This window comes from Scleropages formosus, chromosome 23 (genome assembly GCF_900964775.1).
Source record: "Scleropages formosus chromosome 23, fSclFor1.1, whole genome shotgun sequence".
NCBI lineage: Eukaryota > Metazoa > Chordata > Actinopteri > Osteoglossiformes > Osteoglossidae > Scleropages > Scleropages formosus.
The window spans coordinates 2,069,157-2,357,514 of record NC_041828.1 but is presented as its reverse complement, the minus strand read 5'-3'; the positions used below and the strand labels follow the sequence as shown (position 1 = coordinate 2,357,514).

Here is a 288,358-nt window from a genome sequence, read left to right as displayed (position 1 = left end):
CCATCTTCTTCGTACAAGGAAGTTTTTTCAATAAATATAAGCTTCTTTCACCTGTAATTTATGCATGTAGAGAGAGCAATGAGGGCAGAGGTTAGACTGGATCTATGGATGCAGGGGAGCTGCTGTTGTATCCTTTGGCCTGGTGTGATTCAGGGTCTATTCACTGTATACAATGAACACGTGTCAAAGCGACTCTACGATAAAAATGGTGCACAAAGTGCTAGAAAGCTCTCTTTAAATTCTGTCATTATAAGAAATGCTCAATGGGCAACCCCCTGACCTCTCCTTGACCCCCGCGGTGCAGATATAAAAGCGTGGAAGCTGGGTTTGTAGTAACGTCAAACGAGTTTAAAACGGTGGTAAAAGAATAATTCCTCTAAAATATCAGCTGTAAGCATTTTATGCGAGACATCGCTTAGGTCCAGTTCTCAGTCTGAAAATGGCGCCGAAAAAAGGGATTATGTATGTGGCAGAGGAGGCCTGGGACCGCGGTGGGGAGCGAAGCAGAGGGTGGGCCATTTGTTTGTGTGCTGGATTGTGGGGAATATTCCAGACCATTACGCCCGGCTCCAGCCTCCACCTCTGATTTATTCTGAGGCCGAGTGCTGGTTGCATGCCAGCGGTCGCCCCCTTCATTTCCTCATGTTTATTTTAATCGCGGTTTCTAATGGGTTGATGGCCGGCTGGCTGCTTTCTAAAAAATCTGCTCGCTGTAAAGCCCCCCCTGAGTTGGGCAGCAAGTGTGGGATTTTTGTATTTTCAGAAACTTTTAATGGCCGCCTCCTGCTCATCAGGAACACCACCTGAAAGAGGCAGCGACTCCATTGTGGAAACGCGTTTCATTACCAATATTTCCTTGGTTTGCGACACTCGCAGGCACGTCAGTCCTGGTACAGACATGACCCATGAGGTTTGGGGAGGCTGTGAGATGATTGGCCAGTTTGGTGGGTGGGGCTTGGGGGGGGGAGTTGGCAACTTCTGTTTAATTTTTCAAGATGTTAAATGTGTCATACTAAACTTGCTCCGTTTTATGTTTCCATGAAATGAAAGATTTTGACATGGCAGGATGAACAAGAGAGAATAGAGGGGTGTAGAGGAACTCATCATTTAATATAGATGCTAAAGCGGGGAGCCCCGCTCAGGTGTTCTTGGTTGCTTTACCTTAATTCCTGGGCCTCTGGAAACGCGTTGCTGTCCCTCTCGGATTGTTTAGCCTCACGAGGGGGAGGGTATTTCTGTGTAAACGTCTCAAGTTTCACCTATTTTGATGTTTTCTGTGAATTAATAGCCCAGTCACAGTAAAGCTTAGTGCAGTTTTGCATGCTATAGAACTAATGTTATGAAAATCCTTTTATTCTGTGCCATAAAGTATAACACACCTAATGTTTCCTTTCTAGGACCATGTTTCACAATATTTAATATTAGCAACATGAAGTCGGTTTTCCGGTGACCGAATCAAATCTTTAGAGAAACGTGGACAAAACTGATGATAAACCTTTTTTGAGAGGCTGCCTGACCATCGGACGAGTGGAAGGGATTCCCGTTTCATTTTAGGATCCTTTTGCATGACAGGGTGAGAGAGCCAGGTTCGATGGGAGTGGCCAGTTGCAACAAATGTCACCAACAGGCAAAGCAACCTTTTCTGATTTGGGTGATTTTATATTTCATATTTCTATCCTAGTGATGTTAAATTGCAGCAGGAGGTATAGGGGTCAGTGGTGCCCACTTACTCAGATTGCCCAGGTTCAAATCCAACCTCTTGCTCAAAATACTTATGAGCTGACAGAATTAAAAAAAAAAAAAAAAACCTAGCCCTCCAGATGGGAAAATTAGGGTACTTCAACATTGTATATGGATGTGCAGTGTGTCACCACAGACCATCTCTAATCAGTTCAGATAAGGTTATTGTATCAGTATAGAGAGACAAATATTTAGATCATTTGTACATCTAGTGAAGATGGCAAAAGTTCTTAAATTGAGGTACAAAGCATTAATAGCCAAGAAAACAGACTGCAAATGTTTAGCGTCATCTTCTAGGACAGAGGTAAAGGAGATGCCAGGGTTCTTGAAGGACTCTCCAGCTGACCCCCCCGGCAGTACATTAGTCGATAGGTCAGATCTGTTTGCTGAGGGATGTAATGCGCCTGATAAGTCATTCTTCTTGTCCCCCAGTTTAAAAATCTAGCAACCAAAACTGAAAAAGAGGTGATCAAACCACTGATCAGTTCAATCTGTCCCCCTTTATTGGTCAACCATATATAATTTTTCAAGTTGACTTAAATGATTTCTGTAATGTGTGAACATCCTTGTGCAGCTACCTGTGTTACATGAGCATCCCTTCTAACACTTGTAGTTAATGTCTCCATGTTGCTGAGACTGATCTCTTCAGTCAATAATTATCACGGTCCCGTTTCCTTTTCGTCCACACATGCTGATCTGAGATCTGTTCTGCTCCCAGATCAGATCTTCAGTGAGTTTTGAGGTGATTGCTGATACACCGATGCTCTTGCACGTTCTCTCACCGGCACGTCGTCTTGAGGAGGAGAGGACGTGCGTCCCGTGCGATTCAGATTCCACCTGCTCCTCACCTGCCAATAACCGGATGGCTGAACACTGCCCTGGGAGCTCTGAGCAGGAACTGACCCTGCCAGGTTGTCATGAGCCAGCAGACTCCATTATTTACTTGATGATCAATATTTTAAATAAACAACTGCATTAAATGTCGTTTTAAAATTTCTGTGCATTTAAAATTCCCTAGTGCCATCCTTCAAGCCAAATAATTTTGTAGCTCGCTGACTTTACGTCGATTATGGCTTCCTCATTGCTCCACTGCTATTCATTACGTGGAAAAACAAGTATAAGGCTTTAAATATGCCAAGTACAGGTGTTCCACCTATTGCCATAATGTTATGGTTCCTATCACAGCAGTTGCTGTATTTCACATTTCCTGTAGATAATTGTAACAACATAGTTCATATATTGAGCTGTAGCTTTTTTTTGCCGCTGGATTGGTTTGAGCATGGAGATGGATGGAACTTGGGCTGCCAGAGGGTGTCATTCTGAGCTTCCAGGGCAGGGTCACACTTCTATTAATTTGACCCTTTCTCCAAAGGAACTTACGAAGAGAAAACATCCACTCACGTTAATGGATAAATTGTGCCCTTTCAGTTCAAAGTAAGTACCTCCATCAAGGGTATATACAACTTACCCTGCAATTTGGATAGATGTTAGATCCTGGCACTATGACACTAATCATTACCATGCTATCTCCTTGAGGCAGATTTTTTTTTAAAAAAAAAAAAACTGTAAATATCCCCATCTTTCTTCACCTATTAAGAAATGTGGTGGGAATGCCAGCAGCACAGGAATCTCTCATCCCTCCAAGTCGCCCAACCCTCTGCCAACAAGGATTGACGTCTGTCAGCCGTTCATCTGCCGTTTCCCAAAGGCATCTGCCAGAAGAGTGCTGTCTTCTGTAGTCGCTGTTTTAAACACAAGGTCGGATACTAACGGTTCAGTCTGAAAGGAAAAACAGTTCCTGGAGGGCAGGTCCTCGTCAGACCAGCCTTCTGGGAATGTCTTAACCTCAGGTCACATGGCTCTTTGGGTTTGCAAATAAGCTTCAGGGCTTTGTCAGAATATATGGTTTTAAACCCCCCCCCCCCCTCTTCTCTTTGCTTGTGATTATGGCAGTTCTGGAAAATTACCAGACATAGTCATTTATTGTATTTCATGAGACCGTACTTGGGAACTTGAAGGTCTTGACTAGCTAAGACATTGGAGATGTGTTGACAAGCATAGGACACATAGACCAGGGATACTGGCCCATTAAGGGTGGCAGTACATCTTTTGTCTGTACATCTGCGATGGGAAACGCCTTTTCTAGGAGTTTCTGTATGGAAAAAATCATCAGTTTTTACATCTGATTTGATTTAAAATGTATAAAATTTTATGTCAAAATTGTGTAGATAGTCAAGATTCAATGAAATGAATTAAGTTTTCTCAGTTTATGCATATTTTACCAGGTGGTGGTGCTTGGCTTCCAGAAGATTCATGAAGGGGCTCGTGGCCTAGAAAAAGAACCTTTTCTCTGATGCGACAAACCATGTTAGACTTGTACACTAAGCTGCTTCAAATTATTTATATTCAGTTTGTGCAGCATGTCAATTTTTTACTGGAGCGCTTCTGAAAAAGTACCTTAATCAAGGGTACTTGGGTACAGGAATCAGGTTCTAGCTCAAGTCTTCCTTTACAAGAAGCTCTAGCCACTTCCTCTCCCCAGTGGCAATTCACTCCTAATATGCTGTAATAAATCATGAAATAAGTTTTCACTATTTGAAACAAGCCGACTTCTATTCTGATTTGTGTGTGTGTGTTTGGCTAATTGTTAACTGGAGCCCAGTTTGAGCTCCGATAACTGTTGGTACATCAGGATCTGAAGGGTGTAATGGCTTTAGCTGTGAAGGACTGGCGTTTTTTCAACAAATGAGGCCTTTCTGGAGTAAATATAAGGTTCTTTTTTCCATGTTTCAGCTTTCACTAATTCATTTCTTCCTGGTGTGCGCAACTGTCCTCCACCAAAGGTGTCACCAGTAGCTGGAAACCCCATTAACGCGTTTCGGCATTGCCAGATGTACTGTCTTTATTCTCTTTCTGTCCCTTCTGCGATTGAGAATATGCACTTTGTTGGCTGAAGCCGAAGCGGCGCCGCAGCGCAGTCACGGCTCTGATCAAGTTCCAACGATTGCTGCCAGGCGCTGTGAATAATTCACCACGCCAAAGGGCACACTTCAAACGACAGCACTGGACGTGCGAACTAATGTGTACGCATTATACAAATTAGATGCTTCTTGTCATGCAGCGAGGCATCCTTTGAATGCCAATCAATGTAGAGCACCTTTTTTTTTTTTTTTTTTTTTTTTTTTTTTTTTTTGCAGCACAGCACTTGTTAATCTTTTAAATGATCGTTTGAGCTTGTCTATTATTGAAGACGGTTGGAAGGATGATGTATGTAAGGCTTGAGCATAAAAGGTTTGTTAGCGGCATAAGTGTTGGATTCCTGTTCCAGAACAGCAGCAGCTAATTAAACGTTTTTGTGCCTAGCACAAGGGGCAATGGAACGTTCCCTAGTCCGTCAGGATTTTGTAGCATGTTTTTCTAAATGAATGAAATATTTACGAGATGTAGATCTGCAGTGCTCTTGATAAGTCTGGCTTGCTCAGTGTGCTTTGACTTCTGCCTGCTGTGTGTTCTGCTCGATTTCAGTTTGCCTTCGTGGTTACCTGCTTGTGGCATCAGGGCGGCCGCAAGGAACCGAGATGTCAGACCCGGGTGCAGGAGCTTTTTTCGGTGTTGGTTAAACAGGGACGGGAAGAGTCGAGGTCCAAAAACAAGCAGGGAGTCGCCGAGGCGCAAACGCTGTCGCGGGGTGAGTCGGAAGTTGAAGTCAAACAATGCAGAGGGTCGAAAGCCAGGTGAGCAGATCAAGGGGCATGCAGGGAGGCAAGAAGACAAGGTTGCAGTTGGCGAGGCTGTTCGGGTGGCTCTAATCTTGTGACATCCAGAACACGCAAGGTTTTGTATCTTCTCTTGGTCCTTGATATTTTTCAGACTAGTGTTTTCTGCTTTCCATGGTGTTAAAAGCTATATCCTTCTGCTAAAGGCCCTTGCTTTCTGGTTGATTTGTCAGTTATAATTTGAAATGCCTCTAGACATGTCACTATTAATCATTTCATATATCATTTACACTCATGGACACCTAGAACAACCTATAAGCAGGTATAAAAAGGATAATGGGTAAAGCAGGTATTAGTAAATGAGCCTTTGGTTCAAGTGACATCTCTTTAGAGTATTTTAAACGATGCTGCATACTGGCCATTCATTAGGGTTGTACACCGTTACAACACAAATGTACCTATTTGTACAGCAAGGTGGTTTTTAAGGTCTGTACCTTATTAAGGGTAGCAGAGCAGCAATATGACTTCAAAAGCAGGTCCTTTCATTACACTAGGTGCTCTACGTTGCCCCCTAAATTCTGTTTCTTACTAGTGTTCTGGTGAAAGTGATATTTTGTGACTTTCTTTCCATGTGTGAAGAAATGTGGAAAGTATTTTAGTGTGCTGTAAGACTAACATAGTGGTTAGAGCTGCTGTCATTACATCTGGAGGTTTTAGTTCATATCATCTATTGTCATAGTACCCCTGAGCATGTTCTTTACCCTAAATTGCTCTAATTACCCAGCTGTAAATTGATGCATAATTGGAAGTAGCTTAACATAGTCTCTTTGGAAAAAATCAGCTGATTGAATGAATGTAAATGCAAAGATCAGGATTCTATGTCAGGTGCAAATCTGAAGGGTCACCACTCACTAGGAAAGATGCTTTGGATGTAGCACTGGTATTTCCAGTGCAGAAATTGTCAATGCACTATTCGTTGCTGGTCCGCTTATGCTGAACTTCCTCATAACCGTTAACTTCTGTTGCGGTTTATTGCACGTACTTGGTGATTTGTATTTTCAGTGTTGCTGGTTGTCAATTTGTAGCTGTGGAACTTGCGTAAACTAAGTGTGCGCACAAGTGTGGTGGTGAAAGAACTGAGCCAGGAGGAATTGTGAAGCCATTTGGATGTGTGGGGCAAACATTTCACCATATGCTATGGCAAAACACTGCCAAGGTGCTGGGGGGCTTTAACAAGTTGACACTGGCCATTTGTGAGCTTGTAATTATGAGCCGCCAAGCCGAGAAACTGCTCTGGGAACCACGACTCCCCTCTATCCTCCCAACGTCACCATGATGACAGTGGACAGTTCAATTTTTGTCCAGCCCTGTGTGTATTAACACTGTTCCCTTCTGTCCTTTCCTCGGTCAAGCTTCGGAGCTGTGAGTCTTGCCACAGATAGCCAGTGAAAATTCACCATGCAGAGCCAAGAAAATAGATTTAAATCAGAGTTGGAGCCTCTTTTTCTCTCCATGCAGCCGAGCTCCACATTTATTAGTGCAAATGACCGCCCGTGGTTCTTGCGCTAAATTAACCTGTTCAAGATGCTGTAGTGTCAACATAGTGTCCTCCGCACCCCCCACCTTCTCACCTCTGCCATGTGCATGGCAGGGTGGTCTGGTACTGTCACAGTGTTCGCATCAGCAAACGTAACGTGTGTAAGATGAGCAGTGTCATTATCTCAGCAGAGGCAAATTCTCCGACAAAACGGTAGAAAGTGTCAAGGTGCCAGCATCACCCCGAGTAAAAATGGATTAAACCACGGAGAAGGAAATGTTTTAAATTCAATTTTTCTTCCACCTTGCCTTTTTCTCACTGCTTCATGGGGCCAATCAAACTGCTTCTTCAAAAACTGCAATGTTTCCAAGGCCCAAATAGACTTCAGCCCAAGGAGCAAGTTCCATTAAAAAGCACATTAAAGCTGCAAAGTGCTTTGACTTGGGTCACAGCTTATGAGCACAGACTGGTGTGAGAACACGCACTTCCTAGATGGTTCATAGTGGTGGAAGGTTAATGGGGCCCCAACCAGGTTGTGACATTCCAAATGGGCTCCACTACAGCTGTGACATCACTACACCCTTGACTTTCCAGGTAACCATCACAACTGCAAACGTACCTTCTAGCAGAGCTCATCTTGCCTTTTCCATGTGGTGAGCTGATCAGTTTGTAATGTGTTTCATTTTAAGGGTAGTAGGATTTATGCAATCAAAGATTTATCTATAAACAGTTTCCCCAACCTGCAAAGTATTTAAGACTCTGCATTTGGTGTTCAGGTACCTTATTCTGTACTCAGACTATCAGTATTCAGAAACTAACATTACAAAACCATTCAGACAAACCAACAACTATAGAAGAGGTGGAATCATCCGCAACAGGAAGGAAGCGAAGTCTGGATGGAGATGCTTTGGTTCAAATCACCTCGTGGCCTGGGGATGAGGGGCATCTGTCAGCTCAGTGGTTTGCTCAGGTCCTACAGAGGAACAATGTCACTAATGACATTTGTTTCAGCTCACAGCTGTTCGGATGAAAGTGCACACGGTGTGTGTCAAAAGAGAAAACTTTGTTTTTCATGTTTCACAGCTAAGGGAGGTCGAAAGGATTAGAAAATCTGTCGAAGCAAAGGCCGGGAGAATGAAGGTCAAGAAAAATTTGCTTATTTTGACACTGATGATACTTCAAAAAACATATGTTTGCTTGGAAGAACATAAATGTTTTTTTAAAAGGATAAAGGCTAATGAACACACCAACTTATTTCCTGCTAGCAGTAGTATTGCCATTGTCTTATGAAACTGCCATGTCTGATATAATACACGGCCCTGTGGTTGCTATAATTTTATTAACAGAACTTAAATTTATCTTCAGTCTCATGTAACACCTTTATTCAATACATGATATTCTAGTCCCATTTCATCTTGATCAACCTTAGCAGAACATTAGTTTTGCTGAAAACTGACATGCAGTGTTCACTTTCACATGAGTCTGGAAGCTTCCAAATACCACTGATGGAAGGCAAGGCTCCATAGCTTTGGTTACAAAAAAATCTCTAAAATTCTGTCCTCTAACTTATCACCTGTTAAAGCTGGTATCACAGCAATTCAACCCAATGTGTCAACATGAAGACCAAGTTGAGGAAGGAGAAGCTTCCCCCCCTCCTGCTCAAAGAAGGTTTACTGCAAAAGGGTCTCTGGTCCCTTGAGAAAGAATAGTGAAATGAATTATTAAAGGATTCTTTGGAATAAAACACTCTACCGAGTAGCAGTTAATGAAAATAAATGTTTTGCCTAAAGACTCTGCATGTCCCCTGAGGTTGTTGTTGTGCTGCCGTTAATCTGTATCATAGGAGCGGTTAATTATTTGGGAGTATTCGTCGACACATCGTCGTGGGTGCCAAGTCTTCACTACAGCAAAGACTAGTATAATACCTGTATAAATTTGCAAAGCTAAGAATAGAGCCTTTCACTGTGCATGGAAGAAATTCAATGCAGTGCAGCTAAGGCTAAACTGAAAAAACCCAGAAGTGTCAACTTTCCTGGATGTGGAATGTTACCCAAGTTGCCAGCCAGATGTTGAGCTGATATTGTGTTGATGTGACCAATGTTGGTCTTTGAGTGCAGAGTTTTTTTTTTTTTTTTTTTTTTTTTTTTTTTTTTTTTTTTTTTTTTTTTCTTGGTCTCAATATACCAAGGCAACAGGTGTGCATTGGGCAAAGTGGACAAAACAAAACACCCACAATTCCTAAATCTCTGGGGACTTGTTCCTGAACAGCTGAGGACACGTCAACTCATTTGCTCATAAAACATCACTAAATTCCTCACACAAAAACTAGTTCTCAGCGGTCGGCACATACTTACGACTGGTACTGTAACTCTCCCGTGCTGCATTGGATGAACGTATACCTAACGCATATGTCAAAGTGCATATTGTAAAACCGGCAGGGCTGGGACTGTCATTACCAGAAGGTCTTTATTTGCCTTCATTATGTCTTCGGGACTTGGTTCACAAGCACAATGATGGACTAATGGCTGGTAGAAATAAGTTTCCCCAGCCAGGAAGGATAGCAGAGCCATGCCTGCAGGCTACAGCTGTGGTAAAGTCTTCATTCTAGAAAACATAAACACATTGATTAAGAATGCAGATGCTAAACTCCCAGCAGAGGCCTGTCTGCTGTACCCTTAAGTGTTCTACAGTAGGGGTAGTTTTTCCAGATGTTCAAATCAGGACTTTGTTTCCCTCCAACTTCTCCCAGTAGTTGAACTGACCTTACATACATATGTATGTTCACCTGTTACTCGAGCAAAATGAAGGCAATTTAGTGATCACAGCATCTAGATGAATTAAAACTGAAAGGACCAAGGGTCACCTACCACTGCTCTAAATGGGTTTTTTTTTTCCCCCCCTCCTTTTAAATGAAACCTAAATGCAGAGGAGCTTTAATTTTAATAGGAGTGTCCCTGGTTGACAAGGGATGCGCACTTTTGTAAGGTCAGTGTGTTTCTGTATCTCAGTAAATTATGTACAAGAAAACATGGCCCAATTATGTAAAACTATAATTAGCTAACTGGAGGAGTGTGAGTGTTGTAATGTGCGCAGCCTGTAATGACTTCCCAAGTCCCTCATGTTAAATGTACGCCGGTTCAAGCTGCCGCACTGTAAAGTTTCCCAGTGTGGGGATAACTGAGGCTGAATTTCGAAATGCCATCGCACCACCAAGTTTGTTCTGCCAAGGGTCTGTCAATCCACCCAGCAATCCGAGGCCTTGCCCACCAGCGCAGGGTCGGGGGGGGGCAGGGGACGCACCCAGCACGGGACACTGGTCCGTCACAGGACTCGAACCCCAGACCCCCCCCAAACAGCAGGAGGATCAGTATACAAATGAACATGTCAGTCAAGGTTCCTCATCCATCCCTGGGAGGGATGTGTGTGAAAGTACTGTTCTAACATGAAGAAGGGTGGTCATATGAACTGGATGAATTAAACAACTTGAATTTTTGCTAATCATGGGAACTACTTCTATACAACAAGGATCATCATAAAGGCCAGAACGGTGCAAGTTGTGCTAATGCATGATCTAATCAGATTTGTTTTCCTAGACTATGACCAGTGTATGTACAATAACCTTAGTTCAGAACTGTGAATGTTGCAGTAATTGTAAAAGTTTGGTGTAATGAGGCTGACTAGAGCAGAGGATTGAAATTCTTTGCTAGAGAAAAGCAGGGGGCAGTAATAAAGCCAAACTGCACTGTATGAAATCAATATAAATGCAATAGTTGGGGGGTGGAATGCCAACATGCAATAACACAACTAAATCTCCTTGTACATTTGAAGCACTGGCTGCATCTGAAATAAAAGTGTAAGAGCAGATTATGCCCCAAAGAAACATTTGAATAAAAGTAAATGGAAAAACAACTGGAGAAATGTAAATAATGGATAACTTTTATTATTAAGCTATTTGTATTCAGTGTTTATAGAATTATTGATATGCTCTGAGCAGAACATGAACAATGAAAACCTTTGCTGGATAAAATGGACAGTTTGGACCAACTTTTTTTGGGGGGGGGGGCACTCCAGGAATCTCACTTGTCTCTAGGTCATCTGACCTCACAATCTTGAGGATCATGTCATGGTATGACCTTTTTTCAAATCTTGAATTTCTCATCTCCTATAACACGAACAATTTCTTGCACATCCACAGTACAGCATAGTAGATTAAGTAATTCAGTGGGTCTGTCATTGGCAGTAACAGCAGAGTGATCTATGAATTTTTAAAATTAAGTTATTCTAAAACTCAAACTTTTTTTTTCTTCCCTCCCACTCAGAGCTGCTTGAAGAAAATAAGTGATAAAGATAGATAGTGTTGCCATTTTGCTTGATGGATATTGATCCAAAAAAAAAAAAAAACTTTGCAAAGCTTATTTCGAAGGTGATCCATAAGCATCTGATCTCTTCAGCCCTGTAGTTCCTTCTGAACTGTTACTGTCAGTTTTGTTCAAGGTAGGATCAGGGCATTATTGACAACAGCCCTATTAAAATCTGTATGAAGGTTACATTTAAAGGTACTTTTTTTGAGTCATCGTATCGTACGTCTTGACAAGGGTCAGCTTTGATGGGTTCTACTGATATTGTATTCCAAAACTGACATGGAAGTTCAGCCTGAACAACTTGGTTAGGTGTCTAATGCGATCATTAATAGCAGAGATGTGAAGACAATTATGCACACCAAATGCCTGGTGGTGTAATGCTCTATATTTATTTTGTGTGATTCTGAGAGGAGGAATGACTGGATGTCCTCTGTCTGTTAATCAGTTATGTCATTCTGTTGAATGGAGGCCCACACTGGTGACTTGGTCCTTTTATTGATACCTGGGTTGAGATGCCATTCTTTGGAACAAATAGTTGAAATTGCAGCAAATAACTAATTTGATGCAATTTTTCTCAAACTTGTCTTTTCTATGGGTTTGTAGAATGCAGTTATTTAAGCCTCCTGTAGGAAATTTGTTTTCTTTTGTAGAGTGAAGAGGTCCACTCCCATCCTGCACCCATGGGAGTGTGGCCTTCATCAGGTTCAGCCTTGCATTTCCAGTCTTCTTTACCTCTTTTAGTGTTATGTCCCCCAGGTTGTGATCTGCCATGGGAGTACCAAGTCACACATCACTGAGCCCTTGAAAAGCCTTCCAGAGGGTTCCGTTTCATACCTGTCCACCCTTCTGCTCTTACTGAGGTCTTTAGCTCTTGGACAACAAGGTTAATAAAGGTAATGTTTTCTAATGTGATTAGGGAGTTAGTCCATCAAAGCAAGTGCTTTGTCCTGGGTGGGGGTTCTTCCTGTATGAGCTTCTGTTGGAAAAGCTGGGGCTGATTCGGGTTGGAGGTTTGGTGCCTTCACAGCTGCTACAGAGGTTTGTTTGGGGTGGAAATGGGGGGGGGGGGGAAATATGGTTCGTCAGCCTCGTCTTGACAGGTCAAGGAATGTCGTGCAGATGTGATGGGTCTGGGTTCCAAAAGCTTGGAGCACTAAGATTGTCTCTAGGAGAAAAGAAGTTACATGAGAGGGGGTGCACTGTTCTGTATGTGCTTGTTTGCTGGGTTTTTAAAACTTCAGTGTTTAATTCAACTACACAGCACCTGTAAGGAAAAAGGCAGTTTTCTGTACTTGTATTTCATTATCTGAATCTGCAAAAAGTGGAGGAGCAGTTGTGTTCAACATGTGGGGTAGGGCTGGACGGTGTATGTTGGCCTCCGGCATGAAGACTTGCTACACCTCACCTTTACAATCTGGTGACAGCTGGGGCAAAAAATGTGTCCCTGTGGGCATTATAAACTTATTCCTCTGACAAACTCAATGTGTTGCACGTTGCCCGCAGCAGAATCGCACCCCTAACTTTAATCTACTGGGGTAGATGTGCCGTTGATTCGAGGTGGTGTAGAACACCATCACCTTGTTCTCCCAGTGAAATTCTCAGCGGAGAGCACCAGAATCAATAATGCATCAATCCACAACTAGCCCCCAGGAAATGTTAATGTTCTACAGTAGGAAGGCCTCATCAGATTGTGGAGTTCATTAACAGTGTTTTTTTAGACATTGTTGTCTGCGATGTCCCGCTGACTAAAGAACAATGGCTTACAACATGGCAGATTGTCCTAATCGTTCATTTCCTGCAAACGTGTCATTGTACCCATTAAATTTGCCAGGAGAATTTGTCATCCCCGAAAATCCATACAGCCGCAACATTCTGGCGTTAATTTTCGAAACTCTGACTTGGGGCCATTCCTGGACGTGCTGTGTGCTTAAAAAAAATATAACATTTTCCTCAGTCATTTTCTGCATTCTGCTCATGGGTCAGTAGAGTTCCATCTAGTCCGTGAAGGGGGGGGTCCAATTTCCGTCACAAGAGCTGTAAACCTTGGTCATGTGGAACACCTTCCCAGCTGTCTCTGATGCTGCTGTCTGTCCTTTTTTGCCGAACTGAGAACCTTCAAGGTTAATGTCTGAGAAAACAGACTGGAGACAGCTTGCAAGGTCCTGTTTGTGTCAAGGGCAACATTAAAGCTGTGATGTTGGCAACATTCGTATTCAGCAAACCACAACCAATGGTGCATCCCGAGTCAACGATACTTTACCTGACTGGGCTCTGAGCTCAGCCAGTCACAGTTAACCTTGACGTAGCTCATCCAAAAGTACTGGCTGTAGAGAAGATACCTCAGAAGACAATACATTTGAAGACTAGCACATGAGCAACCTTTGAAAATCTCTTGGTGAGAGGAGTGAAATTTCAGCAAATCTATGCATCCCCCAACTCATAGCTGATAGATCAATACTTTTGCAGAAGGTTATTTGAATTTGCTGTCTTCTGCTCTGATTATTTTTATAATAGACTGGATGGTGTAGCTTCTGTCAATCAGCATGTTGTCTTCTGAGAGTTGAGCAGGATGCACACTTAAATAATTCCACCTTCAGCTTGCATTCCTTCCTCCAAATATACATCATTTATCAGAACTGAGCTCCGTTTCTTCAAGCTTCTACTAGGCTTTTCTGTCCAGATTAGTATAAGCAGGCCCTTCAGCCTTTTCAGTTCAATAAGCACTTTCTTTGAGAAACAGCAGTTAACAAGCTTTTTTGGGGTCAGACATCTTAGAAGTGGAGAAAATCTAAAAACAAGCCAAAAGCCTCAACTTGGACTTCTAGCGAAAGCCCCCGAGAACTTTAACACGGTGTTTCCACGATGTGCAAGAAGATTAATCGCAAAAGTTAGAACTGACCAGTCTATCTCGCCAATTCTTTTGTCCAAGGCCACTTAGAAAAGAAACTTAATTATTTATCAATTTATACAGCAGGTATTCTTGCTGTCAGTTCAGATAGATATCATGGTAAAGGTACTAGAGCAGGCGTGAGATTTGAACACAAGTCCATGAGAATTTCAAAGCAATTGTAATAATGCTATCTGCTATATTTACATTTATTTAGCAGATGCTTTTCTCCAAAGCTACTTCGAATGAACTCTATTCCCACACACCTTATTCACCACGGTGACTTGCACTGCTAGATACACTATTTACACTGGGTCACTCATCCGTTCATCAGTGGAACACACTCTCTCTCTCTTACACAGTATGGGTGAACCTGAACAACATGTCCTTGGACTGTGGGAGGAAACCGGAGCACCGGGAGGAAACCCATGCAGACACGGGGAGAACATGCAAACTCCACACGCTATATAGAACACTGGACTGCAAAGAATCTCTTGATTCAAACATCTTTGCCTGAAATAACTTTGCTGTCCTCTTTGGTGCCTTAATTTATTCAATAAGTTACTTTGTAAGTAAGTGCTGAATGTGACGTGACCCTTCTTAATGCCGTTCATGAGAGCATCTTCCTCCCTTTTGGGGGTTTTTTGTGTGTGTGTGTGTGTGTGTGTGTGTGTGTAAAGTAACTTTCCATTCTGTGCCCCACACCACAGATCGCTGCAACACACTGTGCTACGTCACCGATGTGGAATTCAGAAGGAACAGTCGCTTGTACTGGGGAAGACGTGGAGACGAGAGAGAAAGCGGTGTTCTTCAGTACCGTGGATCAAACTTCTGGCTCCATGGGCAAATTTCAGTTTTACGAGTTCCCTCATCAGTCAGCATTTGACTTGGTTCATACTTCAAGGATGACTTTTAATGGTGTGGAAAGCACACCCATTTGGTTAAATCCATTTATATCAAGTCGTGTAAATCTGTTGGGAAATTACAATCGTTGCAGGATCACTGGTTTAACAAATCAACAACCTTCAGGTACTTTAATGCTGTTATCAGACAGGGTCAAAAGGTGAAGATATAAAATATACAAATATCCACCTCCATTTAGGTGGCTGCAAATCACTTTCTATTTAATCATTGTATTTGAAGGTTAGAAACGTGCTGTACCTTGAAGAGGGGATTATGTTGATTTTTGGTACCGTTTGGAGACGGCGGAGGGGAAAGTCTGCAGGGTATGTTGAGCAGGAGTGTTTGTATGAAGGGTTCATATCTGAAGTGCACTGGCCCCAGTTGCAGCATGACGGTTTCACCATAAATTTCTCATCTTTGAATAGCTTAAGAATATCTATTGGAATATAAAGAAAGTCGTGTGAAATGAGCCGGCAGACCAAATTGATTTAAAGAGAGAAAACCTTTGGCTGAAATCAAAGTTTTAATCCTTTTAGAAAAGGACATTTCTAATCGGGGTGCTGTTTCGCCTGGATTAATGGATTTTATTTTTGGCATTCAGTTTTTAATGCCCCCCCCCGCAAATTCACGACTGAATTAAAGATTGCTATACCAATAAACATTCCAGTAGGCTTTTTGTAAGCCTTGCAAGTGATGCATCCTTAAGACATGGAATGTAATTTTGCTTTTGAAATTTTCATCCTCACACCTTTTTAAATCTGTAGACAGTATCAAGTTTTATACATTAAACAAAGGGTTTTGGATTCCAAGTTGACTTGGTCTATGTGGGGTTCTCCTTGCAGTGTAGGGACTTGTGTTACAGGTGTGTTGTTGACCCTAAGTTGCCTGCTGTGTGTGTGTGTGTGTGTGTGTGTGTGTGTGTGTGTGTGAGAGAGAGAGAGAGATTTGCCCAGCACTGGACTGGTACCCTGCCCATTGTATGCCTTGCCTGAAGCATAGTGCCTCTAGGATGGGCTCTGGACCAATAATCCTATATTGAACAAATGGTTATTGATAATAGATGGACAGTTGATTTTGTTTTAATGTTTAACATGGTGACTTCAGGGCTGCCATTATTTTTATGTGCAGATTTTTATTTTCACAAGACTAAATTATTTGAGTGAGCCAGATTAAAAATTTATGTGCATCTATTTCTTCTAAAAGCTCTCTTATGGGCTCAGGCCTTTGCATTTGATCTACAAGTTTCAGGAGTCATCTTGTGAGCCAGAAAGGTGTGAATGCCTGGGTGTTGTCCGTGTCTGTTCATCTCCAGCTCTCGTCTCCTTCGAGCCCTCTGCCGTCGGTCTCTCTTCGGCAAAGGAGCTCATTAAGATCCGTTTGGCCTGTGGCAACAGGATGAATTTACGTTAAATCAAGCCCCCTGTAATGATACCCTCAGGCTATGCTCTTTCTAGCCAAATCTGCCCTCCTGAAAAATAAAGCAACAAATGGAGCGGCCGTGCGAGGAGCCCAGCTGCGGAAGACTGAGGAGGGGAATTCAAGGAGCAAGCTGCCTTGGAGAAAGTGAAGAAAGTGTGTCGTCCAGAGATGCTCAGGTGTACAGTCAAATCCTGTCAGTCTGAATGTCAGCACGGTTTCTGAACATGCTGGAGGTCCACAGTGACTTTTCAGGGTTGAGAGGTTTGGGAAAAGGTGGGCTCCCGAGTTCCGTTGGTGTGAGTTCGCTGCGGTTTCCCGTCCTCGCTTAATAATGGATCTCTCCATCCTTTGCTTTTTCTGACTCCACGGCCCCTTATCAGATGTCAGACATGAGCGGAAGGTATGAGCTTCGCTGCAGCCAGGACTGCATTTTCACCAGTCCGAAATCCTAGCATGGTGTGCACGTGGTTTCTTTTTTTAAACAAAAATAGTTTATATTCTGTTGCCGTTTCTGTTACAATTCACCCAACTTTTTCTCTCCATTTCCCAATTTGCATTTCCAATGTGCCTTGGGTGACCTTGGAATATGATTTGTCTGCTTTTCGCAGGCTTTCGAAATAGATTTTCAATCCAAAATTGACAGTTCTTGGGCACGAGCTTGGTAAAACAAAGCGCCAGTGTCACCCCAATCTTATCTTCACCTTGCAGTCTCTGTATCTGAGATGTATAAACTGACTTTAAAATGAGAGGAATCGTCTAGAAACAGCCACAGCTCAACTATAATATTCTTTGTCAAATGGTGCCATTCTGAGAATGTAACGCAGTCTTTAGGGACCCTGAAGTCTTTGGAGGCTTACACTAGTGGATCTGAAAAACAGGTCTTACAGAACCTAATATGAAGTGCATATTTCCACTATATATAGTAAATGATCACTATATCTTAACCTGTGGACCTTTAGGAGGGTGAGGTTCAAAGCTTTTAAAAAAAACAAACTACAAAGTGTATTACTCGAGGTTCTAGTAACCTGTATTCTTTTGTAATGTAATGGATTCATAATTTACCCTGGTAACACCATGTAATGACTTGCACTATGTACCTGTGACCCTCTTGCCTCAGATTCAGATAGCTAACCCTTAAGTGTAGATTATAATCTAATGAAGTCAATGTGATGTCTGCTTGGATCTACAAAAGTTTATCTCCAGCAAACATCCCAGGGTGCCATTAACAAGTGAACGTCCCAGTCAGTGTGCATACACAGGTATAAAACTTCTACTAGTGAACAAATTTTAAATACTTACTTTTATTCCTTGATCTGAACTGGAGCAGATGTATTCCTTCCCTTCAGAGCAAAATTAAAATGGATAATTCATCTTTAAGTACAGAAGAAAAAAATTCCCCATTTCTTTTAATCCAGGTGAGGGGTGTATTTGTGTCCTGAGGTCATCTGGCACAAAAATTGTGTTTACGAACACATGCACACGTTCCTAACATCCACGTTTACTCAGTGGGGAGATATTATTCTCCATATCCACTCAGGTGATATAGTCCTAATTCCTTCTCCTCACCTGTTAACTGCTTATTCTGGTCACTGGAACAGCCAGGAGGACCAGAGTCCAGGGGCTTCTCCCAGAATGGGTCAGTTAGGAAGGGTACGCTCCTGTTGGGACGCCACTCCATTGCAGGGTCAAATTCCCTGCAATTCCTATAAATGAGGGGGCTGTTTTATTATAAACTCACTACTATATACATTCTTATAAAAAAAGTGTCCACTTCTAGCCACTGCTCCATCACACTTGTTTTTGTATTTCTGTCCTTCCTTTTCATTCTGCACTTAGTTGTAGATTGATTCCGTCATAGATACATTACGTTGATGAGACTGATGATTGTGTCTCATTATACATTGGTAATATACTGACTATAGCGGCCGCTTTTGGATTCGAAGATCACCGGTTCAAATCCCGCCTGCTGCTTGAATAAGTTACTTGCCCTAAATTGCTCCAGTAAAAATGACCCTGCTGCACAAATGACTAAAGCGTCAGAGAAGGATGTAGGAACGAAGACACACAGACCACCAGAAAACTTAGGTGCATGTCTTACAGAAATAAATGTATTTTTACACACACTTCAACTGCCAGCCTAAAATGTACTTCAGGACTTCTCGGGCTCCCCAGGGGCTAAATAAACACCAAAGAAAATATGAACGTGCAGCAATATGGATTTTCCGATGCAGACATAATAGCACGTCAGAAGTATAAATGACTGAATGTGGCTGTGAACGTCGCCGATCAATTGACCTTTATGCACTGGCGAAAGCGGCCTGTCCCTGGATAGTTGGGGTTGGAGCGTTTTGGAGCACTTTCCCAAGTTAATCTCTGCTATTGATTAATCTGCAGAAGGTAAGCATATGGCTTTGGGTTCTTTCTCCACGAAAGCTTAAATGAGGCCATTAGTTCGTAGAGGCGGACAGGTTTGCCGTGCGTGCATCTCGTACGTACATACACAATACATCTTAAGTACCTTTAAGAGCAAGGTTTATCATGGGATCTAAAGCATTTTATTTTTTTTTTTTCTTCTTTGACAAAGTAATACCATGGAAGTTTGTATGAAGTTGAAACTATAGCTATGTAGTACCTAAAGGCAACGCCCAGCAACCTCGCTTTTCCGCATCGGGTAGGTAGCTGCATTATGAATATGTATATTTCTTAGCAGCTAGAAAGATGAAGAAAGATGGACGATGCAGAGAGCTCACATTATTTCTCCTCATTGAGCTCTCCTTTTTTTTTTTTTTTTAATAGAAATTGTGTTACAGCTGAAAATTCAACTCCAGCTGTCAGATATGCTGTTCATATTCATAAATTCTATTTTAATATTTTACAAGGTGCATTTTATAGCTGAGCATATTATCTGAGGTGAAGCTGGAGGAAGAATAACTGGCAGAATAATGTACCTGTGGCACACATTTTAATTTGAGTTGCTTTGTTGACTCTGAAAGTATAATTATTCTCTCAATGGGTTTATTTTTGAACCTTAATTTTTGGGGGTATTGTAAGTGATTAAGTGAATGTGGATTCAAAAATGTTTGAGTAATTTATTCATGGCACGGATTTGTGCTGCACTGAGCCATACGGTCTAAATCGAGTCTCCGATCAGGCCATGTCAACTGGTGATTGTAGGGTCCCCAGCAGAGTGGAAAAATACTTTCAATCCTCAGACTCCATTCATTCTTCTGACACTATTGATTCCACCAGATTCCTTGATCAGCTTTCCGTGCCTTTGAATGCTGTTGCACTGAGTAGTGATTGACATCTGGGGAGCCGGCGGTGCAGTGGTTCAGAGCCATTGCTTCGTAATCGGGCAGCAGGGTTGAACCCCGCTCTTCGTGTAATACCCTTGAGCAAGGTATTTATCCTGAAATGATACAGGATATCAATCAAAAATTACTCTGCTGTATAAATGAATAAAAAAACCATTGATTTATTTAAGTTGCTTTGGAGAAAGATGTCAAATATATCACCAGATGCAAATACCTGAATGAATGGTTGAATTTTCAAGTCCTAGGAGGTACCTAGCAGTTGCGACCATGGATATTTGTGGCATAATAAAAGCATGAAGGTGATAATTGTGACTATGAAGGTGATATATTAAAGCCCCCCAAATGGCTGCCTATCTCGATTATCTGTGAATATCTCGATTGGTTTAAAGTCTTATTGACCAGTCCCACACTAGTGAAAAAGAACCAAGACCCTCTACAAGGATATCCTGCTCGAAGTTGACCTCATCAGTGTATTCATGAACAATGTGGTAGCACTCTGTGTTAACTGGGCTTCAGGGGCTGCTTCTATGCGTCTGTGTGTAGAGTGGGGTCCGAGGGCACGTGTAGGAGGCGGTGGCTAGAGGTTGCCAAATACTCTGCTGAACTTCTTTACCAACCTGAGATAAGAGAGCTGATTATTGATCTGTCTGTTTTGAGGGTTAGAGCCAAAGAAACATGACAGTAGACCAAATTAATAAGTCTACTGGCACGGAGCCTGGAGGACAATATTCTGTAACTCCTCCACCGCCACGAACGGGCATCGGAAAGCGAGAATTCATAAACTATGTAACTAGGAGACGAGTGAAGTGGGGGGGGGGGGGGGACGACATCATTTCCATCAAAACTTCTATGTGCTTTAATGAGTTTGCAGTTGGCGAGTGGTACATATTGGCAGACAGACTGGGCTGGCATAGATTAGCATCATTGTGACCCAAGCCAATATGTAAATCACATTGTGGGCAGAGTGTAAAAAGTGTGCAGATTTACAATTGATTAACATTTTAATAGATAACAACAAATTTTTTTTCTAAGTACATTATATGTAGAGGTATAATCTTGGAAGAAATCCATTTTCAGAGAATTATTTAATTTGGCCTAGCAGTAATATGGAAAAATTTTTCTTCGTTTGTTTGGCTTTCGCTGTTTTTAATGGTTTCGGGAGAGACGGAATGTGTGAGGGCAACTGATGAATGCTCTGTGGTTTGCCATTTTAAAGGCCTGAATATAAACATCCTCTAAAGGTGTTGAAATGGTGCAAGATGGCACTATCAGGTGAGAAATCCTGATCAGGTGAGAATGTCCATTACAAGTGGCTTTACAGAAGAAAACCCACCAGATGACTGTGTGCCAAAATAACCAGACAAAGTTTCTTTCCCCACGTTGTTATGTCCATGAACATCTGATTGTTTGTTAGTCTGTGAAATACTTCCTCCCTGATTATTTATTCAGTCCTTCATTTATTCCATCCCTTGTTGTTTATTCCTTCCCATCCTTGTACTTTTATGTGTGTATACGTATGCTGTGTGTTTTTTGGTCTCATTTACACTATGAGCCATTGGGAACCGAAGCCACGTTCCCTGTATGTGTGCGTTACCTGGCCAAATAAATTGGATTCTGATTCTGAAACATTTGTGCCTAGTGGTCATACACGTTTGTCTATTTCTATACACGGGTTTTATACCAAACCTACATTCTTCATGAGCCTGGTATTTCCTGGGCATTTTTCCATCTGTATTCTAACAAATTCACCTTTAGAATGTTCGCAAAGGATGGAGATGAGAGGAATCTCCTCCAAGGTGGTTTAAAAGGTCAGATTCCCCCCCCCCCTTTTCCAACAGTGCAACCTGAGGAAGTGTCGCACCCAGCAATAAAGCCCCACAGCGCTGATTGTTCAAATGAATATTTAATTACCGATCCCCTAATTACCGTCTGAGCTGTGGGCGGTCTGCGAGGAGGAATTGTGCAAATTAACTGGAATGCTCCAGAAGTGTAAAAATAGCAGAGCGTTTTAAGCAACATTACAAAATATTAAAACGGAAAGTTTGAACAACTCGGAAAGGGCAGCGCTGCACATGCAAAACAGACGCCTTCTGAAAGTTTTCCGTTTTCTTTGCAAATAATTTGAATAATTAAGCCGTCAGAAACTTCTCAAGTGTCAATTTTTTTTCCCCGCAATTTGGCGTAAAACAGCTGTATACCTCTGTGTCTGCAGTGTGCCGTCTGAATCTGTCAGTCATGATATAACTAGAAAATCACAAGCGTTTTTCTCTAGCAGATGAGAGCTTCAGATGAGCCAGAGAAATGGCATCTGTTTGTTGTTTAGCCACCCAAAATTGTGCTTGTATCCTTGAAAGTGTGCTCATTTCCCTGTCTCCAGTAGTTACCATTTTTGTTTTGCATATGCTAATGAGCTGAAACTTGCCTGTTCATAAACTGTGCACGGAACTTAACTTTAAAGTTTTTGTCGGCAATCCACCGTGTGCGTCTATGGCTGTGCACACCACATTCCCCGTTTTGTTCAGGTCATTTATCATTTCAGTGGACGGGTCATCCTTAATCAATGGGTTTCGTCACCTGTGACCCAGGTGTGCTCTGCTCCACCAGGCCGTATTGCTGCATCGATGGAGATCAGTGAGCTTGAGCACACAGCCAGAACTAGTCTCCTCCTTAGGATCCACGTTCCTTCCTTATTGTATTTAAAAGAAAAAAAGTTAGTTACCTGGTTTCTATTGGTTCATTTCATGGCTAGAACCTTGGTCAAGGGTACTATAGCAGTAGGCAAGAATCAAACCGGTGTCTTTCAAGTACGAAAGCAGCAGTGCTAACTACTATGCCACCTGCTTTAGGGGGACTAAACTAAATAAACGCAGATTGAAGGACAAAGTTCAGAGAACACTGAACAAATTATAAGTTAGTTGATGTGCTCTTTCTGCGTCTTGCCTTCAGGTTCACACTAATTACCTCCTTCGCGTCGTCAAATGGTCAACTTGGCACCAGTCGGGCCGTCGTATCGCTGAAAGGACAAGAGCCTCGGCTAATTAGGAGGTCTGCTCAACGGGCCGTGTTAGCAGTCAACGTTACGCTCTGCGTCTTGCGGTCCAACTGTGTCTATCTGCTCTGGCTGAAAGCGAAACGGCACGGAAACAAATTGGGAAGGTGTAGCATTGATGAGCCGGACGCTAAGACTGCTAGCTAAGTGGAAAGTTAAGTGAGCATTTGGGTCCACAATATGTCCTGCTGGCTATTTCAATCAGCGTCAATCTCATTCGCTCCTTTTCATATTGTGCCGCTGCAATTATATCGACTTGAATATGCCAAGTACGTGGCTTTACGGTGTGTGCGACTGGGAATAGAATGCAATTTGGCATGGACATTCTTCGGCAAATTACCTGCTGGTTTTTGAGATACTCTAGCACGCTGGCTACAGTTAGTCAACATTCAAACACTCAATCACACACTCTCTCGCAAACGGATGGCTATCTCTTCCACGTCGTGCGGCATGCGCCTGTTTAAACTCGGAGATCAATGGCAGCGGTAGATGTAATTACGATAGGGGCAATCCTCTTATGGCAGAGGTAAATGTATGAGGGAAGATAAAAGAGGCAATCTTGTCAGCCATATGGCCGCCTCTCCTTTGAGTCTGAATGGGAATGGATGGGGGCTTCATGGAGATCATTGCTACCTCCCTCCTACCCCCCCCCCCCCAAAAAAAAAAAAAAAAAAAAAACAGTAGGATGAGGGTGAGATGGCCGGGCTCAGATCAATGACTGTTATCCTGCTTTGTCAAAAATTGACAAAGCTATCTAATAAGTTTTGTGCATTTATTTGCTTCAGATGTGTCTAAATTACTGTGTAAAATACATGGCAGGATTTCCCCCCCCCTCCAATTTAATGTTGTTAAGCAGCTAGTATAAGCTTCTTCCTTCAGATCACAAGGTGGCAGGTTTGAATCCCACCTCCTGCTGTAGTCCCCTTGATCAAGGTACTTACTCTAAATTGCTCCACTAGAATTACGCAGCTGTATAAATAGGTAAATCGGTATAAGTAGCTTAATGTTGTAATTTGAAAAGTGTCACCTAAATGAGTAAATGCTTCTGAAAAGTTGTTTAATGATAACTTGGGTGAAATCTGGAACCTTTTCTCACAGAATTTCTGTGGGAAATTCCTGCATATTTAAAGAATGATTAAGGACGGCATATATTGCTGCAAAAAAAAAAAAAAAAAAAAACAATTAGGTAAATAGCTTGGTTTGTATATATACTGGAATGATGTTTTACACATACAGAGCCGTTTCTCTCTCAAACTATATATTTATAATATAGTCTTTGGGTAATATTGTTGGATTCTGTATATTTACCTGCAAGCTGTAAAAGATGATTTATTTTACTTTCTTTCTACAGGCAAGCTGAAAGTCAGCTTTGGTCATAAGGGAGAGACCCCAGCCAAGGTGTGGTCATAGAGCAGGTTATTATAACAATGAGGTTTCTGGTTGTGTTTCATGGGTGGAGTGTCAGCAGGACATCTTCTGAGGACACCAACATTAGTAAATCCAGAACTCTTACAAACCATAGTGACTGTAGGAGGAGGAAAACATTTTGTTTCCAAACCCTGGAAGTGTGGGCTAAGTTTGTATGCCAATTTTAGTGCTCTGTATCTCCACACAACACTCTCTGAGAAATGCTGCCATATGGAGCCTATAAACATTCTGTGAAATGTTGAATCCCCCCCCCCCCCCACCCTACCAGTAGGTGTCTATGAATCTTTTCTGAACACATTTTTCTAAGGTTCTGCTTTGAAGAACCCAAAGGTTACATAATAAACCTTGTAGATTGCCTTATGTTGGACTGCATCTATATTACTGATTTACCTTCCAATAAAGGTAAATTCAGATGATTGAAATCAATTGTAAATGTGGTCAAGTTTAACTTGTGGTGCCTGATCTGTACTGGAACCCTGGCCAAAGTGTACCCTGCTTAGCTCAGTACCCTCTGCTTCTGGGATAGGCTCTGCACCGCCAAGGCCCTGTGTTGTACAAGCAGTTGAGGAATGAATGAATGGAAAAACCTTTCTTCTCCCTCCCTTCCTTAGATTTCTATTAATTCATTTAACAGATGCTTTTCTCCAAAGCAGCATGCATCTCATAGAAAATACAATGGCTGCATTACATTAGGAGAAGAACAGTTGCAGACGTGTGATTAGTTTCTTTGCACCGCATGCACCAATGTTCATCACACGAGTAGCTGCGTAAAAGTATCAGAATATCCAGGATTCCTGATCACCTTCCTAGTGTGTGTAGTTTTTTTTTTTTTTTTTTCCCCCGAGATGTATATAAACATGTAGGTGACATTACAGTAGTAGCTGCATGAAGGACTGATCTGGGCATGGTCTTAGTTATAGTGCATGAACATTAATACCCTACATGAACTTAAGAGATGATGGGCAAAATGAATCTGTCCCCCAACATTTGTTTCTTCCATTGTGAATCATTATTACTAACGCAGGGGGCGCGGTGGTGCAGTGGGTTGGACCACAGTCCTGCTCTCTGGTGGGTCTGGGGTTCGAGTCCTGCTTGGGGTGCCTTGCGGCAGACTGGCGTCCCATCCTGGGTGTGTCCCCTCCCCCTCTGGCCTTATGCCCTGTGTTGCCGGGTAGGCTCCGGTTCCCCGCGACCCCGTATGGGACAAGCGGTTCAGAAAGTGTGTGTGTGTGTGTATTACTAATGCTGCTCTTGCATTTGTATTACCTTTTGTACTCTAAAGCATCCTGTTGAAAGGATGCTCCCCAAAAACAAACCGAAGATTAAAAACAGTCCCGTGACAAGGTCTTAGTTTCAGTCTAATAGGAAAAAGGGATGCTTTTTATTCCTCCTGGGTCACACTTTAAGCTGTCTTGAAAGCCAGTGTTGGGCCATATTAGCCCATACCCAAAACTCCTTCACTCTTGAAATGGACAGTGTGTCACTATTAACTTGTCTGGCACATGGTTCCCAATTGTACCCAAAGGGCTGAAGTCTTTCTTGACCCTTTACAGAGCGATTTGTCTTGAGAGGATTAGTAAAATTAGTTTGTTTTTCTCCGGAGGCTTAAAATGTGAGGCTTGTAGACTAACCCTCTGATCATAACTTTTATTGTCCAATTATACAGCGGGTCATTTTCACTGCATCTATGCAGTTTAAGTAGGTCACAGGAGCTACAGCAGGAGATTTGATTCCAGGTCCTTTGATTTTTAAGCAATGGCTCCAACCCTTACACTTCTAGTTTTCCCACAGAAATAGAATTCCCCCCTTGTTTGTGGAATGTTGTACATGTTGCATCATCCAGACCGATGAGCGTGTTCTTCATGCTTCCTCAAGTTCACAAGGCAGTTGTCAAGGTCTGTGTGGAGGCCTGTTTATGCGTCACCTTCACATATGAGTATGGCCCGTGACTGCTTTGATCATCACCGCTTTGAATTGCACTCTGCAATCGTTTCAGCAGAATTGCTTCTCGCAAAATCCTGCTGATCCTCACGGTGGTCTCCTGTTCTCCAGACAGTCGCTCAATCATCCCCGGGACAGGCTATCCGGACCGAGCGCCTCGCAGCTTCTCTGTGACGCAAATTGTCATTGTTGCGCTTTCTCCGCTGAGGTTCCTCGCTGGGAACGATGTGTTCCTGCCCAATTCTTGTTTGTGCTTCTGATAGCATCCTGCAGAGGATCACTCATCATGCGCAAAGTTTGCCGCCATCTGCTCTTATGCTTCAGTGAAGACTGCGTGAACCAGGGCGAGTGGGTGTAGACTGCGAGGGCCTATCCGAAGCATTCATCACCATCAATAAGCATCAGGCGACTATACTGACAGCTACGTGTTGCTGCCTGTGTGCTTAACTGACACCCTCTTCACGAGTACGTTTACCGTGTGATAAACTGGGTGCAATTAACACTAAGGGGTTTTATGCAGACATGCATAACAGTGTCCTTAAAAATTTGCTAGCAAGGTTTTGCATAATATCTGTGACTGCCACTCAAGGCATCTCCCGTTGGAGCAGATTCTTTAAAAAAAAAAAAAAAAAAAAATGGCTGTATGTTCTTTAGAAAATATACAACTTCAGGGTTCTAGAGTGATTATGAAAAGTCATCTTGGTTGTGCACTTATTCTTTTAGCTGATGCTGTTTCTCTACTTGCAATGTTGAGCTACCCACAACTACTGATTTATACAGCAGGGTAATTGTTACTAGTCGGTACTAATAGGTTAGTCTCAGCTACGTTGGCCTTAATGTGTCCTATTTTCAGTCTTGTTTGGAATTGTGGGTTGTTTGACTAAGGATGTGAGATGCAGTCAACACAGAAATCCTCACTGTAACATCATGCAAATTTGACATCCTGAATATTGCACTCGCTAAAAGGCTGAGCGTCAGAAGAAACCGTTCCTCGTGCTTGCATAAGGTTCACCGAGTTATAGACATCATCTGGCCGAATGTGAGTGCACTGACATTTCGCTTAACAGATGACACGGCTTACTACATCACAGTGATTGACATCGCCATCAGCGGGGCCGTTGAACACGGGATCGCACCGTGACGACGTCAGTCAGGCTAGCAAAAAATGAGTCTGGCATCTGTCGACCAGATGGAGGGTGTCCATGGTTTAGGCCGTATTCCAGCGTTGGGATGTTGTATCGGAATTTGCCCTTCTGCGCAACGAAATGCTGGTGTGAACACTTCTGCACAAAACAGTTTGCTTTGTGTGAGAGGAAAGTAATATACCGAGCAGCCATTGGTTTAAGATGGTCTTGCCCACTGGGGAATGGCGTGAATGAGCTACAGTGCAGTCCGGAAGGTGATGAGCCACTTGGGTGGAGAAGGTGTCTTCTGAAGCTTCTCGGAGGTGAACCCTTGCACTCAAGATCGGCAGACGGTGTGTGAGGGCCATGGGAAGTCCGACCCTTGCGGGCTCTTCTGTGATCACCTTGTCGCCATCGCTGGTCAATGCTGGCGTACCGAAGACCTGCCAAAGTGGACAGATGTGTGTGAGGGGCCAAGAGGGATGGTGTTCGCAGTCCTATGGCTCAGCTGCTCTTTGGGCCGAAAATGCTTGCCTAGAGCAAATAACTGAGAAAGTGTGTTCCATCAGTGCCTTTGAGCCAGCTGTCATCTCCGCAGATGCGACCCGATGCAACCAGCCAACCTCCTGCAGGAAACAGTGTGTAAAATGTTGGGTCACGCAGACATGCAGCTGTTTGTTTGTGACTGGCTGCAATATGACACAACTAACAAATTTAACAGCACAATAATATCCATGTGGGCTATTCCGGCTAATGAAATTAATTTGCAAAGTACTAAATGCTAAAATTACTCGCCACTTGTATGGCAACGTACACGGATCATGAGGCAAATTTTAAAGCATGCTTCCAGTTATTCCTTTAAGGAGAGAATTTTCTCAAACATCCAAATGGCTTTTAATAACGAAACTGTATATCCTTTGTATCGCTCTACGATAGAAGGTCGAGTATGTTTATACTCCATCACGCATATATTCTCTCCCCCATACTTATGCACACAATGACACCAGGGGTCTGTATACACAAGGACAAGTGTCTATTGAGGTGTAGTTGAGGGTGGGTTTGGTTGTGCAGGTGCCTCGAAGACGAACCGACACGCGTGTTTACAAGGTGAGCAGCCATCAAGCACTTCCCCATTTGTCTTCCTCCAACAAGGTTGGCGCCTTATTAAGTCGCAAATGGTGCGACGTCTGGCTGCGGGGCTTGGACAGCGGAGCGCTCCGAGCTGGCCAATCATATGCCCACCCTGCTCTTCTTCCCCCTCATTCTTTCGTTCATACACACCCACGCGCTCACAAACGCACACAAAGGTTTATGTGCAGTGGTGCGGATTTCGGACCATTTCCCATGGTACGGTGAACATAGGTTTGCTATTGTTTGCTCCCGTCAGAGGGCGGCTGGTAGTGGAATGGTTAGAGCTGCTGCCTATTGACCCAAAGGCTGCATTTTCAAATCCCGTCTTCGGCTGTAGTACCCTTGAGCAAGGTAGTTACCCTAAATTGATCCGATAATATTATCCTGCTGTATAAAATAGGTAAACAATTGTAAGTAGCTTAACATTGGAAGTTGCCCTGGAGAAAAATGTCAGCTAAATGTAAAGGTTGTATTACGAGTCTAGAGTATGTGGAACGTGTGTGCAAGTTATTTGTGGAATTATGCAGTTTTTTGGTAGACTATCGGATTTCTTAGCCTATTTTTCAGTACCTTCTGTTTTCCCAAAGCCCGAGTAGACTTTTTTCTTTTTTTTTTATTTAATCTTTATTTTGCCGGTGTTACTTTCTTTGAGCCCAGTGCCTGGTTGAAATGTGTGTTGCTGACTGGTGTATCAGTGAGCTCATGACTTCCTTTACTGGGACACCGGTATTGATGGAAATGAGACTGAGCTCTTGAAGAGCTGATGTGAGTCGAGGGAGCAAAGATCCTGTGTGACGCAAAATCTTAAGGGGACTGAGTTCAGAATGAGTTCCCAAATGAAGTTTGTTCAGCTCTATAAACAAGTCAGGCGTGAGACGGCCAGTCTTTCAATACTCGCAGTAGAGCTGCAGCACTGCATGTCTTACTAAATTTACCCCAAAATATCACATTCTGCCTCACTTGTACACACAGTCATCTTTTTTTTCCCCCCTCTCTCTCTTTGTGTGTGTGTATGTGCACAGATGGTGTCAGACTGCTGTTTATGTGCATCTGATGGCTTTTTTTTGTCCAGTTGCTAAGATGATTTACAATTTCTTAAAAATTCAGGTTATCCACATCATCTCCACTCCCTTCCACCCTTCGAACACCTGCGCTTGTGCCACTCACAGTTCCTTGTATATTTATCTAGCCCCCTGCATCGTTGAGCCATGACTACATCTCAATAGTCTTTGCTGGTAAATTGCTCATCCCCCCCTTTCTTGGAGCACTGATTACATATCTCTCTAGCAAAATCACTGAGATGGCTACTATATTTAATTTCATGGAAGATTTAATTCTGCAAGAAAACAAGGCAAATGTACTTGCAAGAATCAAGGAACACCCAGATTTGACTCAAGGGGGCTGCAGGTCGCCTAGTGTTTAAAGCAGTTACCTTGCAAGGACCTGGATTTAAATCTCCCATCCTGTTGTAGTACCCTTGAGCAAGGTACTTACCTTGAACTGATGCAGTTTTTATAAAAAAAAAAAAAAAAAAAAAAAAAACATATGTCAGTATTCATGGGTCTATAATTGTGTGGACAGTTTTGTGTAAAGGTGTGAGATTGTAAATCACATTGTGAAAAGGTTTCAGCTTACTTGGATGAAAACTGAATTTAATTTTTATGTCAATGTCATTTGTAAAGGAAATGCACAAATTTTCGTATTTCTAACAAATTGCACAGCCCGCCACCATTTACAGACAACACTTCCTAGAGTGGACTGTACCCCCACCCCCATCATTGGCTGGATTGGATTGCCAGTAACCCCAGAAACTGTTTCCCTTCGCTGCTCCTTACTGGCTCAACTCAGCTGGTTGAGAGCCTGACACTCCTTGGCAAGAGACTGGCCTCGGAATCGATGTCCGCAGCGTTGACTTTTTTTTTTTTTTTTTTTTTTTTTAATGTGCACTCCTTCGCATCCTCAAACACAATCATTAAAATTCACAAAGGCAACCATAATTTAAGCAGGAAGCGAATGTGTAAATTAATTAGAAATCTGACAAAGGGGGACAAAAACATGAAAAGCAGTCTCATTAAGCGGTGTTTCCTTTAAAAAGCATGTGTCTTGTATTAGTCAGTAATTTAAAGTAGTAGAATTGAAGCGACGGTTCATTTATCCCAGTAAAAATCGTGACCGTCCCCTCCACGCACACACACACACACACACTTTTCCCTCTGCCTGTACTCCCAGGTGAAGTATGTACAAGGTTTCCCCTGTTCCTCATCTCGCTTCCCCACCTACAAATAAACATCAATGTTACTTGGCAATGGATTCTGCAACCAAAAATCTGCTGGCAGGCGAGCTCATTGCAAGAAGCTGTACTCTAATGCAAAACACTAAACACCATCGAGAAGCTTTCATCATACTCATCCAACACTCCAGAGTAGCATCTTCACGTGCTCTTCATCTAGCCACGTGGTATTCGTAGACCGGGGACCATCTGAAGTCCTCCGGGCAGCGGAACACAACTGAAGGACACTTTGGCGAAGGTTGCATCAATTCGCAACTTTCTCCTTGCTCGCTGTAAATGAATGAAGCACGTGACTTGCTCATTTTGTGGCGTAAAATTTCACTTTCAGAACCAACATTGTGTCTCTAATGAGTATGTTTCCGAACTGAAGTAGCAGCGCTGAAGTGTCGAATGAAGCAGCAGGAGTGTGTTCGCACCTAGGAGTAGCGGATGGCGTCAACGGCTTCTTCTTGCAGGTAGCTAATTAGTGGCCTGTCAGTCAGGGGCTTCAAGAGGACAACGATGTGCTCCAGCGTATTGCGGATGCGTTCGGATCCCATTGTTGCCTTGGTGATCATTGTTTTGGTGCATCTCCCTAAGTAGGAGATGCAGTTAATTAGCTTTGGTTCTTGAGGTGTCACTCCACTTGTGCTACGAATTTGAGATCTTCGAAAACACGTTCTAAGAAGCTACTTTTTAACCACTGCCTTCCTGTACTATAGGTAGTGGTCTTCCTATAGTTTATTTTCTTTTAACTACAGTGACAGTCTAGTGCCGCGACAGTCTGCAGCACAGTAATGTAATGACCCGTGTTACTGAGAGTTTAAAAAGGAGTCTTTTGTAAATAGTTGTGTTGTGGGACAATTGTAATGAAGTGTTCAACTGCTGGGGGGGATTTATGGGGAATATAACGGGGTGACTGTGTTGGTCAGTGGGAAGATGAAGAGCCTGAGGGGGGCGCTAAGCAAGCTGGGAAAGCTGGCTTAAGGTGCAGGTCCTTGAGGAAAAGGGATCCTGGGATCATTTCCCTGCGTGCCAGTGCTCCAATAAACATTCGTAATGAATGCTGTCCGTAGAGCCAAACTATTGTCGTCATTTTGCAACCATGTGAGCTCCTCTTTTTTGTGTGAATCTAAAACTGCAAGTTACCTTGAACAAAGGCATCAAATAAACACCACTAAATACAATGAGTAATCATTCCTAGGTGTCTATAAGTACTGCCCTGCTGCGGGAGGGTTTGGTGTGGTTTTACTTTGGGTGGTGGGGTCAAAAGCGTCTCTGCATTTCATCTGTCCGTATTTTCAACATGCACTCAAATGAATGCACTCAAAACTTAGTCACAGTAAGTTTTCCACTTAATTATTTGGCCATTTCTTTCTCCCACATGGACTTGATCGCTACTCAGAATGTTGACGGATAGCCTCAGAAAAACAAGCTCTGCACTTGACTTTTCTCAAATAGATCCACGCCTCTCAAATCGGAAGTGAAAACGCTTCACAGGCCTCAGCCAGTATCCGTTACACTGGATTCCAATTTAAAAATAAAATTCCCCTTACATCCCTCCACCATCCCTCTCTCAAACACATGTCCCCTAATAACGTTTTCTTTTTGCCGAAATTCAATTTTACTGTAAATAGTGTGACTGGAATACAAGTTTTTTGATTTATGCTGTTGCAGCCCACTAACCTCTGACATATATTATGTCACTATTTTCTGACTGGGCATTTTAATGAGCAGCAAGTTGCGTAACTGCTTCTGTGAAGGTTAAAGAAGGGAGATTACAGCAGCGAAGGCGCTTGACTGAAGGCTGTAAACATTTTTGACTGGGATCATTATCTCATTCCGTTTTGGACTGATAGATGCTGCGTTTCAGGAAGCCGATGTGGAAAAAGTGAGGAGTGTTAAGCTTTGGAATAGCATGAATATATTTTAAAATGAAATTCATGAACGTGAAAATATGGATGTCGCGTTAAAGTCGCTGTTAAGTCTTATCGAGGTGACAATCTATCACGGGAACAGAGAAATAACCTATTGCGTCAAGGTTTATGCAGTCTTCACGTATTTGGTCTGAAAATCAGTTTCTTGTCAATAGTTAATATACGGAAATCGCCTTGAGGCAGTTTCTCTATTCCAACCTCCAAGAAACTACAGTTTAAGTGTAGATGTATAATTAATAACTGGGACCATTCTGTGATTTTATGGTTTTTTTTTTTTTTTTTTTTTTTTTTTTTTTGATTGAGCTGACGAGCGTTGCCCCAAGCAAAATCCATCATGGGCCTGTCCTAATATTGGGATTTCAGTCAGATGATCACTGGGCAAATCCATATGTCAGCATCCCTGAGTAAACATGTTTTTTGGCCAAGTTATTTCGGGGGGGGCGGTGTTATTGCTGGGGATTTATTCTGTGGCATTACAGCATGCCGCGCTGCACCCTGTAAGTCTGCTCTCCATGGGGTATGTTTTATATCTCAGCCCCTGGGGCGCTTATCGCATCCCGTCGGCCCCTCACCTTCTGTTCTGTAGTTGTGCTGGAACAGCTGTTACGTTACATCATTTATGTTTTACGCACATGTCTACACACACGTGCACACACACAATGTCCTGGGTTACACCTCTAAAATGGAGAATCTGCAGACGACGACCCTTGATCTGGTTACTGGGGTTGATTTCCTGCCTCTTTCAGCATCTCCTCTATCCTTTCCTTCTTGTCCATCACTTCTTCAATTTTGGTAGCAAGCGGATCACAGCCCCTGCTGAGTTTGACCGTCTGGTGCAGCTAACTCTCGCGGCAGTGGAGCTCTTGGCCACTGCGAGGGCGGTCAGCAGGCCCCCTCGATGGGGCGCAGGTGCGCCGTTTTGGTTCATTAGGCTGTGGATCCATCCCAACAAGCACCCCCACAAGCCCTCACATCACCCTTCCGGGGAAACAGCGGTCCAGTCTGGTGCTGTGATGAAACCGCCTTGCACTCATCTGTGAACGAGGAAACTGTGTGTCGATATTTCCGCACCTTGTTGCCTTTCGCATTAAGGCAGCAACTGTACGGTATGAATATGCATATGCATGACATTGACAATTATTTGTAAATCGCTGACATGATGCACAAGTCTTTAGAAATTCGTTATTCGGATGGGTTCCATTGAGCGGTTTCTAGGACTCTTTCCATCAACAAATTCACCCACATAAAGCTTGACCTTCTGCATGTCGCAGGACTCATGACCCTGAAGCTGTTTGCTTGCTCTGGTCAGATGCTCCCGGTTACCACCATAGAACCTGTTGTCCCATGCTGCAGTTCCCTCCTCTTCTCTCAGGTTCCCTGGCTCAGAACTTCCCTCAGATTCTTCTGGAGGGATGCTGTGAGCTCGCTATCTTTGGAGACTTTGCCAAGGTTACTTTGCAGGATGTGTTCAATCTGGCTCTTATAAAGGTGTTACGAGGGCCTCCGGTTGCAAGCAGATGCGTCAGAGACAAGAACGCCTCTGCACAGGATGATTTATTAATATCCACTTGTTAAACCTGCAAAAGGAAATGCTATTTGCTGTCTCTCCACCGTCTTTCAGCGCACTTATTTAACCCATCTTACGGGAGGCACAAAAGCAGAACATGGCGGAATAAAAAAAAAAAGAAAAAAAAATTCTTCTTTACTAGCATCTCTGATCCCCCCAAAACTCTTTCCTGCCCAGAAGGTAAAGTGTATGTGTGTGTGTGTATCCATATCCATAAAAGCTGATTAAGAGCAAATATAAAACTGATCTATCCACCCATCGTGCTGGGTGTTTATTACATTTTTTACTTTTTCACCCTTTACCTCATCCTCCTCTATGGAGTCAGTCACTTAAATCTTTGTAGCTCTAACAAAATGTATGATGCATGACTTCAATGGCAGTATATTGCCCAATATAACTATAATGCAGCAAACTTGTACTGTATAATTGTATTATGCATTAAATTGTTACTTTGTGCTATTACTTTGACACAGATGTATGGATAGCGAAGGTTAATTTTTGCATAAATCTTAATTTGTACTGTGTCAGTGAATAAACAATACTAAATGTGCTCCTTGGCTCATGGAAATGAATGATAAAATAATTAGGAAAAAATGTTAATAAACATTAGGCATGTTTAACAAATGAGTCCCTCATTTGAGACAAACTGAAGTAAGAGAAATGGAAGTATACCGCAGATATCTGGACGTACAATGACAGACTTTAAATTGTACATCAATCTCTGTGCATAGTAAACTTGGGTGAGACAGAGAGAGAGAGAAAGAGAGAGAGAGAGACTTCCTGCTCCATGAGTGTCCACTGACTGTAGAAACTTGCCTTATAAGTGCTGTAAAACTGAATAAACATTAATGCACCAGCACACATGCAAGCAAAGTAAACAGTTTGCCTTGGGAAGCATCACCGAGGTCTGGAATAATGCTGAAAAAGAAATAGTACTTGACAAATCTGGAAAAAAAATCCCATTTTACAAGAGTAACATTACTTTCCTATTGTGTAAAAATAAAATTTTTATGCAAATGCAGTTATACTGACAAGCGAGGACCCAGAGCTCTAACCCTCGTTTGATGAACCCTGGATCCCTGCCCCCACTTGCCAATCTCGTTAGGTCAGTAAGCCAATTAATTAGCTCCAAGTTAGCATCCAGCAGCTGCCGGACGAGGCTCAGGAGATGTCGCCGCGTTGGGTGATGTATGCTGGGGGTTTGGCCATCTGGTCACCCTCCCAATGGTCTCCCGGCAGCGTAGCCAAAGCTGATGCTTCTAGACACCCGGATCTGTTCCCACTCACTCTGCCTTCACTCTGAATTAACAGAACCAAGGCTCCCAGGGTTCAGGCCCAAGAGTCTCCTCGTTCCTACGAATGCACATCCATGATGTGCCTCTGAAATGATTTTGAAAAACATCTTCTGTTGTATTCGTGCTCAATGTTTCTTTGAGTCTTCCCTGCCTTGAAAATAATGAGTTTTTGGCTATGAAGTGATCTTGCTCAGCCTACACACTCGTTTGAGAAGCTGGTTGAGATGGTTCGAATCTTGGCTGTGGCACTCTCACCAGGCTGACACGCAGTCATTTCCCTGCTTGTCTGGAAGGCGTCTGCCAGTCCCCGGCACCTGGCATTCAGGTTTCTGCTTCTGTTCCGATTGACAATTATCTCATGTGCACAATGCACGGGAGCAGCGAAGCATGTAAATTAAGTTTCCATTTACATCAAGGATGCAGAAGTGCTGCAAGGTCAAAGAATACAATATTCAGCCTATTCGAACAAAAAAGGCAAGGATCCACCTGTTTGATCGGCGTTATTGATCTGCCGGGTGTCTGGTCTGCATGTCTGAGACCAGTCTTTACCCTCTGATCCTACCTTAGTATTTGCGTTCTCCAGCTATCCTTTAAAATACTGTAAAATTTTCAATATAATGCTTACCCATGTTCTGACAAAGTAAAACGCTAAACACCGTCGTTTAATGCACCAGTTTAATTCGGGGCTAGTTTCCACTAAATTAGGCTCTGCAGTACTATAAGAGGCATTATACTTAAAGTGGTAATTAAATTAATTAATCGTTTAATATTTTAGTAGTTCATACAAAACCATGAAGTCTTCATGTGCAGAAAAGAATTAAAAATAATGAAATATTTCATAATGCAAACAGGGAGAAGGCAGCTAGGTGCCAATTCAATATTGCAAAATCAATTTCATGCTAAGTGACTTTATAAACTTTAAGATATATGACATAATTGCTTGTAAATAATGCCATAAAAATAGCTGTGAAAGTTGTTTTTTGCCTTGACACCATGTTGCAACAGTATGATGCTCGTGTGGTCAACGACTCTGTTCTCTTGCCAATTCACAGCCTTACAACAACGTTGGAAATTTTTCTCCTTTGTCTAGTGCGCACCTTGACTTTGTATAAAGAAAGTATATCTTTCAGTGCTCTTTCTTTCTCATTAAACTCTTACAAAGCAATACCATTACTGATGTCTTCATGAAAACTACAGGTAGGGTGGGTGCTATCATCTGCTACATTGTAAGGCATTAGAATTCAGCATTTGCTTCGTGTTTCTATTAAGTTGGAGGGGAAAGAAATTCTTGAGGGACCTGTGATTCTCCGACTATATGTATAAAGAACATAACATTTCAGAGTGATGTTTTATTTTGCTGCACAATATAAGCTTAGAGTTGTTGATTTTTCATATATATAGTATATGTGTGTCTATAATGTTTTAAAATAAATTGTATTTTTGGTGTAGCTTTTTTTTTTTTTGGTCTGCAGACCAGAATGTGCAGAAAAGTCTTATGAATCAGACTCTCAAAGGAAAGTGATTTCTTCACAGCAGCCCGAATGACAGCATCCTTTAGGCCATATATGACTAATTTACTCCATTTATATATTCTGCTTCACTCTCCTTAGACTGGACTGTATGTGTTAACTGTATCTGCTAACACTTTTGCATTTTTGGCCTGTATTACTGTATGGACAGAAAACATTGAGGATTTTCTTTCTTCTTCAAAAGAAACAAAAACCCAAATTGGGGTCATGAGTTCTGAAAACAGAATAAAATTACGCAAAACTTTTCTAGATAGTGTCTCTTCCTCTGCCCAAGTCATCAGAAAAGCTGCTCTATGTATCGGTAACTTAACTTCTTTTCTTCCTTTGGAGACAGCTGGTCTTCATGAATTGGGAGGGTTGGCCTGGAGATGGTGGAGTAAAGCTGTCCTCCTAGCTCAGGTCTTGCAGCAGCCTCCTGCCAGCTCATATTATATACTGAATGCAGCAATCGATGTAATCTTCTTTCCCAGGATGTTTCTTGCACGTTTAGTTCGTATTCATATTTTGCCAGATGTTGAACCGTGCAGATAATTATATTCAAATATGCAGTGAATGTTTTGACCCTTACTCTGCTGACTCCCTGGAGGGAAAACTGCGTGCATCTCATTACCAGTGTCTATAGAATATTCTCTGCTTCCATGTTAGTTTCACAGAATATAATAATTTAAGTTGGCTCATGCAAAGATATCTGACATCATTCACTTTTTATTTTTTTATTATTTATTTATTTATTTTTTTGGATAATGGCATTTAAATGGAAAATCATGTGGTTTTTAAGACCAAAATGATTTGACTAGATGCTGCTCAAATGCTTGTGCTTTCACGGGTCTCCTTGTGCCTCTTAAAAAGAAAATTGCTCTGGAACATTGCCATTGTGCTCCATCCTGGACCTACTTTGGACTTGATGGCAGCAACATGTGCTCTTCATTCATTTTCTTAGACACTCTTTTATCCAAAGCCATGTGTGCGGCTGGCAATTTCATAATGTATCCTTCATGCAAGCAATATTCAAAACCCCTCTCAAGGGTACAACAGCAGAGTTCTGCCCTGACAATTTTAAGCTTATTTTTAAAATGTACTTTTTTTAAATTCCAGCTGCAGATCTACCTTCTCCGCAGCAATGTATACAGGATCGGTAGAGTCCTGCAGCCACTGCATGAGCTCCAAAGGCTGGCACTGTATTTACTCTGTGTATACATGAGTGTGTACGTACATGTGTGTATGTGTAATAGTGATTGCAGAAAATTGTTGCGGGGAAATTACAGGGTGCTGTAAAACCGGCCTAGCGCAGGCGGATAGAGATGAGAGTTGTGTAATGGAGAGATTACTGGAAAAGCGGGCAGTCATCCTATGTCGGACGCCTAATGCACTTCCTGTCCATATTCATTAACATGCCTGCAGCTTAAGAGCAGACAATATCTTTGTGTGCCTGCGCAGAGCGGATAGCCGACGCAGATGTTGCTCTCGAGTCTGCAGACACCCGCTGTATTTATCGCGCGATATAAACAAGCATTTGTGATCTAAGACGTGGCCTGTTTCTGGTTACCACACCATAAGTCAGCAGAAGTATAATTATAATTCCTCTGATTTATGGTGACTCATTTTTGTTATTGCACTATTTATGTGTGTTAATAAATAGATAACGCACTATGGACACATTTACAAGGTCTCAGTGGCACGGGAAACGTGATTCATGTGTGGACTAAGGTAATGCCGCAGACTGGGGCAGACCAGGGTGGTCTGTGCAATATTTCACATTGTTTGTTGTATAACAGCCTTAAAATATATCTGCTCCCACCCCCCTTCAGATGTGAAATACGACCCCTTCTAATCCCATCAACCAAACCTGACTCTTTCAACAAAGCTATGAATTCTGAAGTGACTAAGGATGCTTATACAATTGCTGGGGATGATGATGATGATGATGATGGTGGTGACAGTGTTGTGGATCACCAAATCAAAGCGCCTTGACATGAGAATTTCTGTCAAAGTCAAATGTCGCCCTTAGATGACCAATATAGCAGCCCCTGAAAGTCCACGCAGGGTGTGTTTCGGAGAAAATGAGGAGGCACAAACGGATAGGGATGACAGGATTACGAGGAGATGGGGAGGTGTAATTTTTGTTCAGTACAAGTTTGACTGACGCGTTTAAAGCAGCGGCGGTGAAAGCGGTGACTAATTAAAACGCCTCCTGTGATTTAGCGGTAATGTTAGACTATTGAACGAAGCCAGAGATCGTGACAATTTCCTTCACGCCTGATTATTTGAAAGCTTCTCCTACACTGTGTGGGGTTCCAGTTACATACAAGAAACATTTTATCCTACGTTGCACACAGTGTAAATATAGGTAATTTTCAGATACCTGCGTGTACAAATAAAACATGCCTTTTTAATGCTCATATATACCCATCCGCAAGCACAAAGAGGCATTACCCACTACTGGCATTTCAAATTCCAATTGAGATGAAATTTCTGTTGGAGTAAAACAAAATGGTTTTTCCAAGTTGCTGTTTCTTGCTTTTCTTTTTCTAAATAGTATGGTCTGTGGAGAAGGTCCATAGAGACGCATGGGTGGGCTTCATTGCTTTGGCTCAGATTGCTGATTTTGTAGCAGTGGTGTGTTTGCTGAGGGGAAAATGAGGTACTGAGAGAGAACAGCCCCCCCCCTTCCTTATGAATCGCAAGCTCAGTACAAAACATGTAGTCTCCAATGAAGATACCAGCCTTGAGAAATGGCATTTCCAACATGTTATTGGAAACATCTAAATCCCAAGCTCTTAAGAGCATATTTATGTGGTGTTGGGGGCATATTGTTCCAGTGTGCCCATAGATGATTGGAGAGAGATCGGGACTGATGTCTGAGGTTCTCAAAATGCAGCCGTGACCATCTGAGAGTTATGGAGCTATCTTATCAACACCATTCTTAAATCAATGGTGAGAAGGTGACAGCTGGATGGAGAAGGGTTGACTCAGTGGGGTGGGCGGCAAAGGAGAGAGATTGATTAGAACAAGGGCCAGAGCGGGTCGCTGACAGCCGTGTAACATATTGTCCCATTCTTTCCACAGTTCGGCTCATGCAATTTACACAAAGCTCCTCAATCAGATCTGCAGGGCAGAAGTGTGAAGGGCGGCTCAGGTCCATCCCAGTTGGGGGCGACAGAGTTTGTGTTGGCGTGGGCTTGGAACCTCTGTTTTCCGCAGCATCACATGCTCCACTTTGGCTGTTTTCATTGGTATTTTCTCCATTTCCTCTCTGCTGCAATGTAGCAGTAATAATTATTATTGTTGTTGTTGTTGTTGTTGTTGTTGTTGTTGTTGTCATGCCCACGCTGAATCGTACTGACTGTGCCTTCCAGTGATGGTGTCTAGCTCTGACATGTGACAATATACAGACAAGCCAACTCAAGTGTTTTTATAATGTATGTTTTTATATTCTTTTTCAGTAATGTCTAATAGGTACTTTTAAGATACATTAATTTTCAGTTGCTTGCTGCACAATATTCCAGTCTTGATGGTCATGAAGTGATTGCCTTTTGACCATGTAAGCCCTTTTTGGCCTTTTACCCTACCCCTGTAAGTTGATTTGAACAAAGGTGTCAGCTGAATAAATAATCCACTGCTGTTGGAGGTTTCAGCAAGCGATTTCAATAAGCTATTAAGCCTTATGCATTGCAGCAGGCTGGTCTCCCCCATGTGAATCCAACACATCTGGGGGAGGGGGAACTGCAACAGATGCCATACTTTGAGTTCCTGTGCAGTACCCCCCTGGGAAGAGGTCCACAGTGCTTTGGGAATCTCTCCCGGGACATGAGTGAATCCAATGCGCTGTTCAAATTTCGGAACCAAATATGACTTTGCTTGTGTCGTCACGATTCTTCTGGGTCATCAGTTAATCTACCTGGAAGAGAAATTAATTGGGTTCCTGTGGTGCTGCGGGAGAAAGGCCGAAAAGCTCTTGTTTATAGCGGTTTCTTCTCCCTCATGTTTCACTGTTTCAGGGCAAAAAAAAAAACTGAAAGGGAACTACAAACGCAGACGAGGCACCACAGTAGCAGCGAGGTTTGTTCTCTTACAACTGTGTTATCGCAAAAGCAAACAAAACTGGGTGCATAATTCAGAGGAGATGTAAGAAAAACCAATATTAGATGTGAGGATGACGGCGGGCGCGGTACAGGCAGCCACCTGGAAAGCGGCGAGCTGATAGCCGTGTTTTCACCCCCTTCTCTCCCGCAGTGTAATTTGAAGTGTTTTCAAGTAATTTATCTTCATTTGCTGCCAGCGTTCATTCGCCTTCCTCGATTTATAGAAAAGAAAAAAAAAACGAAGAGTAAGCTGAGGCTTTCTCAGTTCATTAAATTGCAAATTGATTGACCTCCATATAAATATAGGTAATGCTCTACTTAAGGGTGTTTATGGAGATGTAGTACATATTTCCATGTGGTCATTTAACGTTAGTCACCTTCTAAACTCCTCACCAGTAGGTCACAGGATTCCCTCTGGAACAGACCGTGCTGTTGCGTTACAGGAAAGTTTCTAGGTTTGAAGTTCAACAAAGCAAGCTGTCTGGATGCCGAATGCTGCGGACCCTATTATAAACAAGAAAACGCTTTACTTGGACATCTGCCGAACACAATTTTGCACTTTTGTGTCGGTGAAGTTGGCCTCTTTGTGCAAACAGAATGTATCTAAAAGGCAATATTTCAAATGTGGGGCGGATACAGAAAAGGCTATTTTGAAAACAGTTTAAGGCTCAGAGCAGTCAGTCACAGCGCAGATGAATAATAGATTAAATTGCTGCATTTCTTTGGAATTTTTCACTTTGCAAATGGGTGTGGAGGTGTGTATCCATAAGAAAATGTGAAAAGCTGCAGGGGGGCGTATGAGTCGCACAGCTTTGTCTCATATTGAGTTTGTGCTTGGGTCTCTCTGGGCCCATGAATACCGCGCTCATCTTGCCTCGAGCTGGACTCGGGCAACACCTCACTTCCTTGACCCCGGTTGATCTGTTGTGAGGAGGATCTGAAAGCCAAAGTTAGCAGGAGCAGCTGGAAGAGTGTCTGCTTTAGAGCACTATGCTCCACTTGTTGATTTTCTTCCCAGTCTTTTGTAGCTCTCTCTTGCTGGCCCACTAAGCCTGGAGCCTCTAGGTACTCTGCTCTGACTGGCAGTCCCCTGATTTCTGGCCAAGAGATGAGCATTTGTAGCATTTCCATATTTCTGAACGGAGGCTGTAGGTCTCTCCGCAGTTGTAAGTGCTGGATGACGATCTTGTTGAACACATTCCTCTTTCAGTCTTTGCTCATATTTTGTCCTCTCAACCATGTCTTTCTCAGGAAGCATAGCTGGGTAGTCTGCAAGTCCTCCATCCGTGTTCTCTCATTCACCGCTCTATTGGTTCTGTGCCCACACCCATTCTGTTTGCAAGCGGCGGACCTCATCTGCATGCTAATCGCTTCTTGTCCAGCAGAGTATTCTATTTTGCCTTTGCTCACCTTCCTCAATGCACCGCAGTGGGCATGGCAGAAATTCAGAGACTTTTGGGTAGATTCCCCGTGTCAGGAGCTTGGCTTATAAAGAGCATCATTGCTGCCTAAAGCAAGCCAGCATGGTGTTTTTTGTGGTTTGAAACCTTGAGTCGGGGTTGGGCAGTGAATGGTAGCAAATACTTGAGTCTGTTCAAAGCAGCGAGTTCCCCAAGTCATACACCAGAACGGTGCTTGATGGCAGAGGTCTGGGGGGGGGGGGAGGGTGATTTTCTCAGTAGGATCCAGCCCAGTTTCCGCAGGCAGCTCCGCCTAGCCAGCCAAAACAGCCGGTGACGCCTAATCCCTGAGCCAACCTTCGCTTGCTCGGCTGCCCGCCTGGGATGTTGGAGCACCCGTGTTCCAGCACCAAGCTGCCATATGTGTGGAGAGAAGAGCGCTGTCCCACGCAATTGTTGTCCTGCCAAGGAGCAGGATGAGTGAGACGACAGGGAAGAGAGGGAGACGAGGAGAAATCGGCAAGTGATGCCACTCGGTCTCTACCCCGCCCCTTCCAGCTGTACGCACTGATTGTGATGCAGATCCCTCACTGGTCCAGTTTTGTGTGCGTGTGTTTTTTTTCTTCCCTCCCCTCCCCCCACACCGCAGATTTTTAGTCTGCCATCAGACGGCTCGAGGTCATGAGGGGGTCAGCCCTCTTGGTAGATGCCGATGAGCCCGACTTGCAAGTTGGGCATTCGCTTTCTTCATTCCAGACACATCCTGCACAGTAAAATCGGATGCTGAAATGACATCAGAATGGTTTATTATGGGGGGGCATCGTGGCATAAGATTTATAGCATCTTGCCGAGAATTCATTGGAGGGTGTCCTTTTCGAGATACTGGGACTGTTACAATACTAAACATCTCTCAGTATTAAGCTCTGTGTCACTACAAGGAAAACCAGCCTCTTTGAAGAGGCAGTTCTTCCAAATATACATATATGTAAGTATGTTTATACATATATACAGTATATATGTATGTATATGTGTATGTACACAGACATTAATTCTGCTGAGGGAAATGCCACGAAAAACTGTTCTTAACTTTGCTTACCATCTCCATGGAAACCAGGTTGCTTCCCGAGATGATCCTCCATCTAATTATAAGCTGATTAATGAATTTCTTTACTTCTATTCTTTTGCTTTGTTCATTAAACAGGTTACTCTGTCACACACTCTTAGATCCTTTTGTTCTCAACTGTGTTAATAATTCATCTCTGGTTTATTAGCATGAGTACTGAGAGTTTTGGAGCTGTCACAAAATGTCAGTGGATTTATTCTCTTTTAATGGTTCGCATTAAAGTTAAACAGCAAATCTTAAGACTCCGAGGTTAATGAGACCAAACACTACTGGGGCCTACTTACTCATTAGGTAAATCTGCTAATGTATGCATAAGAATGTAACACTGAATAGGCACTTTCTGTTGTACCCTTAAATGTGCAGAAGCCATCCAGATCAGTAACACATGAGCTGCTTCATTCATGCGCAGAATATTAAACTGTTCTAAAGTCAACAGTGGGGCTTTCTGCACAATGAAATGTTACAAATTAAATTACTGTCATGCAGTAGCTGGTTATGTAGTGGTTAGAGCTGTTGCCTTACAGTCGGAAGGTCCAGGGTTCATATCCCACCTCCCACTGCAGTATACTTGATCAGGGTACTAACCCTAAATTGATACTACACAAAAAAAAAAAAAAAACACCGCGGTATGAATTGGTAAACGATTGAAAGTAAGTGTTTACGTTTTCCCCATTACCCTCACACAAATGTTTATATGTATTTATAATGTGAAGAACACACAAACGGGTATATTAACATAAAAAATGCACTTTTGCATGCTTACATAATTGTAGCAATCAGCAGAGAAGTTGATCTTGAAGTGTGGAGCGACATGATCTCTTGTAATCAAAACATCACCCTGTAATCACAGTCCGCTCCAATAAGCTGTCACTTACTTCTGCTGCGCATATTCATCACACCCTCCTGCCATATTTTGAATAATTTGGCAGAATTTGTCATAGAGCAGTTGATTCATTCAATGTATTTTCTGTTCGAGGACTGGTTTGGGGCTCATTTGTTACCGGTATTGACACCATGATGGAGAAATAGCGCTGTCACTGTGGTATCGAAATGTCAGGAGAAGTCTTTGTTGTGCCGTGTACTGCTGTCCTGAATTCTCTTAAAGCAAGATGTGGATAAATTGGTGACAAGGCAATGCTGCCCAGCCTACCCAGCACATGCAATTTAAGGGTTTTCACGAGAGCAGAAGGTGACATAATGGTTAGAGCTGCTGCAGGTTTGAATCCTGCTCCTGCTGTAGTACCCTAGATCAGGGAACTTCCCCCAAATGTGTCTGGAAAAAAATCACTGCTGTGAAAATGGGTAAATAATCGCAAGTAAACTAATGCTGAAAGTTTCTTGGGAGAAAAGGATCAGGAAATGTAGATGTTTCAGTGACCTATCGCCTTAGTAATTCGAAGGTCTTCATTTTGGACAGTCTTTCCATCCCCTTAGCATCCATTGGTTTGTATTTTTTGCTTGAAGTAGGTAGAAAAATTGCAAAACTGATAAAACTTAATTAACAAGTGAATTTTCTGTTTTGCACAATTTTTTCAGGTAGAGTTGGACAAGATTGTCCTTATTGTCATTTGACATGTCGGTGCACAAGACTTTTCACCTAAGTATTGACTTTGAATCTGTTCCAGATTTAATAGATGAAGGAAAAATATCATTAAATGCTCGAAGGGCGGTTAGGGTTGTTTGACCGAGCACCAGGGATCGTGCTTAGATTGCTGTCACGCAAGTTTTCGAAGCACTCCGGGAACCGGCGCACTTTTAAGGCAAGCGCGAGAAGCACTTCGCTCTAAATTCTCCGTCATGTCTCTCCGTTCTGATATTGGTTCTCGGATTGAGAAAAAGAGTCCAATCAGTCTGACACAACTCTCAGCATTGTGGGAAGCTGGGAACACATGCCAGCATGCACCGAGCAGAATGCAGAAACCAGAGTGTTTGCGGCTGTTAAAACGTGGCCTTCCTGAAAGTAACGGCATCAATTTAGGAATTCGAACAATTTCATTTGCGCAATGACAGACAACATAAAAAATATGCTCGATGGAATGTTAAAAGATGAATTACCAGCAAACTTTGAGCAGTCGCAATGTCAGATTGTGACAGTTACAGTTCTAATCAACACATTTTCTGTACATAATTTTTTTTTATTTGTTCTTTCAGTGTGCTTTACACAGATTTCCTTTAAATTGCTCTAAAAATCTGCTCGCCTTATAGTGAAGAGAGCACTCGTGCAGTTCAAAGTGTTGTCTATAATTGGAAGTGTCAGTGCGGAAGGGTGCGAGGAGCAGTACTCGGGGAGAAGTTCATTAAACACAACTGAAATGAACTGTAGGAGGGGCTTGTGTGGGATGGGGAGGTATAGTATGAATGGCATCCTTTGGATGACTTACCAGTAGTGTCACTGAGTACATGTCATGGTCCTAGCGCTACAAGGACTGGAAGGTGTTGGACATGAGAACTCTGCATTTGTCTTTCTGTCTGCCTTTCTCGGATGACCCTTGTTAAGGCGATTTGTGGCACTCGCACACGTTCCCGAGGATGGGATTCACTGGGATCATCAGGACAGGAAGAGGCATTGAGCATCCACAAAGCAATACATTCGCTCCACATCAACGTTCTCCACAAAGGAGCCGATTTTGATTTAGGATAATGAGCTTGCTTGATGACCAGGCTGACAGGTGGACTCGTCTGTTGGGAAGAGCACACCTGCATTTCCACCTGGAGAACACCTCTTTGAAGAGAAGTGCAGATTCAGAAGCATGATGGGCAGCACAGAACAAAACTGAGCTAACAGCCATCGGGTGCAACAAATGAGGTTTCAGCAAAGTCAATGTGAACGGTTAATGCGTTGTTCTGGATTTAGAGACGTCACTTAAGAACCGCCGATGGTTTTCTCTAACAATATACTGTGAGAAAGACATGCAGAGTGTCGCTGTGGACTCTGTGTGACAAGTGATGTGCTGGATGTATGCCGAATGCTGCCTGGGTGTCGGAGCGGAACAGGCGACCAAGGAGTGCAGTGGGTATCAGTCACGCTGGGCGAGGGCGGCGGGTGAGCAGCATCCAAGCAGTCCCTAGACCTGGGCTGCCACAGGGCCACGATGGCCCTTTTACAGCCTCCTCATCCCCTCCTGGAGCAGTTTGACGGAGGTGACAGGGCAGGATAATGAGGGAGGCCGAGAGCTCGCTAGGCCAGAGTCGGTGCGAGGGGCGGTTTGGAGACAGCGGCGAGGAAAGGGGGTGGGGGGGTCGTTTGTCATTCTGCACACAGATGAGTCTGGGAACATGGAGGTGCAGGCAGCGAGGGGGGGAGCAGGCCGTTAAGCAGCTGAAAATGGACTGAGTCATGGGCCGCGTTCCACTGGGCTCTGAAACCAGACAGGATGAGCCCATTTCTCCCACAAAGTGGGGGGGAGGGGGTACTTCACGATTTCTCACAGCCCTGTTGTTGCACAACCACCTTCAAACCCGAGATGTGAAGGTCGTGAGGTGAGAACATTCCCGAGCATTTACTCAGTGAACTGATCTTTAATCGGACCGGACTCTTCTGGGCTATGTTCCGCGTTCGAACCTGAGCAGGAATAGCCATCTTTCTTTATTCATGATTGTAAGCCGAAGGAAACAATTCGAAGTGACTGCAGTAAACAGCACAGCATATGAATAATTTCAAAGCACGTTTTATATCTAAACAGTAATCTAAATAATATAGCAATGTGCTCCAAACAGTCGTATTTCCACCTTTCTACCTTTTTCTCACTTCATTCCATTCTCAAGCAATTATTTTACAACCACCCTGATGACATTGTGCCACTGGTGTAGATTCTTCCTCTTCTGACCCAAGAACCTCCCTAGTTTCCAGAAGTTTCCCCTTTCTGGTCACCCCTTACTTACCACTTCCCCTGTGGTCTCCAGGAATCCCACAGATTGAGTGGTGGGATATGTTTTTCCATTTCCACCAAAGAACCTAGAGTTTCCCCAACCAGGTGACCAACATACACTGAAGTCTTCAACCATTTCAAAAGTTTTTTTTTTTTTTTTTTTTTGTGCATTTATGAATAACTACTGAATAATTACTCCAGAAAATCAGGCTGAGTGTTTTTCTCATCGTTCAAGGGTACAACAGTCCCAAAAGAGATATGAACAAGCGGTTCCCCTGGTCACCAGGCTGCACTCATAAGGGTGGAAATCAGGTGGCGAAATGCAAGCTCACTGCTGCTCTGCCATAATTTACCGTGTTCCTGCTGGACTCTGTCCGTAGCCAATTAGATGCAAGGATGAGATAGCTAAGTGCACTCCTACGTGCCACACATGCCGAGTGTATTAGTGCTGTGCTGAGCCAAAATGGGTAATGTTGCAATTTAATGGCGGCTCCTTAATTATCATCTGTTCAGGCAAAGTAATTAAAAATAACTTCAAAGATAAGAGTGAACGGCAAAAAAATATTTTCTGCACAAACCAGGAAAGAATGCACTTGGTAGGGCAGTGACATACATTGTGCAATCCTCCATTCCCTCAGTCCTTGCATTGCTTCCATAAGCACACTGTTTTCTCGCACCTCGTCACTCCTGGAAGGAGTAATTAGCCCAACGGATCCCGAGTTGAATCCAAGGTCATTCCAGGGCACAGGTGCTCTGACCCCACTGAGCATTGTCTAATAGTGGTAGGAGAAGATCTCTTGTACCAGAGGGGCGAGACCCACCGAATTCGATTACCCTCCATTTTCCCGATGGAGGATCTCCCAACAATTCACTTGTAGCTATGGGTAGAGATTGTTAAAAAGTTCATGTCTGTTCTTGTTCGTCTTTGGGCGGGAGGGATTTTAGAGTAGTGTTTATCTAGCAATTGAGATGGGGCTTGGGCACCTGCCTAAAAAGCGCTGTTCTGAATATGTAGTTTAGACGCTTTCCAAGATGAGGGACAAGGCAAGGGAAAAGGCCCTAGAAGATGACTTCCTGCTGATTATCTGATGCACTTTTGATGTTAATTTTGATGGAGTTTCCAGCAGATTTTGGAAATGATTTACTATAGCTTTTGCAAATGCTGACAAAAGCCATGATTATTCCTACTCAATGGTTCTAAATGTCCGTCAGTGCATTCATAAGAGTTACCTCGGTTAAGCAGTCATCCTACTTAGCGCAATACTCCTTCTCTGCAAATCCCTAATAGTAGTGTGCCATGCTGCTCGTCTTTGGGATGAACAGCTACGAATGATGGGCCAGATGCTGATGAAATGATTTCTGTAGGCAGAACCTTATAAGGGATGCTGCTTTTGTGTTCAAAGTTGCGTGTCATGTTTGGTAACTGCAAATAAAGCCCGGACCCAGTCCCAGCTAATTCTTGACTTGTCATGTCGTACTCAAGAATCCAGTGGACAGACTCAGATGTAGGTGCGTCTTTATTCAATGAGGCAGGCAAGCGAATAGTCAGGGACAGGCACAGGTCAGTCAATCTAGGAACGCTGTACAGTGGAACAGGCAGAGGCAAAATCCAGGAGGACAGAAGCAGAGGGTCAAGTAGCCAGGCAGGAGAAACACAAGGGTAAGGTACACGGGATGATCATGGAGCGATGCGGTTTTCTCCGACGAGGTTCCGGACTCAGGAACGTCCGGGTTGTCTCTTTATCCCTTGTCTCCTGCTCAGCTGCAGGTACGGTCAGTTGGGCAGGCAGTCGGGGGCGTGACAGGAGTTTTCCTTAAAGTTCCAAATAGTCCTGCTACAAAGAACCCAAACAGTTCCAGGTCCATTTGATCTCTTTTATCTGGGAGCGGGGGGAATGAATTGAAATGAATTTAATATTAATGTAATAATATTCAGGGGTGAAAATGAAGTTTTCAATCACAATTTAAGTTTTTCGGTATCATATAGTGATTCTTCAGTATGAAATGCCAAATCAGCTAAACTCAGCCAGGGAAATGATTGGGAAAGGACTTTTACGGCTCACGGTTTTTATTTTAAAACTGTCTGAAACGTGCAACGCATTCGGTGAAAATTTAATTCAAGGTTGAGAAATTAAGAGCTCCTGTAGAACTGAAACCAGGGCGCCCTCCAGCCGGCGAGGCCTGGGGTCGAGCACTCCTCTTGTAGAGCACACTCAGCACCCCGCAGAGCAATTGGTGTCAAGAATGGATATAACTCAGCTTGGATGGTGGGGAACAACTTCTCAGCTGCGCTTAGTATGCAAACACTCCTGTTGGATATGATTTGAAGCTTGAGGGGAGGGGTGGGGGGAATCATTAAAGGTTTATACTAATCCAAAGTTTGGCGGTTCTGATACTGTAATTGTGTGTTTACCTTTAAGCGCGTTTGTAATCCCAGATCAGACTCCAAAGCAATTTAATTTCACTAATGCTCCTCGCACGCTTTTCTGTAAGTTAGTTCAAACAGCATTTCCATGGATCGGGCCCAGCCAAGTAATCCCACATCATTCCATAAGCTATTCCATTAAAGAACCAGCAGCAGTAATACACAGGAAAAATTTAAATACTCTACATTATACGAATAGCATTTTATCTCTTGATTAAAGCATTTCGTTTTCGTAATAGAATTAAGATTTAGATATAAAGCTATTTCCTCATTTTTCTGTTGCTGCAAAAAAGTGCAGCAAAAAAAAAATCCTTCACCACATATGGAATGTTACTTCAGAACATTGTCCAATGTGTAAAATCAAAGGCGGAGAAGTGATGAACGTGACAATAGATATTAAAGCTTCTCAAGTTACGTAATATGCGAAACACGTATTCTTGCGCACATTATTCTGGAGCGCAGTCGTTGCTCTTGTGAAATGTCAGTTGTAAAAATTCCGTTCTTTGTCACTTGTGAGAATTGTTACTCATTTATTTTTCCACTGCTGTCGCCTTGCACTGATCTTCCACAAGCGACGCACATGGTGCGCTCTTCCCCTCTCCCTCAGTCTTCTCTCTCGCTTTCTACTTGCTGCTCATTGAATTTTCACTCCTTTTGAAACATTTCCTGGTGTTTGTGACTTCACTGATTTTTATAGTTATGACAGGAAAGTGGCGAATGGATGCACAACCTATGCGCAAACACATGGAAATTGATTTAGAGCTGAAAATGAAAATGATAATTGAATTTCCCTCTGGGGTTAATAAAGTTCTGTTTATTCATTCATAAATATTCAAGGGGGGGGGGAACTTATCGGCGAGCAGCACATGATCATCGGGATCTTGGTGTCAACAGTGAACGCAACTGTAAAGGATGTGCCCGTATCACGGAGGATGTTGAAAGATTTGCTCCTTTAGGGTTAACAGTCGTAACGATCCGTGTTGCGGTGTTATTTATGAAATGGAAAATTTAATAAAGTAGATGAAAGGCCAAATCAGAAGACATATCCTGTTAAACATGATGATTATTCAAGCAAAGGCTAGAAGAAAATATTCAAATGCTTTTCAATCATTTGTGGCAAGTATTTGGTAGTTTTATCAATTTAAGAATCATGCTGCCTTAGTAATACAAGACTGAGTGGTGAGGCTGCTAGCGGTGATGCAGTAGTAGCTGAAAACTTTCCTGTTGTGTTGGGGGCAAAAAAAATGATAGGTGTTTTCTGCAACACATGGATTTCTTTCGCATGAAAGAAACTGACAGAAATAATGTCTTAAGCGTTCAGACATTACTGTACATGCATGTGTATCCTGTCATGTGATTAATTCATGTTGGGGTGGGGTCATTTTAATATATACTGAAAAACTTTCAGCACCTCTGCTCAAATCCCCCCCCCCTCCACGAAGAAAAATTTGAACAACCTCTACAGAGATTAAACATGAGAATGTGACACATTTCAGGAAATTTTAATGTGCAGTTATTTATTCGCGGAACTTAAGATTGGGAAAAATAAAACATAAAATGTGCCGTGTAGAAGTCTGGGAACCCTGTCACTCGGTTTTTACTGTTATTTCCCTTTGGCAGAAATCACAGCCTTAACCCGTTTTGCAGTCAGTCATCCTATTCTTGGTTTAGGATTTTCTTTTTTTTTTTTTTTCCTTGCAGAATTCTCCAAGTTCCAAAATATTCTTGGGTTGTCTTGCTGTTATTGTGTGTTTGACATCTGTCCACGGATTATCAATGTTCAATTCTTGGGACTATGAATATCCGATAATCCAAAACCTTAATGTTTTGCTTTTTAAAGTAGTTCACACTTTGAGTTACGTTGCTGAAATTTACTTTTTCTTTGCGTTGTGTTTAACTTGTGTGTGGAAAGGGGTGGGTCTGGGATGCACCTTCTGGAGATTCCGTGGGCCTAATTCAATGAAACATTGACGAAGGGAGGTGCCCACTTGCAACCTCAATGAGATACCATGTTGGTACCCTGTAGTTGTGCTGGGTAGGGAAGGAGGTTAAGCTTCTTGGTCTTGAGTCTTGTAGATATATGTTGTCAATGCTGGATGTTGTTCTCTGTGGCTTCATGGTGATGTTGGTTGGGCTGGGTCCTTGTGTACAGCCATTGTAATATATGCATGGAGTGTAACATCTTGTTCTGTGTATCTTCAGTGTATGTCAGTTGGGAGAACAGCATTGCTCAATAAATGTGTATTTTGGATAATTGTCTCAAACCTCTTTCAGCTTCAGTTTCCTCACTGACTGTGGGACATTGACTCCAAGAATTTGTTGAGATTTAGTAGAAGCCATTCTTCCCAGTACCTTCACGGTATTTCCTGGGCGACTGGCTGCTTCATAACTCCAATATTTAACAGTTGGCAATGCGTTCTCTTCTTCAAATGCTTTTCCTTTCTTCAAACATACCTTTGGGGTTTGTAACCAAAGAGTTCAATTTTTGTTTCACCAGAACTTAGCACTTGGTCCCCAGGTGCTTCTGGCTTATCTCTGTGTTACGTTGCATACTTCAGGTGACTTTATGATTAATTCAAATGTAAGGTGTCCTTCTGATGACTCTTCCGTCCAAATCATATTTGCACAAGCAGTGCTGTGGAGTGGACTGGTGCACCACTACTCCCATGCCAGTTAAACCTCCCTGAAGGTGCTTTGCAGCAATATAGGGGATTTGCTTCGCATACATGAGCAGTCTGCAAGCAGTTCTTTCGGAGATGTTTCTTGGTTTTCCAGATCTTTTCTTGATTTTAACTGTTTTCCAAAACTCCCATTTCTATTGACATCTTGGACAGTGGAAATCGCAAGGAAAAAGAGTTCAGGTATCTTTATCGTCTTTGCCTGCTTTGTAAGAGTGAATTATCTTCATTCTCAGATTTTCAATCAGCTGCGCAGGGCAGCCCCTGGCTGTTGAGTGTAAGCACAACACCGACAGTTTCCAAAAATTTATTAAGCTCTGAAATAGCCTGAATTGGATTAAGGCTTAACAAGTCAATTAAGTTGCGAGACCCTGGAAAAAATAACTGGAAGAGAACAAACCCATAAATGTTCCAGTTCATCCACACGCTGTTAATTTCAGCAAATAGTAATTGTGTTTTAAAATTTGCAGAAATACTTCAGGTTGGTTTCTTCCCTGCAGAGGTTGTGTTATGTATGTTTGGAGAGAACCTCATGAGAAATCTACATAGAAAGTAATTGTTGGACAGACCCCTGGGTACAGAGCTCAAGTGCAGAGTTCAGAACATTCTAGAAAGTATGGGAAGGGAGAGGCAATGCAGTATATGAGAGAGTTTAGTGTGTGTGTGTGTGTGTGTGTGTGTGTGTGTGTGTATACGCAAGAGTTATTTTTGATGTCGTTAATGGAGATTTCATTTGGAAGGAGCTGGCCTAGTTGGAGACTGTTGAATAAGCAAGAACCTTTAATGCGCTGGTGTGGGGGATGTTGAATGAACTGCACATGGAAGTGTGAATGAGATGCTAACGGGGAGGGGGGTTGGACGAGGGGACGGGATGCAGAGTCTTTCGCAGTGGCTGTGGCCTGATTTTCTTTTGGCAAGCCATTGCCTTGTGTTTAACTTGTCCTCGTTGGGGTCACGCTGGCTACATTTAATTGGGATGCCATAATTCATAGGGTGCCCCCCCCACTCTCTGCTGCTGTTATGCTTTATGAGTTTGTTCAACCCCTCAGAGTCTCCACATATCTCTATCCTGACTTCATCCCTCCTTCCCGTGCTCCTTGGCTCCCAACTCAACTGAGTGTAGGTCTGTACGCTTGACATGTGCTGCTATGGCTATGCGAGTGCCCTGTCTGTGCATGTTTCTCCATTGCTGGTTTCTAACCAAGCTATCTATCGGCAGCCTTTCAGGAGGGTTTGCTTTGTGTGGGTCAGACCACTCACCCTGATGGCCAAGGTGAACCTCTGAGGAGGTCACCTTTCCTGAAGATGATACCTGGGCAACCCAAATAGTCCAAAACACAAGTTAATGGGACTTAGCTTGCTGGATTACAAGAACATTTATTTCCAAATGGTAGAGTTCAGTATGCAGTCTCATCCATTGTCATCTTAAATACAGCATGTTGTTACACTAGACATGGTGTTGTTGGTTTGAGCTGATGAAGAAAGATCACCATCTTCAACTGGTTCATAGAGCTGAATTACCTGGAACTGTTCCTGGGGTGTTTTTGGGTGGCTAATTTCTTGGTTTCCCCACCAATAATTTTCTGTTTATCTGGCATCTGCTTGCATTCGGTGCAAATGTCATCAAACGTGTGTGTGTTTGTGTGTGTGTGTGTGTGTGTGTTGCTTCATATCACATACAGCATCCTTTATATACTCACACATTTGATGGGGTAACGTCAGGCCATATTCTATGGTTAATCCAATCCATTCCTGATTGAAATGGATGAATCTCCAAAGTACATGTAAGCATCCATCATGTCCTGCCAAGTTGTCAGTACAAATCAAAGCCATTTTCCAGGAGAACCTAGTCCGCTTGTGATGTCTGAGTCAATGGAATTACTTTTGCCAGCAAACAACGTGCAAACCAGACATTTTACATGAATAAATTCCACACAGAAAGAGAAGCTGGATGCTGCAAAGCATCTTCTGTGGCTTCTACTTTTCTTCCACATGTTTGTTTCCCCAGCGCATCTTCTTAAAGTTCAAAGCTACAAGCGACCCTGTACTGTTGAGTCATGAAGTGAAGCGCCTCACAGAGTATCATGTACAATGTAAATGAAGTGCATAAATTTGAAATATTTAGGCTGCATAATTTCTGTCATCTGGACTGTGAGTAATAGTTCCCTTTCCAGCCTCCCCTATTAAGTACCTGTGCTGTTTATTGGCCGCAAAGGTACAATATTAGATGGGGTGCGAATAAATGTGACGTGCAAAGAGCCAATCAGCAAATGGCTTTGACTGCCCCACCCACTTGCCCAGTTAAACATGCCACTTGGTTGCTTTGCAACAGCCGGGGTATGAAAATGAGTAGTGACATATATTAATCAAAATGTAATTACACACGTGGTTGTGGTGGTGCCCGTCTAGCTGGAGTGAGATATTTCAGTAGTACGTAGGGTCTTGTCTAGGGGGAGGGACCGATTCGACTTAGCCTCCCTGAAATGAGTGGATTGAAGGTCAATGAAATTGAAAGTAGAGGGCAGGTTAGGTCGCATCAAACGAGTAATGGGGAGGACCTGGAGTGAGAGGAAACGATGGACTGTGGCGGTGTTTGAGCATATGCTTGTCACGAAGCATGTGGATCTACAGTAGGTGTGTCCCTTAACTATCTTTTCCTGGGAAATTCTCCTTATTGAACACCTGCACACACATCCTACTAATATCAGCCTCTATCTGAGGTCCATGGGCTACCCACCCCCTTTGGATATCAAAACCAATTTCAACCCCACTTTCTAAAAATATCAAATCTGTAGTGGTCCCAGAGAGAGAAACTGAATCATGCAAGTGCATGATGGGAAGATTGTGAGTGTGTTTGAGAGAGGGGGAGAGAGACCCTGCGTTCAATTGAAATCTTGAGAAACAAATTCTCAGGGACCCTGGCATAAAAACAAGAAGGGGGGGGGCATGCACACACTAAACAAAATCACTTGCAGCAATACCCACATCAGTGTCACATACAATTTTAATGTGCCAGCTCTGTTTTCTTCCCTTCGGGTTGCACACACCATCATTACTGTTTCTTCCCATTTGCTGCATCATGCACAAATCCCGAACCCGCGCGGAGAACGGCACAAGTTCTGGACTCTGCCTGGGAGCCTCGGCAGCCTGGTTTATCTTACGCTTCCTCTCAACAACCTTTGGGCTCCTCCGGCGGCCAGTTGGCAAAGCGCTTGGACATGGTGCTTTAGCTTTTCACACAGTTAAATCCCTGAATGAAGCCTGCATGTTTAGAATCATGAAAGCTCCTTCATCCAGAGAGGTTCCTCTGTCTTAGTAAGGTGATGGATTTGACGTCACCTGGGCTCTAGTCTGCCATTACCTATCCATCTCCAGTCACCCACACGGGTTCAAGCGCACAGGTGCAACCGGACAAGATGACTTGTGTTCACCCTACCGGAGATTCTACTTGACAGCCAACAAGTCAAGTTAATTTCTGTTGACCAGGCTGCTTTAACAACGTCGTCGTGAACGATGGCTTTGCAGGGTGCAGAACAAATGCGAACAGATTGGTTTGTGTTCTCTCGCTTCTCCTCTGAACACAGCGGTTGCATGTCACTCCACATGAAGTGTTGGTACACCTGTTGAAAGCGCTGTAGAGCACTGAGGGGGATTTTTGTATGAATTTGAACAGAATTTAAACATTCAGTTTGTTGAAGCCAATTCAGAACATGCCACTCATAACTAATTGACTATGCAAATGAGCTGCCGTACTGTTATGTTAAAAGCTTTGTTGACTTCTGTGTTGAGCAAACACAAGACAATGAACCAGTACACGGAGATGTTAAATGTTGGTCTAATTAGACGAGTACAATGGACAGAGGGCCGGAGGATGGAGTCCCCTTGATCGGGGTTGAGGTGACTCAGGATGCGTGTCTGAAACCATTTAGCTATCTTCTCAGTCACCCTGTATGGATACGGGTCGAGCCCTTGTGGTGAAATAGGGCTGTAAATCACATCGTGGAGGTATTATATGTAGACTACTCTCATGATGAGCTCCAGGCTCTGTAGACATGTTGGCTAGCATGGTGCTTTACACTGGCGGGCAACTCGGAAATATGGCCATTGAGGATTAACAAGTCCACAACAGAAGTGATAGAAATGAATGCCCATATAAATGTAGACTCTTGTGGCATCAGTCTACAAAAATTTGAGGTGTAAAAGTAAATTTCCTTTCGGATGTCTCTACTTGATGTACTTCATGTTCCCTAAAGACACTGAGGAGGATCCTAGTGTGTCTTTTGTCCTTACCTTGTCTCCAAAAATATAATCTCTTTTTTTTTTTTTCCCTCCCCCTCCCTTTTTTAAGCTTTTCACAAACAAGGATAGTGTTTTTCAAGGGATCTTTCTCCTGGTAAATCAATTCCGGCAACCAGCTCAGGAGGGAAAACAACCTTGAAGATACACAAGGTTCTAGCACACTTTTTTTCATGTCACACTCTTATTTACTCATTTATGAGTAGTGGTTTAATGTATGTTAGATATATTAGCATGTCAAGTTATTACGTGCAAACACCTTTCTCATGGTGAAGATATTAAGCACAGAAAATACAAACACATGGAGAGAAGCAGACCCCATCTTCAGTCAACAGCTTGCTGTATCAGATCTGTTTGTGACATTTGGAAGCAAAGGAAACCATCATCCACATTCAGCAGCATCTCTGAGGGGCTCCCTCAACATTATGAAAAGGTTCAAAAGCAGTGTCTTGGTTTGCAATGATGACATTGAGATGTTCCTGTCCTTGTTCTTTGCTTGCTGACCAGGCTGTTGGTGGACTTCCTAAAGCACCTCTTCCCTTGGATGTTGTACTCAAAGCCATGGCTTTTTTTATATAACTAAAGACTGATTAATAGGCCTTATTAGCCTGGAAGAACATCTTGAGAAACAGCCAGATTGGCTGAGTACCAAAACACTGAACAAAAGCTTGTATTTATATTCTTCCATGACCTTATTAGCAGACTAATAAACAAAAAGGAGTAAAAATTGGTTTTGACTTATTAAAATGCTTTTGATTATTGCCATGAGGGCGTTATGATAAACTGCCTTCAAGCGGTGTATGGGGTAATGTGTTTCGATGTTGTAAAATCTAAACACTCAGTATTGACTTTGAGGTTCAGAAGTTTGTCATCAAACGGTGAACACGGTTCTTCTCTGGGAAACGGAAGAGGAGGTGGGCAACCAACATGAAGTCACAACAGTAACACTTGAAAGAAGCTGGTGAACATGACTGAATGCTAAAGGGTTAATTTAGACTTCAGCCTCAAAGACTCAGATGTTCTGAAAATGTGGAATAACTCCAAAACTTGCATTCCTTTAAGGAATGGACTATCTGAACATCAACAATCCAGATTTTTTGATGAATAAATTAAGGCTGGGAAACTTTCTCCTCAGTACAAGAGAAAGATGTCTCCAGGGTCTCAGACATTCAGCCTGTTGACTACTAGTCCATTCTTTCTCTGATTAAGGTACTTCAGCTGAACAAAATGTCAATTTTAGCAAAACATTCCGATCTTTATTTTTTTTTTTTGGTGGAGGGGAGCAGGGTGAAAAAACAAGTAAATAAATAAGGGGTTTTACTGGTTGGTAGCAGATCCCTTTGGAGATACTGTACTTATTGGTTGGATTGAAGTCCACTGAATGGATCGCACAGTTTTGTCTACAAACAAAACTAATATTAATGATTGTTTAGCTTTGCCTGGCAACACAGTCAAGGGGACAGCCAATCGGAACAGTGACAGGAGGCACATGACAAGAGCATTGTGGGAAACACAAACAGGCTCAATTCTTACAAAAACAAACCCTTAACTATAGCTTGATGCGGAAAGACATCGAACATTTAGCTAAATGGACACTCAGGTTCGTTTCTGAAGGAATGGGATTGGTGGTCAACGGGTTGCAGATCTGGGAGCCAGAAGAGATCCTTCTCTTGCACCCTTGCGAAAGCCACCTTACCAGAATGTTTTACACAATCTGCATGGTTGACATGAAAATAGTGGTTCAAATACAAGTGTCCTAAGAGGAATGGCAGCTTTGGAGTTCATCCGCATGTTTGGAGAAAAGGCCGTATCACTGCTCATTTGCAAGATTCAGAGATGCTACTGTATGTATTGATGTGTCAGTGGTATAAAGCATGGCTGGAAGCTGGTAGGTGCTGTTTTACCAGTTCAGCTGGCTTCACATCTAACAAGCATAGCGGCATTTTTGAAGATATTTGAACGGATGTTAAGATGTGTAGGATCCACGTCCGTTCTGATTTTCCAGGCAGTTTCTGCAATTGAGATTAGTGATGAATTGCTGTCTGCTGTGTATTTTCCCAAATAATAGATCCCCCCCCCTCCCCCTTAATGGAACTTCAACACTAAGAGGTTTTTGTTTGTCAGCAAAGAATGTGATATCGGTAATATTCAGATTGTAGGCATATACACGTGTGCCCGCTTCAACAAGAACCAATGACGAGACGTTAAAAAATAAAGTATAATGCTGCCAGGCTGCAGGATTTCACTCCAGCATGCTAAATGTGGTTTAAAAAAAAAAAAAAAAGTATGGAAGAAAAATGGGCCTTAATGATTTTCCTGTAGGAGGCTCATGCGGTTTTCATTGACTGCTTGCTGTCCCATGCGTGTTATTTCGCGGTCGTCATACGGCACAGGGTCACTGAGGTCACCCTGAGTTCCCTGTTTTTGTCTTATTCAGCTCGCATTAAATCGATTAGCCAGCAGGTCGCTCACACTTAAATTTTATTACGCGGGGCTGTACTGTCCACCCTTCCCGTATTCTATTATCGGCCAAATTGTAAATAATTCATGAAAAGCGAAGTCAAATCAGGCTGATGTTCAATCTGTGATCGGCATAATATTCTCCTCTTACCGAGTAACACGTGAGCCGTTATCTGTCCTCCAAACAGATTTTGAGGGGTCTCTAATTATGTGCCTTTACGTTTGACACACATTATTAAAATTCCTCCACCTCAAATGAGCAGTGTGGATAAGCTATTAAAAGAAGGGTTTGATGGCTGGCCTTTCACGCATCACGACCGACACTGCAGCATCCCATTCTGCGGCCAGCGCCGTGCTTCTTCATCTACGGTAGCCGGCAACGTATTTCAGGCTCCCTCCCTCAATCAAATGAGCCGGAACAAATATAAACAAAGTAAATAAATAAGACAAAGCGCTGGTGTTTCTCCACTCGGCGTTTGTTGCTGTGTGGTCTTTGTCAGCAGACAAATGTTGATCCATTGCGTTGGCTCCCCGAGGCCGTGCGACATCCCGGGATCTGTCTGGCTTTGCGTGATGACTGGCTCCTCCGAGATGCCCCTAATGAACGCCTCGCCGAGACGAGTCCGGCACAGGGCTTTACCGCACCGGGGGTCCCTGCGATGCGTTGACACTCGTGTGTAAAGCAGAGGCCGTTGTTTTGGACGCTGGCTCTCTGGCCGACAAGACGGATCACCCTTTGTGAAACTGGGAATTAGGAGCTTCATCAAGAGTGAAGTTGTTTTTATTTACCGTCCTTCCTTGCCTGATGTGACTTTTTTGGAATTTTGGGCTGAGGGTAATATTGATGTTAATTTGTATTCATAACCAACATTTTTTTTGGGGTTTAGGTCTCAGGTTGGACCCAGAACAGCAGCTTTATTAGTAATTAACTAATTATTAGGTTTTTTTCTTTTTTTTACAATGAATAGCTTTTTGTAAAACTACAGTATTCGCTCATTTAGCAGATGCTTTTCTCCAAAGTGACTTAAAATGTTGAGCAACTTTCAATTATTTACCTGTTTATACAGGTGGGAAATTGTACTGGAGCTGTTTATGGGAAGTATCTTGCTCTAGGGTGATACAGCAGTTGAGATCCGAACCAGCAACCTTTGGATTCAAAGACAACTGCTTTGACCTGTACAGCCCCCCCAACTGTATTACCTGACACGTTTCTCCAAAGTGACTTCATACAGCTGGGTAATATGTACTGTACCAGTTCAAGACAAATACCTTTGAGATTTGAACCTGGGTCCTTTGGGTACAAAAGGATAGCTCTAACCACTACGCCACCTGCTGCTACTTCACTTTTGCACTTTAGGGGAAAAACCAAGCACTACTCTGTAATTCTATTCATACAAGCTGACATAACTGTCAAGTCCTGCAGTTCAGGACTTCTTTGTAGCCTGCGGCGCCTTTTTTAATCAATTATTTAGTCGCAACCCTGAGAGCATGTAGCATGTACCATGTTCTGTTTCCCTCAAAATATACTGTGCAAACTGTACTGACTTCACTAGCTGAGTGTTTTATTTAGAGCAGCTACGGGAGCCCAACAGAGGTGAACACTAATTGGTGCAGTTTGTACATTATAGCTTTTTTTTCCGATGTTTCTTTAGCGTAGTTTCGGGAACACCGTGCCCGTGAGGAGAGAACAAAGAAACAAATGATAACTGTTTTTATCTCTAGTCGCATACGATTAAAAAGCAGTAGGAGTTGAGTTTTTGACCAAATGCACTTGCTTTGATTCTCTGTTGTTGTTTGTAGAGCACATGTCTTCGGTGGGCGGAAAATGATCTTCCAGGCCGCTTGATCTCTTTTGTTTGGGGTCCTGCCTCCTCTTGATTATGCCAAGTCCCTGGCTCTCCTTGCAAAAATCTCGGATCGTGAGGTCTTCGTTTAAGCCTCTCCATCCTCCTCCTCCTCTTTTCTTTTCTTTCTCTTTTTTCCCCCTTAATAAATGATAATGAACATCTATGTCACTTTTGATCACCAAGTTGTTTTTGAAGGCAACACTTTGGGAAAGGAAGTGAATGGTCACACTACCGAAGTCAATAGTAAACCCTTGTTCCACGTTTCTTTTCTAATTCAAGAGTTCACAAACTCTTATATGGTTATGAAGCTGTTATATTTGGTCTAGTTACAGTATATCCCTTGTAATGCTGAGAAACTATAACCCTTTGTATTCGGAAGGACTCAGCTGCAGTAATATAACGTTAATGTGCTCAATAATATGTGAAAAATTTGATAAACACACTGCTGCTTATTTGAAAAGTTTTCACCACGTTTCTGTATGTCCAAAGGTAAAACAATCCAAAGGTATTTTCCTGTACGTATGCAAGTCATGACCAGAAATTAAAATATACCTTAGTTCTCTATTTAACCAAATACGCACTTGAGTGAAAGGATGTTCGGAAATCTACAGTCCAGTGTAGATGTACATTTTAAACACACAAATCTGGGTTAACAGTATACTTTGCTGTTTAACTGTTACTCCCCCTGCTGGTCCACTGTTAGTTGTGAAACTGATCAGTGGAAAGATTCATCATTTTCCCATTGCTTGTTACCCCTCCAAACCTAAAAGGAAAGATTCCCTTGTTGGCACATTTCAGAGCTCATGCCAAGCTTGACCAATACCTCGGCCTCGAGGTTAAATGGTCTTGTGATGAAATGATCATAAGCATGATTAACGTGGGTCAGAGGTCAATTGGCCCAGTAAGACTGAGTTTCCCGTCAGAGGCAGCAAGAGCCGACAGTCCAATCAGTGAATTTAATAAGGGCAAACTTGGGTCATCGTCTCATTCTTACACTCAAAAGCAAAGGACGTCTGGAGTGAGAAGCTTGACTAGGAAGCAATAGCTTTACGGTTAAATTTTCTTTGGTTTTTCTTTTCTTTTCCAGAATGCTTACAGAATCATAAGAGCGTAATTTTTTTTCCCCCCCGCTGAATCATGACTAAATTATGGAAAGGGTCTGAACGGTTCATTTGAAACTTGAAGGCAATCAAGTCTACAGGATTTGATCTCTAACCTACAGTGTGTTGCGTGTTTTCAGCCCTTTAACCTCGAATAAGTGTGACCACGGTCTCCGTGATTAATCACACGTGACGTGATGCCGTTCGCTGACGGCAATTTTGCGTTTCACAGTTGCTGCTGTTTGGGAGATTTGGCATGGCTGCCTTATGCCGTTTTCGCCCAGACCAGCCGGCGCTGCACGAGCGTTTTCTGCAACACTCTGCCCTAAAACAAAGTTTCTGTGGACATTCTGGAATTTTCCATTATGTCCTATGAAAGTCTTCCATCTTGCAAAGACGATGTGCTCCTGAAAAACGGTTTGTAGGGTGAAATCTCAGAAATCAAAATATAAGTAGCATTTGTTTCAAGTGTTTGATTTTTCGATGCCTTTCTGAGCCCCAAAATTGACACCCATCTATGCCGAAATATCACCAAATCCCATTAAAACTGAATTACATCAGTCATTAATATTGTTTATCATAACACAACAAAACAGAAAAAGGGGGAAATGGAGATTAATACCTATAATTTTTTTTTCCCCTCCCTCACACATTCCATGTTTCCTGGTCTTTACCTTTCCATGTTATGATCTTCACTTTGTCTTAAACGTTGAGTGAAATTTTACGTTACGTATTACATTTACATGTATTAATTTAGCAGATGCTTTTCTCCAAAGTGATGTACATCTCATGGAAAATACAATGTGTTCATTACATCAGCAGACATAAATGCAGACAAGTGATCCTGAATTACAGTTAGTCTCTTTCCGCCGTATGAACCAGTATTCATCACATGAGTAGCTGCACAGAACTTTGACTCTCGACGATTCCTGATCGCCTTCATATTTTTTTATACATATAAGCAATTACATTACACTACAGGAGTAGCTGTGTAAAGGTTTATCCAAGATCATGAAGTTATGGTGCATGAACATTTATACCTTACATGAACTTAAGAAATCATGGGCTAAATGAGTCTGTAAGAGGTGAGTTTTAAGACCGTTTTTAAATGTGGACAGAGATTCAGCAGTTCTGAGTGAGAGGGGGAGGTCATTTCATCACAACAGAGCCAGAAGCAAGAACCTTCGTGCTTTATCTGTTTAATAAGCTCTGCTGTTGTACCTTTTAGGACAGTGCTTTAACCTTGATTGCTCCACTGAACCTGAACCGAAAACGCAGCGCAAGCCAAACTATAAAGGCTAAGAAAACGGTGCGGTGGTTCTGGCTTTTATTCTGGGTGGCACGGTGGTACAGCAGGTAGCGCTGGTGCCTCACAGCACCTGAGCTGAGAGCTTCATTGCTTGTTCCCAGCAGCCTTTGCACAAGGATGCTGGGAAATGGGGATAAGAGAAGGCGAAAGTTATGTAAATGAAGGGACCACGTATAAAAGATACAAATGCTGAGAGCGGCATGTTGAACAAATGAGTCACCGCTAATAACACGGCAAGAGGCCCCTGTAGATAACCAGTGCATTAGATGTGAATTTCCTACATTTACTCCGTGGAGTCGACGGAGATCAAAACCCTGTGGATTACGGGCCCTGCCATTTGCAAGAGGAGCTGCAGAAGGATGAACGTTCATAGCTGGGGGTGGAGAAGAGGAAGAAAACCATGACGATCGCCCAGCATTAGCAGACTCTCTCTTTCCTCAAGTTGCCTTATCAGAGGTGTCAATGACCTCTCGAGGTCTGTCCACCCCCACGCTTCACGTTGATGGGTGCAAAGCTGAGGGGGCCGAAAGACGAGGAGAGAGAGGGAAAGTGCCGACCCAAGCCGATGACCAGCTCTAATGCGTGGGTCAGCGCTGGGCCAGGCAACTCCCATTACCATCAACGCCCTGCGGTGGACAGCTTCCTCCCTAACGGAGCGAGGGGGGCATAGATGCCACCATCTGCAGCTTACTCTTCCCCCTCTGCACACGAGAACCTCTCACTACTGAGCCTTCTAATGCCAGAGCTCCATTGCGGGGGGCCGGTGCGGAACGTTCCAGAGTGCATCAGCATGAGTACTTTGAATGATTGGGCTTGGCTGGCCATCCAGGGAGGGGACTAATGAGGGGAAGTATCTCAAATACTTAATGAATGGAGGGTTATACTCTTAAGGTTGTCGGGTCAAGTCTCGTGGGGGTTCCTGCAACTAGATGACCGAATGGGAAGTTCATTTGGATAACGGGAGTGGATAACCCGCAGCCCATTAAAGTAAACTGTGTTTAGGCCACCACCTGCCCCCCCTCCAGGTGCGAAGTGCACCAGATCCAAATCAGCTTAGCCGTTCCTATGCTCAAACCGTATTCTAAATCCAGCTCGGGCTCCGACTTTAAATGATGCTCGTCGACTGGAAAGCGGCGACAGTCGTGTGTTGCGTAAGAGCAGAGTCCTAAAGATGTGAAATCCGAGGACACGATCACGGGATGTGCGGCATCAAGACACGTTTGTGCAGATGGAAGAAGGGGACCGTGGTGCAAGCGATTGGAGTAGTTTCTTTGGCACATGTCCTGGATGGCGCTTTTTTCTTTCATTTTATTATGTTACTTGTCTGATACTTGGCTCCAAAGTAACCTGATGCTTAAGTCCTTACAAGGTTTCTCCCTCCCCATTAATGTTTGACTGTGTCAGTTCAGGGTTAGTACCTTGCTCAAGGGTACAACAGGAGGTGGCATTCAAACCTGGGTAACTAACAGTTATGCCCCCTGCTGCCTTGATATATATTGCTTGTATAGAGCGATGTATATATCAGGGCAGCAGGGGGCGTTGTGGTTAGAGCTACATATTGTGTTGTGGCATCAATTTATAATCTGTCAAATATGAGATTGGAGCTTTAAACTGATATTCATTGTTTGCTTCCAGAGAAATTATTTCCCTGTAGTAAGACTTCAGTGCTGATGCTTTTGGTTCACAGTGTTTTCACATCCTTTCAAAAAAAGTGAATTCATTTCCCATCGGTGAAACGGTCCGGCGAGTGGTGCGGTGGTTAAGGAACTGCAGAACCGATTGTCTTTGCACGTGGCCCGATGAGTTCCAGCAGGACCTGCCGCAGTGAATAGCGCCCCCGCTTTTGACTCAAGGACATGTTGTGGTTTTATCACCCTTCTGCACACCAAGAAAAAAACAAAGCTCTCTTCTGCAGAATCTCTCAGACACACTCACACATTTAGAGAAACTGGAAAGATCTTCCTTTTAAATGACCTTAAAAAAAAAAAAAAGCCAGTTTCCACAAAGTTTCAACCGCGGGGCTTGAAACGCCACTAAAAGTTCATCTGCTGCAATTATTTAATTAGTGGTGCACTTGCTGGCGTCCTGCCAATTACTGTTACTAGGATACGAGATGCGGTGCTGATGGAAGAATTGCATTTTTCTCGTCCGAGTGCCTTCTCGGAGATGGGGCTCCGTGTTTTCCTTGACACCTTCCCATCCTCAGTACACGCACGCACGCACGCACGCACGCACGCACGCACATATCAATCTTTATGGAGCTGCAGTTTAAACCTGACCAATCATGCCTCTCTTAATTAGTCTATATGTAATCCATAGTGAGTCATTATAATACCCGTCATAGAAAAACACACCTACACACAGACCCCCTTCTTACTGTAATTAAAATTCTTCTCTCAAAATATGCATAGCTGCCATAATTCACACACACACACACACACACACACACACACACACACACACACACACACACACACATTTTCTGAACCGCTTGTCCCAGTCAGGGTCACGGGGAGCCAGAGCCTAACCCGGCAACACAAGGTGTAAGGCTGGAGGGGGAGGAGACACACCCAGGACAGGACGCCAGTCTGTCGCAAGGCACCCCTAGCGGGACTCGAACCCCAGACCCACCGGAGGGCAGGACCCGGTCCAACCCACTGCGCCACCGCACCCCTTTGGCATAATTCAAATACGACCAATTAATGCACATTAACAGACCGTTCAAAGTCTGCATTAATGGTACTACAACTCCCCCCTCCCCAGTTTACATTTGCTTTTACCATACTGTACCTCACAGCACCACGATGCTCCGGGGCACAATCTGCTGCACAAAACAGCGCGTGACGGGGACCACGGAGGAGAAGAGAGGGAAACGACAAAACGAATGTGCGGAGAAGCAAAGGTCTGGAGCAAGATGCTGCTGGAGGAACGTTGAATGGCGGCGGTGGCGGCTCCCCTTCCGGAAGAAGGTTTCATCATCTCGGCCTCCTATTGTCTGGCGGCGCACTTTGAAAAGGTAACAAACAGGGATTAAGGAGATAAAGGCTGAGTGTTGCCAATAAAACAAGCTGTCAGATGAACGATAATCCCCCCCGTTTTATATTTCCTTTCACAAATAGTCTCTCTTGACCGTATTATTCTATTTGATTTTTTCCTTTTTTTTTTTTTGGGGACGTATTATTTCAACAATATTGAAACATCGAAGAGAACTAAGGGGACCAGAGCACATTTGGAAAAACTACAATGAAATTTTTGCTTGATGTTTACGAAAGTTATGATTCTTATCTATACGCTCTGCAGTGAAAAAGTATTTGCCCCCTTACAGATAACCTGTATTGAATTCACCCCCCCCTTACCTTCCATGCCATAATTTTAACTTTGACTTAAACGCTGACATTTTAATATTCTCTGCTGCTGTACTCTTTTGGAAACTGCTCTAACCTGGATTGTAGGGGACACGGTTTTTGAAAAGCGAGTATTGTTGGTTCTGTACCGCTTCCCCGACCGCTTTGTCCGTGTTTGGACCCCGTGGAGCAGCCAGACACACATTTTCAGCAAGACGTCATTATGTAAATCTTTCCAGAAAGTGAATCTCCCCAAACAGAGAGAGAAACGTGGTGCTCGGTCATGGGCTGCAGCAATGGTGCGAACATCTGCATATGATTAATTGCACTTTGTTAATAAGTACATTCTGCAACAACTGTAGTGTGCGGCGTTGACAAATTCACACAATAACCAAAGCTATTAACCCAGCCGTGGGCCGATCTACTCTAAGAGCCGTGATGTATGAGACGCAGACGGGCTCCCTTTCACGAGCCCAACGTTTTGTTTACAAAGTATTAGTAGATGTTACTCACGCTAATAAAAGGCTAATGGAATTCCATAAATCCATAGCGTGTGTTTTTGGGTAGTAATGAGATCCGCAGCGCAGGTTAAGGATCTCGCATCAGCCGATATTCCACCTGGACTGGGAACTTGTAACGCTCTAATACCTCCAGTGGAGATTGCGGGGAAGTATTCTGCCGTGGTACATCGTCCACGGTGGTACATGGTCACGTCCCTTTGGTCGGAATAAATGACAACGTTCTCATTTGCGACCTTTCGAAATGTACGTAGTTTTCCCTGGACATGTATCTAAATTATTACGTGTGTGCGTGCGCGCGTATACAGATGTACACACGGCGTAGTGGTTACAGGAGATGCTTTTGGAGCCAAAGGTTGCAAGTTTGAATCCCACCTCCAGCATTTACCCTTGAGCAAGATATTTACCATAAATTGCTCCAGTAAACTTTCCCAGCTGGATAAACGGGTAAATAACTTAGTAGGTTGACGTTGTAAGTTGTTTCGTAGAAAAGTGATGACTGTTGAACAGTGTCACGGGGTCGTGTGTGTTTGCAAAAACATTCAAAACCACCAAGGTCTTAATTTTCAGCCCCCCCCCCACAAGCGTGACAAATGACAGCAAAATTAATACAGCTGCAGCTCATTAAATAATAATTACTGTAAATATTTCATTGGTCAGTAAACATCTGCCAGGATCATGTCGTTCCAAAGTCTGCAGGGAAGCAGAGGGTGGCCGACAGACAGCACTGAAATGTGCCCCCCTCCACAAAGAAAGTGCCCCCCGATGGAGGGAGGCCACCGCACCGCCACAGCACCACGCTGGCCTGTCCCAGTCATTAATATTCCTGTGCGCACCCCCCCTCGCCAAGACTCTTTTGTTAATGAAATTACGTAAGTGGGGGAAGGGCGCCGGGGCAGGGTGGGGGGTGTGAAGCAACAAAGTGAAGATGCAGGAAAACATCATGCCATGTATATATTACATCAGTAATCCCTCCTAAACCACTTATTACGTGGTTTTGTAAAGCAGAGATAAAATGATTAGGGTGCCATCGGGGGTGGGGGCAGATGGGCTCTTCCACGGCGCCAATGTGATTGCCAAGTCGCACTTAGCATTGCAAATGACTGATGAGGATGGAGACGAGGAGGAGGGCGGAACGCTGACTGTGTGGCGCGTGTGTGTGGGGGCGGGGGGGTAAACCCGAGGCGTCGGGGTTGAGGGGGACGAGTCGACGGTTAGTATTTATGAGGGCAGATTCATTCTCTGAGAGCTCTTTGATGGAGTGCGATTCCGAGTCCTGCAAGGACGAGGGATGAGCCGGTAATGTGATAAACGGCCTGTTTGGTTCCGTTCCAGTGGCCGGCGTTCCAAGTCCGACACGTGTCGGCTTCCGGTTCAGTGGGTGTGACCCGCTTCCTGCCCGCATTTAGACACGCGTGTCGCATCTGCTCCAGACGGAGGCAAATCGAATCGAATCGAGACGAGACAACCAACCATATTGCTCATTTATTTACTGACTCGCTCTTACCTGAGCTTCAGAACCATGGGTGGAGCTCACGATCTTGTCTTTATGTGGTGCAGTCAGCAAGTTTTAAGACTAGCTGCCTTGTGGCGCAGTATCATCTCACAGCAGCCAGTCTTAGAACTTACTCTGTGTAGGGTTGGTGTCCTTAGTACGAAAATGAATAATTTACAAGTTAGGCTGTTAAACTATTAATGGCTGTCTGCTTTCCAGACGTCCTCACGTAGACGATAGATCAACGTCTACAACTCAGCCTTTCCAAAACAGAGATCCTTCTCTTCCCAGCTGGTTTGTCGTCCTGTCGAAGTCTATCGACCTCGCCCGTTTCACCTACTTCAATGCCGAAGAACCTCGCAGTAACAATTACCTTGTATCTTTGCTTCTCTCACATTGCTGCCTTAACCAGGTCCTCCAGACACGTCATGCATAATATCTGCAGGATCTGCGCTCATCCCACAGCAAACTCCACGCAACTTGTGGTCCTGGCCATGGTGACAATCCTGCCTGAACTTCTGCAACACTCTCCTGTCTGGTCTTCCAGCCTCTGACAGATTTTCTATGCATCTCACTGGTTATGGTCTTCAAGACCATCAGTAGATCTTCTCTCCAATACCTACAAGACTTGATCACCTCGCTACACTCCAGTCAGACTGCTGCTCTATCCACTTCATGGTCCTATGCACAACAGGTCCAAAATGAAAAGCCTGCAGAATCTCGGTTCTGTAGTAGAAAGGCCTTCCTCTCTTCCTCACAACTGCTGAATTATTCCCTATTCAAGAAGGGTTTCAAAACACACTACTTTGAAACTTGCATCTCTTTGGATCTTCTGTTTATGCCATACATTTACACTGAGGTGGGTGGCTGAGGACACCTCTAGCGGGAGCATGGATATAAGTTATCAAAGTTGTAGTCATTTATACACTTTGTCTGTGACTGAGAAGCTGGTGTATGAAAGGGTTCTCTCCAGAATATTCTTCACAAAGCTCTAGTAATGTTAAAGCAGTTATGACAACAATCATTTCATTTGTCAGTTAGGTACTGGTATAATGCTTTTCATCACCCATGGCTGCAGTATTGTACCCTCTATTTACCCGTCGTTTTTAAATTTGGATCTTTTCCCCATCACTAAACTGTGTCTTTATTTAGCAGCCAAGAACTATAACAACATGCAGGCAAAAACAATGAAATGGATTACTGCACATTTAATCATCCTTTTTTAATTAAAACACATTCGTGGGGAGGCACAGCAGGTGACACTGACACCACACACAGCGCCCGGGCTGTTTGGATGTAGGTTCGAATCTGTCTCAGGCTGTGCGGCGTTTGTGTGTCCTCACCATGCCTGTGTGGGTTTTCTCCAGGTGCTCTGGTTTCCGCCCACAGTTACGACATGCAGTTAATGTGACCTGGTGATGCCGATTTGCCCATGGTGTGTGAATGGGTGAGAGTATATACTGTATGTGTGTGTGTGAGAGGCTACCAAGTGATGGACAGGTGTACCGTCCAGAGTTCACACCCAGCCTTACCAACAGTGTTTCCAGAATAGGTTTTGGACCTGCATGACTCTGACCAGCACAGGTGATTTGTGGAATGGGGGAGGATGATGCTTAAAAAAAATATATATTAATAATAATAATAAAACACATTAGCAGCATCTTGGTCGACACTGAAGGTCGTCACCATGAAAGATATTTGGCACTTCCAGCAGGGTCCATGTACATGAGTGGCCCATGCAGTGCCGACACGGGGATGTTGAGGGATCAAGGTGACACCGGTTTCCATAGCGCCCGTACGGCTGTGGAGGGAGAACTCCATCAGCCCATTCGTCCCGGTACCCACTGCTCCTACATGGCGAAAAATGTTTCCACGGAGCTGTCCGGCAGAGAGGTGCTGATCTGACAGGCGCACGCTGACTTTGTTTGGCTAAATGGCAGCCTGTCGTCGTGGCAGGAGTGGGACAGATGTAGTCCGGGCCAAAGATGACACCAGAGGTCGGTCGTGTCGAAAAATGACCTCGTGTTCCGCAGCAGGGGTGTGTCCGTGCAAGTCAGCGTTGGCAGTCCGCAGAAACACGCAGCATGCACCTTTAAATCTATTTCCAGACTCTGTGGCTGGAGTCAGAGGTCTTTCTGAGCATTTAATTACCTTTTATTCAAGGTTTTAAACTGAAATTTTTTTTTTTTTTTTTTTTTTTTTAAAAAAAATAAAAGTTATGTTACTTTTTTTGCTGTAAAACACGTGATGATCCACAATACGGCCCGACTTCATTTACACATTGAAATGCAGTTCAAAAGGTGGCTAAAAAAAATCAATTTTTTTTTTCCAAGTGTGAAATTCCACAACGTGCAGGAACGTTCCGGAACAATGAATAATCATTAGTAGTTTGTCTGTACGAGTTTGGGGGCAAAAGCAGCGATGAAACTTGTGCTAAGATTGCGTGTGGGCAGGCTTGTGTTCACGTGTTTGCACGTGTGCGTTTGCCCCCTGGTAAATTCGCTTGCGTCGCAAGTGTTTCCATTATGTTACTGAAACACAGCTTTAAATAAAAAAAAAAAAAAAGAAACTGTTCTGAAGAGCACAATTAGTTGGAAAACAGTACTTGCAGGAGAAGGAAGATCTCAAGTTCAGCATGGAAGTAGATGTCCATCATCTAGTCATTACTCATTTGCAAGCCAGTGTTGGAACTGATCTTTCTTCGATTCTAGGTTTTTTCTCCCACTAACAAGGCACAACAAGATTAAAATTAAAAGTTGGTTTATTAAGTTCTCTCCTGATGCGAACGCTTGCGTTTTTTTTTTTCTATGCTTCTCAACCTTGCTTCTGCCCTTGTACCAGACATCAAGACCCTCCAAGGTCGTCTTCATCCAACCTGTGCTAAGCGGAACCTTACCGGTGGAAGAAACCCTCTGTTCTAGAAACTTCCACAGCAGGCCGTATCACAGACAGACGAAATAAAAGAAAATCATATGATAAATAACAGAGAGAAAGTAAGTCTGCAAGAAAAACAATGAATCATTGCTTAATAAAAGTAAATCATAAGACATAATTGTCTTGGGAAAAATAGGTGCATCTTAACCGCATTGAACATGTTGGACTTTTCCACCTTCTAGTGAAAACAACTCTGTCTGTGTGTCTGTGTGTGCGCGCATGCAAGCATGCATTTACACGATCCGCTTTGCACACTTTTTTTTATATAAACCCAAAGACTGATTGTAAATACTGTTATCACACTTAATTTCCCAGAAGGCAAATCTTGAAGGAGGAGTGAAATCGGCTTCTAAATCCAAACGACAAACAGTGAACGCTGTAGGTTTTCTTGGTGAAGTCCAGATGGCCGGTTCAGGTGCACCGAGCCATAATTTGGAGACGCCAGGTTTTGCTACCGCAATCGAAAAATAAATCATAATCTTGGATTTTTAAAAAAAAAAAAAAAAAAAAAAAAAAATCTAGCTTAATGCAGTTTTTTTTTTTTTTTCTTTCAGAAAACCTGCTGCCTTCTATATAATGTAAACATCTTATGAGTCATCTCCACCTCTTGTCTTTTTAGGGTTACATCATCTGTAAAACAAACTCACTATGTGCAGCAAATGTTTACCCGTATGTTTCTTTCCTAAACACCAGTCTTGAAAATGAGTTTTTAGTATTCAGGTGTTGAAGTATAAATGTGTTCTGTACATTTGTGCATAATGCTCATCATAAATAATGCTTCAATATTTAGAAATTTACATTACATTTATTCATTTAGCAGATGCTTTTATCCAAAGCAACGTACATCTCAGCAAAAGTGCAATTTATGCATTACATTAAGAGAAAGAGACATAGCTGCAGACATGTAAGTCTCAAGTAAACCTAGTTTGTTACCTACCGCTTGCTGCACCGAGGTTCATCGTTCAAGTAGGAGCATAAAACACAGGATAGACAAATCCTGATACCCTCCTAGCAATTTTTTTTTTCATAAGATACACAAACAAGCAAAAACAATGCCGGAGTAGCGGCTGACAAAAGGCTATATCTGGTGATGCTCATGAAGTTATGATTCATGAACACTTACATCGTACATGAGCTGGTGAGATCTTGGGCGAAATGGGTCTGGATTTAAACTTATCCGTTTCATGAAGTGTATATCTTTATCTGAAATAAAAATATTTGTCATATATGTATGTGTATCTCTATTTATAAATAGAAATTTAAGGGATGCCAGATATTTCATTTCCTTATGTTGGCGTATGCCTAATTTTTTTTTTTAACTTCAATATTTAATTTTTTTCTTAAGAGGTCAAACAGGTGGTTAAGGGATTCTTTGCTTTTCTTTATTGTCCCATTTGCGTGTTGTCTTTAATTCTGTAATTTTTTAAAAAAAAAATTTTTTTTAGATCTAGATATTGTAGAAAAGATCACCTGTGTTACTGGAAAATTCCACTTACTGGGACTGGATGCAGGAGACCATGATGGGGTGTGCCAGTTGTCGGGACAATAAAAGGGCGGTGAAGAGACATGTCGGAGCGTGTGTCCGCGATAGATTATTCCTCGCGAGAACTATAATAAACCCTTTTTAAGCTTTATTGCGCCTTATTGCTGAGGCTCCAAAGAACGTTCGGCGTTCCCTATGAATTGTTCGGAAAAGATCCATTTCGGCGCTTGTTTGCCTTTCGTGTAACAGGGGGTTGCCGGTGGAGTCTGGAAACTGGAGTCCTGTCTCGTCCTCTGGCTTCCAGCGGAGGACGTGGCCATAAGGGAAAGATGTGTTGCCTGGACCGCTCGGGATTAGTCCTTTGACATACTTTAAAAGCTGAGTACACGCCACAGTCACGCTGATAACGTGATCCTCTAATCTCTTGTGTCACCCCGAATAAAAGCCTTGGCTTTTCCGTGGTGGTTTACCACGGTAACCGCCGATGCCAGATTTTCCCACCTGTTATTTGCCACCTCTAAACATCAAGCAGAGTACCCGACTGAAATGCATTGAAACCATGAACATGAGTCTTGGTGACCACCAGTCCAGACTGCATGTCCACCATATTGTTCCACACCATGTTGTCCAGGCTTTGACCCCAAAGTGATGTCACCCCTTCGCATGCTTTAGCTTGCAAATAATTTTCATATAATAATTTTGATTGCAAGCACACAGGGGCATGATGGGTAACACAGATCCAAAGTGCTTGCGTGACTGAGGTCCTTGGCGGTAACATACTGGCAAACTCTTTGAGCAACATGTTTTTCATGATGAGTTTATATGTATTTGCTGGGACTCGAGTGTCTCTGTGTGTGTGTTTTTCCCCAGTCCCTGAGGTGATTTATGACACGCATCGGGCGAGAGTGGCCGTCGGAGCCAGTGCGTGTGTGCTCGGGGTATGCCGCGCGATGACTGTGTCCCACGGTGATGAAGCACAGCGAGGACAAGAGGCGAAGGGGAGGGGGGCGGGGGCAGGGGGGCAGCGCGCTGTCACTTTCCATCATCACTGTGTTCTCCTGCTCTGTTCCCGGTTCATAGGCTGTGTGCTGTGTGCTCTGCCATGAAGTCCCACTGGCACTGGTGTGTGTGTGTGTGCGTGTGTGTGTGTACGTGTATGTATCAGCAGGGAGGATAGAGGTACATCTTCTCTCTTTAAAATGTTTTCTTTTGCAGTAACAGAAATATTTTCGTAATTGATTATATTGCACCAGCAAACTTTGCTGTTTGAACAATGATGGTGGGGGAGTGGGGGGTAATTCCGAGAAAGGCTGGTTACAGAATGCCAGTGCTTTAAGAGCCGTCCAGTGCAATCGCTCCTGTGAATTCCTGTTTCACTGGGACAGGACCCTTCCTCTGCACGAATGACTGTACCTGGGGCTTGACATGATGGGGGGGAGGGGGTCAGAACTTCATAGTGAATCTCCGTAGGGACTGTCAATGCTATGCTGTTTTTTGATTTTCGACAAAAGGCTGTGGGTTCATGGGGGTGCAGTGGCACAGTGGCGCAGTGGGTTGGACCAGGTCCTGCTCTCCGGGGGGTCTGGGGTTCGAGTCCCGCTTGGGGTGTGTCCCCTCCCCCTCCAGCCTTTCACCCTGTGTTGGTGGGTTAGGCTCTGGCTCCGCGATACCCCATATGGGACAAGTGGTTTCAGACGGTGTGGGCTGTGGGTGCGATGAGGAGAACATCTTTCCACGGCGCAGACGCCTGTGAACAACCCCATGGGGCCGGAGCTGTACACGGTTACGTCACGGTTGCACATTTACCAACCTGTTTATGACCTGGTCATAACTACCAACCAGAACCTCCTTGAATCTCAGTAAATCCATAAGCCTGAGCACTTCGGATCATTCCCGCAAGTCAGCGTGTGCAACTTTGGACATTTTACCACATTTACTTTGGCTTTATTTCGCTGTAATTGGTTGGTGATTTCCTTTTGGACTTGAAATAGAATATATCTCGCATTACAACCCGATTATTGGCGACATCATTTAAAACTTCTGATAAATTTAACTTCAGCACAGAGAAAATGAAACCAGGAGCAGATTCATCTGTTAAGTCCTGGCAAGACGTGATTCCAAAGAATAAAGAATTATTTTGGGAATGGAAATATAAAAAGATTGATGTCCTGGATTGGAAATTGATGGTCCTTTTAGCATGCGGCAAGAGAACTCATTACGATCTTCTTGGGTGACTTTAATGTCTTATTTTGTCCGGGATAGCCACCAAAACCTTGGGGGGGGGTCAAAGACCAGCATTTGCAACTAAACATTCATTTGCACCACTAAATTTGTGACATTTGTATTCATGAAATTTCCACCCTCCACACCGACGGCCAGTTTTCTTCCACGCTATCCCAGAATGCATTGCAAACTCACCATCAGCTGTACAAACTGAAGCCTAGCATCATGGTCCAAGAAGAAGCCTACAGATGGGACTCGATTCCTGGTGCTTCTTTACTGAGGATTAGACAAGAGAATAGTTGGGGACAGGCGAGGGTTGGTCAATGGATGTTCATCGGTGGAGGAAGCATTTGGGAGCCAGAGTCGAGAGGATGGGAGTAAGAAGTCGAGGAACCAGGGGACTTGTGTCCAAGGGCAAGGGAGGAGGGAGCAAGGAAAAGCACAGGGGAGAACGCAGGGAGAGCACACGGAGTTGCAGTTGCTCAAATGAGGTTCTGCAGTCTGAAGGTGTTCGGGTAGTTTCTCTATACCTTGTCTCTGATTTGGTGCAGGTGCGGTGGTTGGGTGTGCAGTTGGGGGCATGGCACCTAGCAGTCTGAAGGGTTTATTAGTTTTCGCAGATAGCTGACAGGCTCCACGAGCACCTGACCAGCAAAATTGTGCATAGATTGGAAACTTTCGAACAGGTCATGTGATGCAAGTTGTTTTAAGACCCATCTTGAAGGTTGAGAAGAATAAATGAGTTCTGAGAAGCAGATGGACACCATGCCATATTTCATTAAATATTTAATATGCTGTACAGACATGCGTCGCTTAATGACAGGGGGGTACGTTGTGAGAAATGCATCGTTGGGCCATTTCGTCTTTGTGCAAACATCATAGAGTGTACTTATACAAACCTAGGTGGTATAGCCTCAATCATAGTGTACTTATACAGACCTACGAGGTATAGCCTCAATACAGTCGAGCCGCGGTAAACACGAGATTTGAGGCTGCTGCTAGCATAACACAGCATGCTGTTGTACAGTAAACTTTTTATAGGTGGAAAGAGTAAACTAAGGATAAAAAGTACAGTATAGTAAATACATAAAGCAGTAACGCAGGTGCTTATTATCATTATCAAGTATTGTGTACTCTACAAAATTGTATTTGCTGTACTTCTATACGAGTGGCAGCACAGTAGGTTTTTTGACAGCAGCACCACCATGAACACATGAGTAACACGTTACGCTACAACTTTACGACATCTCTAGTCGATACGAATTTTTTAGCTCCATTACCTTATGGGACCGCCTTTGTGTATGCGGTCAGTCGTTAAACGAAATGTCGTTAAGCAGCACATGACTGTACCTAAAGACCACCTCTCATGCAGTTACATGCACTGATTGGGAATCGTTATGTGGTGGAACTGAACAAAAAGTCTTGTAAATAGCTATGTAGAATAAAAGAATAAAGGATGGCACATAAGCATTAGCAAACTGGAGGTATGCCTCATTTTGAAGAAAATGACTTGAGCAAATACTGAGAAATACCGAGCAAGCCTCTCTTACTGTAGTCTTATTAAAGAGAGATTCGGAAGTGCATTTCCTTTTCCAAGCATTGTTCTGTCACATCCAGTGCGTATGGAGCCCCGTGAGAGGACACTGGTGAAGAAAATGCCCCCGAGGATTGCATCCTGTTGTTCCGACTGTCCCTTCCATCCACCCCTCGCTGCAAACAGACCGACGTGCGCTGTAGCCCGTCTGAATCCCAGCTGACCCGGAGCGACCCAGCGGTGCTGCCCTGGCCCGACCCTCGGACCGCGAGGATGATGTATGAATAAGAGCGACGCTGGAAAAAGCATCACATACGATAACCGTTCACGTCCCCTTCCCCGTGAATACGTAAACATTTCGGCCCGGAGATGCTCATCCATTCGCAGAGGATGGCTGCTGCAGTCTCTTGTATAGTAATGGATTTATTTATAGTGGACTTGTCTCAAAACCCAGAGATGCCGTCTGCAGCGATAAGAAAATGGAGCCCAAGTAAGATGTAAAAGAGAGACAGCGTACACTGAAACACCAGGGACACAGTGACAGGCAGAAGCAATAGAGGGCAACGCTACCCACGATACCCAAGAGATTAAATCATAACCGAGAGGCATATCGCATAGGTTAAAAACGTCTGCGACTGGACAGCTGTAAAAATAACAAAGTAATTTATTAAAGTTCGGCTTTAAAACATGTGTTTTTGCTGTAGACAAAAAAAAACTGCCTTTGAGTGTGACAGGCAAAGTGACTAGGATGGGGGGTGCACTCATGGGCTCACTCTCAGCTGCAGAGCATCTGCTTTGGGATGCTGAGGCACTGAGCATCTGAGAACCTGGACTGTCTGGTTAAGTTAGGATGGACACAAGAGGTCAGAGGGGTAAGAAAAAGCAAAGCCATCCCGGGCTTTATTAAACAGCCTTGAGAATGCTCTTGTCTTTTTTTTTTTTCTTTTTTTTTCTGAGTTCTTTTAAAAATGGAGCTGATGTAAGTGTCTTGTCATCCGTTGAAGCCCGGGGGCACTTTAACATGGCTGATGTGAATCCAAGCTGGGTCATTGTTTCAGCTGCAGAAGTCCACACCATTTGGAGCTCATACAAGGACCCGGAACTCCTCTTGCAGGGTATTGCAGTGGTGTATAAAATTACACAAAAACTGGTGAATGAGCTGTTTGTAAGTGGAGGGAGACAGAACCAGCCTTGACCGTACACTTCAGGTCCATGTTCTCAGCTTTAATTTCCAATGAGATGATGTGTGGTAGGGAAAGGTTTAAGGCAAAACAACTGGAGCAAGGGCAATCTGGCTGGCAGAAATACAATGTTTGAGTGGGCAGCTCTCTCCAACACAAGCTTGTATTCAGCCAACGAGACCTCTACTGTGTATGTTGGCTTGGGAGCATGTGGAGAAGCGGAAGATCAGCTGGCGTGATCTGTGGGCGATGGACGCCGGTCGTATTAAGTTTCTCATCGGAGCCACCTACGATGTTCTCCCTACTCCGCAGAATCTTAATCGCTGGGTAGGTACAGAGCCGACTTGCAGCTTGTGCGGTGGTGTAGCCTCTTTGAGGCACATTCTATCTGCATGTAAGGTTAGTTTATCTCAGGGAAGATATACTTGGAGGCATAATGAAGTGTTAAGATCCTTGGCATGCTTGTTGGAGAACAAGCGGGTTGAAGTTAATTCACTCCCGCAGTATGGAAGAAATAAGCTTATTTCTTTCGTGCGGGAGGGGGAGAGTGTTATAAGTCACGCGCGTGGTCGTGGTGATACGAGTTTTAAATGGGGTGAAGTGCGTGACTGGAAGTTGTTGGCGGACGTGGGAAAACAACTGCAGATGCCGCAGTGCATTGCGATCACGGCGTTGAGACCCGATATTGTGCTGTACTCCGAGGGCGCACGGATAGTGTACTTCATTGAATTAACTATACCTTTCGAAGACTCATTGGAAGATGCCTTTGAGAGGAAGAAATTGAAGTACACTGAGTTGGCTGGTGAGGTGAGGGAGCGAGGCTGGCAGTGCGTTATTAGACCAGTGGAGATCGGTACTAGAGGGTTTGTTGCAAAATCAACCACGTCGCTGCTGTTGGAGTTTGGTTTTAGGGGTCAGTCGTTAAGAGCAGCCATTAAAGGCTTGTCAGAGGTAGCAGAAAGATCTAGTCAGTGGTTGTGGATGAGAAGGCACCAGGGTGCTTGGGGGAAGCACACTTGAGTGGGGAGTACTCACCTAGGTGAACATCAATGGTTTGAGTTTTGTTGTCACCTCCATATGCTGGTATGGTGTATTGGTTGGTTTTTTTTTTGGTGGGTGGAGTCGCTGGGATGGCACTGTGGGCATGGAGGGGGGTGGGTCTGGGACGCCAGATCTCGCTGTTGAGCCTTCTGGAGGTGTAGTGGGCTCAATTCAATGAAACATCAATGAAGGAAGGTGCCCACTTGACAACCCCAACGAAGTGCACACGGTGGCTCCCGGCAAGGAGGATGGTGTTTGCCCATGATATTTTTTGTGAAGGGAATTGGTTGGTTTTGGGAGGGATGGTATATTGTGGCATGGTTGGTTTGTCTAGCCCCCTTGGTTTTTGGCACGAGGGGTTGAATATCTTTCCCTGTGTATTATTGTATGTATAATGTCTTTCTAAAGCATGCCCGAGTGCACCTGAGACTTCACTGTAATCATACGGAACTTCATATAACTTAATTGTGCACTTAGCAGATGGGTCTTGATCCTGGAAAATCACGATATAATGTCCCCTGTGGCAAGCCTCTAACCAATAAAGGATAGAGGGCCGAGTAGAGAGCCCTGAGGGACACCTTAAATTAAATCTGAGAGGTCAGAATCAGGGCGGTCTACATGCGCAGTCGGTCAAAGCACACCATGTTTGTTGGTAAACTTATTTTGATTGAACTGATGGAATGAGATCTTCCGGAATGTGTCGGTGCATTGGGATTCTGTTCCTTTTTAAGTTTCACAAGGTGATGGGGGCTGGCAGTGTGGTGCTACAATATTAGCTGTTATGAGAAGTATATTTAATGCAATTAAAGCTTTAAATTAAAATGTATTCCTTTTGTACTTTCCAGTAGACACTGTTTTAACTTATGCTGCAAGTCCATTCCAAAGTCTGTCTTTAAGTCAAATTTGTACGTAAGTCGCAACAGTTAGGTGCGGTTCATGTCTAACATAAGTTCGTCAAATGTTCGTCTTAGTATATAGGTTACCTTTCTATGCATAAAAAACATTAAACACATCCCAGTACACTTAAACATCTAACATAATTCTGTAATAATTTCAATGGAATAATAAATGTAACTACAGTATTTATAATAGACAGAGATTATATATACTGTAGTAACATTTATGACAAAGGAGGAGGAGTGTGTAGGTATAAAAAAAACATTAGAAACTTTGTTTGTCAATGTTTGCTGGCGTTTCACCTTTCTCCGATCGCTTTAGTATTTCCGCTTTAGTTTCAGTTATGATCGTTTTCCTTTCCTTTGCATCACCATCACTTGCATCACATTTACTCTTTAGTGCCATGGTTAGGAGGGTAAAAACAAAAAAATTAAAACCAAATACAGTAACACACGAGTCACTGTTAACAGCAACGTGGTCTGTCTCATACTGAGTGAGCAGTAGGTGTGTGTGTGTGTGTGTGTGTGCGCGACGGGGGTAAGGGGGGAGGGCCCAGTCACGGGATCATTATTGTCGGTACACAAGGGAGCAGGAGAAATTCGTGGTCTGGGACAGGCGTGCCTCGGTCGATGCACAAACGTAGATCTTGGGGAGAATCCGATGTCTTAGTCAAGGAGGCGATGCAAGTCGAGGTGTTGTGAGCCGTGGACGTCGGGAGCCGGAACAAGGCATTGAGGCGAACAAGGCACTTGGAAGGAGGGTTGGTTGTCGTGGGTTGACTCGAGCGCTGGAGAGACTGGTTTCATACTTGAGATTCCGCAACCAGGGTGTGCAGGTGCGGCTTCTTTATACCCCGCTGCTCCGATTTCGGGCAGGCGCGGACGTTCGCGGCAAGGTCGTAGGCATGACAGTCCGACTGAAAAGAACCAAGTCTTTGCCCTACCTCGGGCCCACGAGCCCATGAACCGCCGTAGACGCTCAGTGTTCTGATGCGGGTCACAAAGTAGTGCCGGTTTGTTAAGAACATTGTATGTAAGTTGAATTTTAAATACGGTTTACAGGAGTGGTTCGTAACTAGGGGTTGTACGCAAGTCGGGCATTCGTAACCCGGGGAGTGCCTGTATATTTACATATTTACTATGTAATAGTGTAATGAATATTAACGTGAGCAGTGATTATCGTAATGCGGCTCCGAGAGCTTTCCGAATGCTGCCCTTGCTTCGTTTTCTCGGATTTTAGTAGGCCGGGAGAGGGAAAAAGCACGAACGGAATGGCAGAGTGCTGGGCGTTTGACTCTAAAGAGTGTAGCGTTGGGGAGTCCAGGGGCCCCCAGCCGCGCCGTCACATTTCAGTACGAAGATGCTGTGAGGAGGTCAGGAGGAGGTGTCGCTGAGTGGTCCACCATCGAGTTTTTCCTTTTGCGCGACTCCCTCCTGGACCCTGTGGCACCTGATTTATGCCCAACTGGAGCCTCTGTGAAATAATGGAATCTGAGTCATAAATATTTTAGGCTGAAAATGGCGCCCGCTGTCTCTGTCACGACACGTCAGAGAGGCTGACATTTTTCAAACTGCGCGTCCACCCTGTCTTTTCAAAATTGTGCTGCTTTTTATTCGACTTTCTCGCTCTCTCTCTCTCCTTAAAATTTATTTATTTTTTATCGACGTGTTTTGTACTGGTTTTCCCCTCCTGAATTGGTTCTTTTCTAAGCTGGACGCAATGCACAACACCACCGTTCTCAGACAAAATCCGTTATGTTGTTTTTGATCGTATGCTGACTAATACGAAGAAATGAATCATGACCTTAGAGGACGTAACACCAACGCTAATAACTACGTAACAGAAGAAATGAGTGAACAGGGTTTCAGCACTACACATCCATGTAGATAGAACTAATTAAAAAGTTCCAGTGACAGCAATGGGTATGGATTTATTAAAAAAAAAAAAAAGGAAATAATAAAACAATTGAGACTGAAGTTTTGGGTTCAAATCAGAGTGAAATTCCTGTTAAATCCTTCTGCTGTCTAACCATAATTGGTCCATCAAATTTCTAGCTGTATAACAAGGCGATATTTAAAAACTGTGGGAAATGCTTTGGATATGTATATGCTGCAGAAATAATTTACTTATGTATAAGAGGCAGTATCACATTAAACAATTCACTTTCATCTTGCCTGCAGTCATTTAATTTTTTTAATTCAAGTTTTTCATATTAGGTCTTCGATACTTTAAGCAAGTTACTGAACGAGAAAGTGCTCGGTCAGAAAAAATAAATAAAAATAAAAGCAAATGCAGATTTCGGGTACGGCAACATCGCGCTGACTGCTCAAATAACTGGCGAAGGCTTAGAATTTAAATGTACCTTAATTTGTGGCCAATTTGCTGAGGTTATGTTATGCGGGTGTTGAAGCATGGCTCGAAAGGCACAAAGTCTCCGAATCCTAGTCCCACGGATTTGTTTTTGCTGCGTGTTTAAATTTGGCCTCGCGCGCGGCCGTGCATCTCCAGAAACTGCAGATACTGTCAATGTTTGCACAAGGTGTACTTTGCTGCAAAAAAAAAAAAAAGAACCGGGTGCATTACTACTAAATTATGAACGACCGTTACACGGCGGCCTGGAGGTATGTCTCCACTACTTGGGCATAAGGTGCTTCATTTAGTTATTTAAAATGTTTTCTGTCCAATTTTATTGCGCACTGGATGTTTCTGTTCTGTTGAACTTAAGGATTCTTTGTAAGGAGCTGTCTGTCTGTCTGTCTGTCATGGAGGTATGAGGGTGTGCACAAGGAGGGGGGGCTATACACCATGTGTGCAGTCGCAGTCCAACTCAGTTGGTACGTGTGCGGTTTAAACATTAAAATGCCAGAAATGAGGTGCGGAGATGGTGAAGGATGTCCTACTCCTGGCTTTGTGGGGGAATGTCCACGTGTGCTGACATCACGTGGTGAAGTAAGTGTGTGTGTGTGTGTGTGTGTGTGTGTGTGTGTGTGTGTGTGTGTGTGTGTGTGTGTGTGTGTGTGTGTGAGAGAGAGAGAGAGAGAGAGTGTGTGTGTGTGAGAGTGTGTGAGTGAGTGCACCCCGACACCCGAGGACACGTGAACGGGCTTCTGGCCTCCTTTCAGCAAAGAACGTGGGGGATCTGGATAGTGGACCCTGCATGGATGCCTGTAGAGATGGTGGATTATAGCCAGAGGTAGGAGTAAAGACAGAGACAGAAAGGAGAAGACAGGGGAAGCGATAGACATGGAGAGAGAGGAAAGACAGGGAAATGGACAGAGTGAAAGGAGAGATGAAAAGGGACAGGGACGGAGATAGAGAGGTAAGGAAAGACGGAGAGAATTAGAACGAGGGAAGAGAAGGAGAGATCCCAAGAGAAGGGCACAAACTGAAATCAAGAGAAGGAAAAGAAGAGATGGAAAGGGGAATTGAGAAAGAGAGAAGACAGGAGAGAAGGAAATGGAGGAAGAGAGAGAAGGAAAGAGACATGGAGGGAAGTGAAGGCAGGAGTGGAAGGTAAAGCGAAGAAAGGAAGGAGAGGGAAAGGAGAGGGGGAGAGACGGAGGGAAACACAGGAGAGAGAGAGAGAGAGAGAGGACAGAGAGTAAGTGGGAGAAGCAGGGAGGAGGGAAGCTGGGGAGGAGGGGGGGAGAGAGAGAGAGAGAGAGAGAGAGAGAGAGACGGAGCATCTGCGCGCGGTCAGTGCGGCGGTGGGAGCCGTGGCACGCGAGCCGCGCGCGCGGAATTACGGGACGAGGACAGAGACCGCGGAGCCACGACGATCGGATCGGCGACATCCAGTGGAAACGAGCGCTGCCCGGAACGAGGCGCTGAACGTGCACCCGCGCAGGGGCGCGTGCCGTGTGGAATACAGTGGAGCCGTCGCCCGTGGGGGGAACCTCCTGGAATTAGCGGATCGCACTTGTTCAGCCCGAGAAAAACGGCGGAGCGAAGCGGAGCGAGCGGCGCGTCCCCCGTCCAGACTCCCCCTCCATCCTCCTCCTCCTCCTCCTCGTCTTTCCTTCTGTCTTCTCTTCTTTCCTCTTTCTCTCTCTCTCTCTCTCTCTCTCTCTCTTTCTCCTCTTTAGTTTCACCTTTCTTATTCTTCTTTCCCTTCTTCTCCATTCCCGAACGCGGCTCCGGGAGCTCCTGTCCGACCCCATATGACTGATGACAAACAGATGACATGTAACGAACACAGAAATGATTTTTTCTGCAGCTCATATGATGCGCACACACGTACGATGTGTGCCCCGAAGTGAGACGCTCCGACATGATGGGAAACTTCCGCTGGATTCTCGGAAAACTGCGGGAAATATCGACTAAGTACTGCTGACAGAGACCAGGTACACACACCGGGGTGTGAGAGATCGTCTGTTCTGTGTGTGTGGGTGGGTAGATCATGGGAATTTCGGTGTGTGGACATATGATATGAGACTCGTCCATCTCGACGATCCCTTATGCTGGAATGTGTGTGTGGGTCGCGATCCGATATCCGTGTGCGATGCGATCGGCTCCGTTGATCGCGGCTCTGATGGATCTTCTTGTGTTAAAGGAGCTCGAAAGTGTGGAGAAGAACAGTGTCCCTGCTGGTGCCGTTCAGTTCGGTGGACCTTCTGCAATCTCTCAATCCATCCCATCATCATGTCGTCCTCGCTCCATCCCACCGGAATCGCGTCCCAACTGCACCTGAGAGAGAGCGCGAGCCCCATCCCCCGCACGGGGGGGATCTTCTCCCGTAATATTACTGCCCATCACCTGTTTGGGGGGGGGTCTGATCCCATCGCCTTCTCCTACTCCCTTCTCCCCCGGGTGTGTTGAATATATTAATAAATATAATATGAGCGGGGGAGGGTCCCGCAACGCGCTTACACGACCACCTTTCTCCTCCTGTGATAATGATGGTATGATTTTTTTTTTTTTTTTTTTTTTTTTTTTATGCTGTGTCATAAATTGGTGCGGGAGGCGGTCACGGTGCTACATTGGAAGCGCGCGAGGCAGACGCGCTTTGGCTGTGGTCCCTCGCGCACGGCAGGCGACGGCTCGCCAGAACCCCCCCCTCGCCCCCCCCTTCCGTGGCGCGCGCTCTCTCTCTTTCGCGCGCGCGCCTGTCCCATCCGCCTCCGACGTCCGAGCGCTGCGATCAGGTGGTTTTCCGTTTGTGTACGCCAGCCGTACGGACGGACAGGACCCCGCGCCCATCTGTTGAGCGCGCAGTAGCGCTCGGCGAAGTGTCCTGCGGGTCTTTTACCGTGATTTTCGCGCGAGGGACACAGTAGAGAAACCTTGATGAAGATGATGGCTCGGAGTGTCTAGGAGGTTCCGTTGCTGGCGCTGCGATCGTCCGTCCGCCCTTCCAATGGAAGTTTAATTATTGGCCCGATTCTTGTGTCTTTCTGTGTTTCGCTGGAGCTGCTCTCGGGCGCCGTATTTCCGCGCGAGTGACGCGTTGGCTGAGCAAGAATAGGCGAGAAGTGTGTGTGTGTGTGTGTGTGTGTGTGTGTGTGTGTGTGTGTGTGTGTGAGAGAGAGAGAGAGAGAGAGAAAACACACGGGTTGGGTTCGTTTGCATTTATTTGTTCTTTTCTCTACACCAGAGTATTAAGCTACTTACTTACACTGCTTTATCCGTTTACGCAGCTGGGTGATTTTTCCTGTAACAGTTCAGGGTAAGTACCTCCAAAGGTGCTCCAGTAGGAGGTGGGATTCGAACCCTTGTGTTTGGAGTGGAGCTACTGTCCTGCAAATAAGCACATGACAGAGTGATAACTCCGTTTGTTGCAGAAACGAAGAAAGCTAAATAAGGCTCAGCCTTCAAACTGTTAAATCTGTGTGACCTCGGGATTTGACCCCTCCTGCGCACACGCCCGTTCCCCTTCCCCCGCGGAGCAGCGGAAGCTCATTGGAGCACGTCGCGTAGACTTTGGGAGGCCGTCGTTGTGCAGCGAGTCTTCTGCCAGAGAGCGACACCTCCTCCTCTGCTTCCCGCGCATGGACCCGGAGCCAGGCGACAGCTTGGACTTCCCCGGTTCAGTGATCCCACCCCCCCCCCACCACACGCAAATCATCTTCGGCGGCCCCCGCACCTCGACGTGTTTGTATGGCGGTCTGCAGCCAGTGAAAGATGTCGTGTTCGCGCAGCCGGCGACGCCTTGATATTTTAATTCCTGCACACGCTGTCGGCTCGCATCTCGCCATCCCGCCTAAACCCCCGGGGACCGCTGCTCCGCTTGCCTCCCGCAGCGATATGCCCGCCGCTGGCCCGTTGGTCCGTCCCGATCGCCGAGTCCAGCGGCACTGCAATGGCGTGCGATAATCCTGCAAGGGGCGTCTTCCGGAAGCGCCGTGGTCCCTGCCGACGCCCGCTGCACCCTGAGCCGCCAGCATCCATTAGCGCTGCAGATGTTCTCCCGCCAGCGTGTCCCAAAGCTCGCCATCTTCACGTGGCACGAGCGTTCTCGGGACGTCTTCGGCGAGCGCCAGGTGCCCTGGGTGCACTCGAACCCAGGGGAGGTGGATTATGCAAAACACCTCCATAATGAAGTAGTCGCCTCAGATCACCAAACTTGATATTGTTCGCTAATTAATTAGGTCTTTTGGCAACAAACTTGCAAGATGTGCATCCAGGGGAATTGAAGAAACAAATTGCCTCGAATTGCTTGGATAATGCGCAATTTGATTAAAATTGATCGCATGAGGATAAAATTGCCCCAGCGAACTGCGGCAAGGAGTACAGACAGAAGTGATTTGATTCCGAAAATGTCCGTTTTGCAAACGGGAACGCGGTAAACGGTATCGCCGAGGGCTGCGGGATCCATCGTCCCCGGTCGGGGCCGTCCACGGCTGCTCCCTGCCGCCTGTTCCCGGGGTCCTGCCGGGCCGCTCCAGCCAAATCTCGCAGCAGTGAGCTTGTGTGTTTGTGTTTTTATGTGATGTTTTTCATTATGTTCAGTCAAGGAGGAAAATAAAAGCTCCAGGATTGTATTGATTCCTTCTAAGCTCCTTTTATAGCAGCGGAAACCCAAGTGAATTTGAAGCTGGAGCAGCACTATGAGAAGAGGGCCTCTGCCGGCACCTGAGATGCTCGGTCTAAATATGATCTTGTTTTTGGGGAACGCCTCTCTGTTGCGTTTCAGCCCTTTTTTTGGGGGACTTCCTTGTCTGCCGCTTAAATTCTGAAAATAGGATTAATGTGTTTACAGATAATTGTGTTCTGCACTCCATGTTACAGCTCATCATCCCGGTGGAGACATTTTTTTAAAAACAGCAGATAATGAAGTCATGTAACAAATGATAGGAATATGAAATTTTCAATTTCAGTACTAGACTTCAGTAGATTTTACACCCAGCAAATGGCATAGTAGCTAGAGCGGTCACCTTTCACTTGAAGGGCCCGGGGTTTGAGTCTCATCTCTCCCTGTAACACCATTGATCAGGGTACTTACCATGGGTCACTCAAACTAAGTAGTTTATTATACAAAAATAAGTCATGCTGGAGAAAAAAATCAGATGAAAGAATAAATGATATTAACTTAAGATGCAGCAAAATATAACCATGTCTGTTACACAGCAGTGGCTCTTTTCAGAACACTATGTTGGCAAAAAGCCAAAAATGTTTTCTTAAAAGAGAATTCTAAAATTTTGTTTGTATTTTAAGGAGTTTTCCAGAGAAGTCTTTGGGAGGCATTGCTGAAGGATCCACCGAAAGGAGTCTTACACTGGAATTGTTCTCTAGAAGCAGTCCGCGTTTGATTTGTCCTCAGCGTTGCTTCGGTGTAAAGTGATGCGCGAATGCCGGGACCTGGTCCTTGCAGCCTTGCTCGTAGGTGTTGTCCTCCGCTGGAACGCTCGCACCGTTTGGCTCGGTGTCCTCTGTGTCTCTTTTCGTTTCGTGTCCCAGGGTATTTGTTTCTTTGGAGAGGGGATGTGCCCTGACCCGCTGGAGTAATTTCAAACCACGGGTCGTGTGATGGCATGTGAAGAAGCGATAAGCCCGGCGTCCACCAATCCGCCGGCGCCTCGTCACTCTGGAGGGGCCGATGGGTGGATGAGACGCTGACGGAGAACCTGTCGCTGTGGTCAACGTTCAGCCTAGCAAATTCAAAGTACGGCCAGGGCCACATGGCCATGCAGACCTGGTAGCTACCTCCGGTTTGGCGATTCAGTCTCCGAGGCACGGCGCGGGCATCGCGGGCCGCAGTGGAAGATGGTGGCGGCGCTCGACTGCACATAGGCAGTATTAAAACCCAACCACGAGGCCACAGGGCACCTTTTCATTTAGTGGTCCTACTACCCTTTAACCAATTAGACATTGAAATGAAATCAGGCATTTAATGAACAAGGCGGTAATTAAACCTGGGGGAGCCGCTGGTCACCGGCTGAGATTTCTCATGATGGACGCCTGTTCGTCGGCCCCTTTCCGTTTCCAGAGCTCTCGTACAGGTGGCAGGAGAATCGGAACCCCGACCCGCCGTGCCATGTGGCCTGGAGCACATTGCGGCATTTACGCCAGCACTGCAGGGGCACGTCACAGCTACTGCATTCCCTTCCAGACGACTCTCTGACAGGGTCATGGGAAAAGCAAATGAAACTCTTTCTCTCTTTTTGTTTTTTTCCTCTTCTCCTTCAGCGACTTTTTCAGGAATAGCCTGAGGATTGTCTGTGGCACCGGTAGGGAATTGATTTTCCTCATGTATTATGCAGACCTTCAAAGAGACGTGTCCACCTGGAAGCAAATCAAACAGCCTTTTACGGCATCTGTGAATTCAGGTGGCCTTGGATTTCAACAGGTGAACGAGGTGCTTTAGGAAAAGTCTTGGAGCCGGCAGGAAAAAAGGGGAGGAAAAGTTTTCATAGTAAGGACTTGTCACAAACGCCTTTATGAGCCGTTGGTACAACGTCAAGGCTTTCTTGTCATCGAAAAGCTACTTATTGGTGTAATCCAAGGTTTTTTCTACGAGCTGCAGAGACTTCATTGTTTGCGGTGTATGGATTGCAGAAAATCCCGATGCCGCCTGTCATTCTGGAATCCGCACAGCCTTGGAGACTGCAGTCGGGTGCTGGTTACGCCGGTCGCCAGCTGGTCAACATCAAGTTAAATGACATCAATATCTTGACTTGAAAAAAAATCTTTATTGCATCTTAAAGGTAAAACAACTGTCACCCACTTGTTGTGGGTGTCTTGTCACCCAACTGGCTCTTTATTTATGGCCTGCTGTCCTACTTTACCCTTCTTTTTCCAGATCCACCTCATCATTTCGCGCCAGTGTGTTTCCTTTCGCCTCTTGATGGAGGAGGTTGATAGTTTTTGTATGTTTAACATTCCCTCTCCCTCTGGGTGCCCGTCTGTGTTCGCTGAGAGCTTTGTTGTTCTTCCCAACCCTTCAAAGACTAAGTCTTAATGATCATCTTGATGTTAACATTTTGAGACCTGAAGGATGCCAAGTCTGTTGATTGATTTGGTTCAGGCTATGGGATGTCTAACATGCCTGCTGCCCATAGGGAATATTCCTAAACACCGTAGCTAAGGGCCTTATTCCGATGGTAGGAAATCCAAGAAGTCTGTCTGGTTGAGTGAGAAATGTTCTGTTGAGTGACCTGGAGGTCTAGTCAGAATTGAAAGAAACGTGGAACTTCAGCTACTTGACAGGAAGCTCTACTGGTCTACTTTGAAATCCTTTGGGCGACAGGGTCATGCTTTGGGTATGGTTACATTCCGCCTTGCTGACACTAACTCCTAAATAATGATCTTATTGGGTGCGTGTTTCTTTGGAGCTCCTGGCATTCAGGGCAGTGCTGCCATCATTTGAGGAACAGGGCTATCTTTAAGCGCAGACATCTGCATAATGTACATTTTTTATTTTATACCGCATGGTTTGTGTCTTCAGCACTTTGGATAACTTACACTTTTATGGTTGGCCCAGCAATCTAATTCCCTTAAAACATACAGCCTGTTCTCCAATTTCCCTGCTGTCTTTCCACTGGCTTAGCTTCTGTTTGGTAATATAGTTTATTTATGTATTTATATTTTTTTAATTATTGGAGCTGCAGTTCCTGAAGGCTAAGTGGCTCAAAGTGTCTGAATGTACAGTATGTGGGTTGCATTTATTTTATGTTTGAATGCAGTTCCGCTACTGTTCTTATGTTTAGGTGAAAGACCGTATGAAGGGTGAGATTGGGAACGTTTCCCCTTTTCCTACCCTTTTATGATCCCCTCCACTTCTCAGAGTGAAGTTAAACATCATTTCGGGGTTGACAGTTCGGAGTGTATGTCTCCCTGAGCCTGATGAGATGCAATCGCGAGGTGATGGTGCCTTCCGTTTGCTTTCTCCTGTCTCCAGCAAAACACGTCGTTCAGTTTCAGCCAGTCCCAATATACTTGGTCAATGGCTGCAAAAACATATGTAGTTTTTACTGACCTTGTTCATCTCAGGCAGCACTGTGGTCCCATGCACTAAAGGTGCGAACTCCAGAGTCTGTAGGTTTTTGGTTTTGGCTCCGAATAGTGGAATGAACTCCCTCTGCTCTCAGAGCTGCTGAAACATTCAAGACGGGTCTCAAAACACATCTGTTTCAGACCCACTTCTGATGTCCTAACAGTTCCATAAACTTGCGTCACACCATCTGGCATGATTACCCTTTCATTACCTGTCAGACTCAATCCTATAGGCAGCTACTCTTGTAGTAAAAACAGTGCTACTGGACTAACTGGTTCGACAATCAAGTCCAATCATCCAGTGCTCCTTGTCGGTGAAATGTGCTTCTGATTACTCTGAGATGTACGTCACTTTTGAAAAGAAGCATCTGCTAAATGAATAAATGTAAATGTAATAGGAACCTGAGACCTGACTGAGGTTTGGCTAGGCAAGAGGACACTTGTTCTGGAGACCAAGGTCAGGTTGGCATGGAGGGTTGGTGCTTTGTGTGAAAGTGGATTGTTGCAAAGCTCTTTACTGCTTGTGTGGATTTAGGCGATGGGGATGAGATGATTTGCTATAGGGGTTTAAGTGTTTTTTTCTTTTTTTTTTTTTTTGTAGTATGCGAGGGTATTGGGGCCTATGTAGCGGTTCTTTCAGAGCGCTCTGTGTGTTTTGGGTTTCGAGGGCGAGGATTTTCATAATGGTTTAAGTGTGTTGGATTTCTGCTGCTTGACACTCATAGGTATCATTGGTTTTTATTGTTGTACAAGGAATGGAATGAACACAGCTCAATTTAATCATTCTTTTTCCCACAGTGAACTGGCATTTTTTTGGATTACATTTTCAGATGTGATTTTGGAGCCTGCTGTGAATTCATTGTGCCCTTTTTTGAGTCTGAGAAGAACTAAATTACATATAACCACAAGAACTTCACGGCTCAAGCGTTGAAGAGGAATAAACGTAAATTACACAGTTGTATGGTAAAATTGTATTGCTACTTTGTGTGTGTAGTAACGCACCATGGTTGGCTTTAAGTTCTACTTTAGATTTGTTGTCGTGCCATAACCAGAATAATCATATTCTCTATGAATATGTAAGCACCTTCTGTGCTTTTTCAAAGCAAAGCTGAAATCCATAGTTGTTTTATGCCCAGATGTTCATATTTTAATAGTCACACTGTATGTTAAATAAATCAAGTGTAACAAAACAAAAAAAAAACCTAAAGAAAAAGTTGCTAAAGTAATTAAATTAGGGTCACGTCTTTAATTTGGACTTAATATTGCCTGTAAATGTTAATAGCAACCATGTTAAGTTCCACACTCTTTATTTCTCAAGTGTCTCTCAATGTATGTTCTGTTGGGTCCACGATGACACGCTGCCCTACTGCACGCACTAATACCTTCACTGGGACTAAACCCCAATCTCCTGCATTGCAGTGTAGCAAGATCGAGAACCGTTGAGCACCGCCGGAGCTACGCTTGGCTGATCCTGTTTGCTGACAGCTCAAATCAAACCATAAATTTCTCATTGGGCCCATTTTTTAATTTGCAGCGGCATTCAGGCTTTGATTCAGAATGCCTCAAATTAAGCACCCGTTCACAGATTCCAGAATATTCCTTTGTTTGAAAGGGCTGAGCAGGGCCCACAGTTAATTGCAAGGTCGCGTGTCGTGCTGACAGCCAAAAGAAGGAAGAACTTCTACCCACCGTGTCGCCATGGGCAACGGGATAAAAGGTGCGGCTGGCGATGGCATCTCGTGGCCGTTCCCCTACACTTAGCTGTCGAGACTCGGCAAGGTGAAAAGGGAGGATTCCCACACCTTCTCCCTAGTGCTCATTATCCCTTTATTTGCATGCAGTGGAAGTTTATTAATTAGCACCAGTATTGAAGGAAGGTCCTTGGAGGCATGTGGCTTGTTGGTTTTGAGGGACACCATGTGCATGGTGCCGGGATGGGGCTCGGCCCTCATCAATAACAGAGCCACGCAAAACAAATTATACTTAAGGCCCTTTTATCATTTGTTGCAGAGCGGGCCGTAATTGATGGTACACTGTGTCTCATTAGGCCGAGGAACCCTGCTTGGAATTTCTGATGGCGCCATGTATTTATATTCCCTCCCCAGGAAGCACTTGTATGGAACGCGTCGCCTCCGGAGAGTTTTCTAGCTTTGCTGTAGCGTTTGAAACTGCTCGGCAAGAAATGCTTTATTATTTTCATGAGACTTCTGGGCAAACTGCTATGGTGGTGGCCCTTGGAGGAATCTCATCATGGCAATGGAATTAAGATTTTTGGGAGCATGAATGTGGGCAGTCCCTTTCTTGGGTTGCTTCCTGGAAACCTTGTCTAGGAGCTTCAGCAAGGCTGTACCAACCCAAGGAATCATGGGTCACGGATGAAAAAGGATGTTTGTTACCGAGGGTTGTGTGTTTGATGGGCCGAGGTGACTCGTGAGGTAAGAGTCGTCTTTATGGGTGCTGTAACTGGCATTCGTAAAGCACTGCAGACATCCTGTAGACCCAAAGGTGAGTCCCAGTGAGCTGCAGGTGGCAGAGAGTCCACGTGAGTTGTGGGAGGGGTATGAATATTCATGAATGGGATTGGGGACATGCATTCAGCTGTGGTGGTTGTGTCAGATGGTATCTGAAGTGGTGGTCCTCCAACGCACCCTCAGCCAATAGGTGTCTCTAAAAATGATCTACCTAATAACCTGTTCTGACGTGATAGATGATTTAAAGGATGACACTGCGCCCACCCCAATCTGTGTTTACGCACTTCTTGTAAAAAATGTGTTTTCCTCTTTCTGGTGCTTCTGATGTGTGTTCTGGGAATGTGAGCTTACTGGAACACTGTTTACTCAACCAAACTCAAATTCTGTTTTCTGTAAATGTTTTTGATGAAGTTAGGGAATTTAGATTCATTTCTCTTACAGAGCGGGCAAGGAGATATACTTCATGATGATGGTCAGCAACAGAAGCTCCTGTAAATATGAGGTTGACCCGTAATTCAGATGAATTCCAGAATATGTGGGAAGTTTTTTGACAGTCTTATATAATCACTCCTGCTAAAGACTGCAGCTATGTTACGTATTGAAACATATTTGCAGTTTCTTGCCGTACTTTTGTATATTGCTGTGACCCAGTGCTGTTTTGTTCTTTTTGTTCGCCAATAAATTTAAAGAAAATGTATCTACCTGCACTTCTGATTTTACTGAAATGGGCAACATGTGCTCACACTAGGTGGTATGTGTGGGTTTCTTGGGTGACTTGAAGCCCTTGGGTACAGCACACCAGTGTGACCAACAAGGCTCCTGGTGAGGCCAAATTTGCCACTATTTCAGCTGTTAAATGGGTAGCCTCATGCAGAGGGCAGGCAGCGAAATAATTCCTCCCCTTCCTCTGGCCTACCTCAGTTTGGGCGTGCAGTGAACCTGCTCCAGCACCTAATGACGTTGCAGACCTGGGTCACGTAAGGATGCAGTACTTTTATCCACTTTTTTCATGAGTGCTCAGCTAGTTTTGAGGATTTATTCATCACGCATTTATGAGATGGCCTTGAATTACATCGAGGATGTGGACATGGTATGATGCCACGAAAGTAGAGTGGTCTGAGTGTTGCGCCATCACTCCGGTGTGTGGGTGGGTGTGTGTCAGTGCCTAGCACTCTCTTAGGCACAGAAGCCATATTTTTTTGTACATGGCCTAAATCATTCCTCCATCTGAATATGCTACTTCAGTTTTGCATTAGAAGACCCATCCACCAAAAGTAGGATGTGAGAAGAGCTCTGCAATACAGTCATTTGTAACTCTGTTTAATATTTATTTTACTACTGTATTAACTCGAATATAACTCACTTCCCCCCCTCCCAAAATTCAAGTTAAAAAATCGGGATGCGAGATATATGCGGGGAATTTTCAGAAACTAACATTTTTCAGGAAAAAATTAAATGGATGTTTATAATTAAATCCTCAGTATGCATTATAATTTATAATTGCTTGCATTATTTATAAAATGAATGCATTTAAATTTTAATTATCAGCGTTATTTATATGATCGGCCTCTCACCTTATTTCAAGCAAAAATTACTGGTAATTTACAGGACTTGAGATACGTTACGAACCACGCTTCGTGAATGACTTATGAGAAGTGATGTGAAAGTGGAGCGCGAGACGGACATATGATTAGTGCGCTATTAATAAAAGATTGTGCAACTCGACAACAAAGGCAAGCCAACGATTACTGAAATGCTGATTCTTTAACCGAATTCCAAAATATCTGAAACTGCTGTAACAACATTATCTATTTCTTACAGTTCTAAACTTTTTTTTCCATGTCCGAGGTATATGCGAAACATTTTAATTTCTTTTTTCGTGAAGTAAATTTAGGAGTGAGAGAGATACGCAAGGGCGAGTTATATGCAAGTAAATACGGTACTGGCTTTTCTTTATCTGACACCTTTGTCCAAGTCAGCTTCCAGTGTTATGTTTGTGTGCCAAGTTAAATTCAGTGATTTACCCACTTATTCTGCTTGGTATTGTTTATTGCATCAGTTCAGGATAAGTGAATTGTTCAAGGATGCAAGAGCAGGAGCTAAATTTCAAACCCATGTTCTGTTGTTGGAAGGCAGTGGCTCTAACCAGTATGTCACATACCGTACCCATTTTTTTCTTCCATTTTCATGCAGCGACTTGGTAGCTTTGTGTTTTACAAGTTGGAATTATGATCTGAGATTACTTGTTCAGATCCCCTAAGCAAATTGCTTAACCTGAACTTCTTCACTTGAAGCAGCCAGCAGGGTTGTTGGCAAAGGAAGCTGTGCAGGAAGCTTTGATTAAAGCATCAGCTCAAGTGAACAACAACATGACGATGGCGGAGGTGATGTTGATCATTATTGTGATTATCATTCTGCAGTTGATGACGGTAATAGCATTTATTGAAAGTGTTGTTTTTGTCTCAATGTTTTTCCTTCGTTATACAGTAATTATCATTAGGGTTTCCTCAGCAGTTTTTTTCTGCTGTAAGCAAGGTGGCCCTCAGTTTCCACTTGGCTTGGCGGCACTGCGGCTGAGGAGAAAGGTCTTTGTGACTTTGAAAAGATGGACTGTAGTCTTCGAACCCATTGTGCGCTATCGATTTCTGCTGGGAACGGTCTTCTTGCTGAATATAAAGTCCAAGCTACACTGTCAAATCCTTTTGCACCAGAGAGTGACAGGAGTGGACTGGAGCCAAACAGCATCGTGCGCAGGCGGGGCCTAGGGCTTAACTCCATCCCTTGCAAGGACTTTGGCATCTCGGCAATCTTGCCTCGAACAGCGAAAATGAGCTCGATCCAGACGTGCCTTTGCTAGATGAGCCCAATATCTAAAGATGGTGTGATGTTTGTCTAGAAGAGCAGCAATGTGTACATCTCGGTTGTAATTCTGCACTGCAACATCGTAGTGCTCTAATCTCCTTGTAGAGAAGATCTGCATGGACAAGACACCGGCAAAGAGGAATGAGTTCTCTGAGTTTAGGCCAGATTCACAAAATTGTGAGGAGGTGATGGAAAGGAAAGCCATGTTGGATGTTGTGGCTCTTGTGGTGCAAAAGGATGAGTTTCCCACCTTCAGTGTTGCTTCACACAAATGAATATTGACTGCGTGCATTATTGATGGACTTCTCTACGAATGTGGGATGGGATATCCCTTGTTTGTGCATGGAAAAGGATAACACAGCCAACAAAGAGCTTTTTTGATGTTGCCCGGAGATGAGGTGAAGAAGCGCGGAAAGAGTGCTCTTGTGCATTTAGTAACAAATCTTCATGCAGAGGTGGAGGTCTTGTGCTCAGCCCCGAGCGCTCTGTGTCTGGATCGGACTCTGAATGTGACGAATTGGAACAATAATGTCTTTTGTGGCCTGAGTCCAGGTTTTTTGCCTTTGTTTCCATAGCAGTACAGGGTAAAACGTAATATGTACTGTAATATGGTCATACACTGACTGGTTGTGCTTCAAGTCTCTCATACCAATGTACAGTTGGTTCACCCTGGTCCTGCCTGGAAGGAATTGAAACGACCGCAGACTGTGTGAAAGTCAGACATTTAACATCCTTTGGCATATGTGCTGAAAGCCAAAGTCAGGGTTTGGATTGTATTGTTCCTGGGGACAGAGCTGATCTGAACACAGAGGGATGCAGACATTGATATCGGTAACTCTGCCGCAGGCTTCAAGCAAACATCGGCTTGAGCTGGTGCCAGGACTCAGGGTTGTGTGTTGACCATGGTAAAATGCTTAATTTTGGATCTTAAAAACAAGGTGCAGAAAGGTGGTGCAGCAGCTAAGGAAATAAGTTTGTGACCTGAAGGTTCTGGGTTTGAATTTCAGAAGGCAAAGTGCTTTTGAGTAAGGTACCCTGGATATACCTATTATTTCTTCAATAAACGTCCAGGCAGTATAAAGGGGTAGAAGGGCAGAATTGTAAGATGTGGAAGATTCTTTGGACGCAAGTGTCTCCTTGGCAAATCAATAAGATGATCACATCTGCGATGCACCAAACTAGTGGCGAGTAGCACCTTAAATTTGTCATCATTCTGAGGGTAGAGAGGTAGTTACCTGAGTTTAGGATGAATCATTCAAGGGAAACTGTACCTTTTGAATAAATTCCAGGTGAATTCTTCTGCTTGGGCAGACCATGGAGAAGGTAAGCCAGGTGAACGGTTCCTTCTTGATCGATCGAGTAGAAACACGGATGTCGCTGAGGCATCACGTCAGCATATGGAGACCGGAGACCGTGATGGCGATCCTCTAAGTGTGGAATGTGAGTTCTCTTTCTTCCAGGGAGTGTTAATGAGTTAATGTGTCAACACTGGCAGTGTACCGCTCCCTCCAGGGGGTCGACTCAGCACTTAACCCCCATTGATCATAAGAGATTCGCCAGCACTGTCATCTGAATTACTGGCTCTGCGCTCACTCCCGCACAGAGAAAGTTGAGTGGGATGATGTGGTGAGTCTGCTTCTATCCCGACCGCCTGCTTCGCTATTCTGAAAGTACGGTACGGTATTCCAGGTTGTCGACCTTGTGAGTCATAAGACTCTAACAAACAAATTCCGCTTCATTTATGATTTTGCACTACTTGGCTGGGAAAGTGTAGACGAGTCTTCAGCCACGGTTTTTTTTCCTGCAGTTTGTTCAGTGTGCGAACGATACCCTCGTCCTCTGGGTCAGGTGAAAGCTCTGCCGTGGCGGTAGTCGTTGCTAACACCCCTACCATGTGCCCCAGCTGCGGAGCTGCTGTCGGCAGGGAAACTTTGCAGGGTTCCGTGCGGGTATGGGGCCAGAACATTAACATATCTTTTAATAAAAATTCATAATCTGTTCTTTTATCAGCCTTAGGAAAGGACTATTTGTCTTTGAAGTAACTTTAGTAATATGTGGGGGGGGTTGAGGTTTTCTGAATCACGTGATAGCAGGCAGCCTGGCTCGGCGTTGCGGTGAATTAGTCCACTTCCTGTCTATTTCCTGTCACGCTTGTCCAGAGCGACTCGCATTTCAGCGCGACAACACAACTGGGCATGTTCAGAAAACTGTTCCTGCCCAAGGCTACAAGAGCCAATATAAACAGCAGGCTGACCTCAGCAGTGTGGCTGTCAAGACATTTTACAAGTTGGACGGCAGCACTGGAAATGCGCTACTTTTAGCCCAAAGTAACAATATAGAGCTCGGCATTATTGGGAACATTCACCCGTCCGGCCAGTATTAATAACCACAGAAGGTCACGGTGGTCCAGAGCCTCTCCCAGAAGCACAGGCCGTGAGCCAGTGTACACTTTGGATGGGATGCCAGTCTATTAGAGGGGAAATAAATGCAGTTACAATCCACCTGAAACACATGTTTTTGACTCTAGCAGGAAACCAGAGCACCTGGAGGAAACAATTACCAACACAGGGAGATCATGCAGGCTGTACAGTGACTGAACCCATGTCCAGACACACTCCAGGAGCTGAGGTCCCCCCCACCACTTTACCAACTGTGCACAGCACTGCCCTGTTGAGGATATGTTGGAAAATGGCACGCATGCATTGAATGGACCGGAAGCTTAACCGTCGTTCGATAACGGAACCGTGTAAAGGAGCTCAAATGCGGCACCAGACCTTGTGACTCTGGGTTCGAGCGCCAGACGTGGGCAGAAGCGCAAAACGGGCCGCTTGTCATATGTAGCGTTAAGAAGAGATGAAGTCTTTCCACCGGTGCGGTTCAGGTGAAGCGCCTCGCTCAAGGGCACCTTGTTTCACACACGATCGCGTGCTTTCATTCTCCGGTGCTGAAACCAAGCTTCTCGTCCGCCCGTTCAATCTTCTTTTCACCAACATCCTTCCTGAGCAACGGCGGTAATTGGACCTTGACACCGTGTAGGTTTGCAGTGTGTTTGAGCTCCATTCATCCAGATCAGCTGCGGTACCGCATCTGCAGCGTCTCAAACTTTTAAATAAATGAATAGAATAACTCTTGTACATTTGCACCAAGGCATCCTCATCTCATCACGCGGAAGTCGTCCCGTCTCTCCGTGTTTTTCTGCTCCGCCGCGGTTAAATATCTCCCCCAAAGGAGCTTAACGTGACAGCTTTTTCAGAAGAATATTGAAGCCCAGAATTACTCTTTGCCGCGCAGTGCATTGAATGATTTGGCTCGTAATTGTGAACCCCCACCACCCACACCAAATGTCAGGCATCATCTTATTTTTTATTTTTTTTTTTTTTTTTATTATTTTCTCACAGAGAGAAACCGAGAGAAAAGAGATGCACTTTTGAGTCGCTCTCCACAGCCAGTCATCCCGATGATTAGGTCATGTTTTTTTATTCTTTACTTTTTCGGCTCAAAGCTCCCTGAGCTTCAGCGCGACTCAATTCTCCACTGCGTGATTCATGGCAAGAGGCTTACCCATTCCTTATTACGTTCGGTTTGATTTAACGGGATTTGAGAGCGCGACCACGGAGGAGGATCTCAGACCTCGAGTTTGGGAGCAGCTCGCCCTTCTGGAGGACCCCTTGTCCTCATGTTACCCGGCAAGGAGCTGGACTTGTTGCCCGCACCCCTTCCCAGCACCACATCCGTTGTGGAACGTCTTGATTTGATCCGTTTTACTCTTTCTGTCAAAATTGATTTTCTGTTCGTTTTTATCATATCATCCTTTGTTCACGGTGGGTCGCCAAGCCGCAAGTCTGCTTCCTGTACAACATGCTGTTGCTACGGCTCCCCACATATTAATTTTTTGCCTTAATAGACATTTCACTACAAAGTATCATGGATAATAATTTTAGCTTCCACTTTTAGAAACTTATCTGTGTGTACAGCTGGATAGTTTAGCTGAAGCAACAGCAGGGAGTCGGATGAGACTATTATATTTAATGTCTTTTTTTTTTTTTTTCCCTAGGCATGGCTCTGCATCATATCGTTTCGGCTTAAATTCAGGTGCCAATGGGTACTTAATGCTTTTGTAATTAACAGTGGAGTGGTTAGGCATCTTTAAATCCCTTATCTAATCACTTCTTATGTGGCAGCCTAACATTTTCTTTTGGCCCGCCATTCTCTATTAAAATAGGCATTAATGTGTATTAGCCTGTTGTGATAACAAAGCACGCCCATTTCTGGGTTGAGTTGCACGTGGCAGGTGATGAAGACCTAGTTGGTGGTGGTGTGTCTCGCTAACGTTTTGCAGTGGCTGTGCGTGTGTGTGTGTGTGTGTGTGGGGTTGCTGGGGCTGTGCAGAACATTGCTTTGAGCAGTGGACCATCTGCACAAAGAGGCTCATTATAAAGTGCAGCTGGTCTTCAGCTCTGGTGGAGATTAAAGCCCAGATATGAACAGGGATTCGGTCTTTTTTTTTTTTTTTTTTTTTTTAGCCCTTGGTTACAACTATGGCAAGGTTAATAAAAAAAGATGAGTGTTATGCTCCAGTGACTGTGCCTCATCATCAACGGCAGAATAACAGAGCTCACGATTCCCATTGTAAACACACCTCCCCTGCTGATGGCCGCTGAGAGACCATCGATGGTCATGCTGCAACTTTTTATCCTCATCGACCCGTCTTCAGATTACACTTCCACAGTACCAGTCAAAGGTGTAACTACATTTGGCCAATCTGGGTAACACATCCTTCGGAGAAACTTGTGAACGAGTGTCTTATAGCAGCTGAACACTCAGTACGGTGTGGGTTTCATCCAGATCGACTTCCAATCAACTCTATGCAGCGTTACCAGCCCACACCCCTTATTCACAGCGGTGACTTACACTGCTAGATACACTACTTACAGTGGGTCACTCATCCATACAGCAGTGGAACACAAACACACTCTCTCTGTCAGTCACACACTATGGGTGAACCTGAACAGCATGCCTTTGGACTGTGGGAGGAAACCAGAGCACCCGAAGGAAACCCACGCACACACTGGGACAACATGCAAACTCCACACAGACTGAGCGGGGATCGAACCCGCGTCGTCACGCACCACCCAGGCACTGTGGGACGGCAGCACTATTCATTGTGTCACCATGCCTCCTGTGGCATTCGATTTGTTCTCAAGTTTGAATGTCCTCTCGCTTAGGTTTCCTGCCACTGTCCAGCATTGCATGTTACTTTGAAGCACAGCGTCAATAAATAAATATAAATGTACAGGTAGCTTTAGTCTTACAAGGGGGTTCTGCTCCTATGACCCTGTTGTAACTTGAAAATCCCTTTATAATATATGAAGCATGAGGATGTACAGACAACTTGCATGCATTGCAATATTGGGTAATAGGCTTTGTTATAGTTTTTAACTAATTTCACGCACTATTCATCGTAAAAGAATGCTCATAGTACAATTATAAATACTATGCAGTGTTGTTATATTTTTGTGCAGCACCATTTTTCTCTTAAGCACCACCAGAACACTCACTTTTTCCTCTTGTGGGTCATTTTAAATGAAAAGTTAACTGAAGGGAATCACAAAGGGAACGTTTTGTAAACAAAATGTGATGCTGCCAAGGCACCCGAACACTGAGACGCAAAAAATATCCAATATGTTACTGTTCAGCAGATGAAGTGGCTGTTGTTGGGTCTTGGGACCAAACGTCGGGGCTCAAACGTAAGATGAGATTAATGTGATGGCCATCGTAAGTCCTGCTGATTCAAGGTCATATAATGTCTGAATTCAAGGTAAAAGTGCAAGCAAAGCAACCGCAAGCGTTCGACATCTCTGGGAACTGCTGCTGCTGCTGGAAAGACAGCGCTTCTCATTTCCCGCCCAGACGTGTTAGCAAGAAACAGTCCTGCGGGTGTACTCAAACTTTTGGACTGGCACCGCAGTTTGCTATAGATACCGCTATAGATGCATTTAGATGGCGCAGCCTTCTAGGAAATAGTGAAGGACCTGGGTGAGAAGACTGCCGTTCCGGGTCCCAGGAAGGGCCCTGTCACAGAGCAGGGCGTCTAACCTCATTTCCTTTTACCGGTGTACGAATGGATGAGACTCGTCTCACTTTGCACTGAAGTCTGCAGTGAAATAACTTAACATGCTAATTACGTCGAGGTCCAGCTGGGGTTAGGCAGAGTTGCGATGGCGACTGGCGATGGAGTATCGAACCTGGATGACGCTCCCACCCCCCCCCCCCCCTGGCTCAGGCAGTCTGACTCACGCGCCGGATTCCTCTGTCTGAAGTGCTCTCTGTACCCAGGTAATCGAACCCACTTGGTGCTCGGCTCACACGCCTCCCCGCGCGCTCCTCCTTTTAGTGTGTAATATCTCTCTCTTTGCTCTGTCTCCGTTTCAGAGGACAGATCAGAGTGGCAAATTTCCCTTTCAATGCAAGGACAAGAGCTTCGCAGGAAGAGCGCGCGCACGCACACGCACGCAATACAGCCTCTTCTGTCATCCCGGCACCTCGGCTGTTCCTGCAGCAACGCCACGAACTGACGTTAATGCAACGGCTTTAAAAATAGCGTGACGCAGTGTGAAATGCGTGCGAGCGCTGCAAAAACACAGAGGCCCTTTCCGCCGCGGCGCCGCCGAAACAGAAAGGACCGGAAGCGGCTTAATGAGAGCCGGCGAATCCCTTTTCGCAGGGTCCCTCCATGGGAGCGGGAAGTTGGAGGGGTGGGGGGCAGGAGCCCCCGGGGGGGCCTGGAGCCGTTCGGGAACGCCATGGGGGTTCGCAGCAAGGGGTCTGTTGGAGAGGTACTCTTCAGCAGCTCTTGGTAATGTGTGTGTGTCTCTCAGTGGTTGATCATAATAGCAGGACTTTGCAGAGGACATGTACTACAGTAATCTGGTCACAGGAAGGAAGCTGGAAGAGGTCCCGATTTCGGCAGATACGTCACCCCCCCCCCCCCCCCCCCCAAGTCCAGACGGCTTCCCGCTGTCACGTCTCTTATGAATGTGGCCCCTCCCCCGGCAAAACTGCTGCCCAGCTCTGATAAATCAGCGTTTGCACCAGAGCGCTGGGGCTCTGAAGTTCCGGTCCATTCTGAATGGCGTTATATGTGATACCCTACCAGAGGGGCTAAGGTGGGGGTACGGCCTCAGTCCTCAGATTTTTTATTTTTTTTTATTCGCTTCTTTTTCTTTGCAGTACAGTTTGAGACTTCACACCTCTGTCTTTATCCGACTGAGTTTCCGCTAAACAAAATCAAGTTAACTACCTTTATTAAGAGCACAGCCGCAGTCGCCCTTCAGCAGTCCGTACTCGCGACCGTCTCGTTACGACGACCTGCCGTCTCCACTAAACCGGAGCTCAGAGACGGGGCGTCGCAGCCGAACGCAGACAGGATTCGATGTAAGACGATCTTTGCGTGCTCCCTTTATTCATACCCCCATACATGGTGCTGGAGTACTGAAATTCTACTACAGCAGGAAGTGGGATTTGAACCTGCAACTGCCCAAGGTCTAAGGGAGCAGCTCTATATACCTATACCACCTATATACCTTCTATCCATCCCTCTACGTATCTGTTTTGTCTGTGTGTTTTCTCCAAAGCGACATATGTCTCAGAGAGCAACACACACACACTATCTGTCTGCCAGATTAGATGGATGACCACTTTGTGCAGACTGTAAGCAGTCATTTTGTGCCCCTTTCTCCCAGTCTCTCAGCCCCTCGGCGCTACAAAGAGCCTGGGCTGCCGTCATGTCCTCCGTAATCAGCATTCCGGTCGCTTTCCCATTAGAAGTTCCTTCGTTTTCAGCTGGAACAAAAGCTCCCCGTGAGTCGACAGCCCGAAATGGGCCCTTACCCCATCAACCGCCGCCTGCCGAGCGCCTCGCTGTCATCCGTCTTCCTCCGCATCAGAGCCCTGAAAGCTGGGTGTCGGGGTGCAGTTCGGAAAGCTTTGTCTCGTCGCTCGGCGCCCACCTGGAGCTTCGCAGGGTTTGGCCTGACAGGGGGCGGCTTGCAGACGTCACACTGATAAGGATGTTCAGCTTCGCCAAGTTTTATTACACTTTGACATGAATCATTACAAGTGTTCTGCTAAGCGTGTTGGTAAATGAGAATATGGCATTTCTTTTTAGCGCTGCGGTCTAGGGAAGCGTGGATTGTAGAAGCTAATTGTTCTGGCGGCCAGATGCCCCAAAAGAAGCAGTGACACAGCACCCTGGAGGAAGGTACCTGAGATTCTCCGTTACGATCCCCGCTTGTAACAACTGTTCCGCTGTTAAGCGGTGGGCTGCGGGAAGTCGCTTTGGGAAGAAATGCAAGCGCAAAGCAACCAAATAATACCGTGAAACACCGGAGAGCCTCGACGTGCGAAGGTCTTGCAGCACAAGCGTGTCTGATCCCTAGCAGGTGGGAGAAGAACTGAGCAGGTGGAAGAGCTGAAGAATGGGAGCTGACAGGTCACTAGGCAGTGCTATTTAGCCTTCGGGTGCTAAATATCCCTGTGGCCGATGCGGATGGTTTAATCTCCGTCCTGTCCGGCATTTCCAGCGAGGTCGTTGAGACGCTGTGTTGAGGGAAGCTGTCCTGAATCAAGGTTCGGTTAGAAAGCAAATACTGTTATCCATTCTTTACGCTTCTCTCTAGGCTGACTTACAGTGTGAGGTTTGTGCACTAAGACAATTACAGTGATTCACCTGTTCATACAGCTGGGTAACTTTTATTGTGTAAGTAAGTATTTTGGTCAAGGGCACTGCAGCAGGAGGTGGAATCTGAACCCCGGTCCTGTGGCTTGTGAGGTGGGGAGTCTAGACGGCACGCAACGCTCTGGAGGGCGGATGTTAGTGTGCCGTCGAAGCCCCCCCAAGTCCCCTGGGTGAGAAGGGGGGAGGGGAGTGGCTCAGCAACTTCGTAACTTGACTCGGGCATTTTCGATGAGGGACGTGTAGGTCGCTGTCCGCGGTGCTGAAATGCCTTCGCCGTACGCGTCTCCGATCGTGGAGCGAAGCGCTGTCCAGGGTACTGAATCCTCCCACAGCGGCGCTCATCAGTGCTGCCCTGAGACTTGGCCTCATTGGTTTGGCATTGTGGTCCATGTTGGTCGCTCAGTGCTACGCACTGTGTGGATAAAGCAATGTCTGTGCTGGAAATCGCGAGTTAAAGGGATAAATAATGTAGCATAACCTCTATGACTGGATGCACACATCACGGAAGCTTAACGTTTCCGCATCAGAATGCGGGCGGATGAACAGAAGCTCGGTCCTCTCCTGGTTCCATCCTCCCGGGCTTGGGAGTGCAGTGCTTCCTGAGCGTGTTGACGGTTTGAGCTGCAACAAAATTTGAATCAAATATGGCAGCAGTTGCAGCTGGGAACCGCTGCGGGCGACAGCCAGGACGGATGCAGATGGAGCGCTCTCGAACTGGCTTCGTTTTGCAAAACCAATTCCCGAAGGCCTCCCCTGGTCCATTTCATTAGCAAAGTCTTTCTTTACTGTCAAGGACCTCAGTTACTCCTGGATATTAGACCTTTCTTGAGTTAAGATCAATACCTGAACTCTGTTCGCTCTGGAAATCTGACTGTGTGGACAGCGGCTCTTGTTGTCATGTGGGGTAGGTGACTTGGGAGTGCAACGGTAGAAATTTAAACTGAAGCCTTCTGCTCTTGCTACAGTGCACTTCACCACCGTTCTGAACATCCAGTCATCCAGTGATACATTACACTGGTAATTATATAAGAGAAGATAATGAAATAAATACAGTATAAGTAAATGGTAAATACGATGCTTTGGAGAAAAGGGTCTGGTGAATGTAAATATCTCTATTTATTCATTTTGCTGATGTTTTTCTCCAAAGCAACTTAAACTGTTAAGCCACCTGCATTGACATACCCATGTATACAGCAGGGTAATTTTTACCAGATCGATTCAGGCTCGGTGCCATGTTCGGTTACAGCGGGAGGTGGAATTCGAACCTCCAACATTTGAGTCCGAAGGCAGCAGTTCTACCCGGGAGGCCACCTGCTGCAGCCACCTGAGCCCGAGGGCCAACAAGAGATTGCATGCTTTGCTTTAGCGTATTTTAATTTGTTTAATTAGCCATTTATGTTTAGCTAGGAACGATGATTAGCTAGCTAGGAAATATAATTACCTCTGCTCAGTCGATGCGGCCTCCTTCACATCGCACCTCGCGGAGCTCATCGCAAATCCTCGACATGATCCGCCCGGTGCGTGCCGAGGTCTTCTCATTAGTGCTCTTCACGCTGCCGTTTTGACAGGTATCACTAGCGGTGACAGACACCTGTGATACGGCTTTTAAATGCACCGCATACATACATTTAGAGTAGTTATTATCCCCCCCATATTAATTCATCTGTACAGCTGTATGAAGTGTAAGACAGAGTGTAAGATGGTATGAATACGCATCTCTCTCTCTTTGTTCCTCTGTGCGTTTCCAATTTACACATTTTAAATAACTTTTTTCTGCCTGACTGCCCGAGAATGATATCAGCTTTGACAGATCGCAAATTGGTCTTCCGGAATGGATTTCCAGGGCAAAATGTATAATGTTTTAATGAGGTTTTATAATGTATTGATTGTAAATTGATATCTCTGAGAGAGGTTCCTTGCACATGAGTATTTCAGGAAAAATAGCGTGCAGGGACTCTTCCTCGATCTCCATCCCTAATAGAAGGAAGATCCTGGTGGCAGTTCTGCTAAGTTACGTCTCAGGCCCAGATGTGTCGCTCACGAGTGTTCTCGCCTCAAGTCCTTTATGGACACGTGGACTTTGATCACGTAGTCCGCTGCGGCGAAGACATTGGGCGTAAGGTTTGGTTTCAGTCGGACTTGTTGGGTGCGTGTTTGCTGATTCTTGGGTGTTCAGTCTCTTCGGTTCCTTTCGTAGAGGACCCTCCGCAGCAAGGTAATCTTGCACGTCTTTGTGGTGTTTATGTGAGTGTCATGTTGGACTGAGAGATGGTTGTCAGTGCTACGTCGGCCAGAATTATCTTCGACGAAAAAAATGGGACCAGTCAGAGATGTGCGAATGGATGGTAACCATTGCGGATTAACGCTTGTTGAAGACGGCTTTCTGTTTTTGTTGAGCAAAATTGGGTGTCTCGTTGTAATTGTTTTTATAAATAACTTATAAAATAATAGTAATTATAATAGCACCTTTTAAAACATAGACGATCACCTAACGTTACACTTCATTCCTAGTCATTGTCGCAAGTTCCGCACTTTTCGGCGCGTATGGTCTAGAGACCTCACCTACCTTAAATCGCTGTGTGGGTGACTTGAACGTGGTATTTCATACTCTTTGCTTTTTAGTCTTGGCCATTCATTTCCTGTGGGTGACAAGATCTGATCACAGATGTGCAAAAGTTGAATAAAACACAGAAAATCAGGTGAAGTCCATCAGATGAAGGAAAACATGTGCTTGACAAATATGAGAATGGGTAAATGGGTTAGGCTTGACCAGAACACAGCCTGAGGGTAAAGACTGGGTCTCGCTTGCCCAAGGTGTAGGCCAACCAAGCTCTAGGCTCAGTGATCAGTGGCCACGTGCATGACTCTCTGGGCTCCGCTGGAGGGGTGTGGGGCCAATCCGACGTGCTAGGGTCGTGAGCCGTGCCGCGGTACTCGTTTAATCTCAGAGCTCAAAGGTGTGACTGCAGCCATTAGAGGAGGTGAGAAGACTGCCAGTCATCCCAAGATGTGTAATCAGGTGTGAATCGATCACCGACACAAAGCTGAGAGTAAAGTTTGTGGGTATAAAGGTTCCAGGCCGGTGGAAGCTCACCCTGTTGCTGCAGCGATCAGCCTGAATTACCCATCCTGGTGAGAAACGTGATCGTGCAGCTCAGATTGCCGGCATGACTCATGGAACAGGAAAAGTAGAATGAAGAGCCTTAATAAACCTGCTGGTACATTTACATTCAGAGCTCAGTGATCAGTGGCCACGTGCACAGCTATTAATTCAAATCATACTTATAAGTTAATTCTGCTGCTGATGCTAATAATCATTTCACTCGGTATCAGGACCCGTTAATCCAAGGGACAGGCGCCGCGAAAGGGGGCTTATCGCGGAAGCAGGGGGCCAAAGGCTGAGGAGGGTACACCCTAGATAGATTCCAGTACGTCGCAGGGTTGCCGCACACACCCATTCGCACATCGAAGACAACAGAGTCACCATTCCATCTGAAATGCATGTCTTTTGACTGTGGGGCGAAACCAGAGCACCCAGAGTAAACCCACACAGACAGAGGGAGAACATGTAAAATCCCCTCTGAGCTGGGTTCGAACCTATGCTCAAAGAACCCAGGCACTGAGAGTCAGCTGTGCTACCGTACCGCCCTTAATATTAAAGCTGCTTGTACTATGGTTATTATTATTTATTGACTTTTCAGACTCCTTTGTCAAAAACAGCCTACAATGTGTACTAAGTTGATGTGATAGAATAGTGATGATACTCTTTATGGCGATATTAATATACTAATATTGCTAGTATTATTAACACTTATGTTCATACAGCTTTTGATACAAGTAATATTTCTTTATTATTGCCATTCATGCTGCTACCACAGACACCACTATTGATATTAATACTGTCAATACTATATTGATAAGGCTGCACCCTCCTCAATATAGTATTGACAGTATATAGTATTACTATGTTGACAAGGCTGCTGCATTTGAGGCTGATATTTGTTGAAGCTCTTACTTCTGTCAGTGATTTTTTAAATTTATTTGTTTATGTGGCACTTTTCTGCTCATCTGCTTACAATTATTTACTCGTTTATGTAGCTGCATAATTTTACTGGCACAATTTAGGGTAAATAGCTTGCGAGGGTACTACAGGTAGAAGTGGGATTTGAACCTGCAACCTTCGGATCGAAAGGCCAACCACTACACTACCAGCTGCCCCTTTGCTGGTACTGATGCTGCTGTTGCTGCAACTTTTTCCTGCCAATGTCTTTGTTAGTGCTTTGGAGGTCACTGACACTACGGTTACTACAGCTACGAATAGCTCTGCTGCAGCCGCTGCAGTTTAGTGCAAAGGCAGCAGTGGTAAACGTAGTAATATCATAATAATGTCTTAATCATTGGTATTACCACAATAACAATTATGGAAACAAGATTAAAATTCTGTTTAATGGAAAAAATTAAATTGAATTTGCTGCTAATTTGATGCATCATAATGCTTTGAACTGGAGGGGCAAACGAGGCTTTAGTGTGGTCGACAGCTCTGTGTGTGTGTGTGCGAGTGTGTGAGAGAGAGAGAGAGAGAGAGAGAGAGAGAGAGAGAAAGAGAGACAGATAAATAGCTTCATTTAAACTGAACTTAAAACATTGAGGCAGCAGGTGGCGTAGTGATTAGTGCAGGCAAATCAAGTGACCTTGGGTTCGAATGCCCACTTCTGCTGTGGTATGCAAAGCAAGGTAGTTTCTCTCATACCAACAGTATAAATGGGTAAATCGCTGTAAGGAGCTTAGTGTACAAAAAGTAATTCACTTTGGAGAATGGTGTCAGCTAAATGAATAAATGATATAAGAGCGAGCAGGACACGGATGATGACTTGAGCTGGATCTCTGGGTCCGCCCCCCGCACCCGCTCAGGTACGAATGGGGATATCTCACCGGGTTCCCTGCACATAATGAGAGATAAGTTCTCATTTACTCTGTCTGTACCCCCCAGTAAAATAATAAAGAGCTGCTTCAGCTGACGCACCTGATGCTCATATGGAAGTGTCACTTGCGACAGGGTGACACGGTGGCGCAGCAAGTAGCACCGCTGTCCTGTGAGCCTGAGTGGTGCGAGAGGATGTGGGTTTGAACCCCGTTCGGTCTGTGTGGAGTTTCCACGCTCTCACTGTGTCTGTGTGGGTTTCCTCGGGGTGCTCTGGTTTCCTCCCACAGTCCAAGAACATGCTGTTCGGGTTCATCCGCAGTGTGTGAGTGACAGGGAGAGTGTGTGTTCCACTGATGTATGGATGAGTGACCCAGGGTGAGTAGTGTATTTAGCAGTGTAAGCCATCGCGGTGAATGAGGTGTGTGGGCTGGTAACACTACATAGAGAGTTTTGGAGAAAAGCGTCTCCTAAATAAATACGTGTGGAGCTGGAAATAAAGCAAGTAATAAAATGCGCCTTTGTGGGAAGCGAAACGTGCTTGTGCGATGAATCGTGGTTATTAAACGCCCACTTTTATTTGCAGTCATAATTTCGGCAGGGCTACACAAGGTGGGACACGCGCAGCCCTTCGACCAAGGAGATGTAGACGGGTGTCCTTCCCTTCAGGTCGGGCGAGCGCCGCGATCACGATTTTGACATTGGATTTTGGATTTGGATATTGGATCTCATTGATATGGATCCCGCAGCAGCCCGATCCGAGGGACCGTTGGGAATTTTTCCACACGGCCGCTTTGTCTAATCCTGCGCAAACAGCTGGGTGCCAGTGTGGCGCCGTCATGGATGGAACATAATAGAGCGGGTGTTCCTAGGACAAAGGGAGCAGAGCAGGCTCGACGCGGATGGCAGCGAGACGGGGATCCGTCACGTGTGTCGCCAGCAATTAAAACGGCTTTTTCCCTTGATCCCTCCATACGGGACGAGAATCTGAGGTCCCATTTGTTCCGTCGGCAGTCACTCGATGTGTGTTCGCTTTCAGGCTCCAGTTAAAAGTGCCCTCCGGCTATTTAATTTACTTTTTGAACACGTTTTTTTTTTTTTTTTTTTTTTTTAAATCGGCTCGTTCCCTGCTTCTCTTCATGATAAGCATCTCAGCGAAGGGTAAAATTTCACATGATTTGCTTTTGCGCTAAAGGGCCGCTTTGTGGCCCCGAATGCAGATTGGCGCGGCGGGCGGGGAACGACGTCATGGACGACCGCGTTTCGATATGTAATGTATATAAAACCTTGCTTCTCTCAGTGAACGTACCCAGGACCTCCGTTTCCTGCCGGTGTCAGCAGGATAGTACCACTTCGAGTGTTTCTTTTTCGTTCCGAAAAATTGTGATCGCTGCCGTTTTTTTCCTGTACACCCCCCCACACACACTCACACCCCACACTTTTTCTTGCATTTGCATTCCTGGGAAACACGGTATAAAATTTAAAAAGACAGAACTTCTCACTTTACATCAATGTCCTTGCATCTCTGGCGGTGAAGGTGAGGAGCTCAGGTGTGGTGCGGTGGGAGTCGGAGTGGGAGTGGCTACAGGGGTTCCATATAACAACACCCCCCCACCTGCGCTGTCGTTTTTGTTCTTTCTATTCTCGCCAACCTTGGCTTTTCCATCCCTTTTTTCCCCGGTTAACATCGTTTTTTTTCCTTCTCCGCCAGCACCGTTTGCGAGCTTCCCGAGGAGCGTGCCTGTCAGTCTAGTGTCCCTGCCGTCAGCGCATCCTTCTGAATAATGAACAGCGCTTCCTTTTTCATTGTGCCAGCTGCAGGGGAGCATCCTTTCATGAGCCGCCACCCCCCCCCCCCCCCAGCCCCACAACGACACTACGCTCTCCTCCAGGTTGTCGATCCCTCGATCTCCGTGGTCGCACTGCTTCCTTTCCCATTCCCCTTCGTTCCTGACACGGCTCTCAGTCCCCTGGGCACTTTGTTAGACTCCCATTATCATGAATCATGGAGGCACTTTCTCTACATCAGCTGCAGGGTGTGGTGTCGTGCATGCGTGCGTGCGTGCGCGCTGCCGCCTTAGACTTCGGTCCAGATTCCACCTCCTACTGCAATGCCTTTGATCAAAGTACTCACCCTGAACTGAAGCAGTAAAAATAACCCTGTTGTATTAATGCATATCCCACCCACCTTGCCTTATGTCCAATTCTGGGATAGGTTCCAGACTACCATGACCCTGAGCAAGGCAAATGGTTAATGAAAGTGAGTGTATTATACTTCGGTGAGCTCACGGAGCAAAGAAACACTGTAATCTTTAACAGACGAGGCTCGGCGATGCTGCTCTCCGTAGGAAAAAGCGGACATTGATGAAAAACGATCATTTCTGAATTAGTCGAGAGAAGAAGAGAGGCATTGTGGGAAAGTCGACGCTCGAGTTCCAGAGGGTCAGGTGGAGGGAGGTGCAGCTGGGGGTCCAGTCTCACTGCTGCAGGAGGGCGGTGGAGGAGGTAGCGGCAGCAAACACCTCGGTGCTCCTCCAGAGGGCGTCCCGAATAATTGAGTTAATGAGCCGGGGTGGGGGGTGGGGGTCGGGGTGGGTGTGGGGGTGGACGGCATCCCCTTCAGCATCTTTGATCTTCGGTTCCCTCTGCATCAGACCGACACCCCCCATTCTGTCTCGGAAATCTCAGCTGAGCCCCAGATTAGTGTTTTGTTGTGTTGGGGGAGGGAGGGAGGGAGGGAGGGAGGGGGGGCACCATTTATATGCATATTCACACACTCTCTCTCACACACACAATAGCTTAAATTCATACGCACTTTTCCACTTTCCAAAGCAGTTAAGCAGCGTTCCTCAGGTGAGGTGGGGTGCGGTCCCGTCCGTGTTGGTGTGTGGGTGTGTGTGTGTGTGTAGGGGGTTGGGGGACCACTTCAATCGGCTGGCTCCCGCTCCTGCTGCTCTTGTTTTTCCGCATGGGACAGGAAGTAGGCCCTAGTGCGCCCCACGCGCCGGATCCGCGGCCTAATTGGAATTTGTCCTGCGTTCAGCCGTTCCCCAAGATTAATTATCGCACAACAATGGAACTTCATTATTTTACAGAGGAAACACAAAGTCATGTGTCATAGGGCCATGTGCTCCCATTTATAAACGCATTATGAATGATGCTCGCGAGCAGCATACAAATGTCCAAGTTCATTGTTGTTTATTTGCGTCTTAGTTTATTTGCTTATTTATTTATTTTATTTAAATTTGTTAGACGCACTTATCCAAAGTAAACAGATGGGTCAGGCAAAGAAAAAAAAAAAGCGCCTTTGAAGGAATGAAGACACACAGCTGCCTTTGAGTCTTTTCCTGCATGTACTGCAGCCATCAGGGTAATTTTATGAATGACCGTCTTTCTGGGTCTTCTTGCTCTCCGTCCCCTAGCTGGCGATGGTTCACTGGGCGGTGGGGCTTCTCCACTGGCAGGTGAGACTTGCACTTTGGGTGAGGGGGTTAGGGTAGTGTCTTTCTTGTTGGAGGGTGGGGCTTTTTATCCGGGAGGCGGGGTTTCATCTTTGGGAGGGGGCGTGGCTTTTCACCGAAAGGTAGTTTGTTAATTTGAGAGGGAGCGAGGGGTTAGGTCTAGCTTTCTAACTGGGCGTGAAGTTTCCTCACTGCGAGGTGCAATTGTCATCTAAAGGGGGAGTGGCTTTCTGATTGGGGGTGTGGTTTTCTTTGAGAGAGGCGGTGCTTCCACAATGGGAGGCAGAGAGGGGAGTGGCTTTTATTATGGAGGGTGGAGCTCTCTGGCTGCAAGGTGGTGCTTCATCACTGGGGAAGTGAGTGGATTGGGGGTATTGGCTTTCTCGAGGGAAGGTTCTGCCTGGAAGTGTGGCTTCCTCAAAATAAGGATTGGCTTTCGCGCAAGAAGTGGGGCTTCCTCAATTGAGCCAGCTTTTTTTTTTGATTTTGTTGGCTTGTCAGCTTTTTCTGCCAAGGCGTGCTGCCCTCCTCAGATGAATAATCAAGCGAGGATCTGATTGATTATGATACGGGGGCGTTCTCACTTCTCACAAGGGTGGGTGGAGTCCAGCCGTCTGATTGATGGCAACACGCCGTGACAGTCAGTTGTGACACCCTTCTCCTGCGGGCTGCTGAACGCTGAGTAATGAGGGGAAACTGGCAGCGGGGAAACATGCCGGAGAGGCGAGCGCTCGAACCTCTGGAAACCGTGTGACTCATCACTTTCTCCTACCAAATACATCGAGCAGTGTAACAGCTCAAGTGGCCCCCTGGGGGGGAAATGCTTCCCTGGCCCCCAGGGGGAGGGCGGTTGAGATACAGGTGTCATCCCCTCGACTTCCCTGCTCTCGGTTGTCCTTCTCCCTTTCTCCCTCCCACAGGCTTCTCCACGGGTGACCTACGAGTCGGCGCTCTGGACTGCGCCGGAGGGCCCCCTCCTGGACTTCTCTTATCAGGTGCTCATTGCTGCCACTTGCCCAGCAGAAGGGATGGGGGGGGGGTGCTCCGCTGGCCAACAGCCATGTGTTATAAATGCACTGGATGGGACATAATGCGGAAGAGCAATGAAGGGTAATGGGTGGTGGATGGGGGGGCGGTTGAGGTAAAGGTTAGACACAGTGATTCTTCGGTGTGGAATAAATTAAAACGAGCAAATGAGGTGTGAATGGAGGAGGTGGGAGAGAAGTGAGGCCGTGAGGTGGCAGGGCTGTCAGTGTCCCTCCGAACGGTGCCCGGTCACGTCGGAGGCAGTCAGTGACCACGGTAATTGGCTTCTGACCGCAGCATCTCAGCCTGGAAGGTGGGCGTGCGACTCCACTAGATGCAATCCAGCATTACATTTTGTAGTCAAAGCACTCGGGTTCAAATCCCACCTCCCGCTGCAGTACCCTTGATCGACAAACTTGCCCTGAATTAACAGAGTAAAAAGTGCCCTGGTCTGTAAGTGGCTAAATAAGGTGAGGCAGCTGAGAAAAAAGTGACAGGTAAAGAAATAAATAATAAAAAAATGTGTTGCTTCATTGATGCTTTTATCCAAAGTGTTCCAGTATTTCCCCCATTCGTACGGCAGGGTATGTTTACCGGAGTAATTCAGGAGCGGTACCTCAATCAGGGCTGTTCCAGCACTTGCAGGCATTGGGGCTTGAACCTGCAACCTTCAGTCATCTTTCTTAATTACTACATTATTTTCAGCCCAGTGAAATATTTTGCATTTAATACAATGTTTTAGTGATTTATCAGAGCAAATTAAATTATGAAGCACATTAAAACAACAAAGACACCGAAGTTGTTACCAACTGCGTTTTTTCAAAGCCGAGCAGCTTGTTGTACGCGAAACTGTCAGCGGTGGCCCTGTATGAACCCTCTCTCCTGTTTCGCTGGCAGCAAGAAAAACAAAATGTATGAATGGGACGCAAGTCCAGGTCTGAGTGGCCAAATGCTCCGTGAGCTCTTTACCGTGTTTTTCTTCCTGCGAACAGCAGCCGGCCGGTGTGTTAACTTTACGTTGCCGCCGCTTCCCGCTGTGCTCTTTTTGCGCGTTCAAGGCTATTCTTTTAATCTTTAAAAAGAAGCCTTTTTTGTGTAAGTATTTCCCATTTATACTATTCTGTACAAGCGCATGTTTAAAGTTGTTTCGTATAATAATGTTTTAAAATACATTGTGACGTGTTTGTGTAACGAGGCCGGAACACTTTTCCCCTCTTTGTTAGGATACATGAGCGGCTTGGGAAAAAATTATACCAAATAAGCTCCATTACCTGATATGGAAAATAATAAAGTCCCGGTGTTTCAATAGTACTTTACATCCAATGCTGCAGTAATAAGGAAGGCTAATAATGGCACCCCCAACCCCCACCCCAAAAACATCATGGGGATGCATGAACTATAATAAAGAGTAATTGCTCGTGCAGAACAGCTTCCTTTGTTTGTCTGAGGAGTTTAACTAAAATACCCACCTGGCTGTTTGGTCAAGTTTCTTGGGTTAAGTAGCTCTTTCGAGCCTGTGAACTGGTAACGTTGCGGTCAGAAATCCGTCGCTTGTTTGCTTTGAGTGGTTCTGTGGATTCGAAGGTGTTGAGGCAGTGTTGGGGGGGTGTACAGAAGTCCTTCCCTTTTTGGATTTGCTGTTGACTTGAAAATCAGGCAGGGTGAGGGAGGGGCTAAGACCGATTGTGATTTGAACTCCAGCCCCGGCAGGGACTCGGGTCTCAACCCCAAAGCTTGGACTGAGTGGAGTCACCAGCAGGCAACTGGGAATGTGAGAGCATGGAGCGCCAATCTATCCATACTGCCCCCACACACCTCCAAGTGTGTGTGTGTGTGTGTGTGTGTGTGTGTGTGTGTGTGTGTGTGTGTGTGTGTGTGTGTGTGTGTGTGTATCTCTGATCAGGACAGTGGGACGTTCAGCTCTCACACTGCGGGACTGGACCCTCCACGCATGTGGATCAGTGGCACCGAAGCCCTGCTGGATAAGCTCTCGGAGACACGGGTCACTCGCGAGTCTCGCTCGGACAAGGACGACGTTGGACAGGTCCCCAGTCCTCGCTCCGCCTGTCCCATGTGATCGGCTTTAATTGCTGCAAATGGCTCCTTATGCTATCAATTTCATAGCTAATTAGCATAGTGCGCCCTGGGGGGTCGGTGACAGCAGGCATTGCGGGTTCTCTCGCGAAGCCCCGTCACCGCGTCCATCCGTGCTCCTTATTATCATTTTATTATTATTTATCAGAGGGGACTTCTCGCTTTTTGTGCTAAGGTACTTACACTGATTTACCCATGTATGCTGCAGGGTAAATTTTGCTGTGTCAATACAGGGTCAATACCATGATCAAGGGTACCACAGCAAAGTGGGACCCGAACCAGAGACTTTTGATTCTTTGGTGATGCTTTAGTTCCTTCGTGCGCGGATGGGCGGTTGCCTGGTTCCTCCTTCCACTCTCCTCAGGACCGGGATCCCAGCTTGAGCGCCTGCGGGAAGCCGGATCGATCGTGAGCGGCTGCCCGGCGTCTGCCGGCGTCGACGGGCGCTGCGGGGGGGGCTGTCGACGCAGCGAGCGCACGAGATGGAACGCGGCTGTATCTCTGGGTCGTGCGTATAGACGGGGACGCGTGGCAGGTTGGGGCTCAGGAATCGACCGGCAGACGTCTGCAACATCTTCCACCTCCAGACGTGTCCACATCGCACTCCGCTTTGGTCGTGCTTCGCTCCTGCGGCACTTTGTTTTCTAGGGGGTTCCGACAGCTCTCTGTAAATGAACACCGGGCACGATATCTGTGTGCGCGCACGCTAGCAGGATGAGGATTCCACTGCCTTAACTTTTGCATCACAGTGCACAGCTAGCAGAGAGATTCTGGTCAACTTTTGATCTGAAAAATTCTTAATTTTGTGACACTTTTCTTTCTTTCTTTGAACATTAAACTATTGACACTGATTTACCAATTAATACATAATATAATTTTATACTGTGTGAAACATATACATGTATATATGCACGCTTATATATATATAAGTAATCGTAATTATACAAATGATGCTGGACAGCTACTAGGGAGGTAGGTCAAGCTGTTGCCTTTGGCCGCAAAGGTTGCAGGTTTGATTCCCGCCTCTGGCTGTAGTACCCTTGAACAAGGTACTTACTCTAGTAAGTTCCCAGCTGTATAAATGGATGGATAATTGTAAGCAGCTTGATGTTGGAAGTTGCTTTGGAGAAAAACATCAGGTAAATTAATTAATGTAAATGTACTGTGTTAATTTCCCAAATTAATGTAATCATGTTGCAATTTATTTTTTACTGCATCAGTTTAGGGTAGGAACCTGGGGTACTGTATCAGGAGCTGGAGCGGAACCAACATCCTTCCGGTTGAAAGGCAGCGGCTCCAGCCGCCGCGCCACCTCTTCCTGTTGAGCCCCAGATGAGCTGCTGGTGTTACTTCGGTGTAAAGGTGTAACCGCAAGGTGTAAAGGAAGCGTTTATCGTTTTGAATGTTAACGCAGGGGTGCTGCGGACGGTGTGTGTGTGTGTGGGGAGGGGAGGGGAGGGTTCTGAAGCGACTGGTATGTTTCCGGTCCCCTGCGTTGCACTGCGCACCCAGGCTCACGCACACCTTGCGGCATGTTTAGGAGCCGCTCAAGGAGAAAATATAGAGAAAGGCAAAGTAAAGGAACAGCGTGTCACCTGGGCGTAATGGAGACAAAGCTGTCCCCCCCGCTGGCGGTAATGATGCTAATGGTGGGCTCTCGGGGGTTCGTCGCCGTGTGCGGGCCCACCTGTCATCCCTCTCGCGGGAAAGGAACACAACGGAACGGCGCGTCTTTACACACCATAAGTGCTCCGGCAGGCAGCGGGTGGGAAATTGGCCAATAATAATTGATGAACTGCTGTAAATGCCACTGCTTTTATGATTTTGGGAAGCTGGATGTGTTTCATAACATGAGGGGAGGGGTGCTGCTCATGGACAGTGGTCAGGGACACTGGGAGCCTGGGGGAATTAACTGAAACAGCGGCAGGGGGCGTAGCGGTTTGAGGTGCCACCTTGTACTTGAAGAACCTGGGTTTGATTCCCAGCTCCTGCTGTAGGAAGCTTGATTAAAGTACTTCCCCTAAAATGGTATAGCAAAAATTACCCTGCTCTGTTAATGGGTAAATCGGTATAGGTAGCTTTATGTATAAGTCACTTTGGAGAAAAGTGTCAAAAAAATAAATGCACATATAGTACTGGTGGCAGGCGTCACTCAACCATATGGACCTTATGTCCGCAGGGTTTTTGGTTCAAGTCCCACAATGGGTGAAATGTTCTGCTGTAGAGATACTCTTATACATTCCTTAATGTCCTTCTTTCCCTAAAAAGTGTAACATTAATGATGAGTAACTGAGCTACTTAGTGATTTACCCATATGTACACCTGGGTAATGTTTACTGTACCAGATCAGCGCACCGTGTTTAACATTACTCCAAGCGGTGGGGGGATTCAAATGCAGTGCTCTTCAGTCGCAATGTGTGTGTGGGTTGTTGGCTCAAATCCCAGGGCTCCAGACTCAGAAGCGTGTTGGTGCAGAGTCTTTGTTAATGATGATGATGGCGATACTCACAGATGCAGAGGAGCACATGCAACACCATTACTGGTCACCAACACACAAGCCTCCCTGTATGAGAAGAACACATCAAACTTAATGAGGTCACTTCCCCGTTGCAGCAGTGGCTGCGGGAACAGGATTAGGCCATTGATCTGATACCCCCACCCCCACCCCCACCCAGTCCTCAGCAGCAGATGAAACACACATACCTGCAGTGTCAGCTTCGCCCGCGCTCATCTGCTGCCTCTCCCCTCCCGCGACGTGACGGCTGCGGAATCGCCGAGCGCCACAGGCTGGTGGGGGGGGGGCACGCCGAGAGCCCCTAGATAAATAAATAATGACCCTGGCGGTGGATCAAAGCCTCTCCTCTCCTCGCCAAGGAGACGGGGGTGGGGTGGGGGGGTGGTGGCTGGTTTCGGAAACGGGACCGGAGGTGGAGGGAGGAGCGGTGGGGTGGAGGAGGAACGCTTCGAACCCCAAGCGCACATTTGTACGCGTTCTCGCTCTCTATCTCACGCGCACACACTCGCACGCAGCTCCGTACACAGCATCTGACGTAAGATGGAAGTGTGGCAGCAACTGTTGCGGCACCTTTTCCATTTCAGCCTTAATGAGCCAGTCAAGTTTATGGAAATAATTAGGCTGTAATTAATAAAAGCGTGACTCGGGAGGAAATGGTGTGTGGATAACTGATTCCGGAGGAGCCCTCCTCCCAAGCCCTGCTTCGCAAGTGAGGAGCGTTTCGGCACCGTTTGCTGAAACATCCATTGCCACTCGCATCCCTGACCCCCCCGCCCCCCCTTCCCTCTCATCGTCCGGGAACGGGGTGTTGCCGAACACGGCCCTGCCCTGCACCGGCACGCTCGCAGGTTAGGGCCCCTCCTCTCCCTCTGTTTGATGAGGGCCGAATAAAGACGAGGGTCCAAGCTGAGGCACGGAACCAAAATCCCATTTTGTGCTGGTGCCGGTGACGGTGGGAGACAGGTTCGGCACCCTGCTCTGGAGGTGTAATGGAAAGCCTTGCAGAAGCCCTTAATAACATGCCAAAGAAGGGCCTTTTAAGTTTTATTTAATTTCTGCTCTCTCCAAGAGGCCGGCCACTCTAATTTAGTGTTTTAATTTAGCACTAATGTAAGCACCACAGTCGCCCCCACCCCCAGCCCCACTCTCCGTTTCGCTCTCTCTCCCTTTCTCTCCGTCTCTCTTTTGCCAGGGGAGAAACGGGAGGGATGATGTGAACAAGGTGAGACCGCCGGAATGCGGCGCACCCCAACGGGCACGTGAATCCCCCATGTCGGGCGTTTAATGAAGACATTGTTTTTTCTTCGGGGGGTCTGGGGAGGGGAATAATGAACCGTGGCTTTCAGGCTGCCTCGCCGTTCCGGCCCCCTGCCGGCCTGCACGTTGAACCGCGCTCCTCTAGCAGAATGGCGTGTTGATTCAGCACACCTTCCCGCGCCATTTACACACGGATTAGAGCGCGCGGGAACGGCATTGTCCAACGGCAAGGGAACGCGCCTCATCTGCAGTCCGGAGCTGCTCGGAGACACGAGCAGCGAGCCGAGCTGAGAAAAGCCAAGATATCGTATCAAATTACCGACCGTTCAAACCCCACCCTTCTCCTGAGGTTCTTGTGAGACACATTCCAAATGATCCATGTCTAATCTGAACTAAACCGTGACGGTGAGTTGCTTAGCCCTCTCTGATGGCTTAACTGGCAGCTGGTGAAATCCTTCACCTCATCTCCCTGAGTACCATGTTTTACCTGCGGACGGAAGACCTGTAACTCTTCCTCCGTGGCCAGACTTCACTCCAACTCCAAATCCCCCCATGATCTTGCAATCAAAGCACATGGGTTTGTACCTTGCTGCTGCCATAGTACCCTTGATCAAGGTACCCTGAAGTGGTACAGTCGAAATGGAGCAGATGCACAAAATTTATTTGTTTAGCAACGTACAAAGTAAATACTAGAAGTAACATTTCAGAAATAAAAGTTCATTTTACACAAAGAGCTTCAGACAGAGATACTCAAAGTACAATCAGTTTGTGTGATATCATCATTTTCGTCAGCGTGCGTTACACAAGTAGCCCCATGTAGGACTGAGAAGAACTGCAGCATGTAACTGATGGCGAATATGAAAATGATTGTGACACATGACGTGATGCGAATCTACGGAACGAAAGATCAGGGGAGAAATGGCTCTGAAAGAGATGGGTTTTGAGACCATTTTTGAATATTGAAAAAGGGATTCAGCTGCTCTGAGGCACAGGGGGAGCTCAGTCTATCATATCAGAGCTAAAATTGAGAATGTGCTTCCTATTTTGGACCCCTTGAGTGTGGGCAAAGGGGTAAATCAGTGTAAGCAGCTTAGAGTACACACTTAACATGGTCACCTTGTAGAAAAGTGTCAGCTATATAACAGTTAATACTTTATATATAATAGTTATATAATTTCATATATATATATATATATATATATATATATATATATATGTATTATTATACCTTAACTATATAATAAACACTTGCTCCTCCATGACGTCTAGAACCCAAGACCCCATGTTTACCGATACCTTCTGCCAGGCAGTGGTGTAATGTAAAAAATAATGCCTGTGACCTCATGTTAACAACCTATCTCATGGAGTCTACACTCTGTACCTTGTCTCATTTCATTGCATCACTTTTTTTGCCGGCAAATCCGTATCTGCAGCTTCCGTGACCCAAACAGCCTGATTTATGCAGTAGCTTGCAAAACATCACTCTGAACTCCTTTGGAAAATGTTTTTCTGTAATTGAAAAGAGGGGCAGTTCAGGGCTGTCCGTCAGGCTGGTTTGGGCAGCAATCAGGGGTGGCGCTGGGGTCGGGTTCTGCAACTGTTGTGTGGACATTTGGCATCTTCTCAGCTCCTTGCAGCAGCCATAACCAATTATCATTTGTATAAAATAGTTCTTCCCGTCCTTCTAGCAGCAAACTGAATTCCTAATTGGAAATTTTGACCCCATGTTTATCCTATCCCACGTTGCATTTAAGATTCGTTGACTTTTTTTTTTTTTTTTCAATGGTTTTGAGGGACGATGGGAGGGCAACTGGAGATGAAGCCCTGCTTGCAGAACTTTGACTGATCTGGGGGTCTCTTTTTGTTGAAGACCATGCAAAGCATGCCGGGCTTCTCGCTGACAGCAGGTGGATGTGGGAGAGAAAGAATGTTTAATATTCAGGGCTCGCTGATGCCTAACAGAAACTTATTTTTCCTCCCTCCTCCTAAGCTATGTAAGCATCGCATTAGAGGGTCGAGTTTGTCTTTGAGCGCTCTATCCACAAACAGATGGTGACATTTCAGGCCGCTTGCACCATGACAGCATTTCGGGGGCATGAGCAGGCACACCTCGAGGAGGATATCAGCCGATCTGCTTGGGCAGGCCTGGGTGGGCCGCTGCTTAGCGACAGAGGACAGCACTGGAATTCTGAACAGGGACACGGACGGGAGCTGTCAGGAGGACCTCCGCTGATGCCAGCATTACAGCGACTGCTGGTTTTTGCCCCTGTGCTGTCAAATGCGTCACTTTTTGAGACACTGAAGAATGTAAACAATAGTAAATGATCCCTCATTAAGCAATCCTGTGTATTTATGTCTCAGCTGCATGTTCTCATTACTAGGCAAATGCCGGTGGCACAGTGGTTAAAGTGGCTGCCTTGCACTTGAAGGAACTGGGTTTGAATCCTGCTTCCTGCTGCAGTACCTTTGAGCAAGGTATTTACTGAGACTGACACAGTAAAATAATACAAATGGAAGGATATTCATGAAAAAGTTTCTGCAGAGGTACAGATGCGAGTAACATAAATGTGAGCGCCAGGAGTCGTCTTGTTGGATCCGTGAAGCAGGACAATTGCTGTGCGATAACTGTTGACCTTTCTACCCAAGTAAATTGACCTATCTTATGGAGATCCTTGGGCTTCACTGAAATTACCTGTAATGTAGCACAGAGGCATGTTTGGGTTCACTTGACAACAAATGGCGCGCGTGCCAATCCGAACAGACTTCGTCTGCGAACGATTGAAAATTGCCCAAGTATAATTCCACACATTAAATGCAAGCAAATGAAAGTGCTGATCCAAGAGCACTTGAGGCTAATGGCTTCCTGTTTTGAAGGTACTTGAAAGGTGGTCTTACCTGCAGCAGTGTTGAAGTTGTTGGTTTGGGGAATATGTTGGGGGAAAAAAAGGTCTGTTTGCGTCAGTTCAGCATCCAAGTTTGTCCACTGTTATTGCTGCATTTTAAGTCAGAGTGGAAAGTGCATTTCATTTTGACAGCTTTTAACCTGTGATGTGTATTTAAGTTCCTTTCCATTTGGTCAGCAGTTGGGGTCCTTAACCAGCAGCCCACATAATGGACTGAGTGGGGAGTTGTGGGTTTGAGCGACCCTTCTCCCTGCAGTCACAGGTGGTCCACCTCATGTGATGGCTGCCACTTTGCCAGCCTGTTTTTGCTTAAGCTGACATTTAAAAAACAAGGTTTCAACATGGCCTGGGGGTAACTGTATTTAAGACTGCCGGCCGCTGCCAACTGGCCAGTCGAAGCAGGAAATAATAACTGCAACGTATGGTCAAAGGAAAAAGAAACTGTGCTGTTTTTTTTCCCCTTTTTTCAATTAAATGTATTATAATTCATGACCCCAAAACCACAAAATGCAAAGAATTTCATAAAAAGGCTTTAGCATCCCACACATAGTGACGACGTGGCGCATCGGATGATGGATTCAGGGTCTCATGTAGTTTCACTTTAGGATGTCCTAAAATAATTGATTTCTGTGCTTACGGATTTACATTATGATGTATTTATTTAGCTTTTCGACAAAGGGACTTGCTTCAGTAATTTTCCCCTTTTTATTTACAGCTGGGTAATTTTTACATTAGTTCGAGGTATGTGCCTTAATTGACAGTGCTACAACAGGAGGAGAAGTCTGTAGGTACACCAATTGCAAGGTGGCTGCTCTGACTGCTATTCCCCTTGCTGGACTTGTGTGCTGCAGTCCATAGAGCAGTGTGTGACATGCATGCCAGCCCTGTCCTTCTAACCACGTCCACCTCTCCCAGCACCTCCCGAGAACAAATGTGATACGCGTCGATAGCTTGGAGCACCCGACACCTCGTCCACGATTAAACTGCACTGAGGAGATGAGGTCCTCACTGAATTTATTACTGCACCTCAGAGGTGAGCAAGCAAGTGGAGTTGCGGTCTGCTGGGACGTGGTATTAAAGAGGTCGCGATTGACACTGCTGTGGCGTCGCCTCGGTTGCAAGATGTGACCTTTACTTTGTGGAAATTGCTTTGGGGATATAATCATAACGGCTGTGTTGTACTGGGCCCACTTAACGGGCACTTTTGCAAACTGGCCAACAGCTCCTTCAAACTGTCTTTTGCACTGCATCCCTCTCTCGCAGTCGTGTGATGAGTCGCCCGGGATGAGGGCATCCCCAGATCTGCTTATTAAGGTTTCCATCTCAGGTGAGATCTCACCAGAGGCTCTGTTGGAGATCTCTGTAGTGTCTCCCTACTTTCTGTCCCTTTGAGGCTGACATGGTGGCACTGCCTACTCATCCTCGTCCTCCATGGTTGTCACAACTTGATGATGGAGACCAGAAGACCAGGCAGGAGTTGCTTTAGACCTGGTAGTATGTCCTAGACCAGGAGCTGAGTAGAATAAGACTTCTTTGTGGATATTGTCCAAGGGGAGGATTGCTTTCCCCTCGAGCGTCTCTGTCCTCCACAGGGGTGCTCATCTATGCTTTAGCCTCCCCAGCTGCCTACTTTCTCCGAGGTTGTCATTTTGAATCTGTTGAATTCTTTCCGCTGCACCATCAGCAGATTGAAGGGCATGTTCCTCTGAACCTTAGCAGTTGGACTGAATTAAAATTTTTGGAAATGACCTGAAGGAAGACTAGTTTTTTTTTTTTTTTTTTAACGGACAGAGATTCCTGAACAGGCGAGAAAGCTCTGAGCTCTGGAACCTCATCACATCCACAATGCTGAGGAATGTTTGACAGGAACCGCGACGTCTCCACACCTGTCAGTCTGCCGGAGATCAGTCTCCGTAACCCCGGCTGACCTGTGAATGAAGTGGGTCTTCAGAAGTGTGGTGACATGCGGTTTCTCCCATCTGCTGCCCGCCTCCCCCCGTGGGTCTTCTCTGTGGTGAAGCTAACCTCACCTTGGAGTCAGGCTGGAATGAGGTTCAAGAGATTCACATGGCACTGAGGCTAATCACATTTTCTGGTGGCAGCAGTTGGGTAAAAAGCAGCAGATGGAGGGTTTGCTTAAAAGTTTTAACAGAAGCACCCCAACTACACACACACACACACACACACACACACACACACACACACCTCATGTGGACAACAGTCTAAATCTAATTTGAAAAGAATTTAGCATTGCTTACTGAAGGAGTTAGTGTTTCAACATGTACTTACCTGAATATTGCTGGTTTCAGTATCCTAGATCGAGGTTATACTGAACTCCAGTGAAAGTAGCCATCTGTTCATTCATATTTTGTTGTGGTGGTCTATACCTGAATGTTACACTATATGCCTAGCACAAGGCATGAACTTTCTTTTGCAAGGAAAAATGAACATTTAATGTGTTCAATTTCTACGAATGCTGGACACCTCTTCGGATGGTGTTTATAGCATCAGCTCAATAACAAACACACACACACACACACACACACACACACACACACACACACACACACACACACTGTCTGAAACTGCACGTCCCAACTTGGGTCATGGCAAAGCAGAGCCTAACCCGGCAACACGGGGCACAAAGCTGGAGGGGGGGAGGGGACACACCCAGGACGGGACACCAGTCCGTCACAAGGGCACCCCAAGCGGGACTCAAACCCCAGACCCGCCAGAGAGCAGGACCTGGTCAAACCCGCTGCGCCACCACACCCCAAGCAAAATAACAAATTACTAATAATATATGGAATTTAGCATTAGTGGTTTCTTAAAATACTTTTGCAGAAAGCAATGTCCACCCTCAACCAAAGCAACAATGGGCACCTGAAGGCAAGTTGGAATAAAATTTGTCTCCAGGGGTCCTTGAGATACCATCCAGAGTGGCTCAGGTTTCTTCCTGGCTTTTCCTAGACTGTAAATCTCACTGATAGAGAAAGAAATGCTGTCTGACCTTTTTCTGCTCCAGGAAGCAATGGAATGTTGTTAGGGCCTGTCTGAGTCCAGTTTGACTGCTCCTCCGTGATATCCCTAATGCTTCTCTTCACCAAATATTCATAAGAGATGAGAAGGTGAAGGCAAAAGAAAGCAATAATGCACATTTTTTTTCAACAGTCCCATTACAGTATATTAATGCAGTTAGATTGGTTACTCACCCTGTTCATCTTCATATTGGCTTGAAGTTCCGCCCTACTGTACCAGTATGCTGAGGGATGCTAGGACAACATCCAACAAATCTGTTACCTGGTTCATATCTCACGTAAATATCAGACTGTGCAAATTGGTAATGACTGCAAGTAACTTTGGATATAACCTTTGGGTAACCTATGAAATAATACATTTTTATTTAAATTTATGGATGGATGGATGGATGGATAGATGGATGGATTATTTGTTTTGCTGACAGCATTAAGATACTAAAAATTATTTACCCATATAGCTGGGTAATTTTATTGGAGCAATTTAGGGCAGAAGTACCTTTCTCAAAGGTCCTTCAGCTGGAGGTGGGAATTTAACCTCTTAAATTTCTGATTTTCAGGCTTTCGAACACAGTCTAGACATCTTGTAGAACTTAACTTTGAAGAGCCCACTTCTGTTGTAAATAAGCTACAGGCCAGTATTTACCAAGAAGATCCAAAACACATCGCCTTCATTAATTCTTATTTTCAAATTAAAGTTGAATTAATTAAGGCACAACAAACGAATTGATTGCCACTTTGTTTTGAGAATGTATCAAGGAAATGAAAAAATGGGAATGAATAAATAAGCTGATGAAAGCAACAGCAGTAAGTCTTTGGAAGATCGGTCAGTCTAGAGCTGCCCTTTCATTCACTGGGTTTGCTATTTTCTTCGCAGTAAAGAACGGTTTAATCATTGCAGTCATCGACAAAAGTACAAAGCAGGAACAGATTTACCATCATGAAGGCCAGGACCAGTTTGGTCAGCATTAAATTCTATTAAAAAACATGCAGTTTGTTTTTTAAAAAAAAATAATTTTTACACTGAGTACTACAGACAGTTAATTACTTGTCACAGCACCCTTAACAATGACGGGTTGTCAGTGTTTACAACTTTTTAAAAGTCATGTACTTAATCAAAAAAAAAATTACATGACCATTTTTCCCCAACTTATCTAGATACGGCAACCCATCCGTAGATGTCTGAAAAGGTGATGAATGTTAAAATGTAATTAAAAGTTTTTGAGCTAATAAAGTGTATGGGTTGGTATTTGGGAGTAATAATATTTTGTTTGGTAATATTTTTTTTAGTAATATTTCAGGTTATAGCCTTCACCGTCTTTCATCTATGTCTGAGTTGGTTCAAAGTGCATGCCGAGGTCCAGTCTTACATTTACATGTATTCATTAGCAGACACTTTTCTCCCAAGCGACGTACATCTCATCGGAAATACAATGTGTTCATTACATTAGCAGAGAGAGACACTTAGATGCAGACGTGCGATTCTTAAGTGCAGTTAGTTTCTTTCCAGGGCATGAACAAATGTTCATCACACAAGTAGTTGCAGAGGACTTCATCCGAATATCCACGATTCCGGATCAATTTCCTTGTAATTTTTTTTTTTTTTTTCTTTTTCTGGAGATACATATCAACATTTACATTACATTACAGGAATAGCTGTTATAGTGTTATAGTGGTGTTACTAGTGTATAGTAGTGTTACTGGTATAAAGTTATAGTGCATGAACATTTACACCCTAGATGAATTTAAGAGATGATGGGTGAAGTGAGTCTGGAAAAAGTGAGTTTTTAGACCCTTTTTAAATGTGGACAGAGATTCAGCAGTTCTGAGTGAGAGGGGGAGGTTTTTCCACCACAACGGAGCCAGAACCGAGAACCTTCGTGCGGTCTTGGGACACGGCTCACCCGAGAAGGGTCAGCGGGGCACAGGCTGATCTTCACCTCATCTGCTGCCATCAACACTGTGATGTGCGGAACAGAAACGGGCAGGTGAAGATCCTGACCCTGCATGGAAGGAAGTCTCTAAAATTATCCTTGTCGCACCTCTTGCGAGATCCGAGTCTCTCGGGCTCCGAGCCTCACCGCTTGAGATCGCTTGGCATTGTTCTACTGGAGCGGAGTGAGTTGCCTGTTTGTATCGCATTTCTGAGACACTCGAGATGATGAATCACACCTCGCGGTGCTCGCCACCAGGGTAATCCTGAGGAATAATACATTTGAGGTTCTTCTGTGGCTTTCCCGAAATCTATAATCATACTAAGGGTTGCTGACTTGACTTACCGTTCCCTTCGCATCCCCTGTTTGGCTGCGGCGCCAGGCACTTGTCATTCCCGTGCCAAGCGAGCGAGTGTGCGGCAGCCCTGTGTGGCGAGCGCCCCACCACCCCCAACTCCCCATCTTGTCTCTGAACGTGTTACCCGGGATTCCAGAACCAATTAACAGAGGAGGAGCGTGAGCCAGCGCATCCCCGCTAACCTGCGCCAGCGCAGTCTTTCTCGGCTTGTCGCCGGCGCCTCACTGATTATCCGCAGAGATAAATCAAAAAACGGCACCGCTTTGGTTACCGGAGCGGCCCGTTTGTGTCGTAACGCGGTTCTCTCTAATGCAAGATAATTCATCTCCTCTATGAATGCTAAGGGGCTGCAGCTGTGCCAGTCGCACGCATTCGTTCTCATTCTGTTTATGTGCGCGGTTTTTTTGTGATTTACATTGAAGCATAAGATGAAATTTATAGCTTGGTTATTTGTGCCACGGCCCAGTGGGAATAATGCTTTTTACAACGATTCTAAGGAAATAGCAGTTATTTATGAATTATTTGTCCCAGTGAATTTGAACAGTAATCATTCATGTTGATTTTTTCTGTGTGTTGGGCTTTGATGCTCTTTTGAATCCTGAAAGTATATAATTAAACTTAAATGTTGTGCACTGTGTGCAGGAAATTGAATGTGAGATCAAAACACTGTAGGTCTCTGGAAAATGAGGGGTTTGCTGACTCTATGCCAGAAACCACTAAGGACTAATGGCAAAGGAGGGAAATGGCCCAGTAACGTTCGTTCACTCAGGTCATTTATTTTAAAAGCATTCCTCACTGTGTACATTGACTGTGATTTTTTTTCATTTATTTTTATTTTATTTTTTTTTTGAATAAATGTATTGTGTGGAGACATGGTTCATCAGCATAGCGATGGGCAGATTTAACTCGATGGAGTCAGCGGCAGGGCTATGGAAGGCTAATGGATCATCGTTTACCTTCCTTTCATCCACTGTCAGAGCAACCTGCCTGTTGGGGTATCATGACATGCTGAAACTGGAATCACGTGTTGCTCAGATCATTCCGGAAAGATCATTTCCATCTTTTGCTCCGGTTTGTGCCCTTTGAGCGCAGGTGGTAGGTTAAGTGTTACATATCAGGAACTATCAAATATGTGCACGTTTTCCAGTTCATTTGTTTGTAATTGTTTTCTTCGACTAAAATTTCAGCCTGTAGTGGCACAGATGTGACCTGTATTTAACTGCTGAGCCAATAGATGGAGGTAAAGTGCACCCAGAACAGAAGAAAACGGTGAGACTGATTTAAATTCAATTCACTTTCACGGTGTTTACAGCTTCTGTCGAATTTCAGCAACAAGACGGAGAACATTGCAGTTTATGAGATGAATCAGTCAACAGCGGGAATTAAATAGGAGTTTGGGGAAACATTTTGAATGTCCTTTTGAAATAAGTTTGATGTTGTTGACAGTTAATAAAATCTTTTTTTTAATTTATTGTAGCACTGGCTACAAAGTGTATACCTTTCATGGTTTCAGGGACCTTGTATTAACTGTGATTTAGTGGTAAATCTGCGCACACACACACACACACACACAAACACACATTGTCTGAAGTCGCTTATCCCAAGCAGGGTTACAGCAAGCCGGAGCCTAACCCAGCAACAGAGGGCGCAGGGCTGGAGGGGGAGGGGACACACCCAAGACGGGATGCCGGGCCGTCACCCAGCCAAGCTCGCTGCACCACCACACCCCCTGTGGTAAACATGATTTTGAAAGGAAAAAAAATCTAAGTACAGGTTGTTTTTGAGAAGCCGGGTTTCAATACCGATTCTACTATTTGTTAGCAATGAATGCTGTTCAAATCATTTTAATTAAATCTTTAAATGACCCACCTACACACATAAAATACAGTAATATGCTTGCAAAATTGCCTGCCCATACAACCTACCTAAGGACTGCAGCATAACTGGTCAGCCAACACACTGCTTTGAAGAAAGCTGAATCATCCTCGTGCCTCATTATAATCTCGGTCGCTATCTGAGACTGCAGAGACGTTGCTTTCCTTCACCGTTTTCTGTGTCTGTCTGTGTGTGTGTGTGTTTCTGCGCTCAAGTGGAGAGTTCTGTTTTTACTCAAGGCTCCAAATGAGGAGCTCTGTGCCTGAAGAAATATACAGGGATTGGAGGAAAACACCCTCCATGGCGATGGCGTTAATGTGTTTCCAGGAGTCGCTGTGAAGGACCAGTCTACCTGTGGGATGCTGAGGGGGTTGTGGCAAGTGGAAAGGCAATGGCATGGCAAGAGGACAACAGGGCTGTGTCTCCCTCCCATCGGCTTGTCCTCAGTCGAGCCTCAGTGCAAAGAATCACAGCGCTCACAGAGCAGGCCATGAGTTACCAGAGCAGAATAAGTACAACTTAGCCTTCATCTGGAAGGACCAAGAGGTTTCCTTCAGAGTCTTGTGTCTTTGTCAATGGGCCTGAGCGGAAGATGGATATGGGAGCAAAATATTGCGCGGGTGCTCGGTGACGTGGAATGGGAGGTACGAGACCTGTTTGTCTTTGAGGAATGTTTTTTGTAGTTGCGGTGATCGAGATTTTGCAACGAGGCGATCAAAATTTTGACTGAGATCTTGCAAGTGTAATTCTGGATGTGGATGAAAGAGAAGGAGCTGGGTTGTGTTTGAGACTGATTGTGATGCTCCTCTCTGCTTCTCTCTGTCTGCAGGACAAATGACATAGGATGAACACTGCTGGTCGGCTCTGTCTGTCTGTGCTGTCATCCCTTCTCGCTCTGGCCTGGGGTGTGGAGCTGCTGGGCCAGGGCCACCCGTGCTCCTCGCTGGTGGCGGGGGTGCTCTACGGCTCCTTCTCGCTCAGGGACCTCTTCCCAACGCCAGCCTCGGGCTGCTCCTGGACCGTGGAGAACCCGGACCCCACCAAGTATTCGCTCTACTTTCGCTTCAACCGCCACGCGGGGGCCTGCCTGGGCTTCCGGCCCACCGTGCTGCCCCTGGACCACTACCTCGCCAACCAGACCTGTGCCCCGTCGGAACAGCGGCCGCCAGAGGCCGTGGACTTGTGCCGCACCACCGGCACCCACGCTTTCCTGCAGTTTGACAAGAACTTCGTGCAAGTGTGTCTGGCGGGAGGGGCGGAGACCGAGGCGGCACCCGTCGCTGCCGAGACACTGGCCTTCGGCCTGGTGGAGGTGCTGCTGATCAACAACGAGAATTCCAGCCAGTTCACCTGCGGCGTGTTGTGCCGCTGGTTTGAGGAGTGCCTGCGAGTCGGGCGGCCCGGCGAGCGCTGTGGCATCACCCAGACCGGCTGCGTCTGCCCGGACGTGGCCCCGCCCCTTCCGCTGCTCCCTGCCACACCCCACAATGACTCCTCCTCCTCTGTTTCCAACGTCATCTTGACAACGCCTGATGACTGCTGCGTCACGGAATTGCACTCCAAGAAAGTCATCGCTGTTGCTCCTCGGGATGTCAGGCAAGGTAAGGGTTGGTCATCTTTACTTTGAGCTGCCGGTCGATGGAGTTTTGTACTCCTCCTCTGTTCCTTCGCTGCCTATGGATGTGCATCTGCAGCTGGCGTGTGCCCTGGTTTTGACAGGAGTGCCATGGAAATGCCTTTAAGCAGTCGGTTTGCTGAGGCGGGAAGGGATTTAGCGACGAAGGGTTTCTGGCGATGGTCGTGATTGGAGGCCAGGACTTGCGCTGATTGCATCGCAGGGTCTGACAACTTGCTCCTAACAAGAATCACATATTCAAATCAGACTTTCACATCATCCCAGCAATCAGGTCAGCATCCCCCAGTTTTATCCACTTAGCATCTGATCTCGCCTGTGGCTGAGATGATGAGGGAGGTGCTGGGGGAAGGTTGAGGGCAGTCGGGGAGCTTATCGGTGTACGCAGGGCACCGTGGCTGTGCACTTTTGGACAAGATCCATCGTGCGTGGGAGAGAGTTTCAGCGGTTGGCCGGACCGAGCTCAGGCAGTCAGGTGAACGGAGCCAGTGTGCGTGTTTGTTCGGAATTCTGACGAGAATCGCTGCAGCGTTCAACCCGGACTGACGGAGTCAGATTTCTGCGCTCCCAGAAAATGCTTTGATTTTGCCAATGGAGCACAACCCGGATCTGGGCAAACGCACGCCGGCATTCCGCTGGATATTACTATTTGCTCCAAATTGGTCTACACCAACTGCGTCAGAAATTCAAAAACAACTTTGATTTAAAAACATGTTTTGGAAACTGGGCGGGTTTCTAGATATTTTCATCTGAATGCATAATTACACTAATTAAGCCACCCTGGAATAGGCTGGAATAGCGGAGATGGTTCCTCGTTCAACCCAAGCGCTTGTGCGCGATACGGGGGATGGTTAAGGCTGCTGCGGTGGAGCCCAGCGTGGTCCGAGAGTGAAACTGGGCCTTGCTGTCTCTTCTGCTCTCTGTTCGGTTGCCAGGTCCCAACCTTGAGGACCAAGGGTGCAAGGCATTCTGGGCATTCACTAACAGAAGAGCTTAGCACCTCTCTCACTGAGCTGCTGGCGCTAACGCCATTTGATCTGGCTCTCTCTGGCTTAACTGGTTCAACGGTCTAATGGAGAACAAACTCCAGCAAACCAGCTTTGTGTTTCACCTCTGGTTCACATAAACAGATGTTCCGTGGCCGAGCGTGATGCTTTAAACTGTTTTCGTCCTGTAGGAAACCCAAATACCTGAGAAGTTTCTGGAAAGTACCAGTGTCTAAGGGACGGTGGAAGGACACGAGCAGATCGAGAGGTCCATTGATATAATATTGATGAGAGAGCTGTGTTGTGATGAAATTTTAATTTTAAGGGCAGAAGACATGGTTTGCATGCACTGTCAGCTATGGAAGCTTTTCAAAAGGATCACGCCCGTCAGGAAGTTGTGCGCCGTTATCTTTCTCCAGCGGATGAGAAGTCGGTTATATCGTTGGGTGCCAATGAAAGATTCATTTTGTATAGTCGGTGTCATACGGTGAGAAGTAATCGATGTCGGACATTAATCTGGCTTTCATTACTGTAATTGTTATCCTTCACGGCTCTTTGGTGAGTTCTCAATTACATTTATCTGTCGCAGAGCGGATGGCGACAGTTTGACTTGTACAAGGGGCCTGCGGATGGGGATGATGCATTTCGGGGCTGTTTACTCCAAAGTCACGTACTTATTACTGTTCAAAGTGTGTTAAATGTTTGGTAAAGTGAACCCTTTCTGCTGGCGTATCATATCAGCGCAAGGAAAAAATGACACCGCGTTACATTCCAGTCACGCTGAGGTTGCTCTCATTTCGGTGTAATATCTCAGTTTCATTTACTGTGGCCACCGGTTTGAGACTCGCTGCTCGCTTCAAATGGATGTCAGTCGATTTTTCATTCCTCGTGTCCTCCCCGCCCGCACCCTCGCGCACAACTCACACGCACGCACACTCGCCATTAAAATGACATCCCATCTCCTCCGTCCCTTGTTAAATCACGGCACCTCTTTTTCCACGTAATTCAAGTTAATTCTCCTGACCCACCCAGGCTTCACCCCAGCTTCACCCCCACCCCGCCTCGTCCTTCTCCATTCAGACCTCATTTGGGGCCTTCCTGTCTTCTCCATTAATCAGTTGCTACTTCCATCGCTCCGCTGCCGCTCGGCCAGGTGAGCAAGTAGGGTCTCGTGGAGCGGTCGAACCCGTGACCTGCACCCTGCTCTGCCGGCTTTGAGGGTGACCTCTGGTTTGTCTGAGAGGAGAGGTGATAGTAGACAGCTATGAAAAACATGATTTTCATCTTTTTCTACATGTTGTTTTGTTTTGCACTGTCTCTGTGACTTTGGTTCTGCAGTTTCACTGGAGCTTCTGCTCTGCCGTGGAGCCGCGAGGGCCCCCGGAGAGCGTATTGAGCAGTAAACAATACGTGGATTTAGGGTGGATAGTTGGAACGGTGACGAGTTCCGATAAGACACGCTGATCTGATCACAGTGGAAGCTCAGGGTGCAAGAGGCTGATCGGCCAAACGATTGTGAAAGAGGCCAGTCCACCAGAATTGCTCCTCATGGGCTTGGGCTGTGACCATCTGCACATCCTGCATTCTATCTTTTAAAAAAAAAAAAATAGAAAAGGCTACTGCATTCAATTTTGTGCCCCCCTCTGTCGAAAACACTAACACCCGGGTGAAGAGTTCCCTGCCCGGAAGCATCGAGACAGCTGCCGTCTTATCGCCTCTCTTGCTTTAATTAATTTCCCAGCCCCTTATTTCCTTAAATGGCTTTTAGTCCCAATGCCACACCATTCAGAGTGCCACTTATTTAAGCAGCCCCTCTGGACAAGATTCAGATAAGCTTTGAGAATGGACAGACAGTAACCCAAGGCATGCTGGGATGTCTTGCTCCTGTGCCGTGCATCACTGTGACTACAGAACCTGAGCACTGATTCTGCTCCAGCATCTCAGTCTGCCTCTTTGTCACTCCTGCTCAAAACAGGAAATAGCATCAGTTCAAAATCCTGATTTTTTTTTTTTTTTTTTTTAAGGCTTTGGAGTGCTTCCGGAGAAGATCTGCCATTCGGAACTTGATCCATTATACACTGAGTGTGACCTGTGTCCCCTGGAGGCCTTCAGCAGCCCTGATTTTTATTTGTCTGTTGAGAAAATCGACATTCACGGTTACCTCCGAGTGTAGCGTGTGACCAGATTTTAAAACCTTCCGCTGGTTTGTGGGGTCGAAAGCAACGCAGTGGGTTTTTTTCCCCTCTTCTTTTTGCTGTTGTTTGTTGCGGTCCTCGTCGTTCTGCTGAACTGGAGACGAGCGGTGGGGTCGTCATCAGTTCATTCTCATTTTCTTCCTGCAGTCGGTCGTCTTATTCACAGGTACCCCGGTGATGGCCAGGAGGCAGGGCTGGGTGACAGGTGACGGGGTCCGCTGGCGGTCATCCGTGTGCCGCCACCCCCCTTTCCCATGATGCTCCGTGCGCGAAAGCGGCGAGCAGGGTCGCCCTTGGCACAGGCTTGTCGGTATTTTCACATCTCGTCCCCGGCGCCCTGGGACAGGCGCGGTGCCTGAGTCAGCACTTTCGTCACCCCCCCGATCCTTCCTTTTTATTTATATTCAGATTTTTTTTAAAATCCATAGCAGCTTAGATATAACGTTACACTTTATCCCTATGTTTACATCTGTGGATTTTTGACCTTTGTGCAGAAATAACTGCATCCCCCGAGGCGTGCGTGAGGGCTTTTGTGTGTGCGCGTGCATGTGCTCATTATGCATGCGGGTCCTATGCCCGCGCATCCATTTGTATGTTGGTGCGTGTATGTTTGTTTATCTGATTTACTGGAGCGATCCACTGAGATCCACCCCCTCAGCGGGGCCGCTTGTGCAGAGGGTCGATGAGATGGAGAAGGACGCTACGGCCTCGCTCGAGCCGTGCAGAGCGGCAGGTGGAGAGGCAGAGCGAAACACCACTCGGGAGCTCGGTGCTGTCAGAGAGCATCAAATCCCAGCTCTGCACAGCATTTCCACCACTTCAAGCACAAATGCCGCCTGTCACCCGACCGTAACGTAATACTGCCATTAGACCTTCGCGCAGGACTGAGCTCGAGTGAAAACTGCCCTCGGAGGAAGAACACAAGCAGCGACGGTAATTTAGTTATGTGTTTACCGGCTGAAACATGCGTAACCTGTCAGACAAGTAAACGTGGATTTAATATCTCAAATTATCCGCTTGTGGCATTCTTCTTTATGTTTATATCAAAGTTTCCATTTATTCCTTTTGCCGATGCTTTTCTCCAAAGCAATTTACAATATTAAGCCTTTTTTTGAAAACATGATTATTTACCCACTTGAACAGCTGGGTCATTTTACTTGGGCTATTTAGGGTAAGTATGTTGCTCAAGGGTACTATAGCCATAGGGGAGATTTGAACCTGTGACCTTTGGATCCAAAGAAAACACCTCTAACCACTACTCTACCAGCTGTTTACATTGTATCACTTTCATAATATTCATAGTTGTTATTATTATTATTTTTTTGCATTTAGTGGAGAATTTTCTCCAATGCAGCAAACGCCGTGAACAACTGACAAAGAGCGTTAGACACAGACACCGGATTACATTCACAGCTTGTGTGTCTGACATCACCATGTTGCTGGTTCACATCCTTCCGGTAGCTTCCATAGAAGTGTGACATTCAAATAGCAAATACATAGATAATCATAGCAGATGGTGTTGGACTCTTAAGTGGCTGTCAGGACATCAGGAGAGAAGTGGCTCTCAAAGAGGTGGGTTTGAGACCCTTCTTGGATGTGGGAGGGATTCAGCAGCTCTGAGGGTCCTTCTTTCTACCATGTATGGGACAAGACTAGCTATTGATGAACTTGAGTTTTTCTTACCACAAAGCAGCCAGAAATGAAAGAGCTCAGGATTCTTTCTGGGGGGTAGCGATTGACCAAATCTTGTTGGTTTTGGGATTCCTATATTTTTTAACCATTTTAGCCTTTTAACCAGACTGCTGAATTTGATATTACTTTTTTTTCATTGCTTTTTCTATTCCTGTTTTCAGTTACTGCTGTACTAATGCTGGACAAAGCAAGAATAGTTTGTCACCTTTGTAAATATCTATTTCGTTGAAGATTTTAATAGTGGGAAAAGTTATGCTCTGTGTAACAGCACCTGTAGAGCAATGAGACTATTCAGAATAACTATAGGATTATATCGTACTGGAAGTTCAGGTGTTATTTGTTACGTGTGATTTTTAATGTTTTTTTTTTTCCCCTCTCCAGAAAACATGACTTCTGTCTGTTTCCTGGTACCACGTTAGTTGAAGCTCGTGATTTGAGAAGATCGCTGCCTGTTTATATAAACCATACTGTCAAATGTCATCCACCTTTTTACAACTTTTGACATGCTGTGATTTTAAACTTGTTGTGTCAGAGGAGCATTCTGAATTATGGAGCCATTCAAGGATTTTGGTTCAATAAAGTCCCCCCCCGCCATTGAGGCTTTTGGAAAAGTCCTTTTCTGGAACACACCTCTCTGGCCTCTGAGCCAATCACCAGTCACATGGCTCCGTGGATCTGCTTTCTGATTCGTGCATAGAATGACAGCAGGGGGCAGAGCTGGTTTAGATGGGCTTTGATTCGTCCTGCCATTATAGACGGATGCACTGCACAGACTCCTCCCCTTGTCCATGGATCCCACATCCTTTGGCAGAAGGATGGGCGCCTGTGGAGATAGCCAGTCCATCCAGCATTCTTCCACAGCCATTGCTCGGTCGCCCCCAGCAGACGGATTAACTTTTATCTTTAGCTGCATGCGGATGCGCCGCGGCTTTATTCCACTTCTTCTAGCAGCAGGGGGCTTCTGATTAAGGACCTGGAGTTGGGACCATAGAAAGCCCCTCACTAAGATCTGAGGAGGAGCCTCTTGTTCTACCCTAGAGCAAGGTATTTAACCAAAGAGCTTGAATAAACATAAAAGAGCAGCTGTCTTATATTAGGCGTTGATAGTGTGACACTTTGACCCCCAAGATGTCAATCACAGAGCTTGCAACTCTGCTGATTTACCTGCTGGACAGAGATTGTGGTTCTAGGATGGATACGGTTAATGCCCCATGCCCCAGTCCCAGTTGAGATTTTTTCTGCACGTGGTGCAGTGCTGTGAAACCCATTAGTGTGACCAATGGAATTATGGGAGGGGGTGAGGCCTCAAACATGAGCTAAGGGGACGGCATCATCAGCGATGTCATGTCTATTCTTCTTCCTTCCTCATCCCTGAGTTCTTCCCCAATCTCTTGCCGTGGGTCGTGTTGAGTTTATTCTCTCATTTTTGGTTGCCTTTCCTCGTTAGTCAAGTTTTTAAAAAAAAAAAAAAAAAACATACCAGATGTTCTTTAATTTAGACTTTTTTTCCCCTGGAAACCAACTGAACCCCCACTTGCGCTCCAGGGATGAGAATTAGGTGGGAAGAATGCAATTACCCTGGTCAGTCTCGGGAGTCACGGTCACACCTGCGAGTGCATCAGTTTAATCGTACAACAGATGGCGTGCAGTCAGGGAAATGTTAAAAAAGGAAACATTAGGACTTCCCGTCTCTGTGTGAACAGTCTACATCCTTCTTTTCTTTCTTTCCGTCCGTCTTTTCTTTTCTCCAAAGCTTTTCCATCTACAACACTTTGTACATGTTTTCCAGCGTAGGCCGCGATCGGGAGCAGCGCTGGACACCTGGAACGCTGACAGGCCGTCACGACGGTAATGGAGCACCACTGTGCGATGGGGCAGGTGACACCCAGACAGGCGTGGTGTCGTGGATCTCTCCCATTCCCCTCCCTGCCCCCCACCCTTACTTACTTTTGAAAGTCCCCAGGCCAGTGCACCTTGAAATAAGGTACACAACGCTTGAATAATTTATGGCAAACTAATCCAGCGCCTTGGGACCGATGAGAATAACAAACAGCGGAGGGTGTGGTGGGATCAGAGCCGAATATCAAGCAGTAAATTAGTCCAAGGGTGGCTGAGCTGATGGAGGGGACGCTTCTTTGTGCCGGGTGGGGTTGGCGTTCAAATGCAAGAAGACAGGCGAGATTTATTCCTCGTTTTTGGCAGCCCGGCATGCAACGGGGTAAATGCAGCGTAAATGAAAGTTGTTTCATGCTTTGTTTGGTTTGAGGTTGGCGGTCTCCGTGAAGAGACGGTGAGGTAGAGGGGATGGGTCTGCGTCGCGTCCCTCAGCCGTCGAGATGCGTATCTGCTCCGTGACAGCTGAGACAGGAAGGAGGAAAGCTGGGAAATTCAGGCTTTGCTCTCATGTTCAGCTCTAGTGCTGTCAAGGGCTGGGATCTGCTGCGTCATGGTGAAGACTGCTGATGGACAAACTGGTGATGGACAGACCTGCAGTATTAACACTAATGGTTGCATTGATTGCAGCGCGACGGCGCAGCGGGTAGCACCGGTCCCTCTCCCCTCCTGGTCTTCGTGTCCAGATATGGGTTCGAGTCCAGGTCAGGCTGTGTGGAATTTGCAAGTTCCCCCGGGTATCGTGAGAATCCTCCAGGTGCTCTGGTTTCCTCCCACAGAGACATGTGTTTTAGATGGCTTGGTGACTCCAAATTGCCCTTAGTGTGTGAGTCAACGAGCATGTATATTGTGTGCGGTTGCTTTGCTGTGCCCTGGTGTGGCATCCAGCATACACCCTGCCTCACGCCCCATGCCTCCATGATAGGCACCAGACCACCGTGATCCTGTGACGGACAAAAAGTTCTTGATAACTGGTATCTGTGGTTGTTGACGTTGAAATAGTAGCATTAGTAGTTTTTAGTATTTAGTTTTCTTTTTTTTGTAGTCATGATAATACGACCATCTTGACAACATTGTTTTGCCGCTGCCGATTTGTCAAACACACTCGTCTCTGCTTTGCCTCGCAGGTATTTCTGTGTTGCAAGCTGATTCCAGTTGGTCATAATCCCATAATGTGCCTAATTGGATTAAAGGTACAATCTTTAGACCGCTTTCCTGTTCATATTTTTAGTGCGCATGCATCAGTCTGGTAACCCTGGGTTGCGCTCCATTTGGCTTCTCGCTTACATCCATCAGCAAGATGTGGTGCAACATTTGAAGTGCAGGACCTCTGGTTCTTGGGAAAAATTGCCGGGTACCCGTTGGTCTGGTCCTCTGTCAGTCAGACGGTCCATCCAATAGCACGAGGCGAGCTGGGTGCTAACCGACAGCAGAGGTCTGTGAGGGTTATTTAATCCAGAAGAAAGAGGACAGCCCAGGAGAATGTCAAACGGTCTGTGATTGCCGTGGTAACGGGATTAGTATTCCGAACCCATCGGCTTTCTCTCGCAGTCCCTTTCTTTCCTGCTAAGCGCTGAAAGGTTTAATCCTCTGCTCCACTCCTTACGACTTTTGCGGTTCAGTGGCATCCGCTTTCCGTCCGTTCCGACCCGGTCGGTTGAGAGGCTCAGCGGTCAGGTGGCCGCCCCGATGCGCAGCCGGCACCCCCACCCCGGGGAAAGGCCTAATACTGTTGATGGCTCTGGAGAAGAAGCCCTTTCCAAACTCTCTGTTGTAACTGGCTGGGGAATCATGTTCACCACTGCGATTGGCTGTGGGGAAAATGTTCTCCATGGTGATGGGATGCTTTATTGTGCTGAGTGATGTGAGATGAAGTCCTCATCCATGATGATCACCAAAGCATCGTGTGGAGCAGGATGAGGGAGCAGCTTTAGATTTACTCCTTTTTTGGCAGCTACTCAAGCCTCATGGGAAATCCTCCTGCTAGTGTAGCCCAGCTGGGCTGTGTTAGCAAGGCAGATGGATTTTGTTTCATGACCTGAAGGGTGAAAACACAGTTACTTGTTTTCTTTAACTTGAGTTAAGATTACTGATTGGTTGTGGTTTAGTGTTTAACTTTTCAAGCCTCGGCCCTGTTCAGATTCATTCTGGTGGGTTCAGATCCCAGGGTACCGATGGGTTTGTTGCTCTCATAGTTATCTCTTTCTCACAAAACACAGTTACTCACTTTACCCAGCGTTTCACCTCTCACTGTTGTTTGTTTTAAGTTGATCGTACAACAGGGGGCACAGCGGCGCAGCAGGTAGCACTGCCACCTCACAGCACTCGGCTTGCTTGGATTGTAGGTTTGAGCCCAGCTCAGTGTGTGTGGAGTTTGCATGTTCTGCCCATGTCCTCAGGGGTTTCCTCTGGGTGCTCTGGTTCCTGCTCACATTCCAAAGACATGCAGTTCAAGTGAATTGGTGCTGCTAAATTGCCAGTAGTGTCTGAATGTGTGTGTGTGAGTATGCCTGGTTATCCTGTGATGGATTATTGCCTCGTCCAGGGTATACTTTCCTTTGTCGTGCACTAAGTGAGTTTGGCATGGGCTCTGAGTGAGGTACAACAACAACTCCAACTCCAAAACAGTTAAAGTATCCACTGAGCCACAATTTCCATACCTGTACATAAACACCATTATGTTCCCTGAGCATCTTCAAAAAAGAATGAGTAAAAACACACTTTATCATACGCTTCTATTGTACTTCATGTACTCAGAAATACCTTTCAATCAGTTGTGCTTATGAAATTTTTCAGATAAAGAAATTGTGCAACTGAAAGGGTCCAAGTTAATGGTCAGTGATTGAATTCCTCAGCTGCTGTCAACTGTCTAGCAATTCTGGCATTGTTACGTCGACCAAAAACTCAGTAACGGTGTGGAGCATGTGATGGGAAGCACTCGGTATGATTTTCTTACCCCACACACACAAATCACTCCTTCACACCCCCCACCAGCAGCTCGCTTCCACTCCTGCAAATCCTCTCGATCATTATGAGCTCATGTTGCCTTTTTCAGGAGTGACGGGGCAGTGTGAAGGAATCGATTGCTCACGGCATGGACTGAAGCAGACAAATAGAAGCCCTTGTTGAACTCACAGTGGGAGGGCAGGGTCCAGGTGTTGTCTCCAACAGGAGGAATCTCAACGAAATCATAGCTCAGCCCCAAGAGGGGGGCAGGCGTAGCAGAAGAGGATGGAAAATCAAGGACACCAGTGATGGGAAACTGTACCACGTGAACCTGGTGTGGATGAGGTCCCAAGAGATCGAGCCCCTCGGCAGCTTCCCCGTGTCCACACTCCATAATGTCTTTATCGCTCTTTCTTCATGTGCGCCTCACTGAGCGATAGGCCAAGTGTCAAAACAGACGGTGGTGAAGCGGTGGAGGGTGAAGCATATCCAAGAAAGCACCTGTAGCCACCAGGATTCAATGTTCTCTTCCGCTCGGGCTGGTGGATCATTCCCGCTCAGGCATCAGTGGAGCCTTGGAATCTGCCTGGAAAGACTTACCTTGATCTTTGACACAACGCAGCCAGTTTTTGAGGTCAAACCTCATCGTCAAAGTTTCCGGTTCTCCTCCACATCAGAGGTACCGTTCAGAGAAAAATGGCACATGGTTCTACTGTATTTAGGAATTTGAAGGAAGCAAGTAGTGTGGATGCAGCGTATTGTTGTGCATTTGACAAATAAACCTTTTGATTGATTGATTGATTGATCTTGAGCTCCTGAGTTTGGGAGTAAAGGTTGCGGGTCCGAGATCCAGGAGGTCTACAGTGTGTGTGCTCTTCAGAAAGGTGCTGAATCTGAAGAGCTTCTGTAAAGTATGCAGCTGTGCAACAGAGCAACACCCTCAACTCGGTGTCTGGCAGGCAAATAAATAAAGTAAATAAGTGACTCAGGATGACAGCGGTAGCGGCTCCGTATCGGTGGCACGATGCACTGGGGAATTTCAGTGGGAGCTCTCAAGCGTGTCCCTCTTGCTTTTTTTTTTCCCTTAAAGTCTGGTTTATTTCAGGTTCTGCATCATGAACACTTTGTGAGTCATGCTGCTTGTTTTGGAGCCGAGACGTTCGCAGGGGTGCAAACGTGCTCCGCTCCCACCGTCACGTGCGGCGTTGCAGACAAGTAAGACGCACATCCGAGACCCAAGGTGATGACTTCGCCAGCGAATCCTCTACGTTGTTGGGTGTTTGCGAATCTCATTTTGAAACGCGGAGGGAAAACAATATGGCTGCAGCGCAGCGGACAAAGACGCAATTTTCTCTGCCGAAATAAATGGCCTCTAAAGAAATTAGTAGACAAAACAAATGTGTTGCAAATACCAGTCGATCCCTGAAGTACAGAACCCAGATTGAACTTAACTCTCTGATCTGCTCTCTCGGGCTTTCGCTTCAATTAGCCTTTTTCACTGTATTGATTTGTAAACACGGCGTTTTCATGAATGAGGGAGGTTGATCTGCGCATCGCTTTGGTGATTCAGCTCCAGGAAGCCTCTCGCCCCACGAGCCACGATTGCGCCCGGCCGTCCGCTTCTACGCAAACCGCCGCGGTTCCCTGCGATAGACGCGCGCGTGCGCAGGTAACGCGTCCGTTTCACGCGTGTGCAACGTCTCAGAGGTCAAGCCTTGCCAGGTGAGCCCAGCACTGAGCAAGAATTAGACGAAGACCAGAGGAAATCCATTTGAATCCAGCAGGCTGCTGTGACGATTCAGGATGTTGCCGCTTCCCTCAGGGTCCCTGTTAACCCTAATTTTTGGGGATGGAGATCCGTCGAGTAGCTGCGAGGAGAATCTGAACAGGACGAACGAAGGGCCAGTACCGGGACAGGAGTGTGAACATTTGCAGGCAACATAACTAAAACTCCCCAACTTTTACGCAGTACAAGATTTTGCAGACTTGAGACATATGCAAATGATGTCTGAAAATCCAGCAAAGCTCGATAACACATCTGACGCGGCCTGTCCTCGGAACGTGTCTCGACGGACGCTCTGTGAATGCGTAACAGTCACCGAGAGCGCGGCGCGTTCCACGATAGTGGGGCACCTGCGAATCACTGTCACTTTGAGAGTGAAGCAGAAAGCGGGCTGTCGGCCTGGAGGTTCACGTGACGCTTTCATCAGATGTTATTCGCATGTTATTGAGAACTGCTCCGTCACGGTGCCTCTACCCGGAACAATATCGGGAACATCCCCGAGTCCTCCTTCCCGCCTTCCCCCATCTGTCGTTACTACGTTCGGTCCAATTTCAAGTAAAAGCGACACATGGTCTAATGCAGGGATGCAATGGTACTAACATGGGTAAATAGCAACGCATTCTGCTCTGTTTGTATCGTATAATTACAGTAATTGGAAAGGTTTCTTCTACAGCTTCACAGTTCACTGTGTGCCATAATCTGTTTCTGCTCAAGGGCCTGAGGCTCAGTCTTAAAGCCCATGAAATGCTGGCTCCAAACCCACACATTCCTGAGCTGGTAAGGGCAGCTGCTCGTGTAATCGCCTGACAATAGCACGAGCAGGGGAAGCGTCCCGGATTTAAGTCCTGGGAGGAGATCACCTGTTGGATATGGTCTGCATCGCTGTACGAGATGGCGACAGTTGTCCGGCTGAGTGAAATGGCAGTGCGGGTCGGTCGCTTTGAGTACAAGAAGCAGCTTACCAAAGAAATAATTAAAAACTGTTGTTAATCTCGCATGGATTTATCAGTAATATTGTCAGGTGCACGATGTTACTCACCCGTGAATGTTTCCCCGGCAACACATTAATGTGGGTCTTTGAGTTCTGGCCCCCCTCCCGTCCTTCTCAAGCCAAAGTCGTCTGCCAGTACATCATGTTTCCCCTTTCATGCTGGCACCCTGGTAGGGGGCGGTGTCCTTCACTGCAGCTGCTCCGCCTTCCGCATCCCAGAGACTCATTTCTCTTCATTCTTGTCTCGCATCAGGTGAGGATTTTGTCCTCCTCCCATCCGCTGGGTACCCAAGACTCTCCGTGATCAACGGTTCTGTTTATCCTGAGGCAGCAGGAGACTGGAAAACTCAAGAAAGATGATGGTGGGTGGGAAGTGGGTGTTGAAGGAGGTTGGGAAAGCAGCTGGTTATGATTGTAGTGGTGGTGCTTGGGGTTCTGGCTTTTGAACTTGAAGGATCCAGGTTTGACTCCCACTTCCCACTGCAGTACCCTTGATCAAGGTACCCTGAAATGCTAAAAAAAAAAAACACATAAATATTGTGAGGTGTTCATTTCCGTTGGATTGTCTTGCTCTGATTTATTGGCCACCTTTATTTTCCCATTGCCTGTGTATTTTTTTAAGCTGCCCCATCTTGAGAAAATGTTTACTCTAAAAACTCCATAGCTGGTGTGAAAAAAGGAGGGAACGGTGTTTCCTATGGGTTGGAGGAGAAGGTTGAAGCTGCAGTTCAAGGTCTTCTCTGCAGCCAGTAGTAAGCTTGGCAATGTGATGTGTAGCGCAGATACCGAACGAGATGCCAGCATCCCATACAGCCAACAAACAGGCACAACATGGAAAACTCTGCCTGATAAAGGCTCCTCCACAGACCACCTGCATCGCTGCAGATCATCGATGCTGATGTTCAATTCCAAAGCTTTCGCTCGTTCAGTTTCCTGTGCCATCCCTGTCGGCAATTGCCACTCTTTTCATTTACGTTGCAAATACATTGGGCAGGTGTAGTTTATACTCCCGGGGCTGCATCCTGAACACGACTCCTTGCTAACTCTTTGACAGTGGATCTCCCGGACTAGACAGTTAGACTGTGGCCGTGGTTAGATAGCAGAAGGACTTTGGCTCAATCCTGCTGCAAGGGGAATGACTCCGCATTCCGCGCTCCATGACTTGGGAGGATGCGGCACCAGATGTCAGCCAGATTTGAGCAGCATTGCGGGATGGAGGTTCTTTTGCTCCATCTGTAATACACGCAGGAGCCTACCCAGGGCCTGGTTCCTCCGGGCGGTGATGATTAAATGTATTATACACGACCTCCCCATTCAAGGTCTCCACTCCCTTCGTCTAATTAAGTCACATTTGTACCTAGGCAACCGTTGGGGGTGAGGGGTAGGGGGGTGGAATTAAGGATGAAATGTAATTTGGACCAGCACTATGTATCTTAAAGCCGTCGAGCCTGATCTCCGCAAAGTTAAGGTCCGATGTCACCCGAAGACCCACCACCAGCCCGGCTCTGGAGCACGACGGCAAACAGGCGCATATGGCGAGGCTCCAGCTGGGCCGGCCCAAGGTAAGAAAACATGTCTGAATGAAGCCAATTTTAATTAAATGTTGAGAACTGCGGCCGGGGCGGGGTGTGTGTCTGCGGGGCTCAGGGTGCACAGCAAACACAGGGTTGATCTCCCAAGAGGCTCTCAAGCTGACAGACTGAGCTCCGCCAGAGTGCAGCGAGGGGTTTGCGCGGGAGGCAGGCCAGAGCGAGTGTAAGACACGGCGCGAGACGCAGCCAGAGAAGCAGAGCGAAGGTGATTGACGCGTCGGCGGCTCGTCGTGTCGCAGAGATGTTTACGTCTTTGTGGGTCATGACATTGAAGCACCGAAGTGTTTGGCAGCACTTTGTTTGGCTGTACTTGTTGGTGTGACTGTGTGTGTGTGTGTGTGTGTGTGTGTGTGTGTGTGTGTGTGTGTGTGTGTGTGTGTGTGTGTGAGAGAGAGCGAGAGACAAACAGAGAATGCTTTGTTTCGCTGAATGACTTAACCCTCATTTGGAATTTTGGACTGCTTCGGCATGGTACGTGAACAGCCTTTTTTGGTTCTTTTAAAGGTGGACGCTGCTAGCCAATCACGGACCTCAGAATGATTAGAAATGTAGCCATTCACAGCCCTCGGAGTCAATATAAATCTAGCCAATCAGAGCCCTAGGAGTTGTCAAGCTAGTCAATCACAGGTCTTGTCCTTGTTATAAACCTAGCCAATCGCAGCCCATACGATGCTCCTGGGGGTTTTCCAGAACATTCACTCTGTGTTCACTGGCACTGAAAATTTAAGTTGCAGGGAATATTTCAGCTGATTGCTGCTTTTTTCACTTTATGAATAAGTATATAGTGAAGGTTAATATTTGGATGAAACAGATTTATTATTTAATTATAGAATGTCGTTGTATTAGGAAACCAGATTCTGTAAATGTTACCCGTACCCATATCGAAAATATACTGAAGAACAAGTCATATTTGACAGAACTATTGGTACTATTTTCTAATAGATACAAAACTGCTTTTTGGTTTGCAGCAGTTAATAACACGCAGAGTGCTTGAACATGCGCATAGTTCTTAACATTTTGGTGTATTATTTGTTCTCATGCAGTGCTTCGGTGACAAAAAACCGGAATGGAAAAGTTTTCTCATTTCCATGCGGAAAGAGAACAAACAAGCGTTCCTCGTTCCACTTCCCCCTCTGCTGTAAATGTCTTTCCTTTGGAGACATTTTGTGACATTTGGTTTGCCTCTTTCATCCCTTCTCTTCTTCCATTCCGTTTCTGATGCATTTTCCCTTGATTCCACTCTGCTGGGACCTGTGGGCGAAGAGTGTATTGGGTCTCAGCTCCTGGGTATCTTTGAGACGTTGTCCCAGAGGGACCGGGATTGGACTAGGACTCCTTCCCGAAATGAGCGCCAGACTGACAGCAACTCTTCTTGTGACTTCCCGGGGTCACCAAACTTCTCCGTGTTCAGACGTGCGGCGTAAGGGAGGTGATTGATTACATGGATAATAACTGATCTTTTACTGGATATGTCCCCAGGGATGCAAACGTTCAAAGAAGAGACAGTGGCTGTGTAAATGTAAGGCTGTGTCCACAAGGTTTTGTCATGAGCCCGTTTTGACTCTCTGTGTGTGTGTGTGTGTGTGGTCGTGGTCATTGTCATAGAGCATTAGTATCACCAGCTACTATGTACCAGTAAACAGTAGCTGTGGGCAATGTGACCTTATTTGAAAATAATTAAAATAAATTAAAAAGGAAACTCAGCCTCTAAGGCGAACCAGCGCCAACAAGAGATGTGTGCGTGTGTGTGTGTTTTGTGGGCGTAGTGTGAATGTGTTCTTCTGCCTGTGAATCTCTGTGTGGTCGTGGGGTTGTTACACATAACTGAGATTCAACTCTCTGCAATGAAAGAAAGGGGGCGGGGTCTCCCAGTGGATGAGATAGTTAACGCTCCCAGGGTGACCGGTGGGTCAGCAGCGGGCTGCGGAAAGGTCCTCTCTGAGTGTTGACAAAACTGGGACTCCGGACCGAGTGCAAATCGGGTCGGCTACCCCTGGGGACACGCTGTCTCTTTGGCTCCCTGTTGACTCATTGCGTTTCGAGGCGGGAAACATGAGCACCACCCATCTCATGCCACCAAAGGCCGCTTCAGCTTAACCTCAAATCACAGCTTTAGGAGTCGTTAGAAAGCTATCCAATCACAGGCCTTCTCCTTCTTTCAAGCTACCCGATCACAGCCCTAGGAGTTGTTACAGAGCTATCCAATCACAGGCCTTCTCCTTGTTTCAAGCTACCCAATCACAGCCCTAGGAGCTGTTACAGAGCTAGCCAATCACAGGTCTTGTGCTTGTTATAAATCTAGCTAATCACAACCTTAGGAGAAGCTTTGAAGCTACCTCTTTCCCACCAGTATTTACAGCACGTGCCTCATTCAGGGCATCCAGCCACTTCACATCCTTGCAGGCGCACTGGACTCGTACTTCTACTAGCAGATTCCATCTTGTCGATAAGTAATAATCATAACAGTCGAAAGCCGCCAGCGTCGGTCGGGAACACGATGCCCCGTTCTTACGCCCCGGATCTGCATACGTGGTTTTGAATAAAAGCATCCACCAAGCAGTCACGATTAAAAATGAACAGCACTCTGAAGGACACCAACAAGCCCACGGTCATGGGAATAAAGAAAGTTAAGTTCACAGATGCATCCTGGGAAGCGGGGTGGGGGAACGCCTTTGTTCACGAACATGTATCCACTTCCTTTCAAGCATCCCTTTAGTTCATTTTTGTAGAAGCACATTATCTTCGCTACTGCCGTTCTTTATACTGTAGCCTCGGTGCCTAAGAATCTAATTAAATTTTGCCAGATGAAAATGTAAGAGTAAATGTTGTTATAGACCATTAAAATTCCCAGCAACAGATGAGTCCGCTGCAGCATTCTGAGCAGATCCCCTTCAGCTCCCCAGAAATCTCACTGAGACAATTATACCACACCTTTGTTCGGTTTAATAACTGGATTTCGGTTTAATTTTCCTGCCAGTCCGAAGGTAACATCCAGTACCAGCGTTGGATGACCAACCGTTGAGGTCTACATGGATTAAGTGACATCATCGTTTTCAATAGCTATATTTTCAGAATTACCGTTATTTTCAGTTAGCTGACATTTTTCTCCAAAGTGACTTAGAGTGGTAAGCTACTTATAAGCTACTTACTTCTGCTGGAGTTGGGATTCAAACCAGTGACCTTTGGGTCTAAAGTTGGTAGCTCTAAGCACTACATTACCAGCTGCCTATTATTGTCTCTATTAAACTTTGTTCATCATATATATCCAAGGTGATTTACAATGATTTGCCCATTTGTACAGCATGGGCCATCGTGCGCTGTGCTGGTGAGCGCTAACACCTTGCACTGAAAGGACCTGGGTTTGAATCCCACCTCCTACTGTAGTACCCTTGATCCCAGTTGCTCTAGTGAAAATGAAAAGGATAAATACGTAAATTATTAATCAAGGGTAAAACAGCAGGAGAGGAATTGAAACCCACGCCCAATAGTTTTACACCCCCTGCCCCCCCAACTGCTGTCCCAAATAATCAGCACCAACATATTTCATCATCTCCTCATACATCAGATATTTGGCACAAACTCTCGGTGCACGCGATAACGTTTAACCAATGATGGTTGCCGGACGTGTGGACGCAGTCACCATGCGGACATCAGAGACGCGGGGCCGATATGGTGATGGGGAGCAGGCGGGAGGCTGCAGTCGGCTAACAGGTGAAGAATGCGGCGCAAAGGCTTTTTATGCTCGGAGAAGGAACCAGGAAACATTTAACACGCTGTGATTAATCCTCCCAGAAGCCTCTTCCTTAATCTTTTTTTGACACTTTAATTAGCAGCTGCAGCAGGTAAACTGCTGTTTCCGTGCCCTCTTCTGGGGTGAGAACCAGGGAACATCAGTTCAGGGGTGGTTCCATCACTGGGGTGTAACTGTCTGCTGTTCCGCAGATTGAAATGACATCAGGAACGCTGAACATGTATTAACACGTCCTATGGTTTCTGTTGGGGGGGGTGCGGTGGTGCAAGGGATTTGACTGGTGCCTCGCTGTGTGGCGAGTCTAGGGTTTGAGCCCTGCTTGAGGTGAGCAGAAGCTCGATGTTTCTCCCTTGCGTTTTCCTCCCCCGACATGCAGAGGATGGACCTGGCAACCCGCCTCTGTTCTTCCCTTGACTTGCCTCAAAAACCATGCGAGTGGTCACTATGAGTCCAGTTTGACTCTGCACCTTGCATCGTGGCACCTAGCGAAGAGGGAGGCCTTAGAATATTTCCTCCTTTGGATGGCACAGTGGGTAGCACTGGTGCCAAGGACATCATTTTAAATGCGCTGAATCTGTATGGAATTTGTGTGGTCTACCTGTGCTACCATGGGTGTCCGGATAGCGGATAGGCTCTGGATCACCGCAACCATCCCTTAGATGGGATTATTGACCAAGTGTGATTGTTTTAGCTCTTTTATGAGCTTTCACGTGTCTTTCAACCTATTTTGCGATACGGCTGTTGTCGAAGGTGGATAAAAATTGGAGGGAAAGGGTATCGGTGAGCGAGAACGAGCCAGAGGGAGATGGCGGCAAAGGCAAATAAATAAATAATGACCCCTGCGGTGTTCCCCCACCGCACCCTGAGGCAGATGCTCGGCTCCCAGAGGAAATAAGCTGGAAGGGATTTATTGATATCTCAGCAATATCGCCGGATTGCCACAGTCTACCGGCCAGTCGCCGCAGGATCTGCGAGGTCATCGGTGCGGCAGCACCATCCCCCCCAAACCGCTCGAGGGGTCCAGCCGCTCTGCCACCCGCTCAATTTGCGCTGTTTATGTGACTGTAAAGAACGGATAGAATGGCTGACGGAGGTCTCCCATAAACGCTTAATGTCTCCATTTCTCCGCTCAGCCTCCCCCCGCCAGACAATTTATGTGGCGCACTCGTTAAATTACTGTATCGCTGAGACTTAATTAAGAGGGAGACTCAGACACTGATGATGATTTGACCAGCCGTGTGTCTTGTTGTGAATTGTGGGTCCAGCTTCACACACAAGAATGGAGTCGTCCGCATCGTCAGCATCGCTTCGTCCGGCGGTCCTCGACTTACGACACGTGTGACTTACATCCGCGGTCACCTCACTTAATTAATATATTTTTTTAAGAAAAATCCCAACATATAGCGCTAACATCTAACGCCAAGCGTTCCAGCCGCTGTATGATAACTTTCTCGGCACACAAGACACCGTATTTCCTATTGACTCAGTCAGTGTGATTATCAGCAACTGCATTTTATTTACAAAAACGTTATACACGGAAACCGTTTCTTTTGTGGTTCTGTTCAAGATACTTTTTTTTTTTTTTTTTTTTTTGCTAGCAAGCAAAAACATGACTCTTCCGGTGGTGCATAAAAGAAAAAACGAAAGAAAACAGAGCAATAAATGAAGGTGGAAATAATATTGCAGCGTGAAAATATAATTCCGAACTGTATTTATTATTCTGTCTGCTGGTGATTTTTGAGCCATGGCACCACCATGGATGTCCGGCTTGTTGTTTCCCACCTGGTGTTCAGCTGACGCCTCGGTGCTTCACAGTAAGAAGGCGGATGCCTGGATCCAGTTGCAAGGATCAGAGACACAGACCTGCGTTTACCTGCTTGTTGACCTTGTTGCCCCCTTAAAGCAAGTGAAGACGCTCAACGGTCTGTCTGGGATTCAGTCTGATCTCCTATCCAAGCAGTGGGAGAAGAGCGCGGCCTCTTAGCATCCCGCACGGCATACCGAGCGCCCCTCCGCCCCCTCGGCCTCCGAGAGTCTCCTCTTCGGGCCGGGTTTGGCGCGGCCCGTCCGAGCCTCATTAGCCCACATCGCTGCAGTACTGAGTGCTGTTGCCCGGGGACCAGGGCAACCATCTCCGCCCCCCTCCCCCCTCCCACAGGGAGATCTTCCCCATTGGCCGGATGAGCTCGGCGTTCCAGCGGCCGGCTAATGAGGTGCACTGGGCCTCGTTTGTCCGGGGCCCGTGAGAAAGGAGGGCAGCCGGAGCAGCCGGAGGAGGCGGGAGGAGGAGGCGAGAGGCCCGGCTGTGGCACAGAATACAGAGCAGCGCCGCCGCTGCCGGCTATCTCCGTCCGTGAGCATCTCATCATTAAGAGGCTCCAGATTTCCATGCGCTGCTCGTGTCGTGCATTTGTCAATGGGCCTAATTAATGAAGTATTTGGCGCTCAGGCCAGAACCTATGGTTTGGATTTTTTTTAGTATTATTCTTATTTGATGTAGTCATAATGCATCAGCTCCAAAGCTCAATTTCCAATTACGAGCAGCAAAGGGCTGGAGATTGCGGCGGGCCTGTGTTTGCGGACCGTGGTAAAGGCTCCGCTGAGTTTTTGTTCGTGTTTTCAGAGTCCCTCTGTTGGCTCGGATTGCCCTCGGCTGGGGAGGGAGGCAGGGTAACTTCCTATGCTTTGGGGTAAAGAAGGACACCTGTTCAAGCTCTGCAGCACTGACACAATCCTTTGTGCTCATGGTTTCATTATTAATTTATCTTCACTTGCACTATGTCTGATTTGTACTCTAAGCTATTTAGAATGATTTACCTTTTTATGCTGCTGGGTAAACCAGTTTAATGGCCCTGCATTTTCCACTGTGGCTCATTGTAAGTTGCATGTGGTATCAAGGTGTGGTACCAAGGGAGGTCCTTATTTACCATTAAGGAGCAGGTGGTGCTGAGTTTTGGGGGTTTTTTTTCCCATTTATTCATTTTGCTGATCCTTTTCTTTAAAGCGATTTACAATAGTAATATTGTACGCTAAGCTACTTAGAATGATTTACGATTTATTTTTACAGCAGGGTAACTTTATTGGACCGGTTCAGGGTAAGCGCCTTGATAAAGAGTATTACAGCAGTCTTTATTCGAGTCCAAGGCAGGACCTGAAACTACAGTATTACGTGTGTGAATGTGAGAGAGTGTGCTTTAGCATATGAGTGTGTGTGTGTGTGTGTGTGTGTGTGTGTGTGTGTGTGTGTGTGTGTATTGGAGTGAATATGGCAAGAATGTGATTGAAAGGCCACTGCATGCCTGCAGCACTGCAGTGTGTATGAGAAACACACAGCTGGATAGAGCTAATGGACAAGCCGCCCTCCACCCCAGCTGCTCACAGTGGAAATGTCATCCCGAGGTGTTTAAGTCATTGCAGTCAGATGAAAACCTGCCAGCCGCTGCATGCAGATGGGTTTCATCGAGGCCAACCTCAGTACCGGTTGCCTGTGGCGCGGGAAAATCGGCCCCGCGCGTTCGCGGGTTTCGCTTTCCGGAACGCTCCGAGCCCCAAGATCACGCTCCGCCAAATTACCTCGTCGTGCTCGGGCATCCAGAGGCAATGGGCGCCCCGACAGACGCGCTAATGAGGGAAGGAGAGATTGCTCCGCTGGGGGGGCGAGTTGAGGCGAGGTGGCGGGAAGGAGGGAGGGAGGGAGGGAGGCCGCGGCACCTCGCTTTTTAGACGTCTTCATTCCGGCACATAAGTAGGTATTTATTCCTGCTCATTAGTGGGAGAAATACAGGCTGTCACTTGAGCGCGTTTCAAACAGAGAGTGTGAAAAGTAGAGGGTTCGCGCCTCGTGCCGTCACTAGGATCAGCACGGCCGCTTGTCTTCATTAATTAGCTCGTGTTATTCGCGCTATTTATCTCACCGTACGCTTTTATCCAGAGCGCTTTCTGCTGCCTCCGCCTTTGTGCCTCTCCCCATTTCACGAGCCAGAAGTCCTCCGAGAGAATCCGGCTCATGCAGCTCGGCTACGGGTGCAACAGGTACCCCCGGCACGGCAAACAACCCCACGCAACGTTGCAACCCATCGGTTTCGCCCCTCTGTGCACTCGTCCCGATGTCTTCGAGCTTCTTAAAACTCCCAGAAAACGCTTAACAAAAAGTGCCAAACGTGCATTTGCCCATGTAAATTACATTCCTTTTCGTTGACTTTTCTTGAAATGCAAGCAGATTTCAGTAAATTATTGTACGCCCGCATTAATCGATCTCACAGCTTCTTAAGCGTCGGAAGGGCGAGAATTATTGTCTTTCGCTGTTACGGGTCCTCTTGAGGAGCGCAAATTTTCCACACACAGAAATGATACTGAGACTTCTCCGCTGAAGCATTTGCATAATTTAAACCATGCAAAGCGTCCAATCAAGGGTTCGATCAAGCGTAATTAATTAAGAGCTCAGCTGGAAGAATAACCAGCATACACTGGGGTCCTCAGGGACTCCGGATGAAAGCCAACGATGTCTTTGGCGGCAAGCCGCCTTCCCGCCGCCATTTCCTCCTCTCGTTGGCTCGGCCACGTTCTCCAGGGTCCAGTAGCATCTTTCGTCCTGGGACTCGACGGTCTCGTAGTAGCAAGTCCAGGTCGTCCCGAGTTAGGGTGCTTCAGTCTTCTGGTCAATATTTTTTCATAAGTACTGACACTGCGGCTATTGACTAAAAGCGTTTTGATTCATGGGTTGGCCTGAGCAACAGCTGAACTGTGAAACACATTAAAATATAGCAAGAAATGCACTGGCTGCACGTGACATTGCTGATCTGTGCAACTAACTATATATAAGGTTATCGATTAAGCGGAAGATTATTGGCCTTTCAGCACTTAAGTACCTATGGGACTGCTTAGTCCAGACGTTGGCGTTAAGTCGCTTTGCAGAAAAGCAACTTAGCAGTTTGACCAATTCATGCAGCAGGTGGGTAATTTTTACTGTTTGATTTCAGGGTTAGTACCTTGCTCAAGGGGACTACAGCAGGAGTGGCGATCAACTGGGGTCCGTTAATTATAAGGCAGCTGTTTAATCAACGTGCCGCCAGCTGTCCTCACATTTATTTCTGTGATGCACATCCATTACTTTTATTATTAATGACAATAACCTTTATGTACCTGATTGCTTTGTCCAAGGCAACACGCAGCGTTCGCTCATCAACTTTACTATGACTTACCCCTTCACATAGGAGGGTGTTATGTTGACATCGGTTCAGGGCAAGAACCTAGATCAAGGTCTCTACTTTAGGTGGGAGGTCTGAGCGCGGGACCTTCGTATTTCAAGCCGACTTGTCCCGGTCGCCACGTCGTTTGCCGCCTTTGTTTGTTGCCCTTCTCCACAGGATGCTCGGCATAACCTCACACATTTGTCATGCGGTTGGTTTGATGCATTACCTGCCGGAGACAAATCTGCATACGAAGCAAACAAAGGGTTTTTTTTTCTTTTCCCTTGTCTGCTCGGGGAGACGCTCCGTTTTAAAACGTGTCAGATAAAAGAAGGACGCGGGCAAACAAATCGCTGCAGGCCCACTCTGGCTCCCGCTCTTAAAACATTTGTTTTCACTCCTGTCACAGCTAATAAAGTCTGTCCCGTGATGCCGTCCTGTCAGGTTTATCTCATTTCTGGTTGAACATACTCCGGTGCAGCGGAGAGGACTGCTGCTTCATCTTCTAACTAGTTGTGGACATAGGAAGAAGCCGTGGCTCAAAGAGAGAGGACGGTGTTTCGGTTTCTTTTTTAGATGATCAATTTTTCCCTCCAGAAGAGCAGAACTTGAGACAGTAAGTGCTGCGAGGACCGTCGGCGCCGCGTGGGAGGATGGCGTCCGTCGTTTATCACGGATGCGCGGTCTGCCTGACAGATGAAGTCGGGCCGCGGTCCGGCCGACGGCTCTCGGCGCAATCAGCGAGCCCATTTAGGCACATTACCGGCGGGGTGCCGCCGGTGTCAGGAACGCTTTGGGGTGCGCTCGGCGGAGCGTTCCCGCCGTGATTTATAACTCCGGCGAAATGAGACCACCGTGCGCTGACAGGCCTGAGTTTATTTACTCAGGTTTTCATTACAGCCATTCAAACCCCCACTGACATAAGGTGAGGGGAAGAGGGCTGGGGGGAGGAAAACAAACTCTGCGAGGAGGTGCCACATCTAATCAGAGCGTGGGTTCGTACTGCTCAGCAACCCAGAACGATGGATCCTCACACACAATTAGAGTCCCCGCCATAATTGCAGGGCTCCGGAGAAGCGGGTGGTCGGCCTGCATTTCAATTCCCAATATGGACGTGGTAAATGGATCACCTGGGCAACGGCGGGCGCTCTCCGGAACCCCCCCCCCCCCCCCCAAGCCGCTTTCAGAGCCCGTTCGGGCCCGGAGCAGCAAATGCGGAGGCCCCGACGAGGGTGTGTTGGAAGCAGGAGACCCCAGATGGCCCCAGTGTCTTCAGCTGCAAGTCTTTGGGTGGATTTGTTCACTTTTACCTGGTTTGGTCTCTCCTGCCTTTGACGTTTCCTCTATTGATTTATATAGAAATGGGGGATTCACTGGAGGTTTTGCAAATTGGAAGACAGGCGTTTAAAGACACATTAACTGTCTGTCAGCCTCTGGTGTCAGTGCCGGGGAAGTGTGACACAGATCTAATGGAGAACGTGTCTTGTGTCTTTCCCAATCCAGCTCTTTAGCCTAAGAGCCACCAAGGGGAAACTGGGATGTGGACGTGTGTGTTTTTGGGGGGTGCGAGTGGTCATGTTTGGAGGGGCTGGCATGGATGAGTGGCAATCAAAGATCACACTGATTGAGTTACGTAGGGGCTGTGGGTTGAGCTGGTTTTCGCTGAGCCTCACTTCTTCAAGGTGCTGTCTAGTCACCTCACCAACTTTAACCCGGGTACTCTGGTTTCCTCCCAAAGGTACAGGTTTCAGATGAACCGGTGCCTCTGAATTGCCTTGTGTGTGAGAGAGAGAATGAGTGAGTGAGTGAGTGAGTGAGTGTATATGACTTCCCTGTGGTGCACTGATGTGCCCTGCCTCATGTCGTATGCATCCAGGATTGGGTCTGGACCACAATGAGCCTGCGCTGGACAAACGATGGATGGATGGATGGATGGATGGATGGATGAGTAGTCACCATTGATTGCAAGAGAAAACGATGCAAGAATTTTAATGTACTCCAAAATCCAGATACTCAGCTCTTCGAGGAGCAGTGCTGTGCAACGCAAAATTTCCCAGAATTACATCTCCAGAAAGCAACAGACTCATAAGAGCGTTGCGAGCGCTGGGCAGAGAGCACTCTGGGAAACGGCAGAACTCGAGAATGAAATGTAGAGCAGCGGGAGAAAGACGAGCTTAAATTCAAAAAGTGCTATTAAAATATTAATTTAACAATTTTGCCAATAAATTATGCAGTTCAAAGTGTTTGCTTTTTATTTTGTGTTATTGTTTGCGAAAACGCGGCAAACAACACAGCAGCTCTGCAGATGCGAAGGGGGCCGCCGCTGGTGCGATTAAGGAAGCGCCCATTGATCCCGGAGAACATCTCAGAAGCCTGGCATGTCGCGCTTTGAAAGGGGGCCGAGGCTCGACTGCAGACGAAGCGTTGCGACAGTAATGAGTGAAGTTTATTAGAACGACCAGCTGCTGCCAGGGAGGGGGTGTCCTACTCGCGTTACGGGAACGCCGATCTTGTCGAGCCGAACCTGGCGCACGTTTGAAGCCGTCGCCAAATATCAAACGAACGACGGCGAGCTTCATTGAAGGGGAAATTCAAAGCGTCGCCCTCCTTTCAACCCTCTTCTCTGGCCCGTCGCATTTTGCGGCGATTAAAAAGGCGAGAGCCGAGTGTGACGATCCTCGCGTGGAGGAGCCGCGTTGGGGGGGGGGGGTTCGCGGTGGCTGAGCTGAAACGACGCTCCCTAATGAGATTAACCGCACTTCCGAGTTCCGACTATCAATCGCGTCGGGTAACTGGGGTGGAGGGAGCAGCGACGGATGAAACGATCCCTCCACGCACTGATGCACGCGCGCACGCACGCACGCACACACACACAAGCACCCAGCAACATGAGAGGGAAGGAAGATGAAGCATGAGCGACAAACAGGACGGCGCCGCTTCCTCCCGCAGAGCGACGGGGTGTCGGCGCGAAGCAGAGCTAATAGAAACCTGGCCTCTCGCCTCTTCGCCGGGCGCCAAACTTATCTCAGCTACATTTGATACGAAACAGCAATCTATAGGGGCTCTCAGCCTCAGGGTCACTTCATTGCCGAGGGGAAAGAGAGCGAGCGAGAGAGAGAGAGAGAGAGCGCTGACAGGCCGGCCCTCGTACCTCTGCTCAGGGCGGCAGAATAGATCCTTTCCAGCCCGTCGGGGTATTATTGCGTTATCCGCCTCTCAAGGACTCGAAACAATGAAGCCGCGTGACGGCTGGGGGACCGATATCGATGCAGAGCGCTTTGCGGGGTCCTCCCACGTCCCCTAGCATCCCTGTCTTTGGGTGAAGCCTCGCGTGTTCCTGCGGGCATCTTTGCGCGTGGCTGCATGCGTTTGTCTGTCGTCTGGACACGGTATTTTACCAGTTCTCAGTCTGAGCAGTTTGAACCAAAGGCGTTCTGATGTGCTACCCGTATGGATGCCGTGTTCTCTTCCCGCACGGTTCCACGTCGGACTCTCCGGAACGCCGACTTCTTGGCTCCGTAACCGACGTGGGTTTTGTCTGCCGCTTTCCACGGAGACGTTCTTTTCGCTCGGCTTCATTCCGTCTTTTCCTCGGAAGGTTCTAGAGAGGAGCGGAATTTTGTATGAGCCGTGCTGCAGCACTGCAGAGCTGCGGTTAATGTTTCCGTGTTTTTTTTTTCCCCCCCCTCTTTCTTTTTATCGAGATGTTGCTTAATCCTCCTTTGTTCCTGGTGCCGTGACTCGGTCTGGGTCTGGCTGGACCAGGTGGCTACAGGCGTGACTGCGCCGGGTGGGGAGCGGGATGCTATTTTTACAGCTGTCAGGGTGGAGCCGCGGTAGATGTGGGACTGGAGCTGCCATTCACATGGTGACCGGGGAGGCCGTATCAATGGATGCGGGGCAGCCGCACGGAGCGTTCCATCGAAGTGCACAACCCCAAAATCTCACTCCTTCCCGCTTCCTCGCTTCTCCTCTGGCCGCGGCCTCCATTTAGACCAAATTATTCTCTCTATCTCCGGGCTAAATTGCCTGAACCTTTTGCGGAAAAGAGGAGCACAATTACAGGGATTGATGCCATTTTGGCAGACCTTGAATTCCTCAGTGAGACACGGTGTCTTCCCGTCAAGAGCTGCTGGAGGACAGGGTACTTTGCTGTGCATCCAGGTGTCTGTCCTATAACCATTTGTGTTGACCCTGGTGGAGGGACACGATGTCTCGTAGCGACACGATACCTTTAATTCCCTGGCACGGACATTGGCTGGGAAATAGAGATGTGCCGGAGGCGCGGAGGTCGTCGTCAGGGTGCAAAGTCTTTTCCAGCGGAAGGCATAACACCACTTGTCAGGTTGTCGCGATTAGAAAGGAAACCTTGCAATGGTTTTATAGCTCCCCCCAGACCTTCCTCGCCGCTATTGTTTCCCTTTTACGACCACCCTTTTTTATTTATTTATTTATTTTTTTTAGCCGTGCATCGGGGTCCAGTCACACAACGCGATTTTGTTGCAAAGTGCCTGGGACGTGCACCCGCTCAGGTGTGACCTCAGCACCTTGCTGCGATTCACCCATCTGCGAGACTAACAGGAACCCTGCACCATGTCAACAGTACGTGCTCCACCGCTTCGGGTCCCCAGCGTCTCCTCAAGACTCTTACTTAGTCCTACCGCGTGAGTCAGTCCTCCGTGTCCGCTATGCTCCATGCAAACCAGCAAATTGATATGTCTGAATGTAGAGGGGCCTGTGGTGTCAAAGCGACCCCTGGTTGCAAGGTCCATAATGGTGTTGAGTACGGCCGCAGGTGCATGGTCGCGCTTCGATCGCTGTTTAAAATCTTCTCCTCGCCGTCCTTATGGTGAGCATCTGGTTGCATAGTAGTTAGAGCTGCTGCCTTTTTACCCAGAGGTTGTAGGTTCAAATCCCAGCTCTGGCTGTAGTACCCTTGAGCAAAGTACTTACCTTAAATTGTTCCAGTAAAAATGCCCAGCTGTATAAATGGGTAAGTATCTTAATGTTGTTTTTCCATTGCTGTAGAGGAAAGCATCGGCGAAATGAATAATGTAAATGTTGACACGCACCTGAGCACCTGGCTTAGATGAGCGTGTGCGGTAATACAATAATTCTCTCATGTACCGGGGTCCCATAAAATGAAGAACTGCAAACACAGATTATAAACAGATATGCCGTTTTTTTTTTTTTCCTGGTAACATGGTAATTTTATACCCACAACAGGTATTTTATGTACTTACTACTATGTGTTTTTCACTCTGCAAACCAAAGTGAAACTGTGCTTCCGCCGCATCGAAACCAAAGCTCTGCATTCTCTCTTAATCACATCTCTTAATCACATATGAACTTAATTCCAGATAAAATGAGATTCAATACTAAATTCGACAAACTATATGAACAAAAACATGAACTAAATTATATACATCATATAAACAGATTTGCTAACATGAATACCCTTACGCTGTTTAAAGTGTTTGGCCTGTGGTTTATGAGTTGGAGTTTATAGGTGTGACACTGACAGTCCAAAAATGATTGATTCTCCTGCAGAGTTTATGCTTCCAGTTTTAAAAATTTGGACATGAAGTGATAGAATTCAGTCATTTTTGATGCAGATATAATAGTAAATATGTTGTTGTTACCATGCATAAAAATACCTTTACCTTTGATTTATTTTTAATTTTTAATAGTCCAGGAGCCAACAAGTTTTTCCTTAATAAATAATGGTAATTCAGTCCCTTCCCAGTAGGACTTTGTTTGGTGGAGGGGTTTTGTGGAACGAACTCGAACGTCCATCCTTACCCTTCCCCTCCATGCCCATTGTGCTGAAATATTGGTATGGCCGTTACTCGCCTCCTATTGGCCAGCCAGCTGCCAGGTTGACATCAAGGGGCCACACCTCCCCCGTACAGGCGTTCGCGTCATTCGCTGTGCCGAGAAGAATGCTGCACTAACCAGTCCAGCATCCACATGATTGATTGCCCTTCGCGAGGCCTGATTACTATTCTCTCGCCGTGCGACTTCGTGACAGCGCTGCCATGGCAACCATCTGCAGCTGATGCAAGGCTCAGTGATGGACGAACGCATCGGCCTGGACGGTCTGCAGTCCTCCCGAACAATGGACCACTTCCGCTCTCTCCACACACACACACACACACAACCCTGCCTCACAGGAAGAAAGTTAATTGGATCTTGGATCGATAACCCCCCACCGCACCCCCAACCCTCGAGCTTCTGCCTGACAGTTGGACAGGATAACCTCCATCCTCAATGGAGTGCTGGTAGGGCGGCAGATTTGCCCCTCTATCTAACACCTCCCCCATGACAAGGGCAAAGAGATCGAGAGCATCGCCGCTATCGCCGTGCCACCTGTCAGAGTCACCGGGGCAGCAGGCCGAGGTGGGCGGTCAAGGTCGAGATTGGGTCCCAGATATCTTCTTCTGCTTATCCAGCTCCGGCTTGAATGCAACGGCCCCAACCCAAGTGTCCAAAGATCATTTCTGCCCACTTTCAAAGTCAGTCACAGTTGGAAGCTTCAGGATGATGTGTGATCATTATACGGGGAGGGCATGTACAGCTGCGTGGACACTCTGACACTTTCTACCCTCGCATGCGGCACAAAGGTGGACCTTTACGCTCTGCGCTCGACCCTGCCTCAGAGGGACCAAGGAGCCAAAGAATGCTGGCAGGGGAAGAAAATGTGTTTGCTGATGGACCGGGCCCCTCTGTCTTTCTGCTCTGTTTCTTGCCAGCTGAACTGTGTGGGAGTCCTTCGGTCCTCCTGTTTTATTTGATACCCGTGCTCTGTGGAAAGAGCCCGGTTAAGAGAACCGCTTTCTTTGCACCGCTGGAAGACCGTGCGGTAACCCGTGTCTCTCTACTGGTCCGCGCTGTTTAATGTTCTCTCCAATTGCTCGGCGCACCATTGATATTTTACACTGCTGTCATAAACATCAAGCCCGCACTTCTGTTTTCGAGTCACTCAAATATTTCATATGCGACTGTATGTGGTCTTTAAATTTCAGTTTCATCTCGCCTGTCGTCTTATGTGCTTTGCGGTCAGTGTTTATGAAAGAGCCGTATTCCTCTTTTATTTGATCTCTCATAATGATGTCCACAGAGCAGCTGCGGGGGGGTTTTGAATAAGAGGCGGTGGTAACGCCGATATCTGCAAATTATGTGCATTGTGCTTCTGTGCGGTTGTGGGGGGGGATCAAGATGAACGAGAACAAGCGAAAAACGAATGAAGAAAGATTTGGACCAATGTGTACCAGGTGGGGGGGATGGTGAGCAGAGGCGGGGTTATCAAAGAGAAGAACCTTCAAAGACAGGTATTGATCGTGGCTGTGGGCTTTGCATGCAATCAAGTACTGAACGAAGCTGCTATGTTATCAGGGTGTGTGTGTGATGATCAGATCCTGGGGTCGTCCTCTTCGTGAGAAGCAGGGTCTCTGCGGCGTGATGCAACCGAGGTCCTAATTTCCTAATGAGGGCCCGTTAATTGGAGCGTCATTTGAGGTTTCTGCACTGGGCGTCCTCGGTTACAGCTCTTTGTTCTTCTGAACTCTTATCGACCAGTGTATCGATGAACGGAGGGACGCTGAGACGGGTGTCGGGCATCTGTGTTTGACGACACGTTCGTAGCATCTAGCAGGACCATGTGATCAGCATGTGAAATGCATTTTCAGACAACACAGGGGTTATTGTTGAAGACAGGTTTCATCCTGCCCCCCCCCACCCCCAGTGTTGGTTTACCCCCCAAGTTGGGGTAGAGAATGACGAAAGTTCGTTTAAAGTTAACGTATATGTTGCACCACATGACTTCTGCCATCGTGATTTGAGACTCATGTAGGAGCTGCAGTGAGCAGAATCGCTTTCCATCCTCACCTTATATATCCTTGCAGAGGCATTGCCTCAAAATATCCCATTCTCTACTGTGTATTATGTTTTGTAGGTAAATCTTACATTTTTAAACATTTGACTGTATGTACAGGCTAGTATGAGAGTGCATGAACCACCCACGTGTCTGCTGCAGAGTGCGAAGTGTGGACTCTGCATAAAGTGTATTTCAGAGATTGCTGGATGAGTTTCTTTTATGTGGTTTGTCCATTTCTATCTGTATATTGAAATGTATCTTCTTTGTTTTTCACACCACTTCCAATAAGGGCTTCAAGCGAGTTCCTCTTTTGGGTATTCTGAGAGGCTGTTTAGTTTGCTGCATACTGTATCTATGTGTAGGGGTGCACAGCGAGGGCAGAAACTTTATTTTTTTTAATTTATTAGGGTTACCAAGGTCATCAGGTGGCGCAGTGGTTAGAGCTGTGACCTTGCACGCAAAGACCCTCCGTCAAATCCCACTGAATCCTGCTGCGGTACCCTTGTTCAAGGTATTTACCATGAATTTACAAAGCAAAAACTCTCCAGTTTTATAAATGGTTAAAGTATTATACGTAGTGTAATTCTGTAAATGACATTGAAAAAATGTATTAGCTAATCAATGTAAAAACAAATTTTGTGCTTTTTTTTTTTTTAAATATGGAATTAAATGGCTGAGAAATAGTCATCCTACATTGAATAATTTAGTCCTTAATCTGACATTAAAGTGCTGGTGGTTTGTGCCATTGCCTTGCAAGCTAAAGGTCCCTGGTTGAAATCCCACCTCCTGATGTTGCACAGTTGATTGAGGTACTTACCAGAAGTGATCCAGTAAATAAACTTATCTTGCTGTATAAATAGGTGAATTCATGTAAAATTGGTTTTCTAACATGGTGAGTCATTTTGGAGAGAGGAGTTCAGGTAAATAAAGGTTAATAAAAATTTGTATTCATTTTTCAACATCCGGTTCAATATGTCAGACTAAACAAGGGGATGTCTGACCCAATCGTTATTAGTTCAGATGCTTTCAGGCGATTTAACCAGTCGGATGTTAAATTTTGCCCTGTCGTGACAATGACTTTTTGTTACTCAACGTGAGGAAAGCAAAGACCATCTTTAACGGTCACGTAAAAGTGTATCCCTCGTGTTGATTTAAAATGAAAAGGTAAATCAGTGCACTGCACTTCAGTATTTCTATGGATAATTTATTGTATTGTTTTATCATTGTTAGGCTGTGTTAAGCTGGATGATCAACAGGTGGTGTGGCAGTTAGAGCCATTACCTTACAGTCGGAAGGTCTGGTATCTGAATCCCTGTCCTGCTGCAGTACCCTTGATCACAGTTCTTAGCCCGAAAAGATGTAGTAAAAATGGTCAAGCTGTATAAATGGGTAAATCATAGTACGGCTGACTATCTAACATTATATGCCACTTCAGATAAAGCAGTGAGATAAATAAAAGTTAATAATAATTATTCCCTCTCGAGTTGATCATGTCACAATAAATCACCGTAAAGCTGAGAAATGTAAATCGGTCCTCGTTTGTATTTTTTTTAATTTGTGTGTATGTCACAAGGTTGTCATTGCCATCAGATTCATACTTGCAGTCTAACATCAAGAAGCAATTAAACATATCCGTTGTTCGGTTCTCCATCTATTCCGCATCCTAAAATATTGCACTTGATGCAGGATTTAATAACTTGCGATTCACTGAGCTTTTTTTGCCCGCGTAGAAGAGAAACAATCCCTTTAATGCGCACTGGTATCTCTGTAATTAGCTATCAGTAAAACTGCTAATTATCCGGCGCATTCTCTCGCAGAGAATCTATCCTCCAGCTACTGGTGCTCGACTCCAGCGGAGATTCGATATCATTACAATGCGCTTGTTCCGTCTTGAGCCGAAGCCCATGCTTCTCTTTAATATGTGTGTTTTGTTATGTGTTTGGAGTTTATATGAAGCTATTTTCTGGCTGTTGTACTTAATTGCCCTCCATCTGAGAGGTCAGGGAGTCATTTTCCTCCCTCGGCTTAGTTCTTGTTCTTCTCCTTTCAATTCGCTCTGGAGAAGCTCGACGGAGCGCTTTGTCACAGCTGTGTTGTAAAGACGCACGACACCAGATCAAATTTGATGGGTCTCCTTGCTCACTTCTGCAAGGCAGCCTCTCCACCTCCAATGGGTTTCATGCCCTTGGTTTTCCATTAAGGGCTCTCGCACCCCTGGGGTCCACTTCAGGTGCTGTGGGGCTTCTGTGTGAGTGTGTGTGTGTGTGTGTGTGGTGTGTGGGTGTGCAGGTGGCAACAGAGCTTCTTGATCTACTGTTATGTAGTTCCGTGGACACTTCTCCATAGTTACTCTTATGTAGATATGTAATGTAATAGTAGCTTTAATGTAAATGCTGTTTTGTAGCTGTGTTTAGTTACTCATAGGTATCGTTACATAGCTACTCCTACATAGTAACTGTTGGGTTATCGCTGTTACGTACTTATGTACAGTTACTTGTTGGTAGTTACATTGCTCATACGGAGTTTCGTATACAGTTGCGATTGCGTAGTTACATGAAGTTACTCATGCATGATCCCTGCTGTCATGTAGTTCTGATTACATAGTTACTCATACGGTTACTAGTACATAGGTGCAATAGTCACCGTTTCATATTATTGCATAGGCGCTGTAATGTTTGATTTGTGAAAAGCTGCTGTTATGTAGTTCCTGTTATATATTACAGTTACTTCTGCACAATTACTTTAATGCAGGTGCTGTAAAGTTTACATAGTTACTGTTACATTAAGTTTCTGATGGAGTTACTTTTAGGGAGCTCCTATTGTGTAGGGACTATTACATGTCTACATGTACTTGTTGCTGCTGATTAATTATCATTACAGACACACTGTTATATATTTAATTGTACGTATTGACTCACATACATTACACATTGCCACGTAGATATTTCTAGGTATGTGTGGCAGTCAATAAGTTCTAAGACTGCCTGCTGTGCTGTATGCACTGATGGACTGCAATCATAGCAGTGCCACATGGCAGCCAGTCTTTGAATGCATTGCTTATAGCACATAACTCCTGTTTTGGAGTTCCTACAGAGGTACTGGTACATAGTTACTGTTCCATATTTTAGCGTTAGACATTTACCTGTACATTGCTACTCTTGGTAGTTATTATACCTTAATTACTCGTAGACATTTACTATTGCCTTAATAATGATGGTCAAGATGATGCTGGCTGATTAAATATGCTCATAATAAAATTGTAACTAGTGACTGGTAATAAATGGTGGTTTTAACTGTCATCTGAGGGCAAGCTCTACAGCCCTGTTCTGTCTCCAGATCTGGCAAAGAATGCAACAAAAACTCCAGAGATCAGAAATTTATCTCGTAGTTATTCATAACGGGAGTCGGTGAAGGAACAGCGCCGAGGCCGCGCTGTGCTCCTCCTGCTCCGTGATGCAACGCTCCGGGAACATTGTGAAACCGCCTCGATTGAGAGTTTGACACTGTTGTCACTGCCATAAATAGTGCGGGCGCACGCTCACGCGTTGTGCTGTTCCGTGTCCTTGCCTCCCGCTTCCGGGCAAATATGGAAACGGCATTCGTCCCAGCGCTCGCGCCGTAATCCACGGATCCCGGGGTGCCTCCAGTGCCTCTTAGCCAAGCTAAATCCGGACTGTGCTCAACAAAGGCCGAATTGGGCTCAAACTGGCACCCCCCCAAATCCTCTTTCTTAGCCTCGGTCTTTGTCGGAATAGAAAAAAAGGTTTTATTTGTCTTGTGCAATTTTTCCAAAGATCCATCTCTTATTCAGGCAGTATTACAGCTGCTTGCCTGCAGTAAAGGGTAGTTATTATGAAACATTGTCACAGCAATTTCACACCATGTTTACTCTGGTGTGTTTGAAGATAGCGTTAACTTCCCGGCTCCCATCGTAACTGTGGTGTCGGCCGTTGGCTGGAGCGTGTGTTTTAAGCAACGGGGCAGTGGGATGCGTTCAGACCGGACGTTGGGATGCCAGGTACGATGATCTACGCGGAAGGTGCACCATCCGTTTGGCATGCACAAGAGAAAGATGCCATCGCACTCCACAGCCAACTTATTCACAGTTACACAATTCTGTGCGATTCCGATCATGGTTCTAGCGAGTTCTTTCACTGTCAGGTGAGTACAGCCTCCCACGGAGATGGACGGTGTCTGATACGTTTACTCAAAGCAGCACGGGGTTGGGTGGTGTTGCTACAACCATGTGGACGGTCACAGAGATACCAGGAGCTCCAGCTGGTAGATGACAAGTTTCAACGGCTGAGCCCCTTGTGTTGCATGAGCAGCAGGTTGTGTGTGTGTGTGTTTGTGTGTGCGTGTGTTCAAAGTCATCCCAAGGAGCTGGATTTGATGCAGGTTTCAGTCCAGTGGCAGGACTGCCTTTTGAGTCCTTCGTCCATTTCACTACAGTTGCAAAATTATGTGCTCACTGTGAACTATGGCACAAGCAGGTAGGCAATGGCAAACACACGTCTACTGTTGCTTCTTTAGCACCCATGAGGTCTACGGAGCTCCCGAATCCCACCGCTTAGCTCAAAGAGAGGAGTCTGGCCAACAGCCCTAAAAGCCCAGGAGGAGTATTGATTGAGGCCAATGGATGGAATGGGTGTCCAGGCATGGACTTGGTCAACGCCCAGTGTATAATAAAGATAATGTTGAGGCAGACCAATTAAATCCCTCCAATTTGCCCTAACAGCCCTAATTCATTTCCTGCGAAGGTCCGAGTGAGCGAGCGAGGGAGAAGCCAATAACTCACTGTTCCAGTTGCTCAAAAAAAAAAGGTACAGCGTTGCATTTTAAAAACCTGGCTCCTTCGCACAAAATGCAGAACATGTATATAAACCGCAAAACGTTTAACTGTTGGATGCCAGCGATGTTCTCAAGTCACGAGGTTAATGGTTTCCAGAGTTGGTCCAGGTGTGACTCTCAACCCTTTCAGGTGCCAGTTAAGTGCCATTTAGCCCATTTTCATGTTTGTTGGTCACATACATAGAATTGTTCCAGAATGTTCTCTTCTCCACTTGTGTCATTGAGGTCTTCCTTTTTTTTCCAACTTTTCCAGTCATTACCATCTTTTGAGAGAATCGCGATACGGTACAAGGTCGATACGGTTCAAAGGAGTCCATGTTTCTCCTGTTCTGCTTCTTCGGTGTCCAAAGTCCACATCCATACAGTGTTCTGGGAGAAACCCTTGTTTAAAACAATCTGTCTTCCGCTTGTGTCCCTCGTCATTAACTGAGTCAATCTGTCCGATTGCCGGTCTCTCGCTTCGATTTTCTCCAGCTTTTCCGAACATTGCTCTCTTTTTCAAGAGAATCCGATCTTTTCATAACCTTAGCTGTCTTTAATAAGCATTAGTAATTATGTAAATCACAGTAAGTAGATTAAGTCACCTTGGAGAAAGGCGACGGGCAAATGAATAATGTGATGTAACGATGAGGTGAAACCTCAAAAAGACATCCTCGAGGGGAGCTGTCCGGACTGAGCTGGGCCCGTAGGCTCTGCAGCAATTCTTATGTTACAATACCCAACACACACACACACACACACACACACACACACACACACACACACGCTCAAACGCTAAAAGGTGTCCATGCTGAGGCAACACATACTGACACACAAGAGCATCCGGGCCCCAGTAAAGAGGGTAGATAAAGCCAAGCCAGACCAATTGAATCCAATCAATTCAGCCCAACAGCCTTAATTCATCTCCTGCAAACGCGCAGGTAGGAGGGAGGGAGAGACTCCAATACCTGACCCTTCGAGCCGCACGAAAATACCCAACACGGCTGCATTCCGAGAGCCGCCGTCGGATCACTCTTCTGTCTGCTCGATATCAAACTCCAGCCCATGATTAATTAACCTCTGCCGCTGTCAGCCTCCCGCTTTATAAATTGTTCTGAAAGGAGAGGAAATAAAGAAATGTACCCCCTGCGGGGGAAGCATGTTGCGAGGAGGAATTATCCCAAACATTAACATGTAATTTCCCAACACTTACAGAAATTGTTCTGGAGAAAAAGCGCCTCAAAGGATAATTTTGTCGGTGTTTGTTTTCTTCTTTAATTCTGGCCACTTTAAAGGGAAATCCTCTACCCCGGCACTTGTCTGCAGTCATGATTTCCTGAGGTTTCACAAACATACCGGCTGTTTTGTCGCCCGTTGCAGCTGCTCGAACCTGCTACCGGACTGGTTCAATAAGGCCAGTCCTGAGGGGTGTTGTACCGTGATCATATCCTCCACCTCCAGGACTGGCAGGTGGGCAGTCTCTCAAATTTACAGCCGCTTGAGCCATAAATTCACGCCTTGGTCACCAGGCGACTGTGCCGTACTCCAGCCATCCAGCGGTGCCCATAACACTACCTGGTCTGAGACGAGGACTTAAATCAAGTGATTCATCAGCACAGAGATAAAATCCAGGCCCATGAAAGCCATTGAATGACACCAGCCCCCCCCCCCCACCCCCCCACCAATTCACAGTTGTATAAGGATGATGGGAAAATGTGTACATATGGAGTATGCCGCTATACTATGTATGGTTAGAACTTATTTCCAAAATAGAACTGAAGCTATTCCAGGTGTTGGCTATGGAACCAATTCCCCCAGTTTTAAACCTCTGTTTTCGGATGTTTTCACATGTCCAGTTCTGGCCTATTTGTTGTGGAATGCATACCCATTCATTGTGTTCTCTCGTTTGTGAACAGACCCGGAGGATGAGGACCAGAAGGTGAAGACACAGCGGCCGAGGTCAGCAGACCAGCCAGGGGTCTTCCAGGCCCAAACGGGTGAGTTCCTGGCCCTCCGCTGATGTGCCTGAGTATGAAAACACTGAAGAGTAAAGACATCCTGTAGTCTACCTCTGAGCAAGGTGCCCATCTGAGCAATAATCCCATTATGAATCCAATTGCGTTGTCAGATGTTGTAGGTGATTATTTATCAAGATGCTTCGGTGATGATTTACACAGTTTACACTGACTTAAATTTGTGCTGGTGGTAGTGTTAGATTGACTGTACTCAAGATCACCCGTCGGCATCTAGAACTGTTGGTGTGATGCCCTGTTGTATTGCTTTCCGAGATGTACATTGCTTAGGAGAAACATGTCTGGTAAATGAGTAAATGTAAATACAGCCGGATAGATAAGCGATTGATTCACTGATCTCGTAGAACAACAAGCTCTTTTCTTAGGCCATCAATCTGTGAACAAGCCCTCCAATCAATCCGTTGCCGTGCAACTAAATGAACCTTTGATTTGGGGCAAATTCCCAGGGAAGGTATTGCCGCCTGTGTCAGGAAGGAAGCTCATCAGGGCACCTCCTATTGGTGATGAGCTGCATAACAACGAGCTGCCAACCTTTGCTAATTGATGAGCTGCACCACAAGGAGGTGGTGTAAGGGTACAAGGGTACCTGGTGGGCCATTTGTCAGCGGAGAGCTGTCCCGACCATTAACCATCCACCAGGCAAAAAAACCCTCCGACTTGTGCCTTCGTTTAATTTGGCCTCCCGCACCGGCTGACTCGTATGAATTGTTGCCACCCGGTTGATATACTGGGAGGAGGGGGGGAGGACAGAGTGGTGAGGATCTCCTCTCCCTCCCCCTGTCTCCACCTAACAGTACATTCATAGTAACCGTTTGAGGACAACAAAGATACTGGAAACTGTCGCAGCTGCTTGGGTTTCTCTGATTTAGCTTACATTTGACCCTCCTCTTTTGTCTTAAGCACATACCTTAGGCTCATCCCATTTTCATTAGGCCACTCCCCTCCTTCTCCAGGCCCCTCCCCTTCTCTTCAGGTCCCTCCCCTCCTTCCCCAGGCTCATCCCATTTTCATTAGGCCACTCCCCTCCTTCCCTAGGCCCCACCCTTTCTGTTCAGGTTCCTCCTCTCATTCCCCAAGCATCTCCCCTTCTCATCAGGCCCATTCCCTCCTTCCCCAGACCCCTCCTCTTCTCCTCAAGCCCCTCCCCTTCTCATCAGGCCCCTCCCTTCCTTCATGAAGCACCTCCCCACTATGACAGTCATCTCTCGCTTCCAATTCAGGTGATCCTGCGGCAGAGGCCTGGTCCCAGTGGAGCGTGTGTTCGCTGACATGCGGTCAGGGCTGGCAGGTCCGCACTCGCTCCTGCGTCTCCTCGCCTTACGGTACGCTGTGCAGCGGCCCACTGAGGGAGACGCGCACGTGCAACAACACCGCCACCTGCCCAGGTGAGCCGCGGCGGCAGGCAGGTATGGCCCCAATGCCCTTCGTGATGTGCGCTCGCCTCAATGTGCGTAGTCGTACGTGTATCCGTACACCGCGATACACAACCTCACCGGGATGTTCGTGTATTCATGTAAATCAGCTGATTGACGACAGCACACAGACGTGTTCACAACTTCCGCTCGATGATTTGTCCAAATAAAACACACACACACACACACACACACACACACACACGCGCGCACCATCTGCTACACTGAGCACACTGTTAAACACATCACACGCTAATCTCCTGGTTTCTTAAGCTCGGGATCAAAGTGATAAAGTGATGTTGTTTGTCGTGGTGCTCTGTTGTCGGTTTTTGATGTCACACACACACACGTGGGAACGCACAAACACTTGTGTCATTTGGACAACGCTAATGTTCTGCAGCGTTTTAAAGCACGGCCGGCACTCGGGTTTGCCAAGGATTCCTGCGGCACTTTCTCCGGGTCTGCAGTTTCTCTGCTGTTTCTCCTCCATCCACGTGCAGTGTGCGTCTTCACCGCCGAGGTGCCACAGCTTCCTCACAGTTTAACTCACGGTCCTTCTGCTGCATTGTGGGTAATCCGTCTGGCGCACCATAAACCGCACCCCGGCAGGGAAATCGGAGAACTTCTGCCATGATTAAACCCCAAATTAGTGTTTGTTACGTGATGTGTGGCATTTCCTACGCAGAGATATGTGGTGTTTACTGAGCATTTTTTTCCCTCCAATATATGTATATTTTCTGCAGAGCTTGACATTTAGGGGTGTTTTAATGAGATGACACATAGGCTGATGTCTTCATTGTCAGTGTGTATGTGCAGATCTTATTTTTATGCAAATTTGTCCGCTCAATTTTCCTGTCTGAAGGTCTTATTTGCTGCGCAGTGGGAGGACTGACTTGGTGCCCAGTTCCTCCGATGAGACGGATACTTGTCGGTGTGTTGTTTTGTTTGTTTGTTTGTTTGTTTGCTTGTTTGCTTTGCCGCTTCTCCTCTCAGGTTTGCTCTGCTCGGAGGGCAGGAGGGAAAGGCAGTCGCATGGAATCTCCCGTGTGATGATGGGAAAATCCAAGCGGACAGGTTCTGCTGGGCTGTTAGTGGGCCACGCGCTCCTTCACCGCACCCCGCCTGCCTCGTTTTTTACGCTTTGTTAATCGCTTTCCTTTTCCCAACATTAACCTCGCTCTGCTTTTGAGGGGAAGCAGAGTTCTGGGCTTCACGAGACGTGCGCCAGGACTCGGAGGGCGAAGGCAAGACCCGCTAGGCTAAATTCGTAGCTTTGCTCAATAATACTAACTATAAAAACTTGCAGCGAAGTCGTAGACCGTTTAACCGTCTCTTGCCAGGGGTCTGAAAAGGCAGTCGCGTTTCCCGTCGCTTTACCTTCCGAAAACAAAGTAGTTCTGGCACTGCCGGGAGGAGTCGGGGCCACGGCTTTCAGAAACACGCATAAATTCAGCGACGTGTCCTTTAAATAGCACGCGGCACTCAGATGACCTCTTTATTATTAAACAGCTGTGGTAAAGTGCAGCAACGTGCTCTCTCTCTCTCTCTCTCTCTCGTCCACGAGCAAACCCACGGCCGATTTGCTCCGACCCCACGGTTGTTCGCGATCCGCCAGCTGCCCGGTAGCCGCTTTCTGGTGCCGACACCTGCTCGGGTGTTCAAGGCTCCGGTCGCGTTACTCCACCAACTTGCCTACCGATGCTTGGCATAAGTTGAAACAAAGGTGATGTGCGGAAAGCGGTTACAGCCGAGTTTGTTTTACGCTGATCGCTGAAAATTGTGTTACTGAAAACTGATCGTCTGCACAAACCGGGGGTTCCGTCTCCTTAAAAGTATATTGCATTCCGTGAAAATTGGACATATTCTTCTTCATATGGTAGTTTTCGGCATGGTAAAAATTCACGGTTGGAAGCCTAGACTTGATGAAGGTAAATGGTGGAACGGGTGATTTCTGCACGCAGGTGCTCTTTGCGTGGAAGGAACTTCGGTCCTTGCCGTAATTTTCAGTGTTCACCACTGATTATTTCTTCTTTTGTTCCATTGTAACACAAATTTTTTGTCGTTTCTTTGCTCGCATATAAATCTCTATATGATAAGGCTTTAAAGGCCAAGTACATACAAGGAATTTAACATGGTTTGGGACTCATTCAGGCACATTTAATATACAGAACGACACCAAAGGGTAGCAATAAGGTAACATTGTTTGAAAATACAACAAATAAATACTATACTAATATGAATTTACAAACAAAATAAATCATTCAGATATTTTTTCGAATTATATTAAAATATAAATGAAAACGGCTATCGCGTTTATGTGATGAGTTTGCGTTGCGCCAGATGTGTCCCGTTTTCTAGAGTTTGCGTTGAAACGGCGAAGGACTTTCTTGCGTTGTGTAGAACCCGCTCATGTTCAGTTTCCCGAGCGAAGGCGATTAGTGAGCTCATGAAAAGGGACAAGTGAAAGAGCAGAGCAGGTCTGTTATGCCATCATGAAGGCCAAGGAAACGTCTATTAATCTTAAAATGGAATGAAGAGTCAGGAGGATGTAGAAGGTCGAAAAAAGACTGGAAAAGCGCTGTCATTTTTTCAGAATAGTTTAGTGCACAGCAACAAAGTGAACAAATACATTAATGAACACATAAAAAAAACCATGTGCTACCAAGAGCGGGTCATCCTGCAGAACCGAGCAACTGGTTTCGAAAGGTAGTTGTCAACCAAGTGGCCAAAAGATTCGTTTTCAGAAAAGGGGGAATCTAGGGCTTTAACTCTGAGAAAAATATGGTGCGGAATGTTTTCCGCAAGAAATGTAGAGCATCTCTCAGAACTTCATCTGAAGGCCCCATACATCAGCTCCTGGGAACTGAGCGTCTAATTAAAAGGCAACGACTTCGCTCTGAAACCTCTGACGCCTGGGCCAGTCCTCCAAAGTCACCGCCTCCCTCTTCGTTTAGATTTCAATTCCGAGATGCGATAACATTTAAAGGCGACATAATCTGGTTTTTAAAGACCTCTCACGAAAGGTCAAAGTGGGTTTAAAATTGAATTCCACCACGACCGCAGGACACCCCAAAAGAGGATTTAAATTATTAGATTAGCGTCATCTTCTGAGCACCGTCGTCTTCACGGTCGGCGGCGCTAGCGGCCCACGTGTTATTCTTGGCTACTCGCTCGACGCAGCTGTGTGCTCTGTTGCCCGCTAGTCTAAATACGGTGCCTGACCCTGATCCGCCACGCGGCCCAGATGGTGAATCACGCACATGCGAGTTTAACACACTTTCATGTTTTTCGCGTCAATATTATGAGCGGCGTGCGCTGGCCGGGAAGTTTAAGGATGCGCGGCTCGCTGCATCGCTAATTAGCCCGACCCCGCTGTCTTTTGCATATTCACTAGCAATTGCTGAGAAGAGTCTAAAGAGCACACAACATTTATTCTGCCAGGTTCCAGGTACGCTTCATTACGCTTTTCCTCCTTATTATTGTTATTATTGCTTAATTCTTTCTTCCGTTTGCTCGGTCTTTTCATGCTTATTTCGCGCGCTTCAGAGTTCTTGCTGTCTCATAAAATCATTTTGTCTCTTTAATATGAGCATTCATGTGTCTTTGCCCATCTCTTCACCTGTCCTACCTGGGCACACCTTGTGGGAAATGTCCAACCGCACGTGGAGGGGATGCGCAGTTGCGTGGTTTTACCTTCAGGTGGCGCCGCGTTAAATTTTGAAAGCGTTCATAGAAAACCAAAGAGGACACGGAAACCTGCGGCGTTTGGATGAGGTATTAATCTCCATTCCAGGTGTCGGGGAGGAGTTTGCAAATAAAAATGAGAGCTGCCTTTGGTATCGAATGCTTTCATGAGTCTGCTGGCTTATCCCTCCCAGGGTGCTGGGGGTGCCACCAAAGGGAGCAAAGCGGATGACTTCCTCTGGTTGCGCATCGTCATTCTCGATGTCTCCGAGTTTCTCTCGGAAAGACAGGTGGCGGTTTAAATATTCGGGGAGTATTCTGGCTCACTGGCCAGGGCTGCTGTTTTTTTTGGTAACAGGTGGCGGCCGATCGGTTTCGCTTCTGTAATGTCCGGCAGGAATATTCCCACGCTGCCGCTTTCGCTGTCCGCCTCCGGGGGCCTCGCAGTTCGCCTGTGGTTGGCAGGTGGGGAGTTCTCGTGACTGCGCTGCGGCGGTTCCCTCCTGAGCGAAGCGCTTTATTCCCTGTGGCCGACAGGGCCGCAATAATAGTCGCAAGAGAGGGATGCGGTCTCGCGCCCCCTTCCCTGTCGCCTCCACCTGAAGGATGGACATTTACATTTATTCATTTAGCAGACACTTCTCTCCAAAGCGACTTCCGATGAACTCTACGTAGCGTTATCAGCCCACACACCTTGTTCACGGGGGGTGACTTACACTGCTAGATACACTACTTAGACTGGGTCACTCATCCATACATCAGTGAAACACACTCTCTGTGAACCTGAACAGCATGTCTTTGGACTGTGGGAGGAAACCAGAGCACCCACAACGCAACACGGACTTAGTGAGGATTGAACCCACGTTCTCTCCCACCACCCAGGCGCTGTGAGACAGCGGTGTAACTCGCTGTGTCGCCATGCTACCCCTATACATATACACCACACCCCTGGGGATTAGAGGAAGAGCAACTTAGTCAGCATGTAATTGACCAGACAGCATTTTTACAGGTGACGCCTACTTCACGGCGGGAACGAGCCTAGCGCTTGGCAAACGGTGTTTCTCCGTTTACCCTTCCGACAGGTAAGAGCAGAGGGCAGCGAATCGCAGCCGCTCGTGGCTTCATTTACAGAAATGATCCCTGGGAGGAAGGAGGGGGTTGGCATGCTTACACCTTCAGAGAGATTCACTCGAAACACGCGGGGCAATGGAAAGAAAGGCGTGCAGGAAAACAGCAAAATGTCATCCACAAAGTTTCCGTGAGCAAAGGAGGCTGTGGGGAATAAAACCGCGCAAAGTGCTGCAAGGTGCGCGGTGTACATTCGGAGTGGCGTCCGACGAGTAACGAACGGGTCCCGCCATCCTATTCGTGGAGCACAATATGGGCGCGAGTCCTGCCGGGTTCTCGTGCAAGTGGAGTGTGACGTCAGAAGGAAACCTATTTGTACTTGATATTTAATTGCAGCAAATTAGATGACGGGCACAACCGAAAGACCCCTTTTGGGAGATGGACCTGCCGTCTTTTTTTGTTGAGGCTCAGCTCATCGATGGCTTCACCAAAAGCGATCCTCCATTGAGAGACTATAGCATAATCTGTCGAATGAACCCCATCTGCAGCCACGACTGTGCTGTACTGTGAATTCTAAGGAAACCGTGTAAGCCGGGGCCGCCGTGGACTCGTGGGTGATGGAAAGCCAAACTGAGGTCAGCTGCATGTTAAAATGAGGGCAGGTTCCGTGAATTCAATAAATCGAAGAGTGCAGGCCGTCTGTCTCAATAACTCTGCTGCTAAAAAACAAAGTAGATTACCTCCCTGCCTTGTATCCCTGTCTGGGGCGTTTCCAACGTCGCTCTCCTTTTTACCTACTTTTAACCTTCGTGATCAATGGCAACTCGGCAGGGGAACGGGCGAAAATCTCAGAATACGAAGGATCCTATTTGACAAGGACGCACTGCAGGGACAGAGAATAGAAATGAGGAATTTTAGGGTCTACCCATTTCCCTTTTTCCGTCCATCTTTTCCAGCATTCTCCTGATTTCCACTCTTTTGACTTCCTTTCATTCAGAACAGAGCGAATATATGAGTACGGAGGCGGTCTTGTTATGGTTAGGCTCAACATAGCTGTGGATTAAAGGATTTAACGCAAGTGGTCTCCCGTGCCTTGGAAACAGTACCCTAGTAAACCATTTTAAAGCAATGAAATGAGAGGGTCTTTATGTTTTCTTAATATTAAACCAACTGCAATTTATTTCCTGCCTTATAATTTTTAATTGCAAAGAGAAAACCTGAACTTTCTTCTTCTCTCCTCTCGCTGGCCATACGATATATATCTCTCTCTCCGTTTTGCTCCCTCGCCCTTCCCGCCAAGTGCCTCGCTGCCCTGTACTCGTCCCTCGAGCTCGGCGCTGCCGTGCTGCTTCAATTATTCATTAACATGCATAATGCAGGGTACATGTCTGCTGTACATGCGAGGGACCTGCATATCTGCCCCCAGCGAACCGTGGCTCTGCTGTCAGCTAACGCACGACTCCCCAGGGCTCCTTACCGTACACCTTGTGCATGGTGATGGAGGAGAGTCAACGACGGGCCGCTTGGTCGATGGATAGCGCCCCGGGTCGGTTCAATCCACGGTCTCCCTGAGCTCCCGTTGAGCTCTCCTTACCCGAGAAGGAGCGAAGTGGCTGGAAAGGGCAAAAAAGAAAAAACAGCTTGGATGTTCTGGCTCTTTCTGCAGCTCGTGTTGGGTGCGACTCCTAACAGTGGTGGTCATCTGCGGGTTTTGCTCACCTTCCTCCCTTGACCTTTCCTTTCACCCATGGCCATGTCAACTGCGCCTTCGCTCAGTGCTGCAGTTGCATCAAATGAGGAGCCTGAAGAAAGGGAGAAAGCCCCCCCCCCCCGCACCTGTTAATTCCCAGAGACCCCACACACACACACACACACACACACACACACACACACACACACAAAACATGGGAAACATGGACCCTCTCAGTGTTTAAGCTTCTCTTAATTTCTTTCAACAATATATCTGTGGTGGTGTCAGTTTTCTTTTTTTTTGCCTCTGAACAATCACAAAACTAATATTATCAGGGATACTATGATGAAATGACAACAAAAGTGTGATGCAAGATGCCAGTAACTTTTGCATCTGCTTTTAAACTTCCACTTATAGTACAGTAAAAAAGGGAGACATAAAATTCCACACAAGACACTCCAGACATTTGGCCCATTTAATAGCCTCTATTTTACACTTAACTGAGCTCTGCTGTGTATGCACATACACCCACAATGTTTTTGGTATTCACAGTTACTCTGAAACTCATTCCATTCTTACATGACACGAGTGTGGGTGGAAAGACATGATCCTTTCATCATGCGAGCTGTGTAACCTGAGGTTTTTTTAAGTTTTTATTTTTTAATGTTAAATTGAGGGATTAAGAATGTGTCTTGCTCTGGCTCCTCCTTTAGTCATGCATACTCCATTAACCATGACTTTTTTTCCCAGCATCATCTCTCCCTGTATGATTTATAGCTTTGCCCCCAATGTATCAATAAAGGTGGGAAGAGGCACAAAAGTTCTTCTTTAGTTAAGGAGTCGGGGGTGGAGTCTACAGATGGGAGGCAGGGCAAGCAACTCGAGGGATTGGCAAGAGCATGTAGCTACGCAGGGTGCTGTGGCAGCACCGGTTGACGCCCCCCCACCCTCGGTCCAGTACCTAATAACCATTGGCTGATGGGTAGCAGGGAGGTGTGGCCCGAGTCCCTCCCCTCCACACGTCCTCCCCATTCTGTGGTTCTGTGGTATTGTTTCAGTGCATGGGCTATGGGAGGAGTGGTCTCCGTGGAGCCTGTGTTCGGTCACATGTGGGAGGGGCTCTCGGACCCGGACCCGGAGCTGCGTAGCCCCCCAGCACGGCGGCAAGGTCTGCGGTGGTCCGGAAGTGCAGTCCAAACTCTGCAATATTGCAGTGTGCCCCGGTTAGTACCATCCCTCGCACCACCACTTCCTCATCCTCGCTCCCGCAGTCTTTCTCTCACCAACTCCATCACACAAACATACTGTTTCTCTGTCTTTCTCTCTTTTTGTCTCCTGGTTTGAGGTCTCTTCATTAGTCTCGTCTTGATTTTCCTTTGTACGTTCGGCTTCCTCCATTTCCTTTAGTTTTGGTATGTTATTGATTTTGCAAGGGTTATTCTCAGTTCAGTAAAGACAAGGGGAAAGACAGATGAAAAGATTACAGCACAACATATCATTAAATTCCAATGATAGGGGTGTAATATAGTACACGGTTTCGCTGCTTTGCTTGATCTTGATGTTTCAGCACATTGGGTAGGTTATTGAGTTTAGTTATTACCTTGCCAGGAGGATTTTTCAAAAATCATTATGACCGTATAATAAATCACTGCGTCGGTAGGTTTTGGTCTCGTGTTGGGTGAAACTTTTCTGCGTTTGGAAACCTTTATTAGGCTGCCACTCTTCTGTAGAGGTGACTGACGTTTGCTGTGATTTTATTTCCGTTTCACAAGTCACAAATGCACAGCGGTTATTACTGGATGATTGGTGCTGATTACTGCTTGTCTGAAGCCAGACATTCAGCGGTCCTCCCGCCCTGAGGGTGTCCCTCACTCCAGGTCAGTGCAGAATTCATTCACGCAGACATCTCGGCCAGATTCAGTGAAGCCCATGGAAAACTTAGCTGAGGGGGGAAAAAAAACCCCAACACAGATGAGCTGATGACTGCAGAGCAGGCCAAGCTGGTCCATCATGGGATGTATGTACTCCCTGCCCTATGCAGTGTTCAGGGATGGGAAAAGGGAGCACAGTGAATGAGCTTTTGTTTTCAGATTTTTTGTTTAATGTATTTGAGTTGTATTATTCTTACGCTTGAGGGATTTTGACCAGTTTCATTAATAAGGAATGCCATTTGGGCTGAAAGAGGCACCGACACATGTGAAAAGCAGCAATCCTTGAGAAGGGGAGGCAGTACAAAACGAGTAGTTTTTCATGTTTCTTTCAATACCTTTACATACACGTTGTGCGCGTCTGTCAGCTGTAAACCTTGGTCTGCTTTGTTGTCTTTGTCTGCTCAGATATTTATGTATTGATTTGTTACCATCTGTTTTCTATTGTTCTCTCTCTACACGTCTTATTTCCACCGGTAAGTTCATGTTATACTGTAACTGGGTGACTTGTCTTAACGTCTTGGGATCCAACTTAAATAATTCAAGGTGTCTTTGATGACTCATCGTGTGAGAAATGCCGATAATTAAAAATGTGAATGAAAGAGACGTTTTCTAAATGGATTTAGGAATAAAATAAATTTTTGAAACTCGTTTTCCAAAAAGAGGAGGGTGTCTACCGACGAGTCACTGCCCATCCATAAATATGTCTTCTCATGCACATGCACATCTCTTCAGCTGAAGATGATTTTAGCGCTGTGCCCAGGATGATGAGCTGGTCACATTTCATTGCAGTGGATGACACATGACAGCACCCAGACTAGGTCAGGCAGTCTGGTGGGTGATGCTGGAGCCTTGCTAGTAGGAAGGTTATGGTGAGAGCAGTCAGGTGGGGTTCAGTGACAAGTTAGGTGGGGGAGGTATGATGAGGTCTGACCGATGCTGGAAGACAAGGTTGTGCTTAGATTAAGGGTATCAGGCCATACTGTCTTCCCAAGATCCAAGCTGGGGTGCAAAGGTTTGGTTCGGCTGGTGGGACAGACAAACTGAACAGGGCTTCAGAGAACTGATAGCAATGAGAAAGCTGGACTTTGTGGAGGAAAGAACGGAGAATTTAATTAAAAGGCACTCATCGGGGAAAGAGTGTAAGAGCGTAATATCCCGCACGGCACTGCTGATTCGTCATTTTGCAGATCTCCAGGCCAGACGAATAAGAACAAAGTGAAGCACCGTTCGCAGGAATGGCTCGGAAATGTCACGTGAAAACGGTGCGAGTTCCTGTAGCAAGTTCCACATTTTAGTGATGCCCTTATGTGAAGATCCTAAGTTGATTCATTACTCCTTATTGTGCTTAACCTTAAATTACTGAAGCACAGAATCTGTTAGAATAATTATTCCAACGTCGGTATCTCAGTACAATAATTAGCACGACTGCAGTGAAAAATGGTTTTATACAGTAAATTGTACATGACAAAAGTATCCAGTCATAATACTGATAAAATATGGCGCTATAAGGTCCTGGCAGCTTGCTAGACTACAAAAGCTTGTGCTCTCAAGGCTTCTGACATACTTACAGAAAGTATAAATTGCACTCCTATATCTGCTGCTGCTATGTAGCGACTCTGTTTTGATAAATGTCTTCCATTGTGTCCCGCTTCGATATAAAACGCAGCATAGGCATCATTCAGCTGCCGAAACGTGCAAACGGGAGCAGTCAAGGCGGGCGCGCGCCGAGCAGCCGCTGGATTTGCGACCGAGGCGTCGCGCTCCAGAAGGCTTTTGACAGAAAGAGTCTGATTGACTGCGACGCGCGGACGAACGGGATCTGAAAGAGGCGGCCTCACCATTGTCTCAGACAGGCAAATCGATAGGGCTCCTATTTTACATGTCCTGTCTGTCCCAAGTGTTAAGTCCTTGTGCGGTGATTCGATAAATGGTCACTAGAGTGGCTATGGGTTCTCTTCATATTAGACTCCCACCGTATGTCAGGTATGTTCTACCGATGTACTCCTGGTGGCCAGACAGGTCATCATTAATGGGCATTTGAAGTCACGCAACCGGAAGCACAGAACCGTATCACAACTTAGATAAAGACTCCTATTCGGCGGTATCCGGTGGCGTGTGGCTAGTTTTAGTGCACTTCGGTAAGCAGCTGGGTTTCTGATAGTTCAGTTAAGCAATTAGAAGAGGAGGTAGAATGAAAACCGGTTCAAGTGTCTTTTGGAGACCGCAGCTCCCAGCCAGTGCTCTACAGTTTCAGCTTTTAAATTCTTTTAATAAGCACAGCGCAGTCTTTTTGGTGTAAATCAACAGCGAGGGGTACGCATGGTGCTTCGCAGCACAGCTTTGCTTTTCTGTGTTTCTTCATCGCACCAAGCTGTGGCTTGGCAGGCTCTTACATCGGGTTCGAGATGTAAGACTATCATGAACACTCGACATCATCTTATATACTCCTGAGACCCAGTATTCCTCTTGGTCTGCTTCTGGCGACACATATTTTGAGCTGTATCTCACTGTACATGCTACAGTGTGAAATCCTTTCGCACCCCGTAGAGGATATTGTGTGCTTTTAAATAATGGCCCGCACTTGAGGGTGGGGCTTAAGACAGCCTTCATCCCTGAAATATACCGAAAAACATTTTTGACGGGTTTCAGAAATATATTGCATGGGTTCCGCGTCTTATTTTACAAATTTTGTTTTTTCGAAGGACGGCATTTTCTGTCCACTCTGACACCATGATGCATACATACATGTGTATGTACTGTATGTAGATAGGTTGAAGAGATGTGGCATGTGTGACATGCTCACTTTGCTATGGTCTTGGGGACGTCTGAATGATAAATTGACCGTTGTTCAAGTGTATTGTGTAAACGGTCTGCCGCTCGTGTCTCTGTGCACGCTCGTGTGTGTGAGACAAAGAGTGGGAGAGATACAAGGATCAGCCGCCCTTTTCTGAGTCTTAAGTGGCTAACATTTTTCTCTGAGAAGCAGGTAGTGTGATGACAAAGGAACCAGAACCGCAGCAAAGAATGTCAATGTTGATATCCCAGCGTGGGGCAAAATCTGTAATCCAACTTATACCAGTAAATATCCAAGTGTATACACGGGTAAATAAAATAACAAAAAAGCAAACTGTGTAAGTGGATTATGATAAAAGCATCTGTCGAGTAAGTAAGTAAATAAATACGTGATCTGCCTGCACACTCTCTCTGTCCGGCTTTTTTGACTCCGGGAGCCCGCCGTGGGCCTCGGATTTGAGTTGGACATTAAAAGCGCTCTCCCATGCCACACCTGGCCCTTTCCTGACAATTGACAATTGCTCAAGATTTTTCTCTATCTCTCCATGTTTGCAGGGGTCACCGATTTACATTTAAGTGATTTACAAATTAAAATGCATGCGAAGCTAATTATGTTATTTGAATGAAAGTCTTGGCCTCCTATGCATCGTGTCAAATATTAATTGACAGTGGGTATCGAAATGCAGAAAGCCATCTGTTAGTGCCAGATTCTCATGCACTGAGTACATTTTCAGAATGTATGTAATAGTTGCCATAGAAACTGCAAGACAGAAAAGCTTAATGCGGACATATATTTACCAACTAATGGAAGTTGTTTTTGAATCTCATATTCGCCCTCTTTTATGTTATGCAACTTAATACCCATCATTCTGTTTGATGGAATTTTCCTGCAGAAGAAGGGGGAAAAATAAGAAAGATGGCATTTTGTCACACGCATGGATGGCTTCCCAAGGAGCTTAACCTGCACCTGGATAACCGCTGTTTGGTTGGATAGCAAACGCGTCAATCCAAGCGCTCTTGACCCACTTGCGTGGTTGGGTACTGCTGGGATCCGGTGAATTGTTTAGCCCTAGGCTAAGAGAGCAGTGTCCCTCCAATTAAACCTGCGGCTCCCGTGTGTCCAGCTTCTTGCTGCTCAGCCCTCGGTGCAAGAAGCTCCGTCCCGCAGTCCTTATCTGGCACGACAAGGTTGCACTTTATCTCTGGCGGAGCACATGAGATGCCGCATCATGGCTGCGACTGACCGGTCCTCTCCACGGTGGCCGTGTCAGTCGGAGCAACACAGACCTTGCTGCAGGCCAGCATCGGCTCAGCTGGACGTCGGGGGTGTGGCTGAGCAGAAGAGTGCGCTTACCCGGCATGGGTCAAACCGTCCTTCTTCGGTCTGCGCTTGTCCTCCTGTTCACTAGCGGTACAACCAGCCCTCTTAGGATCGGTCCCTAGTGATGGTGGGACCCACAAACGTGGCGTCGGCCCGGCCGCTTCCGCGTGGTTTTGTGTGAAAGTCAGGAGCCGGTAGACAACGTTCCCGAGTCCCATGAAATGAACACCAGCAACACAACCAAATTTGGACCAATGACCTGTTGGCGGAAGCTGAGAAATTTCTTGATCCAGCGGTATAATAATTCATTGCGTACGATATTTTCTGACTCGAGCTCATACGAAAACGATGATCACTACAGGGACCGAGGAACAGGATAGTGTCTGTGGGGCTGTAGGAAGTGCACCGCGTTAAAACGGTCTCACCTGCCAGATGAAGGTGCATTGCGTTGGTCTGGGAACTCGTGTAGCTCTAAGTGTTTTACAATTCTGAAAATTGATAACCACGATGATTCTTGCAGAGAAAGCGGTCACCTGTGATACCCGAACATGGAAGGTGCCGAAACGAGGTCGCCGCTGAGAACGGTACTGAACCCGGAGCGTGTCACAGCTTCGAGCAAAAGCACCCGTTAAGCAAAATAAACACAGCTGTTCATCCTGGAAAAGAGAATAAATGCAAATGTCGTGTAAACACCAGGCTCGCGTACCGCGCCGGACTCGGGTGCAAAGGGGGCAGCGCCGGGAAAGGAAGGTGATGCGCCGTCGCGTGTTCGGCGCGAGGAGTTATCGCAGCTCTGCTCCACTGCACCGTTTAAAAAGTGAATTAAATTCTCAATGCAATGCTTAACATTTTAATATCCTTCTACCTCCTGGGCCCACTTGTCTCACCTCATTTTTCATTTAAGAAATTAGATCCAACAAGTATCATATTGAGGAGGCAGGGTTGGCAAAGAGACGATTAAAAAAGCTTTTTGGTAAATAATTTGAACGAATATATACACCACTGAATGCGTTAGTCTAAATTGAATTAGGAGAACGGGGGGAAAACAGATAAAAATAAAAATGACTGTCCTTTCTGTTGGACGGGTGATGAATGTCCGTCCGGCGTTCTTGTTTCACGTCCAGAAAGAGTCTTTACTTCTGTGTTGAGTCATCGTTTTGTTCGCCCTCGAGGTGCCGCGAGAGAAAGTTCTGGCGAAATTAGCTGCATGCTGGTTGCTCTGCACAATAAAATGTGTCCCCTCCAGCACCCCCCCTCCCATCCACCACCCCACCCCCACGTCCCACTTTTACAGCTCAGTGCCTGCGGTGCCCATACATCTCACCCTGCCGACGAGATGTAGCCAATTACCCCGCAGGTCACGCTAATAGGCCTCACTACCCCTGTTTGATTTACTTTAAAGATGTAATTCTGCTTCAGAAACGTCGATGTGGGCCTCCGAGTGCCTCTGCGCTGGGCTGTCCCTCTGTTGAGCGCGCTTTCCGTCCAAAGTCGAGCATTCGCCATCGAAAAAAAGGAGAAAAAAAATACATGCAGATGGAATACATTACCGGTGTGGCTCAAAATGCAAAAATAATTTATTGCATAACATTCATCGTATGTGAGGTTTTGCCCGGGAATTCATTCCGCTTCAAGAGTTCATGAGTTTGCTGAGGAATGTCTGGGATCAGCTTGTATCTGCTTGCTTAACATTTATATTATCATATCATCAGTCGGTATGATTTTCATATTTTGAGAGTGTGTGTGCGCGTTCACAAAAAAGTTTCAACTGCTTATTTTCTTCACTTTAAAAAACATGGTGTGGAAAGAAAAATTAAACATTACTGTGAGATCCCTTCTGGAAAAGTAACCTGTTCCAGCTCCTGGGAGATGTTGTGCAGAGATTTGTACAAAATTAATGTACAAATACAAGTGAAATGTGCTGCACTATACAGGGGGTAAATGTGTGTAAGGCTCAGGTGGACCGCGGTTATAGGATGAATGTCCTGCTGGAGATGCAACGGGATCCTGGCTGTGTCTCATCCCAGCTGCTACTGGGAGTCAGCGGGGTCTGATCCGCCCCGCAGCCACCGGCTCTAGGGCTGTAATCCTCCACTTTCACACGGAGACAGTTTGGGTGAGTGAGCTGCCAGTCATAGCCGTATGGGGTCTCAGCCCCCTCCCGTGGGTGCATTCAGGCAATCCCAGAATCCCATGTTGGCATTGACTGATTCCGGGTCCCTCCGTGTGGCTGAATTCACGATGTCCGCTGTCACGATGAACGTGCACACCAACCATGTGATCACCAAGGAAGAACGACTGACCGAGGTTGACTCTGAAGAAGGTTGCGAAGGTCCGAGTCTTCATCCTGCATTCAAAGTATGCGGGATGCCTGTGTTCCTGGGTCTTCATATGGTCTTGGTGTTACATTTCTATTCGTGGGTCTTAATTGTACAGTCTTGGTTGTATATATGTGTAGCTGTGTCTCGTGGGTTTGCCGATTTGGTTCACGCACCCGTATTGGGATTTTGCTTCCGATGTTCTGATAAACATTAGGTCAAATTATGATTTGGCTTAAAATAAGCAATCTTGTTACACTGGGGTAAGGAACCAAGCTGCAACTGGGACTATTCAAGGACTGGAAAGTCGCTGAGCTGCGATGTGAGATCGGAAGGAGCTCAGCCATTCCGCCGATAACTCAAGGCTTCCCACGGACTGACAATCAGTGACTCATGAGGTCCAATCAGATCCCATTGATGGTGGAGAATGGTAATGCTTGCCGTGGCGCCGCCAAGACCCCCGCTCCGTGGAGATCTGATTAGCCAGCCTGCGGCCTGACGTTGTTCCTCTGATTGAGACCTGACGTGAACCGTTGACTCTGTGTGTGTTTCTGTATTTCTCAACTTCTCTGACCTCACTCATCGTACCTTCCCTCATTCTCTCCATCTCAACCACCCTTCCCGTCACCCGTCTCCCACCTTTCGTCTCCTGCTTGCTTGATTCTCGCTTACTTCTCCTCTTCTCTCCTATCAAATCACTTACTCTTCATCTCGTCTTCCTTACCTTCTCTTCTTCTCCGTTTCGGTCCTCTCTGCTCTTTTCCCCTTTCCCCTTTTCTCTCGCTCTTTCCTCCCCTCCATCGATCTCTTTCCCTCCCCTCTCCACCTGTCTCCTCTGCAGTGGAGGGCCAGTGGCTGGACTGGGCACCCTGGTCTCGGTGCTCCGTGACCTGCGGCACCGGCTCTCAGCAGAGGCAGAGGAGGTGCAGCGTGTCCGTTCACGGCTGGGCTGAGTGCAAGGGGCCGCACCAGGAGACGCGGGAGTGCAGCAACGCGGACTGTGGCAGTGAGTGACGAGTCTTGCTCCTGCCAGTCTCACTCTTCGCATGTCTGTTCCACGCCTGTTCCTCACCAACTCAGTACCTGCAAGACGTCCTGAGCATCAACCCTTTACCACACTTCAAGTTCTCACACCAACATCTCACGCTTGTCTTACCCCATCCAACACCTGTTTCCACCCCTACCTACGCTTGGGCTAACTCTCCTCTGTGTTGCATCTGTATTGGAGCCTTCTCACACCTGTTCTGTAGCTTTTCCACACTGAGTGATGTCCTCATTGCTGTTTTTCCACTGTAGCGGTATTGGTTTCCACCCTCATTTTGGGGGTCTGAGGGCCTCTGTGGTTGGGATCCTGCTGCCTGTCGCTCTTTGGTGATCTACTGAATGATAGCTGTGTAAAAACTTGACTTTTTCCTCTTGGTCATCATGGGGATTGTGTGAACTGGCCTGCAGCCCATTTAATTTCAAACGTGCAAACACTTATCTGAGCCTACAGTACCAACAGTAGCAACCTAACTTCCAGCTACAGTACACAATGGCACAGCGCAAAAGAGGAGCAAACCACCAGCTTTTTCATGTGATATGTCTCAAAATTTTCTGCTAACGAATTTTGATCCTGTCCACCTGGAGTTCCCTTTGAACTCTTTCTGTCCCTCAGAGCTGCTGAATCCCTTTCGGTATTCAAAAAGGATCTCAGTGTGCCTCAACAAACTGACTTCTATCCTGATCTTCCATCGGTTACACAAAATTGCATCATACCATCTGCCATAATTACCTTAGTGTTTTCTATCAATTCCTTATGCAGGTACTTGTGTGATTTCTGCCAGCAAATGCGATGGTGTTGGACAAACTGATTGTGCTTTGAAAATTACGTGTCTGTATCGAAAGCTCTCCATCTGTTGTGAAATGCACTTTGCTTATCCTGAGATGTCGATCAGTCTGGAGAAAAGCATCTGCTAAAAGAATAAACATTAATGAACATAATACATTTGGAATGAAGTCTAAAGGATTTTTTTATATATACTGTATATTGTAGGGCTCTGATATAACCATTATTCTCAAGTGAGAGGGTCCATATTCATTCCTTTGCCCCTGACACTCTCAAACCGTTCTTTTCCTCTCTTTATATCCATTCTACCACCCTGTTATATCAAACCCCCCCCCCCGCCCTCCTTGGGCACCACAGGTGATGGAAAATGGGGGCCCTGGAACCAGTGGAGCCTCTGTTCAAAGACCTGCGACTCTGGCTTGCAGCAGCGCTTCCGCATGTGCCAGGGCACCGGGATCAAGGGCTACCCTTGTGATGGCTCTGGGGACGAAGTACGCACTTGCAACGCCAGGAAGTGCCCAGGTCAGTTTGTGTGTGTGTGCATGCGCGTATGCTTCAGAAACAGACACATGTGTCCTTGTCTCTCTCCCTCTGTTACCCACTTTATTTCAAGAACCTCTAAAAAAATCTTTTTCCACATTAACTTTTAGCTCCATTGCATTTAATTGACATGTCATGTGACTGTACAATATAAAGTACAAAACGATACAATAAAAAAAAAGAAAAAAGATTAAGTACAATTATACTTGATTCACAAACAGCAATTATAATGACAACGAAAAGTAACAGCAATAATGTAATAACTAAATACAATGTAGTTACAGTGGTGAGAAATTGGAGAGTCACATATACATATATGCATCATATGCTTATGTTCTCAGCCTGCGCCTCTTGTGCAGTGGAAGTTGTTTGTAAACTGCACAATTTATCAAGTTGTCAGTTGTAATTGTTTCATTTTTGCTGCAGATAATGTAGAACCCGAAGAGCCGTGTTTCTGATTTAAATTCTTCGAGTTCTGCTGTTTTCTTTATTTGGTTTTCTTGAGTTAACAGTAAACCAAAACGAATGTGTTACCTAGATGAACAAAGGGAATCCCTGTTTGTGCATTGTCATATTTTATTCATATATTTTATACCGTTATTGCAACGTCTTTCAGTTTTTCGGAAGCGCGCATTCAGTAACTGGTGACTGAAGATGGTCAAGGCAGTTAACGTGAACTATAGGCCAATGTCACTCCTAAACTCGAAGTTCAGAATTCAATGATCTCTGTATGTAATTGTAATATGAAAACAGTTTTCCTGTTCTTATGCTGTTTATGTAAAGCTCCTCACAACACTGGAGAATTCAAAAAGTGTCATTAAGTTAGTGTTTTTGTTGACCACATATATAAAGTTCCAAAAGAAAGTTCTGTCCTCCATTTGTGCTCTTGGTGTTAAGAGTTGTGTCCATTGTGATTGTCATTCAGTCCATTTGTCTGGTTGCTGCTTTTCCGCTTCTTGTTTTCCCTCCGAAATGTCCAAGCCTGACCGTCTTTTCTCCGGAATCCATCCGTCTCATGATAACCTAGGTCTCGTTGTTTATACTTCCAATAAGACTAAAGTTTTGGTTTGATCTAGCATCCATTTGTTTGTTTTCCCACCTGTCCACGGTGTCCTAAAAATTTCCTCAAGCTTCAGTTCAAAGGAGTCCACATTCTTTCTGTCCTGCCTCTTCAGTGTCCAGCCTTCACACTGATGCCGTTGATGGAAGAATTCCACTTTAGAATTATTAAACCTCATTTTTGCGAGAATTGCGGGGCAGCAGGTGGTGTAGTGGACCTGCCGCCATGCGCTCGGCAGGATGAAATACCACCTCTTGCTGAAGTGCCCTTGAGCAAGACACGCACCTGAATTGGTGCAGTAAAAATTACCTAACTGTATAAATGGGCAAATAAGTGTAAGTAGCTTAATATTGTAGGACATAAGAGATAATTGTAAAATGTGATTAAGGTTGTTTTTAAGTTGCAGGTCTAGAAGAGTGTGCAGTGATTTTTTTTTTTTTTTTTTTTTTTTTCCTCCCTCCCGATGACTTGTTCAACAAATATTGTGGTGAATACATAGATCAAATTTGTCTCTGTTCTTCCAGCTGTACTAAGCCTTCAATTCAAAGAGCAAGGCAGGAAGCCAACGTTCGGGAACAGGTTGAATGATTTCTGCGCCGTCATTGTTATTAATTGGTTAATGTGTCTGAGCGGCTCATTGTTGATGCTGTCAGAGTTGCATTATGCTCCAAGCGTCAAGCTTCTCAGTTAACTAATCACCTTTCCTTCATTTAACTTCTTTCTTTCATCTGAGCTTTGTGTTCCCCAGTTGTACTACTTCATAGCGTTATCTCGGCTGTCTTTTTGATTTACAAAAACATGTATTCTTTGTAAAAAAAAAAAAAAAAAAATGATTTTTCAGTGGCATTGAAATACTTTATCGGTTCCAGGGTCTTCCATTATGTTCCCGAGTGCTTTGGGTTTATTTATGAGTTGGATTTTGGGGGAACTGTATATTTGCATGACTGGGCAGTGACCTACAGCTTCTTCTTTCTTGAAGAGTTGGTCGTTTAAATATTTTAATTGAACTTCCAGACCAAGTCTCGATTTTATTGTGTCATAATTTCTGTGAAAAGCACAGCTTTGTTTAATCATTTGCCCATTGATTTTTTTTTTTTTTTTTGTCCGTCAATTTTTCTCCCACTTTATGCTTTTGTCAAACTAGAGGCTCCTGCTTGTTACCTCCATTGATATATACACTCCTTGTTGCCTTTGTGAGAATCAGGTTTTGTGTTACTGTCGCAGACCAAAAAAAAAATCTGACAAAGGGAAGGAAAACAGCAAAGTAAATGGTCAGTGAGTAGTTCACGACTCTGCAACATGATACTGGGATCTGAACCCAAATGTTAAATCTGCACAACTGGAAATCTTTACATTTATTTACCAGACACCTTTCTTCAAAGCATCCCGCAATTTTTGTGGACGTATTAAATTGTATCCATCAAGCTACTTGGTTATTAACCCATTTATACAGCAGGGAAATTTTTGCTGTGTAAATTCATAAGTACGACCAAAAGTACTATTAGATAAGGAATAATTGACCCATTAATCTTCTGATTGCAAGGTGATGACTCTAACAAGTGTGCCACCAGCTGCCCCCATCCTCAGTGCTGATGATGCTCATGAGTCCCGAAGGGGAAGAACAGATCACAGAGCTGGGGTCTGTCATCAGGCTTCTGACGGACTGGAAAACACGGCAGGTTTTCATTTCACTTGAGTAGTTAAGCGCTCAGTTGGACCAATTATTCCCTTAAATGAACTCAATCAGTCCACCCTCTCAGTGCTCAGGATGTTCTCTGTTTAAAGAGACCCAAAAAAATTGCCCAGATGTCCTGAGCGTGACTAAGAGGTGCAGTGCGGATTGTGCAAGGGGTCGGGGTATTTTGGGTGTACTGATTGTGGTGTCAATATTCACCCAGGAGGACAGTTTGTCTGTTTTATTACTTTGCTGCATTTTCCCAGCTCATCTCTGTCCTGCAGAACAAAACCTCTCAAGTATCTAACACAGTCTGTGCTGTGAGTCCTGGACGGTGCGGAGGCCTTTAAAAAAACAAAAAGAAAAAAACATCTGTACACCAACCGCTTTTCTGCGCGTCGTCATCAGATTCCGGTTTACAGATTCAAGATGAAAGTGCAAAGAGCGCAGGTCTTGGATTGTCTCGCGCTGTCTTTCACAGCTTGTCCGGTGCAGTATGAGATCTACAGTGCATTCTGGAAGCATGGGGCGTAAGGCAGGGAACACCCCACGTGGGACACCAGTCCATCAGAGGACAATCACACACGCTTGTGCGCTGACACACGCTATAAGAGCAGTTTAAAGTCTCCAGTCACCTGAGACGCATGCCTTCAGACAGTGGGAGGAAACCAGAGCACTTGGAAGAGACCTACACAAACACAGAGAGAACATGCAAGCTCCGCAGAGACTGAGACGGGTTCCAACCCACGTGCAAACCCACAGCACAGACGCTGTGAGGCACCGGTGGTACCCGCTGCGCCACCATGCCGCCCACCTCGGTATTATAACTTGCCAAACGTTTTAAATAATGTCATTCCACGTTGTGTATTTTTCTCCGCCCCTCTCCACACATTGCAGTCTATCCACCCACCCATGAGCTGCTCTTAGTCTCTTTGCCACCCCGGCTTCACAGAGACCCTCCCCCGCCGTATCGGACCCGAGCTGCACGACGGCGGATTTGTCAAGGCACCGTTCGGTGCAATTTGTCAGCATGTCAGCCAGTGCAGCAAACAGTGGACTTTAATAAGGGGGCTTTTGACTGCGGCTCTGGGAGCCTCCAGATTAAATAACGCCGCTGCGGAAGCCGCACGACTGCTCCACTCGGGCCTTTGATGGCACCGCGCGCATATTGGAGACAAAGACGTGTTCGATCTTTTGCTGGAGACCATACATTCAGATGAAAAACAGACTGCCGAGTCTCTCGCTCTTCCAGATCTCTCTATGAAATGGGAGGGGGTGCGGCGTGGGGGTTTGTGTGATGTTTTAGTACCTTAAACAGACTGTCAGTGTCTTTGTGCACATCTGTAATTTTTTTTCAGTGTGTGTGACTGACAGAGACATATTTGTTTATTTTTAAATATTAACGCGTGTAGTTTGCACGGGAGGTGTGTGTGTCTGTGTGAAACGCTAACGAGATGCACGTCTCGTGCCTGCTCCCCTCCGCAGCGCTCCACGAGATTTGCCGAGACGAGTACCTCCTGTCTATGACCTGGAAGACGGCCTCAGCCGGCGAAACCGTGTACAACAAGTGTCCATCAAACGCAACTGGTGAGCTGCCCTGCCCCTCGAGGTCAGAAGCAGGAGGACACCTGAGTTACACCTGAAACAGCGAGCAAGGCAGATTCCATCCGGGTGATGGTATAGATGAAGCAACCAGAAGCGGAACCAGAGCGGTAGATTCAGGCTCATACACCCTTTGACCTCGGGTTCGAGCCGCAACCTCCGCTGAAGAGCATTGTTTCGGAGTGAGCGGCGTGACAGCAGTGTACCTTTAACAGTAGGTGGTGAAGCTTAGCACGCCCGTAAGGAGACGTGGGGGCGATCGCTGTTCGCGCTGTTCCCGGCTTATTTTTAGGATGTTTTTTTATGTTTCCTCTTGCTCAGTTAGGCGCTCAGGTCTGAAACTCTCCTCCGGCATCCATTGATTCTTGGCGCGATAAATGCAGAAACACAGAATAAATGATTCCTTTGAAGTAGATCACAGTCGCGCATGTTGGATGAGGTCGATATCGGCCTGTAACGGGTGTTCTTACCAGAGCAGAGCTGGGCCGGAGTGCGGGGCTGGGGGGGGGAAGGGGGGGGGCTTGCTCTATATTAGTAATCTCTTTACTGTGTCTGTCCAAACTCCATTATTAATTTTTTGGGAAATGGTTTCGGTTCAAAACGGATAGTATAGCTTTACACTTTTACCCTTGGCGCATTTATTATTATTCTTTTTTTTGTTTGTTTGTTTAAATATTGTTTTGCTATAAATTACTATAAATCCCCTTAACCGCTCCGGTCAAAGGGGATTCAATAAAGTAGACAGGCTGCTGTAAGTGTAGCTAAACATGCTGGAGTCAGACAGCCCGAGGCTACGTTCTTCAACCAGTGTATCTTCCATCCGTCAGCATTTCCTCTGGTAGAGTAGTGGTTAAGGACTTGTGAACAACAGGTTGTCGGGTTGAGTTTCAGAAGGGCCACCTGTCATTGTACTGCAGGGACGGTCAAAATGTCTTGCTGCATTGGTGGATGTCCTTGGAAAAATGAATAGATTCATTATGCGTGTGTCTACTCAGGAGGCTTGCGTGTGCAAGTGTGTATGTTGGGAAATTCACATATCGTACACGCTGGTTCTGTTTTCTAACCGCTTTCCGTTTCTGTCCATTTGTCCATGTGTCTCTCTGCAGGATCTGCTAGTCGTCGTTGTTTGCTGGACGCTAATGGAGTTGCTTACTGGGGTCCTCCGAGCTTCGCCCGATGCATCTCACTTGAATATCGATATTTACACCTTTCAGTAGGTGACCCTTCGAGCTGCCACACACCCCGCATGCGGCCTCTCGCTACGGTGGCCAAAATGGTCCACGCTTAGTTTGATGCAGAGTGCCTGGTTTCTGCACAAATGTCTCTGTGGGTCTGTTAAGTTCTCTAACTGTTTTTGTATATTTTCCAGAGCTTGGTGAAGTGTAAAAGTACTGGCTACATAATAGATCATCCAGTTATGGTTGTATTGACCTGCATTTCCAATTTACCCTTGGCTCAAGTTTTTGCATCCAGCCTTCTATGGCTCATTGTGCTCCAACATGTCAACCTTAAACACTCTGTCCTTCAGAAACCCTGGTTCATGTCTAACTTGGCCTCCTAGAGTATGAAAGACTCAGAGGCTGTTTAAGGTCTCCCTGGAAAATATAACAAGGCACTAGAACCAACAACCCTCTGAAGTTATTTTGACCCATCAGGCCATCTGACTCCAAAGAACAACATCATTGTTTCATTGATTCATCCCTCAGTTATAGTATTAACCCACTTAAGCAGCTGCTAGTTTACTCAATGAACATATTAAACACCTCTCTCGTCCCTTCCTGGTAAACCTCCAAATCCTTGGCGCTTACAAGCAGAAACACCAACAGCAGAATCTCAAAAATAGTTGACAAGGCAGCTTCTTCTAATCAATTTCCCTCTGACATGTCTCCAAACTCCTCACACTTCCTATCCACAAACTAGATACATATCTAGATGGCTGGGAGCTAAACTCTGCTTCAGGGATCAGGGACTGGGAGGTTAGGGGATGCGGGACATTGATGAAGGACGGTAGCTCAGGGGAGGCTCGAGACCCCAGCTCCTGTCATCTCTCCTGCCAGGATCGCTGTCCAGGATCAGGCTAATCTCCTCTGAGCTCTCCTGTAATGCCCATCTCAGCAATCTTCCCAGGGAGCGCATGATCTCATTTTTTACTTCAGAAATATAGAAATATCTGTTCTTGTCTTCTGAGGAAGGCATCATTCTTCACTGTTGTCTGTTTCTCTTACTATGCACATTTTTTCCATCCCACGTAAGATGGCGTAGAAGGAGCAAGTGAGGATTCTTTCACTCCATATTTCCAGGACAGACCATGCTATTCCCACCTCCACAGGCAGAAGATCGTCACCATGGGCTGCTTGATGTCCCATGCGAAGGAGGGACAGATTGTATCATAACCAAAGAGACCACAGCACTGGCAGCTCAAGTCCACGTGATGCATGTCCAGACAGATACATCATCATTGGGCCAGAGGGGTTGGGGGGTGGGAAGCTGTGCCCCATGATGATATGATAAGGGAAAATTAATTTGGCTTATAGTAGCAGACAAAACTGATGGTACACCTGGCAACCTGGGCAATACCTGTATGGGACGAACCGGAAAGCAAAGCAACCAACAAGTGTCCTACACCTCTCTCAACTACTGCAGAAGAGTTGGGAGAACATGATGCCTCATTTCCTGCTCAGATTTGTTTACCAAGTGCCTGGTGGAAAAAGCTAGTTTTCAGCAAGCAGACTCAAACTTTAGCCTGCTTTATGCCGGTCGCCCATGTCTTTGGAGGACAAGACTCAACATCTTGACCCGAAGACTGAGTTCAGATGGACCCCTTCGAACTTGCAGTGTGACCCAGAGTCATCTCACTTTTTCATGACACGGCATATTGAGTTTGTTGCTTTTGGCCCAAACTTTCTCACATTCTCAATCGACGTCTCCCAGTGTAACCTGGGTTGTACATGTTTCTTCCCTCCACAGCTCCGAGAGCATCTTGCGAAGGGTCAGAGGACCCTGGCAGGGGAAGGCATGTCTCAGATCGTGAGAAGTCTCCTCGAGTTAATGTCCCGGAAAAACTATTACAGCGGCGACCTCTTATTCTCCGTGGAGATTCTCCGAAATGTGACGGACACCTTCAAACGAGCAACCTACATCCCAGCTCCCGACGACGTGCAGGTCAGAAGGCTAGCGCATACACACATTCACACACATTCTGGCCTACTTCACTCAGATCTTCTAATGCCTGTGCCCCATATGGTCTGGGGCTTCTGAAAGAAAGACCTGTCAGCTGCAGACACAGTTGTTAACATTGTGTTTCTGTGCCGTAAGGGAGGGTTGGTCCAACCTCCAAGAGACCAGTGTTTGCAGGACCATCTTATTAAACCTGACTGGGACACAACCCATAACTTTAATAACCCACAGCCCAACGCAGCTGTCTGGTCATAGCAAGACAAAGTAATTGCACTCGTCCTCTTATTCATGTCATGTCCGTGTTGCATTGCTTGCAATTTTTTTTTCCCGCTCAATTTTTGCGGGAAAACCGAAGCACTAGAACAAATGGAGCCAAAATGGGAATTCTTCACTTTGCTTCTTTTCCTCCCCCAGTTCCTTTCTGTGCTTTCAAAACCTTGTCTCCAATCCATTTCTCATGTGTCCGCAGAAATTCTTCCAGGTAGTCAGTTATATGTTGGACATTGAAAACCGAGAGAAGTGGGAGGATGCGCACCAGGTAGGGAACTCTCTCATACCTGTCTGCGTGTGTGAAGGTCTGTGTCCCCATATAGATCTTCCTGGTTGCTCTGTTTGCTCTTTGGCTTTGAAGATGAGTTTGAGTTTGCCGATTAACTGCAGCTTTGTTCAGCAAGGCACAGCGCCAAAGAGCCATCGCCTAGATACATCACACTGTGCTGAGCTGCAGAGGCTCCTCAAACCTGAATTTCAGAGCACAAGTGGCCTCAGTTAGTAGGAAATGGGTGCGAGACGTTGTGTGAGTGGTGTCTGCATCCGGAGTTTGACATGTCCACATGCTGTGGAGCTCTTCCCTGGTCCTGTTAATGTCCTCAAACACAACCCGGATGCCATGGTCAGTGTGGTCTGTGGCGGAGAGGTTCGTGATAATGGCTTTTCACCAGACTGTTCACCAGAAAATGGATTAGTGTTTTACCTTAAGCAAAGCAACAGGTCCTTCAGACACATGGTCGCACTGTATGTGTGGGATAAGAATATGTGTGCATTGCTCTTGATTTAAAAAAATAAATAAATAAATAAAACATCTGTCAGGCATGGAGAATTTCCTGTTTGAGTAACTGAGGTTGAGTAAGACTTTCATCTCTCTTGTCTCTCCTGAAATTTTAGGCCGTTTGCCAACAGGTTACTTATTCTCCAGTGTCCTCTAACTGTTTGAAGGTGTTTGCTGAGCAAAAAAGTTAGTGAGTAAAAGCCCTGTTCTCCAAAATATAACCTTTCAGTGAGTTATCAGAGATTGAGCATCACCCCATTCTCTAGTATCGTCCTGCTCAACAGTCTCTTAAGCAGGAGAAGGTTAAGATCCAGTTCTCCAGTATCATCAAATCTTTCCGACAAAGGTAGAATAATACCCTGCTCTCCAGCGTTTTCCAACCTTTCAGTTGTTTAGCCTAAGTAACAAGCACTAAGACCCTGCTTTCAAGTGTCATCCCACTTTTCCATCTGTAGACTAAGACCCTGTTCTCCACCATCATCCTACCTTTTCACTTTGTTCAGCAAGGGAGGTTGAGTAAGACCCCTTTCTCAAGTCTCAACAAGTAGCGAAGGTCAATTGAGACCACCTTCTCCATTATCATCCAACCTTTCAGTCTTTTGAATAACTAAGGCTCTGTAACAGCTCATTCTCAAGTATCATCCAAAGTTTCACTCTATTGAGTAACAAAGGATGAGTAAGACTCTGCTCTCAAATGCCTTGCAACCTTTTTGGGTATGTCGAGGCTAAAATTAAGCCAGCAGTGAACTTCAACTGGGCTCCTGGTGACTTTTCAGAATATGGCATGGGGTTGCAGACAGTGTAGGTACACATATACCGTAGGACTGTTGCTCATTCATTCAGAAGGGGCTACATTAGCGAAGAGTGTGCGCGTGTGTGGTGGGGAAGCTCATCTCCGGCACCTCAAGGCCACTTGATGCCTTGAACTGGTGACTGTTTACATACCATCTGGAATCTTAATGTCTGACTGGTCCAGTTAAATTACATTCAGACTAAATGTGAAAAATAACTGAGAGATAGAAAAAGGTAGCTCTTTGGGGGGAAAAAAAGATATGCATAATGATTAAGTCATTCTTTAACCGGAGCCCCTGGGGGCATGGAGTCACTCACTTGTACCCACCCTGGGCTGTGCCTCACCAGGGCAGGGCAAACCCCCCAAGTTACGTCACTGGAATGAAGAGGATGAGTGGGGGCAGTGAAAATGAGCTTGAGGAGTTGGAGGAGGGTGATTCATATTATGGCTTTTGTTAATGATTATGACTGTGATACTCACACTGAGGAGGGTGATACTATCAAAAGGCTAATTACGCTGACGATAGGCCTTCATTGATGATGATGAGGAGGCGAACGATGAGGGTGTTTGAAGTCAGAAAGATGACCATGATTATGCTAAAAGGTGTGATTAAATCGACAGCTGCTACAAAGCACAACAGTCATAATATTCATTTTGTTGTTTGCATAAATTTGATTAAGGCGTTTTTGGAAAGTTGCATGCAGATAACTAGAAATGTAGTTGAAGAAACACATCGGGATTGACGAATGCTTTTACATTAGCGGTTGTCACCAAATTCTAAATAAACGCGTAATGAATGCGAAGTACATTAGTGCAATTGCGTTAAATGGATTAAAGTGATCCAAATTACTTTGAACCAACCGAAAATGGTCCTAAATGAAACAAACAGAAAACGATCCTAAATGGGTTATTTCAAAATTGTAATTAGTGGATAATTTGAATTTGGCAGCCAAACATCATGTTTTTTTTTTTTCCTTCAGTGTTTGTTTTTGTTTGTCTGCATGAGCACCAGTTTTGTTTAATGTTTTTATTCCCTGTGCGTGTTTGTTTCTGGGGGCTCATGCATGTGCACGTGTGTCTGTAACTCACCCGTGTCTCCCAGGTGGCTCCTGGTGCAGTCCTGCTGATGCGAGTGGTTGAGGACTTCATCCATCTGATCGGGGAGGCTCAGAAAGCCTTCCAGAGTTCCCTCTTCGTCACCAACAACCTCAGTGAGTGTCCTGCCCCGCTCCCCTCCCTTCCCCCCGCTCTTCCCTGCGCGACCGCGGCCCATCCTCCGGGTTCGCCCAGTTCACCATCTGTCTTCCGCCCCCTTCGGTTCACAGGATCACAGGTTTGAATAGACTCAAGTGTGCAGCTCGGTTCACTGTACACTGCACTGGATGTGATCCTCAACTTTTCCTCCAGACAGGATTACAGAAAAACACCAAAGAACCTTGACAAAGACTTAGACGTCAATTTTCCTATTACATCTTCGTATCAATGAAGCGTTCGTTTCAGGGACTCTGTGGTACATAACACACTCTGTCCTTGGGCCCCACCAGTGATCACCATCCAGCGGGAACCAGTCTCGGCCGTTTCCAGCGACATCAACTTCCCCATGAAGGGTCGGAGAGGGATGAAGGACTGGGCTCGCTCCTCCGAGGATAAGCTCTTCATCCCCAAGGAGGTCTTCACGCTCTCCTCTGAAGGTTAGTACACCACAGCACCACAAGTCCAATCACGGCAGTATTGGTGTTTTCTGACTTCTCCTCAAAAATGACACCTAAGCTTTGGATCAAGAGAATAGAACCAAACCTTGAACAACCTGAGCAACTGAGCAACCAGTATTTCAGAAAGGAACAGGATCCAGGTGACTTTACTCTCAGGGAACCAGGTGGCAGAGCAGTTAGAGCTGTAATGTTGTCGTCGGAGAAGCTGGGTTTGCATCCAGCTCCTGCCGTAGTGCCATTAACCAAAGTACTTCCTCTGAACTGATACTTTAAAAATTCCCCACCTGCAAAAATGGATAATTCATCATGAGTAGCTTAGAGTACAAATATTGCAATTTGCCTTGTAGAAGAGTGACAAACACATGAATAAATAATAAACATTTTCAGTTGGGCAGATTTGACCTTCAAATTAAGATCGCTCTGCAATGCTGTAGACCTCAAATAATTTCTTAATTTCCTTAGCTATTTCTTGTCTCATTGTGTTTTAATACATATGTATGTGTATACATATGTATGTGTATATATACATATGTGTATATATATATATATATATATATATATATATATATATATATATACACACACACACACACACACACACACACCGCATATGTCTTTAAATTTTTGGCAGGATAATTGTTTTTTGACTTTAGCTCACCAAAAATGCATGTATATTTTCCTGCACACCCACAACCCTCTAAACTCAATATTAATTGAGGGGTCAGTGAGCTGGCTGTCCGTTTGCGGAGTGCTGTGAAGACTTTCTCTCCAGGTTTTCGGTTAGAGTTTAGCACATGGGACTGTGCTGCTGATGGCTGGGACTGTTGACTCACCACAGATGTGGTGAATCACACACTCCAGGAAGAGAGGGGTTGAATTCGCCTCACCTGTGCAAATGTCCTCAAATAACGGCGGAACCGAATAATTCTCATACTTGTGATGTAAATGATCGTTCGCTTCTTCAACAGGATCGCTCTGTGGGGACTGGTTCATGCATGAGGATGAAGCATAAAGCTGCAAAGGAAGAAAGGAACGCCTTTAAATGGCATGTTTCAATTTATCCCTGTGCTAAAGATTAGATCTGGCTGAAATAACCTCATTGTGAGATAATGGTCACTCGAAAAGGCTGGAGGCACCAGTTTTAAAATTACCCTCCATTGTGTTGCTCATGGATTTACAGAGTAAAAGTCATGTGAGCCAAGGGGATTCCCTTCGTTTCTGTAGTCGTCTTTTGCAGCTGGGTCTGCAGCCTTAATACAAAGTGTGGTCGAACAGCGGTCAGAAGCCCTACAGTCCAGCTCGATTTCCCTACTTTTGATGTTCGGTTGGGGTGGCATAATGTAGCAGCGGATGGCACTGGGGTCTCACAGCTCCTGAGCTGTGATTTTGAGCGCGGCCTAATCTGTGCAGCGTTGACATTCCCTTCCTCTCTTCTTGTGGGTTTTCTCTGGGTGCTCTGGTTTCTTCCCGCAGTCCGAAGACATTTATTTCAGATGAGTTAGTGACCGGGGAGTGCGATGGCGCAGTAGGCTCGGCTGGGTTCCACTGTGTAGTGGATCTGGGGTTCGAGTCCCGCTTGGGGTGGCTTGCGGCGTACTGGCGTCCCGTCCGGGGTGTGTCCCCTCCCTCTCTGGCACTATGCCCTGTGTTGCCGGGTTAGGCTCCGGTTCGCTGCGACCCCACTTAGGACGAGCAGTTTCAGACTGTGTGTGTGTGTGTGTGTGTGTGTGTGTGTGTGTGTGTGTGTGTGTGTGTGTGAGTGAGTGACTGAGTTGGTGACCCACCTGTGTGTATGTATGTGTGAGTGAATAAGTGTGTGTGATTTCCTTGTGGCAGACGGGTGTCCCGTGCAGAGTGTACTCTGCTTCCAGTACAGGCTCTGGACCGCTGTGACCCTGTACTGATGACATATGAATGGGTGAATGATATTCAGTTGATTGCAGATCACCAAAGACACCTTGAATGGTATTGAAACATTTGCACCAAAAATAGCAAGCTTTACAATCACCTAAATGTCAAAGTCAGTCACGTGAGCTACTGGTCTTCCCCTGCCCCACACTCTCATGTTAGCACATGGGCAAGATCAGATGTTGAACTCCGTCAGGATTATTAAGATGTATTTAACACGGCTGTAAATTTGTTCCGGTTGTTTCTCGGAAAGGGCTGCATTACCATTTCTTGTGTTTCATTATGATGTCCGGTGGGAGGGAGCGAGACGGAGTCGGGGGTGGAGAGGAGGAAGTATGGAGAATGTCCCCAGACTTAATTGTCATTCATAGTCCACGCTGGATTTCTCCCTCCGAGAACTCAACTGGAGCCACAATCGATTTCTCCCGTCAGGCTTCAGGGTGACGGGGGCAAAGACATCTGAATGAGAGACACACATAGAAGATGGGAGGCAGGGAGGAACAGAAGGATAGGAGGTGTGAAGGAGACAAGGACAATACCTGTTACAGCCCCCTTTGATGTCTAGTACTCGTCTGTCACATCACATATAGTGTGACAAACCTGTCAATCCTAGCCACGTGTCTACAGTAGTACGTTTGCAAAAAGTGACGTAGGACTTTGAGTAAACAAAAGTACACCAGCAGCAGATCAAGTGCAGAAACAGGATTATCAAAGTACAGCTTTGCTGGTTCACACCTCATAAGTAGCTATTATAGAAGTGACATTCAAGCAGCAAATGCATGGATCATCATAGCAGACGGTGTTGGGGTCTTTTATGTTGCTATCAGGAGATTATGAGAAAAGCAGCTCTGAAAGAGATGGGTTTGTGACCCTTTCTTGAATGCTGGGAAGGATTCAGCAGCTCTGAGGAACAGAGGGAGTTCATACCACCAAGCAGTAAGTGGTGGAGCATAGCACTCTTGCTGGCTGTAGTAAACACTGCACAATTCCTTCTTGGTTAAGTATGTCTCTGCTTGATTAACCTTGTACCATCTATACCTTTATTGACACCTATGCCAGAACACCCCATCTTGAAGTTCCATTTCTGTTACCTTTTTTGTATTTTTTTTCAGAATTTGGGCTAGAATATTATCTGATCTCAATGTTTTTTTATGATGTGGGGGGTTTATGACTGATGAAAAAGGTCCAGTACTTGTAGTCTTTAACACTTTAACTGTCCAGAATGCCGTGTAAGGGGTGACCAAGTTAAGTAAGCAAGGGAGTGACCATCGTAGGCATGGAGAATTACAAACCTCAAGAATCACAGGGAGCATCACTTCTCGTTTTATTTCATCGGTTGCTCAGTTGAAGTCATTTTTTAGGATGGCACTCACCTCAATTGAAGTTACACGTGTAAATGAGCTGAGGAAGGCAGTGTAATTGAAAAAGCTGTGTACTCTGAGATTGTCAAGGTCAGGGGCTCCTTCACAACTGATGCACTGAAGGAAAGCAGGGCCACCAGCCACCGGGAACGCCAAACCTCCAACAGTGGAATTTAAAACATCAGAACCCATCCAACTGTTTGCTGTCAGTGTCATGAGACCCAGAGATACAGAGTTAGTCTCCAGGAGAAACATACACTTAAGCATGTTCTTCAGACTTTTGCAGTCATAACAACGGGAAGATGGGGAGCAGAAAAGATGGAAGAATCATAGAGCGAGGTGGGGAGTGTGGGGCTGTCTGGCTGTCAACTGGTTATTGTGCCTCCTCACACAAATGAAAACCTTAAATGTAATGGCAAGTAAGGTATAGAGCAGGGAGGGGACAGATGGGACATGCCAGGCCCATATTTGACACCCCCATTCTGTTCCAGTAAACCCCCTCACACACACACACACACCACCAGTGATCACTCGACCAATCAGTACCATTGTACAAACTTCACTCTCCACCGTTTGCTGATACGGAAAGGCATCTGCACTCGTGATAAAAACGCCGAAATGATTCTGCCGGTTCGCTGACTAGTATTTGCCTCCTGTTTGCCGTCCTTCTGATAAGCATTATCACATAAAGCTCCGAAGCGAAGGAGGGCGATGACTGTTTGCAGGGCACCTTGTCAGCGCTGCGATGAGAGGTTCGCCCTGTAAATCCCACCACAGGAAGACCTTACTCTCCATTATATTCACAATATGCAAAAACATGGTTGTCAGCTATTACGTGCGCCCATCAATCCTCTCCATTACATTAGACGGAAGAGGGCAGGCCATTCGTTATGTGATTTCAATAGTTGGCAATCACTTAAATAGTGCAAACAGTGGTGGTGACAGGCTGCTGCCGGGATTGGATTTGAGCAGCTCTATGCGCTCTGACCGCAGAGCTTGCGGTCGGGTCACCCTGCTGCACTGCCGTTCCTTGTCACTGCTCATTCCTCCGTGGCACAGCTTAGCTGCTCAATGGCCTCACCCACAATGCAGCTGGCAGCTCATTTGCATGCCCAGGCACGTTGCGTCCAATTAGGAGCTCAAGTCATAGAGAATGTGAGCTTCCCTTTGTCTGAAGCAGCGAAGGGAACGGAGATGGTTTGAGGCACGTCCTCCAGGATGTTGTCTAGCGTTGGGAGGGTTGATGACTTACCCTGAGGACAGGTCTGTGTCTCCCCTGCCCATCCCCAGGGGCAAATTTTCTATTTCCACCACCCCTCAAACCCAAAATTTTAAAAAAGAAAAAAATGTGTGTCTTTGTGCCAGGTCTCCCTCTAAGGCAGGCTGACATTTCAGCCAGGATGAGCCCCTCTCTGGGAGAGATGTTTTTGGAAGGGATCACACAGCGTGGGTGGGTAGGACGGGGTGATGCAGGGTGCTCAAGAATGAAGGGCAAAAAGGATAAAGGAATGGAGGAAGCAAGAGAATGACAGGAAAAAGAGACTGGAGAAGTGGCATTTTGGTTGCAAAGGAAGGAAGAGCCATAGACCCAAAGGTGAAAGGCTAAAGACAGAAATGTGACTGGACAAGAGAGACAAAGTAAAACAGTGTAAAGGGAGATACAGAGAAGCAGGGATTTGGATGGGAGATCTTAGAAAAGGAGCCAGGAGGATAATCTGACCTTTCCTTAGCATATCCTGGTGGCCACTGGACTAGCTGTTGAGTCACCTTACACGTTGTCAGGATTAGCATCCTCTTCGTCAACTTCCAACTCCTCCTCAACTCACTCCAAATGCCACAGTGAGACCTTCCTGTCCGTGACTGTTGTCTGCTTTTCCTTTTTCTAAGCTGTCTCACCCATAGGAGTCTGGGTAATTTCACAGATCCCAGACGGAGCTCACGTTAAATTTGGCCTCACCCGTCTCCCACCTGAGAGATCCACAGCACTTTGCCAAAAATGCGACACTTAACCGGTCACAGTGTGTTCACATTAAGCTCCCCACTTGGTGATCATGTTTGCACTTTGAAGTAAATATAGCTGAGACAAACATTTTTCTTCGGTCTTTGCTTGCAGGATGTGTTTATTTCCTGCCAGTTGACATTTTGCTCCTTCCCTCCATTTTTGCAGAATCAGATGACACATCCTACTTCGTGATGGGAGCGATCCTGTATCGTACATTGGGACTCATCCTGCCGCCTCCCGAGTAAGTTCCTTGTTTGTCTGTGCGAGCTATCCGAGGGAGATATGCTTAAAGCAAGATGTAATCTGCAACCCTAAATTTTGCCAATAAAAGGCAGATGACTCTTTGTAAATTAGCCATTCTCAATTCCGACGCGGAAGTTGACATCTTTGATTAAAGTGACTTTACTGATTCACTGGATTGATTGGGTCGATTGATTTTTGGTTGCTATAATTTGGAAAGATCTATTCATGTGTTGGTCCCATATTTTACAAGGCCTGGGTGAGTGACTGTTTAAATATAGAATATGTCCATTTGGTACAGCTGAGGCCCCTGTCTATAGTTCCACATGAATTTCAAACTTCTCTAGCAGGCAACTTACTGTAAGTTGTAATTATTTAAAAAGGCGTATGTTTACAAAGGCAGTAAGGGAAAGATAATGATCTCAAGGGTATGACAGTATGGGCTCTCTGTGAGCAGGAAACAGTCAGAAGTCCACTTCTTAAATCGAAGCTTAGAACATATTTCTGAACAACTATTGTTTTTTATTTTTTGGTCTGTCTCTTGCATGGCAACATCGATGCATTGAAGCAATGGCTTTGTGTGAACGGAATTAACTAAGTCATCTCCCAAAGCGGAGCAGAAGGTTCCAAAGCTCCTTCACTGCGCGAATCCTCCTCATGGCTTGGTCTGCCACCCTGAGATTAGCTGGCTCGGATGGAGCCATTAAACCTGCCATGGGCCACATCCACTTCCCCCATGTGGTGAGGGAGGGCTGGTGGGGCAGTGCTCAGTAATACGGCCTGGCCATCTGCCTCGGGAAACTCCTTCCCCTTAGCTATTTAGAGGTGGATAATCCTGAATCCTAAAGGCCTTTTCCCAGAACCTGCTGTCCTTCCAGCCTTTCTGCGAGTTCCCCCCAGTCAAATGTCAAAAGATGCAGAGTGACCAGTGTCAAAGAGGTGCTCCTCCAGGTGGATTGGCTTCATGTTGGGATTCTCTGTGGACTCATCTCCTTCAGCTTTCTCGCAGCCCATTGATGTTTGTGGGAATTTGCCTTTTTTCGACGGTAACGTTTGCCCACACCTCACCCTCTCCTGCATGCCCCCTGGTCCTGTTCAGTTTACACCTCATTAAGTCTCTGTTTTTAAAGCGAGCTCAAACTGGGCTAATTGCTTTTGGCAAGCCACAGGTACCAACTGCAGCTCTAACAGCTTTTGTTTTTATTTAGATTCACTGAACACTTGGAGTTCTGTTTAAGTTGATGTTCTTCAGCTTGCTCTGTTGCCAAAAATTTCTGGGGAGCAAGTCTCCGGGTCACGCTGGGGTTTGTCATTTTGATAAGGAGACCGGGGGCATATGTCTTGCTTCAGCCCGGCACAGACTCGCGGTGCCCAGCTGCATCCTTGCCCTCTTATCTCATGACACTTCCATTGTCCACCTTTCCCAGGAGCCCTCTGGTCATCAACTCCAAGATCCTGACGGTGACAGTCCGGCCTCTTCCCAAGCCGATTGAGCCCATGGTGGTGGTGGAGCTGTCACCGGTTTTCAATGTAAGTGTCAGACACCCACAGACACGCACACACATATAAGAACTAAACCCACATACTCATCTGCTCCCTTCCCACCATGACCCACAATTAGCACAATGAGCTAAAATTCTGAGTCTCTGTCTGAAGGGGACCTGTGATTTCATACCGTAATCTGTGTGTGAGACACCAGTGTGAGCAAATGATGTAATGAAATCGGGGAAATTAAAGGCTCTGACAATTTTAATAACTTTTCAAAACTTTATTGAAAACCATACATCGGATCAGTATCCCATCATATTTCTGAAAGCTCAGCTGTTCTATTTCATTCTGCTGTGGCACCAGAATTTAATACTTTCCTGCTTCTGTCAGACAAGGTCTCCCTTCTGGAATAGGGAACATTAAGAGTGGGGTTCAGAAACCCAGCGGACAAGAGATGATTTTTCTTGCCTCTATTGCGTAACGCAAAATGGTTTGGGCTGATGTAGCGCTAAAGTAAAGCTACAAGTGTGGTGCACTGCATCCTGGGAAATAAGTGCCTGGTATCAGTGATTGCCTGATTTCCCCAAACTTTTTCACGCCCATCAAAGCTACTTCTGAAATTTTGTCGCATCCATGCTGCTGCAGCTTAGACTTATCCAGAGTTACTGCAGTTCCTTGCTGAACCTTCATGAGCTGCACTATTGCACTGGTATTGCAAGTTTACCAAGGTTACCCAGAGTGGACAGTGAGCTCCGTTCTGCAAGAACTGAAGCACAATGCCCCCAACCCCCCAGCCTATTGAGGGGTCAGCTATAATTAAAACCCTTTTTTCCATCTTTAATTATGGCCGTGTCATACAGTCCCAAATACAATTAACAGCACCCTGGAACAATAACTGAGATCCATTCCTGCTGCGAGGATGTGATTACGGCAACCGAGGTACCAGAATTACAAGTCAACTGGGAATCGCTGCACAAAAGGCTGGTTAGGGCGAAGCTCTCTAATGGGGAGAAACTGACTCTGCACTGGGGGAGGGCTCTGTACGGTCTTGGGAGGGACTGATTGTGGTAGAGGGAGTAGCCTGGGCAATGCTGGAAGGTACGTGCTTTATGCTTCGTGGAGAGGAGCCAATGCAGCTTTGGTGGAAATCAGTTAATGCGTAAAAACGACTAGTTGCAATGGGAAGTGGTTTTGTATTCTTGTGTCCTCTCTGTACTTGTCCTCTTTTTCCACATCACCTCCCCCCATGTCACTTCTTCTCGTGCCCACTTCCATTTCTCTCTAAGGCTCCATTGTCGGAAGGGGTGTCGTCCACTCACGAATCCCACTTCTGTGTCATCCTCTGTACCTAATAGGGCTTTGCCAACCTAAGATATAAGCTGTGAAGCCGGGGCTTATGGACCTAAGGGGGGTAGCCGGGATTATACATGCTGTAGATATGCCCTATCCCTTACAGTTACCTGAGGGAGTCCAGCTGTGTGAGGGGGCATAACTGCAAACCAGCAGCTGGGATGTGATGACTTTTGCTGCCGAACCTATATCCAACTCCCGTAAGAGCGCCATTGTGACAGATGTTTAGCGGGAGGGGGCATGTACCCTACGTGTAGACAGCTGGTCGGGGCCACCCAGGTCTGTCGCCCTAAGCGGCGATGGAGCAGGGCAAAGGAGCGTTGGCAATGTCTTCAGAGGAGTGCCCGGACCTTCGCTTGCTCCTCTCTCCTCTTGGGGGGTAATGAGTCGCATTTGGACGTGCGCGTGTTTGTTCTGATATATTATTCAGGATTTTTTTGGTGTGAGTTTTGTGTTTGAGGAGTCATCAGAATCGCCATGCAGCACAAAGCGATAGAATGAAAATGTAACACGGAACTATGTTTGTGCACATTTACATTTCGATTATAGTTAAGACCACACATTTCGACAAACACAGGTGCAGTTTACAAGAGGTAAAGCGCTTGTATAATATTTACACATTCACATAATACATTTTAAAGACTTTAACTGGGGATTTTTTGATTGTATTATTCTTGTGTTGTTACAATAAACGGATGTGATTAGTGAGAAGCTGTTTATGCTGCACATTTAAGCCTTTCGGTATTTCTCCAACTTTGCTGGATGGTGCAACATCGCTACGATATCCGTGTGTTGCGGAGGGAGCCGTTCCGCCGCCGATCTCCTCCCGCAGCAGGGACCCGTGACTCGGTGCCCTCGATGCCTTGACCGCACGGATCAGACGAGGCCCGAGCTGCAGCCTTGCGCTGCGTTCGCTCTCGTTGTGCCTTCACTTCAATCTACTGCTGGAGCCGCTTTTTTCCCCGTGTCACATTGTCAGGATTTATTGCTTCTGGCAGGATTTTGGAAACACGCATTAATGTAATTCCTGAAATACTTTGGCTGGCCCGTGCAAAACATTAGAGCCCTGCAATCCTTCAAAGGGGAGATCAAATGATGTTGGCTTCAACTCCTGCTTCCTGTTTGCTGTTTATTCGCAAAACCTTGATTTTTCCCGTGTCCACGTCTTCCGGACCCGCAACCCCTGTTTGATCGGCCCTGATGCGAGTCCCTTCCCCGGCAGAGACAAAACTCTCCTTCCACACAGACCTCCCTGACTGCTCCCTTTATTTCTCATTCTGTGTTGACTTTTTTGGAATGCGCTAATAAAACTGACACTGACAGCGTGTCGCCTGGCAGCAGAACATTAAGGGACACGTGGTGATTTGCCATATGTCAGATTGGCAGCAGCCTTAACACGGTCAGACATGCTGATTTAAAGGCAGCAGATATGAAGGGGGTGCGTCAGCACCAGGATTGTTGTCCCCCACCCATCGCGTTGGCAGCCTTTTCCATCATGCTTACCGGTGCATCTTAGTTTTCCTCCGCCAGGGGGTGAGCGTCATCGTTTCCCAAACGGCTTCCACGCCGCTCCGTGACTGAGCTCTTCGGTGTTGTCCTGGAGTCCAGCTTCAGAGGGGTTTTGCCAGGGCGCATCGCCTCATTCTGTGCCGTGCCATCTGTCCACCATCAGCCAACGAGTGTGACGAGTGCGGAGATGCTGGAAATTCACCGGAGCCGGTTATCTGGCCCCTGGTTGAACAATTAAAGGCTACTGAGGCTTCCATAGTTAGCTGGAATGTCACAGTTCCACAGTTTGTCTTTGTGTGTGTGTGTGTGTGTGTGTGTGTGTGTGTGTGTGTGTGTGTGTGTGTGTGAGTGTGTGTGTATAAATGTCTGCTCAGCTTTGTCGCCCTTTGAGTCACGAATATGAAACAAAGGCCGTGACATTAATCAGCTCACCGAGCCACATACTAATCAGGTGACCTTAACAGAAGTCAGAGCAAGGCTGTGGTTGCTGCTGAGCATTGAAGGGCCTTTTAACTAAGAGGGTGTCAGTGTCCTGGGGGGGTCGTCAGTGTCCTGCTGGGTTGAATCCCTGCTCAGGTCCCCGAGCAAAAGGCCGCCTGTCCTCTGTGGGAGAATGAGGTCAGGTCCAGTTAATCGAGCTAAATGATGAGTGGGCTCAGAGCCACGTACATTTACATTTGCATTTATTCGTCTAGCAGATGTTTCTATTCAAATCGACATACAAGTCAGAAACAAAAGTGAATCGGCAACAGAGACTGACAGATACGGACACTTGATTGGCGAAGCAGTCAGTTTATTCAATGCAAGTGTTTTTGTCAGTGCCCGTTCAATGACTAGCTGCAGGACAGAACTAAAAGGAAACATCAAGGTGATCGTGAAATGGTGACATACGTTCGTGGAACAGTTAGGAGATCAGGAGAGAAGTGCGTCTGAAAGAGGTGTGTTTTCAGGCCCTTCTTAAATGGTGAAAGGGATTCAGCAGCTCTGAGTGACAGAGGGAGCTCGTTACACCACATTGGAGCCAAGCCTTAGAACTTCTGCATGCTGGATTCTCCCCCCATTGGGGTGGATTTACAGAGAACCTGTATTCAGGAAGTACCCTGCTGCAGAATCTGCCACAGTTTACCAAGACAATGGATGTCTTGGGCAGTGGGGGGTCTGATGGGGGAATTACTGTGATACTATAGCATTAATAACCTGTCTTAATAGCCTAAGAGACATTTGTGCAGACTGAGGGGGTAACAATGGTAGCAAACACCCCCCACACCCTTGGTCATCTTTTCCACCACCCTCAACATCCTTCTGTGAACAATAAATGTTTTTGCTTTTTCTCCACAGGGAACGTCAGAGCCTCACTGTGTGGTCTGGGATTACGGCAGCTCGTAAGTCTAACTGCGTTTGTCCATTTTTATGCCTCCTTCCCCTCTCTCTCTTCCACACACACACACACACACACACACACACACACACACACACACACACCACACCACACCGTACCACGTACCGCACGGCTGGCTCTGTGCAGCTTGCCCCGTTTTACAACAGCAGATGATCACCAGTTGCACGACATGGCGCATTATGTCCAACTGTTAGTATATTTCACAGACATGCTGTATTAAGCTGCTCACCACTGATGACGAATTAGTATTTGTGTTCATGTGCCCAGAGAACTTTCCGGGAGATGCGGTAATAGATGAGTCATTAAAAGCTGGACTCGCTTCCTAAAGGTGGACAGATTGGGGGGCATTCCAGCGCGTCCACATACACTGCAGGTAAATTAGACTCGGCAGATTACCTGAAACAAACATCTTTGGACCGTGAAACTCCTGGAAGAAACCAATGCAAACACAGAGAGAACATGCAAACTGCATACAGACTGAGTGAGATTCAAACCCACATCCAAATGCAAAGCCCAGGCATCTGAGATGCCAGTTGCACCCACTGTCACTGTGCCTCCTTGAGTAGGATCTGTAGAACCGAACTGCAGTGTTCAGCTGGAGTTATTGACGTCCACAGGTTGTCAGTTTGCCGAAATGATTTTCGGGCAACAGGGGCCTCGTTGGCGTCTTCAGTCTCCCGTGAGCTTTGGTGTGACTTCCTGCAAGGGTCTTTCTTGATGTGTATATGACTATAGGTGGGCGCTATACTGTCCCAGGTGCTCTAATGAACTCTTTGTATGCTGATTTTCTCTCAAAGACAGTATGCAGCACTTTTGCTGTTGCGAGGCATCTCCCACATGAGCAAACACACCAATGCGGCTGCTGCATCCGGCAAAACGACAGTCTGCATAGCAGAGGGCGTGTGTGAAGTGGCGTTCGGCTAGAGCGTGCAGTCTTACGAGTCGGGGGAATACAGTCCATTTAAAATACGCAGCGCCAATTAAGAGATCGGCCGATTACTAATCCGGCCAAATGAAATTTCTTTGAATGAAAAAGCTGGATTCTGTTAAGGTGCCTAGAGATAGGTGGGAATCTGCCTTTTGTTACAATATAAAGCATGGAAAATGCCATTTATTTCCATCTCAGAGCAGATAAATTTCCCACTCCGCACTCCTCAGCCCGGTCCAACACAGTTACTGCAGTCTTTCCAGACTATGGCACTGATGTTTTAACTCATGTCTGCTAAGAAACCGGTCATAGCTGGAACTGTCCATTTGCAACCTTAAGGATCAAGGTCTGGATTTCACCCCCACTGTTGTCCTCCGGGCCAGCTACTTACCCTGAACTGATACAGTGAAATTACCTTGGTGTATTAATGAGTAAATCCATTTCTGGTTCGGTTTTTTGTGTTGTTTTCGTAACCCAAGCTTGTCCGACTCCTGCCCTGCGCCATCTGTACGTACATTCAAATTTTTGGGGCTTAATTGCCGCCCATGCAGCAAAGTCTCACATCCAGTTATTCCATGTCTTTAGACTTAATTATAGGGAGCAGAATGAGCTCTTGTGTTGCTGTTTATTTCGGGTCCACTGGAGCTGCTCAGCAGCTGCATTGCGCTAAATTACAATGACACATCTGAGCCGGAGCCAGGACCAGAGTTCTGATACGGGCAGCAAACAGCTGGGCTGGTTTTTGGACCCATCGCTTCCTATCCAGATTCACCGTTGTTGCCAAGTAGGCAGCCAACACATTGTGGAACATGACTTGGAGGTGCACGCTTAAGGACGTTCAAACCGCGGTACTCCCTCCGGGGGCCGAGGTGAGTGCGGTCTTTTGAGTACAGTTAAGAAGCCACACAGGAAATCATGCCACACTTTAGCAGGAAGAGCAGAGAGGATGATTACACGGAGGATTATGGGGATTCGGGGCAGCAGGTTGCAGTGTGCTTAAAGATGTTGGCTTGTAACCCGAAGGTTAACGGTTTATCTCCTAGATGCTCCTGAAGTGTCCTTGAGAAAAGGTACTTTACCCAAATGGCTTCAGTCAAAGAGAAAACCATGCAATATAAATGAGTACAACAGTTGGTTGCTCAGGATAAAATATTCAGCAAAGCTGAATAAAAATTTTAAGAAGATTTTTGCATCTTGTACGTGCATATGGGTTGTAAGAAGATAGACAAGGTTCTGTATAAACACCTCTGTGTCTTTTCTCATTGCTGAGAGAGAGCCGGAGCTGGAAACCTGGTGTGGAATTTCAAATGAGGAGATGCTCCCTTCCCTCCACCTCTCCATCTTTCCGACTTTCAATTCCTCCATCTCTCCATCCAACCGCTGACAAGACGACAAAGCCTCGTGCGCTGGGTCTTTGTATCATTTGTCTTGAAACTCCAATAACTGTCTTTTTTCCATTGGGAATTTACCAGTCATCATTCTCCCGTCTGAAATGTCTAAGCACAAACTGAATATTCTTTTGTGTTTTTCCTTTTCACATCCTAGCGGTTTACGAGCTTTGAGGGTCAGCCACAATCGTGGCGTATTTTTGCTGCGCTAGCCGAACAATCAATAATCATAAAAGATTCACCAGAAGGAGAAGGTCACCCTTCGCTTGAAAGGGAATTTCAGATTCTACTCTGTTACCTGCGAGTCCATCATAGCACATGAGCTTGTCTTTATGCCCTCCTTGTGCGACTTCTCTTTTTTCTCCCTCATGTGAAAGTCGAACAAAATAGCTGTTAAAGTAGCAGCCAGTAGAGAGGGAACTGTATTTGTTGCCCAATGAGGCATTGAAAAACGCTGTGCAAGGTTCTGGTTAGGCCATAATACTGTTGACCAGAGGTTTATAGATTCAAGTTCTTGGCCAATCACCCTTAACCGCTGACGCTTCAGTTTTCAGGTTTTACTTAAAACAGGAATAATTGAAAAAAGAAGAATATTTTCCGCTTCTCTTTACTTGTCTGACACAGTTTCATCCATAGTCACTCAGAGGAGTTTTTACACGTTTTCCATTTATAGGATGTTGAAACAGTTAAGGGTGATTTCCTTACTCAAGGTTAGCAGTAGTGAGGTCCTTGCAGGGAATGAAACCTTCAACATATAGGAGGAGAGTTCTACACGAGAGCTTCTCAGTCAGGGTTTCCTTCCAAGTGTGACGTCCAACATGGATGAAAATGTGTCTCTCGTTACCTGTGTGGGATGTTGTACTTAAAAATGGTGGCCAGTTATGAAGAGCTGATGTTGACTCTTCTTGACCACATAGGTAGAATTAATCCAGAACGTTCTGTCCTCCACTTGTGTTCTTTGGGCTTGAAAGGAGTATTTCCCTGGGCTATCCATGTTTAAAGCAAGATAACCTCCGTCTCATCATTTATGTTTGCTGTAAGATTTCTGGCTTGATTCAATCCAAAATCCATCTGTGTGTTTTCACCATGTCCATGGTGTCTTTGGTTAAAATGATTTCTTTCCCATTGTTTCAATGCAGTCTGTTTGCATTGGGTCCCTTCTCAAGAGAAATGAAAATGCAGATGTTCAGCAAAGGTTTAAGGTACAACTGTGCTGTTGGAACAAATCCTAAGAAACACTACAAGCTGCAAGTCAGTCATAGACTGAATGGAGAAAGAGATACAATTATGATGAAAAAGCAGAGTTACATGAACACGAGGTACAGGTGAAGTAGAGATACAGGTCTGGCTGAGACAGCCTCTGGAGGCAGCAGGAGGCAATGGAAAATCATTTATAATTTCTGAGTAACCTCATCTTCCCTGTGATCCTCCCAGGGGTGTGCAGAGGGTTGGTTGCATACACTTTAAATCCTTAGAGAGGGGATGTATTAATGGGATGGATGGAAAGGGGACTTCGGAGAACAATGTAACTGAACACACAAGTTTCTTGTAATGTATGAGGTCTCTTCAGACTGCACCCTCTCAACCTGCTCCCACAATCCCTTTCCCCATCGCTCTCGAAATTGCCAGCCTTGTAAATACATTAGTTCTGCATGTACAAGTGTCTTGCTTCAACGCTCTGCGACTGCTGCAGTGCCTGCAGTAAGTACTTTACCCTTGTAACGTCGTACCGACTGCATGTGGATAGGCAATAGGACTTTACACACTACCTGCGCTGTTATTTCATTTATTGCCATTGTGTTTTCCCATGCAAGTCTGGAGAGGCAGTTCAGTGAAATGAGCAAAACATGAATCGTGAATAAATTGACTGGTTGACTCTGAATACCGCTGTTAGAAGACAAGAAAAGACTGCTGGCTGGGAGAGGCTGGGTCTGATTGGCTGCGCTCTGACTTGCCGTGCATTGAAACGAGCTCCAATTGGCTGTGAGCGCACTAGTGGTTTAAAAGAAGGCCTCATTTCCTGCCCCTGCTGTTACATTCTGAAACCAGCTCTCATTGGTTTTGCCTGCTGTTGCATTTAAAACATGTCCCAAATGGCCATTCCGTTTTGGAAAGAGTACAAATTGGCCGTGAGAGCTCTTGTTGTTTTGAACAGGGGCCAAACTAGTTGTTGCACTCTGAAACAAGCTCTGATTGGCTGAGATCGCTGTCATAGATTAAATCCAGTCCTGATTGGTTGCGCCATTTCAGTGTTTTGAAACATGCCCTGATTGGTTGTGGCTATTGACCCTTATTTAAATGAGTCCCAGTTGGCTGTGAGTACTTGTGTAGCTCCAAGCAAGCCTCAGTTGGCCATGAGTGCTCTTGCTGCTTAAAACAAGCCCTGGTTGGCTGCACCTGTTGTTGCATTTTTCTCGGTTGCGAGTGGCTGTTTTGAACAAGCTGCGATTGGTTGTTCTCGCCGTTGCACTTTGAAACAAGCTCTGATTGGCTGGGAGCAAGTCCTTGTTGGTTTTGCCCACTCTTGCATGGCCCGCTAATGCCGCCCTCCTGTTGCCCAGCTGGCCGCTCGCTTATTCACCATTTCTTTGTTTGCAGAGTGAGCCGTTAAGCCGAGTGTTGATCCCTGTGCCGCAAAATGACTGTCGATGTAGGAGGTGAGCAGGGCATGGGTTAGGTGTTCGCTTCTGTTCCGAGGGCGGCAGCCTCTGCTCCGGTGACACATATGCCTCCGTTTCCTGGCATCTGATCTTTCTTTGTGTCACTCGCACACCCACGCTCAGTCTCATGAGGGTCTCCTTATTTTGAAGTACTCTACATATCTTTTCCTTTTGTCTGATTGGTTTAGCCCATCTGTGCCCTATTTTAAATGATCCCACCTTTGGCAGAGGAGCTGCGGAACAGAAAACGGAAAACATGCTCTTTCTTACACACACAAACTGCATAACTGCAGAGCGCCACATCTAAGAGCGTTGTACGTTTTGCACTGAGTTTGAGAATCATTCATAGCGTAGATTACTCTTAGAACACTAGTTATGTGGGGATTCTGTTTTTTTTTTTTTTTTTTCTTTTTCTACCACTAAGCAAGGCTTCAAAATTGCATCATAATTTACTGTTAATCATCCTTCAGAATCCTCAGGGCACCATAGCGGTGGAGCCATAGCAGGAGGGGTGGGACTGCAAAGGTGGACAAAATGACAAAGGAAGAGCCGGGTACAGAAGAATAAGAAGAATAGGAAGATGAGAGAAGTGGATCTGATGAGTGATGCTGACAAAAGATAATTATAGCCAATATTTTATTACCAATGTACAGAGAGCATGTCTGAAGGCTAATATCACTTCACATGTTAGTGCTATAGGAAGAAAGGCAATTAGGTGATTTATACACTTGGCAATGGAGTTGGTCAGAAGAGTTAGGTCTTCAGTGAAGTGAGGGATTGCAGTTCAGGATCAGGATCTCTGAGTCCTAGGTGGAGCTGGTCTTCCCTTAGGTCCAATGCTGAATCTGGAAACAGGCACTGAGATCTAAACAGAATCAGTCAGTGTGGCTGAGGTGAGGAGCTGAGGAAAGTGGGGGTTGTTTTCACAGATGTTTTATTTCATGGATGATATCAGAAGGGACTACGCAACAAAAGAATCAATGGAACCTCTGGTCTTTGAGCTCCAACAAAGGAGGAGACGATCAAAGTTCTCGCTGGTTCTACAGTCTCTTGTTGATTTGGCTGTGCCTTACAGAGGTCTTTCCTCTACTTCTCAACCTTTTGTATGATTTTTACCAAAGTCCAAAAGTGTTCATGAAACAAACATCACATTGTCAGGTACACAATTTACATGCAAACGTGAACACACAGACGCCTTTGAGCCTCCCTTGAGTCATATACTTCTCTGCAGTCTGTCAGCATCTTTTAGGATCTGAACCTCCGCCGGTGATGTGATATGGATCCAGGCTTCCAAAAGCTCCACCCTTTAGAGAAGCCCGTGTGTTCTCCTGAGCAGCAGTGGGGACATAGTGGCAGAGCAACTTCACACAATTCCAAAAAACTATCAGTTTCATTTACTTCAGTCTCAGGTTCATAAATTGGTGTGGCGGTGGGTCGTAGGGGATACGTGAAAGTTGTGTTTGAGGGACCTTCACAGTTGGGTGGAGAAAGAGGGTGTGCCTGAGAGGAAAGGAGCTGTGGTTGGGATGAGCGGAAGACTGTTGAAAGTGTTTTTTGGGTTTGAGTTTTCAGAGTATTTAATGTCACACCCCATCTTCTCGTAATCCTAGAAGAGTTTTGTCATCATTCTGTGCGGGCGTACATGAGTTTTTGTGTTTCTCTAGGCCCTTGCTCTGAAGAAACCACCTCTTGAACTGTTGGTTTACAGAAACGGCCCTTGGATGTTTAGACGAAGCCGAGGCTGTAGTTGGTGGCTTTTTCCTCTGTGTAAAAGTAAGAGAGCTTTGAAAGAGAAAAGACGTCCTTCTGTCAACTCAGCTATGTGGGAGAAATGCTGTATGCTGAGAGTCCTCCAGTTCAGCAGGGGGCACCACGTATACTTTCTTACTTATCTCTTAAGGAGTTGTGTGTCTGTCTTTGGGGGGGGGGGTTGGATTTGAGTGAAGCTGAGATGAAATGTTGTGTTATAAGCAAATTTGCTACCCTGCTCAAGAATCTTTATTTTTTTTTTTTTCTTTGTTTGCCTACCTGCACCCTTGCCCTCTGCTGGCCAGGAGCCCACGCTGGATTTTTCTTGAAAAATCCTGTCATTATTTAGTGTTGAACATAAATATTTAGCTATTAAAAGAACTGAAGAAGATGCCCCTGGATGGTAAAATAATTCCTATTCCTTCAGCAACAAATGCAAAAATCTAGCATTTCACACTTGCTGGCAAAATGTAAATGATAGTACAGACACCTCAATAACAAAGATATGAAAGATATTATTGCTAGAACTTATTCGGTAATGCAGAAGTGAGTTAAAAATTATATTTACTCATGCATAACATTAATTTTCACAGAATAACATTTTTGAGTCAGAGTACAATAAGAATTTACAATTATGTATTTGTCTTTCATCATGGGGGGAATAGTTCCTGCCTCATTCATTCAATTAATTTTCTTATTTAAATATTTTCCAGCAATGCAATTTTTAAGTATAAGATTTCAGAAAACTATAACAAAGTGTGGACTTTGTTTAAAAAAAAAAAAAAAAAACCACAGAGGAGCCACCTAGACTAGACGGAGCAAATGGCCATGAGAGGCTGCTTCCGTAGCATTCAGATTAACATTGTCAGAGCTGATTTAATTCTGATGCTTTTGCTGTGGAAAAACCCCCAAGACTGGTGCATCACTAATCTCTCGGGGTGGAGAACAGGTGGGGGAGGCGGTTATGAACTGGGCAAGAGTCGTCCCAGAGCACGGCAAACTCTATAGGCAGCAGCCATGTAGCCATAGAATCCGGTGTTCAGCAGAGTAACTGTGAAGAAGTTTAGTGGCAGTAGTTCCAGTGTTCTGCTCTCCCCCAGCATCAGCATCTTCCCACAAACTCTCCTCCACCACTCCTGAAAAGTCTCTGCTTTTTTTCCTTTCTCTGCTCTGACATGGCATGGGATCAGTGGCAGTAAAGAATAACAAATAATACGTTTAAAGGCTGACCCACTTACAGTAGGGGGAAATCAGTAATTCAATTCTGTTCATCATGTACCCTTGCATGCACTCTACTTGCAGCCCCCCTCTCCCTTCCTTAGTCCCTCAGGCTTTCAAATGTGTCCAAATGAAATAATAAAAAGCTAGAGAATGAGGTGGTAAGAGACTCCAGCAGATGTTGTTTGAAAGGAACTTTCCTCTTACCCCACAGGTTGCAAATACATTTAAAGGCTCCTGAGTACCACCCACCCAAAAAGTGAGTGGTGGTGACCTCTGTGGATCATCTCTGGCATGCTTGTTATTTTTTCATTGAAGGGGCCAGGACACCCTTTAAACACTGCATTGTTCTACACAAATTATTTATGAAAACTTCTAAGTTGATGAAGGAAAAGAGACTGGGTTCTTCAGGGAGTTGGAGAGAAGTGTTAGGGGTTGCTGTGAAGTTTGTGTTCAAGCTGGATTATTGTGTCTCTGGATGGTTTGAGGACAAGTAGGTTTGGAACATGGATGAGAGAGGTCTGAGTAGCCTTGACACATGAGGACATTTGGAAAAGCCACAGCCCTCAGTTTGTGTTTGTTTAGGACTCATCGTTGAGTTGAAAGATGTTTTTTCAAATCACTTATCTCACCTTCCTTTGACATCATACCACTAAACCCCAGTATTTCCCCATGCTCATGAGACTATCGATACCCACGTTGATGTTGCTGTTTAAAATTTTCTGTTAACCAAGGGTTTTATTTACAGTTTACTTTTTTCAGTGCACCCGTATGTGCCGCCATCTGTCTTCTCCAACTCTTTGACAGCAATAAGACCTCTTACTTCTTGGGGATTGTGGTCAGAGGTAATGATCAATGCAATTTACCTGCGAGACCGGGATGTGGGGGGTGGGAATCGGGGGTGGGATTTTACGAGGGGAGGAAGTGCCAGAAGAGCAATGCGGCCAGACGGCAGAACAAATGACAGTGCCCACACAACATCAGATTAATCAGAAAGCTAATGCTGCTGTCCGAGTATGTGCGCAAGTGCATTTGCACACCTGTGCAGAAACCTGTCTCCACAAAGGCAATGACTGATGGCTGGAGGTTTTGTTTTTTTCTCTTTTATAACTGTGAACCAACACGTCCCGAAGAGTCATGACAGACTTAGATATTAGCTTTATAATAAAGTAATGCAGTTCCAAGTAAACACTGTGTGGGAGTTCTCTCTCCTTTCCTCACTAGTCACCCTAAAATGAACCTGCAATGAGCCCAAACTGGATATAAATCATACTATGGGCTGTGTTGTTGCAAGCCAGGAGTTTGTGGAGCCTGGACGTCATGCTTTATCGAGTGCTTTAGACAGAATATACACATACCAGACAACCAGGTAACCGATTGCTAAGTTTGTGAACACAGAACGCATTAGCCTGGTGACATACAACAAAGTGTGGCACAAATAACAGCACATAAACATATCAGTATCTCAGCAGCACTTGTTGGCTTTCTGTCACACAAATATTTTTAGCAAATTCCTAGAAGCCTTGCTGTAAATCCTGAGCGATGGGGGGTAGGACCACTGCCTTTGACATGAGAGATTGGGGTTTAATTCATACTGCAGACTATCCCCAGTGGAGTGACCGTTTTGCTATGAGAAGTTTTATTCAAACCCATCAGATGGGTGCAAACTAAGAGCGGGAGGAAATTTTGCAGTACAGACATAAACAAATCGTAGGGACTGACATCAATCCTAGTGAGGAAGATGGGTCACTGAGTTTTTCTGTTAAATACTCAAAGCTTAACACAGTGACCCACACGGACGCTTATCCCCTTCCGGTAACTGAGTCCCATGTTGCTGGTTCAGTTGTCCAGATGTAAAAAAAATTGCTACTGCCAGGTGGAGTGTGCCTTGTCAGCATGACAAGGGGTGTTTAAGTTCATGGCGTTGCTGTTCGGCCTATGCATTAGCCTCACAATATTCAAGAAGTCTTTGCTTACTGATGACACTGCTAGGTTTCCTGCCTTGTGCGTGGGGGATTAGAATTAGATTCTTAAGAGAGGCTGTCCCAACAGATTAGCTGTAATATACATTTAAACATGAGGACCGTCCAGGGATTTTTGCAAGGAAACGTAGCAGTATCTTTTGCTCCCAGAAAGAATGGACTTTCTTGTTGATTTTTATATCCACCACACACCGGTAACTAGGGCCTGAAAGTGAAACTGTTTTCTTGTGTTCATTGGCTGTAGTGTTTTATTCTCACAACAGGGTGTGTTCATTCTCTCCAAGATTGCAGCCCTACCTTGAATAATTGACAACACCAGGGTGTTAGAGGTCTTACCTCTGTCCAGGTTGATATTCCTGTTCCTAGTTCTAATCTGTGACTAGTTAAAGTCTATGCTATGTAACACGATGCAGGCAGCAGAGAGAGGTGAAGCAGCTGTGAACGCCTACTCTGCCTCTTGTCGGACGTGTCAATGCCTGGCATGAACCTGGAATCAGGTGGCTGATGCATCTGTGACTGTTTTATGGCTTCAGCTATTTCTGTCTGACAGCCACACTCTTGAGGATATCACCAGCTGCTAAGGACATCTTAGGTCTTCCACAAAGCCATCTTTGCCTTTGACTTGTAATTAGCCTTGTTAACAAACAATGCAAGCCGACAGTATAGCTTCAGCATGGTGGGCAAAGCGAAGGTTAACTTCACCGCAACACATCAGACCAACGTGAAACCTTTCCGTGACTCTCTAAGATGTAGCATGTTAAGTTTCTTTCTGGGATTGCTGAGTGCTCTTCCACCACCCTCAGGAGGCCTCGAGGGTATAACTTATTCCCTGCATGAGATTTCTGTCTTCTTTTTTTCTTCAAAGTTGGAAAAGATGTAAAGACATAAATCCTTTCAATAGTCCTTCAACTAGCAATAATGAGCGTAACCATCATGACTCTAATGACGATTGTTCTCGAGAGCATTTCAGAGAGTATTTCCTCAAGGGGAGACATGGCAAAATGCACAGTCATCAAGCCATATGACTGTTTTCCTCCCTGTGTCCGTAAGCAGGAGCCATCGAAAGCCCCCTCCCCTTTCAATGAAACGGAGACATTCAGTACTAAGCGTCTTACATTTGAATTGAGCTGAACTGGGATAATGCAGGCTCCATCCCATCACAAAAGCTTCCACATATGGCATTATCCTCTCACGGACGCTGCGCAGTGCTTTGTCTCTGTCCTCTCTCTCTCGCTCTCTTTCTCTCTCCCTCTCTCCCTCACTCCTGCTTTCTCTCAAACTCATCCCGCTTTCTCTCCTCCTGGACTTGGAGTTTGTCGGCTTCAACGGAAGCTTTCGATTTTTCTGAGCCTTGTTTCAGCTTTTTGGTGCCCCTCTGTGCCTGGCTGTGTGTGCCTGATGTTTGCATGTGCAAGGACAAGGGAGCCAGAGGGAGAAAGAGGTCTCTAATTCGCCTATATTTAGCATGCGGGTCGCTGAACCTCCAGCAGAAATAACCTTCCCAAGGTGCACAGAGTGTGGGGCCTGGGAGGGTAAAGTGAGGGTCGAGAGCCAGTACGCCGGAAGGTTTCGCTACCTCTCCCTCTTAGGGCAACAAGGGCTATCATCCTGGTGATGCAGAATGCAGATGAAGTCATGGGGAGCTGCGCATGGGTGGTGAGTATATTTCAGACTTTGAGTTTTATACCTGCAGTGTATTGCTTTGTAATAGGGGTCTTTGACCGTGCTGTCAAATACAACAGAGTCATATAACTGGACATGGTGAACATGCTTTGTTCCAGTGCTGGTCCCAGCCTTCCCAGATAGGGCTGTCAAGAGTAAGGTCAAGAAATGAGTCAAGAAATGTTTTAGGAGCTTTAGGTCCTGTGTGCACCTGCAGAATACATTAGTCCATTGGTTGAATCGACCCCGGCAGGTTCGGAACAGGCAGACGTGGCTTCCTCTGTGAAGGACGACATCTGTGGGAGGGCTATGTGGGTGTTCTCTGAACCAGGTTGCTTTACTCTACTACAGAGGGCACTTTTCAAGTGCTCTTTGAGGGCCACGTAGCAGTTTAGGTCTGTTGTGTTCAAGTTCACATGATTGTGCTATTCTGTTTCATCTCTTGCCCCCGGGGTCCTGTTGAACAAACATTATTCCTACGAGCATAGCTACACCTGGAACCTTACGTGGTCATTTTCACTGAGCAACACCCGTATTTGCTACACCCCACAACCTTGCTGCAGAATTTGACTTCAGGGCTAACTTTAGCATAGCTGGCGGGTTTGATTGAATAAGCACCTGGTATACTTTACTTCCACGAAGCAACAAAAGAACTGCTTCGTAGGAAACACGGAGGCTGTGATTAGCATCAAGGTTGGATGCCGTAACCAGATTGTAGCTAATTGCTTCTAGAAGAAGAGTCTCGGCCTGAAATAGCAGCACAGTCCCTGTCTGATGTGCTTGTTTTGTGTTCAAGCCTTTGGCCTGACCTCAGAATGGGATACATTAGTCCAGGTACTGTTCCAATCAAAACTTTGGACACTCTTACTCATAGAAGGGTTTTTACATTTTACAATAATAGCAAAGACTCCAAAACTATGAAGTAATACATGGAATTGCGCAATGACGAAAAAACACACACACTATGACTGAAACTGCTCGTGCCAAGCAGGGTCACGGCAAACTGGCACTGAACCCGGCAACATAGGGTGCAAGGCTGGAGGGGGAGGGGACACACTCAGGACTGGACGCCAGTCCATTGCAGGGCACCCCAAGCAGGTCTCGAACCCCAGACCCGCCAGAGAGCAGGACCTGGCCAAACCCACTGCGCCACCCAACTCCTATGACCAGAAAGCTGTTAAACAAATCAAATGTATATTTCACATTTTTCAAAGTTGCCATAATTTGCCTTGATGATAGTTCTGCACACCGTTGGCATTCTATCAACCGGCTTCATGGGGGAAAAACCTGCGATGCTTCTCTGATGGTCTTAATGAAAGGAGCTCCCACGTACACCATGTGCTCACTGGTTGCTTGTCCTTCATTCCAGTCCAACTCATCTCAAACATCTCTATTGGCTTTAGGTTGGGTGACATTTCTGGACTTTAAAGTCAACCAAAGTTCTATTTCAAAAGTACTTGCTAAGGGGGATAAATTACAAAAATATTTTTTTTTAATTAAAAATTTTGGTTTTGGAAAAAAATTCATAAATAGACATTCTGTATTTGTCAAAGAAACACGTTTAAGCATAAACCCATAAGCATTGTCGGAAATCGCTAGTCCCAAGTGGGGTCGCGGAGAGCCGGAGGCTAACCCAGCGACGCAGGGCACAAGGCCAGAGGGGGAGGGGACACACCCCGGACAGGACACCAGTCCATCCCAAGACACCCCAGGCAGGACTCGCACCCTGGATCCACCGGAGAGCAGGCCCTGGCCAAACCCACTGCGCCACCGCCCCCCCGTAAGCGTAAACCTTTACACCAAGACATCTTTAAGATTATGAAAAACACTTTGGCGAAAGGTGTGTCCAAGCTTTCAACTCATATATTAGGTCCGGAGGACCTTCAGAGGGGTCCAGTGAATTTTCTAACCAACTTGTTCCAGTGGCGAGAAAACACGGAGAACCCGGAGAGGCAGCAAACTTTGGAGATGGGAAATCTCAAATCTACTACCATGCAAAGCTTCACTTCAAGATGAGGACAAAATTGGAGGGAGACAAGTTAATTAAGTGTATTATGTAATCCTCTGCTTATCTGTCCCCAGACAGACTTAAAAAAAAAAAAAAAAAAAAACAAATGAAGGCTTTTTAAGATGTGCTTTCTCTGATAATGACCTTAGCTGTTTGAATAGTTTGATTGCATACACGAGAAACATCGCAGGATTTGTGGAGCAGCAGCTGAGAATTGAAATCTGACATGAGCCACATGCCCCCATCCCCACACCATGAGTGTGATGGAAGGCAGTGTGAGCATGCAAGGCTTGTCTGAGTGTATCAGTACACAGGCTTGGATTCCTGGGTTCATTGCCCGGCCCATCTGTGTCTCCCCAGATGCTGAGTGCACACGTGTGTGAATGAACATGCATCAGACTGGATGTGCGCACGCACTCGGAGATTGTTTATGTGCGTAATAAGGCTATACTCCCTCTTCGGGTTTATCACCTGCCATGTAATCCGGACTGATTGATCTGCATTTCAGTGGGCGTTCTGTTTGATTCATCAGCCTGTGGCGGTCCACTGATTCCACGGAAAGTCTTTGCATGATCTGGGTTTGATTAATCGTCTTTCCTGGGAGCCATGTGGCAGCTGGTGATCTATTGTGACCATTGATTAATGTTCCTGAACAAAACTGTGAGCACTCTCAGACAGTCAGGCAGCAGCCATGTGTCTGTGCATTCATAAACTTATTTAACCACTTCCTTGCGTCAGTGTATTACCCTACCGTACTGTGGTTGTGCTTGTATAATATAAAATCTGTCACATGCATTTTAGTTTCACTGAAAGCATACAGGAACATTCTTGTATTGTGAATGATTCTCCAACACACAGAGGCCAATAAATTCACCCTTTGAGAACCAGGGTGCGAGAAAAGGGGACGTGGCACTGACTAAGGTCATTGATCTCTTAACGGTGGTGGAAGGACAGTCCGTGCGTTCGTGCTCCTTTCGCGGTTCACCGGCATTGGTTCGAGGAGTGCACTGACTCTAGACCTGCTGGTATCCACCTGCATTTGTATTAACAGGACATTGTACTGCCTTGCAGCAGAAGGCTGACTGGAGAGTAGTGTCCATGGTGTTTGTTTGTGGAGGAATAGCACAGATTTTTTCACGGAAGAGAAGGAAAGTGGGCATGTTGGAGAAAGGCAGGCTCAGATGATTAATCATTCTGTCTGATTCATCCCTGAGTGTCCCAGCCCCCTGAGAGTCCAAATCTGCCCCTGATGAGCACTTCACTGAGCCACAGGAAACGGGGTGATACTTTAGTCGTTGTCTGGACCCCGAGCGGCTGTAGCCATGTGACATGCATCTCCATATCACAAGACATGTGCAAGGACCCGTAGCCCCACCATACTTTTGTCTGTTGGCCTCTCCATCATTTACCGCTATGCACCTGAATCCATACTACACCTGCATCCCAGAGAAGCACCCCTGCCTCCATCTCCATCTGCAGCGGTTTGGCCCAGGTTGCCCCAGGAGCCTGGTGAATTGCTTAGATCAGAAGGTTTGCTGCCTTTTGCCAGAGGATTCTGGCAGGGTTTGAAAAGGAAGATGGCACCTGTTCAGTTCAGGGATATTGTTTTTATTCTGAAGCACCCGCGCGAGAAATCAGCGGGACTGAGGTCTGAAACAGTTGTCACCATCAGCTGATCTGTCACAGTTCTGCTTACCTGGAACTGATGTTCAGTTCATGCTTTGACACTCTTTCATTTGTCGTTATTTTATCTCTCGTTTCCCAACTTGGACGGTCTTTCCAGTCAGTTGGGTTATAGAAAATATTGCATCTGGTGGCTGAACTAAGATGCAAAAATGGAAATAAAAAAGATGAGGTAAGTAGACAGAAGTCATGTCGCATAATGAGATGACTGATATCAGTGTAGATGTGTTGGTCCAGTGGGTCGAGAACAAAGGGGACAAGGAAACTAAAATTGACCTTGTGTCCCAATCCCTCCCTTTTGTTGGTTTCCTAAATGGCACATGAGAGGGTGAATTATTATAAAATATCTCCCTTCTCCATGCTATTTGCCAGCCTTCACCAGAAGAATAAAGAACCTGTTTAAGTGCAATACATGTCATTGACCCTGAAAAAACCCCAACAATTACTAGCTAGGACTGATTACTTGCACACTGCCTATTTGGCGTAATTAATGTAATTCATAGCTCACATGCAGTTACGCTGCCTTTGTGTGTGTATGTTCTTCAACATTTTAACATGAATTCATTTGTGAATTAATTTGCAATGAATAAATGCCCTAGGAGCCAATAACGAACCACGATTTCCACAGCTGCATAATGGACTAGTCCTGTTCAACGGGGCAATTTCCTCTTGAGTTGCCTTGAAGTTCACAAAGGGACCAGCAATTACTGGAAAATACATATTGAGGTACCTTTTCGAGTACAAATTTGAGCAATTTGGTGATCTATCTTAACACCAGCACTCTTAATAGGAGAGATTGCTTGTGAGGGTCACTTGTTTATCACTCTGCTGACTAAACTGACGGAGCTGCCATTAAGCCTTGTAAGAATAGTGGAATAAAATACTGCATAAAATATCACTTTATCACTCAAAGCGAATTCATTTTATTCTCTTCTCTGTTTGTTACATTTTTTGATGGTTAATACTTACTGCCCATTGAAATAGACCATAATGCATTCTTTGTGTCTGATGGAACATTTTATAAATAGTAATGAAGGAACATTATCATTATCACATGGAACGAATCAGCCATCCTTTTAGTTTAATGCCCAGGAGCTGTAATTTTCTCTGCTCACCCAAAAGGGAACCTACAACCTACTGTGGGAACCTGCTGTGTTCGATGGAGTCTGTTCCCCCCAGCACTCCAGGCTCTTGTGTGGGGTGGGCTGAGCTGTCAGTAAAATACTGCTGAGGATTTTTCATTTGTAAACTCAATCTCCTGAAATGTTTTCCACCATTCAAGAGTGTAAACAAAACAGTTTCTTCAACTAATTGTTTGGCCCGTTAAACTGTTAATACAGGATTAATTTGTTACTCAATTAGTTCAGTATTTCATGGCTTAGAACAATTGATTAATAGAGCATCTGATTAATCTTAATTAAGTTGAGGCAGCCTTCCTTTTAAGGACCACCAATGAAGATAATTATTTCAGAAGCCCTTTGGATTTATTAGTGCAGCCACAACTCAAAAAGACCAATTCGGTCAATTCCAATTTAGGTGCAAAAGTTAAAGAATGCAGGTGAGACAAGAGAGGATGCAATAACAGTTTCTTCACACACAACATCTCAAACAATGCAATGTGCAAACCTAAATGTCCGGTTCCTCAGTGTTTCTTCAGTGCCCACCACTGTAACTGGGGGAACATCAATGCCAGTGCATTACAAACATGTAAAAAAAAAAAAAAAAAAGTGCACCTCAGTCTGCACTGGGCCAGGAGACCAGAAATCATCATTTCAAAGACATGTGCCTGCATGGGTTCACTAATGGCAATAGGAAAGATGGAGTTCATCAGCTGAAGCTCATAAGGGGATGTTCATCAGTGGTTGTTGACCATGAACTGATGACCAGTGGGAATTCACCAGTAATTCTTCACAAGTGTTTATTCCCTAGTTCATCTTGCTAGTGGCAGTGGGTAGGGTGTTGTTGACCCAAGAATGCTGACAATTGACTGGCTGGTCTGGCTGGTTTTTCTCCAGTGATTTTCTTCTGGGTGGGATGGTGTTGACCAGTGGGTTTTCACCACTGACAGAAGGTGCTGAGGGTTTTGTCTTTTCTACCAGCAGCTGGGAGGTCAAGATCAGACTTTGCAGCACAGAGCTGTCGAGAGGTGTCAGATCCACACCATTAATCTGCCAGAAGCTCAATCAGTCCTAATTATTTAAGAAGCGGGTCGGAACAAAAAACAGCAAAGCCGGCGGCCCCCAGGACAGGAGCTTAGAGATGCTGTCTCGGAATACAGAAGCTAATATGACTCACACAATTCACACAGGGAGGCTTACAATCAAAATGCTTTGAACAGATACTATCAATGTCAGCTTTAAGGATATTAAAGTCTGATACATTTGGACAAATATCGGTACAGGGAGAAGATAATGATCTCTTACATATTTATTGATTCTCTGCCATTCTGCTCCAGAAGTACACATAAGGGCACAGTGGTCAAATTATGTCTTTAATCAGAAGCCTGGTGCATATATTTATATAGGTTTTTTTCAGGAAGCATTACAGACAGACCTCAGGGAAAACTACAGATTACTGCACGTAGCTGTTAAAGGTGGAATAAATAAGAACTTTGAAACATTGAGTGACTTTCTGTGTAGGGAGGATTAGAAAGATGTGGAGACGGGGGTACGAAGATGGGATAGAAAGGGTAATTCATGGCACGAGAGGTCTAATTCTCTACAGAGCAGCCCTCAGAAGGGAATGCTGAACGTCACGCTGCTCTATAACTTGGCCCAATACTGTTACGACAGTCATTAATTACGTGGTTTTGTGATAAAAGCAATGGGTCAAAATTGGGGTCCAAAGTCGCTGTCGGTCCGACACAAGAAGGTGCCCCTCGTCACCCCGATGCTCACAGGCACATACATTTGATTGCTCTTCCTATGATCACTCCCCTATTGCTCTTCTGCTGTTTCGTGACAGCATTAGCATCGGCCTCTGCTCACCGCGAACACTGTAATGGAACTATTAATGCGGTCGATTAGGAGCTTTGAATGTTTACATCGATCGCTTTCAAAGTCAAACATCTAATTAGAATGATTTTAAACAGCCTTGTTAAGTCATAATCCAGAAAGAGGAGTGAGAGAGAGAGAAGGAGAGAGGTTAAGAGGGAGTCCTTAGGAAAAGATGGTGTTTGGTAATGGCTGATCAGCGCTACACAACACGGATTCACTGGAGGCCTCGTGTTTGTGGGTGTCATGCGTGAATATCTCATTGCTGTCTTTTTCTCTGTCTCCACCCTCTTTTACCCTTTGCCTGTGTATGTGTTTGCGTGTGTGTGTGTGTGTGTGTGTGTGTGTGTGTGTTCCCCTCCTCCACCAGAGAGACTGGCACACATAACTGGGACACAGAGGGCTGCCAGACTCTCCCATCTCCGGCGGTCCACACCAAATGTCTCTGCAGCAAGCTCTCCACCTTTGCCGTTTTAGCGCAGCTGCCTAAGGACCAGGTAAGGCCTTCACCTCCTTACCTCTGAGCACATGGGACAAGTTATGGAACGCTGGGATGGGGATTCCGAAACCTTGATGGAAACCCTAGACGCCAGCTGGTGAGCCCTTCTCATAGCAGGGGAGCGCGGAGGCTGCCGTAGACAAGACTGAAGGCCTGGGGCTGGGTGGGTGTTAAGAGGGTGTGTTTCGAGGCCTGAACGGGCACACACACAAGGGCACATGTGGGTTGAAGGCCGGCTGAGAATGGGACGGGGCCAAGCTGCATGACATAGTTTATCTGGCAAAGGCTACCTGTTCGGTGCAGGACGTTCAGCAGAAGCTGTCGCTCCTAGCTAGCCGGATTCGCCAGCTGTTGGGTCAAAGGCTTTGTCAACCCGATATGTTGGCCAGCTGCGAGAGCTGGAGGCAGCGACTGGCCTCTCCACCCTGTCCTACTTCTCTGCTCCCTTCCATGGGGACGAGGCAGTGGCCCGAACGCTGCCTCCCGCTATGCTGCGCGCAACACAGGTCTCCACGGCTAGTTAAGCCTGAAATGCGGGCGTCTTTCTGACACCCTGTAGTTCATTGTGCACTTTTGCACGTGTGGTTTTGATCAATAATTTAAAGCCAAAGAGCAGTCAAGTGGAATAGAGATTTTTCATATTCGAGTGCAAATCAGAAATAGATTTGGAGGAATTAATGACTGAATGAGTCCTTTTGACAGGCTTTGTCATATGGCTGCTGGATGCTTATGCTAGTGTTTTGAAGGTAATTGCTCATATTTATTTTTTTTCCCCAAAAAGCATTAATGAGTTGCCGTTTAGCGATTGGCTGCTCTGTATGTCTCTGTCAGTGTCTGTCTTTTTTATGTTTTTTAATTTACAGCTCATGCATATTCGTTTTATACAGTAAATAGTTCTGGGTTCTTGGTGTAGGCAGCATAACGTGACATTTATCTGACTATTATGGTACTGAACCTGGTTCCACTGCTCTGCTAATGGAGTTGGAGACCTGATGGTCACCTACCAGCTGGTGTGACCTGCTAGACACTCCTCTCAACATCCAAACACATTCAGTCGCCAACAGAGGCGATATGACCCAGTTTCTGTTATTTCTGAAAGCACACTCTGCATTAGGGAGACTCTCATGCAAGGGTTCAGAGACTGGGAATGATGGGAAATGGAAAATCACCCTGAGGTTTGAGGGGGTGGGGGTGTGATGTGGGTTAGAGATAGATGGAGAGAAGATGTTGGCCCGGTGCCATATGGACAGAGATGGAGAATGAAGGGCGATGCAAGGGTAGAGAGAGGCTGGGAGAGGAGGGAGGCAGCAGACTGGTGGCCAGAAAGCCAGTTGTTCACAACAATCTTTGCAAGGTCAAAGGTGAACATAACCCTCTTGTAGCGTTTCTACAAGTATGACCACGTTACAGCCACAGTTTTACAGCTGCCTGGTATTTGTCCAGCAATACTGGGGGTGCACCGAGGTTATCTGTGCTCATTTACAGTCTGATCATGTCTGGTATCATATTTAGTGTGTTGGGTCTACAAACAGAATTGAGTCTCTAAATGACACATGGAAAACTTATCAAATCAAACTGATTCAGTTGTGTCTGAGCGTTTAATATGGGAATTTGTTTAGTCTGAGGTTCTTTAAACTAATTTCTCTGTTCTGCATTAGACCCTCAAAAATTTTCCTCTTGAAATACATGGGAGAATTCCATCTCCATGTTTTTATTCTTCATCTCAGAATCCCAAAACTCCCAAAGCTTCATAAAATATTAAAAAATTGATTGTTTCTCTCATTAGATAACTACCAAGAATTCGCTAATTAATATATTTGTCTGCTGAGAGTCTCAGGTTGTGTCTTGTGAAGCATTCATTAGTCTGACTGCAAAACACAAGTTATTGTATGTTCTAAACTGGGTTGAGACCAAGAATACAGTGGCACACACCATGCTAAATGGAATCTCTCCATAGTAACATGAGCCCGATTCGCTGATTGTGACCGATGGTTGTACTTGAACTTGATTGGTTGATCTAGTAGCCAGGTTTTGAGAACAGACCCAGATTTTTTTTTCCCCCATTTTCACAGATGACTGCTTCTTTTTTATCCAATCCTATCCTAGTCTCCGTGACGCAAAGCCATTTTCATTGTCCTTAGATAGCATTGCATGGTCGGTATTTGATTGGTTTACAGATTAACTTTTGATTGAGAGTTCCTTGACAGGTTCTCTGTGTGTATGGGGACATGAGGAAATGTGGAACTGAAGCCATTGGATGTGTTTATGAACATCAAACCTCCACAGGTGCTTTTATACAAAGTAACTGTGCGGGGGGGCTTGCAAAAAAAAAAAAAAAAAAAATGTCGGAAGGTGATCAGGAATCGTCTGCTGAGTTTTATGTAGCTACTCGTGCAATGAACATTGGTGCATAAAGTGGAAAGAAACAGACTAAGTTTACTTAAGAATCACACGTCTGCAACTATTTCTCTGCCTCCCAAGGTAATGCACAAATTGAATTTTCTCTGAGATGTACGTCGCTTTGGGGAGAAGCGTCTGCTAAATGGATAAATGTAAATGTAACGTAACTAATATAGCTATATTTTCATTGTCATCCTTGTAGCAGTAGTCCGTGGAAGCATTTTAGATACAACAGCAAAGCCCCATGTTGTTGAATGGCAGTAGGTCAAAGCAGAGGCAGAGAGGTAGTGTAGTGTTGACGTAGTATCGAGTTGCCACCTTTGGAACTGAAGACCCCAGGTTTGAATCCCGCTTCCTGCTGTAGTGTACTTCAACAAAGTAATTGTCCTAAATTGCTCCAGAAAAAATTCTGTAGCAGGGTAAATGTTGTACATAGGGGAAAACTCTAAGGTTAATAAATAAAAGTGGATGTAAATGTACGTCAGTTCCTTGATTTCTACTGCAAGCAGAAAGTCCTGATGAACCAGCTCTCCAGCCAGAACTAAGACGTGTATGAGACAACTGGCGCAACACAGCTCTGCTTCTCTGAGCTCCTCACAGAGAAGGCCAGGATCACGGCTGCACTTCCCATTAGACGTTAGCTGCTAGCCGTTGGCTGTCTACAGAGGTCAAAATTATTTCATCATCTCCCGTTAGCTGCTAACTGTTAGCCATCAGCAGAGGTCTGGGGGACATTAGCAGAGGTTGGACTCACTTCATCATGACCCATTAACCGCTTGCTGTTAGCCATTAGCTGTTAGCCTTTAGCAGAAGTCAATCTCACGCACGTCAGCTGTGCTCGTGCAAAATGACCGAGTGAAAGTTTCCCAAGTCCGCTGGAGAGCTTTACCCAAACTGCACAGCTGGATCTAAAGACATGGAGTCCCCCAGCCAACAGTCTAACCAAAAGATCAGGAAGACGACACACAAGAATTATTTTTGCTTCAGGGCACATCATCCAAGTAACGGTAATGAGCATGGGCATTGTCACGGTGAGGAAAGGGGATTAACCCCCTCTGACTGACGAATGGGGGGTGCTTAAGCTGCCGCCATCATATCAGGCAGTTTACAGAGGAGCCACTATCGCCCTATAATCCTGCTTATTTCCAGGAATCTATTACAAACACGCACATGACAGCATCACGTCAATATTTATATACAGCGGCATGAATAGCCGCTAATTTCCAACTGCTGAATGACGGTTTTCGTTGGCCATTTTGCACACTTTGCCATCTTAACAGGTGTCAACCCTGCTGTAGCAATGTTTGGGCTGCCGTCACCCATCATCTTTTTCTTTTCATTATTGACGCATTGGTCCTCTGAGTGCTTCCATGAAACAGATCATTGTGGGATCATTTCAGATGCACACAAAAGATTTAGATCTGGGTTGAGTGGAGATGATCACATCCCTAGTGGAAAGTCATTCAAATCCAAAGGCGAGGACTTTCTAGGCTTTAAAACTGCAGTTTCACACTAGGGGTTATCACTGAGCTTCTGCATGGTTGAAGTTGCATTTATTCATTTGGCTGCTATTTTTCTCCAAAGGAACTTTTCGTGTTAAGTCACCTGCAATAATTTACCCATTTATATAGCTGAGTATTTTTACTGGAACAAATTAGGGTAAGTACCTTGGTCGACACTGGCAGCCCACTTCTGTTTCTCCCTTGCCATGAAAACCACATGGGTGGTCCCTATGGGTCAGGTTTGACTCGATGGCGGCATCAACAACAACAACAACCTTGGTCAAGGCCTTTGTAGCAGCAGGTGATATTCAAACCTGCGACTTCCAGCTAAAGAGGCAGCAGCTCTATCATATCACTCTCTGCTGCTCCTGATATTCAGAATCACAAGTGGAGAAAGCAATCTCTAGCTGTGCTGATTTTCATGTCATGTGACTCCTTCCCATGATTCCCTTGCCCTCTTAACACTGGCAGTTCTGCTGTATCTGAAGGTCATGGCTTGGGGCAGTTTGATCTCTGCAGCCAACAGAGGAGGGTGCCCTGGTGGCCTTGGTCGCCCTGGTCAAGTCTCATTTACCACTGTGAGTTCGCTTCTTGTAAATGTTCAGGGTTATGTATGTGAGCAGCAGGTGGTGCAGTGATTAGAGCTGCTGCTTTACACTTGAAGGACCCAGGTTCAAATCTTATCTCCTGCTGTCGTACCCTTGAGAAAAGGACTTACCCTGAATTTATATCTTAAAAATTGCCCAACTGTATAAATGAGTAAGTCACTAAGTAGCTGAACACTGTCAATGACTTCTGGGAAAATCATCAGCTAAATAAGCAAATGTACCTTCTGGGCTTTATTTCACATACACACACACACACACACACACACACATACGTCATTTTATCTGTGGTTTTCAGAGGAAGTATTTGGGACTTCCCCAAAACTGCGCCTTCTGGCTCGGCAGCTACGGCATATTTTCCACGCATCGGGAACTTCTAGATCATTTGAAAATATTCGGAGTAATAAATATCTGCGCTTATTTGCAGTATTTCCTCTAAAATGACTTACCTCAGCACCTGCTGTTATTAACAGGGGTCATTTTACCTGTGTGAAATCTTGTTCCTGCTCTGTCTGGCAAGTTACTGTACGTTTGCACACTGTGACTAACTTGTCTAGCTACGTGACTCTCATTTCAAAAGTACGTTTTCCAGCGAGCCGTGAAAACTTAGTGCTACTAAGAGAGCAGCTGGTAGTGTAGTGGTTAGAGCTGCTGCCTTTGGAACCAAAGGTCACAGGTTTAAATCTCACCTCCAGCTGTAGTACCCTTGAGCAAGACACTTACCCTAAATTGCTCCAGTAAAATTGTCCAGCTGTATAAATGGGTAAATAACTATAAGCTGCTTTGGAATAAAGCATCAGCTAAATGTACTAAATTTGGAAGTATTCTTGGTTTCCCTGGACATGCTGAGCAGTCTTTGGTTTCCACCTGCACGCATCGAGTGTGATTGTAGTGTTGAGAACAAGTGTCCTCCTGATCTCAGCTGAACCTCTCTTTCATCAGCATCTCCTCGAGAGTCACCATCCTCTCAGGCTCAGTAAGCGGCCGAGAGAAAGCGCTCCTTCAGACATCCTCGAGTGAGCTGTACCACCTTCTGTAAGGAGGAAAACCTTGAAGAGCAATACGATTCATCTAAAGCATCTCTCCGCACCACCTGGTTGCAGGGAAACGCCCTGCTCAGTTACACGGACCTGCGTGTTGTAGGAAGACCTGTTGGAATCGCTACCGTTCTGACTTTACTCCTCGCTCTTTATCAATGCGGGTTGTTAAAATGCCGTGCCAGTGCCTCGCACTCCCGTACAGATGCATTCGATGGACTGGTTATGAATTGGAGATGAGAAAATAAAGAACCGACCTCCACACACACACGCACACACCCCCATGTTTACTTGATGAAAAAGGACCTTCGTCCCTGCCTCCTCGGTGGCCGGCTGATTGAAGTGGGTTTTTTGTTCATTTTTGTTTTGTTTTGTTCATTTTTGTTTTGTTTTTCAATTGATTTCTTTCATTTTTCTGTCCGAATGTTTTTTTTTTTTCCTTCCCCCGGTCGTCGGCTTTGTCATTTCAAGAGCCGGCGTAGAGGGGGACATGAGGTCACCTTCGTTCGTGACGGCGCCTCTACTCCCCCAATCCAAAGCGGACTTTCAGCCGTGGAGATCAGAAGTCGCAACAAAAACGACCCCCAACCCCACCCCCGCTGCAAAACGCGCATTGGCCCGTAACAAGATGGGTTTGCTGCCTCATGGCGCCTGAGTAAATGAACTTGACAGAGTTTTATCATGCCTGAGTGGGTCAAGTGCAGGTCGCAAGAAGCCAATGCCGTCCTCCCATGTTGTGCCTGACAAACTGCATCTCTCCTCCAGATGAGGAATGTCAGTCATGATCACGAGGCACCGTGGGGATTATCTGCTCCAGCGATGGGCCTGACGTCACCCTCCCTGGCGTTCCCGCTCAGTGCCGGAGGCGCAGACTGCGTCCCTCCATTAAGGAGTGCAGGTGAAACCACAGGTTAACTCATATTCTCCTACAAATCTGCAAATCATCATTTTGCCCCCGAGGGGCGGTGTTCAGCGACCGTAAAACAAACTCTTTACAGATTTGGCAGCCAAAGTGAGTTAACCCTTGGTTCCCGGTCACCACAAACTCTCCGATTCTGGGCTCCTGCGACGGTCAGCCGCGCGACAACCGTAGCACTCGGAATTAATTGGATGAGTGAAAAGTGGCAGGATTTTCATTTTTTTATGGAAATTGAAGCGACGCGAATAAAAAAGAGCTGAAGAGCAGCTAAAGCAAATACATGAAAAGTGAAGCAAAGATGAGAGAGCAAACACAGGCTTATAAAAATAGTTGTATTTCTTGTAAAGTGACAGATGCGTTTCGGCGGGATGCCTTCTTCAGTGTGACACTTCTGAGCACCCAAGCTGGTTTCTGGTAACTTAACTGATTTCTCTTCTGTTTTTTTTTAAATACGCTAGATTCTTTTTTAATAAAAAAAAAAAACAAACTTCCAGAAAGAGTCTGAGTTCAAAGTAGGTCATCACAGCCAGACTCCAGTGAGTCCAGCAAGCCTGAATGGACGAATCTCTACCCCTACTGTGACATAAGACCTCCCCCCAGCCCCCACGGGCTTCATTTAAAAGGCTGGGAAATAGCCATCGATTGCGGGGGTGGTAGATGTCCTACACTGGTGTGTGGAGAGGTTGGGGGCATCGGACTCCAGACTGAGTCACGTGATGGTGGAAATAAAAGCCACATTAGCAAAAACGGAACTAGGGCACATGTGGCCTTCTTTGGGACCCCTGCATGCATTTTTATTACTTTGGGAAATTTGTGTTCTGCTCAGCGTGGTGCCAGGCAAAGAGTTGCGGTTTCATCTGCGGTTCGCCTCCAAGATTAACCTAAGGTCGACCATCCGTCCAGCAGCGCGAGTCGGGCCCAAATATCATCAGCGCTGAAGAAGCAGCCCGAAATAATATCGCCGGTGTTCGCCTCGAGTTGTCCGAAAAGTCACCGATGTCAGAGAGTGCCCGAGGCAGTACAACATCAACCGGCCGCGCGACGATGCCAGATCTTCGAGACCGTGGACCAACAAACGAGCGGGCAGAAGAGCACGCGAACGGAGAACCAAGTCACCACCGCTCTGTGTACGCCGAGTGCCGGTGCTCTGCGCTGCCATGGTTACAGACCGAGGTCGGGAAGCCAGTCCCTCGGCCGTATTACCCTTGTGGGGCATTCTGTCAACAAGAGAAAGTTATGGTCCACTCCAGTAGAGAAGCGCCCCCCAGGAACACGTGTCACTGTAGGTTTGCATGTCAAATAAAAATTTTTGATTTGCGAAACATAAATGTGTTACAGCTGCCTACGTGGAGATGTTAGTTTAAATGTATGTATCTATATTTGAATATATGTGTATGATGGTAATATAAACTGTCAAATATGTATACGCAGCACATTATAAATGGAAAGATGTACATACATTTGTATCTTGAGCGTGGCCATTAGCGAGCCTCCAACCCCCTGACCCCCTGAACCAAAATTAATATAAATAATGATAAACATTTGCTTGTTGTCCTCCTTAGGCTCTGTAGACGTGGCAGGGAGGTTGGGAATACTGCAGCAGCAGATGTGAGGGAGTAAGATGGTAAGAAACTGACAGGAGCACTAGGTGGGCAGGGAGGGATTGTCGGAGCAAGTAAACCCCCCCCCACCGAGGCATGACGGAGGACTCCAGGGAGTGCAGAGAAAGTGAGGGAAGGGGGAGGCAAAGGTCATGAAGACATCTCTAGCCTCTGCAGGCGAGTCCACCGGGTCACTGTGTGTCCTCTAAGTGCAAGAAACTCTTCTCTCCATCACGGCGATGGCGATGCTGTGTGGAGTTGACCAGGGGGGCTGTTCGAAGGCACAGGTCGTAGGTCGCTGGCCACAGGGCGCACACCCAGGCTGAGGTACGACTGAATTCATCTGGGTTGGTTGTCTGAATGTGTCTGTGCTTCCCGTTCTTGGCACGGCATGACCACGGAAGAGGATGTTCATGTTCGTATGGCTAATTTTTATTAACGTCACTCATAATCCCCTATATCCAGAGGGGACAGGATCATCGGGCATGTGCTTCTTACGTGGAACTGCGTGTGTGGGGGGCTTTGTGTGGGCGTGTGTGGGCATGCGTGACAATTTATCATTGTGGCCCACGGGCCACTATTTCGATGCATCGTGCGAACAGCCGGGCGACTGCAAACTTCGCAGTCTTTTCGTTGAAATTGTTCTGAAGTTCGCTTGGATTGGAGAGTAAAATCCGGCTGCAAAACTAGAAGCTCTGCGCCTCCTTGGCCCTCACACTCCTCCTCCAGGGCTCCCTCATTTTAATGTATCTCCTCTGCTCTCCCTGCAGGACATGGGACCATCCAGCACACCATCAGTGCCGCTCATGGTGGGTTGTGGGGTCTCCTGCACCGCTCTGCTCATTCTGCTGCTCATCTACGCGGCCTTCTGGAGGTAAGTTTCATTCGGAACCAGCCCCCATCCCGGAGTTCCAGCTCCACGATGCCTCTCCATATATCCTTAGAGTTTGAGGGCCCTGCCAGTGACGCTGGTGCTTTTGACGCTCTTGACACCACACCCTTAGTTTGCAGAGCCTCACCCCTTTCTTACTGCCACTCCTCCTCATGGCAACTACCATCATCCTGAGCGTAACCCAAGTGGCTACCCCAAGATTCTAGGTCCCGTCTCAACTGGCTGCATGTGGCCCGTACCCACCTGCCAGGGTACCTTCATCCGACATCCTTCAGACCTTTTGCGCATAGGTATTCCGTCGCCTGTTTCTATGGAAACGCTGTAGTGTTCTCCGGAAAGACAGGTTGATGCTGTACCAGGCAGCACTGTAAGCGTTTGTTGTTTAACAGGGGTTTCACGTTCCCAAGCGAAGTTAGGTTCTTCTGTGACATCTGGCCCTCCTCTGGCATTCCTGCTTTAATTTCACTCCGGTTAAATTCTGGACAAAAAAAAGAATAATAAAGGGGAATCCAGCCTTATCTCGCCATTAAAATGAGGAGACCTCTTTCAATGGCTCCGCAAAGACCTGGCCCAAAATAAGTGGCATTTCAGTAAATATTTTCGGAGAGGTTTTCAGGGGAAATTCGTTAAAGGCGTAAAATGACATTGGCAGGAGGGAGGCCGTTTCGACGCCAAGCACGCTATTAGCTCTAATTGCATACAAACTAGCAGCGATTCCAACAGGCTGCATTGCTGCGTGTAAGAGGGACCAGTGGATGGACAGATGGTGGGGGGGGGAGTCACGTGACCTGCCTCCCACGTCTAGGGCAAGGCTGCCAAGCCCTCGGCCAGAACCTCCACGCTAACGACCTCCGCGTTCTTACCCACCGCGATAGTGACGGATCAGGCATGTGCGTGCTGTTGGAGAGGGACTGCAACCGCAAAAAGGGCTTGAACCCATGGCCTCCCTGCCACACCTGTTGGCCTGGTCTTGGGAGGGAAAGCGGTTTGCTGTCAAGTGCTCTGGGCGACTTCGTGGAAAGCTACTGACTCGGATACCACAGCGGGCGTCCCACTAATTGAAACTGCCATCACAGACTCGGAGACCGATGGCTAAATCCGAGACTGTTCAATTTCTCTGACCTCACTTCCGATCGATCGTCTCCTCGTTGTTATTACCAGATAAAACTTGTGTTGTCAGTTCCCTTACTGTAGCCCGTACTTGCGGCAAAGTAAGCACTCGGTTTTGCTGCTCCTTGAGCCCCCCGAGGCCCACTTGCGGAGGTTCGGCTTTGGATTCGCCTCTCGGACGCCACGACAGACCGCTACGAACGGGTGTGAATACGAATGGTGGTAAGAACGGCTCGGGTTGGATTTACCACGACTCTTCTCCATTGCCTTGTGCTCCGCAGGTACATCCGCTCGGAGAGGTCCATCATCCTGGTCAACTTCTGCCTCTCCATCCTGGCCTCCAATGTGCTCATTCTCGTGGGCCAGTCCCAAACCCTCAGCAAGGTGAGTGAGCGGGTCCTGAATCTGTCCCATCGTGTGTGGTACGAACGCACGGCGCCCAGAACGACTCACTTGACCAACTGTGTCAGAAATCCTCTACGGACCCTCCAGAAGGAAGCGTTTCCGAGGCCCGAGGTGCCAACGTGTGGGCACCAGCGATAACGGTGTGATGTCTTCGAGCTCTTCTGCGGTTCGGCGCCATCGCCGTCAGCTCCCGAGTGACAGGAAACAAATTGGCGTGGCTGTGCAGCACTGAGGAGAGGAGAGACTCAAACAATCTGGTTTTACCTGAGGGCTGCAGCGCACGTGCCGTGCGTGAATCCACAGCTCAAAAGGGGGTCTATGGACGCCCCACGCTCTCCTCTCTGTGCGATTGGCACCGCTGCCTCCCCCTGGTGGTAGGTTCATGGCACCGCATGTCCCAGGGTGTCGTTCCTCATTCGAACCCTGTCATTTATAGTTACTGTTTATTGCGACAGTAGAGAGACAGTCAACAGCAGATGTGTTTTCCGTTTCTCAACAGACATACGCACACATACAGGAGATGCATGGCTGGTCTGAAAGCGGTCGGCCGTGGTTATGATGTGTTTTTGCAAAGTGTCCTGGTTTGCTCTGTCAAATAATCTCCTTAGGTAACCTGAAACAGTTTAATGATTATGACTCACCTCGCAGGAATTGGAGAAATCTAAAATTAAAGTAGGTAGTAATTCCAGTGCAATCATAATGGGGGTATCTGCGGAATCTATTTAATGATGGAAGAATCTTCTGAGACATTTAAAATAAGAACCAAACACACACACACACACACACACACACACACAGAGTTCTCCCATCTACACCTGCATGGATTCTTATCAGACACGATTTATGCCAAAGATTGATGACACACAGGTCACCAAACCATGGCAGCTGGGGTGAAGTTAATCTCCATCAGCTGATGAAAATTTGTCAGTGAAAATATCTGTGCAAACGGCTCTCCCCAATGAAGTTACATGGTTATATCTATTAGATATATATATCTTGCAGTCAACACTTCTATGAAATGCATTACAGACAGAGTGGAGAATAGAGCTCCCACCCTGAACCAGGGCTTTTCCAGCCCTTGGATGAAAGTCGTCCGTTACACCTCCGAAAGTGTTCACACTGCCAAGACTAATGAAAACGCAAACCTTGACACAACTTTTCATTCATTATTGTCCGTGCATCTTTAGTACATTTTTATTTATAATTCTTCCACATCTTTGCTCAGGCTACAGTTTATGTAACACTGAGGCCATCATGATGATAATTAAATACCTTACATAGATGTTATTTTTGCTTTTTTCTGCCGCCTGTGTACCTCCCTTTCAACCTGCACCCCCTACAGAGCGTCGTCTGCGATTGCACTCCTCTCCAAATCACTGCTCTTCCCCCTCGACTGCTTTCCTTTTTCCCATTTTATTTTGTTTTACAACCAGCACCATAAAACACCCTTATAGACATAATATGACCACTGTATGGATCACTAGTCACGCCAACATATTTTCCTGCTTTTACCACGTCGGCGGCTCATTGATTTAAATTTACTCGCTTTTAATTCCTGACGTGTCGGTAATCTACGTTGTGCTGGAATTACAGGCCTGTCTCACATGTCGGTGACTGGTGTTTTGTGTGTCTCCCCCCTGTTGGCGAGTCTCTGCCATTTCACCCAATGTCAGGGTGGATATATTGGGACGCGTATTCCTCTGATCAGCCGTCTGCTTCGTTGATAATCCTGATGGAGGCAGTAATGTAAATGTCATGTGAAAACGTCGCTTGGCCTGTGTGACCGCTTTCGCACTGCCAGGACCCAACTGGGATTTGAACCAGCCAACTTCAGGTTCTGTGTTTATGATCTCAGCCACTAAGACTGCAGATAGTCTGGTCTACAGGTCTCCCAACTGCTACTGTACATGAGGACTGTAGAGAGAGTTCCACATTTACACCGTGTGGGTGTCTCAAATCCAGGTCAATAACCGTCCAGTCGGGACAATGTTGAAGATGGGATTTGAACTCAGTCTCTGCTCCAACAGGCCTGTAAAGCTCTGCCTTGAAGGGACCCCAAGCCCGTTGTAATTTAAATAAGCGTTTTTGTATTTGCATTATTTAGATGATGCCTGCACTGGTTTACACATTCACGCACGCACACACGCACACACGCAGGCCAAAGCTGCTTGCCCGAGTGGGGTCGCAGTGAGCCGGAGCCTAACCCGGCAACGCAGGGCGTAAGGCTGGATTGGGGAGCGGACACACCCAGGACAGGATGCCAGTCCGCCACAAGGCACCCCAAGCAGGACTGCAGCAGGGTAATTTTTACTGCATCAGTTCAGAGTAAGTGGCTTGATGTAGGGTACTGCAGCATGAGGTGGGATTCGAACCTATGATTTCTACATCGGAATCTGCCAGCTTGGGGAGGAGAATTTCCACCGTCTATGAGTGGAGCGGCGGCAGTACTGGACTGTCTAGTTAGTCGGTTGGCCGTGTCTCAGACTCACGTCTCTGTCCCCCATCCCCCCCCCCCACAGGGGCTGTGCACCATGACTGCGGCCTTCCTGCACTTCTTCTTCCTGGCCTCCTTCTGCTGGGTCCTGACCGAGGCGTGGCAGTCCTACCTGGCTGTGATCGGCAAGATGAGGCCACGTCTCATTCGCAAGCGTTTCCTGTGCCTGGGCTGGGGTACGAGTCCCCCACACACGTACACACGCACCTGTACCAGTCCAATAATAACAACACCTTCGCCGCACATTTGCACGCGTGTCACACGTCCGAGACAAATTAGTTGAGCACACGCTGTTCTCTGCTGGGAGTTTTCCCACAGTTTTCTGCGTCAGCTTCCTCTTATTCTTAGAAACGCCTTTCTACTACTTTCTTCCTTTCTCCCTGTAAAATGGGCTCTTTTTCTCCGCGTTCCTCCCTCAATTTAAATGCGTTTCGTAGAACTTGGAGCGCGCTGAGCTGAGGGAAATGAGCGCCTAATGTTCCCATTTGGAGATGAAAGGAAAGCGTCGTGCCGCGTGCTCTCCGTCACCTTGGGCTCAGCCGATGCGCCACGGCAAGTCGTGTTTCTTCTCGGTCCGGGGGCTCGGAGCTCCTGACGGGTTCAAGCTCCGCCCAGAAACTTAACGCTGATGGGTTTCCGCTGCACGGCGAGGGAAAACCACAAAGGAGAACATGTGAAGATCCAATTACCGTTCCTGCGGGGCTGTCCTGGACCCGTCTTGTTTGCTATTGATGAAATGATCTCATCTGTTGTTTCAAGGGTCGATTCCTCCGGCGCGGCGTCAACAATCTCCTTGGTCCTTCGTTCGAGGCTTCTGACGCACACTTAGCAGCACACCTACTGCTGTGTGAAAGTGACACGAGAACAGACGAATAAGTATGATAGAGCAGATAATGAGCTTGTTCCCAGTGGAGTTCTCATACACGATGTGACCCAAACGTGGTAAAGACACACAAACATTAATTAATTTACCTGATGCTTTTCTCCGCGATTATTTACCCATTTAAACAGCTGGGTCATTTTACTGGACCATTTTAGAGTGAGTACCTTGCTCAAGGGTGCTACAGCTGGGATTCAAACCTGCGACCTTCGGGTCCAAAAGCAACACTAACAATCACAATCAATTTTACAAAGTCAAGATGAATATCAATAATCTTTTGTACAATGATGGATGGTGTACATCCAGTGGAATGTTTCACCGTCTTCAATCATTTCCACTGACCCCTGATCCCCACCCATACTCTTCCCAGGTCTCCCAGCGCTCGTCGTTGCCGTGTCGGTGGGCTTCACCAGGGCCCGGGGTTACGGCACGCCGAACTAGTGAGTACCCGCCCTTGCATCACTCAGCCCCACCCCAGCTCCAACCAGGTTGCTTAAAACTCCGCCCCAAGCTCCTCCTCCTCCTCCAAAGTAACCCTGCATGGGAATCTGAGCCCTGCCCCCTAGCTCCACCCACACACCACAAAGCTCCGCCTTCAGCCCCACCCTCAATACAATGATTTCATGAGGTTGATGCTGAGCCGCTCCAGGCAATTTTTTTCTGTTTCTGAAATATAAATGTGTGTGTGTGTGTGTGTGTGTGTGTGTGTGTGTGTGTGTGTGTGTATATATATATATATCAGCGGTCCCGTCCTGGGTGTGTCCCCTCCCCCTCCGGCCTTACGCCCTGTGTTGCCGGGTAGGCTCCGGTTCCCCGCGACCCCGTATGGGACAAGCGGTTCTGAAAATGTGTGTGTGTATATCAGCGGTGACATTCAGACCACCACCATCTACTCCCTCAGAAACTCAAACCCCATCCACCTCGGTGCTGCTAACCTACACCTCTCTTGTGTCTGCAGCTGCTGGCTGTCTCTAGAAGGGGGCCTGCTCTACGCCTTCGTGGGTCCCGCCGCCGTCATCGTGCTGGTGAGTGACGTGTTTAAGCACTCGGGGAGAAACAGCACGTCCGGTTCGATAACGTCAGCGTTCGGGGGCGCGACTGCAGCAGTCCAGAATGTGCTGTTCTGCCGGCTTCTGAAATCCATCGCTCGTGTTTGAAGGATCGCTTTGTAATTATAAAGATGCGTAACGTTGCCTAGAAACAATGTCTAATGTTATGAAGAGTCCCGCAGCTGAAGGCCTTGCAGGAACAGTAAGAGCGTTCAGATTCTGGGTGTCTGAGGCTTTTGTGTGTGTGTGTGTGTGTGTGTGTGTGTGTGTGTGTGTGTGTGTGTGTGTGTGTGTCCTCGAGAGAGGAAACTGTAGCCCTGCTTTATTAGCTTTGATCTTAGGAGATTAAAATGGTTGCAGTTGTTTGTGGGCTCATCTGGTCTCTCTCTCTCTCTCACACACACACACACACACACACACACACACACACACACACACACACACACACACACACACTCAGACCCTGTGTGACTCCCTGTGTGAACTACATACATTAATAGTGAAAAATCCACAAATACGTCTCTGTCAATCGCACACTTCGAAAACATGACACACATGCACAAACATACACTGACAGTCTGTTTGAAGTACTACCATCTCGCACAACCCAAACACACACCCCACCCAACCCCACACCCATTCGTATTTCAGAGAGAGAGACACACACACACACACACACACTTGCATGCGCACAGCTGTAAATGTAAATGTGTTCCAGGCTTCTGGAGATGTGTGCATCACACACCCCGTCCCCTGGGAAAGTGCAGCCTAATTAATGGAAAAGTAATTAATCTTGCCGTAGGGAAATAGCACAGTAGTAACCAGTTGTTCCTGGGTGCAGTTTCTGCGCAAATGAAACGCAAACACACACAGCACTGGTGCGTAATTTACATTTACATCGCTTCGTTTGGCTGATGCTTTTCTCTAAAGCGACTTACAGCGTTCAGCTTCTTGCAGTTATTTACATTTTTTTTGGCAACTGTGTGAAAACCATAGTAACACCATAGTCTCGTCAAACTGGAATGAAGCAATAAATGTAGCTTTTGGGTATTCACGTCCGCCAGTGTTTGTGGTGGTGCAGCTTCTTCTTCTCATTATTATTATTATTATTATTATTATTATTATTATTATTATTAATAACAACTTGGGTACCTTAACCATTTCACACATTCATACAACTGAGTATAGGAATCAATTCAGTGTAACTGCCTTGAACAAGGGTACTACAGGGTACTACAGCAGCAGGAGGGATCCAAACCACTATGCCCCCTGTTGCCCCATATCTCAGCCTTAGCGGACTCCTACTAAAGGCACTGTGTTGTTGGGTGGGACCACGCTCCGAGACATTGAAGAAGGCGGGGAGCATGGGGTTCTTCCTGGCACTGGGCCTTCTTGTGGTCCAGACACCTGTCCAAGTCCACACGGAGTTACGTGACCTAAATCTGCCGTCGGCACGTCCCCACGGCACCGTTTGTTGATGTGTCTCTCATGGTCGTCCCGGCAGCAGATGTTCAGAGCCCTGCTCTCTCTTCCAGGTGAACATGCTGATCGGGATCGTGGTGTTCAACAAGCTCATGTCCCGGGACGGCATTTCGGACAAGTCCAAGAAGCAGAGAGCCGGGTAGGCAACCCAGTGGAACGCCATCCTCATCTCCCCGACCCCCCCAGCAATTGGGAACAAAACCCCTGCACCTCTGGGGGTTAGAAATGTCCAACTTTGTTGAAGTCACTTGACCTGGTTGCAGTGCTGCATATCCAAACAGCCTGTTCACCCACGGTCGAGCATCACTATGCCAATAGGAACTTCCTGTCTCATCTGTGTTGACCTTCTCCAGCCAGGGGGTCACACCGCGAACTCCCATGCGGGTCTTCGGTATTCGGAGACAGGTGACAGCCGTGTTAACGACGCGCATCGATCCTCGCCAGGAAACAATCCGCTAATGGACACATTGTTATTCTGCCCAAAGATGCTCAGCCAGACCCCCTCCCACAGGCAGAATTCGTGAACAGGGCCGTCGGCAGAATCGCCGCCATTCCATGTGCAGGAGGAGAAAAAGCAGTCTCTCTTAATGCCGACACGTCTCTGGGGTGCTAGTTGAGCACGTGGCTTCGTCTTCAGAGGACGAACACAAGTAATGGTGTTAGTAGTGGGATCTGTAATCTACATAAGGGGCAGCTGCTGGTGTAGTGGTTAGAGCGGCTGCCTTTAGATCCAAAGGTTGCAACATCAAATCCCATCTCTTGCTGCGGTACTCTTGAGCAAGGTACTTACCCTAAATTGCTCCAGTAAAATTACCCAGGTGTATAAATGGGTAGATAATTGTAGGTATGTTAACACTGAAAGTTGCTATGGAGGAAAGTGTCAGATAAAGGTAATGGCATTGATCACAATGTAAATACCCATATCAACGATGGAGAACCATAGCACAAAAGTATGATTTAACACTCCTTTATAAATTATTGAATTATTACCCAAGATGGCTTACAGTGTGAAGTTTGCACACTAAGCTAGTCGCACTAATTTACCCATTTACACAGCTGAGTAACTTTTACCGTCTCAGTTCAGACTAAGATTTTTATTTAACGGTTCAAAAGTGGGGTGGGATTTGATGCAAGGTCCTTCTGATTACAGGGTGAGGGTGATAACCACTACACCACCTGCTGCCCCTTGCTCTTTAATGAAACTGCCAAGCCTCCATCGCTCCTACACTCCACACACAGTTGCTGAAATATTGCTGCGAACTGCGCTGAAGGCCATGCAGTGAAAGGGATACCGTATTTTTAATTTTTTGGTCTTTTGTAAGTTTTAAGTCCTTAATTGTGACTAATAAATCAAACCCTGGGGCTGCAGGAGACGTAGCAGTTACAGTCGCTGCCTTGAGCTCAAAGGGTCCAAGTTCGAATCGCATCTCCTGCAGTAGTGCCCTTGACTGCAAATTATACAGTAAAAATTACCCTGCTGTGTGATGGGTAATCTAACAAATATTTCTTGATTTCGACCGCGTTGGAGCTGCTCTGCTGACTGTGGCGAAATCACGCCGGGCCCACAGCTGGAGTCGTAGGAGGAACGGGGCTGTCAGACCCGACCCGATTACACCCTTATTACAACAGGCGAAGCTCAGCCCATCAGCCATCTCTGACAACCTGTAGTTACCATGGTAATGAGAGTGCTGTCATCGGGGCCGTCGCATCAGCACGGAAGAAGCGCCACGCAGCAGAGCGCGGCGTTAAATGAGGTGTTAAAACGTGTTAAAAGCCCACAATGCAGCGCTCGCGCTCAGCGCCTGCGGTAAAGTCACAACACGCCACCTTAAATGTTTTAAATGGACCGGAAATTAGGGGACAAAAGCAGCGTTTCCAGACTGTGCGTCGCAGCGGTTGCGTCGAGCTGCCAGAAGCGCTCTTAGACCGGCGTGGACACAGTGGCTTTCCGCTTAGGCGCCCTCCTCCAGCGAGCCGTTCCGGCACCTTCCGCTCGTGCCCACGTGGCTTTGCCCAAATCGGTTGCTATTTTTAATTTTTTTTGTCCGACTTCTAGCGAGGAAAAGTACTTTAGTCACAAATAAAGCAACACAAATGTGTCCTTGTGGCTCTCGAAACGGCAATCTGCCGCCCTTTAGGGTCCAGATATGGTCGTTCAGGTGGCCCACTATTGACAGTATGGATGCAATCCCAGAATGCAACAGGAGGGGGGTTGACAGCGCCGCAGCCCGAAGGAAGTTCTACAATTTACCCAACGTGCTGTGCTCCGCTTTATCACCTGGGGTCCCACCTTGGGGGTAGGAGCCCACACTCTGACATGTTATGACATTTATATTTATTCATTTTGTGAGACTTTTCTCCAAACCAGCTGCCAGTGTTCAATATTCTGATAGCGTTTTGCCCATTTACACAGCAGGGTCATTTTTACCACGTCACTTCAGGGTAAGTACCTTGATTACACATGGAGAGTAGGAGATAAGATTCAAACTTGAGTCCTTCAGTCACGGTGCCACCTGCCGCCCCGACATACTTCACCCCCATCCACCTGTGTCAAAGAACAGATTGACCAGTTAATTAGTCTGTTATTTACACTGTTTTACCGATTGATCCATTGCTCTTTACTCCTCTCAGTGCGTTCAATCCATTACCCTGTAGACAGGATGGCCTGTGGTGTAGCGACTACAGCTGCCACCTTGCATTACAGGGACCTGGGTTCAAATCCACCCTTCTACGTTAGTTCCCTTGACCGGGGTGCTTACCTTGATTTAGCCGAGTAAAAATGAACAACAGGGGCGTTTAACACCTTCGCTGGCCCATCAGAGAGGAGGACTCTGGCGAGGAGGGGCTCCTTCTTGGCTCTTAGTTCCACGGCAGGTCGTCCGGTGGCCCTCATTCAAGTCCTGGCTGCACCGCCTCGCGTAGCCTCCAGGGGCAGTGCTGAGGCAGATTAGTCATGGTGCCTCTGGGGGTCTCCTGCTGTTGGCTCCGCCCCCAGGCTGCACTTTGCTGTTGCTGTTGTCCACACAACTGCTGTGACCTTCCTTTAATTTACTCTTTCTTTCTGTTCTTCTTTTCTTCTCCTCCTCCTCCTCCTCCACGTGCCTCTCTTCCTGTCCCTGTCATTCCCCGGTGCCATCATCCGTGCCACGCCCAATAAAATCCTCTCCACTCCCATCCTTGTGTGTGTGTGTGTCTCTCTCTATTGGCGTGTGCCTGGTTTTCACCCTACTGCCACCCTCTTCCTGGGATCCTTTGTGTGCTCTTCCCTCTGTGTGTTGGGTTCACTCTCCCCACCTCCCACCCCACCCCCGTGTGTGTTTGGCTCGTTTCGTCCTGAAAGTCAGCCGCTGGAGTCACGCAGCCGGCTGCTCCTGAAATGCTCCAAGTGCGGGGTGATCTCCAGCACAGCGCTGTCCAGCTCCACCACCGGCAGTGCCATGTCAGTTCCATTCTCTCTCTCTCTCTCTCTCTCGCTCGCTCACTCGCTCTCTCTCTCTCCACACCGTCTTTCACCTCATAAGGAACAGCAACTCCTCAGAGAGCTGACCTCTTTCTCCCAAGGAAACATGACAAAAACATAGAAAAATGAAAAATAATCTTTGATACTTTCAGGACAAACAGTTTTGTTCTCTGCAAACCATTAAAAAGAAGTACACTGGCTCAGCTTATGAACAAGATTGGGGCCCGAAGTCTGTTCGTAACTCATTTTGATCGTAACTCCAAAGTCAGCGAAAGTGAATGCAGACATCCTTCGACTTATTCGTGAGTTAGGCTCTATAAAAATCTATAAAAATACGTGTAAAAAAATTTTACTTCAAGGTTAAGATTTTCGCTAATTTCAGCTTAAATTAAAACTAAAGTGATTAAAGACATCTCCTCAAGCTCCTATTCGCTCTCAGTTTTTTACTGATTCATCCCATCAACATGTTTAGTTCGTCTTGTTAATGATCAGCGAAGGTCAGGAACACCAAACGTGAGCTGTAAACACCGTGGAAGTGCGTCGAATTAAGGCGACATTGCACTTGCATTTCGGTGCTCTTTACCGCCATCTGCTGGCTTGGAGGGTAAACACAGGTTGCATTTGAAATTCCATAAAACAGGTATATTCAGGAAATACAAAGAATAATAAGCAATGAAACGGGGAAAGTCTGTATCTTGAAAAATTTATACCTCTGCTGTTCATAATGCAAGGAGCTGGTGTATAGGAAGTTGTTTTAAGGATGCGTAGCTGCTCCGCCGCTTGAGGGAATTTCACCTTGATTACAGTTGCCTTCCACGGAAGCTGTGGCCCTCAAAGGGTGTTGACGTGGCGTGTATGCATGCGTGCATGCATGCACGCACACACACACACACACGTACCCAAAGGGACAGAGACGTCGGCTCTTAGAAGAGAGGAAGAACTGGACGGGCTGTCAGCAGGTCACCTCCAGTTCTTTTGCATGGGAATGAAGTAGGACGTCCTCTAGTGGAGTTTTCCTGAAGGTGGTGGTGGTGATGATGATGATGATGGTGGTGGTGATGATGAGAGTGTGTTGAACCATGAACCTCCCTCTCTCTCTCTCCCTCGCTCTCTCTCTCTCTACTCTCTCTCTAATCCAGATTGCTTTATTGATATGAAAATATGTTCCCTTTGTATCGCCGTAGACGACTATTGATTGTAAACAGGGCAAAAAAAAACTGAAAGTGATAATGAAAATACTTGGATTACACAAAGTAGAGTAAGAAAACTATAAACTGTAACAACGGGTACAGGGGTGTCGAACAGCTCAGGCTGAATATGATTTATTTGAGTGAAAGTTGTTCTATTGATCAGTCGGTGTTTATCAGTAAGGAAATGAACGCGTTCGCTGCGGTCGCAGTGTTTGCTCGGCCTTTCTTCTGTCAACGGCTCTTGCTCGCTCTCTCTATCTCGTTCACTCACTCTTTCCCTCACTCCCTCCGTCAGTCAAACGCATTAACACGCAATGTGAGTTCGGCACACTGTGAACGCAGTAAATTGGTGTCAGCCTTGGCGGACCGCTGTAAACCGCTCTTGACCGGGCAGCCCCTCCGCTGGGGCCCCCGCCCACAAACCTCGAGCAGCTGGAAGCTCTGCAGCCCTTCCTGGTTCCACAGGTGTGCGAGGCCTGTCTAGCATCACACGAGGAGAATGGGCAGCGCACCAGTGTGCCGCTGCACTGGACCGACCACGTTTCCGGTTCACGCTCCCGATCGCTCCGGAGCCGCACCTCACGCGTGTCCCGTTCACATGGAGCGCTCAGTGTCTCATGGCTGTCGACGGCGTGTCTCTGAGCCTCCGATCTTGTAGCCGCGTTCATTTCCACGGGAACCCGGCAGGTACAACCCTGTCTGATACACGGTTCGCCCACGCATGACCGCACCTTGTGTCATGCTTGCTGAAATATCGAAATATTAAAATACTGATATTGAAATGATCATATTATTACAGTGCATTACAATATTATTTTTCGGAGTTAAAATAATTATGTGTTGAACGGTAACTTAATTTCCACGTTTCAGGGGATTTGCGAATAGACAGCTGTAAATAAACAGTGGAAAAAAATGCTGTGTTAAATGTGGGACTGGGAGGGGACTGTCATATGGGCTGCATGGGACGCTTCCTGTAATACCTCCCCTTGGGCGTGTGTGTGTGTGTGTGTGTGTGTGTGTGTGTGTGTGTGTGAGAGAGAGGACGACAGACGTAGAGGGGCTTTCTTGTGCTCACATGCAGCCGCACACCTTGTCCGCAGCCCCCGGCCTCCCTCTCGGAGCACAGCCCCCACCACCCCTTTCTATAGACCCCGTTTTCCCAGCATGCCTTGCCGCACATGCTGCTGTGCTCCGGGAGCCGGAGCCGCTCGGTGCTGCCACCCGTGGGCCGGCCGCTGAGGTGCACTGCGCTCGCTGTTGTCCGCGCAGGGCGTCGCTGTGGAGCTCCTGCGTGGTGCTGCCCCTGCTGGCGCTCACCTGGATGTCGGCCGTGCTGGCCATCACGGACCGGCGCTCGGCGCTCTTCCAGGTGCTCTTCGCCGTCTTCGATTCGGTGCAAGGCTTCGTCGTGGTCACCGTGCACTGCGCCATGCGGCGGGAGGTGAGCGCCGCCCGTCCTCCCACCTGACACCTCCCTCCCATCTCCCTCCCGTCCCGACACCCTCTCCTGCTCCGCGGAACCTCTGCGCCGAACATCGATTGAGAAGGAGCGAAGGACAAGAGGAGCAAAACGACCCAAGGGTTCAAACACAGTCAACGTCATCATCAAAGAGGGGTGGTACCCTGGTAAAAACGACACATGCTAGTCCTAGTCTGTGAGAGGGATTCAGGAAGAGCTCACCGTGTGACGCACGGCTATAAGCGTACAGTCCGAAACACTTCTGTTGCTCTTATGCGACGGAATGTAAAAGCAAAGGGCTTTCGGGGGGGGGGGGGGGTGCAGCCCTTCGTGGGAACTGGTCCGGGGACCACAATGGTGAAAATCACTGAGAGTGTAAAATCATAGTAAGTGACACAGCGAATCTCAGATGTCTACACAGAAAAGCGATTATTTTATTGTGTTTTATTAAGGTGAGTGTGTTCAAGCGTGTGTGTGTCTTGTGTGATCCTTTACAATTTCTAGCATTTATGTTGAGTACAGTATGGTGTGTATTACTAATTGTGTAGATGTGGAAGGGCAGACAGAAACTCAAAGGGACTTTGTTCCCTCTAAAATCTGCAGTCGCTGTTATTGTCCAATGATAATATGAAGGTAACAGACACCGAAATAACAAAAAAAACGCAAGCATTCACACGACGTTCAAAAAAAAAAAACAAAACTGTTCAATATCAACAATCGTTAAAATCCCATTAAAATCACATTAAACCCCCTCCTCCCTCGGAACTCGTAAAATTAAATTAAAAAAAAAGAAAGAAACAAAAAAAAACTTTTGCCCCCGGTTCCTTCCCAAAGCACCGCTTGATGCGTGTGGGTAATTTTTGGGAGGTACCTGCTCTGCACCGTGGTCAACACCCCCGGGGGACCAATTTTCCCGGCAAATCAGAACACAGTTCAGAGCCGAGATTAACTTGATCCCTTATTTATATCGAAACGGTTCACCTGATACCTGCTCTTCCTTCTCTTTATTCTGCGGGTTAAATTGGCGCTACCCAGAATGCACTGGGGCTCCTATCCAATTCCCTGGCCTGTGCCCCCTTGGCTGTCTGCTGCATCTCAGACGAACCGCGACCGGGGGTTCGAATAAAGTGGTAAAGCGCTAAGCCATATATGTTAAATCAATACGGCAGAATTCTGGGATTAGAATCAAATAAATCCCGGAGTGATTCTGGTAAATAAATGAAAATCCTGCCCTGCGGGTGGTTTTATAATCCCTAATATCTTCAGCGTAACGGCAGAGCGCTGCAGGATCTCGGCGCTGGGGACGATAAGGAGGAGAAGGGGGGTGCGGTCCCGGTTGGACCATCAACCCCGTGATGTTCCCACGATCTCACAGGTGATGCTCACCTGTGCTGCAAACACACACGGTCCTACTTCTGGTCGTATTTAGTTGCGTTATTCACAGGTTGTTATTCTGTGTGTGTGTGTGTGTGTGTGTGTGTGTCCGTGCATGCACGCCTCGTCTCACACAACGGTTGCGTTGCGCTCGTTTTTCGAACAGCGGGTAACCATCAGGCGCCGGCCTCCGTCGCTCTGGAAACACGGTCGCCGAGAGACGCGCCGACGGTTCGGCCGAGTTTGAGCTCATATTGTTGCTTTATTAAAAATTTCATATTGTCACCCCCGCGTGACGAGCCTGACGGAACGGAAGCCCTGGCTCAGGCCTCCGGAGGGCGCCGTCGTGGCGGCTGCTCTGGCGGAGTTGATTAGAACACGGGGGGTGGGAGCTGTGCTGATACACACACACACACACGCGCGCACACACACACACACACACACACACACACACAGATCCCTGCTCTCTATCGCACCATATGGTTCCAGCAGCGGGAGAACACACATACACAAACACACTGTATGACAGCAGAGATGCATTGTAGTCGCACACATCGCAACATCGCACATCCACACACTCCAAACAGGAAATGAAGCTCTAAGAAAGAGCAGATTGTTGTCGTTTTCTGATTGGTGCTAAACCAGGCTGGTGCTTCTTGCTAGAATAACCCCCCCCCCCCCCCCCCCCCACCACACACACACACACACACACACACGCACACACTCGCAGAGAGACACACACCGCTGCTCCGTTTTCCCTCCCCCAGGTCCAGGATGCCGTGCGGTGCCGGATGGGGGTCTGCAAGGACGACAGCGAGAACTCTCCGGACTCCTGCAAGAACGGCCAGGTGCAGATCATGGTGAATAACACTGCATTCCACTCCATTCCACTCATTGCTCCACAGTGCCTATGGGATTTGAACCAAACACCCTACAGGATGTACGGACACCCCGATACACTCGGTGAAATAGGTCGACCTGATAGGCCCCCCACGCAGCCACACCTCCGAAGACCATCACCTTTCCGGAAAGTCGCGCTGGGAATGTGACGCTTAGCGACCGCTCATCGGGGGGGGGCTGTTCTTCTCTACGTGCTCTGTTTACCTTTCACTTTACCTTACGTGTACGTTTATGCATTCGGCGAAAGGTTTTCTCCAAGAGGATGAATCGTTTTACATTTACTACAGTAAACTCTACAGTCATTCGCACATCTACACCCCAGACTGATGTAACACGCTACGGGGGGTTTAGAGTCACGAGTCCAACTGAAACACATTTCTTTGGACTGTGGGAGTAAAATAACGTTATTATTCGAACCCATGTCCAAATCCACAGCCCAGAAGCTATGAGGCACCAGTGCTACCCACTGTTCCCCTGTATTACCGGGCCCTGCGGATATGTATCTAAGCTTTGTCAAGTTCTGTTGGCTCTTCAGGAGATTTATTTTATTTTGATTTCCAGTTCTTCCCTTTTCTTTAAAGCAGTATAAAGATAATTGCAGTTATTTACCCCTTTGTACAGCTGGGTAATTTACTGCAGCTCTGTAGGGTAAGGGCTACAGCTGGAGGTGAGATCTGAACCTGCAACTGCTACATCCAAAGACAGCAGCTTGAATCACTATGCTATCAGCTGAGCCTAGTCTTGGCTTTGATATCCAGCCCAGAGTTCCTGCAAACACCTTCGCTGAATCCGTCATCAATCGCCAATCCATACTGTTCAGTGCAGGGTCATGGAAGTCCAGAGTTTAATCCGGAAGCATTGGGCGTAAAGTAGAGCTCACCCTGGACAGGAAGCCGGATCACCTGGAGGAGACTCGAACAAACGCAGGAAGAACGTGCGGACTCCACAGAGGCTGAGCCGGGTTCGAACCCGCAGCCCAGGAGCCATGAGGCACTAGCGCTACCTGCTGTGCCGCCCCAGCCGCTATACTGCTAGTGCTATTCGTTCAGCGCTAGACAAATGCGTTTTAAGTATTGCAGCCACTGAGGACAAGTGACACACCTCACTCGGTGCGGATGGAGTGGGATTCTGGGAAGAACATCTGCTTCATTCCCAACTCTTGGATTCATCTACGTAGGTGTTTCCTTGACGTCTCATTCCTCACCCCTGTTTCGCGGCAGGAGTTCACCCATGTCGCCGCGCCTGGCCTGCCGTGTGGCCCCCCTCACTGCCCCCACTCCTGCCAGCCAGGCGCCATCCTCAACAACTTCAATCCAGTAGGTTGTTGGGGTCAAGACCCACCGTGTCAGTAGGACGGGCTGTAGCGGTGTCACTAGATTGGGACAGTCCATCCCCACATGACCGCATGAGGCTGACCGCTGATATATGTGAAATGTATATGTGTGTGTGTATATATATATATGATTTTAATATATATATGTAATGATATAATATATGATTTTAAAATGACAGGGCAGTAAGTGATATTTTTAACAATGTGGGTTTCAGTTTCCGGAACCGCTCCACAGAAAAATTACTAATGACCATGACGCTGCGTTGGAGGATATGGTGCGTTTACAGCACCTCTTCATAAATCCGCTTTTACAACAAAACATTATTGATGAAATTAAGAGTTTTATGTATCTCAGTCACTTCAGATATGGAAATGAAGTGACTTTTAAAACTATTTGTGCTCCACTTTGCAAACTTTTTAAACTCTGGGAAAATAAATACATGTGTACATACATATATACATATATTTGTGTATATACAATGTATATAATGTAAGAATTAAATTTGATATGTTAGTATTTCTTATATTTATTTTATACCTTTGTATTTCTTACAGTTTATATATATATACAATGTAGGAATTAAATAACAATAATTTTAATAATTATATATACGGTATATATAAATATAAAAAATACTGTCATGGACTGAGCACTCACTCTAGTATGTTGGTTACCAATGTGGTCACGTGTAGATGAACTGTAGTTTTAAGAACACAGACTAGATGTGGCGTTTAAACTCAAAGTTGAGTGTTTAGCTTTGTGTTTTTGAATGTGTGTGCAGAACAAAAAAGGACATTTCTGTGTAAGAGTAACTGACGTACTGTACTTCTCCGGTACCGCCGTGCAGCGTTTACCGCGGTATTTGGGGTTCAGTATCTCCGCCGTTACTCCAGCACCTGTTCCAGCTGCGCTCAATTCGTTAACCACAGCGCCACGTGCTGTCGGGTTTCTGCTTGGAACAAACGCCCCCGTAAGGCGGGTCTTCGGCTCGTCGTCATTCGTCTCCGTCAGATGTAAAAAAAAGTAACGATATTTTAATAGACCAGATTATTATGAATGGGCAAATCCAGCTGCTCTCAGTGCCCAGCTCATTGGTTCCTGTTACCGCTTTGTATTTTAGCCCCACCCCCACAGCCATCCGCAGTGCTGCCGTGCAGCGAACAGGTGGTTGTTTTTCCATGACGAGGGTTTCGTCTCCCTGCAGCGTGAGCCCCCCACCCCCGGTTCCTGCAGGATGTCCATTATTACCACACGACGCAGGGACATAATCGTTTGTCACAACAAAGGAGCATCGGAGACTCCCGGCAACTGTTGCGTTTGGCTCCGTCGTCATGGCGAACACCTGGTCATTATCCCCGGTTCCCACGGCGACATGCTACGTGGCGGCCCGTGTTGTTTACAGGCGCAAGCCTGGGGTGGGGAGTCTCACCGCTGCTGGTGCCGTCTGCGTCTTTCCTGGGTCCGCGAGGGCACCCCCAACCCATCAGTCCCTCGATGGTGGCATGAGGGCCCGCGTCCTCCGAGGCACCGAGGGTCTGATGGCACGGTGGGTTTAATAAATGAATAGGCTTCGAGCAAGTGTTTATCGAGTGCGAAATAATAAACAAAATGCTGTGCGTTTCCCCAGAAACGTTGGCTCCTCATTTTGTGATTAAGCAAACCCCCCCCCCCCACCCAGTTTAATTTCTAATTTTTCAAAGTTCTTAGTTTTGTCGATTTTTCCATTGATTGTAATTAAACTTTAGTGATTACAAAAATAACACTAGTTCTTCTAGAGTGTCAGTTTTATACAGAGAAGAATCTTGCAGCCCAATGAAGATGAAAATTCTGGAAATTTGTCAAAATTAGCTATTTCAAGAATGTGGAATATTTTTCGAAAAATCGACATGTACTGTAGTACGAACTAACGCCAAAAGTCTGTTGAATGTAACAAAACTGAATGGAAAAGGCAAAAAAATCGATGACAAAATTTTTGTTACGTTGTGTCATTTTCTTCATTTATCTATTTTCCAAAATTTGTGCTGAGATCAGAACGAACGCGGTCTGTGTTTGTTGAGTCGATAGCGAGCGGTCAAGAGCCCCCGAACAAAATGGGAGCGGTGAACCGCCTTAATTCCACTCACTGCCACGGTGTTTACACGTTGCGTTGAGCGTTCCAGTGCACAGTGATCAATAACAATATGAGGAAAGGTGCACGAACTTACGAGATTCATCCCTCGACCCGTTCGTGGGGAACGGCGTTTCTGTTCTGGCTCATTTTAAATAAAATTAGTGTAGAGTTGATAAAATAGTTAGTAAAAAATAAAGTTAATAAAAACGAATAAAGTTAATAAAATAATCATCTCCAATTTTTTACAAGAATTTCTTATTATGGTTACCTGCTCAGACTGGGACTTGATTAGTGACGTCGGAGTTGCGAACAAATTGAGTTACGAACGGACTTCTTTCTTGTATGCTCATGTACGTTGACACATGCTGAATAACGAAAAAAAAATTCTTCTCGCATGCTCTCTTCCCTTGATCCGCCACATGGTCTTGCTCGCCGTGTCCTTGCTCGTCCTCGCAAACCCTCGCCACCCCAGCCCGTCCAGAGCACCCAGTCCCGGCCGCCACAGGAGCCGGAGCGACCGCCGAAGCCCCCCCCGCGGCAACCCATCGTTACCCCCGCCTTGCCCCCTCTAACCTGCCCCTCTCTGCTCCCTGTCCGCATGCAGACAGACTTTGAAAAAGACGTGGACCTCGCCTGTCAAACAGGTAAGGCTTCTCTCCATGTTCTTATTTTTTTTTTTTTCTTTTCTTACCGTTTACTGAGTAGGGGGGGCAAAGGTTTGCTTTTATTAAAAAAAAAAAAAAAACACATTCTTTCAAAATGTTGTGGCTCAGATGATGCGTTGGAGCCCACAGCAGCGTCATCAGTCTTTCGTTCTTCGCTGACAGTCCACAGCGCTCTCCGTTCACCTGTTCATTTCGCTGCACGTGAGAAATATTTCGCTCTTTGCCCCTCCTACCGAACGTGTCACTCGAGTTACTCTCTTTTAACGGGCTGACAAATTCTCTCTGCGCACTTCCAGAAAGAGGACACCCATGTAAGTGACTCTGGCCGGTGTAGATTTGTGTCGCCGTTGCTCTGTGTCGCTGTCAGTGTTGTCGAACCCTGAGAAGTTCTGATTGCATCATCATCCCTTTGTTAACCAAACGCTGCGGTCCGAGTATCAGGACCGTACCGTTGTGCTCGTTAAAACGGCCGAGCGCACGGGGTCCTTTGACCTCTGACCCCCCCCCCCATCCAAATCTGGCAATTTGTGATACACACGTGATGCATGTCATGCGGCATCGCCGACTGGGAGACGCACGAGCTGAACACGCACGCCGTTCCAAACACGGGGAGCTGTGTGACGTTGTGTCAGCGCCGTTTTCTCCACACCGGTCGCGTGTGGTGTGTCTGCGGTGCCCCTTTCATACACGTTGCCACCTTTAGTAACAATGTGCTTCTTAACGTTATAACTCGAACCTTCACGTTTGTGTCAATGCAGGATCATTTGAATTTCTCTCATCTGTCTATTGTTCACTATGAAGCGTAAAGCCTCAGTTTCGAAATATTGCAATAAGTCATCATTTCTTCACGATAGTGTGTGAGACTCAATAATCCTGCACGGACTGCCTCGCACACCCCTGACCCTCACCATACCCACATTACCACACCCCCGCATCCTCGCCCATCCTGGATGCTCCTGCTTCTGCACCTTTTCTCTTGGTCTGTGTGTTCCTGCACCGTTGCCCCCTCCAAAACTTTACCACGTGTTACTCCCCTCCCGCTCCACTTCTCCGTTTCTCTCTCTGTGTACAATTCGTCCCACTCTCGTCTCCTTTCCTCCCATCTCCCACTCCCACGCCGGTCCCTCCATCTCCGTCTCCCGACCGCTGCCCATTTCCCCGTTATTCCGCCCCTCCCCCACCCCCCTCGCCCCCTGCTCTGCTCCTTCTCTCCCCCCCCAGTCATTTTCAAGGAGGTGAACACTTGCAACCCGGCCACCATCACGGGCACCCTGTCTCGCATCTCGCTGGACGATGAGGATGACCCCAAGCTGGCAGCTCACCAGGAAGGCGGAGTCAACTTCAGCAGCCTCCCTGGCAACATCCCGCCCCCTAACCTGCTTGTGCAGGTTCCGCCTCTGGGGGGCCTCAATGAGCTGAGCGAGCAGCCCCTGAAGAAGGAGGTAAATGTGGAGCAGCAGCACCAGAGGGCAGCGCCAGTGTACCTCTGCACAGAGAGCGGCTTGGGTTGGGCCAAACCACCGGAGGGCGGGGCCACGGAGGGGGACTACATGGTTCTGCCCCGCAGGACCGTCAGCCTGAAGCCCCCACCCCCGAAGGACGAGGGAAAGCCGCTGAACATCGCAGTGGATGACCCGCCCTTCCCGCCGCCACCCTCCCCCCTGACGCTACACCCAGCCGAAAGCGAGGCCTACCCAGACTTGGCGTCGGTCGACCACATCGGCGTGGGCCTCAACCGCTCGTACGGCACGCTCAAGCAGCTGCCTGCGCACGCCCACCCGCTCCAGTTCCAGCAGCGCCCCTCAGTCCGCCAGATCCTAGCCTCCGGCACGGTGGAGCGGACCAGAACCCTGCCCCGAAACCTGGGCAGCACCAGCACCAGCACCAGCCTGTCCGTGGGCTCCCTGGAAGTAAGTAGCGAGGGGCTTAAAGCGTCACGCCAGTCCTTCTTCCCACCCAGCAGAGAAGCTCCTCCCTCTGTCAGTGAGCCTTTAGCTCCCCCTCCGCCCCACAGCAGTGACTCTTCACACTTACGCTCTTAGTTTCTGCTGTGATTTCACAGGATGTCCAGTTATAGGTGGGAACCCCTGCCACTCTTACAGTGGCCAGCCAATCACAGAATAGAGCTTATATTTCACTTGAATTGAGCAGCCAATCACAGGATAGATCTTATATTCCCTGTAGATTGAGTAGCCAGTCACAGAGCAGAGCTTTTATTCTCCTTAAATTGAGGAGCCCATCACAGAATAGAGCTTATATTCCTCTTAAATTGAGTAGCCAGTCACAGAACAGAGCTTTTATTCCCTTTAAATTAGGCAGGCAACCAGAGAACAGAGCTTCTGCGCTCTACCCAGCGAATATCCAGTTACTGGTTCTGCTTTGCAAACAAAGAGTTCATTTTGTCCTTATTTCGCTTGGTGCTCCTCCAGTCACCCACGCACTCAGGCTCCAAACCCTAAAAAGGTTCTGAGAACATAAAGCCGTGTCACTCGTTGCATCACTCGGCCTCAATGTTTTTCACACTGTGTACAGAGAGCGGTGCAGAGCTGCCGATGGGTAGAGTAATTACTCCCCAGGCTCACTGGGAGAGAGTACACATGGAAGGGCTCTCTGCAGATCAAGTGAGATCCAACTAAGCAGCATTCGCCCTGGGCCTTCATTAGGGCAACGGGTCCCTCCCCCGCATGAAGTGCGTTGACAAACCCCGACATCAAGGCGCTTTGTTCTTCTCCATCTCTCCCCCCTTACAAACCCAACAATTCCTTCTTTGCTAATGGCACTTGTAAATACACAGGGATAGCGAGCAAGCGAAGGCTCTTAGGCCACCAACTGAACACATTCCCTTTTAGGGTCTTTCATTCACGAGGAACTCCCGGCTTCAAAGCAGTTGGTGAATTTGTGAGGTGGGAATAATGGCAAGGAAGAGTGGCACCGTTAAATTGATTCTTGAGAAATCTTGAAAATATGTCACAGATTGGCAGCTATGGATGCTTCGGAAGAGGCAACTGGTCCCCACTGCCAGCACGCAGGCCTCTAGGTCCAGCTCGAGACCTTTTTCTCAGCTGAAGAACCCTCACCTGTTGCATGAGTCTATCATGACATGTCAGAACCCACCAGGACACTTCTCTTGGAATGTGGGGCAAGATGAGGGGGAGTTAGGCCAAAGGGAGCAAATAATGACGGGGGGTGGGCGGAGGGGTGGCGTGATCCTTTAAGATTGTGAGGTAGGCGGAAAATGTGTGTTGTCTTGGTGAGAAGGTTGCTGGAAGGTTGGCATGTCTCCCAGCATGCCTGGGTCTTTTGGAAGGTAGGTCCGGCAAAGGGGGTTTACACTGAGCCCAAGTGGAGGGAACAAAATCCCTCCTCCAGTCCTAAGCTGTCTGTCTTGTAACCCCACTAATGAAGATGATAACATTTTCTTCTTATGCAGAGCAGGTACACCAACAGATGATGCAGTCTGTTTTTGCTGGCGGACTTGGGTGCAGGCCACCATGGCGAGGATGGCTCTCTGTATCCAGTCCTTCTGCCAGACCCATGCATGTCCCCTTATTGTTTTCACCTCTTGTCTTCTGCTCTGGATGACAGTGTCCTCTCTTGTGAAAACCCTCAAAGGCCCTTGTCTCCATGACGTTCAAACATATAGCTGTTCAGACATGCGGTTTCAGCCAGAGGTCTTACCCTCTGATGGCTACTTCTATGCATGCTTATGTGTATGTCTCAGATTTTGTGAGGCACAAAGACCTTTTGGAAGGTAAGAAAACATTCCCTCAAATCCTCTCGCTGCAAAGTTCAGAGGCACCGAAGTAGAGGACCGATTTGTTCATCTGTAGATCATTTTCACGTAGGTAAAAGAGCCATGGGTCTCCCTCTCACTTTACGTTCAGTCAAGAATGAAAGACACACTCAGCTCAGCTAAGGTGTCAAACAGCCCTGCAGGCAGTCAGGAAGTTTCTCCCGTCTCCGATTTTCATGTCGTGAAGGAATTTTTGGTTAAGACAGTTGATCTTTTTGAAGTGCAGCGTATCGTTATACTGCGGCCAAATGGTTTGTAGAATCATCTGCATTATATGGTGTGCCTTAGTGTTAGCTTGTGGCTAAGTGGTCTGCGGAGGTTCAGCCGGCCATCAGCAAACTCCAGCCCGGCTACGTAGCTACATGTCAACGAACAAAAGCTGTATAGTTGAATCCACATATACGATAGGATAAAGATAAAAATGAATAGGACATCGTTTCTTCGTTTCGCTTCTCATAATTCCCTGTTTTACTGTTGAATTAGAACAATCCCAGCCCAAGGCATTTTGGGAACACGGTGGCAGTGTCACAATTCACCGCCAGGGCTTTGCTCTGCTCATGTCCTGCTGCCACCGTTCTTAGCTTGCGTTGTCTCCATTGCTATGGAATTTCCACCGTACCGACACTGGCGTACTGATGCTCTTCGAGGCCAGCTGACCTTAGCTCAATGGAGGCTTGTTTTACTGTATTGGTGGAATCTGTCCATCCGAATTGTCGAGACAGCTCAGTGGACTCAGCAGGTTGTCCTCTCAGGTCGGCACTTCTGAGCCGGCTTCTTTCAGGAGACCTCTGGCGTTGCTTGTGTTGATGGTGGCCTGTGGCCGCTGGTGAACCCCTGTCATTGACAATGTCTTCTCTCCCTCCAGAGGAAAAGAGTACGATACTCTGAGCTGGACTTTGAGGTAAGAGCCTGCCCCTTGATCGCACACAACCTCGAGTACATCTAGGCTTGCTGACCGTGTTTTTGTTTGCTTTAGGTTTGAGTGGGTGGGTGGTGCAGGGGTGGGATGAGGGACGGCATCCAGTCAGGACGAGATGGGCAATGGATACCATTCCCGGCCGTGTGTCTACTCCCTGCATTTCATTTAGGATAGACTTTTTTATGGCTTTCTCCCATCCATGCCTAGCACAGTGCAATCTGGATGTTGAGATGTGAAGTGTCTGGTAGCACAGTGACCAAATGGGAATAGGGGTTCAGTGTGTCTGTGGTATGACTGAGCCAGGGATTCAGCAAATCTCCAGCCCAGAGCCGTTTGCAGCTCAGGTCACGCTGACAACAACCTAATTCCTCATCCAAACACATCGACTCCTTGCTGATGTAGTAGGAGGCTCATTGACTGGAGATTTGTGATCCATTGTTGCAGCACCATCCTAGAAGGTATGTTTGCCTGCTGGATGACTAACTCGCAGCAGGGCTGTAATTAATCTTTGTTGTTACGGCCGCATAGAGCATAAGGTGTTGTTTCTCGGGCATTTTTCTCGAAATGCTAAAGTTACAGTGCTGTTTTAGTGAGCCAAGTGAAGGTGATACAAACTGGAAGACCCCATGTGGTAAATGGTTTGGCCCATGATAAGCAGTTACAGTGTACAAGACCTACGTTCCTACAATATTCCTACACAAGAAGCACCTGTGATTCTTAGATAGCCAAGCCCAGCCTCCACAGCTAGCGATAAGGCAACGTTGATGAAGCAAGCAGTCTATAGGGCGGGCTATGCTCTAGCATCCAGCAGTAGTCAGATCGAGCTCCGAAATGATGAAGGAGCAGCTTGAATCTCATCTCCTCATCGCTGCACTACGCCCCACCGCCACCTCTGCCTCCCCCCCGACCCCCCAAGAAACCTCGAGCCGCCCTTGTCCTTTTTTCTTCTTTTTATTTCTTCATTGTTTGCCTTCCTTGCAGAAAGTGATGCACACTCGCAAAAGACACTCAGAGCTCTACCATGAACTCAACCACTCCAACAAGTTCCACACCATAGACAGGTATAGCAGGGACCCTGCCATGTCTACCTTCAAGGTAAGCTTCTGTTCTGCAGGGGATGCTCACCCTCTGTAGGAGCATTAGGGAACTTGTCTGCACTGCTCTCCGCCTGCCCTTCCCACTCCCCACCCCCGCCCAACAGTCACCATTACCACTCCGAACCTCTCAGAGTCTGACACAACCGAGGTTTGCTTCATTTCAGCATTGTTCCAGGAGTAATAAGCTCTGTGTCCAGTGTCTGTGTGCTCCTTCAGATGTATGAGCCACCATAATGCCCGATGGCTTCTCGCCATCTTTGTCCATTGGTATCATCTCAATGGGTTCACCTTTTCTGAGGTCTGAGATGAATCAAACCAAAGACTTTGGGCCTTGATCCTTGCTTCATCCTCTGCCGTAGAGGACTGACTTGCTGTGATGCGGCCTGCTCACCCGTTGGCAGATATTGCAGTTCAGGAGTTACATCAAACAACACGCGTGAAACCACCAGACCCTGTGTCATTAGGTCATGTGCCTCTTAACTGCAAGAGTTTTCTTTTTTTTGACTGTTGATATGACTTTTTATTTGTGCCTAGGAGTCCAAGCCATAACAACATCCATGATGTTCTGACACATCCTCCCGTTACTTCAGTTTGTTGGACGAATGCTGGCACTTCCATTTTTAATTGTTTAAGTGCATGCACATGTAAATAGTTTCCATTTTGTGATTTTATTGTTTTTTGAGGTTTTTGGCTCTTGTACACCTATAAACACAAATAATAAGCATTTTTTCCAAAAGGACCACACGTATGAGGAGTAGATGCTAACAGTGGAGAGCCGCTACTGATATACAAAGGGGTCAAGTGGCACTAAGAAAAAATTTGCTTGGTCTTTGGGATGCGGTTATGCGTGTTTTTCATGTGACTATTTCACTGTTATAGCTGTTGAGAGATTTTTTTAAAAAAGCAAACTGTGAGGTTCGTGCTCTTTGTCACTCCGATCCACAAAGGGTGATGGACTCGTAGCTCACTGCCAGTGTCCTCTGCATACTTTTTCGTTACATCAACTCAGTCCTGATTCTCCTTCCAGAATAATGAATCCACCACCTTGCATTGTCCTGCCCAGTTTCGTTGACGGACATTCATTTAAGCCACGAAACCGAGCGCCAACAATAGGATTAGCTTAACGCCTGCCGGAAACAAATGGGTGTGATTCAGATCCCTTTTGTGTTTTTACACCCTGTTAGGAAGGAAACATGAAATTCCTACTCATTTGTATCCGGCGGGTAATTTCATTAACATTTAAAAATGTGTTTCCACTGCAGCACAGTCTCCTTTTATGACTTATCGTGCCTTAATAGGTGTACTCCCTGTGGCAACCGTTGCTTGTAATTTCATATCCAGTTTGAGCCGAGCTGCAGATCGTGCTTTTTTCTCTGTTCAGTGGAAAGCATATTGTGATCTGAAGCATGTATAGATCACATGTGTGAAGTGGAGAATTAACACAGAGGCGACATACAGTCCTCGCAGTCCGCAGCGATAACGTAGTTTTTTTTTTTAGCTGTTAAATTATATATGACGCAGCACGTAATAGCTGGGAGGTGGTGTCCCGAATCCCATTGCAGGTTTCTGTTGTGTACAGTCTGTAATGACCAGCCAACGGGTGCCTATGGATTTTAATGTGTGTATCAAGAGCATCTCTGTGGGAAGAATTATGTCCGTCTGAAGATGAAGAGGGAGGTGCTTATACTTTTTTCTAAAAAAAAAAAATCAAATGAATGAATATGTAATAACAATCATAAGAGCCAAATTTAAAAAAAAAAAAAAAAAACACAAACCTTACAATCCAAAGGCAGCTGCTTTTGAAATAGTTGACAACATTATGTTGTGCCTTTTTGCTTGGAAATGAGGTTGTCTTCTACTAGTCCTACAAGCTCATTAAGTTCTAGAATTTCTTTGCCCAAGAGTCTGTTACTTCTTGTATTTTCCAAGTGCTTGTTCATTCTCAAAGTACCTCAGGGAGACCATGGAAAATCCAGCAGCGAAAAGCTTCTAGATGCTGAACTTTCAGGGTGCAGAGCTCAAGTGTCTTCCAACATGTAGAGCCTTTCCTTCCCCGCAGATCCCCATTATCTCCTCAAAGAGCCATAATGAGCCCCCTTCCTGCGAGATCCAAATCCCCTGTCCCTGAACCCCTTGATCTCCCTGACCGTCCTGCCTGTCAAAGACCTTTCTCTGGCTCAATATTCACTCACACAGGTCCCTCCTGTTCCACCACCGAGACAAACAGAGCCACAGTTAGCACGGAAAATGAGCTTCGTTTACAAAGAGAGTCAACGTAAGCATGCCAACCCTACCCCTAGAACCTGCTGTGATGTGCCAGTCTGTGTTTAGGATGTCCTCGGGACCACGGGCACCTGGAGGAATGGTGTTTTTTCTCTTTTTCCTGTGGTGTGGAGCATGTTGTTTTTCTGTTTGTGTGGCTGTGCATCCTAAATGTCCATGTTGTTGAAGATCATCCAAGCCAGTAAACAAGGGAGAATAGGTATCGCCCACCCCCACAGGCAGGGAGACCGGTCAAACCCAGAGGGTAACAGGCCTCGGCAATTTCATCAGCAGCACTGGAAATGAAAAATATGAAGCATACAAACCTTAGGAGTCATGGCTTATGAAGCCTTGCTGCATGATGATGAGGCTGGGGGTGGCCTGCGACTGCTCGGCGACGGCCAATCTCCTCTCCTCGAGCAGGTGGTTAACAAAAGGAGTCAAAGGGGAAGGCAACCAATCCTGGAGCGTGAAGTGCATCCACGAGTCTATCATCAGCTTAGTACACATATCGGCGAGAAATCAAACACAAATTCCTGCAGCCGCGTTGCACTTTGTACCATTTTTATCCCATTTCATTCTGATTTCCTCAATTTGCCACTTGATGAGAATAGCAGTGTTTCGGGTGGGGGTGGTGGTTGGTGGAACTCCACGAAATAGCGCTTTCTCAGAAGCAATCCATCTTGCACATTCTGCCACTGCTCCTCAGGCTTCCATGTCCTTGTTCTCCAACTTGGTTTCCTTCTCCATGCATTAGCTCACAAGTTAAGCCTCAGCGCACTTACCTCCAGCGCTAAACATCCTGTTGGCACATTAGCCAGCAAGCTAAGGGAGGAGAAGACTGAACCTTTCAACTCCTTGAGAAGACTGCTACTAGGTCCCTAGCACACATTGACCATTGATGTGGCAGCAAGTTATGAAGTGGTTAAGGCTGCCACCTTTGGACTCAAAGACCCATGTTTGATCCCATGTCCTGCTTTAATTCCCTTGATAAACATATTAATCCCGAACTGACACAGTAACAGTTTAAATGGGTAAATCTGACACTGTAAGCGACTTTAGAGAAAAGCAGCAGACGAATAAATGTAAATGTGGCAACAATTCGGAACACAGGAGGAGGGTCATTTGGTAATACGATTCCAGTTGTTTTATGTGTAAAGCTCTCTGTTTTTGTGGAGCTTCACGGTTTGAGGTCTGTCCAGTAACTCTGCTATGTCACAGCTGTGCTGAGGCATCGCCGGCGATACCGTGGTGCAGCACGGACTAACCCCAAGGTTTCAGGTCGGAGTCGAGGTTATTTGCGACCAGAATGCGAATTAGAAAGGCTCTCTAGCTGTCAGCCGTGTTACTTTATTCCCGTCTCCGTCTTTCACTGTAGCTCATGGTGGCGGTTTGATTCACCTCCCCTTTTCTTTCTTTCATGTGTAAGTGAGCTCTCATGCGCCTAATTGAACTCCTAATAGAATAATTAATTTCTCTCATTATGGCTTTTTAATTATTTTCATGCCTTCTGCATAATGAGTTCATATGTCTCTCTCTCTTTTTTTGATTCCCCGTTAAATTGTGAGCGCTGCAGAGGGTTGCCTGAGCGCCATCCTGGAGGTTTAGCTTTGTCATTGGCCTAATGAGCGGACATCTGGCTTGTTTAGCCGGGAAACCCGGTTGTCAATTAATACCCTCGCCCAGCTGTGATGAAGAGGTGTGCTTCCCCCCCACAGCGCGCTCTGTCCACAGGGACATGGGCCCCGCTGAGGTGGCCCACCCCAGCTTATCCCCCAGCTGTCCACAATTTAACACATGTGGCATAATTCACTTTTTCATTAAATGCAATAGATGGTAGTGCATAAATTCTGTTCTTTCACAACGTAAATAAGGAAAACTGAGAGAGGTTCCAGAAAAACACTCCTGTAGGTGTTCTGCTCTTGGCTGCATCCTGGAAGTGTAGGCGGAAAGGCTTGGGTGACCTTCATCGTCTCACTAAGATGTACATGAAGAAACAAACACTCTGGTGTGTACTGCAAACAAGAGCGGGTGGGAGAGATCTGGGGAGAGGACTCTGGGTTCTTGCTTTTTCTCGTGGGTGGTCTTCAAGTTCTCAGCACATCCCTGGTTGCTGGTTTGCTTGACCTGAATCTTTGGACGTGTATTCATTTCTCTACGAGTATGAGTGCGAGTGTGTGTGTGTGTGTGTGTGTGTCCTGCTCCGCGCTAATTCTATGTTTTTTTTTTGTTTGTTTTGTTTTTGGATGATTTCCTTCACACTGCATGTTTTCTGCCGTAGTTTGACTGTAGCCAGACAGTCATCAGAACCAAGGGCAAGAAACACAGAAAAGGTAAAGAGTGAGAAGCACTGTGAATGTAGAGATGTGCGCTGAGACTAGAGTAGAACCTCCTGAAACTAGAGCAGAACTTCCTTGGCTGTTGGCACTAATGGAGTAGAGCCTTTATTCAGTCTCGCCCCTACGAAATTTCCTCATCCTAATCGTGCTGTGTACAGCGTGCCTTCTAAACTGACCCTTTACCCCATTTTACCCTCAACATGAGCTTTATGTGTAGAGTCATTCTTTTGAACCCTTGACCTGTGACCTCGATGCCTTGCATTCACCTAGAGGCTGTCTTTTCTTCACTGTTCCCATCTCCCTCAGCTGGTCGTGGGGTTTGCACTGGTGTTTGGTTTAGGACTAACTGTTCTCCAAGGTGAAGCGCCATTAGTTGGGGGATGTATGATCTTGGGAAAGGAGAACATGGTCACAGGTGATGACGAGCTCCTTCAGACCCAGACTGGGTTTGGCACAGGTGTGTATTGTGTCCATTTCCTCAACATGGACCACGGTACCCAACAAACTGTCAATGGAAGTAATGTTATACAGCTGGCCCTCATTGTAGTGGGAGGGACCTGGTCCCTTGGTAGTTGAGGATCATTCAAACATCACCACCCAGCCACCTCCGCTGACCGTGGTATAGAAGTCATGCTTGTTCATTGACCCCTCCCATCATTCACACAGGGAGTGTTTATAATGAATACCTGGCCTTTAGAATTTGTGTATTATAGGGATCGATTATTGATCAGCATTGCAATTAATTTCCTCTGGGACTCTTGGGGACTGTTTTGATTGGCTGAGGTAACACTGTTTGAATGAAAGAAGGGCCCGGAAGAGAAGGATAAACCTGAATCTGGTTTAACCAGGAAGCTACAGTTTTACTCTTGCTTACAGGACCTCCCATGCTACAAGGTCCTCGAACCATGGGCAGTACTATGTCTACAGCTATGCCTCCCACGGGAGGTAATCACAAGTCGCAAGGTCCTCCTGAAAGTGGTAGTGCCATCTCATTCCACTAGATTTCAACCACATTGTTCCGGAACTTTCTTAAATGTTATCAGATGAGGGAAAACATGCATCCCAAGTCCTTTTGGAGGGGAACGAATTTGCAACCTTTCGGTCCATTCGGTTCCTGGCAACCATATCACCTGCTGCACAGGCATTCAGGGAGTATATTTGGCGCTGGGCGGTGCGGCAGTCCAAAATGAATGAGAAGGCACACGCACTCGCTGGGGGGAGCAGAGAATGAATCTCGCAGGGCAGTGAATGATTGTGACCCCCCCTACACCCTCCCCCCCCCCTTTCTCTCTGTTCGTTTCCACCGCCACAGAGGGAGAAGAGATGGAGCATTTCGTCTGCCGGAGGTGAAAAGAATTCCTCGAGTGTAAGTAGAAGGGGACAGACGGCAACGCTGTTTGCATGGGAGAGACAGCTGAGGCAGGTGGGTGGGGGTGGCAGGGTGGTGGTTGGGTTTGAATCGCCTCTCAGGAAAAGCATCAGCTCTCATGTCTGTTTTACTGAACATCACCTCGCTGGAGGATTTTTTGGCGGGAATGTACGTCCAGCTCAGGTTTGGCAAGCTCCCTGGGCCAGCATGGTGCCTGTGGCGCTTGGGGGGTTAGACAGAAGGCAAAGGCAGTTGCGGGTGTTGGATTTTTGAGTGGAGACTGGGGTCACACAGAGGTCGTGGGGGAATCAGTCTAAAGCTGCTTTGAATGGGGCTCTGAGACACATCCTACTGCACGCAGGTTTCGTAGGGAGAGAGAGATGCACAGAGACATTGAAGACCCAATACAAGAAAGCAAAGACATTTCTCCAAAGCAACTTACATTATTGAGGTTACAATTATTTATCCAGCTATGTCATTTTTTTTTTTTTCCCTCCCTTTCTTCTGCTGGAGCAATTTAGGGAAAGTACCTTGTTGAGGGGTACTACAGCCAGAGGGGGGATTGAACCTATGGATCCAAAGGCAATAGCTCTAACCACTGCACTACCAGCTATCTCCTAGACTTTTAGAAGTGTGTATATGCACTGGATCCTGGTGTTTGAAACATCCTGTTTGAGCTCATTCCCACAATCTTTCGACTCGTATCTGGTGTTCCCGAGTGCTGGCGATCAGTAACAAAATGACGAGCATTGCACATGTTTGTGGAATAAATCCCTCAACGTGTTTATTTTCAGTCATTTTAAATGAGTTTAAATTTGCTGTTGCTCAGGGTTAGAAAGGAAACTGAAATATTAATTTTTAGGGTTTTTTTGCATCATATTTATAGAACCAAACTAGTGATTAAATTGAGGGATGTATGTTATTAAGCTCGTATTAATTGCATAGTACAAGTATTAGTAAGACTTTGGATCTGTAAACATAATTCCAAACAAGTCTTCAAAAAATCATTTATTTCTAAACCCAACTGTGTTCATCAAAGGAAGGGTGTGTGTGTGTAACACCTACACACAAATGCAAGGAGAATCCTTTCACCAACTACCCCCTGCTGAGATAGAAGAGAGACAGAGAGCCGAGTGCCGTCTTCTGGCACTGATGTGTTGTCCTGTCCTCTCCATCAGATGAGTGCACAGGCAGCCAGGTGATCGATGTTCTCCAGCACATGACACTCTTCGGCAGAGAGAAGATTGATGGCAGAACCCAAACCGCTCTCATAATTACAGTGTCACTTTTTCACGTTGCGTTTGCCTGCATGGGAGCAGCTGAAAAATGCACATCTTTCATCATCATCTACATGCAGTTAATACATTTTTATTTTTATGTTATAGCAGCCAAATTTTTCCTTCCATTAACTTTATCGGATCAAGATATTTTGGAATAGATCCAACGGTGGATGAAAGTTATGCAACTGTTCAAAGGCCAAAGCAAATGAGACATATGATTGGCTGCCCTGCAGCTTCATCGGGACAACTCTGTTGCTTTCGAACCCGTGTCATATTCAGAAAAGGAAACACCAGTCGGAGTTTGGTTTCATTAATCACATTGCAAACAAGAAATTCAAACAATCCCAGATGCACCTGTACACCCAGCAGTGTGACTGAGGATGGGGTGGATTTACCATGAGACGTCTAACAGCTCTGTCCCCTCTTCCCCCATCCCCCATCCCCCCCCCCCCCCCCCCATATGTTCTGGCTCAACAGGACAAGTCGACCCCGGACGACCAGCACTCCTGGGACACTTTTAAGACCATGACCCTCGGCCCCTCGTCCGGTCCCAACGAGCAGAAGGACAAGTTGGAGCTACACAACAAGACCTGGGACGCGCCCTCCGCCATCACCCCCGACACGTCCGAGGGGGACTTCCAGACCGAAGTCTGAGGCCAGCGAGGAAACAGCAGACACACACACACACACACACACACACACACACACACACACACACACACAGAGAGAGAGTTATACGCAAGCATACAGCTCATGTTCAGCCTCACAAACATGCAGATGCGTAAAACTGTCAGACTTACCGGACTTGCGCACTAACAAACAAGTTTACATCCTATTCTAAGACTCACACATCCATGTGATTCATACACACGCTGTCTCACACACACATGTTTACGGCAGAAAGGACAAACAAGGAAAAGAAGACTCTATTTTCACATAGACACTTTAACAAAAGGAACGGGGGTAGGATGTGGGGAATTTTTTTTAAAAAAAAAAGCAAAAACAAAAAAACTGTTTCTGAAATGTCTTGATTTTTCTTCGGAAAGGATTCTCTTTCACTGATTTGATGATGAAACCAAGTATTTCTGCACCCTTCTTTTATAGAAACTGATTTCTCACAGATTTTTGCCCATGATCGAGTCCTTTAGACATGTTTTCCTTCCCCTATACCTTTGTTTCCTCGATGGATGATTCAGGCTTTCTCTCATGGATGACAATGAGGTGGGGATGTGGGGGTGGGGGGGGCGGCGGGTCATTAATAAATGCCGTCCACTGCTTTTTCTAGCATTGAAGATAATGGTCCACTCTCATCATGTCTGTGCTGTTGTGTTTTTTTTTTTTTTAATTTTAGTTATTTTTTTCTGTTTTGGTTTAGTTTTTGCAAAAAAAATGAGGAAAAAAAACTTTGAACAGAACTTGAGGTGTGTCATCGTCCGTCTCTGCCAGGAATGCATTCAGTGGCTTTTCTTAACTGTGTCCTGTTCTTCAAGGGTCCACTTTTAAAAGGATTTCCAGACCTCTGTTTAAGTCCTTTCTTGGTTTCTTGTGCATTTCACATGACGAGCTGCTTTCGGGAGCCATCCGTGCGCTCAGTCTACGCAGTCAGCTGTAGGACCAGCGCTGGCGTCCAATGGAGGAATGGTGACCACGTGATCAAAAGCGGTCATCCGATCATTTTCTCTGCCAAATCCATTCTGTCCCCCAAATGCTGAGTGCTAACCAATTTAAAGATGGTTAAAATACAGTAAAAATGTCAAGCCCAATTTATCACCCAGCGACCGTCTCCCTCATCTGGGGAGGCCAGGTTCGAGCACGACCCTTTGGCTGAAAACTTCTACGTCTTTGCTCTGCTGTCTTCAGACCAGAGCTGCCAGAACGGGCCGAGGAGGGAGGTTGGAAAATCATAATTTCCGGGAACAGGGCGGATGCAGTTGTGCGACCGCCTGTAGCCTTCAGGTGGACGGCTAAAGGGCGCAGCCCTGAGAAAGGCGTTCGTTTCTGAATGATAACTGTGTGGGCTCCCTCAACTCCTCCAAAATGTTTGCTAAGCAAACACGCTCATCCAGGGTTGGATACAAGGTCAGCTCTTGTTCTCATGGCACATCAGCTCTGCAGCCCAGTTCCGCCGCAGGCCATGTAAAGGGACAGGCAAAGTTAATTACACTCCATTAACGCGTGACTGGACCTCGGCTCACCACATATAGAAATGACCGGACAGTTCAATGCATCACAATATTTTTAAAGTGTTTTTTCCAGAAATGAAATAGGGGACAAAAAAAGGTATAAATTGTGAAAAAAGACTCAGTTTCTACATCTGACGTGATTTACTTGCACAAGACTTTGGATAACAAATATTTTATTAAAAATGCAGTTTTCATAAGTGTCTTAAATGCTGCGCCATCTTCCAACGTGGCATCTCCGTTTTAGTGTCTTGTCATATTTCATTGTTTTGTTAAAATCAAATTTGTCTATATTTACTTAACATCTATTCATGTATGACAAGAGTACTGTCATGTGAAATACATATAAATACACACACACACACACACACACTACCTGTATGATACATTGGAATGACCGGTCAGTTGCATGACTAAACCTGCCCCAACATTAGCTTGGTTACAAGGAAACAACCTCTACATCTTTCTTCATGAAGCCCTGCCATCCTCCATGGGGTTTGAACCCATGGCCATGTGTACAAGTGCACTTCCATTTGAACCACTTCTTAAATTCTATGTCCTGTAGAGGTGCACAGCGTGCTGTTATAAAACCTGAAATTAAATCAAAGCAGCTTCCGTCACCAAGTTAAAGGATCTCCTGGCCGGTAAGGCCTCCGGTCTCTGATGCATTGGACTGATGCTTTCACTGGGAATTTTGCGTGCAAGTGTGTGTGTGAGTGACGTGATGAATCAAGGCTCAGCATCTGAAGCGTCCCTCCATTGTTGTCAGAGCTGCCCGTGTCAGATTGTCTTTACAGCGGGTACATCTGCTCTCTTAAAAAACCACTTTTGTTGATCAAGGTGTGTAAAATTGCACGTCCATCAGCCTCTCCCTGCCATGTCTGAGGCTCCCCAGGTTTGACAGATCTTCTGCCTACGTTTTGAACGAGCTGTTAACTTCTTGTGTCTTCAAACTGTCTCTTTGCGGCAGCAGAAATGCCTTCGCTCTCTTAATATTCTGAGATTGGACATTTTTACTGCAGTTTGTCCAGTTTCAACATTAGAGGCATGTTAAGGTCAAGGGTCTCATGGGAACCCGCTGTTTAATGTATTCGCTCTGCACCCGTATTCAAGGTTCAGTGGACTGGCCTAATCGGGCTCTGTGATATGAGGTATTCCCCAGAGACAGGATCTTCTCCTTCTTGAGGAACAGGGCTGCTTTAAGATGAAGGTTTCATTGTGAAGGAAGCACGATGGGCTGCGAACCCTATCAGTCTTTACATCACCAATCTGAATGCTGAATAGCCCCAGTCTCCAGATATATTCGCATAACACTGTCCTGCCTTCCTATAGTCTAGTGTAACAGGCCACCGGTCCCGGCACGATAATTGAAGTAAACCACTGGTTCCCGGACTTTAGCATAGCGCTCTCCATGGCTCCTGCCTGCAGAAGTTTGACTCGAGGGGACAGGTAAGTACTACTTCCCCACCTCGCATTTGTTCCAATGAAGCCAACAGGTCTTTGGTCGCCTTAGTAATGTATATTGTTTGACAATTTGTGGTGATGCTAAACTTTCCGCCAATATTGACAGTTGCTCGTTCTTTCCAATGGTGTCTTTGTTCTCTGTGTCTGTCAAAGTCCTCGTGGGTCCTATCAGTCGGTGAAACCATTCCACGGTTAGGTGATCGAGGAAGGATCATCATACTAAAATACACTGTGAAGGTCATTAATGACATGTCCCTCTTCTCGCCGTGATGGACAGCAGGGCTATGGGTCTTCGGTCTTGGGTAGATCCATGTGGGTGCCCCAAAGGAGCAGCGGTAGCGTGAACGGCTCCAGTAGGAACTTTTCCGACCCTCGCCTTTGCCCCTTCCACTTGTCGCTCCAAAGCTGGGTAACTGAAGACGAGGTCGCCGAAGATTGGTGTGGAAGCTCACCCATACTTTCATCGAACTTCCCCATCTCCGTCTGGAGGAAACTCGGCAACTGCTTAAATAATTCTGACTCGTGAGAAAAAAGAAGAAGATAGGAGTTGCTGGACTTTTCAACAGTTCCACAACTGCTGCAGGGACATCATGTTGAGAGCGAAGATACGGGAGGCTTGGGGAGAGTTACTGACCTGCCAGCGCAGCAGATGAGGTTTTATCTGGACACATTGTTAATGGGGTGGGACTCTAAAGCCGTACAATCTGAAATGCACCTTTTGTCACATTTTCCATGATGGGTCTTTGCCAAACCAGCATGTTCCCAGCAGGCATAATAAGAACTGCTAGTTCCTCTGCCAATTTCCATTTTTACATCTAAAATGCTATTCTGTGAATGCTGTACTTTTTGATATAGTAGGTTTTATATGGAAATAAATTTTCAGACCGAGTCAAGCATAAGTTTGTGTCGTTTCTGACACTTGCATGTTGAACAGGTGGTTGTGGGACCATTTTTCAACTAGTCTACCAGAAGCGGTCACTTGACTGTGCAAAGGTTTTCCTTTTCTTTGCTGCAAATTATTCTTTTTTTTCTGAGACACATTTTTTCATTTCGTTGATTTTCTTCAGGGGGGGCACGGTGGCGCAGTGGGTTCGACCGGGTCCTGCTCTCCAGTGGGTCTGGGGTTTGAGTCCCACTTGGGGTGCCTTGTGACGGACTGGTGTCCCGTCCTGGGTGCGTCCCCTCCCCCTCCGGCCCTACGCCCTGTTTTGCTGGGTGGGCTCTGGTTCCCTGCGACCCCGTATGGGACAAGCAGTTCAGAAAGTGTGTGTGTGTGTGATTTTCTTCAAAGCCACGTATAACTATTCACCTGTGTATACAGCTGGGCAATTTTCTTAACTGAAGAATTTCAGGGTAAGTGCCTTGTTCAAGGTAACTGCAGCAGGAGGTGTGATTTGAACCTGTGCTTTCAAACTCCAAAAGCAGCAGCTCTAACCACTATCCCACCTGCTGCCACATACATGGTATGTAGTATATGTTTTGTCTGAAAATATATTTTCGTTGTTATAGTTGTTTATGCGGTGTTTCCGGCACAACCTCCCAGAGCCTTGTGGGTAATTTGGAGAAAAAAAAAACTTAATTTGAAGGGAAGCGAGAAGAGAGGCAGCCGGAAACAGGGAGAGTCAAACACAGAAAATACATTGGGTTAATGCAAGAGTCATGTTTTTTGGCTGCACCCGAGAGGTTTTGCCTTTATGCGCAATACAAGCGGTGCTCCGAGGGTAACGGGAATGGTGTATGAAGACTGGAATGGGTGAGTCGTGGTAGGAGCACTGATCAGTGCCGTAGCGTTTAATGAAGCTCCAGCAGGACCAGAGTACGAGTCCCTTATTAAGAAAGATCTCTGTGCTCCCTTGTTGGTTCATCTCAGCGTGCCATCTCCAGCCCAGCAGGGGGAGCAATGGTTATGGAACCAGACACGTTTCTAACACCAAAGACGGGACAGGACAAGTCAACTGTGTCTCCAGAACCTCCATCCCACGCTGGTGCTTTTTTTTTGGTTCGATTTTGCATGTCTGTTTCAGCATGAATGAATCGCTGGAGGGTTGTGCAGTCGCAGAATTTAGCAGAATTTGGCCTCTGTTGGTGAGAAAAGGCCACTGTTTAGCGAGGCTTGGAAAGAGCAACGAAAACGTTCACACATTTGACAGCCATGCTACGCTACGGAGATGAATTCCCGAGGTGGATCCCGTCCTTCTGTTCTGAAACCTCAAACTCGTGCTTCTCCAGCACAGTTCGGCATTTGTCGGTAACTCTGTTTGTGTTGCGTTTCTTAACGCTGTTTTACTTGATAATCTTACAACAGCATTGTTTATAGAGCTTATGATAAACAACATATGATCGAGCAAATAATCTTAAAAAGTTAGTAATTCAACCTGCTTTAAACCTAAATATGTAAATATTAAATCTAAAAAAGCTTGCAGTGTTTAATGGACTGGAGTGTGACGAGTTATGACAGAAACTGCATGAATGTTGTTCATCTCTCATGTCTCACCCAGCAAAAAAGGCACAGCAGTTCAGTGAGTGGCACATGCGAGCAATAAGGATGCAGGAAATTCTCCTTAGAGAAAATCAAGTCCCAGCAACATGACGATATGAATTTGAAATGATAAAAAAATTGAATTTTAAATTTAGTGATTTTTTTTTTTTTTAAATAATTTTAATGTCTTTTTGATTTGAGATGCTTTTCCATTTATTATGGAATTTTTAAACTGAAAGGAAATAACCAATATTACGCTTGCCTCACAGGAACTCTTGACATCTCGCAAGAAATTTTCGGTAAGCAATGGTGGGGTCAAAGGTCGGTCCAAAAACCCACCAAAACATGAGCAGCAGTGAATTTTGAGGCCTTTTCATCTCCCCGCAGTTACAGAAACCGTTTTCCTCCCCAGCTCTTCGAGCCCCAAAGGCAAAACAGTTAGTTCCAGCGTGTAGAGAGCGTGCGTTTCATGTTTTAGCATTTAATCCTGCCTTCGACAAGACGCTTCCCTGCCGGTGGCCCCGAGGACAGTGGGAGATAAAAGAAGCTGCGGTTTGGGACACCGCGCCTTTTGGGAGGGCTCTTTTTCATCCAGCTCAAAGCAAAATGCAATCCGCAGCAAGACGAAAATAGACTCATTTCAATATGCTCAAAGACCTTCAGTGGGGAGACTGCGCCGGGCGCCGCGAAACGCAAATTGAGAGATGCCCGGCTTTCGCGCGCAAATGCGAAGCTTGCCGTTTTCCATGCCCTCGCAAACCGTACCGCGGTAATTCAGTATTGAAATATACCTGCTTCGTGGAGTGGATTCAGCACAGCGTAAACAAAAAAGCCCCCTAGTTTCAACGTGACTCCGCTCCGCTGACCCCGTTTCTGGTTGTGAGCGTTAGCGTTAGCATTAGCATTAGCGTTAGCCGCAAGCACCGCGCAAAATTCATCATGAGTGCTAATGAAGCTGTCTAGACCTGGGAGTCGCAGGCTCCCAGAGCCACCTTCGCAACAACGGCAGGCCGTAAACAAACGCAGCCACTCATTCATATTTCATGGCGGTCCGAACTTCCCTGTTAGAGTGGCCATTTCGAATATATAGTGGCGGGAAGGGGCCATTAGAAGCTCTTAGAGCTCAAAGAGGCTATTTTCTCCAGAATGAATATTTAATTCCCCGCAAAGCCCGCAATGCTTCACACACGTGAATAAATAAATAAATACCTTGTAAAGTATGCTTCTATTTTGCCCTCCGTAATCTAATCTTTTTTCCTTCAGCTGGGGTTCAGTGCAAAGTCCAGCAGGCGGAATGGTTCGCAATCAATTTTTAACAAGCGTCGTGTCGGGATAAGCTATTGTAATGATGACCGCAAAGAGCTGACTCCACAGTGACCATGTGAAAGCGATGGTTCTCAGGTCCATGCCGAAGTACAGTAGCCCCGCGTGGAGCGGCCCGACATGCTACAGAGATGGGGGGGGGGGGGGTCAGAAAGCCTTATTTTCTAGTCCTTTCCATTCTTTCCCCAAGTGTGAATCTCACTAATGCCAGTTGCTGTTATGCCGCTTGTTTAAATTTCCCCTCGTAATTTCGCATAATCTTGACAGATCACATGCTAAGCTTTCTGAGGCTACCAAGCTGTAACGGGTGCCGTATAAAAATGAATTGAATTGTTTTTCTCCTTATTACCGTGATCTATTATGTGGCGCTCCGTTTCACTTTCCGTCTCCGTCGCAGAGGAAAGGCGCACATTGCTCACGGGACGCTAAGGATTGATCGCGTGTTTAACGGTGTTATGATTTGTGGCGGGCCGCTTCGATTCGCAGCTCGAAAGCTACAGCCGTGAGGTTCTGCGATCCGTCACTTCATCTAAGTCGTAATTAACATGAAACGCGCCGTGCATTATTCATGGGCCTCCTGTACATCACTGTCCAGGGAAACGGAGACTCTGTCTGTTTTCCACTTCGGTCACTAAAATGGCCGTTTCGATTTCAGTCGACGCTTCCTCCGGCAGGTCTCGGTTGGGCTACAGCTGTCGAAGCGCTCACTCCGGCATCCTGCCCTCGTTCCCTTCCGCCTCAGGCTGATGCTGCTCCAGATGCTGGTTTCTCCACTGATCCTCGGTCCAGTTATCCAGCATTCGCAGCACTAGACCCCACATCCCACCTTCGGCCATTCTGTCGTTCCCTGGACCCCTTCTTCCTCTTTTCTTTCTCACTCATGTTCCTCTGAAGTCCCTTGGTGCTCAGGGAGATGTTCAATGTCCAGCCCATGCCCTACGCTCTCCCTGCATTTCAATTCCTGTTGGTTTTTTTGGGGGGTTTTTTTGCCTTTGGGTGAGTTTCGGGGGTTTGTTGACCTACCGCACAAAAATACGTAGAGTTTTCCAGGCGGGTGGGGAAGGAGAGATGGGGAGGAGGCCCAAAAAAGCAAGTCACTGATGGACTTGAAGCATAAGGTATGGCATTCACACACACCCACACACATACATTAAAATATGAGACCATAATGACATTCACACTTGGACATATCTCACATCTACACACACATACACAGTATTACTCAGTCACTCACACACAAAGATAAAAAGTGGCTCAGAATTCATACTGACAGACACTCTCGCGTAAATGAACGCATAAGTGCAATCTTTCAGGCCAGACGTTAACAGTATACACATACACGCAGTGACATAGACAGATACAAGTGCCCGAACACACACAGAAACGATGCCCTGTGTGCACTCGGCCCCCAAACCGACGGGCAAGCCCCACCCACTAGTCTTCATTCGGACCGCATCTCTCATTAGGTCCCATGATGAGAGCTCTTTCTTTCAGTCATGCTTTATATTGCCTTGCCGCCTGAGACACCTGATCAATATTTATTACGTCTCTCCTCACCCGTCTCGGTGCAGAAACAGGCCTGCAGGACGGTACAGCTTATGGAACTGGCTTGCGAGGAGAATTCGGACGATGTCGGCTGCATGGGTCGGTCTTCGAGAAGGATGTGCGATTGGTCCTGCAGTTGAGTTTATTAACGTGTTACAAATGTGCCTTTCTTTGGGTTAAACCATTCATCTTCGCCCTTCGAGACACTTAGCGGATTCAACGTCTTGCTTAAGGACCAGTGAAGGACCAGATCTCGCAACCCTGTGGTCCTGCATCCAGTTCCTCAGTCGCTCTGCTTCTTCAGGAGACTCCGCCGCATGTTGCCGTGGCGATGAAGCCATGCTGGAATGCAGATCCTAATCAAAACATCGGAAGGATCACACGTGGTGCTGCGTTCGTGCAAGAACAGGACTCAGACCTAAACGTGCGCAACTGCGTCCGCGTTCCGGGAACCGATTTTAGCAAACGTGTCTCCAGAACAGTGACGCAGTTCCTCAAAGCCTGGAAACTGGTGCGTTTCTCGAGGAGCCGGATTTGTGAGATACTGCGAAGCTTTGATTGCCGCCTGACACGGCGAGAGCAACAATGCGTTAAATGAAACCGGTCACAGATCAGTTAAATTGCAAACCCTTCCACGGCACATGGGCGACCGGGACATAAAGATAACGAGTGGGAAAAGAGCTTTCCTCCTGTGCTGCACGGTCAGCGTGGAGATTTATGGAAGGTGTGGCGCCGGAGTCTGGTGTCGACGCTTGCGGATTATCAATCAGTGCGTCGAGCCCAAGGAGAGGCGGAAAAACAAGCTTTTTGTCGTAGGAGAAAAGAATGGGTCCAACGAAAGCCCTGCGGTGCGGTGCTTTGGAATGGGCAGGAGACGCCACCTGTGGGACCACCACACTTACCTCATTTCAGTCACTTTTTGTCACATGGACACATGGACAGATCAGGGTGTCAGGGTTTGCGCGCAAGCTTCTCATTTGCTGCCGAATATTCAAAAAACAGGATAACAAAATTGCTTGGCCCATGAGTTCCAAAAGAGAAAAATTCCCATCCGTTCCCAAATTCACTCCAGAATCACCGTAAACGATGCTCCGAATCACAGTGAAAAAGATAAAACGCGTTAAAACGGAAGGAATAACAATTGATGGCAGCATTGTCAATAAATTAATGACAGCTTTATATAGTCCCACAATGCAGTGCGTCTCACGGTCCTGCAATTGTGAAATCTGGACCTGATTTCCAGATTCAGATAAATGAAAATTCAGACCATCTAACCAATGTGTGGTCTGAATGATCGGAGGCCTCAGAAGATGTTTGTTGCCTGAAGCAACCTGCTTTTGTCAAAATACCTGAGCCCTTCCTCATTCTCCACCCTCCTTCTAACTAACAGGTCCTCTTCTCCTCATCTCCACACCATCTATTCAAGTTTCCATTCCTTGTCCTCTCTTACAGGAGCCACCAGATGGCGCAGTGGTCAAGGAACAGCACACGCCACCCTACCGCCACCATTGGCATTCCTCAGAACTGCTGCAGCTAAGCGCTCAACTACATGAAATGGTACAGTCGTTCGCTTTGCATGTCGCTTAAGACAGAAAGCATCTACTAAATAATGAATAGCGCTAATAATCTCTGCCCATAAGAAAAAGTGTGTATTATGGCGGCCCACAGCACAGGAGACCACATTAATTCCCTGCTTGCCCAGGGCGGTCCTGCTCGTAATTAGGACCATTGTGGTGCATTCATTTTTCAGAAGGGATGACCGTACCCATAGGGGTCCTTGTCCGGTCTCCCGCTGTCCGGCCGCTCAACTCAAGTGTACTGCAATCGCAGATGCGCAGGGCATCCACAGCAGTCGCACGTGTGATCAAAATGCTAACCAGCATGCGAGCTAAATGGGTCAGTCATCGCAATTCCCACTGGTGCTTAACCTATTGAGCTCCGCACATTAGGGGCAAGCGTTCAGGGGCGCCGAGGATCCCCTGTCCTCTTCCCCAGGGGTCCCGAGTGAGAGAAGGGTCTCATTCCAACTGAGCACTTAAGCATTCAGCTGAGCTAATCTTTAGCTAATTGGGCTAATGGCTTGCGGTCTCTCCGCGGTGCTGTTGGGTAGGTGTTTGAAAAGGGGTCACGGGGTTCCAACAAACCCTGAGCGCACAGTCTGTTCAGACCGCTGCGATTCCTCCGTCCTGTTCACAGGAGCTGGTTGTCGCTGATGTCGAAGGGCCTAATTGCTCCTTGCACTTGAGTGAGAGCACCGTGCTCTTCCATCTCTGACTGTTGGCAGTCCCACTCACAGGAGCTCCAGGATCCAATGTTTGTATGTTCTCAGGTTTGGAACCAGTGCAGTGGAATGAACTCCCTCCATCCCTCAGAGCTGCTGAATCCCTTTCAGAATTCAAAAAGGGCATCAAGACCCTTTTGCATCCACTTTTCTCCTGATGCCAAAGTTGCTTCAGAAACTTCATCTGCTACCATCACCTTTGTATTTCCTCTTAGTTCCATTTTGCCGCTACTGGTGTAATGTGCGCCGGCATAACCGGACCAAGTGAAATGAGTCAGTTAATAAATGTAAGGGTAACGATTGCATTAACAGGACCCTGTTGACCTTGGCGCAGTCCGTTGACCTTCATATTTTCGTACTTTTGTTGTAAACATGTCCCACCGCTGCTTCCTCACACTTGTGCTTATAAACAGGTCAAGATAAGTAGGAATCCAGATTTATCTCATTTGGCTCCGCCAGCTCCGTCTGAGCGTCAGCGAAAGCAAGCGCCAGTGTGTGATGTTCGCCCAAGAACGGCGTGTTTCCAGGCTAATCTGCGCAGGGTAAGCAAAGTATCGGGGCTGAAGAACTGCCGCATAGTGGCCGGGGTGGTCCTGATGCACAGGCGCCCCATGGAGATGCTGTCAGAACAGGTCTCTCGTCGTCTCCGACGCAAACACAGTAAATGTCGCCTCGTCGATGCGGGGCTCGATCAGGGAGACGGCAGCAGGTTGAGAACACGGTGGAAGCAGTCCTGGTGACATCCTGGCAACGGATGGCGGTACGGTTCGTCTGCGCTGCACACAGCCGGGTTCTGACAGGTACCTCAACCTGGATACGTGACATTTGTCCCAGTACCGGGATTTGGACTCGAAATGTCAAATGTTTAGTAACTTTATTTAGCATCTCCCCAGTGCAACAAAGCAAACAGGTTTTGAACTACAGCCTCAGCTGTTGGTGAAAATGGGCACGTGCATCATGAGCGTCAACTGAATGTACGTTTTTTCGTTTAGGTGGTGCTTCTCTCCAAAGCAGCTTATAATTATTTGCCCATTCATACAGTTGGATGGTTTTACTGGAGTAATTTAGGGTAACTACAGACATGCGTTGCTTTACAACGGGGAAACATGCGTCCTTAGGCCATTTCGTCATTATGCAAACATCATAGAGTGTACTTATACAAACCTAGATGGTATAGCCTCGATCACGGAATATACTTATACAAACCTAGATGGTATAGCTTCGATCATAGAGTGTGCTTATACAAACCTAGATGGTATAGCCTCGATCATAGAGCATACTTATACAAACCTAGATGGTATAGCCTCGATCATGGAATATACTTATACAAACCTAGATGGTATAGCCTTGATCATAGAGCATACTTATACAAACCTGGATGGTATAGCCTCGATGTAGTCAAGAGACACAGTAAACACGAGATTTATGACGCTGCTGCCAGCATAACACTGCTTAATGTTTTACAGTAAACTTTTTTATAAGTAGAAAGAGTACACTGTAAAATAACATTAAAAAGTACAGTATAGTAAATACATAAACCAGCAACATGCAGTAAGTGTTTATTATCATTATCAAGTATTATGCACTGTATATAATTGTATGTGCTATACTTTTATATGACTGGCAGAGCAGTAGATTTGCTTACAGCAGCACCACGACGAACACGTAACACTAAGACGTTATGATGGCTACAACGTCACTAGTCGATATAATTTTTCAGCTCCATTATAATCTTATGGGACCACCATCGTATCTGTGATCAGTCGTTAAGTGAAACGTCGTTAAGAGGCGCATGACTGTACCTTGTTCAAGGCTACCATATGTGGACATGGGATTTGACCTTTCTCTCTTTGGGACCAAAGGCAGCAGTTGTAACCACTATACTATCAGTTTTTTCCCTTTATGAATCCCTGAAGAACAGATTTAGGGGATTAATCATCAAGGACAATCATTCTTAAGTGGAATATGGCAGCTTTTCATGTTAAATGTGTTTCATATGTGATTATGGCAGCGGAGTTTCTCTCGCTGTTTCTCCAGCCTAAGAAACAGTTGCTGGCTCAGCAGTGGATTTGCTTATTTAACACTTCTTTCCAAACCAAGCTTACATACTTCTGTGCATTTGCACTGGTTTCTTAGCTTTGGGGCAGAACTGGGACCAGAAGACTGTTCATAACTCATGTTGTTCATAACTCCAAAGCTACCTCTTCGTTCAGAATTAAAAAAGCTGAATAATACTGACGTCTCTCAGTGTTTAAAACTCTTGGATATAGCTGTACTAAATGTAAAAATTCTCTATAAAACTAGGTTAATTTTAATTTTTCAAATGTTGAAATTAAAATGAGTATAAAAGACTCTCCACAAATTCGTATTCGCTGTCAGTTGCTGACTAATTCAGCCGATAAACTTGTAGAGCACAAGCTATGAACTCTGTGAATGAAAAATAATCTGAATTAAAACAATCCCAAAATCCACTTTTTTCTGTGCTCTTTACTGCCACCAACCAGTTTGGAGGGTAAATACAAGTCTCATCTGCCAGAAACAAAAAGTTTAGAAAATAGATACTGAAAATAATTACATTTAAACGTTTCACTGATGCTTTTTGTCAAGGTGATGCTGAGACCACATGAAAAACTGCTATTTAAAATATACTTTTTAAAATGCTGTTTAAATTCTATTTAAAGTTTTTTTATTTTAGTACTATTTAAAGAAAATAAATTGGAAAATGTTTGAATTTTTCAACATTCATAACTAGATTGTTCATAACCAGGAGACAGTGTATGTGTTTTTACCACTGTAAATTACCAGAGCAACTGAAGATGTGCATTTCAAAAGCAGTTCTCCTCCACATGACGTGAAGCCCGAAATCAACCCGCCGCCCCTTCGTAAGGAGGTGTTTCTTGGCCAGATATGTGTGGTCCTCTGATTTTTGATGCACAACCCAGAACCATTTCCTTGATTGCAAAAAGTGTGTGTCCTAAAGGGTCCGAAAGTACTGTTGTCAATATTTAATTTGCCGTTGTGGTGTCATTTATACATTTCAACACACCTGTGCAGAATTTCGGTCCTGCAGCTTCTGGAAAAGATCTGGAGCTGTGTGGTTCTCCAAGGAGAGCAGGGAGCCGATTGTCCCCCTGTGATGAAGTGGAGCTGTGAACAAGGTCAACCGGATCCCGTTTGACAATTGATAAAGTGCGGCGGCGATCCGACTGCCTCTTATGAAATAATTAACGGTTTATGAACTGATTTGTATTTCTTATCAAACATTAATAAGCATTTTATAGGAACATCGCAAAGGTTGCCTTGGTCTTGAAATGTTGCCAGACCCTTTCGTGGCCCAGAGCTGATCTGCGGTGCCGTTCCCACACACACGATGGCTCTGATGACTCAGGGTCTCTTCCAGGGCAACGATGACAAGGGCGACTCTCTCTCCATCGCTCTCTCGCTCTTTGGGTCTCACTCGTAAGTGCTTGACGGGTACGTGCCCAATAGTCCATCGAGCCAATTTAACGTCATACAGATATAACCTAAAAGCACAAGTGAAAACTGGGCAAATGATGCATTAGAGTAAAGTGCATATAGTGTTTTTTTAAAATGTGATGGACAAAATGATAGGGGCGGTCAGTGACGCTCTCTCTCTCTCTCATGTCGTGTACTGGAAGGCTGTACTGTGCTGGATGGCATCTAACGGCATCAAGCAACACCTAACAGACGCTTGGCATCTTTGCCCAAGAAAAGGTGAATGTGGGGGGCGGGGGGGGGGGGGTTACTGGTCCAGCACATTCCTCAGTCCCACCCATTTCTGCTCTGCGAACCCTGCCTTGTTCCTGCCTTGACCCACCCGTCCAGTCAGTGAACGTAAGGGTGGGACTGTGGCCCATGGTGTGTCCTTCCTCTGTGCTGATGGATGGTGGGATGGAGGGACGGATGTTTTATTGATCCCGGAGGAAATCGCACAGTTTCCCACTTCCTGCCTCTGATGGAGGTCAAACGATGAGAATCTGATTCTTTGCGGCCTCTGATTCTGTTGGTCTCCCCCGAGACGCCAACAAGGCCTGTAGCCATAGGTGGTTCAGCCCTCGGGGGTTTGAGTTCTGTATCAGATTGTGATCGTTGACAGTAGGGGGTCCAGTGCTGCGTGTCAGGTGTTGTTGAGAACCTTGGATAAAGGTGTCAGATGGATACTAGTTTACGTTCAGCATGTTTTTTTGGAGAAGAGAGCCAATAAATGTACGTTTGGACCAATCACAGGTAGGAGTCATTCAAAAGTCCCCCAGCCCCAATACACATACACGCACAGTACCTGGGGCATGAGGGAAAGAGTTAACAAAGAGAGCCTGGAACGCGCTGCCCTCAGAAAGAAAACCCAAAAAAGAGAGTATTTTTGCGTTAATTAAAGCTCAGAGCAAAGTTACACGGAGCTCATGGACTGCGGCGGACGTGACTCCATGGCAGGGGTTCGAGGGGTTTGGGGGACAGCGATAATTAATGTACAGGAGTAACGGGCTTGGAGGGTGGCCAGCAGCTGCCCCCCCGCAGACGGCGTCCTCGGTGACAACAGCACTCTGCCGCTCCCCTCCCTCCGCCTGCATCCCTCTTCCTTCATTCTCACTTCCCTTTATTTAATCTCTATCACTCATTCATTATACAGTATATCTACTGTATGTATATATATATATATGTGTGTGTGTGTGTGTGTTTACTGTATATATAGCTTACTATATATATTATTTGTGTTGTTTTTGCAATTAACGGACAAATGTTTAATTTCATCTGAGCGCATGAAATAAAAACTGAGGTCATCGTTCCATCCAGACTCGACAGGTGGAGTAAGTGTGGTCCAGCGGTTCCTCCTGCCCGGTTCTTTACTACATTTACACGATGCACTGTGTGCAGCTCCTCGTTATGGGTTCATTATTTTGTATTTGTGTTTTTTGCTGGATTCCTACTCTAGACGCCATAGTGGAGCACACCCATCCGTCCCAGCAGGGGTCTCAACACCGTTCATTTCATTGCTGGTTTCCATGGGAACCGATACACATCTGCACCAGACATCCATCTCCGTCGCCGAGTTGCACTTCCTTGGCGGTCTGTGTTTACCGTAGTGTTTCCGACACGTCGATGCGATGAGCAGCCGACCTCCTCCTGATTCCGCACCGAAGCGTTAGCGCCATTGGTGCCCCCTGGAGGAGCGAGGCGCTCGGTTCCCGCCGTCGAACCCATCATCATGCGCATCGAAGTGGGAGCCGGTCTCTGCGGACTGGTGTCATTTCCCCTCTGTTCGCAAACTCGCGATTCACGGGTTTTTTCATGCTGAGTGGGGTCAGAGCAGAGGACCGGAGCTGAGGACCGCACTGCGGCGCTGGGCGTCCGGGAGGGACTGCTTCCCACTGCAACGTGTTAAGAGTACAGTCGCGTCCAAGAGGGGATGGCACTTTCAGGTTGGCCCTCAGACCCATAACCCTGGGGTGATCGTGGGAGGGGGGGGGGGAGAGTGCTCGCGCTCTGCTCCGGGGGCCTCGTTTCACCCCCCAAGCAACACTGGCCCCTTGCCTTCCCGGTTCCATCCGCCATGTTTTACATTGATTCTTATACCCGACACTGTTCTCCAGAGTGACTTACAATGTCAAATTACCTACAAGTACTTTCCCATTTACACTGCTGGGTAATTTTACTGCAGTAATTTTGGATATTTAGTACTTGCTGGAGTGGGGTTCACGCCTGCAACCACTGGGTCCAGAGGAAGCAGCTCTAACCACTACACTACCAGCTGGCCCCTTCTGTTGAACTGTTTTCTGACATCAATTATGGGTGTTTGTGGTTCAGA

At 46.2% G+C, this 288,358-nt stretch overlaps 1 protein-coding gene across 8 annotated transcripts; it reads left to right on the top strand.

Moving 5' to 3' along the window:
• The first annotated feature begins 84,452 nt into the window (after positions 1–84,452).
• adgrb2 (adhesion G protein-coupled receptor B2) lies at positions 84,453–272,560 on the top strand. Of its 8 annotated transcripts, XM_029248269.1 has the most exons (33): positions 84,453–84,729; positions 131,096–131,867; positions 169,540–169,620; positions 170,877–171,041; positions 178,569–178,733; positions 186,715–186,879; positions 188,059–188,223; positions 192,462–192,563; positions 193,685–193,791; positions 195,546–195,740; positions 196,225–196,293; positions 198,699–198,807; positions 199,141–199,287; positions 204,745–204,820; positions 206,247–206,349; positions 210,505–210,548; positions 229,207–229,333; positions 238,170–238,273; positions 239,683–239,785; positions 242,326–242,476; positions 243,551–243,620; positions 244,139–244,205; positions 245,765–245,850; positions 251,631–251,802; positions 253,962–254,054; positions 258,143–258,182; positions 258,500–258,514; positions 259,425–260,113; positions 262,862–262,897; positions 263,897–264,010; positions 268,556–268,607; positions 269,926–269,979; positions 271,740–271,817. In XM_029248269.1, exons 2-32 carry the CDS (start codon positions 131,111–131,113, stop codon positions 269,961–269,963), a joined length of 4,407 nt encoding a protein of 1,468 aa, XP_029104102.1. In that variant the 5' UTR covers positions 84,453–84,729; positions 131,096–131,110; the 3' UTR covers positions 269,964–269,979; positions 271,740–271,817. The 8 variants fall into 8 exon arrangements, with proteins under 8 accessions (XP_029104102.1, XP_029104099.1, XP_029104098.1 ...); XM_029248266.1 differs by lacking the exon at positions 268,556–268,607 and having other exon boundaries at positions 253,962–254,042; positions 271,740–272,560; XM_029248265.1 differs by lacking the exon at positions 268,556–268,607 and having other exon boundaries at positions 271,740–272,560.
• The last annotated feature ends 15,798 nt before the right edge of the window (positions 272,561–288,358 follow it).

Bases quoted from the DNA above. Each gene is read 5' to 3' on its own strand.
- adgrb2 (XM_029248265.1), top strand. From the start codon at position 131,111: ATGAACACTGCTGGTCGGCTCTGTCTGTCTGTGCTGTCATCCCTTCTC. The intron at 169,621-170,876 runs GTGAGTTCCTGG...CTTCCAATTCAG, and splicing joins GGTCTTCCAGGCCCAAACGG to GTGATCCTGCGGCAGAGGCC. The intron at 260,114-262,861 runs GTAAGTAGCGAG...CTCTCCCTCCAG, and splicing joins TGTCCGTGGGCTCCCTGGAA to AGGAAAAGAGTACGATACTC.